The sequence below is a fragment of the Balaenoptera physalus genome (genome assembly GCF_965194825.1).
Source record: "Balaenoptera physalus genome assembly, chromosome: 3".
In the NCBI taxonomy this organism is placed as follows: Eukaryota; Metazoa; Chordata; class Mammalia; order Artiodactyla; family Balaenopteridae; genus Balaenoptera; species Balaenoptera physalus.
Window position 1 is genome coordinate 55802125 of NC_138890.1, and position 288358 is coordinate 56090482.

General features: G+C 37.5%; 1 long non-coding RNA gene and 1 pseudogene across 2 annotated transcripts; one reads left to right on the plus strand and one right to left on the minus strand.

Moving 5' to 3' along the window:
* Positions 1–4348: 4348 nt before the first annotated feature.
* On the minus strand, positions 4349–144963 carry LOC309657213. Its single transcript, XR_014261709.1, has 4 exons — positions 143794–144963; positions 139208–139308; positions 6673–9325; positions 4349–5706 (listed from the first exon to the last, which is right to left on the minus strand). It is a non-coding gene; the product is annotated as an uncharacterized lncRNA (long non-coding RNA).
* Positions 144964–256711: 111748 nt separating this feature from the next.
* Positions 256712–262397, plus strand: LOC309656996 (nicotinamide phosphoribosyltransferase pseudogene; annotated as a pseudogene). The gene is made up of 2 exons: positions 256712–256716; positions 257713–262397. The product of its transcript is annotated as a nicotinamide phosphoribosyltransferase pseudogene (transcript).
* The last annotated feature ends 25961 nt before the right edge of the window (positions 262398–288358 follow it).

A 288358-nucleotide genomic window follows, 5' to 3' on the forward strand; every position in this document is an offset into this window, starting at 1 on the left:
ATCCTCTTTTCCTGGATCCCCTCAAGACTCTCCTTCACTTTGTTTAGATTTGTAAATGTTTAAAGAAACTTTCCTCCTTCCCATTTTTTTCCAAAACAATGCCTTTGACCACACTGTATACCCTTACCATGATTTATATTTCTCCTTAACGTTAATTATCACATGAGATATCCTATATTTAGTGTGTTCATTTGTTTACTGTCTGTCTTCCTTAAGTAGAATCCAAGTTCCATGAGAGTTTGGACTTGATTTATTTTGTTCACTGCTTAGTGTTTGATGAATGACTGAATGAGTGGCATGGAACAATGCTGTGGGACCAGTGAAATAGCTTTAGGGGGTTTTAGGTTTAGAGACCAGGAAACAGATGATAAAATTAAGGCCAATGTGTAAGAAATAATAATGTGTAAAAAAAAACAGCATATTTGATAGGCACCCCCCAAATAGGCGCATTCCATAGGTATAACAAAATATTATTCCATAGGCATCCAAATTGTCCCTGAAAGTAGAGAAGGTCTAAATCAAATTTTGATGAGGAGTTTTGAAGGGAGGAAAGAAGAGTTTTGGGAGAAAATTCTGTCATCCAAAGTCTCTAAAATAATATTTGAATGAGTATGTAGAGGTCAACCTGGAGTTTGGAGTTTTTTGTGTCTTTAAGACACAGCTCAAATTCCACATCTTAGCATATCAGGGACTTTGCTAAGTTATAACTTAAGTTGTCATGTCTAAATCTCTTAATGACTTCGTGATGTAGGCCATTGTGATTGTAGGTCAGAAAACTGAGGCTCAGAGATGTTAAATAATGTGTCCAAGGATGAACAGTTGCTATGATGACTCTCTTTTATGAAGCCTTACCCAGCTACTTTGGATCTTAAGGGATCTCTTTTTCCTTCTAGTTGCTGGACTATTTATGGGACTCTGACCATATACTGACATATTCTCAGATATTACATACCTATCTCATCAAGACATGTTGACCTGTTCTAAAAGAGTTTCTTTTTCTTCAAGTACATGTAGACTAAACAAATAGGACTGTATATATTCTATGAATGCCGTATTACATTGAATAAAAAGCCAGTTAATCCATGAAAAAAGCAATTCTAGTTTCTAGGAACAATTAATTTTAAAAGTATTGACACATTGAGATGACCACTGGTTTGCAATAGTTATTCTCCATGAAAGCCTCTGGTTATCACTTTTATTGAAGCATACTAGCATAGTCTTTCTACAGATATAAATATTTGATGACATGCTTTTTAATTTTTATAAAGAGAGCATTTTAGATTCTATAATTCTGCAAAATTTCATGTTGGAGAACTAACTGATAATATCAAAAGTATACATTTTAGAAATATGGAAGCGATTTCTTCCAACTATTCCAAAGATTCCAATTAAAGTTAGCATACACAAGAGGTTAAGAGTTAACTGTATAATGGTTAAGGACTTTAGTTTAGCCAACTAACTATGACACCTTGAGCAAGTTTCTTAACACCCCCTGAGCCTCAGTTTCCTCATTTCTATAATGAGCTAATGCAGTTAAAGCATTTACCATGTCTACCAGCTTAGCACACAGAAAACACTTCATAAATGCTACTGATTATTGTGTTGTTATTACTGTTATTAGGAGGAGGTATAATATGACAGAAGATTGGAAATCCTACCCCAATTTTCTACCCCTAATATCAGTCTCTAAATCATGAATAGGAATGGGAATTATGCTGGAATATCACATAAACCAAAATCAATAGGAGGCAGAACTTGAGTCCTTTAAAATTATAGAAAAGCCACTTAAGTATAATGACAGAATGTAATTACGCAGAGTTTCACTTCGTATGTGACATCCTGGCAAACAGAAAATAAAGCTGACATGGAACACATTTCTGTCGATAGGAAACATTACTCCTCCCCTTCCTCATTTGTTACCAGGTTCTCTGTTATGTTGTTTTAAAGCCATTTTCTGGTGTGGTGCTCCTTCGTCTTGCTTCAATCCGTTTTATCAAAAATCTTGCCAGGAGATCTGAGAGCAGATGGTGACTTATTGTTTAAGAAAGTGGTACTTTTGCTGAGTGTTTGATCACACTTTTCTGTTGGGGACTGGCTTGTCAGCAACTTGTGCCATCAGGATAAGATACATGACAAGGAAAATGAAAACGGCATATTTGCTAAGACTGTCAGAGGATATATTGACAATTGCATCAAAACCTGAAAGTATGGCTTCAATTGTTAAAACATATGAAAGGAGTACTTTCATTTTGTCAAGTAAATCCAGGTTTGAAGGCTGTGTACGTACCATAATATGAAGACAAGCCATCTACACAGACACTAACCCTAACTCCTGAAAACATCTACCTAATATAGGAAAGATAAAGATTGCTTCATTTAGTCAATAAACATTATTGAATACTCTATTCATCGTGAATTGTGCTACGCACTGGAGGTGAATCAGACACAGTTCATAAGTTAACGTGATCCCAGTCTTGAGGGTGAGAAAACCATATTAACAGATAAATTAAGCTATGTAATGAAAAATGTGGTTATTCTTTACTTCCCTCCCCCATAGATTCATTCTCTGTCTTTATGTTTCCTGCTCTGTGCCCTGAGAGACTGACCCCAATGAATTGCTCTCTTACCAGCTGCCTTCAAGTTGAGCTCAGCCAATGGCGTCATGGGCAAGACCCTCAGAGGCATGACAGTTTCCTCCCTCACTTCCTCCCAGCTTTGACACCTAGCTTCTAACAGTGGCTGTGTGCTTTCGTGTCTGTTACTCCTTCCATCCACTGCTCCTCCGCAGCTCCAACTCTCACTGGATTCTGGGCAACACTGCCTCTTCCTTCCCTGAAGGGAGAAAGCCTTCAAACCTGGGTTTATTTGAAAAACTGAAAATACTCCTTTCTTCCCACTTCAGCTCTCTTGGTGGTAGTGACTTCCATTGTTGCTATTCTCTGGGTGTCCCAATATTTCTTGCTTGTTCCCTTAACTGTGCATCCCTCAGAAGTGGACCTTTGTTTAAACTCTCTTCACTTAAAACAGCTGACTTGAAGTCTGTTTCTTGCCAGAATTCTGACAGATATAAAGACTATAATAGAGATACTAGTTTATTCAACATTCATTCAATCATAGACTATTTACTGAATGCCTATAGGTGACACTGCACTAGTTATAAGGTATACATCAGTACTTTCTAATAGAACTTGATGGAAATTTTCTGCACTGCCCAATATGCTAGCCACTAGGCATGTGTGATTATTGAACACTTGGAATGTGGCAAATGTGATTGAGCCATTGAAGTCTGAATTTTATTTAATGTTAATTAATTTAAATTTATGTAGCCACATGCAGCTATTGGTCAGTGGCTACTGTATTGGGTAGCACCAGTATGGACTCATTTTAACAGGAGCCTGAATAACTCTTCTGGCTGCATGCACAGTTGGAGAAAGAGCCAGATTTGTTCTCAGCTATGGCTAGGAAGGTGACATTTGAGCTGCTCTGTAGATGAGTGGGTCTTTACCAGGCAGAGAAATGTGGAGAGTGCATTCTGGGCAAAAGGAACATCTTATGTAAATGCTGAGAGGCTTTGGCATATGGAAGGTAAACTCAAGAGTATCACACAGTATTCAAAGCGGTTAGATCACAACGATTAAGAGGGATGTGTGGGAAAAGGAACTGGGAACATGGGTTGGAGCTGCATGGTGATGAATCTTATTTCATGTCCATATTTTGCTAATCTTTTATACTCCATAATAACAGCACTGGGTAGGTCACTTTAAAACATGGATGTTAAGCATCATAGTAATGGTATATTTATATTCCTTTAAAAATATTCCACTGAGCTTTCAATTTCAAAAAATATTTTAGTGATTATTTACAGTATACTCAATTTTGTTGCCCTCTGTCTTTGGACTTTTTCTAGATACAGTGATCTAGCTTGATTCAAGGATGCCCAAGGTGTCACAGAGCATAGATGAGGTACATATAGACAAGACTTGAGAGGATCAGAGAAGAATTTCTGGATAAATTGTTAAGTCTATGTTTGGCCTAAAGAGTGGGTAAGGGTTTTCTAGGTGTATTTGTGTACCTGTGTGGGTTGGGTATTGGCTGGGGGGAGTGATGGGAGTGGAGCAGAATACGTTCCTGTCAGAAAACATTGAATGTGAGGTAATGACAGGAATGAGAGAAAGTTGGAGTGGTCTAAAGTATCAGATCTAAACAGATTTAAGTTATAAAACAATCACTCTGGATGGATATCTGTGTAGAATGGTTTGGAGAGATTAAGAATGGAATGCCAGTTAGAAGGCTGTAGTTACAATGCAGGGAAAACATAATGGTGATTGAACACAGGTAATATGTGTTTGAACACAGGTAATATGTGTTTGAACACAGGTTCTGAGAAATAATATATCTCATTTGTGATCTTTCACACTTCCAAAGCTTATTTATGTTTCTCTGAAAAATAAAACAATGACTCCAGTTTTGTTCTGGGTCATAATAGTAGCTGTTATTTAACAAGTAATTATTATGTGCCACTCTTCCAAGCCTTTGTATGCTGTGTATTATCTTTACTTAATCATCAAAACAACCTTATTAGGCAGGTACTATTATGATCCCCTTATTTTACAGATGGACAAATGGAGGCTTAATGAAGTTAGGTAAAATTTTTAAGGTCACCCTTGGTAATACACAGAGCAGGATTTAAATTTTGGCCATCTGCTTCTAGAACAGACTATTAAGTTCTACCTTCTTCTGTAAACTTGCTAAAAATTACTCTGTGCTGATACTTGCTCAGCATTTGTTGATGAAGTTGTCTTTCCTTTTGTCTTGACTATTGAGTTAACCTGGAAATAAGATTATTTAATACAGAATAAACTTCAAAAAACTTATATCTGTCTTGTAGACTTTAAACAGGAGCGGATGGTCATTTTAAGAAGGATGGGAAAAAAATAAGTGTCAATGTAGCCAAGATCATCCCCTCTTAAGCCATCCAAAGAGATTACCTAATTTACTATACTGTGATTTTTCTTCCTAATATTCTTTTTTTTTTTCTTTTTAAATTTTTAATTTATTTATTTATTTTATTTATTTATGGCTGTGTTGGGTCTCCGTTTCTGTGCGAGGGCTTTCTCCAGTTGCGGCAAGCGGGGACCACTCTACATCGCGGTGCGCGGGCCTCTGACCATCGCGGCCTCTCTTGGTGCGGAGCACAGGCTCCAGACGCGCAGGCTCAGTAGTTGTGGCTCATGGGCCTAGTTGCTCCACGGCATGTGGGATCCTCCCAGACCAGGGCTCGAACCCACGTCCCCTGCATTGGCAGGCAGACTCCCAACCACTGCGCCACCAGGGAAGCCCCCCTAATATTCTTTTTGATCAAAATACTTTTCAGTTTAAATATTTCAATGTGAATAATGTTAAATGTTAATATAATTATTTTAAAGAGATTTTAAGGGCACATGGTTGACAGATTTAGAAAATATCTTTTCTTTTCGTAGACCAGGTTATTGCCAATGAATACTGAAATATGTAAGTTACTGGATGCTTGATGAATATCTGTAGCTATAGGGATCTGTGTTTATAGGACTTACCTTAAGATCACCCATTGCAGTGTAGTATCATCAACTCTCATCTATTTTTTTTCTAGGGATTTTTCCTGTCCAAAGATAGATTCCAGCAAATTGAATTTAGAGATGTCCTTGACCAGAGAGTCCTGCAATGATACTATTTTAATAGAAAGTAGTTTATTGTTATTAGAAAAATTACCAAGCATATTTACTATAGGATCTAAATTTCTTCTCACTTCAAATATGTTGTACAAAGAATATAATTCGGTTAGAGGTGGGGAGTTGTCTGGGTGTCCTCAAAACCCAATACTAATTTAGCTAACAACTCCCACTACTATGGCATTCACTTATGTATACTGGTGGTCCATCAGTCTTGCAGAATTCCATCATCATCATATGAGACGGCATTCACTGAAATAGATTATGCCAATCAGTTCAACCTTGTAAACTTCCTATTTTCCCACTGAATCTGACTTCATATTGATTTCCTCTCACAACAACCTGTCTTTCTTATAAATAGAATATTAGTTTTCATAAAAAAAAACAAATAAAACAACAGCTATACGACAATGGGATGAAACGGAATGAGGGAGAAGAAGAGCTTATGACATTTAGTATCTTTTGACATTCTTCCTAACTGAATGCTTTGGATCTCATTCTTTAGTTGAGGGATGCTTCAGAAGAAACCATAGCACACACTAGTTTTTAGAATAATAACAATAGCAAGTCAATATTTAGAGATAAAACTTCTTAAGGTACAGAAATGTGGGACACTATGATATGTCTGGGAATCCAGGACCAGGAGAATTTTGGTTGTGTTGAAACATAGGATATGTGGGGAATATTTGTGAAAGATGAGGCTTTAAAATGGTGTGAAGGCCAGGTCATGAAAGGTCCGGATCCACTCTAAAGAAGTTGGATCTTATCCATCTGCAATGGGGGACTGCTGAGGGCCTTAAGTAGAGAAATTATATAAACACCAGAAAGCTCACTTGCACTTGCATGATAAAACTGTAAGCCAGAGCTTTGTTATCATCAGACGTATAGCAGCATGGGATTTGGAAACTCAGCACTCCATTCTGGACCCATGTGTTATTTAACTAAAGGACTAGGGGACTCTCACCTCTAAAGCATTGATACCCAGCTTGGTACATGGAGATGGCTGATTTGGTTGAAGCTGAGAATGCTTGGCTGCATTGGAGTCTACTAATGGAGTTCTGCTCCCTTTTCTGGGGCTCCTAGAGCCAATAGAAATCAGTTGAAATCAGGTCAAGTTATCATCAGTGAACTAAAATCACAAGAGTGGTTAATCAACTGTTGTCAAGAGAAAATCCTAAGTCCAACATATGGGAAAATGAGGCTGATGAATCATAGCACCAGCTTGGCTTCAGCCCTCAGGCAAATGAAACTAACTCAGTAAAAATATATTCAGTAGAAACATGACTTGTTCTAATTCTGTCTAAGGCACCTCAGTTCTAGAAGCAGAGCACCCTCCACAGACCTAAAGAGAACAACTTTTTTTCTACCCCTGGAGTCAGACTGCAGGTTCAATGTGTTGGCCTGACTCTTTCCAACTGTGTAAATATTGGACAAGTAACTTAAATGCTCTAGTCCTCATTTTTTGCATCTTAAAAAAATTAAAAGTAAAACTGCCCAAATCTGCCTCAGAGGGCTGGTAAGCTCCCTTGTAAGGGACGCTGTCTATCACCTGTACAGCTGAGTCCCTACTGAATAGCACAGAATCAGGCACATGGAAGGCATCTAATGGATGTTTGTGGAAGTTATGAATGAGTAAGTGAGGAGATCTAAATGCTGTAAGTACATCATGAAAATGCTTTGTAAGCCAGAGAATGCCATATGTATGGTGATATTATGATGCTTCACATTCTAAGCTCACTAAAAATCTACTCATGTTCACATCAAAAGTATATCACATATAAAAGATCTCCAATCACTTTTCCCCTAACACCAAAAAGAAAGAGCTAAACTAATTGTCACTTATTATTTTTTAGACCACAGTGTGCATTTTTTCTGTCATTCTTTATAACAATTCTAAGAAGTAGGAACTATCATTAGCCCAATTTATAGATGAGGAAATCCAGCCTGAGGTAGGCTAAGTAAATTCCCCAAGATAACACTGCAATAAGAGGTGGCGTCAAGACTCAATCCCAGGTTGGTCTGCTCCAAAGAACATGATCCATTCTACTTCTCAAAAGAAAACCTTAGACTTTCCTTTTATTCTAAAAAGTATTGTAGTTTAAAACAAAATCAAACGCCAAGCTGTCAGGTCCTACTGAGTCTACTCGGTGGAATAAGTCTACTTGGTGAAAATGGAATTACTGAATTAAATCGGGCATCATATTTAATTCAGTAGATGTCTTTTCAACCCCCAAACACTACAATTCTATTAACACTGTTTCTTTCTAAGGACACAATTTATTTGGCTTCATCTACGTAAAATCAATATAGGAGGAAAGGTTGGATTCTTCATTCACAGACCTGGGTTTCAATCACTTTTTGTATGCAATTCCACTTTTTAATCTATTACTTTTCATTTGTAAAGCATAAAATTCTCCTTAAACAATCAACGTCCTTCTCTAGAAGATGGTAGTTTGTTATTTATGCAATAACTTAATATATTTTTGATGCTTTTAGAAGTTGGAGGCATTATCCTAAGAAAAATGTAAAAAATACTGCCTAAAGCTCTAAGTAAAGTGTTATCATATTACAGTGAAAAGAAATGTAAAGTAGTTGAAGTCAAGCAAAAGGGAAGGTCATTATAAGTAAACAGGGGAAATTCCTGGATGCCTTTTGCCAGAATTACTGCTTGGTTCACCCATTGTCTCTGTCTTTGCTTGTCCTTTCTTGTTTCTTACTCTTCTCCTCTCTTCTCTCCTCTCTGCTCCTATCTCAACTCATCCTTTACGCACAGCCAGCTGTGCCTCAGGGGAACCTCAGCTCCTGCACCAGTCTCCCCCAAACCAACTTACTCAGTATTGGAGATATTATTTCAAAACCGTGGGAAAGGTGATCTAGTCAAGGACCCACTCTGTTCCACTCTGGTCAGGGCGGTTGGATTGCCATATTGCCTGTGATATTTACTGACATATACTGGCTCTCTAACAAAGGGTATAGGCCAAAAGAGGATAACTGATACTCTAATGTAAGAGGATGGCTCTTCTGAAAATACAACACAAATGGGAACATTATTAAAAGAATGGTTAGCAGCTCTGTGAAAGGAATGTCTGAGAATGTCATATCCATATGTGCATCAAAGGAGATGGAATCTAAATCTTCAACTTCAAACACAAAATTAATTTCTATAAAATATTAAGTTCATGTATAAGTTCATGAAGAACCAATACACATTATTCCTTCGATACATTTGTTTTTAGTATAGGCTAAAAGTACATTATCCCCAAACAGTTCTCTGAATAATGAGAATACTATAGTGTTACTAAATTAATTTGGGTTATTTGATTGCTTTACAAAAATATTGGAAGGAAATATTACCTGAAAATAAAAGTACTATAAATATTTTAAATTTATAATTGGTATGGACTTTTATAACATACCCTTACTTATAGTTCAGTTGATCACAGTTCAATTAAACCTTTTATAAGCCATTGAAGTCTGTTTATCTATTAGCATCCAAACATATCATCAAGAGAAATGAGAGCTCATCTAACTATTGTCATTAAATATTTCTGTCTTCTTTCATCCCTTAGCATCTCTGTGCTTCATTTCCTTCATCTGGCAAATGGAGATCCATCCATCTGAAAAAAAAAAAACAAACCTTATTTTGAATACTTATTTTGAATAGGTACAAAGTATGGCACTACTAGTTACTGAGGGGTGTGCCTGGCTTGAACATTTCTCAAGCAACTTCTTGAGGGTCAAAGGAGCTGAAAGATGTAATGAATTGGAAAAGAATAAATTGTAATACACACACATGATATTGTTATTTTCTACTTTTGGATCCTGTAGAGTATCCAAGGAAACATAAAAGTCTTTTGGTCTTCCGGGCAACTAAAAATGGAAAGCTGCCACAGGAAGAATCCACTGCACAAATAGTGATTAATATGAAATAGCTAATTAGACTGAGCCCCTGGAGAAAGTACAAAAAGCTGAGAGATGGAGAGGTGCATATTGCTCTGTTTGTTCTACCAAAATGAAAGCCTTCTCCTGTTTACATTTCTTCTTATTAATATGCTACACAGACTACAGCAGATCCCATTTTACTCTGTTTGCAGGGCTATGAGAAGGTGACTCAGGGGTACCTAATGAAGAATGACAAGCACCTAATATCAGTCAAATGTTTCATTATTACTTTTACATTAATCTCCCCTTCTGCAAAGATTAATCAATGTGCTTAACTGGAAAAACTAGGAGGAAATATGGACAGCATGGAGATCAAATTAATCCTGGCCTTTTGAACACAAGTAAAGAATTTGGATGAATACTGAAAAAGGTAGTAAAACAGGATTCCATTTGAACAAGAGCAATTTAACCACCACACAAAGCAGAATAGTCTGTGCATTTGGGCATCTATGGCTTCAATTGAACTCAGGAAGAACTGAGTGCTTTGTAGATTGTGTGAGTCTTAGCTCAAGTCTGAACTGGCAAATAAAAAGTCCTGTACTTTCAGGTTGTATTATAAACTCAGAGTCCAGCCTCCACCCCCCACCCCCTTTAAAAGAAGTTTTCTGGATTATTTCTAGAAACATCTCTCAAGCACAGGAAGTAGACTTTCAGCAATTATCCATGCTCCCTGGACAGAAATTTCTCTGCTCCTCCTCTGAGTTCTTCTATCAGAGAAGTCCGGGGAGCTCTTCCAAGCTTAGACCATGGAGACAGCTTCCTGAGAACCGGGAAGAGAGGTGGGATAGAGTGAGCTCCATTTATCCACCTGAACCAGAGAAAGAAACTGTTTTCCTGTAAACTTGATCCAGTTCCTTTCGCACACTCACCAGTCATCTTCTGCCTAAATTGGCAAGGAGTGTTAAGTGGAAAGAACGCCGTTATCATAGCCATTTATTGAACTCTTGCTATTTGCTAGACACTGAAGTAAAGGGCTTTACATTTATGATTTGATTTAGCCTTCAAATGGCATCAGTATATTTTTATTTTATAGATAAGGAGATTCAGCCTTTGTGCAGAAACCCTGGATGTTGAAGTAAAACGTGATTACTCAGGCAGAATTAAGTCCTTTTGGGACAGACGATAAAGATTCCAGTAGCAAGACATCTCTCCTAATAAAGCTGTCTTAGCCTCCCTGAACCTACCCTGTAAAATGAATCTGGATAGTTACGGTGCTGTGCTGGGAAACGGATTTTAATTTTGAAGTAAACGAAGTCTTTATAAAGTCAGCCATCTCCTAATACAACACTATATGTTACATTCAAAGCATGGGCATTACTATGCATCCAACAAAATCTTCTAGTTTCCCCTAGTCAGATGATCCTTTTTTAATTGTTGCTAGTCAGGACCAATGGGCCAGTATTACAGGGGGAGAAGTATAACTTTTTTTTTTTAATACAACTTTCACATTCATATAGTCTGACTCTAAAATGGATTCTTTAAACCCTTGCCATGTAACCTGCAGTCCAGGAATTAGTAGCATTGTCATCACCTTGTAATCTGCTAAAAAGGAAGAATTTCAAACTCTGCTCTAGGGGTACTGCATCATAATCTGCATTTAAACAAGATACCCACATAATTAGTATGCACATAAGAATTTAGTGGCATTGCTTTATGCCATCATTTCATTGGTGTTCAATCCTGGCTGGGTATCATAATCATTTTGGAGTTTTGTAAACCTACAGTCTTGCCAACCTCACTTTGGGGTGAGATTGGGGATACATAGGTTTGCTAAACTCCACTAGGGATTTTGATATTTAGCCAAAGTTAGTTTTGACCTCAGCCTTTGTGATTATCTAGGTAGGTAACAGAGACCTGGGCCAAGGATGGAGAAACATCTCTCAAAGGCTGGGAACACTCTCTGGGTACAGTTTAAGATGGCAACATCAGAAAGTCTTGTATTCTCTCCTGGGAGAGAAATTAAAGAATTTCTCCACTGAATTTTAAAGATGGTAAACCTTTCCAAAACCATTCTGTTGCTTCCTTTATCATATTCTCCCTCTTTTACCAAACTCTATCTACTCACCCTCCATTCACCATGAGAAAGAATAAGCAACAAAGAGTGTATAAAAATGAGATTCTCTTTCTTTTTTGTCCTCAATTCTGCTTCTGGGGAAGGAATGGAGCCAATAAAGATTGGGAAAACATTCTCCCCTATCTTCCTTTATGCTTTATAAGGCTACTTCATGTTCTTTTCTCACTAACCAACAAATGTCTAAACCTTTTGCCTTTTATGTGTCCTGACTTTATCTTATTATCTTTATTGATAATCTCTTTGGCCCAGAACATATTTTGGGAAAGTGAACATTTCAAAAGTGGGGTGTTCAGCAATTAAACCTTTCTACTGTCTTCAAGGCAGTAGAGCTAAAATGTGTTTGTTGAAATAACTATGGAATATGAATACATTAATTCATAAACCCACATCTAAGCATATAAACAGGCTTCTCCTGGGTTATGTATTTGTATTTGTGTCTTTGGCCATTTGTAAGCACTTAATGTTGAATCTTCTTTCCCAGAACTACCTTATAAGTCTCTTCTTACTTGTTCACCTAAAGAACAGAGAGGCAGTACTTAAAAGAAAGAGGAAGTAGTAGAGATGCTTTGCTTTGGCAACCATACTTTCAATATTTTGTTTTTCTCCCACCCTTACAAATTATCTCTTGGCAATGTTTATATTAATAGCTATCGTTTTAATAATGTTTATTTTTTGGCACCATGTGTTTCAGGGCCACTAGGCGCCTGGACAAAATTTACTAAACAAAACGACAAAATTAACCAAATAAGACAATAAGTCCAAATAAAGAGTGCATAAGCCTAGAGCAGAGATTAAAGTAATACAAGCAAACATAATACTGACTTGCCCCTAACAATGAAGTATTGAAGCAGTAATATTTGGGGGATGCAGCTGTTCACTTGAGCAGGGCACTTTGCAGGCTGCTGGGCAGGGATGCCATCATCGAGATCTTCATTTGAGGATTATATCTATTCTCTTCTTAGGGCAATTTACTTCTTTAATAGACAGACTTCTTCAATGAACACAAGGCTACCACTTAGACAAAATGTTTGGATGGATTTGAGATTGTGTCAGTGCTGTTCCAATTCCAACACTGTCACTCTCTGTCTATCACCAGAGATTCAATATTTTTCATCATCTATAAAATAGTAACTATATCATTTAGCGTTGCTGTGAGAAGTTAATGACATTATTTATGAAAAGTCATGGTCCAGTAAACACTCTATAGATAAAACCTATTATCAGTATTGCCACTGATTTTTCTTTTCCTTCAAATAGGTTTATTTTACAATGAACAATAAGTAACAGAGGAACATTTCCAAAAGTCTTTCATAGAGCTTCCTAATTTAAACTTAAGTCACAGGTACCTTTGCTCAAACTAAAAAAATTAAACCACCACATTAAAATAAATTTCAGGAAAGTTCAGAAATTACCATTCTTTTATCTTTTATTCCAATAGGACTCACAGATAGAAATAATGCAATCAAAAAGGACACCTATGGCAAATAATTGCACCAATAAGATTTATTTTTAAAAATCAGTGGGATGGAGATTACATGAGTATATGTATTTGTAAATATTCAGTGAACTGTTCTCTTCAAATGGGTACATTTCATTGAATGTAAATTTTTGTTAACATCTTTATTGGAGTATAATTACTTTACATTGTTGTGTTACTTTCTGCTGTATAACAAAGTGAATCAGCTATAAGTATACTTATATCCCCATATCCCCTCCCTCTTGTGTCTCCCTCCCACCCCCCTCCCTATCCCACCCCTCTAGGTGGTCAAAAAGCACCGAGGTGATCTCCCTGTGCTATGCGACTGCTTCTCACTAGCTATTGATTTTACATTTGGTAGAGTATATATATCCATGCCACTCTCTCACTTCATCCCAGCTTACCCTTCTCCCTCCCCATGTCCTTAAGTCCATTCTATACGTCTGCATCTTTATCCCTGTCCTGCCTCTAGGTTCTTCAGAGCCATTTTGTTTTTAGATTCCAAATATATCTGTTAGCATATGGTATTTGTTTTTCTGACATACTTCACTCTGTATGACAGATTCTAGGTCAATCTACCTCACAACAAATAACTCAATTTCGTTTCTTTTTATGACTAATATTCCATTCTATATATGTTCCACATCTTCTTTATCCATTCATCTGTAGATGGACACTTAGGTTGCTTCCATGTCCTGGCTACTGTAAATAGTGCAGCAATGAACATTGTGGTACATGACTCTTTTTGAGTTATGGTTTTCTCAGGGTATATGCCCAGTAGTGGGATTGCTGGGTCGTATGGCACTTTTTAGATTTTTGAGGAACCTCCATACTGTTCTCCATAGTGGCTGTATCAATTTACATTTCCACCAACAGTGTAGCAGGGTCCCTTTTCTCCACACCCTCTCCAGCATTTACTGTTTGTAGATTTTTTGATGATGGCCATTCTGACTGGTGTGAGGTGATAACTCATTGTAGTTTTGATTTGCATTTCTCTAATGATTAGTGATGTTGAACATCCTTTCATGTGTTTGTTGGCAATCTGTATATCTTCTATGGAGAAATACCTATTTAGGTCTTCTGCCCACTTTTGGATTGCATTGTTTGTTTTTTGTTACTGAGCTGCATGAGCTGCTTGTATATTTTGGAGACTAATCCTTTGTCAGTTGCTTCATTTGCAAATATTTTCTCCCATTCTGTGGGTTGTCTTCTTGTTGTGTTTATGGTTTCCTTTGCTGTGCAAAAGCTTTTAAGTTTCATTAGGTCCCATTTGTTTATTTTTCTTTTTATTTCCACTTCTCTAGGAGGTGGGTCAAAAGGATCTTGCTGTGATTTATGTCATAGAGTGTTGTGCCTATGTTTTCCTCTAAGAGTTTTATAGTGTCTGGCCTTATATTTAGGTCTTTAATCCATTTTGAGTTTATTTTTGTGTATGGTGTTAGGGAGTATTCTAATTTCATTCTTTTACATGTAGCTGTCCAGTTTTCCCAGCACCACTTATTGAAGAGGCTGTCTTTTTTCCATTGTATATTCTTGCTTCCTTTATCAAAGATAAGGTGACCATATGTGCATGGGTTTATCGCTGGGGTTTTTAACCTATTCTATTGATCTATATTTCTGTTTCTGTTCCAGTACCATACTGCCTTGATTACTGTAGCTTTGTCGAGTACTCTGAAGACAGGGAGCCTGATTCTTCCAGCTCTGTTTTTCTTTCTCAAGATTGCTTTGGCTATTCAGGGTCCTTTGTGTTTCCATACAAATTGTGAAATTTGTTGTTCTTGTTCTGTGAAAAATGCCATTGGTAGTTTGATAGGGATTGCATTGAATATGTAGATTGCTTTGGGTAGTACAGTCATTTTCACAATGTTGATTCTTCCAATCCAAGAACATGGTATATCTCTCCATCTGTTTGTATTGTCTTCAATTTCTTTCATCAGTGTCTTATACTTTTCTGCATACAGGTCTTTTATCTCCTCAGGTAGGGTTATTCCTAGGTATTTTATTCTTTTTGTTGCAATGGTAAATGGGAGTGTTTCCTTAATTTCTCTTTCAGATTTTTCATCATTAGTGTATACGAATGTAAGAGATTTCTGTGCATTAATTTAGTATCCTGTTACTTTACCAGAATCATTTTTTAACTCTAGTAGTTTTCTGGTAACATCTTTAGGGTCTGCAAACAGTGACAGCTTTACTTCTTTTCCAATTTGGATTCCTTTTTTTTCTTTTTCTTCCCTGATTGCTGTGGCTAAAACTTCTAAAACTATGTTAAATAATAGTGGTGAAAGTGGGCAGCCTTGTCTTGTTCCCGATCTTAGTGGAAATGGTTTCAGTTTTTCATCACTGAGAATGATGTTGTCTGGGGGTTTGTCATATATGGACTTTATTATGTTGAGATAAGTTCCCTCTATGCCTACTTTCTGGAGAGTTTTTATCATAAATGGGTGTTGAATTTTGTCAAAAGCTTTTTCTGCATCTATTGAGATGATCATATGTTTTTTCTCCTTCAATTTGTTAATATGGTTTATCACATTGATTGACTTGCATATATTGAAGAATCCTTGCATTCCTGGGATAAAGCCCACTTGATCATGGTGTATGATCCTTTTAAAGTACTGCTGGATTCTGTTTGCTACCATTTTGTTGAGAATTTTTGCATCTATGTTCATCAGTGATATTGTCCTGTAAGTTTCTTTTTTGTGTGACATCTTTGTCTGGTTTTGGTATCAGGGTGGTGGTGGCCTCGTAGAATGAGTTTGGGAGTGTTCCTCCCTCTGCTATATTTTGGAAGAGTTTGAGAAGGATAGGTTTTAGCTCTTCTCTAAATGTTTAATAGAATTTGCCTGTGAAGCCATCTGGTCCTGGGTTTTTTTCTGTTGGAAGGTTTTTAATTACAGCTTCAATTTCAGTGCTTGTGATTGGTCTGTTTACATTCTCTATTTCGTCCTGGTTCAGTCTCGAAAGCTTGTGTTTTCTAAGAATTTGCCCATTTCTTCCACGTTGTCCATTTTGTTGGCATATATTTGCTTGTAGTAATCTTTCATGATCCTTTGTATTTCTGCAGTGTCAGTTGTTAATTCTCCTTTTTCATTTCTAATTCTGTTGGTTTGAGTCTTCTCCCTTTTTTTCTTGATAAATCTGGCTAATGGTTTGTCAATTTTGTTTATCTTCTCAAAGAACCAGCTTTTAGTTTTATTGATGTTTGCTATTGTTTCCTTCATTTCTTTTTCATTTATTTCTGATCTGATCTTTATGATTTCTTTCCTTCTGCTAACTTTAGGGTTTTTTTGTTCTTCTTTCTCTAATTGCTTTAGGTGTAAGGTTAGGTTGTTTCATTGAGATGTTTCTTGTTTCTTGAGTTAGGATGGTATTGCTATAAACTTCCCTCTTAGAACAGCTTTTGCTGCATCCAGTAGGATTTGGATTGTTGTGTTTTCATTGTCATTTGTTTCTAGGTATTTTTTGAGCACCTCTTTGATTTCTTCAATGATCTCTTGGTTATTTAGTAGCATATTGTTTAGCCCTCATTTGTTTGTATTTTTTACAGTTATTTTCCTGTAATTGATATGTAGTTTCATAGTGTTGTGGTCGGGAAAGGTACTTGATACGATTTCAATTTTCTTAAATTTACCAAGGCTTGATTTGTGACCCAAGATATGATCTATCCTGGATAATATTCCGTGAACACTTCAGAAGAAAGTGTATTCTGTTGTTTTTAGATGGAATGTACTATAAATATCAATTAAGTCCATCTTGTTTAATGTGTCATTTAGAACTTGTGTTTCCTTCTTTATTTTCATTTTGTATGATCTTTCCATTGGTGAAAGTGGTGTGTTAAAGTCCCCAACTATTATTGTGTTACTCTCAATTTCCCCTTTTATGGCTGTTAGCATCTGCCTTATGTATTGAGGTGCTCCTATGTTGGGTGCGTAAATATTTACAATTGTTATATCTTCTTCTTGGATTGATCCCTTCATCATTATGTAGTGTCTTTCTTTGTCTCTTGTAGTAGTCTTTATTTTAAAGTGTATTTTGTCTGGTATGAGAATTGCTACTCTAGTTTTCTTTTGATTTCCATTTGCGTGGAATATCTTTTTCCATTCCCTCACTTTCAGTCTATATGGGTCCCTAGGTCTGAAGTTGTACTCTTGTTGACAGCATATATACAGGTCTTATTTTTGTATCCATTCAGCCAGTCTATGTCTTTTGGTGGGACCATTTAATCCATTTACATTTAAGGTAGTTATTGATATGTATGTTCCTATTACTATTTTCTTTATTGTTTTGGGTTTGTTATTGTAGGTCTTTTCCTTCTCTTGTGTTTCCTGCCTAGAGAAGTTCCTTCAGCATTTGTTGTAAAGCTGGTTTGGTGGTGCTGAATTCTCTTAGCTTTTGGTGTCTGTAAAGCTTTTAATTTCTCTGTTGAATCTGAATGAGATCCTTGCTGGGTAGAGTAATCTTGGTTTTAGTTTTTTCCCTTTCATCACTTTAAATATGTCCTGCCACTCCCTTCTGGCTTGCAGAGTTTCTGCTGAAAGATCAGCTGTTAACCTTATGGGGATTCCCTTGTATATTATTTGTTGTTTTTCTGTTGCTGCTTTTAATATGTTTTCTTGGTATTTAATTTTTGATAGTTTGATAATATGTGTCTTGGCGTGTTTCTCCTCGGATTTATCCTGTATGGGACTCTCTGCACTTCCTGGACTTGATTGACTATTTCCTTTCCCATATTAGGGAAGTTTTCATCTCTAAAGTCTTCAAATATTTTCTCAGTCCCTTTTTTTTCCTCTTCTTCTTCTGGGACCTCTATAATTCAAATGTTGGTGCATTTAATGTTGTCCTAGAGGTCTCTAAGACTGTCCTCAATTCTTTTCATTCTTTTTTCTCTATTCTGCTCTGTGGTAGTTATTTCCACTATTTTATCTTCCAGGTCACTTATCCGTTCTTTTGCCTCAGTTATTCGGCTATTGATTCCTTGTAGAGAATTTTTAATTTCATTTATTGTGTTGTTCGTCATTGTTTGTTTGTTCTTTAGTTCTTCTAGGTCCTTGTTAAACATCTTTTTTATTTTCTCCATTCTATTTCCAAGATTTTGGATCATCTGTACTATCATTACTCTGAATTTGTTTTAAGGTAGATTGCCTATTTCCTCTTCATTTGTTTGGTCTGATGGGTTTTTACCTTGCTCTTTCATCTGCTATGTATTTCTCTGTCTTCTCATTTTGCTTGACTTACTGTGTTTGGGGTCTCCTTTTAACAGTCTGCAGGTTCGTAGTTCCTGTTGTTTCTGGTGTCTGCCCCCAGTGGGTAAATTTGGTTCAGTGGGTTGTGTAGGCTTCCTGGTGGAGGGGACTGGTGCCTGTGTTCTGGTGGATGAGGCTGGATCTTTTCTTTCTGGTGGGCAGGACCGCGTCCTGTGGTGTGTTTTGGAGTGTCTGTGAAGTTATTATGATTTTAGGCAGCCTCTCTGCTAATGGGTGGGTTTGCGTTCCTGTCTTGCTAGTTGTTTGGCATGGGTTGTCCAGCACTGTAGCTTGCTTGTCATTGAGTGTAGCTGCGTCTTAGCACTGAGACAGAGATATCTGGGAGAGCTCTTGCCGATTGATATTACTTGGGACCAGTAGGTCTCTGGTGGTCCAATGTCCTGAACTCGGCTCTCCCACCTCAGAGTCTCAGGCCTGTCAGCTGGCCAGAGCAGTGAGACCTTGTCAGCCACGTGGCTTAGAAGTTGTGTATCATCTGCAAATTTTCTTCAACTTTCTCAGCCTTCACTAAAGTCACTGATCAGCACAGACTCTCTCCTTTAATACAGTGCTCTTGGGTGAAGAATGTATAAACTACTGACTTTGGGCCTGCATCTTTATTTATTTTCTGAGCAGCAACTACTGGTTTAAATAGAACATTTAGCTCTGGATGTTCTTTCTTCTCAATATTCGATGTATATCCAGAGGAAACAGCTGAGCCACCACTCTTGCTACTGTTTTTGTTACTATCATCTGAGGTTACAGTAGAATTGGCAGCAAAATTTCAAGGGTCTGGTGTCAAGGATCCATTTGGAAGCCACGTCAACCTGATGAGGGTGAGCAAAGGTTTCTGTGGGTGGAAAAGAAATGAAATGATGTGTCAAGGTTCTAAGGACTGGCTGGATTAGCTGAGATATTTATGGGAGGCTGATAGAGCCACACATATGGCAAGAAACTAAATTATATTTTAGAAAACAGGCAAACTATTCAACATTGAAAATATTTTTAATAATGGAAAGACAGAATTGTAGGATGTCTAATGTTCTTTTTAAATTTATTTTCACGTGCTATGATATACCACCTTCCATTATGTCCCAAATCTAACAAAATTCAACCACTCACCCAATGATGATTAGGCTTGCAAGGATTATAGTCAAGTGGAAGGAAAGCCTATAGAAGCAAAATCCAGATGAGCAATAGAAACTCCAGCAGAGGTGGTGAGGTAGGAATACTTCTAATAACTCTCAGATATCCCCTTCCAACTCATCCAACACAACTCTTTGAGTCTTAATGGAGTGCTACTATGTCCCACTCATTTCCCCCCAAAGTCTAGCCTTAGGGTCATTTGGCTTGCAAAGCTTACCTGGGACCCAGGCTAGTACTAAATTCCCTCAGTACTACTGGGTGCTCTTTTCTGGAAACAGATCCACTGGTTATTTTAGAAGAAATCTTCTACTCTCAGGTGAAGTTAAGCTGCTTTCACTATGTTTCTAGACTTGTTTCTAGCCCCCTTTTAGGCATGTAACTCTCGATTGTTGGAATCATTTGCTCATCCTTTCCTTCTTACAGTAATGCTTTCTAGGCACCTTCATGGGCCAGACATGGTTCTAGACACTGGGGATGGAGGGGTGAGCCTGACCGACATGCTCCTTGTCTTGGAGGTGAGCTGGATATACAGTGGATAACTGAAACCATGACAGTAATTATTCCCGTGGTGCCTCCACTTCCTTAAAAACAGAATGGTGTTGCCTGGTTAGAATCATGATTATTTAACCATATAAGGTATCCTAACATTTTAAAAATACAGTTATTTCAACCTGCCTAATAGCTCTCAGTGGGTGTGGCATATAGAACAATATCTGGCACATACCCACGAATTCTCACAGCCTTGAATGGTGACTATAAGATTTCTTTCTTTTTTCTACTGGTATGCTTCATACTTAGGTGTAGTGAGAAGAATATTAAACTAGGAGTCAGAACTCCTAGGCTCTGTTTTGTCACGTACTGGCTGTATTATTTTAGCTGAGTCAGCTGTGAGCTTTGGTTTTTACATTAGTTGAGGGGAACAATAATACCTGATGGCACACTTCCAAAGACTGGTGTAAAAAACAAATATGTGTGCAAAATCTAATGAATCTTTGTTCACAAACTCAGATGTGCAAAAATATCAACAACATTTATTTAAATTCGATTCTGTGCCCTCATTCCAGCGGGTTAGTAGAAAATTCAATCTCAGCCATTTTGAGTTTTCCTCTTCCCTATAGTGGTACCAAGGTGTTTCAGCATCACTAAACCATCGGAAGACCCCTTGGGCCATTGAGCCATTCACTCTGATTAATACTGATATGTACCCACTGTCCTACCTCACATGCTCCTTGTTCCCATGCCTCACTAAGGACATGGGGATGCTTGCCAAGGTCTGGGATCCTATGCCAGGTAACAGCCTCCCTTGGTGCATACGTTGACCATCCCATCCATCCACAAGCACCTGCCACTTCCCAGTGAGGGTGATGCTCTCTTTTCTTCCTGCCTTCCCTAGAACACCCAACATCAAAACTTTAATATTCTGAGGACTTTGACCCCCAAATAGGAAGATCTACTGACCTCAAGCAGCTTTTTCTTTGCTTTCTACCCTGAAAAACTGGCTTGAGGCAAGGGGACCAGAAAATACATAGTGCCTGGCAACATGTTCAGAAGACAACAAAGGGAAAAATAGGGAGAACTAATACAAATTCATATATAAATAAATTACCCTGTCAAAGGACATTTAAAATACATAAACTCTGATATAGTCATATGAATATGTGGTAGAATTCACCTCTGAGTCATAGGCACCTTTGCAGAACAGTAGGTAACTAACCAGAAAAGAGGCACATCTTCTGCTGTTCACAGATGCTGCTCTTTTCCACTGTGGTTCATGCCACGGTCTTTACATTGTGGATTTCAGCTTTGAAGAAGCCTCCAGAGCCAGTATAGATCACTGAGTCTTTGATTAAACTCTTCTAAGGTCTAATAGTCTGGAATGTTTCATTATTTTCTTGGCAGGACTTGTGAGTTATTTTTTAGCAGCTGCAGAAAGCAAAACTTGGGAGAAGATGTGTGTCATTGTTCGGGGACCCACAAACAAGCGGCCAATTACGATGCTTTTAAAAAGAACATATTCATTAGTAGGTTTAGCTACTTGCTGTGTGGGAGTCCGAGTTTCATTCCCCTACCTCTTCCACTCACCCACCAACATCCACCAAAATGGGCATTTGATAATAAGAACAACTTCCACAAATACAGTGCTTACTCTGTGTCAGCCTTTGTGCCTAGAACTGAAAGAGATTTGAGACACAAAAACCTAGAGGAGAAAAACACATGAAGACAGAGATTAGACTGAAGTGTCTACAATTCAAAGAACACCAAGATTGGTAGACAGCCACCAAAAGCTAGGGGAGGGCCATGAAATGGAAACTTCTTCAGAGCCTCTGGAAGGAACCAATCCTGTCAAGGCCTTGATTAAGGATTATTAGCTTCTAGAACTGTAAGAGAATAAATTTCTGTTGTGTTAAGCCAACAAATTTGTGCTAATTTGTTACAGCATCCCTGGGAAACTAATAAAACCATTTAATCCTGACAATAACCATGTGATAAGTAATATTATCCCCATTTTACTGAAAAAGAGATTAAAGAGAAGAGTGGTTAAGTAGCTTGTTAGCACCACACAAATTTCAGGTACACAGCTGGAATTCAAACTTGGGGTTAAAGCCTAGCTCTTCTCTATTCTGAAGCCCACACGCTTAGCGATTTCACAAAAGCAATTCCCAATAGAGGCTAGGGAATATTTCTTTACCCGGAAGAGCCACTAGAAATAAAGCAGTCCATTTTTCTTGAGACACATAACAGAAGTGAAAACAACTAAATATAATTCCTAGCGTTTAAAAATTATTGAAATATAGTTGATTTACAATATTATGTTAGTTTCAGGTATACAGCATAGTGATTCAGTATTTTCACAGGTTAGACTCCATTAAAAAATATCACAAGATAATGGCTATAATTCCCTGTGCTATGCAAAATATCCTTTTTTTTCTCTCCATGTCTATAAAAAATGTTTTATTGAAACACAGTTATACTCCTTTATTTATATTTTACTGTGTCTGCTTTTTGGCTACAATGACTGAGCTGAGTAGATATAACAGAGATCATATGGCAAATCTAAACTACTTACTCTCTGGCCCTTTATACAAGTTTGCCAACCCCTGCTCCAGAAAAGCAGAATGATTATTATTATTATTATTTTTGAAGCATATAGGCTGGGAGTTATACTATTATTTTTAAAACATCTTTATTGGAGTATAATTGCTTTACAATTGTGTGTTAGTTTCTGCTGTATAATAAGGTGTATCAGCTATACATATACATATATCCCCATATCTCCTCCCTATTGTGTATCCCTCCCACCCTCCATATCCCACCCCTCTAGGTGGACACAGAGCACCAAGCTGATCTCCCTGAGCTATGCAGCTGCTTCCCACTAGCTATCTATTTTACATTTGGTGGTGTATATATGTCCATGCCACTCTCTCACTTCGTTCTGGCTTACCCTTCCCCCTCCTCGTGTCCTGAAGTCCATTCTCTATGTCTGCGTCTTTATTCCTATCCTGCCCCTAGGTACTTCAGAACCTTTTTTTTTTTTTGATTCCATATATATGGTATTTGGAGGCATATGGTATTTGGAAGCATATGGTATTTGTTTTTCTCTTTCTGACTTACTTCACTTTGTATGACAGTCTCTAGGTCCATCCACCTCACTCCAAATAACTCAATTTTGTTTCTTTTTATGGCTTAGTAATATTCTATTGTATATATGTGCCACATCTTCTTTATCCATTCATCTGTCGATGGACACCTAGGTTGCGTCCATGTCCTGGCTATTGTAAATAGTGCTGTAATGAATATTGCGGTACATGACTTTTGATGAATTATGGTTTTCTCGGTATATGCCCAGTAGTGGGATTGCTGGGTCATATGGTAGTTCTATTTTTAGTTTTTAAGGACCCTCCATACTGCTCTCCATAGTGGCTGTATCAATTTACATTCCGACCAACACTGCAAGAAGGTTCCATTTTCTCTACACCTTCTCCAGCATTTATTGTTTGTAGATTTTTTGATGATGGCCATTCTGACCAGTGTGAGGTGATACCTCATTGTAGTTTTGACTTGCATTTCTCTAATATTTAGTGATGTTGAGCATCCTTTCATGTGTTTGTTGGCAATCTGTATATCTTCTTTGGAGAAATGTCTATTTAGGTCTTCTGCCCAATTTTGGATTGCATTGTTTGTTTTTTTGTTATTGAGCTGCATGAGCTGCTTGTATATTTTGGAGATTAATCCTTTGTCAGTTGCTTCATTTGCAAATATTTTCTCCCATTCTGAGGGTTGTCTTTTCATTGTGTTTATGGTTTCCTTTGCTGTGCAAAAGCTTTTAAGTTTCATTAGGTCCCATTTGTTCATTTTTGTTTTTATTTCCATTTCTCTAGGAGGTGGGACAGAAAGGATCCTGCTGTGATTTATGTCATGGAATGTTCTGCCTATGTTTTCCTCTAAGAGCTTTATAGTGTCTGCCCTTACATTTAGGTCTTTAATCCATTTTGTGTTTATTTTTGTGTATGGTGTAAGGAAGTGTTCTAAATTCATTCTTTTACATGTAGCTGTCCAGTTTTCCCAGCACCACTTATTGAAGAGGCTGTCTTTACTCCATTGTATATTCGTGCCTCCTTAATCAAAGATAAGGTGACCATATATGCATGGATTTATCTCTGGGCTTTTTAACCTGTTCCATTGATCTATATTTCTGTGTTTGTGCCAGTACCATACTGTCTTGATTACTGTAGCTTTGTAGTATAGTCTGAAGTCAGGGAGCCTGATTCCTCTAGCTCCATTTTTCTTTCTCAAGATTGCTTTGGCTATTCAGGGTCTTTTGTGTTTCCATACAAATTGTGAAATTTTTTATTCTTGTTCTGTGAAAAATGCCATTGGTCATTTCATAGGGATTGCATTGAATCTGTAGATTGCTATGGATAGTATAGTCCTTGTCACAATGCTGATTCTTCCAATCCAAGAACATGGTATATCTCTCCATCTGTTTATATCATCTTTAATTTCTTTCATCAGTGTCTTATAGTTTTCTGCATACAGGTCTTTTGTCTCCTTAGGTAGGTTTATTCCTAGATATTTTATTCTTTTTGTTGCAATGGTAAACGGGAGTGTTTTCTTATTTTCACTTTCAGATTTTTCGTCATTAGTGTATAGAAATGCAAGAGATTTCTGTGCATTAATCTTGTATCCTGCTACTTTACCAGATTCATTGATTAGCTCTAGTAGTTTTCTGGTAGCATCTTTAGGATTCTCTATGTATAGTATCATGTCATCTGCAAACAGTGACAGCTTTAGTTCTTTTCCGATTTGGATTCCTTTTATTTCTTTTTCTTCTCTGATTGCTGTAGATAAAACTTCCAAAACTATGTTGAGTAATAGTGGTGAGAGTGGGCAACCTTGTCTTGTTCCTGATCTTAGTGTAAATGGTTTCCGTTTTTCACCATTGAGAACGATGTTGGCTGTGGGTTTGTCATATATGGCCTTTATTATGTTGAAGTACATTCCATCTATGCCTACTATCTGGAGGGTTTTTATCATAAATGAGTATTAAATTTTGTTGAAAGCTTTTTTTGCATCTATTCAGATGATCATATGGTTTTTCTCCTTCAATTTTTTAATATAGTTTATCACATTGATTGACTTGAGTATATTGAAGAATCCTTGCATTCCTGAGATAAATCCCACTTGATCATGGTGTATGATCCTTGTAAAGAGCAGCTGGATTCTGTTTGCTACAATTTTGTTGAGGACTTTTGCATCTATGTTCATCAGTGATATTGGCCTGTAGTTTTCTTTATTTGTGACATCTTTGGTTTTGGTATCAGGTTGATGACGGCCTCATAGAATGAGTTTGGGAGTTTTCCTTCCTCTGCAAATTTTGAAACAGTTTGAGAGGATGGGTGTTAGCTCTTCTCTAAATGTTTGATAGAATTCACCAGTGAAGCTATCTGGTCCTGGACATCTGTCTGTTGGAAGATTTTTATTCACAGTTTCAATTTCATTACTTGTGATTGGTCTGTTCATATTTTCTATTTCTTCTTGGTTCAATCTTGGAAAGTTATACCTTTCTAAGAATTTGTCCACTGCTTCCCAGTTGTCCATTTTATTGGCATATAGTTGCTTGTAGTAATTCGTCATGATTCTATGTATTTCTGCAGTGTCAGTGGTCACTTCTCCTTTTTCCTTTCTAGTTCTGTTGGTTTGAGTCTTCTTCTTTTTTTTCTTGATGAGTCTGGCAGTGGTTTATGAATTTCCTTTATCTTCTCAAAGAACCAGCTTTTAGTTTTATTGATGTTTGCTATTGTTCCCTTCATTTCTTTTTCATTTATTTTTTATTTGATCTTTATGATTTCTTTCCTCCTGCTAACTTTGGGGTTTTTTTGATCTTCTTTCTCTAATTGCTTTAGGTGTAACATTACATTGTTTATTTGAGATGTTTCTTGTTTCTTGAGGTAGGAATGTATTGCTATAAACTTCCCTCTTAGAACTGCTTTTGCTGCATCCCATAGGTTTTGGGTTGTCGTGTTTTCTTTGTCACTTGTTTCTAGGTATTTTTTGATTTCCTCTTGGATTTCTTCAGTGATTTCTTGGTTATTAAGTAGTGTATTGTTTAGCCTCCATGTGTTTGTATTTTTTAGATTTTTTTCCTGTACTTGATATCTAGTTTCATAGTGTTGTGGTCGGAAAAGGTACTTGATATGATTTCAGTTTTCTTAAATTTCCCAAGGCTTCATTGGTGACCCAAGATATGATCTATCCTGGAGAATGTTCCATGAGCACTTGAGAAGAAAGTGTATTGTGTGATTTTTCAATGGAATGTTCTATAAATATCAATTAAGTCCATCTTGTTTAATTTTTCATTTAAAGCTTCTGTTTCCTTATTTATTTTCATTTTGGTTGATGTGTCCATTGGTGAAAGTGGGGTGTTAAAGTCCCCAACTATTATTGTGTTACTCTCAATTTCCCCTTTTATGGCTGTTAGCATCTGCCTTATGTATTGAGGTGCTCCTATGTTGGGTGCATAAATATTTACAATTGTTATATCTTCTTCTTGGATTGATCCCTTCATCATTATGTAGTGTCCTTCTTTGTCTCTTATAATAGTCTTTATTTTAAAGTCTATTTTGTCTGATATGAGAATTGCTACTCCAGCTTTCTTTTGATTTCCATTTGCATGGAATATCCTTTTCCATCCCCTCACTTTCAGTCTGTATGGGTCCCTAGGTCTGAAGTTGTTCTCTTGTTGACAGCATATATACGTGTCTTATTTTTGTATCCATTCAGCCAGTCTATGTCTTTTGGTTGGAGCATTTAGTTATTAATATGTATGTTCCTATTACCATTTTCTTAATTGTTTTGGGTTTGTTTTTGTAGGTCGTTTCCTTGTCTTGTGTTTCCTGCCTAGAAAAGCTCCTTTAGAATTTGTTGTAAAGCTGGTTTGGTGGTGCTGAATTCTCTTAGCTTTTGCCTGTCTGTAAAGCTTTTAATTTCTCTGTTGAATCTGATTGAGATCCTTGCTGGGTAGAGTAATCTTGGTTGTAGGTTTTTCCCTTTCATCGCTTTAAATATGTCCTGCCACTCCCTTCTGGCTTGCAGAGTTTCTGCTGAAAGATCAACTGTTAACCTTATGGGGATTCCCTTGTATATTATTTGTTGTTTTTCTGTTGCTGCTTTTAATATTTTTTCTTTGTATTTAATTTTTGATAGTTTGATAATATGTGTCTTGGCGTGTTTCTCCTTGGATTTATCCTGTATGGGATTCGCTGTGCTTCCTGGACTTGATTGACTATTTCCTTTCCCTTCTTAGGGAACTCTTCAACTATAAACTTTTCAAATATTTTCTCAGTCCCTTTCTTTTTCTCTTCTTCTTCTGGGACCCCTGTAATTTGAATGTTCGTGCGTTTAGTGTTGCCCCAGAGGTCTCTGAGACTGTCCTCAATTCTTTTCATTCTTTTTTCTTTATTTTGCTCTGCAGTAGTTATTTCCACTATTTTATCTTCCAGGTCACTTATCTGTTCTTCTGCCTAAGTTATTCTGCTATTGATTCCTTCTAGAGAATTTTTAATTTCAATTAATGTGTTGTTCATTTTTTGTTTGCTCTTTAGTTCTTCTAGGTCCTTGTTAAACATTTCTTGTATTTTCTCCATTCTATTTCCAAGATTTTGAATCATCTTTACTATCATTATTCTGAATTCTTTTTCAGGTATACTGCCTATTTCCTCTTCATTTGTTTGGTCTGGTGGGTTCCTACCTTGCTGCTTCATCTGCTGTGTATTTCTCTGTTTTCTCATTTTGCTTGACTTACTCTGTTTGGGGTCTCTGTTTTGGAGGCTGCAGATTTGTAGCTCCCATTGTTTTTGGTGTCCTCCCCCTAGTTGGTAAGGTTGGTTCAGTGCATTGTGTAGGCTTCCTGTTGGAGGGGAGTGGTGCCTGTGTTCTGGTGGATGAGGCTGGATCTTGTCTTTCTGATGGGCAGGACCTCATCCGGTGGTGTGTTCTGGGGTGTCTGTGAACTTATTATGATTTTGGGCAGCCTCTCTGCTAATGGGTGGGCTTGTGTTTCTGTCTTGCTAGTTTTTTTGGCATACAGTGTCCAGCACTGTAGCTTACTTGTCATTGAGTGGATCTGGGTCTTACCTTTGAGATGGAGATCTCTGGGAGAGCTTTCGCTGTTTGATATTATGTGGTGCCGGGAGGTCTCTGGTGGAGTAATGTCCTGAACTCGGCTCTCCCATCTCAGAGGCTCAGGCCTGACACCCAGCCAGAGAACCAAGACCCAGTCAGCCATGTGGCTCAGAAGAAAAGGGAGAGAAAAAAGAAAGAAAGAAAGAAAAATAAAAACAAAAAATAAATAAAGTTATTAAAATTAAAAAATATATATTATTAAAAATAAAAAAATGAAAAAGTAATAAAGGAAAGAAAGAAGACAGCAACCAAACCAAGAAACAAATCCACCAATGATAACTAGTGCTGAAAACTATACTTAAAAAAAAAAGAAAAAAACAGAACTCTAGGACAAATGGTAAAAGCAAAGCTATACAGACAATATCACACAAAGATGCATACCCATACACACTCACAAAAAGAGAAAAAGGAAAAAAATATATATATATAAAAGGAAGAGTGCAACAAAATCAATAAACAAATCAGTAAACAAATCTACCAATGAAAATAAGCTCTAAATACTAAACTAAGAGAAACAGAAAACCAGAAACAAATTAGATGCAGAAAGCAAACCCCAAGTCTACAGTTGCTCCCAAAGTCCACTGCCTCAATTTTGGGATGATTCATTGTCTATTCAGGTATTCCAGTGATGCAGGGTACATCAAGTTGATTGTAGAGATTTAATTCACTGCTTCTGAGGCTGCTGGGAGAAATTTGCCTTTCTCTTCTTTGTTTGCACAGCTCCTGGTGTTCTGCTTTGGATTTGGCCCTGCCTCTGCCTGTAGGTCCCCTGAGGGCATCTGTTCCTGCCCAGTCAGGACGTCATTAAAGGAGCAGCTGATTAGGGGGCTCTGGCTCACTCAGGCCAGTGGGAGGGAAGAGTATGGAATGCGGAGTGAGCCTGCAGCGGCAGAGGCCAGCGTGATGTTCCAACAGCCTAGGCATGCCTTGTATTTTCCCCAGGAAGTTGTCCCTGGTTCATGGGACCATGCCAGTGGCAGGCTGCACAGGCTCTTGGGAGAGGAGGTGTGGATAGTGACCTGTGCTTGCACACATGCTTCTTTGTGGCTGCAGCAGCAGCCTTAGCGTTTCATGGCCATCTCTGTTGTCTGCGCTGATAGCCACAGCTCGCGCCCATCTCAGGATCTTGTTTAGGTGGTGCTCTGAATCCCCTCTCCTCAAACACCCAGAAACAACGGTTTCTTGCCTCTTAGGCAGTTCCAGACTTTTTCCCGGACTCCCTCCTGGCTAGCTGTGGCACACTGGCCCCCTTCAGGCTGTGTTCATGCAGCCAACCGCAGTCCTTTCCTTGGGATTGATCTCTGAAGCCTGAGCCTCAGCTCCCAGTCCCCACCCATCCTGACCGGTGAGCAGACAAGCCTCTCAGGCTGGTGAGTGCTGGTCGGCACTGATCCTCTGTGTGGGAATCTCTCCGCTTTGCCCTCTGCACTCCTGTTGCTGTGCTCTCCTCTGTGGCTCTGAAGCTTCCCCCCTTGCCCACCCCCCATCTCTGCCAGTGAAGGAGCTTCCTGGTCTGTTGAAACTTTTCCTCCTTCACAGCTCCCTCCCAGAGGTGCAGGTCCTGTCCCTATTCTTTTATCTTTGTTTTTCCTTTTTTATTTTGCCCTACCTAGGTACATGGGGAGTTTCTTGCCTTTTTGGAAGTCTGAAGTCTTCTGCCAACGTTCAGTAGGTGTTCTGTAGGAGTTGTTCCACATGTAGATGTATTTTTCATGTATTTGTGGGGAAGAAGGTGATCTCCATGTCTTACTCCTCCACCATCTTGAAGGTCCCCCATACAATATATCCTTATTGTCTATTTTGTACATACCAGTTTGTATCTCTTAATCCCGTACACCTAATGTGCCCCTTCCTACTTCCCTCTCCTCTTGGGTAACCACTTGTTTGTTTTCTACATCTATGAGTCTGTTTATGTTTTCCTATATACATTCATTTGCATTATTTTTTTGATTCCACATGTATGCTGTATCATACCGTATTTGTCTTTCTCTGTCTGACTTATTTCACTAAGCATAATATTCTCTAGGTCCATCTACTTTGCTGCAAATGGTAGACTATCATTCATTTTTAGGGCTGAGTAATATTCCATTGTGTATATATACAACATCTTCTTTATCCATTCATCTGTTGATGGATACAGTTTCCTTCCATATCTTGGCAATTATAACAGTGCTGCTATGAACATGGGCATGCATGTGTCTTTTTGAATTAGTGTTTTTATTTTTTATGGGTATATACCAAGGAGTAGAATTGCTGGGTCATACTTCTGTTTTTTTGAGAAACCTCCATTAATGTTCTCCATAATAGCTGCACCAATCTACATTCCCACAAACAGTGTACAATGGTTCCCTTTTCTCCACATCTTTGTCAACACTTATTATTTGTGTCCTTTTTAAATATAGCCATTCTGACAAGTGTGAGGTGATACCTCATTTTGGTTTTGACTTTCATTTCTCTGAAAATTAGCAATGTTGAGCATCTTTTCATGTGCCTGTTAGCCATCTGTATATCCTCTTTGGAAAAAATGTCTGTTCAGGTCTTCTGCTCATTTTTGATTGGGTTGTTTTTGTTTTGTTTTTTTGATATTGAGTTATATTAGCTGTTTATATATTTTGGATATTAACGCCTTATCAGTCATATAATTTGCAAATATTTTCTCCCATTCAGTAGGTTGTCTTTTCATTTTGTCAGTGGTTTCCTTTGCTGTACAAAAGCTTTTAAGTTTAATTAGGTTCCATTTGTTTATATTTGCTTTTATTTCTTTCGCCTTACGAGACAGATCTAGAAAAATATTGGTACAATTTATGTGAAAAAGTGTTCGGCCTATGTTTTCTTCTAGGAGTTTTATGGTTTCATGTTGTACATTTAGGTCTTTTATCCATTTTGAGTTTATATTTGTATATGGTGTGAGGAAATATTACAATTTCATTATTTTACATGTAGCTATTTCTCCAGAACCATTTACTTAGGAGACTGTCTTTTCTCTATTGTATATTCTTGCCTCCTTTGTCATAGATTAATTGATCATAGATGCATGGGTTTATTTCTGGGCTTTCTATTCTGTTCTGCTGATCTATGTGTCTATTTTTGTGCCAGTACCATGTTGTTTTGATTACTGTAGCTTTATAGTGTAGTCTGAAGTCTGGGAGAGTAATACCTCCAGGTTTGTTCTTTTTACTCAAGATTGCTTTGGCAATGCAGGGTCTTTTGTGGTTCCAGTGAATATTAGGGTTATTTGTTCTAGTTGTGTGAAAAAAGTCACAGATATTTGGATAGGAATTTCGCTCAATCTGCCAATTGCTTTGGGTAGTATGGCCATTTGAACAGTAATAATTCTTCCAATACAAGAGTACAGGGTATCTTTCCATTTCTTCGTATCATCTTGAATTTCCTTCCTCATTGTTTTATAATTTTCAGAGTATAGGACCCTCACCTCCTTTATTAAGTTTATTCCTAGATATTTTATTAATTTTGGTGTGATTTTAAACAGAATGATTTTCTTGCTTTCTCTTAGTTCATTATTAGTATATAGAACAGGAACAGATTTCTGTATATTAGTTTTGTATCCTGCAACTTTGCTGAATTCATTAATTAGTTCTAATAGTTTTTAGGGTTTTCTATATAAATTACCATGTCTTCTGCAAATAGTGACAGTTTTACTTCTTCCCTTCCAATTTGGATAACTTTTATTTATTTATTTATTGTTTGATTGCTGTGGCTAAGACTTCCAATACTCTCTTAAATAGAAGCAGTGAGACTGGGCATCCTTGTCTTGTTCCTGAATTTATCTATCGGAAAGACTTTCAGCTTTTCACCATTGAGTATGGTGTTAGCTGTGGGTTTATCATAAATGGCTTCTATTATGTTGAGATATGTTCCCTCTATACTAATTTAGATAAGAGTTTTTATCATGTATGGATGTTGAATTTTGTCACTTTTTTTTTTTGCATCTATTGAGATGATCATGTGATTTTTATCTTTCCTTTTGTTAATGTGGTATATCACGTTGACTGATTTGTGAATGTTAAACCATGCTTGCACCCCCTGAATATATCCCACTTGATCATGGTGTATGATCCTTTTGATATATTGGTGGATTCTGTTTACAAATGTTTTGTGGACGATTTCATCAAAGATACTTGTCTGTAATTTTCTTTTTTTGTTTTTTGTAGTGTCTTTTTCTGGTTTTGGTATCAAGATAATGGTGGCATTGTCAAATGAATTTGGGAGTGTTTTGTCCTCTTCAGGTTTTTGGAACAGTTTGAGAAGGATAGGTGTTAGTTCTTCTTTATGTGTTTGATAGAATTCCCCCATGAAGACATCCTGCCCTGGGGGTGGGGAGGGGCGGAGATGTTTTTTTAATTTACAAATTCAATTTCACTACTAGTGATCAGTCTTTTAAATTGTCTGTTTCTTCTTGAATCAGTCTTGGTAGGTTGTATGTTTTTAGAAATTTGTCCATGTCTTCAAGGCTGTCCAAGTTTTTGGCATATAACTGTTCATAGTATTCTCTATGATTTTTTTTTTTTTTGTATCTCTGAGGTATCAGTTATTTCTTCTCATTCATTTCTTATTTTGTTTATTTAGGTCTTCTCTTTTATTGGTGAGCCTGGCTAAAAGTTTATCAATTTTGTTTACCTTTTCAAAAAACCAAATCTTGCTTTCACTCTTTTACATTTTTGTTTGATCCCTATTTTATTTATTTCTTTGGTCTTCATTATTTCCTTCCTTCTGCTGACTTCGTATTTCTTTTTTTCTTCTTTTTCTAATTCTTTTATGTGGTAGGTTAGGTTGTTTATTTGAAAATGTTCTTGTTTCTTGAATAAAACTTGTATCACTAAACTTCCCTCTTAGATGTGCTTTTGCTGCATCCTATAGATTTCTGGAGTTTTGTGTTTCCATTTTCATTTGTCTCAAGGTACTTTCTGATTCCCTCCTTGATTTCTTCATTGATCCATTGGCTTCTTAGTAGCATGTTGTTTAGTTTCCATGTGTTTGTTCCTTTCCCACTTTTATTTCTATAGTTGATTTCTAGTTTCATGCCACTGTGGTGGAAAAAATGCTGATATAATTCCCATCCTCTTAAATTTGTTGAGACTTGTTTTGTGGCCTAGTATGCATTCTATCCTGGAGAATATTCCATGTGCACTCAAAAAGAATGTATATTCTGATGTTTTGGATATAATGTCCTGTAGATATTTATTAGGTACAACTGGTCTATTGTGTTATTTAAGACCACTATTGCCCTGTTGATTTTCGATCTGGGTCATCTGTCTATTTATGTAAGTGGGGTGTTAATGTCCCCTATGATTATTGTATTATTTTTAATTTCTCCCTTTGTGTCTGTTAATGTCTGCTTTATATAATTAGGTGCTCTTGTATTACATGCATATACATTAGTAAGTGTTATATCCTCTTTTTTTGATCCCTTTATCATTTATAATACCCTTTTTTGTCTTTAGTTATAGATGTATCTTTCACCCTGAAATGAGTCTCTTGTAGTCAGCATATTGAAGGGTCTTGTATTTTTTATTCAATCAGCCACCCAATATGTTTTTATTGGAGCATGTAGTGCATTGACATTTAGATTAATTTTTGATAGGTATGTACTTATTATCATTTTATTACTTGTTTTCCAGTTTTATTTGTTTTTGTTTTTGTTTTTTTACTTCTCTTCAGTTCGTTTCTTCTTTTTGCTTCTTCCTTTGTGGCTTGATGATTTTCTCTAGTATTATGCTTGATTTCCTTTCTTTTTGGTTTGTGTGTATCTGTTATAAGTTTTTGATTTGTAATTACCATGGGGTTCCTTTATGCTGAACTGTTTTAAACTGGTAGTAATTTCAGTTCAAACACATTCTAAAGGATCTACATTTTTTACTCCCTGCCCCAAATTTTGTGGGTTTTTTTTTTAAATTTATTTATTTATTTTATATTTATTTTTGGCTGTGTTGGGTCTTCGTTTCTGTGTGAGGGCTTTCTCTAGTTGTGGCAAGTGGGGGCCACACTTCATCACAGTGCACAGGCCTTTCACTGTCATGGCCTCTCTTGTTGCGGGGCACAGGATCTAGACATGCAGGCTCAGTAGTTGTGGCTCATGGGCCTAGTTGCTCCACGGCATGTGGGATCTTCCCAGACCAGGGCTCGGACCCGTGTCCCCTGCATTGGCAGGCAGATTCTCAACCACTGATTCATCAGGGAAGCCCAAATTTTGTGTTTTTGATGTCATATTTTTCATTCTTCTTGCTTATTCCTTAACTGTTTATTGTATTTATAGTTGCTTTTACAAATTTTTTTTTTGTCTTTTAATCTAGGTACTGGCTTATTTAAGTGGTTGACTCTCAGTCTTTATATTTGCCTTTCCTAGTTGTATTTTTCCTTTCCTATAGATTCTTACTTCTTTTCCATTTAGAGAAGACCCTTCAACATTTCTTTTAGGGTATGTTTAGTACTGATGAATTATTTTAGTTTATTCTTGTCTAGTCCTTTATCTCTTTGTCTATTCTAATTGATAATCTTGCTGTGTAGAGTATCTTATATTGGGATTTTTTCCCTTTCTGCACTTAGGATATATCATTCCGCTCCCTTCTGGCCTGCAAAATTTCTACAGGGAAGTCAGCTGATAGCCTTATGGTGGTTCCCGTGTATATGACTCTGTTTTTGTTTTACTTAGAGTTCTCTCTTTATCTTTAACTATTACCATTTTTAATTATGATAGTCTTGCTGTGGGTCTGTTTGGGTTCACCTTGTTTGGAATCTCCATACTTCCTGTACCTTGATATCTGTTTCCCTCCTCAGTTTTGGGAAGTTTTCAGTCATAATTTCTTCAAATACCTTTTTGATCCCCTTCTCTCTTTTCCCTCTGGTACCTCTGTAACACAAATATTGGAAAGTTTAATGTTATTCAAGAAAGCTCTTAGATTTCATTTTTAAAACTTTATTTTTCTTTCTGATTGGATGTTTTCTATTATCCTATCTACCAGATCACTTATGCATTCATCTGTTTCACTTAATCTGCTATTCATTCTTTCTAGTGTGTTTGTAATTTTAGCTATTGAATTATTCATTCTTGATTGTTTTATTATATTTTTAGTTCCTTGTTAAAATATTCATTGTTCAGATAAATTCCTTTTCCTAATTAATATTTTTATTACCAATGTTTTGAATTCTTTATCTAGTAAATTGTTTATTTCTGTTTCATTATTTTTTCAGAGGTTTTCTCTTGCTCTTTCAATTAAGTGTAGTTCCTCAGTCTTTTCATTTTACTTAACTTTCTCTGCTTCAATGAATTTAGGTAAAACAGTTACCTATTGTGCTCTTGAAAGAGTGTTCTTGTGTGGGAATGTACCTAAAAAAACTGTGTGTGACCAATTCCTTGGTAGGAGGGCTAGATTTGATGTGGACACCAGTCACATCTTTCCTCAGGGTGTGCTGGCAGCTGTCCCCTTGGCAGGGGTTGGGGATGGAGATGGAGGGGCTAGATCCAGCCCTAGGCATGAGGTTGTACTTCCTTTATGCTCAGTGGTGTTCACCACTGCCCTGTCAGGGGCAGGGTCTGATTCCAAGTTGCTGGAGCAGAAGCCCTGAAGGTTGGGCTCAAGCTGGCTTGGTTTGCTTTAAATATGTATTTTCCTCCTTCCCTGCTCTGGGATCTTTGCCCCAGAGGAGGAGATGCTGAAGCAAGTGGGGCCCATGTGCTTAAGTGGTCCAAAGCACTGTTTCTGTAGTTATCTGTGGTTCTGCTTAGATGCAGCCCACCATCGAGTCTTGTCCCCAGTCACAGCACACCAGATCCAGTGCCATGCTGCTGCGTGGACAGAGCAGGGTTGGAGCTTGGCTTGGGTGCTCGGTGAGGTGGTCACAGGAAACCTGTCAGCTGCTAGGGCAGACCTCTTTCTATTCTGCCTTGGAGGCAAGTCCCCTCTGTTTCTCATACATAAATACTACCCCTAGACTCTCCCACTCCCACCCTTTTGTGGAACTGCTCTGCAGGGAGGCAGAGCCCACATGGTTTCTCTGAGCATGTCAGGGGGTGAGCTGTGGTGGAGTGGTTACCATCAGAAGCATAGGCTGATTCTGATGCACTGTCTGAGAAAGTACCAACAATGGCTGCCACAGCCCCACCTGCACTCCATCCCATGACCAGGTCACCTCTGAATTCCAAGGTCAAGTCTCTTCTCTGGTCCTGGCTGCCCCAGACCCAATGCTGCATTATGGCATGGAGTGAGTGAGTGGGTTTGGAGCATTCGCTTGGCTTGCTGGGATACGTGCAAGGCAGTCATGGAAAACTTGGTACTGACTAGGGCAGATGTCTCTCTGCTATGCCTCAGGCACTAGTCAGCTTGTGCATGCTCCTCATGAGTGGAGTCCATGCTTCTCCTGCCTTTTTATCTGTCTCAATAATACTCCAACCTGCCAAGGGGGCTTATTGTTTTCAGTAGGACCCCAGGACTGGGACACCCAGTCTGTGGCCCAATCTGCTCATTCCCCATGTTGGGTGTCCACCCATGAAATCTCCCTTTTCCTCTGAGTCTTCTCCCAGGGGGTCAGGTCCTGACCTGATTAATTTTCTTCCTTTCTTACCCTATTATGTGTATATCTTTCTTACAGTCTTGGTTGTACAGGAGCCCCTCTGCCAGTTTGCAGTTAGTTAGTTTTCAGTAAGAATTTTTCCACATGTAGATATATTTTTGATGTTTTGGTGGGGAGGAGGTGAGCTCCACATCCTCTTACTCCACCACCTTGCTCTCCTTCTCTGATGTGATTTTAAATTTGTTGTGTTTTTTTTTTTTTTTTCACTTTCTCTTTCTGACAGTTCATTATTAGTGTATAAAAAAAGGAACAGATTTCTGTACATGAATCTTGTATTCTGCAGCTTTGCTGAATTCAGTTATTAGTTCTAATAGTTTTGGAGTGGAGACTTTAGGGTTTTCTATATGAAGTGTCATGTCATCTGTCATAGTGATAGTTTTACTTCTTTCCTTCCAATTTGGATACATTTTATTTCTTTTTCTTGTCTGATTGCTGTGGGTAGGACTTCCAATACTGTGTTCAACAGAAGTGGTGAGAGTGTGCATCCTTGTCATGTTCCTGCATTTAGAGGAAAAATTTTCAGCTTTTCACCATTGAGTATGATGTTAGCTGTGGGTTTGTCATAAATGGCCTTTATTATATTGAGATATGTCCCCTCTATACCCACTTTGATGAGAGTTTTTATCATGAATGGATGTTAAATTTTGTCAAAATTTTTTTTGCACCTATTGAGATGATCATGTGATTTTTATCTTTCCTTTTGTTAATGTGATGTACCACACTGACTGATTTCTGAATGTTAAACCATCCTTCCATCCCTGGAATAAATCCCACTTGATCATGGTGTATGATACTTTTTATATATTGTTGGAGTCTCTTTGCTGATATTTTGTTGCAGATTTTTGCATCTACATTCATTAAAGGTATTGGCCTGTGATTTTCTTTTTTTGTAGTTTCCTTGTTGTTTTGGTATCAGGGTAATTGTGTCTCATAGAATAAATTTGGGAGTGTTCCATCCTCTTTGATTTTTTGGAGTAGTCTGAGAAGAATAGTTATTAGTTCTTCTTTAAATGTTTGGTAGAATTTCCTTGTGAATGCATCTGCTCCTGGAGTTTTGTTTGCTGGGAGGTTTTTTCTTTTTTATTACAAATTCAATTTCACTGTTAGTGATCAGTCTGTTTAAATTGTCTGTTTCTTCTTGATTCAGTCTTGGCAGACTGTATGTTTTAAAAATTTTTCCATTTCTTCTAGGTTGTCCAAGTTTGGGGCATATAACTGTTCACAGTATTCTCTTATGATTTTTTTGTATCTCTGTGGTATCAGTTGTTATTTCTCTTCTTCCATTTCTTATTTTGTTTATTTGAATCTCTCATTTCTTCTTGTTGAGCCTGGCTAAGTTTATTGATTTTGTTTATCTTTTAAAAAAAATGCCACTTTTGGTTAGAAAAGATGATCAAAATGAGATAAATAAATCTACTTATCTTAATATCCATTCAGCTAACATTGATTTAATGTCTATTTTGTTCCAAGCACTGTGCTGGATTCTGAGAGGACAAAGGAGGAAATATTTAGATCTTTCCTCTAAAGCATTAACTACTGAGTAAATATGAGAAAAAACAATGATTCCAGGATGCTCTGGGAAGCTTGAGAGGTGCACCTAGCAGCTTCCTGGACAGTGGTGCATGAGTAACACTTCCAAGACATAGTGTGTCTTGAAATGTGAATGGGACTTATCACAAAGGGAAAAGAAATGGAAAATTGGCAGGGATAAGATGGGAATGAGCAAAGAAGAGCATTCTAGACTGAAGGTATGACGTGTAAAGCTTAGAAGTGAGAAAGAATTTGGCCCCGTTTGTTGTGTGTGTTTCCTTGTGGCCAGAGAATGATCTGGGTGCAGATGGAGGAGACAGCTGTAGGAAGAGCTCTGGATTCCAAGATGAAATATATTCTCAAGAGAGAGCAAAACTATGGAAAGAAATAAGGAATGCAATATTTCAGTGAGATACCATATTTCAACAAGTAATATCTCAGTCTTTCAGATGCTTTAAGCTAAAAGAGTAAGGTTCTGATTACATATTAAAATATTCTTTTTAAAACCTGACCTTCATTAATATCTGTGAAAGAAAAACTGCACCAGATGAGTTAAACAGACAAGGAAGATTTTGCTTAAGACTATTGCAACAGGAGAGAGAGATTGAAATCTACTCTGCTGAAACAAAATACAGGAGGGTTTTAAAGCACTAGGTGAGCTAGAGGAAAGATACTGGCTGGACTTTAGGGGAGAGTTTGGTCATCGTGATTAGACTATGCATGTTTGCTTATTGGTGTTTATCAGAGTTAAGCTCCTACCCTTCCACGAGTCTGAAAGATAGGAGCACTGTCTCCTTAAATAATTACATCTAACAGGGATAACTCTCAGGTCCTTGAGAAAGACATTCCTGGGTTGCAAAACTGGCATGATTTTGGAGGAAGATTTACATCTCCAAGAAGCACAGCAAGAATTTATAAAGAAAAGTTTTCTGAATTAAGTACCTAAGAAAAGGGAGGTCAGGGGCCTATAGTTAGCAAGCAAGCTGTCTAAATTTTAGGGAAGCCAAGGGGAATTTTAAGGCTGTCTTGGCCATATAGAACCAATTGGATTTTTTTTTTTTAAACAAATAAAACATCAGTGAGTTTAAGTCATGGAGATTAAGGTGGCAGAAAAAGCCTGGTTTTTGTCAATAGGCAAATCTAGACCCTTATATCATGGATTTTGTTTTCTCATCTATAAAACAGATATTTTATAAATATTTTGTATGGATGATTTGAGGATTTAGAAATCATGCAAATATAGTATTTAATGAATAAAAATAGCTTTGTATTTTTTTAATCACATGGATATTTGGCCAAAAGAGGTAAATGACTGATTGACTGAGATTTTTAATCTTCAACCAATTGTATAAGCTATGGGGTATCATTCTTGCCAATGAAAGTGCTGCTTATATTTACATCCTGTGATATTATGGACACAAAGACATTCAAAAGTACAATGCAAAGTGAGAAACAAGGGTGCAGAGAAAGCGTTTGCTTATTTGATATAATGTCTTTTGTTTATCTGAGTCAGTTTAGTGTTTACTTCAGCCATGCCACAGGCAGAAGCCTGTCTCTAGGGCTCAATGAGAGCTGGACGGATACACTGATGTGCTAAAATGTAAAGCCATTGAGATGACAAAAGTGAGAGGATTTAAAAACAAAGAGGTGGCTCATTGAATCTCCCCTCCCAACTTTTAGCTATATTGTTTCGACAACCAAAACAGAATCACTGAAATCAGTCATGGGAGTACATCCGTTTGAAATAATGTATCCCAATTGCATCACAAGTTTTGATGGAATCCCCCCCCCCCCAAGGAGAATTTGCAAAGCATAGGCAAGAAAAAGAGCAATTAGGGATTCAGAAAAAGTCTACAAGCTGACCTCAATAGCATCTGTGTTGCCAAGGGCCACATTTTCCTTTTCAATCTTTAAACTTAAGTCCCTTTTACTCCTATGCCTTCAGCTCTTCTCATTTTAATGAACTATTTCACCACATCTTAAATTACGCATCTCTTGAAGATACTACTGTCTGCTCTGCTTCGACTATTTTCATTACATTTTATTACAAGCTTGGTTCAAGAGAAGTTTTACACCTAATTTGGAGGACCTGCCCTGTCAGTTTCATTTTCCTCCAGGACTTTTATCAAGCTAATTTGATTCAAGTATGCGTTCTTTTTGTACATCCAAAGCACTCTTTTATTCCTCTTACTTTTTAAAAAGATATATTCTTTCTAAAGCTTGCAGGCACTACTCCAGTCTTTCCTCTCTTATTCCTGAAAAATCTCATGTACCTTGAGTTATATAATAAATATCTAATTAATCTATTCAATAAATATTTATTGAGCACCTGTAATGTGTCAACAGTGCTGACTAAGAAAATATCTCTGACCTCAAGAACATCATAATGGTTAAAAATTCTATGAAATTCCAATGAATACAATGCATTGATGTGAATGCTATAATAGAGGTATGTTCACAGTGCTCTGGAAGCAATATCATGTAGAAGAGAAATCGGACATTTTACAAACTGGATGCTATTAGACCACACTAAGGGAAGGGGCACTTTAAAGGACATGTGTAATGAATCTTTTAATACATGAACTAATAAGTTTAAAAATTATAAATACATATGTAACATATACAGACATATATAATTTTCATATATTGATATCTAGATTTGCTTAAGCTTGGATATCACTCTTCTCCAAATTGCATTCCTTTAAAAAATAATCCAACCTGTTATTCAAAGAAAAAAGTTTCATAATCGAGTAAGTTTCAAAAGTAAAGCTTACTCTGTTGTTGGCATGTGAAGGCAAAGGGCACACTAGTATATTAAAGGTTTTTTTTAAAGTTCTAATGTGTTTAACTTTGGTAACCCAGCCTTTCCTAATTTACTTGTACATGATACTTTTTCTGTTGTAAACAACTACTAACATCCCAAGAACTAGTGTTCTAAGGAATACACTCTGAAAGATGTTCTTTTACATAACTATTCAACTTGAAAGTTGGTGGAAAGTGTCAGACCAGCCCAGGTAACCAAACACAGTGAGTTGCAATGCCTTAAGAAGGCATTTTCCGGTATCAATTAACACCATAAAGATTACTTTTTAAAATCATTATAAAAGTAAACATTTGGGGAAGTATAAAAGGGAAAAATAAATCAACACTGCCTTACAACCCAGAAATAGCTAGTATTAATATTTTGTATTCTTCTTTCTGGTCACTTCGCTGTTTACATTTTGAAACCTAGATAGATATAATGAAATATGTATATATTTGTATATATAATTAATTTCATGTCTGTTTTTCTGATTATCAAAATAATCCATGCTCATTGTGGAGCCATAGTGAAGATTAGAAAATAAGGTAAAATCATGTTTAAGTCATAATTAATGCATCTTTTTGATTTTTGTTGTGATTATATACTTATATATAATTTTTTATTGAAGTATAGTTGATTTACAATGTTGTATTAATTTCTGCTGTACAGAAAAGTGATTCTGTTATACATACATAAATACTTTTTCATTTTCTTTTCCATTATGGTTTATCACAGGATATCGAATAGTTTCCTGTGCTATACAGTAGGACCTTGTTGTTTATCCATTCTATAGATGATAATAGTTTGCATCTGCTGACCCCAAACTCCCACTCCATCCCTCCCCTTGGCAACCACAAGTCTGTTCTCTATGTCTGTGAGTCTGTTTCTGTTTCATAGATAAGTTCATCTGTGTCATGTTTTAGATTTCACATATAAGTGATATCACATGGTATTTGTCTTTCTCTTTCTGACTTACTTCACTCAGTATGATCATCTCTAAGTCCATTCATGTTGCTGCAAATGGCATTATTTCATACTTTTTTATGGCTGAGGACTATTTCATTGCACATATATACCACATTTTCTTTATCTATTTATCTGTTGATAGACATTTAGGTTGTTTCCATGTCCTGGCTATTGTGAATAGTACTGCTATGAACATAGGGGTGCATGTATCTTTTTGAATTATAGTTTTGTCTGGATATATGCCCAGGAGTGGGATTGCTGAATCATATGGTAGCTCTATTTTTAGTTTTTTAAGGAACCTTTATACTGTTTTCCATAGTGGCTGTACTGACTGACATTCCCACCAACAGTGTAGGAGGATTCCCTTTTCTCCACATCTTCTCCAGCATTTATTTGTAGACTTTTTAATGATGGACATTCTGACCAGTGTAGGGCGGTACCTCGCATCATTTGCAAAGAGTTTCTCCCATCCTGAGGGTTGTCTTTTCATTCTGTTTATGGTTTCCTTTGCTGTGCAAAAGCTTGTAAGTTTGATTAGGTCCCAATTGTTTATTTTTGCTTTTATTTCTATTGCCTTGGGAGACTGACCTCAGAAAACATTAGTATGATTTATATCAGAGAATGTTTTGCCTATGTTCTCTTCTAGGAGTTTTATAGTGTCGTGTCTTATGTTTAAGTCTTTAAGCCATTTGGAGTTTATTTTTGTGTGTGGTGTGAGAGTGTGTTCTAACTTTATTGATTTACATGCATCTGTCCAACTTTCCCAACACTGCTTGCTGAAGAGACCATCTTTTTCCCATTGTATATTCTTGCCTCCTTTGCTGAAAATTAATTCACCATAGGCATGTGGGTTTATTTCTGGGCTCTCTAGTCCATTCCTTCGATCCATATGTCTGTTTTTGTGTCAATACCATGCCATTTTGATTACTATAACTTTGTAGTATTTTCTGAAGTCTGAGAGGGTTATGCCTCCTGCTTTGTTCTTTTTTCCTCAGGATTGCTTTGGCAATTCTGGATCTTCTATGGTTCCATATACATTTTAGGATTATTTTTTCTAGTTCTGTGAAAAATGTCATGGGTAATTTGATAGGAATTGCATTAAATTTGCAGATTGCTTTGGGTAGTATGGTTATTTTAACAATATTAATTCTTCCAATCCAAGAGTATGGGATATCTTTCCATTTCTTTGAATCATCTTCAGTTTCCTTCAATAATGTTTTGTTGTTCTCAGCGTGTAAGTCTTTCCACGCCTTGGTCACGTATATTCCTATGTATTTGATTTTTGGTGGTCTGTGATTTTGAAAGGTGTTTTTTTTTTTTTTAACATTTCCTTTCTGATATTTCATTGTTAGTGTAAAGAAATGCAACCAATTCCTGTGTGTTGTTAATCTTGTATCCTGCTACCTTGCTGAATTCACTTATCAGTTCTAGCAGTTTCTGTTTGGAGTCTTTAGGGTTTTCTATATATAGTGTCATGTTATCTGCATATAATGACAATTTTACCTCTTCAATTTGGATACATTTTATTTCTTTTTCTTGTCTGACTGATTGCTGTGGCTAGGACTTCCAATGTTATGTTGAATAGAGGTGGTGAGAGAGAGGGGGCATCCTTGTCTTGTTCCAGATTTTAGTGGGAAGGATTTCAACTTTTCACTGTTGAGTATAATATTGGCTGTGAGTTTGTCATAAATAGCTTTTATTATCTTGAGATATGTTCCCTCTATACCCACTTTGGTAAGAGTTTTTATCATGAATCAAGAAGAAATAAATAATTTGAACAGACCAATCACTAGAAGTGAAATAGAATCTGTTATTTAAAAAACTCCTTACAAACAAAAGTCCAGGATCGGATGGCTTCACAGGTGAATTCTACCAAGCATACAAAGAAGAACTTATACTTATCCTTCTCAAACTCTTGCAAAAGATTGAAGATGAGGGAACACTCTCAAAGACATTCTATGAATCCACCATCACCCTGATACCAAAATCAATGATACCACCAAAAAAGAAAATTACAGGCCAATATCTTTGGTGAATATAGATGTAAAACTTCTCAACAAAATATTAGCAAACTGAATCCAACAACACATAAAAAAGATCATACACCGTGACCAAGCTGGATTAATCCCAAGTTCACAAGGATGGTTCAACATATGCAAATCAATCAATGTGATACACCACATCCACAAAAGAAAAGACAAAATCCACATGATCATCTCAATACATGTAGAAAAAGCATGTGATAAAATTCAACATCCATTCATCATAAAAACTCTTACCAAATTGGGTATATTGATATAGTTTTAAAAATATTTATTCTAAATAAAATATAGTAAGGGACAAGGGCATAATCACCCCATAAGCTGCTTTAATATATACTAAAGTGAGCAGAACATAGTGAAAATCATAAGTACCTTATGTTTCTCTCTAGAGTGAGGGACATCGGAGGTATCTTGCAGTTAAAAGAGTTCTGACAGTATATAAACTCCCTAAGAGGAAGGGAGATCTAGGAAGCTATAGCTGGACAATTGGACTCTAAAATCTTAAACAGTTTCCCTGTCTACATGGTTCAGAAATATTCCATTTAGCAGCCAGTCTGTTTGGGTTTTGCTTTTCTTTCCTAGGTCTGGTGATCTATACTCATCTGTACATGGCTATCATTTAGCCTGGCAACTTTATTGTATTGCTCTTCTGAAATTAGCATCACTGTACCATGAACAATTCTTGAGCAGCACTTCCATTTGTACTGTGGCTATAGTTCTCTCTCTGGCCACATTTCACATTCCTGCTTGATCTGTTTGGGATTTTCAATTTGCTCAGTGGGTTGGCAGGCATAATTTACAGGGCCACAGGCTAGCTGTGGTTTAAGGCTACTTCAACCCTCAGCTTTCTGTCTTGGCGCCTCCCCTAGTCTTTGCACTAGTTCCCAGCATCCTCCTCAATCCCCAAATTTCCTGTTTGCATGAACAAAGCCAAAGTTAACTGAGTTCAACACTAATCTCTGTGCTGTTCCATGGGGAGCAGAATGAGAGTGTGTAACCGTTTGGAAAAAAACACTGCTCAGAAAGAAATAAAGCCAGAGGGGCTTCAACTCAGCAGAATGGTTCTAATGATTAAGCATTCAGGCCATTTTCATCTGGATTTCAAATTTGGGGGAGCATAAGACTGTCACACAGAGAACATGTCAAATGAGAAGGCAGCTAGATAATATGACAGGATTGCTAGTGCAATCAAAATGAGAGAACCATGGTGGAGGCTGGGTGACCTATGGAGACCAGCAATAAGAGAACAATTTCTGAATATTGCACATTTAGTTGCCTTGATGAGGGAACACTGCCATACCACTTCTGTCTTTTAAGTAAAATATTTGAGCTTCTTCTCTCAGGGAGCTGACATGCACCCAAGATCTTATAAATCCAGGAACTGTGCTAGACATTTTCTACTGGGTTTTTCCACTTTTACAACAATTTTGCAAGGTTGATATTCAATTTCAGAGATGAAAAAAGAAAGGGAATCTCAGAGAGAATAATTAATAGATGAAAGTTCGCAGCTGTGGTAACTGGCAGACCTGAATTTGGATGGAGTCTTCACGTCTCTGAACACCATGTTCTTAGCACTGAAACAATTTTCTTGGTTCACAGACTTTGTGAGAACCTTATGAAAATTTTGAATCTTGAGCATTGAAAAATGCACATGGCCCAACATCTTTGTTTGGGTTTTATGGCCTTTATGTTTAAGAAGCCCTTCATTTTGCATCTATTTTTCTTGCTAAAAATAGTATGACTTAAAGTTTAGAAGAATATATGTGCTTCTTTCCTAACTAAATTGACTTCCAATCAGAAATAGGATAGAGAGGAAATGACAGAAGTTGTGATCAGCCTCCCTTTCACACCCCTGATGTATACCCTCCAAATATCTCTGGGAATTAATGTTGTAAGAAAGAACCGTTGTTACTGATGTCATTGTGTCTCATTTTTTTAGTGTGTTGGTGCTGAAAAACAAACAAAAAAATGTTGAAAATTACTGTCATTAAAATGACAATAAAATATCTGGCTAAGTCAAAATCATCTGTATGTTGTTAGCATAATTTACTTTAATGAACATCACACATGGATGCAATTTTTTGGTTATCAATCACCCACCTCAAAAGAGTTAGTTAGGTGAAAATAGACAATATACAATAGTTTTTAATCCTTGGAATTTCTACATCTATCATCTTTTTCTTTCTACTTAAAACAAACATCATGAAATGTGTGTGTTGCCAGTTTTATCACATCTTGTATGGGAAATGAAAAGAAGTTTCTTTTCCCAAGTGTCATGATTCATATTCTAGCCCTGTCCTCTTGGAGTCTTTCGGGGGTGGACTTGTTATGGTAACGTAGAATCAGCAGGTAATACAAACACTCATTTATCTTCTGAAGGGGGTATTAATCACCCAGATGCACGGGAAAGATGCAAGTGATTTCTGGGAAAGTTGGTTGTGTGACTATAAACTTCACTCCATAGGAAGTTAAGAGAACCCTTCCCTACCCTGAACATAAGTTATTAATGAGCTTGGGGATGAAAGGCATGTGATGGGATTCAGAAATATAAAATGCTTAATGTTGTCTCCGTGTCAAGGAGAAACACTTTTATCTTCATGAAAGAACAGAAAGAGAATGCTTTTTCCAAAAAAACAACTTTTGTATTTTCCATGATACACATGGTACAAAATGAGTTTTCTTCCTTCTCCCTCTCCCAGCCCTGATCCTCACCTCACCTCCAAACATCTTGGAATCTTAACATTGTAGAGTTGTTAGGTTTAAAAAAAAAGAATTAAATGAGAAACAAAAATGTTTAACATGTACATAGTGATATCTCACAATATTTATTTACCCATTCTAAAAAAGTGTTTGCTTATCATATTATTTGGTTTTCTGTCACTGGCATCATAATTTTATAAAATTATATTCTAGTAAGTAAAAATAACAAGCACTGATAGTTAGTTATTAATGCTCTTCTGTGCCAAGCACTATGCTCAAAGCACATTCTTTAATTTGCTGCTTGCAGAGATCACCTGAGATGGTGGAGTAGAAAGACCCAGAGCTCACCTCCTCTCACAGGCACACCAATATTACAACAATTTACAGAACACGTATTGAAAAAGGCAGGAACCTGCCAGAAGAGACCTTCTACAACCAAAGATATAAAGAAGGAACCACAATGAAACAGGTAGGAGGGACGAGTTGTGGTACAGTCAAGAGCCATACCCCCAGGTGGGCAATCCACAAATGGGAGAATAATTGTAATTGCAGAGTTTCTCCCTACAGTGTGAGAGGTCTGAGCCCCACATCAGGCTGCCCAGCCTAGGGGTTCTGCACTGGGAAGACAAACCCCTAGAATGTTTGGCTTTGACGGCCAGTGGGAAGGAAATGGAAACTCTACTGTTAAAGGGTACAAACAAAATCTCACATGCTCCAGAATCCAGGGCAGAAGCAGTAATTTGAAAGGAGTCTAGGTCACACCTACCTGCTGATTTTGAAGAGTTTCTGGGAAAGGCAGGAGACAACTGGAGCTCACCAGTGGGACACAGAAACTGGCAGCAGCCATTTTTGGGAGCATGTTCTACCATGTGGACACTGGTACTGGCAAGTGCAATTTTAGAATCCTCCCTCTGGCTTTTTAGCCTCAGGATGCAGCCCTGCCCATACCCAACAGCCCATAGACACCAGTACTGGGATGTCTCAGGCCAAGTAATTAGCTGGGTGGGACACAGTCCCACTGACTAGCTGACAAGGCTGTCTTAAGAACCCCTGAGCCCATAGTCACCCCTGGACATGACCCTGTCCACCAGAGAGCCAAGGACCAGGCCCCACACACCAGTGCAGGCACTAGATCTGGGATCCCCAAAGCCTTGCAGCCAGAGACTCTGGGATCCAGATCCACCCACTAGCAAGGCTGTTCTAGCCTTGAGAACACCCATACCCACCAGCAGGTTGATATCAGCTCCAGGGAAACCATAGCCACACAACCTGCAGATCCTGCTCACCCATCAGCAGGCCAGCAGCAACCCTGAGATGGACTGGGCCCTGGCCCCAACCACTGGTGGTCTGACCCAAGCTCTGGTATCCCTGGGCCCTGTAGCCAGACCCCAGGACCCAGCTCTGTCCACTAGTAGGCAGGCACCAGCCCTGGGATATCCTGGGTCTCAACTCCACCCACTGAGCTAGCACAAGCCCTGGGGATCCCTGGGTTCCACAACCAGCTGTCTTGTGACTCAGTCCTATCAACAGCAGGTCCCAGCAACCAACCAGACTGGGTTGCAGCCCCACCTACAAGAACACCCACAGTATTCAGCCTGCCACAACAGAAGGACCCATGCAGCCCACATAGGGGGCACCACTAGAGCATATTGCTCTGGTAACCAAAGGGGTGTATACTGCTTGGAAACACAGGACACCTCCTATAAAAGGCCACTTCTCCAATATCAGGAAACAAACATAACTAACCTACCAAATACAAAGAAATAAAAACAGCAAGTTGGGCAAAATGTGATGACAGAGGAACATGTTCTAAACACAGGAACAAGATATAAAACCCCAGAAGAAGAACTAAGTGAAGAGGAGATAGGCAGTCTATCTATTTAAGAACAAATTCAAGATAATGATCATAAGATGATCAAAGAATTTGGGAGAAGAATGGATCAGGAGAACGAGAAGGTAGAAGCTTTTAAAAAATAATTAGAAAATATAAAGAACAACCAAACAAACAGAGAGGAAGAATAAAATAACTGAAATGAAGAATATACTAGAAGGAATCAACAGTAGATTAAATGGTACAGAGGAATGGATCATCAATCTGGAAGGCAGAATAGTGTGCATTACTGAAGTTGAGCCAAAAAGCAAAAAGAATAAAAAGGAATGAGTACAGCTTAAGAGACATCTGGGACAACATCAAGTATACTAACATTTGCATTATAGGGGTCCCAGAAGGAGAAGAGAAAGAGGCTGAGGACATTTAAAAAGACATAATAGCTGAAAACTTCCACAACCTGGGAAAGGAAACAGACATCCAAGCCCTGATATCACAGGGAGACCCAAATAGGATCAGTCCAAAGAGGACCACACCAAGACATATTGAAATTAAAATGGCAAAAATTAAAGATACAGGAGAATATAAAAAGCAGCAAGGGAAAAGTAACAACTTACGTACAAGAGAACTCCCATAAGGTTATCAGCTGACTTTTCAGTAGAAATTCTATAGGCCAGAAGGGGGTGGCATGAGATATTTAAAGTGATGAAAGGGAAAAAACTATAACCAGAGTACTCTATCCAGCAATGCCCCCATTCAGATTTGATGGAGAGATCAAAAGTTTTACAGACAAGCAAATGCTGAAAATGTTCAGCACCACCTAACCAGCTTTAGAAGAAATGTTAAAGTGACTTCTCTTAGTGAAAAAAGAGGCCACAACTAGAAAAATGAGAATTATGAAAGGAAAAATCTCATTGGTAAAGGCAAACATATAGTAGATAGTAAATCAACCATGCACAAAGCTAGTAGGAAGATTAAAAGATAAAAGTAGTAAAATAATCCATAATAAGCAGTTAAAGGATACACAAAACAATTAGATGTAAAACATGATGTCAAAATCATTAATTATGAGGGGAGGAGAGTAAAAATGCGTGGTTGTTAAAATGCATTTGAAATTAAGAGATTAGCAACTTGATATATATAAATACACACACACACACACACACACACACACACACACACATTTCATGGTAACCACAAACTAAAAATCTATAATAGATGCACATGCAAAAAACAGAAAGGTATCCAGATATAACACTAAGGATAGTCATCAAAGCACGAGGGAAGAGAACAAAAAGAAGAAAAAAACAAAATAGAACTACAAAAACAACAGTAAAACAGTTAACAAAATGGCAATAAGTACATACATATCAATAATTACTTTAAATGTGAATGGGCTGTATGCTTCAATCAAAAGACACAGACTGGCTGAATGGATACAAAAACAAGACCCATGTACATGTTGCCTACAAGAGACTCACTGCAGATCTAAAGACACACGAACTGAAGGTGAGGGGATGGAAAAAGGTATTCCATGCAAATAGAAATCGAAAGAAATCTGGGGTAGCAATACTCATATCAGATAAAATAGACTTTAAAACAGAGACTTTTACAAGAGACAAAGAAATATATTACATAATGATCAAGGGATCAATCCAAGAAGAAGATATAACAATTGTAATTATATATGCACCCAACATAGGTGCACCTAGATACATAAAGCAATTGTTAACAGACATAAAGGGAGAAACTGACAGTAACACAATAATATTAGGGAACTTTAACACCTGACTTACATCAAGGACATATCATCCAGACAGAAAATCAATAAGGAAACACTAGCCTTAAGTGACACATTATACCAAATGAACTTAATAGAGGTATATAGAACATTCCATCACAAAGCAGCAGAATACACATTCTTTATAAGTGCATATGGAACATCCTCCAGGATAGATCATATGCTAGGCAACAAAGCAAGCCTCAGTAAATTTAAGAAAACTGAAATCATATCAAGCATCTTTTCCAGCCACAATGCTCTGAGACTAGAAAGCAACTACAAGAAAAAAACTGCAAAAAACAGAAACACTTGGAGACTGAACAATATGTTAGTAAACAACCAATGGATCACTGAAGAAATCAAAGAAGAAATTTTAAGATACCTGCAGACAAATGAAAAAGAAAACACAATGATCCAAAAAATCTATGGGACACAGCAAAAGCAGTTCCAAGAGGGAAGTTTATAGCTATACAAGCTTACTTCAGGAAATAAAATCTCAAATAAACAACCTAATCTGACACTTAAAGGAACTAGAAAAAGAGAAAAAAACCCCACCAAAGTTAGTAGAAGGAAAGAACTCATAAACATCAGAGCAGAAATAAGTGAAATAAATAGAGACAAGAAAAATTAGAAAAGATCAATAAAACTAAAAGCTTGTTCTTTGAAAAGATAAATTGATAAACCTTTAGCCAGACTGATCAAAAAAAAGAGAGGGCCCAAATCAATAAAAGCAGTAATAAAAAAGGAGAATTTACAACCAGCACCACAGAAATACAAAGGATCATAGGCGATTACTATGACTAACTATATGACAATAAAATGTAAAACCTAGAAAAAATGCCTAGAAATGTAAATGTACAATCTGCCAATACTATACCAGGAAGAAATAGAAAATATGAACAGACCAATTACCAGTAATGAAATGGAACCAGTAGTTAAAAAATCAAAAACAAACAAACAAAAAAACTCCCAACAAACAAAAGTCCAGAACCAGATGGTTTCACAGGTGAATTCTACCTAACAATTTGCGAAGAGTTAACACCTGTACCTCTCAAACTATTCCAAAAGTTTGCAGAGGAGGGAATGCTTTTGAACTCATTCTACAAGGCCAGCATCACTCTGATACCAAAACCAGATGAAGATAGCACAAAAAAGAAAGTTACAGGCCAATATTACTAATGAACATACATGCAAAAATCCTCAACAAAATATTAGCAACCCAAATCCAACAATACACCAACAGGATCATACACCATGATCAAGTGGGATTTATCCCAGGAATGCAAGGATTTTACAATATCAGCAAATCAATCAGTGTAATATACCACATTAACAAACTGAAGCATAAAACCCATATTATCATCTACATAGATGCAGAAAAAGTTTTTTGACAAAATTCAACAGTCAGTTATGGTAAAGCTCTCCAGAAAGTGGGCATAGAGGGAACGTACCTCAACATAATAAAAGCCATATATGATAAGCCCACAGGTAATATACACAATGGTGAAAAACTGAAAGAATTTCTGCTAAGATCAGGAACAATACAAGATGCCCACTCTTACCACTTTTATTCAAAACAGTATTGGAATTCCTAGCCACAGCAATCAGAAAACAAAAAGAAATAAAAGGAATCCAAATTGGAGAGGAAGAAGTAAAACTGTCACTGTTTGCAGATGACATGATACTATACATAGAAAATCCTAAAGACTACTAAAATCCAAAAAACTACAAAAGCCCATCAGTGAATTTGGAAGTTGCAGGATGCAAAATTAACATACAGAAATCTGTTGCATTTCTATACACTAACAACAAACTATCATTAAAAAAAATTAAGAAAACAATCCCATTTACCACTGCAACAAAAAGAATAAAATACCTAGGAATAAACCTACCTAAGGAAGTAAAAGACTTGTGCTAGAAAAACTATAAGACACTTAGGGAAGAAATTGAACATGATACAAGCAGACAGAAAGATATATCATGTTCATAGATTGGAAGAATTAATATTGTTAAAATACGATAATACCCAAGGAAATATACAGATTCAATACAATCTCTATCAAAATACCCGTGGCATTTTTCACAGAACTAGAAAAAATAATTTTAAAATTTGCATGGAAACACAAAAGACCTCAAATAGCCAAAAAAATCTTGAAAAAGAAGAACAGAGCTGGAAGTATCTTACTCCCTGACTTCAGACTATATTACAAAGCTACAGTAATCAAAACAGTATGGTACTGCCACAAAAACAGACACATAGATCAATGGAACAGAATAGAGAGCTCAGAAATAAGCCCACACATTTATGGTCAAGTAATCTATGACACAGGAGGCAAGAATATACAATCGAGAAAAGACAGTTTCTTCAATAGTGGTGCTAGGAAAATTGGACCAGTAAAACAATGAAATTACAATATTTTCTCACATCATATACAAAAATAAACTCAAAACGGATTAAAGACCTAAATGTTAGGCCAGAAACCATAAAAATCCTAGAAGAGATCATGGGCAAAACACTCTTTGACATAAATATTAGTAATATTTTTTGGCTCTGTCTCCTAAGGCAAAGGAAATAAATGCAAAAATAAACAAATGGGACTTAATTAAACTTAAAAGGTTTTGCACAGCAAAGCAAACCATCAACAAAATGAAAAGACAACTTACTGAATGGGAGAATATTTGCAAATGATATCACTGACAAGGGATTAATACTCAAAATGTATAAAGAGCTCATACAACTCAGTATCAAAAAGAACAAACAACCCAATTGCAAAATGGGCAGAGGACCAGAAGAGACATTTTTACAAAGAAGACATACAGATGGCTAACAGGCACATGGAAAGTAGTTCAACACTACTAATCATCAGAGAAATACAAATCAAAACCCCAATGAGATACCACCTCTCACCTTTCAGAATGGCTATCATCAAAAATCTACAAGTAACACATTTTGGCAAGGATTCAGAGAAAAGAGAACACTCATATACTGTTGGTGGAGATGTAAATGAAAGCAGCCACTATGGAGAATAGTATGGAGGTTCCTCTAAAAATAGAACTACCACATGATCCAGTTATTCTACTCCTGGGTATATATCAGGAAAAAAACCAAAAACACTAATTAAGAAAGATACATGCACCCCAGTGCTCATAGCAGCACTATTTACAATAGCCAAGACATGGAAGCAACCTAAATGTCCATCAGTAGATGAATGGATAAAGGAGAAGTGGTATATATATACACAATGGAATATTACTCAGCCATAAAAAAGAATGAAATAATGCCATTTGCGGCAACATGGATGGACCTGGAGGGTATTGTGCTAAGTGAAGTAAGTCAGGCAGAGAAAGACAAATAGTGTATGATATCACTTATACATGGAATCAAAAAAAAAAAAAACCAGAGAACATAACAAAATAGAAACAGACTCACAGATATAGAGAACCAACTTGTGGTTATCAGTGGGTAGAGGGCAGGGGGCAGGGTCAAGACAGGGGTATTGGATTAAGAGGTGCAAACGAATATGTATAAAGTAAATAAGCTACAAGGATATACTATATAGCAGGGAATATAGCCAATATTTTATAATAACTATAGATGGAGTATCATCTATGAAAATTTTGAATCTGTTGCACACATGAAACTAATATAATATTGTAAATTAGCTCTACCTCAACAAAAAAATTACAATACTAGGAAGTAGGAACTGATCCCCATTCTCCATTTTAGAGATGGAGAAACTGAAGTCCAGAGAGATAAGAGTAGAAAATGTCAAACCAGTTTAGGCAACCAAATACAGCAAGATAAAATGCCATAAGATAACTTATTAGGTTATACAAGTTACACTTACTTAAGAGATAGAGTCAGAATTTATTCCAGAGCCTGTGCTATAAATGCTTCCTACTCAAAGCTGGTTTAGGAACCAGCAACATTCACATCACCAGGGATCTTTTTAGAAATGCATAATCTCAGACTTCATCCCCAGTGGTGTGCTGGTAAATGTTTTACAATCAGCTTTTTTGGGTCGTGTGTGTGGAGGGGGCTCCTTTGTAGTGTTTATTGATTTCCATGCTATTAATAATCCTGCCATGGCATATTACAAGCTTCCAAAGTGAAGTCACTGACTACAGAGTCAGGAAGAGAGGTTAATGATTGACTCTGTCAAGGAGGTTGAAGCCAGCCCCCCACACCACTGCACCACAGACCTACTGAATCAGAATCTTCATGTCAACAAGTTCTCCAGGCAATTCATATGTTTGAGAAGCACTGGTCCAAGCCACTGCTTTGTATTGCTTTGTTTTATGGATTCCAGTGAGGTGTTTGGCCCTAGCCCAGTGCTTTGCTGCCCCTTTATCTCCCACCATGCTGAAACTTGCAGGACAGGAGTCTGGTTGGCACTGCTGGAACAGAGCACAGATGCAGTCTGACTTCTGATCTCGGGCACTCCTGACTGGGGCTCAGTGTGAAGAAAATAGTGTTCAGGGAAATGATCTGCTGTGAATCAGCAGATACTTAGCCAAGCACTCTGAGGGAGGCTCAGGAGAGCTGAAAAACCAGCTCCCTGCACCATTATGCAAGACTTTTCCTGACAGAGAAGAGCATGTGTACTGCAAAACATCTGGGGATCAGAAATTTAGGATCTTTTGCTTTCCTCAACTATTGCATAAGCCATTTGGTCATGTCTGAGTGCATTTAGGTAATAGGCTTATATTTTGCAGAACTATATATGCCTTTTATCTGGAACTCAGACTGAAAGCAAGTATATTTTTTCTTCTTTTGCATGAATAAAACAGAGATTTACTCAAGGAAGTATTTCATAGGATATGAATTAAGAATATATATTTTCATTTTTGCCCAATCTCCTACATTCCATCTACCTGCAGACTTAATATAATAGCTAATGGATGAAAAAAATGCCATTGGAGGAGAGGGAATTTGAAAATTACCTAAACAAAAACACTCCTACGAGAGATAGGGAAAGTAAGCCTCAGTGGGTTAGAGAAATGAGGTATCTGTCATACTATTGCGGAGCTAGTTAGTGATGGGGCCAATAACTGCTACTTTAGCCGCTACTTCTTAAGCTCCATGGTGGCTTACTGAACTTACTTGTAAATGCCCCCCTTCCCCAAACAGGACTATCTCCTATAATTTCTTCCCGTCTCATCCATTCTGATGACTTCAAAGACTGACTATAAACTAATGAATCCCAAATCAATTCTGTAGCCCAAATCTTATTAGCCTATTAGATGTCTTCGTTTGAATGCTCCTCTGATGTCAACTCAACTTGTCTTTCAAGTTTTTTTCTTAAGGAAGCTTCTCCTGTGTTTCCATAGCACCCACATCTCCCCATCAGAGTACTTATAATACTATATTTAATTGTCAGTTTGCTTGTCTGTATATGACATAGATTCTCAGCCTGTGATAACAGTGGCAGTGTTTGGTTCACTGTGTGATCCCTAGCATCTAGCACAATACTTTGTACACAGTGGAATGATCACAAAGTGCTTAGTATAACAGTGGCAAATTATCCAGAGTTCCCCCGAAGGCAGAGACTGAGGCAAAGAATTATTGCTACTACTTTGCTAGGGAGTGCAATCCATGGCACAGGAGTGAGGTGCAGTAATTAAGCAGAGAATGAGAAAGAGGCAATACAAAGATGTGTTATCAAGTTGGCCACCCAAGAAGTTGTTTAAACTAGTCTCAGAGAATGGGAATACTTTATCCACTGGCTTTTTCTCCCATTGTTTATAGATTTGCCCCCAAGGAGCATTAACACCTCTTCACTTCTGTGTTATGCATGGGTTGGTGGCAAGTGGTTCTATGGCTTCTCACACCTCAGAGTCAACAGGGAAGCCCTGGGACAGAAAGCAAGAGGTGCGCAGAATGATATATGAAGTGATGCCCAAATTAGGACCCAGGGTTTATCCTGGATCCTCCATCTCTTTTGGGTAGCTCCCCACCTCCAGTGAGTAACATAACTTTATCAAAATACCTCTAAAATATACCCTGTTATCTCTTCCTCCACTGCTGTTTGTTTTTTTTTTTTTTTTTTTTTTTAGAATCTCTCTGTTCCTCACTTATGTTTATGCCATGATCTTACTTGATCTTCCTATGCCCAGTCTTGCCCACTGCAAATCATTGCTCTGATTCCAATCCTTCAATGATGCTCCATTCCTCTCAAAATAAAATTGAATCCCATCAACATGACTTACAAGAATTTTCGTGATCTGATCCATTGCATTTAACCAGCTGCATCTGTCCCCATATCCCTCCCCCTGCACCTCAGGATTACTAAGCTTTGGTCGTATGGAATGGCTTGCAATTCCCGGCGTGGTTATGCTCCCTCACATCCCTGGAGCTGGCCATGTGGCTTCTCTTCCTTGGAACACTGGTCTTTGTCCAGCGAGTTTCTTTCTATCCTTCAAAGCTCAACTCAGGCATTGGACTCTCTAGAAATCCTACCGTGATGCCTGTGCTCTAGACCAGTGATTCCCAAACCGCAGTGCATTAGAATCACCTGGAGGGTTTGTAGAAACAGAGATGGCTGGATCCCACCCCCATAGTTTCTGATCCAATAGTAGGTCTGGAGTGGGGCTCAAGAATGTGCATTTTTAACATGTTCCCAGGTGATGTTGATGTTGCTAGTTCAGAACCATACTTTGAGAACTACAGCTCTGGAGAAACGCCTGTACTTTTCTTTTACATAACAGTTTACACAGCTTAGATCGTAGTTTGTTTACTGATTTCTTTCCCCAAACAGCATGTATTCATCAGAGGGGTAATGTGTTATCAATCTCTATAACCCAGCACTTGGCACTGAGCCTGGCACATAGATGCTATATATTAATGGACAGAAGGAGAAAGGGGGGAAAAAGGAAGAAAGACACTTTGAACAAAGACTGGAAGACAGAATTAGATGCAGAGGTCTTCAGAGTATGTCCACAGACCAATATTATTTATTTTTGGCATAAAATATTATTATACTACAAAGTCAATATACTCTACTAAATATAGTGGAACCAGTGCAGTGTAGTGGCTACAAGTGTGGGCTCTGATATCATACAGCCTAATTTTAATTCCTGGTGCCACTATGTGATATTAGACCTGTTACTTAATCCCTCTCTAAAATTTAGTTTTTATACTCATAAAGTGGGAATAATAAAAATGTTACCTAATGGGGTTGTTTGAATATTTAACTGAGGTAATACTCAGTGGTTTTTAATAGTCCTTAGCATATCATAAGCACCCAATAAATGTTAACTACCATTTTATTATCTGTTCCTTTTAATAGCTTAGTTACAAAATGATGTGATTTTAATGACAATAGACATGAGCACCAAAAACCAAATATAAGCTAAGTTGCTTGTGTCTTAGGAATTTCTGTGCTTTTCAGCATTGTGTTTAAGGCTCTACATATATTTTTAAATTCGGATGATTGTTATCAAGGTGGAATAATGGATTCAGAAAGAAACTGATTTTAGTTTTATAAAATAAGTTGTACATTTTCTACTTGAAATTTAGTTTTTAAAAAATACTCATATCACAAAGGGAAAAATTCTTCAAAAGGACCCATCTGCTAAAAGAATATTTCCATTAAAACAGCTTATGGTTAAAGAGAAAGTTTTATCCGAAGATCTCAAGAGACTTTACAGTCATTATCTAAGTATCCCTCTGAAATATCATTAACATATGCTATGACAATTTTATGGTTAGAAAATGCCTGTCAAATGAAAATGTTCAGAAGCAGGATTCTGGTGCTCCCATTAGTAGTCTAGGCCAGAAGGTAAAATTTTACAATTAAGAGAGGATGAACCTGACAAGAAAGAATGATGGACACCTGTATGGAGGAGTCATCTATAGACCTTACATGAAGACGATCTTTCTCTCAAAGACCACGAATGCAAAGGAAATAATTTGTAAGCACTTGAATGGTGTTCCTCCTCCTCTTTCTGTTCATTCATTCAATTGTTCAATAAATAGTTAGAATCTAAGATGTACCAGGCTATGCCAAACATTTATCTTGTACTATGTCATTTGATTTTTATACATATTTACAAAGTAGATACTGTGATTAACTCTACTTACTGAATGGAAGCTTGTAGGGATTAAGAAATGTACATGAGTCACAGAATAACTGGAGAACTGAGTGTTTCTAACTCTAGATGTTGGGTTCTAACCACCGTGCTACTCCATGGTGTTCTACTACAGGGTCTTCACAGAGCTGGAGATGCATGGCAGCCAAAGGGGGCTTTGAAAATGGCTCTCTGCATATAAACAATTATTTGTGCAAATTATAAAAGTTTACCTCTGATATATAATTTATTAATGTAGTTACTTATGTATTTTAAATAGTGTATTCTGAAAGTGATATATTAATTTGGAATATAGCTTTTCTCCAAACTCATTTTTCATGGGAGTATTTGATTTAAACTCTGGATATGCATCTTCTTTGCCCTATTATAACCAAAATTTGAGTTTTCTAACAGTTTTCTAGAGAAAATGATTTTCACTTTTGTTTAGACTGTTTAATGTTTGTGGTGACATAGCACTTTTGGCATCTGTGTCTGCTGTTATCATGGAAATGTTATGCTAAGCCACCAGTACTTAACTGTATGGTTTTGATGGCTGTTTTTTCTTATTCACCTTATATTCACCTTAATCCATATTATAGTAATTACATATAGTATAATACATACTATATGTTATAATGTAATATGTGTATATATATTTATACATTATATTAATGTAACTTATTGTGTGGATCCTCAAAATGTGATAAAAAAGTCTTTCTTAAAATTTCATTCCACACTTTCAATTATAAAATTATATCTCCAAAGAATAATTATTGAATTCATGCTAAGTTTTTCTTTTTAACAGATTCTGTCAGGTAACCTTTATGAACATTCCAAGATAGTACTGATTGATTCTTAGGCTAAAATGACTTACTCAAATAGTTAGTATTAATTTCTTTTCAAAATTAAATATTTAAGAGAACATCCTGTATTATGAAAGATGTTTTAGGGTTCTAATAAAGCCATCGTTTCTTTATTGAGAGAGTTTTTTTTTTTTTTTTGAGTGGTAGACTAAAAATCTTACTGCCTTATACTTAAGCATTTTCAGTAACCATGGTATTCAAAGGTAGAATATAAAGATTTTGAAAAGTGACTCAAGAGGGTGAGCCGATTTCCATTCTTTTTATCTTTCTGTCTCCGATGGTGTCTATTTCATCCTAAGACTGGTTCCTCTTCAGCCACAAAATGGCAGCTGATGGTGCTATGAACATGGAGAAATGGAAAAAAGGAAAGCAGGAGGGAGGGGGAGAGAGAGAGACAAGGATAGAGAGACAGAGAGCAAGCCAGCACTGTTCTTCTAACCATCTAACAAAAGGATTTCATTTAATCTGATGAGGACAAATTATATTACATGCTAACCCTTGAATCAACCCATGTGACCATGGAAATGTCAAGCGTAAGTTGACGTGTGCCAATTAGAGTGCAGCTCTGAAGCTGGACATGGAAAAATCCTCTCCAAAGTGCATGGCTATTCCACCGTGAAGAAGGGATGAAATAAATGCTGGTGTGTCCACTATATGTTTCATTATAGCAATATTGACTTTCATGGGGATAGTGCATAATAAATCCCAAAACACTCTCATGCCCATTCTCTGATCTGATTTCCAGAACAACTCCTCTTGAGTAATGTGGTATAAGTAGGATCATTTTCATTTGATGGGTGAGGACATTCAGTTCAGTGTGGTTAAGTTACCTTGAACTCATAGTTTCTCCCCCTTAACTCCAGATTCAACACTTTCTGGACACTTGCTCATTTTGTCAAAATAACTAGTTGAAAAGTGAATAATTCAGTCAAACTACACATTTGCCATCATGTTGCCTAAAGGGACTTGCAATACTGAATTTTAAAACTTTTGCTGTCCTATTATTCCAAAATGGTAGGAAGTGACAGTAGAAAATGTTGCTTAGGCATATAAGGAAGAGTCAGAAATCACACCTGCCTTGGTTGGCATCTTTGTTCTCTAACAGTCTCTCAGTTAAACAGGGTCACAGACTGATAGTCCACTTTCTATATTTGTCTTAGAAAGTTTGCTGTCACCTTTCTACTATTGTAATTGGGAGTTGTAATTTTTGTGTTCTGCCAAGACATTAATATATGAGAAAGCCTAGGTGTCAATATGCCAGGAGAGCTAGAGTTCATCTAAAAACTTTCCAGTGCTCAAGGCATGGGTTCTATGTGACAATTTGCCAAGAGTCTCAGAAGAATAGAAGATTCTTGAATAAAAACTCAAAGAGAAAAATCTCCATATTGGAAGAAAATCCTTCATCGGCAGGCTTGCTCACCTTGCTTCTCCTGATAATGTCTCTTCACTATTTAATGTGGATATTGGTGATTATAATAGGAAATGGCTGGACTGAGAGGACATTGTAAAAATATCACAGTTGGGGGCTATAAGATTTAGTAATAATTAACTCCTAGTGCTGGTCTTAATATATTCCATTGTTTGTTTTCACAATGCCATTGAAGGCCATGATGTCAACAATGTTCCCTAAAATTCTTGTGGTCATGTATATTCTTTTTTCTATGTTATCTCAGTACCCTAAAGAGCTTACAACTTTATGTGGCACGGACATTGAGAAGGTGATTCTAGTGGTAGTAACAGACACGCCCAAGGAGTAGAATGTTCATTCAATATACATACCCACAGATAGATATTCCTATCATAAGGTGGAAAGAAATATTTATACAATAGAGGTTAAGTTCTGTAACTACCGGGCAAAGCCTTTTGCCAAATGCTGGGACTAGAGGAATGAATCAGACCTACTCATTTCTCTTAAATATATCAAGCATAGCAGGGGGTCAGATATACAAAAAAATAATAAAATACATTGGACTATTTTTAATGATAAGAATTTACATAAATGCCAAATCCGGTAGGGAAGAGGAATATATTTGACCAAACAAAAGTAACTAACAAAGAACTGAGTACAGATAAGTGTCAACTATGGGGTGCTGTTAATAAATGTTAGAGAAAATCAGAAGACAGAGGCTCTCAAAAGGGTGTTCTCAGAGGAGATAGGATTTTATGTAAGAGATTTATGAAGGAGAAAGCCCCAGACAGGCAGTAAGTGGGGTCAGTATTAGTGAATTCATGGTGAGATGGATGATGTTTGTTTCAGGAGAAGTGTGCTCAAGTCTAAAACTAGTGAAAAAAATGGTTCGAGGCCAACTTGCAATATGCCTTTGAGAAAAGACTGAGCTCCATCAATCCCTTGCCAGACTTGCTGCCCAGTGTTCACTAGAAATTTTCTTACTTCCTAGATGTCAGGAGTGCAAGAACTTGTGCCTACTTATATTATTTCCAAAGTCTTCAGCATTATTCTCCCCAACCACACAAACACGTACACTGTTCCCTGGGTTACAGCTCCTATTCTTTTCTTGGGGAAGATTCATTTTTTCAGCTACATAGCCAACTTGGAATTTCTCTGCTAGTAATTCCGGGCTTCAGATACAGTATTTCCCTTGGCTGGTAACCACCATGAATTTTGCTGTAGATTAGGACTTTATTATCATTTTTTCTTCCTACTCTACTCTTTTTCATGTTGCCACTCTGTTACCGTAGAATTTAAATCAATAATGCATTTAGGTAGATAGTTTCTATGGAAAACACAAATCAAGATAGAGTCATAGCATGTCTAATTTGCTGTGCACTGTTAGCGTTTTATAAAGGGCTTGTAACTGAGAAGGATTCAGCTCCTGTTGTATGCTCTCTTATCATGGTGATTATCATGGAGATTAAGAGAAGCAAAACAAAACAAAGCCTTCATTTTGGGGAAAAAAAAGACAAATATGAGTAACAATCACTAAAAAAGACATAACATTTATGGAATGGTGTTGATATTTTGAAACTGGTTGTGTCTAAATATAAATCAACATTTTGTTCAAAATCTGAACTATTAATAGTAAAATATCTAATCTAAAACTTTACTCGGTTTTGAAAAAGCTTAAAACACAAAGGCAAGGATGGAGAAAGTAGAAAAATTGGATGATAATTTAGTTAAAAAAAAGAAATCTTGGGCCCTTTATTATTCCATGAAGCTGAGAATTCCTTCAAGATGACTTCTGTAAGTTGCAGATGGACTCTTTTCAAATTGCCCATGAGCATGTGACCTTCTTGAGGAAAGCATCAGAGTGAGGCTTGGGCCTCTGTTTACAGTCACCTCCAAAGGTCAAAAAAACATTCTAAAAGCCCTCATTTCCCACAATAACCCTTTTATGAACAAAATTCAAGATGGCAGCAATTTTCCAAACTCCATAGAAGAGTTGAAGAATAACTTAAATTTTCTTGAATATTTCAAAATTTGTTTATAATTGAGGTAATACACAGTCATTGAAAATGGAGAAAAATGAAGAAATACTCAAAATGAAAATATAAAATCACTTGAGATCCCACACTTTGTTATTAATACTTTGCTAGAGTCTATTCCAGTCTTTTGTTTCTTTATCAATAAATGCATACATAATATTCATGTATTCATTAATTTACTCAGTAGTATATAATTATAATGGAAGAAAGGTAGGAACAAAGGAAGGAAGGAAGGCCGGCTGAAGGGAAAGAAGGAAGAAAGGAAGGAAGGCAGCAAGGAAGAGAGGGAGTGAGGGAGGGAGGAAGGGAAGGAGGGAGAATATGCTTTGTTTCAGGCGTTTTTCTAAATACTACAAATGTGGTGATAAACAGATCAGACCTAGTCCATACTATTACAAAATTTGACTGTCTAGTTTTGATCATTGCTTTTTTTAATAGAATAAAACACTATAAAATACTTGAATCTGTGACTTTTTTTTTTTTTTAATGTAATGTCTGAAACATTTATATTAACATATTTCCATACATATTTCCATACAAATACAAATATAAGATTTTTAGGAATTTCATGTAATGTCTGAAACATTTATATTAACATATTTCCATACAAATAACCCAATGAAAGTTTAGTATTAGTTGTTTTGTTTGCTTTTTTATACTGCAGGTTCTTATTAGGCATCAATTTTATACATATCAGTGTATACATGTCAATCCCAATCGCCCAATTCAGCACACCACCATCCCCACCTCACCGCAGTTTTCCCCCCTTGGTGTCCGTATGTCCATTCTCTACATCTGTGTCTCAACTTCTGCCCTGCAAACTGGCTCATCTGTACCATTTTTCTAGGTTCCACATACATGCATTAATATATGATATTTGTTTTTCTCTTTCTGACTTACTTCACTCTGTATGACAGTCTCTAGATCCATCCACGTCTCAACAAATGACTCAATTTCGTTCCTTTTTATGGCTGAGTAATATTCCATTGTATATATGTACCACATCTTCTTTAGCCATTCGTCTGTTGATGGGCATTTAGGTTGCTTCCATGACCTGGCTATTGTAAATAGTGCTGCAATGAACATTCGGGTGCATGTGTCTTTTTGAATTACGGTTTTCTCTGGGTATATGCCCAGTAGTGGGATTGCTGGGTCATATGGTAATTCTATTTTTAGTTTTTTAAGGAACCTCCATATTGCTCTCCAGAGTGGCTGTATCAATTTACATTCCCACCAGCAGTGCAAGAGGGTTCCCTTTTCTCCACACCCTCTCCAGCATTTGTTGTTTGTAGATTTTCTGATGATCCTCATTCTAACAGGAGTGAGGTGATACCTCATTGTAGTTTTGATTTGCATTTCTCTAATAATTAGTGATGTTGAGCAGCTTTTCATGTGCTTCGTGGCCGTCTGTATGTCTTCTTTGGAGAAATGTCTATTTAGGTCTTCTGCCCATTTTTGGATTGGGGTGTTTGTTTCTTTGATATTGAGCTGAATGAGCTGTTTATATATTTTGGAAATTAATCCTTTGTCCGTTGATTCATTTGCAAATATTTTCTCCCATTCTGAGGGTTGTCTTTTCGTCTTGTTTATGGTTTCCTTTGCTGTGCAAAAGCTTTGAAGTTTCATGAGGTCCCACTTGTTTATTTTTGTTTTTATTTCCATTACTCTAGGAGGTGGATCAAAAAAGATCTTGCTGTGATTTATGTCAAAGAGTGTTCTTCCTATGTTTTCCTCTAAGAGTTTTATAGTGTCCAGTCTTATATTTAGGTCTCTAATCCATTTTGAGTTTATTTTTGTGTATGGTGTTAGGGAGTATTCTAATTTCATTCTTTTACATGTAGCTGTCCAGTTTTCCCAGCACCACTTATTGAAGAGACTGTCTTTTCTCCATTGTATATCTTTGCCTCCTTTGTCATAGATTAGTTGACCATAGGTGCGTGGGTTAATCTCTGGGCTTTCTATCTTGTTCCATTGATCTATGTTTCTGTTTTTGTGCCAGTACCATATTGTCTTGATTACTGTAGCTCTGTAGTATAGTCTGAAGTCAGGGAGTCTGATTCCTCCAGCTCCATTTTTTTGCCTCAAGACTGCTTTGGCTATTTGGGGTCTTTTGTGTCTCCATAAAAATTTTAAGATGATTTGTTCTAGCTCCGTAAAAAATGCCATTGGTAATTTGATAGGGATTGCATTGAATCTGTAGATTGCTTTGCTTAGTATAGTCATTTTCACAATGTTGATTCTTCCAATCCAAGAACATGGTATATCTCTCCATCTGTTGGTATCATCTTTAATTTCTTTCATCAGTGTCTTATAGTTTTCTTCATACAGGTCTTTTGTCTCCCTAGGTAGGTTTATTCCTAGGTATTTTATTCTTTTTGTTGCAATGGTAAATGGGAGTGTTTCCATAATTTCTCTTTCAGATTTTTCATCATTAGTGTATAGGAATGCAAGAGATTTCTGTGCATTAATTTTGTATCCTGCAACTTTACCATATTCATTAATTAGCTCTAGCAGTTTCCTGGTGGCAGCTTTAGGATTCTCTATGTATAGTATCATGTCATCCGCAAACAGTGACAGTTTTACTTCCTCTTTTCCAATTTGTATTCCTTTTATTTCTTTTTCTTCTCTGATTGCCGTGGCTAGGACTTCCAGAACTATGTTGAATAATAGTGGTGAGAGTGGACATCCTTGTCTCGTTCCTGATCTTAGAGGAAATGCTTTCAGTTTTTCACCATTGAGAATGATGTTTGCTGTGGGTTTGCCATATATGGCCTTTATTATGTTGAGGTAGGTTCCCTCTATGCCCACTTTCTGGAGAGTTTTTATCAGAAATGGGTGTTGAATTTTGTCAAAAGCTTTTTCTGCATCTATTGAGATGATCATATGGTTTTTATTCTTCAGTTTGTTAATATGGTGTATCACATTGATTGATTTGCGTATATTGAAGAATCCTTGCATCCCTGGGATAAATCCCACTTGATCGTGGTGTATGATCCTTTTAATGTGTTGTTGGATTCTGTTTGCTAGTATTTTGTTGAGGATTTTTGCATCTATATTCATCAGTGATATTGGTCTGTAATTTTCTTTTTTTGTAGTGTCTTTGTCTGGTTTTGGTATCAGGGTGATGGTGGCCTCATAGAATGAGTTTGGGAGTGTTCCTTCCTCTGCAATTTTTTGGAAGAGTTTGAGAAGGATGGGTGTTAGCTCTTCTCTAAATGTTTGACAGAATTCACCTGTGAAGCCATCTGGTCCTGGACTTTTGTTTGTTGGAAGATTTTTAATCACAGTTTCAATTTCATTACTTGTGATTGGTCTGTTCATATTTTCTGTTTTTCCTGATTCAGTCTTGGAAGGTTATACCTTTCTAAGAATTTGTCCATTTCTTCCAGGTTGTCCATTTTATTGGCATAAAGTTGCTTATAGTAGTCTCTTAGGATGTTTTGTATTTCTGCAGTGTCTGTTGTAACTTCTTTTTCATTTCTGATTTTATTGATTTGAGTCCTCTCCCTCTTTTTCTTGATGAGTCTGGCTAATGGCTTATCAATTTTGTTTATCTTCTCAAAGAACCAACTTTTAGTTTTATTGATCTTTGCTATTGTTTTCTTTGTTTCTATCTCATTTATTTCTGCTCTGATCTTTATGATTTCTTTCCTTCTGCTAATTTTGGGTTTTGTTTGTTCTTCTTTCTCTAGTTTCTTTAGGTGTAAGGTTAGATTGTTTACTTGAGATTTTTCTTGTTTCTTTAGGTAGGCTTGTATAGCTATAAACTTCCCTCTTAGAACCGCTTTTGCTGCATCCCATAGGTTTTGGGTCGTCGTGTTTTCATTGTCATTTGTCTCTAGGTATTTTTTTATTTCCTCTTTGATTTCTTCAGTGATCTTTTGGTTATTTAGTAACGTATTGTTTAGCCTCCATGTGTTTGTCTTTTTTACGTTTTTTTCCCTGTAATTCATTTCTAATCTCATAGCGTTGTGGTCAGAAAAGATGCTTGGTATGATTTCAATTTTCTTAAATTTACTGAGGCTTGATTTGTGACCCAAGATGTGATCTATCCTGGAGAATGTTCCGTGCGCACTTGAGAAGAATGTGTAATCTGCTGTTTTTGGATGGAATGTCCTATATATATCAATTAAATCTATCTGGTCTATTGTGTCATTTAAAGCTTCTGTTTCCTTATTTATTTTCATTTTGGATGATCTGTCCATTGGTGTAAGTGAAGTGTTAAAGTCCCCCACTATTATTGTGTTACTGTCGATTTCCTCTTTTATAGCTGTTAGCAGTTGCCTTATGTATTGAGGTGCTCCTATGTTGGGTGCATATATATTTATAATTGTTATATCTTCTTCTTGGATTGATCCCTGGATCATTATGTAGTGTCCTTCCTTGTCTCTTGTAACATTCTTTATTTTAAAGTCTATTTTATCTGATATGAGTATTGCTACTCCAGCTTTCTTTTGATTTCCATTTGCATGGAATATCTTTTTCCATCCCCTAACTTTCAGTCTGTATGTGTCCCTAGGTCTAAAGTGGGTCTCTTGTAGACAGCATATATATGGGTCCTGTTTTTGTATCCATTCAGCCAGTCTATGTCTTTTGGTTGGGGCGTTTAATCCATTCACGTTTAAGGTAATTATCGATATGTATGTTCCTATGACCATTTTCTTAATTGTTTTGGGTTTGTTTTTGTAGGTCCTTTTCTTCTCTTGTGTTTCCCACTTAGAGAAGTTCCTTTAGCATTTGTTGTAGAGCTGGTTTGGTGGTGCTGAATTCTCTTAGCTTTTGCTTGTCTGTAAAGCTTTTGATTTCTCCATCAAATCTAAATGAGATCCTTGCCGGGTAGAGTAATCTTGGTTGTAGGTTCTTCCCTTTCATCACTTTAAGTATATCATGCCACTCCCTTCTGGCTTGCAGAGTTTCTGCTGAGAAATCAGCTGTTAACCTTATGGGAGTTCCCTTGTATGTTATTTGTCGTTTTTCCCTTGCTGCTTTCAATAATTTTTCTTTGTCTTTAATTTTTGCCACTTTGATTACTATGTGTCTCGGCGTGTTTCTCCTTGGGTTTATTCTGTATGGGACTCTCTGCGCTTCCTGGACTTGGGTGGCTATCTCCTTTCCCATGTTAGGGAAGTTTTCGACTATAATCTCTTCAAATATTTTCTCTGATCCTTTCTCTCTCTCTTCTCCTTCTGGGACCCCTATAATGCGAATGTTGTTGCGTTTAATGTTGTCCCAGAGGTCTCTTAGGCTGTCTTCATTTCTTTTCATTCTTTTTTCTTTAGTCTGTTCCGCAGCAGTGAATTCCACCATTCTGTCTTCCAGGTCACTTATCCGTTCTTCTGCCTCAGTTATTCTGCTATTGATTCCTTCTAGTGTAGTTTTCATTTCAGTTATTGTATTGGTCATCTCTGTTTGTTTGTTCTTTAATTCTTCTAGGTCTTTGTTAATCATTTCTTGCATCTTCTCAATCTTTGCCTCCATTCTTATTCCGAGGTCCTGGATCATCTTCACTATCATTATTCTGAATTCTTTCTCTGGAAGGTTGCCTATCTCCACTTCATTTAGTTGTTTTTCTGGGGTTTTTTCTTGTTCCTTCATCTGGTATATAGCCCTCTGCCTTTTCATCTTGTCTATCTTTCTGTAACTGTGGTTTTTGGTCCGCAGGCTGCAGGATTGTAGTTTTTCTTGCTTCTGCTCTCTGCCCTCTGGTGGTTGAGGCTATCTAAGAGGTTTGATGGGAGGCTCTGGTGGTGGGTAGAGCTGACTGTTGCTGTGGCGGTCAGAGCTCAGTAAAACCTTAATCCACTTGACTGTTGATGGGTGGGGCTGGGTTCCCTCCCTGTTGGTTGTTTTGCCTGAGGCAACCCAACACTGGAGCCTACCCGTGCTCTTTGGTGGGGTTAATGGCAGACTCTGGGAGGGCTCACGGCAAGGAGAACTTCCCAGAACCTCGGCTGCCAGTGTCCTTATCCCCCCGGTGAAACAGAGCCACCACTCGCCTCTGCAGGAGACCCCCCAACACCAGCAGGTAGGTCTGGTTCAGTCTCCCCCAGGGTCACTGCTCCTTCCCCTGGGTCCCGATGCACACATTACTTTGTGTGTGCCCTCCAAGAGTGGGGTCTCTGTTTCCCCCAGTCCTGTCAAAGTCCTGCAATCAATTCCCACTAGGCTTCAAAGTCTGATTCTCTAGGAATTCCTTCTCCCGTAGCCGGACCCCCAGGTTGGGAAGCCTGACGTGGGGCTCAGAACCTTCACTCCAGTGGGTGGACTTCTGTGGTATAAATGTTCGCCAGTCTGTGAGTCACCCACCCAGCAGTTATGGGATTTGATTTTACTCTGATTGCGCCCCTCCTACCGTCTCACTGTGGCTTCTCCTCTGTCCTTGGATGTGGGGTATCCTCCTTGGTGAAGTCCAGGTTCTTCCTGTCAATGATTGTCCAGCAGCCAGTTTTGATTCTGGTGCTCTCACAAGAGGGAGTAAGAACACGTCCTTCTACTCCGCCATCTTGGTTAATCCCCCGAATCTGTGACTTTTAATAACTGAATACCATTCCATTCTCTGAATACCATATTTTATGTATCCATTTCTCTATTTAAAAGACTGATTAGCTTCCAAGTTTTGACTTTTACATGTAGCAATAAAAGAACTATACTTGCTAGGAAACCTCATAACAACTCTGATTATTTCCTTAGGACAGATTTCTAGAACAAGATTACTGGGCTAAACTCTCTAAAGTTTCTTTGTTCCAGTTGCCAACATACTTGGGACAGGAGAATTCAGAACATACATTCTCAGGATGCTGGTAATTCTGACCTCCATCTGTCTGTGTTTTGAAGGAGGAAGGGAAAGGCAGATGTCTTCCCAGTTTTTAAGGATATTAGGTATGAAAGTTCTAGGTTTTTTCTTATGACATTGTTGTTTATTAGTGAAGCCAATTCTCTGCCTGTACAGTCAGTTGGAAAGGTTGCAGAATCAGAGTAGCATTCAGATATTTTTCTGCCTCATTCACATAATGAACAAGGAACTAATTAATTCTGACATTTGAAAGGGTCTTTGATGTCATAATTTAAAAAAAAATCCAAAAATATCAGTGTGTGTAACTTCGGAGGGGATAATTCTGATATCATTTTACTCAGATTCACAGCTTCTACTGAAACATCATTCATAGTGCATGCGATCTTGCCTTCAAGTTAAGTTAAGAGGCTTCCACTTAAAACACTCACAGGAAGCAGCAACATGATCAAAACACCGGTTGGATTCTGCATATAAGCGATATCATATGATATTTCTCTTTCTCTGACTTACTTCACACAGTATATTGCTTATACGCAGAATCTAAGAAGAAATGATACAAATGAACTTATTTACAAAACAGAAACTGACTCACAGAACTAGAGAACAAACTTATGTTGAGTAATTGAAGAATTGAAGGAATGACTATATCAGTCTTCTATGTAAATTTACATGTGTGGCACTATTGCTAAGGAACACTGATTAGCCATTTTCCTCTTAGCACTGGCATCTCCAAGGGACTTCACCGGGCCATACAGAATGACCATTCATCCATTCTAGGAAAATGATTTACTCTACTATCTCTAGAATATTCCAGATGTGTTCTTGCCTCCATGACTTGGTGACAAAATTCCCTTTCCAGGAATGCCCAAACACTTATGCTCCTATGTTTCTAAAACTTCAGCTACACATGTTCAACTGTCCTAATGCTGCTATATCTGAATTGCAGCTATGTTCTTACTATATATATGTGAGTCTGTGTGTATTTGACTCACCTAAAAGAAACATAAGTACCTACCAGAGCCATATACTAAGCATTAAAATCTATATGATCATATTATATTCAATATCAAACTTATATTTTAAATAGTTATGTATATATTTAAGTATATATATAACTATTATACAAAGGGCATCTGTGTTTTAACTTAAAATTCTATCCTCTGCTACCAAAGGTTATCTATGTCACACAGTATTCTAGTCCAGTTCACATTGACTCTAGGCTTTTCTTCCATTTCCAACTCAACTCCCACCTTGTATGGGAAGCCTTCCTTCAGCACTCTAGCTCCTGGTGATATGATGACTTTCAGAGTGCTGTAGTCTGTGTTCTTTTCATTTGTATCAGGCTGGGCCAGGGAGAAGAATGGAAAGGGATTGGACAGAGTGGCCTGCAGGACCCTTTACTTTTCAAGAACCAGTAATAGCTCAGCGGTTTGTGTCTTCATTGTATTGGTGCCAGCACTCAAACAGACTTGATGAGGTCTTTGAAACTGATGTCTTCTGGGAGTGATTCTTTACTATATTGGGGTTGCAGTCCTCTTTTAAGAAGTTCTTGAAAACTGAACTTTCTCCTCCAGAAAGAATACACATGTAGCATAAATGTAGGCACATATTTTCAGGGTATTTAAGGGACGCCCCCAAAACCCATCAGTGGAACTCTATTTCCAGGTGTTATGGGCCCCACGTTAAAATAAAACAAAACAAGCAAAACCAAAAAAAAACCAACCCTGCCAAATAATCGGCATTCAAAAAGAGCTTACTATGTTCCAGACCTGGTACTCAATAATTCACATGCATTAGGCTTTGTATCTTTTAAGTCTTCTCACAATCCCCTATGGTGCATGCTACTGGTATCCCTATTTTACAGAGAGGAGAAAACAAGAGATAGAGAGGAAGTTCAGTAATTTGCTGAAGGCCAAACTTCTAGGAAGCTATAGAGGCTGGTTTTGGACTCGGGCAGTTTGAATCACTCCCTTAGCCATACTCTTATTGCTTTTCTTCACTGTGTTACTTGTGCTTAATCATGATGAGGGGTGACTAGCACATACATTTGGTGAGGGAGTATGCTACCAGAAACCTGGGTGATTGACAACAGCACCAGATGTTACTGTTACAAATTCTTCCTCCAAGAATGGAAATCATCCATTCTGAGATACACAGAAAATAAGGATAGATTTGAAAGAGCCCAGGTGGTAATTAACACCCTCCCTACTGCTTTTTACCCAGAGACTTACTCAGTTTCTATTTTCTAAAATGAAGTTTTAAAAAAAATATAGTAGAATAAAATTTGTCTTCATTCTAGATGTAATATATTCTAATTTTAAGAGATCACAGGTTAATTAAATTCATTTAAAAACAACTTTTGGGTACTACCTTAATTAACCTTCCAGGTTTCCTTGTTATTCTGCTCCTATTCGGTGCTATCAGTCTGCCAGAGTGAGGGTTGGAACCCCTCACCTTTTCAGGTAGGAGGGGAGGGTGGGAAATAGCATTTGTTCCTCGGTTTGATTAATGGAGCTCATTAGCTGTCAAATATAAGGCACGAGCAGTCCATCAGAAGAGAACAGCAACACCAGTGACATTTATTACACGGCTAGTGTTCAGAGGCTCCTTAGAAACCAATTTCCATTCTTATAGCTTCTGTCCCTAAAATGCAACTTCTCTAGGATTCATAAGCAAGCCTGATCAAAATGCCAAAGAAAGAAATGAGAAAGAAGAGAAAAAAGGCCTTAAGATAACCAAAGCACAAAACCAACCCCAAATACTCAAGGCAGAGAAACAGCAGCAAAATTGTCAGCTGCTTCCCTTTATACCCGCTGAGCCTGGGTGTTATTTACACAGTTTCAGAAAAGTTGCTGTTTTTGGGTTTTCCTGTGACTTCACAAAGTCATTGGGCATCAAAGATGTTTGGTTGATGGTCCCAAAACAGTGGAAACTGACACTGGTTTTCTGAACTGATCACTATATTCATACCTGTCTGTTTTCCCTATTTGTCCTAAAATGCTTCCAGACCACGAACTTGAATGAGGACTTGGCCTGACTACACAATGGGCTGATGTTTCAAGTGCAAAACCTCAGTGCAGTGAACCAGGCAATCCTCTGAAAGCATTTATGCTCTCTAGCAGTGCGGCAAGACTTTTTATTCTTTTAAACTCATAAATAAGTATCAGGAAAGGGTACTTCTCCTAACTGATCTGTGGTTTACCCAGAGAAATGGATATGGAATGAAATCAAATTTTTGATTTCTATACTGATGGAATCCTTTAAAACCTGGCCTCTAGTTCTCATTTGCCACCAAACCAGCTGTGAGTCTTATTTTTCTTACCTACAGTGTGTGTGTATTGGATGTATTTACAGCCTCTTCTGGCTCAAAAATTATATGGCTTTCTGATTATCGGTAGTTTTGTGTCAGTCTTTGTTCTATTATTTTACAACACCGTGAAGTGGTTATTGTTATTTTCCTCATTTATAGAGGAGTAAACTGAGGTACAGAAATGTGAAGTAACTCTCGTAAGGGCACCCAGTTAGTAAATGCAGAAGGCAGGAGATGAACAGATCCTGTTGGCTTAACCAGTAGGTTGTTTCTAAAATCTTTTCTAGCTCTAATGGTCTATGATTCAAAGCTACATGAATTGCAATTTTTCTTTAAGTTACTATCATTGGCTAGCCGGGGGAGATTTTAATAAAATGTAACACTCACAACTTATTCCTCAATCTCCTCCAACCACTTCTGTTCGCAACGGAAAGTGACAATGGGACAAAGCCAGAGGACCCTATGAATTCCCAGTGCCCCCTTGGTTTCTCCTGCCTCTGAAGAGCAGAGAAATGAACCAGGAAATGGGAGAATTGCTGTATTACTCTAAAACAACTTCAAGGAAGTATCTTTAACTTGAAGGAAAGATGGGTCAAGAAGTACAATTTCCTGAAAAAATATCAATACCTCAGAACAGAGGTCTTAAAATTTTGAAAGGCATTAGAATTACCTGTAGAGTTACTAGAAATGCATATTCATGGGCACCACCATGGAGATTCTGATCTGATATGTGGGACTCAAGTGTCTGAATTTTTATCAAACTCTCTAGGTCATTCTGATGCAACTAAATAACATTAAAGAAAACCTGTCCTAGAGACTCTGTGGAGTTCATTTGAGCTGCTATGACAAAATACCATAGACTGATTAGCTTATAAACAACAGAAATGTATTTATCACAGTTCTGGACACTGGAAGTCTGAGATCAGGATGCAAGTATTGTTGGGTAAGGGCTCTCGACTGGTTTCAGACTTTTCTTTGTATCCTCACACAGCCAAAAAGGCTAGGAATCTCTCTGGGTCCTCTTATTAGACACTAATCCCACTCATAAGAATCCAGTCTCATGGTTTATGATCCTCCCAAAGGCCCCAGCTCCTAAAACCATCATCTTTGGGGGTTAGGACTTCAACATCTGAATTTTGTGGGGTCACAAACATTCAGACCATAGCCGGCAGTGTAGCCAGTTGTTCTCGAAATAGTTCCGTGCTGTCTTTGAGGTCTTCCCATAGATTTTTACACTCTTAAGTCAAAATTCAAGGTTGATGTGTTCGTCTTCCTTCTTGCCATCTCTACCTGGCTGTCTCTTAGTCATCTCATGTTTAGCTTAACACAAAGCTTTTGATTTTTTCTCCCCTGAGTATTGTTCTCCACGTCTCCCCCAACCCTGATGATTAAAACAAAAAATCAGTAAGTCCTCTGTGCCTCCTCCTGTCCTGCCCATATTTTGACTTTCCTACTCTCCATCCCTTCCTCCAACTTCTAATCTACCTCCAAAAGAAATCTTTTGTTTACTTTTCTCCATTGTCACTATCATCATGTTAGTCCAAGCCAACACTATATGTTACCTGGATTTCTAAAGTAGTCTTCTCACTGGTCTTCATGATTCCAGTCTTATCCCTGCAGCTGACCTTCTACATAGTAGCTAGTGATTTTTCAAATATGTTAATCAGACCATGACATTTTTCCCACTTGAATCACTCTAATGGCCTCTCATTGCAAATAGAATGAAATTCACACTCCTTAGCATGGCCTGCTAAGCCATGAACGGTTACTCCCTGCCCAGCTCCAGACATACCAGCTTTCTATCAGCATGTAGGCTGAGCCTTTCCCTCTGCCCAGGGCTGCTATGCTCATGATGTCATCTGCTTCAAAGTTTTCCCCCTGAATCACTTCTGATCCTTTAGATCTCAGGTGAATTGTCACCAACTCAGAGAGGTGGGTCTTGACTTCTCTGGACACTTTCTGCCTCATAATCTCTTCCACAAGTTATTTGCATTTCCTTCATAGCATTTATCTCTATCTAAAATTACTTGTTTATTGCCTGCTTCCCCCAACAGAAGGTAACCACCATGGAGTCAGAAACTTCATGTGTCTTGTTCTCTATTGTACCTCAGTGCCTAGCACCATACCTGGCACTTAGCAAAGACCTGACAAATATTTATTGCATTTAAATCCTGTGTTAATAATTGTTTGAATATTTCCTTCTTTAAAAATGTGTAAAAATGGGATTATGTGGATAAAGGTGTAATTAATCTAGAAGGTAAAATTCTGGAAAAACAAAAGAGTAGATTTTGTGCAGTATATCTCCTTTATCCCTTAAAATCCCACACAGCAGAATCTTTTAAACTAGGAGAGCCCATCCACATTAGTCTCATCCATGCTGATTATATCTAAGCTGAGCGAATTTCTTAACTCATGGCTCTCTCTTCTCAAGGCAAAAGGCAGCTGATCTCCTGATTCATAACCCAGCCCACTGTGCTCAGGGTGGCCTCCCCAGCCTGGATATAGAGTGCTCACTGAACATAATGAAAGATACTTGGCTCTAAGCAATTACAAAAACAAATGATGATGAACTGCTTTGTGCTCTCCTCTGCTGTGAAACTCCTTATCTGCTGTTAGCTCACAAAGCATCTTGTTGTGGAAATGTGATTGCACTTTGAATGATCAGATGAATGAAACACAGGTAGAGTCCTCCAAAAACTGCATGAGGGTAATTCTCTTTGCTTAAGTGTTACAGACAAATTAAGTTCAAATTCTTTCAAACAATAGAATGTTACTTTTCCCCCCTTAGCTCACATTTAAGAATTAGCTCAAATATAAATCTCTTTGAAAGCTGCCACTTTGTATTTTGAAAGACTTTAAGCATGCTCCCCCTCTATGCCAGAGGGGTCAAGTAAAAAAGTAGTAATTAAAAATCTTTTTATTTTTGCAGTTATTTTTGGGTTGTTGTTTTCTTGGCCCCAGTACATTCTCCCTTCCTCTGGTAGGACATCTTGATTTTGCTTTAGCAAAGAATCCTTCCCTAACTCTTACTCCAAGTGATTTAGCTGGGATAAATCCACCCTGGATCTAAGAATGGAAACAATTCACAAACTGTTCCAATCAGATTGTTTCTCCCTGGAATTTTAATCTTGAGTAGAGTAACTCAACCATTGAAAATGGTAGTATGTGATGGTGGTCCAGAAGAGAGTTTTCAATGGTTTCTGTTACTAAAGTTTCCAGAGCTCCTGGCTCCTGTGTTTTCAGAGAGCTGTTTCTTAAGCTTTTTGTTTAATTGTAAGAGCTATTCCATGTTACTACACTTGTTCTGATTATCTATTGACACTCCACTCCAGAGTATAGTGGCATAAAATAACAATGATTTTTATTAAACCTATCGTTCTCTAAGTTAGGAATTAGGGCCAGCCACAGAGTAGGTGGCTAGTTTCTGCTCCACCATGACTGGACCCTCAGTCCAGTAGGCACTGTATACCTGTAATAATTCTGTAGCCACCTCCTACTGCTGTTGTGGCAAGCTCAACTGTTGTTGAGTACCTGCTTAAAACACCAGGTGATGCTAGTCACCTCCAGGTGAGCAGTTCGTCTCTCCAGTAGATTGTGCATCACAGTAAAAGTGATCTCTCATGATTCTCTCATATTTTTCATCGTATTTAGTGCAATACTGTAAACCTTGAGTAACACCATGGGACCCATATGAAGTGCCACTAATGATGCTGGAAATGCTTCCAAGAAGCAGAGAAAAGTCATGGCATTACAAGAAAAAGCTAAATTGCTGGATATGCACTGTAGATTGAGGTCTGCAACTTCAGTTGCCCACCATCTCAAGATAAATGAACCCAGAGTAAAGACCTGAATAAAAAGAGGAAAGGAAAGTCATGAAGCTGTCGCTGAAGCTATGCCAGCAGGCGCGAAAGCCTTGCACATTTTGTGAAATACCTTTGTTATCTTGTATCAAAAATGTGGGTGCAGGATTGCTATAAGAAAGGCATACCTATAGATTCTAATATGATTTGAGAATAAGTGAAGTCATTACATGACAACTTAAAGCAAAAAGAAGATGAAGTGTCTAAAGAGGAGAATTGGATTATAGCAAAGGATGGGGTTTGATAATTTTCGAAAGATTTTTGGCTTAAAAAATGTCAGGATAATGGGAGAAGAAACTTCTGCTGACCAAGAGGCAGCAGACAAGTTCCCAGATGCCATTAAGAAAATTATTGAGGAAAAAGGATATCTACCTGAATAAGTTTTAAATGTAGACAAAAGTGCCCTATTCTGGAACAAAAAATGCCACAAAAGACACTTATTAATAAGGAAGAGAAGCAAGCACCTGGATTGAAGGCAGGAGGGATAGGGTAACACTACTGTTCTGTGCAAATGTATTCAGATTTATGATCATGATTGCCCTTATCTATAAAGCTGTTAACCCCTGAGCCTTGAAGGGAAAAGATAAACACCAGCTGCCAGGCTTTTGGTTGCACAATATGAAGGCCTGGACAATGAGAACCCTTTTTCTGGATTGTTTCCGCTGATGCTTTGTCCCTGAAGTCGGAAGTACCTTACCAGTAAGGGACTGCCTTTTAAAGTTCTTTTGATATTGGACAATGCTCTTGGCCACCCAGAACCCCATAAGTTCAACATTTAAGACACTGAAGTGGTCTACTTGCCCCCAAACATAATGTCTCTAATTCAGCCTCTAGATCAGGGGCTCATAAGGATCTTTAAGGCTCATTACACACAGTACTCTATGGAAAGGATTCTCAACAACATGGAAGAGAACCCTGATAGAAAGAACATCATGAATGTCTGTAAGGATTATACCAGTGGAGATACCATTATTTATAGAAAAATCTGTGAAAGCCATCAAGCCCCAAACAACAAATTCCTGCTGGAGAAAACTGTGTCCAGATGATGTACATGACTTCACAGGATTTATGACAGAGCCAACTAGAGAAATCATGAAAGATTATGGGTATGACAAAAAACGTGGGGAGTGAATGGTTTCAAGATATGGATCTTGGAGAAATTCAAGAGCTAATAAACACCACACCAGGGACCTCCTACACCACAGAGACCAAGACAGTCTGCATTAGAAGGGTAAGAGAAATGGCTACAAGGTGACTGTATTGCCCCTCCCTCAGACCAGTGCAGCACCACATGGAGAGCTCTTCCCTGAGCCTCTGGTTTCTCCAGTGGGAAAAGAGAAGCCGGGAGAACAACCAGCACTCCCAAAGCTGCCCAGGATTGTGGGTTGCTTTGTGGAAGCCCCTATTCTGATGTTGCAACACAAGAATTGCAGAGGAATCTGCAATATGATTGTGAAGGAGAAAGGGGGAGGGGCTTGAACAACCAGCAGCTCTTGGCAGACAGAGTTCATTCCTGTAGAGCCCAAGTAGTAATCCCAAACAGCGGCTTTACTCATCTGCAGATCCAAGTTGGGGGCACACTCTGACCAGGGAACTCAGCTGGGAGCAGATCTGCCTGATTTAGATCCTCAAACAAGTTTTGCTAGCCCTAGAGCTCAAGTTTGCCCATATCTAGGCAAGGAGCTCAATGACAGCCCCATCCACTGTGGAGAGTGTCTTCTGGCCCCAGCTGACTGGAAGGGCTGGTGACAACTCCTGGAAGCAGTGAAGCCCAGAGGCACTTGAGCTGAAAAGTGAGTGGGCAGAGCTGATCATCCCCAGAGCAAAACCAGTACTGGGCCTGGAGTGTTCTGGTGTTACACACAGGCCAGGAGATTAATTCATAGCCAAGGCTGAGGGTAACACCCAGCCTCTCCCAACCAGAGAGCTTATTTGGGAAACTGAGAGTAGCCTGGAGTGGCCACTCCTCCTCCACCCAGGCAAGGGAGCTGAGGCATAGCACCACTCACTGTGGAGAGTGACCCCATCTGACTAGAAGGGCTGGTGACAACTCCTGGAAGCTGTGTGCCCCAGTGGCACTTGAGCCTATAGGTAGGCAGGCAGAGCTAAGGGTTTGCAGGACAAAGTCAGTAGCCCTGCTTGATCAGGGAACTTGGGAAGTGGGTCAGCTTGAGGTAAGAAAACAAAGAGCTTTAGCAGCTTTAGAGCTGTTTTTCCCACTGCATCCAGGCAGGGAATGTAATTTGTAGTCTCAATCATTGCTGAATATAGCCTTTAGCCTGTTCAAATAGGTAACCTAACCCATGCAACAAATGGGAAGCTGCATAGCCCATTCAACAGCCCTATGTCCAGTGGCACTTGAACAATCCATGGCTACCTCCATCTTCAGAGCAAACGTGGTGACCTCAACTGACCAGGGAATTAAGTGCACACTCTGGCCTGGTTCAGGTTCCCAAATAATGAGGTGTATGGGCCCTGAGTCCTGTCCTGCTGTTCTGCCAGGTCAGGAAAGCTAATTCATAGGCCCATTTACTACTGAATATAGTACCTAGTCCTGACAGTCTAGTAAGCCTGACCAGAGAATCCAGGCAACTGTGGAGTCCATCCTACAGCCCCACTTGGGCAGGGAACCATTCCATCAGTCCTCTCCAACTATTGTCAGCCAGTGATCCTCCCCACCCCCATCCCCATCCTCAGAGTTTGAACAGTTGCCTCACCCAAAAATAGACCATAATAGTAGGTCCCAACTGCCCAAGGACATTACCAGCAGACACAACCAAAACCCAAACTGAGCTGACTGGTGAAGAACTGTCCCTGCCAAAGCAAACCTATAAAGTCTGGAAGAGGAACCCGATTAATCAAATATGTAGATACCAGTGTAAGGATACAAGGGTCACAAAAAATCAGGTAAATATTATGCCACCAAAAAAAACTAATAAAGCTTCAATAACTGATCCTAAAGAAATGCAGATTTATGAATTATCAGACAAAGAATTTGGAATAATCCTTTTAAGGAAGTCTAGTGAACTACAAGAAAACACAGACAGATAACTAAACAAAAGTAGGAAAATAATGTATGAACAAAATGAGAAGTTCAATAAGGAAATAGCAACCATCAAAACAAAACAACAACAAAAATAAAGAATTCCTAGAGTTGAAAAATATAATTGAACTAAAATATTCAATCAAGAGTTTCAAAAGTAGATTTGACAATGGAGAAGAAAGAATCAGTGTCCTGGAATATTAAACATTAGAAATTACCCAGTCAAAAGAGAAAAAAGAAAAATAAAGAAGAGTAGAGACAGCCTATGGGAATAATGGGACACAAGGAATAGAAGTAATATTTGCATTATGAAAATTTCAGAAGGATAAGAGAAAAAGAAAGGAACAGAAAGTATATTTAAAGTAATAAAGGCTGAAAACTTACTGAACCTGGGGAGAGAAATGGACATCCAGATCTATGAGGTCCATAGGACCCCAAATAGGTTGAACCTGAATAGGGCTACCTTGAGACACATTACAGTTAAATTGTCAAATGTCAAAGACAAAGAAAGAGGTTTAAGAGCAGCAACAGAAAAGAGAGGAATTACATACAAGGAACTTCTGTAAGACAATCAGCGGATTTCTCAACAAAAACCCTTTAAGGCAAGAGAGAAAGGGATAACATAGTCAAACTATTGTAAGAAAATAACTCTCAACCAAGAATTCTATACCTGGTGAAGCTGTCCTTCAGAAACAAAGGAGAGATAAAGACTTCCTTAAACCAACAAAAGCTGAGGGAGTGCTTACCCCAGACCTGCCTTACAAGAAATGCTACAGGAAGTTCTTTGAGTAGAAGTAAAAGAATGCTAATTAACATCATAAAAACATGAAAAGGTAGTGTAAATCTCACTGGTAATGGTAAATATATAGTCGTAATTAATTCTACAATATGGTAATAGCAGTGTGTAAATCACACACAACTTTAGTTTGAACATTAAAAAATAGTAGTAAAAATAACCATAACTACAACAATCGATTATTAGTAAAGCAATGTAAAAAAAAAGGTATATCATAACAAAAATAACCTAAAATGTGAAGGAAAAAAGAAGTAAAACTGTAAAGTTTATGAATTCTATTGAAGTTATCAATTTAAAATAAGGTATTATAAATTTAAGATATTTTATGTAAGCCTCATTGTAACCCCAAGGGAAAATCGTCTATTAATTACACAAGAGAACATGGTAAAGAGGTCAAAGTACACTGATACCAGAAGACATCAAAACACACACATACACAAAGATAGCAGGATAAGAAATAAGAAACAATAGATCTATAAAACAGTTAACAAAATGGCAATAGTAGGCCCCTACCTATCAATAATTACTTTAAATGTAAACAGATTGAACTTATTTAAATAAACAAGTAAATAAATGTAAAAAATATAGAATGGCTGAATGGATTAAAAAAATAATATCCAACAATATCCTTCCTACAAGAGATTCACTTTAGCCTTAAAGACATACATAGACTGAAGTTGAAGGTATGGAAAGAGACATTTCAAGCAAATGGTAAACCTAAAAAGAAAAAAAATCCAGGATGACTGTACTTATATAAAAAAATATAGACTTTAAATCAAAAATGCTAAAAAGACAAAAAAGTCATTATATAATGAGAAACTGTTCAACCCATCAGGAAGCTATAACAATTGCAAATATTTATGTGCTCGACATTGGAACACCTAAATACATAAAGCAAAAACTAACAGAGAAAAAAAGAGAAATTAACAGTAATATGATAAGAGTTGGGGTTTTTAATACCCCATTCTCAATAATGGATAGATCACCCAGACTGAGAATCAATAAAGTAAGAACAGATTTGAGCAACACTATAGACAAAATAGACCTAACAGACATATACAGAACATTCTATCCAACAACGGAATACACATTCTTCTCAAGTACACATGGAACATTTTCTAGAATAGACCATATATAGTCCACAACACAAATGTTACCAAATTCAAGAAGACTAAAATCATACCAAGTTTCTTCTCTGACTACAATAGCATGAAACTAGAAATCAATACAAGGGGAAAACTGGAAAATTCATAAACATATGGAAATTAATCAACACCTTCTTGAACAACCAATGGACCAAAGAATAAATTAAAGAGGGCATAAGAAAGTTTCCTGAGACACAAAAATGGAAATACTACACACCAGAACTTGTGGGATTAAGCAAAAGCAGTTCTAAGAGGCAAGTTCATAGCAACAAATGTCTACATTAAGAAACAAGAAGCATTCCAAATAAATAAACTAACTCTATTCCTTAAGGAAACAGCAAAAGAAGAACAAACTAAGCCCAAAGTTAGCAGGAGAAATGAAACAATAAAGATTATTATTATTAAAAAGTACAGAAATAAATGAAATTGAGAACAGAAAAACAATAGAAAAGATTAACCAAACTAAGAGTTGGTTCTTTGAAAAGATTAACAAAACTGACAAACTTTTAGCTAGACTAACTGAGGAAAAAGAGAAAGGACCCAAATCAACAAAATTATAAATAAATTAAAAAATGGGGACATTACAATTGATACCACAGAAATTCAAAGGATCACAAGAGCTACTATGAACAACTATATGCCAAGAAACTGGACAGCCTAGAAGAAATTTTAAAAATTCTTAGAAGCACACAATTTACTAAGACTGAATCAGGAAGAAGTAGAAAATCTGGATAAACCAATTACTAGTAAGGAAATTGAATCAGAAATCACAAATCGCCCAGTGAAGAAAAGCCCAGGACCAGACGGTTTCATTGGTGAATTTTACCAAGCATTTAAAAAATAATTAATACCAATTCTTCTCAATCTCTGCCAAAATATCAAAAGGGGGGAAGGGGACACTCCCAAACCCATTGTATGAGGCCAGCATTATCCTGACACCAACAGTGGAAAAACACGACTAGAAAAGAAAACTACAGGGACCAATATCCCTGATGAATACAGATGTAAAAGTCCTTAATAAAATACTAGCAAACTGAATTTAGCAGCACATGAAAGGAATCATACACCATGATGGAATGGGATATATCTCTGGGATTCAAGGATGCAACATACATGAATCAATCAATATGATACAGCACATTAATAGAATGAAAGAAAAAAATCATCTGATAATCTCAATTGATGCAGAAAGAAAGCACCTGAAAAAATTCAGCATTCATTCATGATAAAAACTGAACATATTAAAGAACATATTAAAGGCCATATATGATGTGCCCACAGCTAACATGATACTCAATGGTGAAAGGTTGAAACCTTTTCCTCTAGGATCAGGAACAAGCCAAGATTTCCCACTCTCACCACTCTTATTCAGCATAGTACTAGAAGTCCTAGCTAGAGCAATCAGGCAACAAAAAGAAATAAAATGTATCAGAACTGGAAAGGAAGAATTAAAATTGTCTCTATTTGTAGATTACATGATTTTATATATAGAAAATCCTAAAGACTCAATCAAAAAATGGATAGATCTAATCAATTCAGTAAAGTTGCAGGATACAAAACTAACATATAAAAATCATTAGCCTTTCTATACACTAACAATGAACTTTCTGAAAAAGAAATAAAGAAATTTATCCCATTTACAACAGTATCAAATACAATAAAATACTCAGGAATAAATTTAAATATGGAGGTAAAACTTATCTACTCTGGAAACTATAAGACACTGATGAAAGAAATGAAAGAAGACAAAAATAAATGGAAAGTCATCCATGTACATGGATTGGAAAAATTAATGTTTTTAAAATGACAATACTGCCAAAAACCATCTATATATTGAATGCAATCCCTATCAAGATTGCAATGGTATTTTTTTACAGAAGTAGAGAAAAGCACTTCTAAAATTTATATGAACCACAAAACACCCTGAATAGCCAAAGAAATCCTGAGAAAGAAGAACACAGCAGGAGGCATCACACTTCCTGAGTTCAAGCTATACTACAAAGCTATAGTCACTAAAACATTATGGTACTGGCATTAAAAACAGACAAAGAAACTAATGGAACAGAATCAAGAGCCCAGAGATAAACCCAAGAATATACAGTCAACTAATACTTGACAAAGGAGTCAAGAATACTGTACAGTTCAGTACAGCCAGGGTTTAGAGTGAGAGAGCCTCATTGGTGGTGTAGTTGCCAATGGAGATTTAGACAGGGGCAAGCTCATGACAGGCTCCAGAACCATCACCGTTTTCCATACTATCTAATGCAAAAAGTGGGAAGTGTGCTGTTGTTTGTGCTTTTGCTGGAAGGGCTCCTTTTGACAGCCCATAAAGCCATGATGGATGTCAAAAATAATATTTCTCAGGACTTCCTTGGTGGTGCAGTGGTTAAGAATCTGCCTGCCAATGCAGGGGACACGGGTTCAAGCCCTGGTCTGGGAAGATCCCACATGCCGTGGAACAACTAAGCCCGTGTGCCACAACTACTGAGCCTGCCCTCTAGAGCCCGCGAGCCACAACTACTGAGATCATGTGCCGCAACTACTGAAGCCTGCATGCCTAGAGCCCGTGCTCTACAACGTGAAGCCACCTCAATGAGAAGACTGCGCACTGCAACAAAGAGTAGCCCCTGCTCACCACAACTAGAGAAAAGCCCACATGCAGCAACGAAGATCCAATACAGCTAAAAATAAATACATAAATAATAAAATAAATTTAAAAAATAATATTTCTCAGCTTTCGCCACCTTGCTATATAGTTCCCACATGTGCTTAAGGGAAAATTTGAATCACCAGAGTCATTGATAAGCTTATACTGTACTATTCTTGAAAGGTTCTGAGAAGAGCTGGTCATCCTTATTTCTCTGTCTCAGACAGATTTTCGGAGAAACATTTTAGAGTTTGCATGACCTTTAATCAGATATACTGCACATTTTTATTTATTTATTTATTTATTAAAACAATTTTTTTAAACATCTTTATTGGAGTATAATTGCTTTACAATGGTGTGTTAGTTTCTGCTTGATTACAAAGTGAATCAGCTATACATATACATATGTCCCCATATCTCCTACCTCTTGGGTCTCCCTCCTATCCTCCGTATCCCACCCCTCTAGGTGGTCACAAAGCACCAAGCTGATCTCCCTGTGCTATGCAGCTGTTTCCCATTAGCTATCTTTTTTTACATTTGGTAGTGTATATATTTCCATGCCACTCTCTCACTTCCTCCCAGCTTACCCTTCCCCCTCCCCATGTCCTCAAGTCCATTCTCTACGTCTGCATCTTTATTCCTGTCCTGCCCCTAAGTTCTTCAGAACCATTTTTTTTTAATATTCCATATGTATGTGTTAGCATATGGTATTTGTTTTTCTCTTTCTGACTTACTTCACTCTGTATGACAGTCTCTAGGTCCATCCACCTCACTACAAATAACTCAATTTTGTTTCTTTTTATAGCTGAGTAATATTCCATTGTATATATGTGCCACATCTTCTTTATCCATTCATCTGTCGCTGGACACTTAGGTTGCTTCCATGTCCTGGCTATTGTAAATAGAGTTGCAATGAACATTGTGGTACATGACTCTTTTTGAATTATGGTTTTCTCAGGGTATATGTCCAGTAGTGGGACTGCTGGGTCATATGGTAGTTCTATTTTTAGTTTTTTAAGGAACCTCCATACTGTTCTCCATAGTGGCATCAATTTACATTCCCACCAACAGACTGCACTTTTTTAGATCCCAATAAATTACTGCCTTCCTATAAGTACTGGGGGGACTTAATGGTACCATTAAGAAATGCGTAAGTATCATCTTTTTATTTTTTTCTTCATGCAGCTTTTATTCCTGCCAGAAACTTTTTTTTTTCAGTTTTGCCTATGGAAATTAAGCATGATTTAATTAGCAATAAAATTTTTCCAAGTTATCTTCCTTCTGGGTCTAATGTAATTCCTAGAGCCCTTCTTATGCTATAAAAGGACCGAGTTCTTCAAAATCTCTCCTTCTTAATCATCACTAGCTCATTAGCATCACCTCTCTTCACTCTTCCTTTTTTTCTCTGCCTCTGAAGAATAGTGACACTGATCTGAAAATCAGGATACATTTCCACGTAACTGAACATTCTTTACTAGATGTCATATCCAACTTCAAAGTATGAGAATTGCATTCCTATATTAGCTAGGACTGTCTTGTTTTCAAGTGACAGAAATGAATTCAACCTGGTTTGAGCAAACAAAAGACATTTATTGGATCCCGTAATGGAAGGGTCCAGAGTATCCTACTTCAGGCCTGGTTGGGTCCAGGGACTTAAATTACATTGCAGTCTCTCTCCCCAGCTCTTTGCTCTGCTTTGCTCTGTGTTAGCTTCAATTTTAGAAGGTTCGTACCATGTGGTGGCTATTTGTGTCCTGGGGAGGCAATATTCCTACTGGCTAGGAACTGGACATATGTAGATAGAAGTGGTTTCATGAAAAACCAAGGTTTTGTTACTAAGTAAAGGGGGATGGATGACAGAGAGGCAAAAATGACAGATTTCCCTATACAATTAATTTTATGAATAGTTTTAAAATTTATGATACCTAAAATATAGTAAAATCATCATCTTATTTTACAGACATGGTAAGGCCTCATAATTCAGTCATTGTATTTTTGAGGTCCCAGGATTTCAAATTATGTGATATATAAACTTTGAAACTCATGTAAAGAGTTCTACAGTTTTCACAGGGGAATTTCGTCTAAACAGTGAGGTTATTAAATAAAAAATTCCTTTGTCTCCATTTCTTCAGACACATTGCTAACATTTTCATAAGGATGATATAGTTCTGATTTGGGGAAGACAAGAATCTGATAAACCCTAACTTTTCAGCCCTGATCTCATTTTCTTAGCGGGCTTTTCTGTGCCTAAAAGGAGTCTATTATCCTTTGCTTCATTACATATGCCCACATGTAATGCAAGAGCACTTTCTGGTAGGTGCATCTAAAACTCTGCAGGATACCTATCAACACCCAGGGCTCTGCCTGCAGAGGGATCCATAACAGTTCATTTTACCTCTCTTGGAGCAACAGGAACATTTTTTGCCACCCTCACTAATTGAAAGAAACTGGACACTTCTAATGAAATGTTGACATTTCTGCAGATTATGCAGTATAAAGGGCAAGTCAGATTCTTTTTATTAAAGACAATATAACATCCTCATTATATCCTCTGACTTTGTAGAATTCCTATCTGTATTCTATGGAATAACATGATTGATGAGTTGAGGTCTTCACTTACAGGAAGCCAATAGTTTCCCCCCTTTTTTCCCTAAATTTAGGATGACTTTGAATCATTTGCCTTGGCCTGTTGTGCACATTAACATTTGCCTCATTCTCTACTTCTTTGCAGCAAGCCATTGAATGCTGGCCTCACTTCTTCATCCAACTTGCTTTTGAAGATGAGATTTCAGTTTCCTGAATGAATGCCTTTAGTCCTGTTCTTTTCAGGTAAAATGAAAATAGCTAATTAGCAGCTCTCTCGTCTTCATGATCTTAGGGTTTTGCATATGAGTTATGGAGAGGATTCAGAATTATTATTTTTGAGCTAATTATCCAAGTTGATTAGAGAAGACTTTAAAAATTAAAAAAAAAAAACAAACCAAACTCTCCCTGTTTATTACCAATGAGTGTTCAGATGCCATCTGGAGCTGTTGGGAGAGATGAGAGTGATTTGGTGCTTTGATTAGATCACATGATTGGCCACCAGCACTGATAATCACATCATTAATGGCATATGGACAGAGGAAATTACCTGCAGCAAGAGGAGAGAACATAGAGCGAGACCGTTTTCCACCCTGACCTTTAGCACACAGTTTTTCAAGCAGAGAGCGAGGGAAGGTGGATGCACAGAGAAGACCTCAGTAATGTGCCACACAGTATAAATGGATCCATAGCTCCAGGGTTGGCTCCTTGGTGGCTAAACAAACACATCATACCTGACCACTGGGCAGAGTATAAGAACAGCTACCATCTGCTTTGAGTTTACTAGATCCAAGGTGCTGTGCAACATATTCTACAACATCAATTTGTTCTTTAATCTCACAACAACTATACCAGGGATTACTATTGCCTCCATTTCATATATGATAAACCGAGTCTAATAGACATTAAGTAACTTGATGAAGTTCACACAGCTAGCTGGTGAGCGGCAGACTTGAAATTTGAATCCAGATCCACTTAATGTCAAACCCTGTTCTTATCCATCAGATCTACCGATTCCAGGATGCTACTGGTAGATGGACCCATAGAAGGGGCAGATAATAACCTTGAGACTCATGGTATTTTTGTCCACTTATATTCCCTTCACCGGGGACAGTGTGGGCTTTCTGAGTGGGCATCAGGTGAGTAAGCACATAATAATAATGATAAAACTACAAAGCCTCATCTTTATAGTACAGCTTCCCATATAATGTGTCATCATTTGATCCTCTCATGTACCCTCTAAGAAAGGAAGCTCTATTAAGTGATTCAGGAAGGGCTGCCCTTGGCCTAATACTACTATACTATCCACTGTACACAAAGTGGAATGGAGACATAGTATCAAACATGTATGGAGCAGAGTCAGATGTCAATGGTGGGGTGCAAATAATAACTAGAGAAAAAATAATAACAAGAATAATACTCTCCTCATATTGAGAACTCTGAGCCAAGCTGGTATCTTAGCACTTCACTTATTTTGTTATTTTTAAGTCAACTTTGCTGACATATAATTTACTTATGATGAACGGCATCCATGAAAAGTATATAATTTGATGAATTATGACAGATATATACACCTGTGAAACAACCACCTCAATCAAGACAGAAGACGTCCGTCATCCCCAGAAGGATCCTCATATCCCTTTACAGGCAACGCCACCTTCTACCTTTGTTCTCAGGCAATCTGAGATCAATCTGCTTTTTGCTTCTGTAGATTAGTTTGCATTTTTTAAAGAATTTATATAAATGGAATAATACACTATGTGCTATTTTGTATCTAGTTACTTTCACTCAGAATAATGATTTTGAGTTCATTCATTTTACTGTGTATGTAGTAGATTATTCTTTTTACATATTAGTAGTATTCTACTGTATGGATATATTTGTTTACCCATTATTTATCTATTGATGGACATTTGTATTGTTTCCAGTATGTGGCTATTCTAAATAAAGATGCAATGAACACTAACATTTATGTCCTTGTGTGTTTTTATTTCTCTAGAAGTAGATACTTATGATGGAATGGCTGAGAAACTGCTTAAGAGACTGCCAAATATTTTCCAAAGTGGTGGTATAATTTTATATTTCCATAAACAGTGTATGAGAGTTTCAGTTGCTCCACATTCTCATCAACACTTTTTACTTTCTTTTTGATTTTAGACATTCTAATGGGTATAAAATGGCATCTCACTGTGGTTTTAATATTCGGTTCCTGATGATTAATGATACTGAGTATCTTTTCAGATGATTATTCACCATTCATATATTTTCTTTTGTGAAGTATCGGTTCAAATCTTTTGCAAATTTTTATTAGATTGCTTGTCTGCTTATTATTGAGTTGTTATAGGACTTTATATGTTCTCACTAAGATTCTGTTGTCAGCTAAATGTATTCCCAATATTTTTACCATTCTGTTTTGTCTTCTCATTTTCTTAACTCATTACTGACCAGGGGATTTTGCAGAAACTAACACCTGTGGCCATAATACGTCTCCAGTCAAAACTGTGTTAATAGTGTCTTTCAAAGAGAAAACTTTTCATTTTGAAAAAATCCAATTTATGATTTTTTCTTTTATGTTCGTATCACTTTATTTACTACAGCACATTTAACTTCTTATCAACCTTGTATGATATTGTAATTGTCTGAATTTTTCAGATGATTAAATTAGCTCTCTCAGAGATTATATAAGTTGCCCAAATAACACATCTGTAAGAATGCTAAATTTGAACCAATGAATGGGTGTGAAGTCAGAGGAATGTAGTCAGGGGGTTATTAGCAGGAGAATGCAATGGAGATTCAGAAATGTCTGTGTAGGCAAGTGTGAAGATCAGAAACTAGGGCAACATTTTGAATTCTGTTGAAGGGATGATGATTCCTTTCCTGGGAGGAGTTTGATATGAGGATCTATCCAGCTCCTCTTCTTGATTGAGATTTTTCCAGGCTGAAGGATAGGAATTTTTGTGCCTGATGCCTGATGCCCAGCTTATAATCACAAGAACTAAGATAAGAAGCAGTGGGTCTCCTTACTATTAGTCCAGTGCTCTGCCCACACCTCTGGGAGAAAATTCCCATCACAGTCATTATCATGATTTCACAGAAAAATCTATGATTAGCTTAGTTAGTAAGACAAAGTTTTATTTTTCTTCTTAGAGAGAATACAACTAGGACATAATTTTTCTTTTGAAATATAAATGGCAAAGTAGTCTCTTGACTTCACAAGAGTCAAAAAGGATTGAAGAGTCACTGCCCAACTGGATCCTCCCACAACTCTTCTCAGAGGAAAACTCAAGAAAACCTCCCTTCCCTCCTCATTTCCTATTATTCAGGCAGACATCATAAACTGCAATTTATTACTCCCTCATAATGGCATCCTGCCCTTTCTCCTGCCACGTTTCTCTAGCCAACTCGATGCTCAGATCTATTTTGGCAGATGTGAGTTCTATATTTCTCTTGCCCCTGGCTACCTTTGAATTACCACAGCTCTGCAGCACTGTAGGTCTATCACCTGAAGGTGTGACAAAGAATATTGTACAACTACCGTCGATAGCAACTTTAAATGGAAATTAGATTCTTTCCCTCCTTATTTTTATGTTCCACTTTAATTTGGGCAAACTACATTTCCAGACATCATGTTCACTGCAATCATCTATCTTTTAGAGAGCAATAGTGGTCCTGCTTGCTTAAGTACCTTGCATTTTTCCTATCAGTCTTTCTTTCTTTCTCTCTCTCTTTTTTTTAGTAGCATACCTGTGCCACAGGGAAGGGCATGATGTGCTTTCATGAATCCGACTGCTCTTTCAAGCAATAGGAAATGGGAGAGTCACTTACCCTGCTGATGAAATGCACTGCAGTGGTCTGGGGGACTTTAACTGCTGGATTCTATTACAAGAGTTATATGCATCTTCAGGAGAAATGCCCTGGAGCCCAGATAGATCTCTGGAAGACTGAACTTTAAACCTTATAGTATCTTTGAAAATTTAAGGGGGTGGCAGCATCTATGGGAACACCAAAAAAGTAACCAACAAACAACAAGTAAATCCTTTGAAATAAAGTAGTCAAATAAGCTGTTTGAAAAAACTGAATGCTCAAGTCCACCAGAATAGTAGATCTAACCCAGTGTGAACATCTCAGGTTATCTTTATTTGACAAAATGTTTTGTTCATTTATTAGGGGAACAAAGGTCATTTGGGTCAATCTAATTCTTGAAAAGCTTATAGACAAAAAGAATATTGTTGGGTTTAATGGTCATCCTCAGCTTGCCTCCATCAGCTATATCTTGCCCTTCTCTTCCCTGCTCTTTGTCCCAGGAAGGCTGACCTCTGTGCATTGAATGGCCTAGGCTCTTGCCCTCTGGTCTCTGGTTGAGTTGGACCAATGGGAGACACTGATAGGAGATTGGAGAGTGGAAGGAGACAGAGGGTAGAGCATTTATTCCTCCCTTGCCCTCCTTTCTTCTTTCTTACGGTGCTGGCAGTGACTATGCTCCTCTGCAGTCCTTGCATCTACCAGCCAGCCACTCCTGCATGGCTCCAACTCTTCTGGGTCTGGTAACACCTTTTCCCCTCCTGCTCCTTCAAACTTAGGGGTGATAATGGATTCCCACTGTTGCCATTCTCTGGCTGTCTTATATCTCCAATTGTTTTCTTCAATCCTGTCTATACTTGCATAATTGTCCAATCATGAAATTATTTTTAAATAAAAAATTTTTGCATCCATTTCTTAAAATGATTCAACTTGAGTTTTCTTGATAGAAACTTTCTCTTTCTTGACAAGTTGGTTCTTCTCTCAGTGTGATTACTTAGCAACCTACAAATGCTTATTGCTAATGGTATCTTAAGTATGTTTTGAGCAAACAAAAGCACACACAAATTCTCTAATAGTCATGAATTGAATAATCACAAATAATTCCATTTATACTCAACCCCTTATCTGCCTAGCCTCTTCAGATATTTGAGTTTGTAACCTGCTTTGTTGCTTCCTTGGCTTTGAAAAGTCCCAGTAAAGATTCAGGTGAGGCATTTACAAAAGTGTTTGAAACATGTTTAATTTCTCTTTAGGAAGTCTTGTGCTGCAGGTGAGCTGGTATTCAAAGAACCTCTTGCCTTGGTGCCTGGCAAGCATGATGCAACTATCCTCTCCCTGCCTCCCTTCCCAAGATCTCATTCTAAGTCCTAGGCAATTAGACCACTATAGTGATTGTTTCTAAAGCTCACTCACTCTTTAAGGGCAGAATCTACACATTAAAACACACTCCTTTAAATTTTTTTTCCTGGGTTAGCGACAACACTTCAGCCCATTAAAACAGGGTGGTGGGGGAGGGGGGACCTTAAACTGTAATGGACTTTTGGAAAACTGACCCAATTTGCTGCTTATACATTTTACCTTTTTTTGGGTGAAATGAAGCTAACGAGCTTACTGTTTCCATTTTCTGATTGCACTATTTTTCCAATAAGGAAGATGTTTGCTTGCTGTAAATTAACCACTTGGAAACTATACCAATTCCTCTTCTAATTTTAGCTTTTCCAAATTAGTTTCATATTTTTAGGTATTGCCAATCAAGAAATTGCTAATGGTAATTTTAAAAATACTTCAAACACTCATGGTGACTAGATTCTATAACTGAAAATGTACAAAAATGGTATTTCTTATCTTTTTTTTTCAATTAGGGTCCCTCTCTAGTGTAATTCATTCAATAAATACTAAGCACTTATTATGAGCCAGTGCTGGTGATGGCTATGAATATAACTATAAAAAATAGACATAGTCTCTTATCCTAAATGAATTCAACTGCCAGCCCATGCAGACATACCATAATTTGACAAGTTCCACAGGAAATCTTGGAAAATTCAATATTTGCTGTTGCAACTATTCCTGAGCACTGGAGATCCAGAAACCAGGGTAATTTATGACTTTGCTTAAGCATGGATTGAACTGCTCAGACTCTGGGATTGGTCTGAGAACAGAGCAGATAACTGATCTAGTGGGTGAGCAAACCTGACATCTCAATATCTACATCTCATCATGGCCTTAATGCTCACAACCCACATTAAGTAATAAAAACTTTATATTTGAAAAGAAATCCAACTGCAGTGTTTGTGACAATGTGAGGAGAAATTAAGCGGTCTAAGAAAATGCTGGTTTTTTACAGAGTGTAGGAATGCTGGATAATTTAAGAAGTAGCATGTCACATTCCTTTATGGGTGGGGATATGTGACGGGAATGTGTCACAAGTTTTATGTAAGTGGCTTTCAAACTTCTTTTATCCATAACCTATGTTAAAAATGACTTTTCTTCACAGTCTAATAAACACACACACATGCACACACACACAATGAACCAGAACTTCAATAGCACAATACTTGCTTTTACTGTAGGTCATATAGTCTGATATTTTCCCAATCCTTTCTCTTTTTCTATTTCTTTTTTAAAAAATGCTGATTGTGCCCCACTAAACTGACTTTATGACTGAGTAATGGTTTGAAAATCACTGCTCTATATTAACAATATAAATGAATAAGAAGTCAGTTGATAAAGCTGTTCAGCTGGTTATCCAGCCAGAATTTATTTTAATAGTATTATAAATTACTTTAATCCCATGTTTATAGATTCATTAAGGGTCTTATAGGGTCACTTAAATTTTTCATTTCTTCTTCACTGCACTTTGTGGAAGGAATTATATAATACAATAATACCTTGAATATAGGGGTTTGCAGAGCTCTCAGGAGAAAGTCAAATATAAGTTCAATAAATAAAGTGGCTTAGGAGTATGAATGAGGGAAGGATGATGGTTGAACGACTGATCTGAGAAAGTACCATATGATAGAATTGTAGAAGATGAGTAGAGTTTGTTAGGTAGAGATTGGGAAAGGACAGTTCAGACTGGAAGGGTGTGATCTAGCTGGGAGAACAGTGAGAAGTAGCTTGTATCTAAGAGGTAGGCAAGAAGATATAGTGAGGACTCAATAAGTGAGACTGGAATGTATCGAGTGGCAAAATCAGGGCCTAGTTGCTTCATTTACTTGATGGAACATGAAGTTCCCTTTCACTGAACAAATGGACAACTTTTATAGACATAGATTATTGTATTACAACTGGACAGAACAGGATCCTAAAGTTTCTTTGAGATCTGGGGTGGAATTCAGGAGGAGAAAATAAAATAAAATTTATAAGATTATTTCTGTCCTAGACTGCAAACTCCTTAAGGAAGTAGAGACCTCAGTTTGATTCATTCATATTTCCTGGCATCTAAATAGACATCTCTCCAAAGAAGACACACAGATGGCCAAAAGGCATATGAATTTGGCCAAAAGGCATATGAAAAAAATGCTCAACACCGCTAATTATAAGAGAAATGCAAATCAAAACTACGATGAGGTATCACCTCACACCAGTCAGAATGGCCATCATCAAAAAGTCCACAAATAATAAATGCTGGAGAGAGTATGGAGAAAAGGAAACCCTCCTACACTGTTGGTGGGAATGTAAATTGGTGCAGCCACTATGGAAAATAGTATGCAGGTTCCTCAAAAAACTAAAAATAGAGTTACCATATGATCCAGCAATGCCATTCCTGGGCATACATCCAGAGAAAACTCTAATTTGAAAAGATACATGCACCCCAATGTTCAAGGCAGCACTATTTACAATAGCCAAGACATGCAAGTGACCTAAATGTCCATCAACAGATGAATGGATAAAGAAGATGTGCTATATTTATACAATGGAATATTAGTCATAAAAACAAATGAAATAATGCCATTTGCAGCAACAGGGTTGGACCTGGAGATTATCATACTAAGTGAAGTAAGCCAGACAGAGAAATACGTACATCATATGATACCACTTTTATGTGGAATCTAGAAAAAAAAATGATACAAATGAACTTATTTACAAAGCAGAAATAGACCCACAGCCATAGAAAACAAACTTATGGTTACCAAAGGGGATGGGGGGAGGGGTAAATTAGGAGTTTAGGATTAACATATACACACTACTATGTATAAAATATTAGATAACCAAAAAGGACCTACTGTATAGCACAGGGAGCTACACTCAATATTTTGTAATAACCTATAAGGGAGAAGAATCTGAGAAAAATAGATATATATGTATGTATAAGTAAATCGCTTTGCTGTACATCTGAAACTAACACAACATTGTAAACCAACTATACTTCAATAAAATAAATAAATAAATAAAACAAGGCATGGTGCATAGTAAGTATTCGAGATACTTTCTAAATGAATAAATCATTGAATGAATGGATAAGGGAGTGCACAGATTATCTGGGCTGGTGATAATCAACTGAATGCTACTTGTCCAAGGTCCCTTGTCCTTTAATGTGGTTATATAGAGTTTGCATTTATTCTAATTCTAGTAACATTCTAAACATTCTAAATTCTCTTTCTGTCCTCTTCCTGGCTGATCTATTCTAAGTTCATAAGCATCCTCTATAATATTCTATCTTTGCTGATACATTTTATTCAGAACATCTTTTTTCTACACTGTCTTTTATGTATCCTAGCCAGCAATCCTGTACTCCGAATGAAATCTTATCCATGAAGCCTTGCTTGGAAATATTTTATCTATTAGTGCCCTTGATTCTCTTCTCATTTAATTTTTAAATTTACTAATTATGAGATAAAAATAATTTAATAATTATTTAATACTTTAATATATACATATATATTTTAAATTTCAGAATACTTGAAAAATGAAGAAAGTATCCAATATTAACAATTTCTATAATCCTATTACCTAGAGAAAACTCTGTTAACATTTTGTTGCTTGCAGTTACTAATATTTTAATATGTCTACATTAATGAATTAATAATATATACATATATATGAATATAAATTGAGATTAGGTGATGTGTAACATTTTATATATCACTTTTCACTTAATTAAATGTGATTTTTTCCTCATCTTCTTAAATATTTCTTAAGAACCTCACTTTAATGTCTACAGAGTATCCCATTATTCTATCATATTGGAACATATATTTAATTAAGCTCTTCATATTTTTTTTGGGCACTGTGTTGTTTCCAATTTTTTACTTCTGAACAACCCTGTGATAGATAATCTTCAAGCCAACATTTTATATTTGTACCTATAATTTCCTTTGCATAAATAAATAGAATTGAAAATATTTGGAAAAGGGGTATAAGCATTTTAAATACTATCTCTAAATGTGACAAATGGCAAATTGCCCCAATGTCTATCCCAGAAGGTTACAGCAATTTACACTCTCCCCAGGAGATTATGAATGCCTTATCTCTATGTACTTATCACCTTTAGAGCTTAGTAATTTGAGAGCTAAAAAAATGACATCAGCACTCAGTGAATTTTGTTCTGTTTTGTTTTTTAACATGTGACCTCTAACATTATTGCATATTGTTTATTTTCCATGTTTTCAAGTGGCAGTTCATGGCCTATATTCATTTTTCAACTCAAATATTAATCTTTTTTCTTTTTGTTTGAAAAAGCCATTAGTTTTAAAGAATTCTCTGAACTTCTACAGCACTTGTCCATTCCTCTCATATAATGTGAGCCTTACTTCTTTTTTCACTGAAGCATCCATTTTTATTCATATTTCGTTTCAATTTTATTCACTAAAATTGTAACTATTAACCATTATTTTAAAAAAATTTTTAACATCTTTATTGGAGCATAATTACTTGACAATGTTGTGTTAGTTTCAGCTGTACAACAAAGTAAATCAGCCATATGTATACATATATCCCCATATCCGCTCCCTCTTGCGTCTCCCTCCCAGCCTCCCTATCCCACCCCTCTAGGTGGTTACAAAGCACCGAGCTGATCTCCCAGTGCTATACAGCTGCTTCCCATTAGCTATCTATTTTACATTTGGTAGTGTATATATGTCCATGTTACTCTCTCACTTCGTACCAGCTTACCCTTCCCCCTCCCCGTGCCCTCAAGTCCATTCTCTATGTCTGTCATCTTTCCTTCTCCTAAAAAAAAGAGGACAAATAATATGTCTTCTTCAGAGTGTGGTGACAATTAGATGAAGTAATTTATGTAAGGCCCTACCATAGTGACTGGCATGTGGTGCAAAATCATAAATATTAACTACTTTTATTCTTATTTAAGTCTCTGTTTTTTGCATAATATTTATCACAATGTCTTGAAACATACTAGGTGCTTAATAAACATGATAAACTAGTCAATTCTGTTGAATGAACAAAATAGTCCAAAGAGTTTATTAACTTGTTTTTCAATGTAACATTTAGAGAAATTTGTACCAGAGTTCATTTTCTCCTCTTTCAAATGCATTCCACCTCCATATCATTTAAGGTTTAACTAGTCTAAATCCAATAAATTCTCAATTCTCATGCCTAGGCTGTATGTAGGCATATTATAATCACATTTTATGTCTTAATAAACTAAGAATAACCAGAAGGCAGTGCTTTTCCACATCTGGACCCTTTTCCACATAAAATACATGACATCTGCACTAGTAAGCTCTTGAATGGCTTTTTCAAAATAGGGTTGTGGAGTGACCTGGTCCAAGCAATTCCATATCTCAATTTGGAATTTTGCTTCAAGGACTGAGGTAGTCAGAAATATTTGGGGCACTTCCCTTTGATGAAACCTGCCATTATATTCTGACTTTCACCAAATATGTAGTGCTTAGAATCACTTTAATTTGCTCTCCCCCTGCCCTATCTTATTTTGTAGCACTATCATTTAAAGAGACCTTTGAAGAATGCTTTTAGGGAAAGCTAAACAATTTCTTACAGCTGCCAGCAAAGTTTCCTCCTTTGATTGATAATGGCTCTAGAGATCCATGAAGTGAAACATTTTGCTTTTATTTATGCCTTTATTTATTTTACTGGCTATGCACAATCAAAAGATCTTACGAAATTGGTTTCTAATCATTTCCCAACCCCTCTTTGCATTAATGGGAATCAGTCCCATTCAACTGATATTGTTTCTCTTGATTCTTCTGCCTTTTAGGTCAGTTTCACCTCATCTGGCCAGTGGCTACTGTGAATCAATAAATAATGGCACTTTAATACATCCTTATTGATGTAGACATAGCTGAAGTTTGACTGCATGTCCACTGGTCCCAAAGTCATTTCCCCATCAACAGGGATCTTCCTCTTTATCCTCTACCCACTTTCTTCATATGCAAAGATAAAATGGAAGGTAAATTACCCTTGCTGAACTATTTCTGTCCCTTCAATTTTCTGACTTACTTTTTTTGAGACAGACAGCTTCCTATTTTCTTTAACATTTTTCTTTCTTGGGTAGGGAATTGAAAAGACATTCTGTCATCTGAGATATTGTTGTCCATTTTCTTTCCTTTCTTTTCATCTATATTTCACTTGTGTTAGCTTTTTCAGACTTTAGTTAATCTTTTCACATGCAGTTCTTTCCCAGCATCTTTATATCAGTTTTATCAATGTACAATTTACATACCACAAAATGTATCTTTTAGTATTTTTGAGAGGAAGTAGAATGGAGGAATAAGAGCAACCATATGTTTTTGGTCACAATTTTTATCCCCATCTTTTATTTCCTCCTTAGTCAAAAATTAAACCTACTTTTAATATTTGCATGTTTTTTAAAGATTATTTTTACATTGTTTCTTGTCAACTTTTGTTTTCTTTCACATTAGATTGATAATTTCTCTGGTCCATGGTATGCCCTTCTTTCTGGTAAACATTTATTTGTCTATTTTTTATTGGACCTCAGGAGCTCAGATTTTTAAAGTACTCATAATTTTTGTAAACCTCTAAAAATCTGTCAATGAGATATTTGGTATGATATTAGCCCTACCTTGTATACTGACAGAATATCTAAAAAATAGATCATAGCACAGTAGAAGGAACAGAACAAGGTTAAATTAATGCACAATAATCAGTATAGTCTAATTAAAATATGCACTAAGAATTGTTAGTATAGGTAGGAAAATGATGGCTACTAGAAAATTTTGATTTTATAGGATAATAACAGTTCTAGGCTTGGTGAATTTGTGACACGATATGTTTGTCAACCAATTCACAGGAGGAAAATGGAAAATATGCACTGGGACTCACAGTTTCATTAATTCAGAAACTATGTATGGAGTACCTCCTGGTACAGAGTCTGGTTCTAGGTACTGGAATTATAGTTAATGAAGACTGACCAATTCTGCATTTTTTATGGAGCTTATATTCTAGACTCATGCTGTCTAATAAAATAGCCATTACTCACATGTGGATATTAAAATTAAAATTAAATAAAATTAAAAATTGAGCTCCTCAGTTGCATTGGCCACACTTTAAATGCTCAGTAGCCACATGTGGCTAGTGGCTATCATATTGCACAGAACAGATTTAGAGCATTTCTAAGATCACAGAGTGTTCTATTAGAAGGGACTATCACTAAAATTGTGTTTTTATTTTTACAAGCTTAATAATAAGTCATCTAAAACACCCAGAAAAGCAAAAATAAATAAATAATATTATAGACATCTATGTAATCTTTACCAAGATAAAACATATGTTCGTTGCTACTTGTCACATTTGTCTCAGCTGAGTCTTTTTTAAAAGTAAGATATAAAACATTATAAAAGAGGAAAATCCATAGTCCTCCTTCCCTTCTCTCTCTTCCTAAAGATAACCATTATCCTCAAGATGATGCGAATCACTCATAAGCATGTTTTTGAACTTTAACTACATGGGAATATACTGATAAACAATATAAACTATTATTATGTGTTTCACAATTTTTACATAAATGCCAGCTATTTGCAACTTCCTTTTTTTGTTTGTTGTTTCCATTGAACATTTTATTTTGATATTTAACTGCAGTGATGCATACCATTCTATACATTCATTTTTCTGCTCTATGATATTTTTTGTGTAAAAAAAAAAACCTGATAAATACACATGTGTGTATTTACCCACAAACCAGATAAGAAACTGTTAGGAGCTTTCCAAGTAGAGTCTATTTCCTAAACATGTTACAAGCTCTGTTGGACAATCTAACCTCTGTCCTACGCTTGAAAAGAGTTCAGCAGCCCACAGATCCTAACCCTTTCATGAAAGTGCACAGAAGGGAAGGGTCCCTCTGTGGTGCTGTTGGATGCCCCACCATGGCCTTTCATCAGTGGGGGACACTCTGAGAGGTCATCTATTTATGCTCTGATAGGAGCAGAGGGGACAGATAAGCAGTGACACTGCAGCCCTAGAGCATCTGATTGAGTTGATGCTCTTCTCTGGAATCTTATTTATTGATTCTTTCCTAAATAAATGGGTCTCTATGTAAATCAAGTCCTAAGTAATAGCTTGTAAAACATATGCACTCATTTCTTGAGGGGAAAAATAAGTCACTAAATTTATGTCAAAATTTCCACTCTATCTGAATATATTTAGCTGCTATCTTTTGATGTTCCGATCTCATAAATTTAAAAGCAACACTTGGATCCTAGCTAGGGAGACAGGCAGCAGGGATTAGGTCTATTTCTCCTTACTTTAACCTTCTCCTCTCAAAGAATTCTGTCCTTTATGAAATGTGAAATCAGCCTGGAGGTTTAAGAATTTCAATGTAATACTGACTCTACGTTCCCCATCCTGGGTGTCTGAAGTACACCTTTCTACTTGCCTTAAGTACAAACCAAACCTGCTTTCACCTACAACATGAAACTGCTTTTGTACCATTTCAAAGACAGGGCAACTTTGAAAACATTGATATATTCCATTGTTATATTGAAGGCATTTCCACATTTCAGATTATTGGTTTAGGAAAAACATTAGTAAACTGGGCATTTCAACAAATTGAGGATTCAGAGGGGGCTTTAAGATTGATTATCAAAGTAGGCTTGAGGGTCATTTTTCACGAATTGTATATTCTAGGAAGCCCACACAAAACATATTAGGAAAGTAATTGCTCAGCCCAATCAAGTTCAATAAGGCAGTGTATATCATCTTAGGTGCCTCCTAATGGCTGGGACTAATTTTTTTTTCAGTTTAATTTCTTTTCCCTCAGCAAAACATTTTTTCCCAAGTTAAATCTCATGTAAAAGTAGGATAATGTAGATGGAATGATGTGGGACCCTTCTTCCCACCCACTGCCTTACGTACTCAGCCACCCCTTTGCCCCCACAGATTACAGAATACAGGAGTTCTGAGGGATACACTGTTAGTAAGCGTTAAGAATACACATGAAACCTCTAGAGGACTTCTGTTCCTAGCCCTTTGATGGATTGGTTATTCTAAATCACTTTGCAACTGAAAGAACTACATATTCTGGATAAAATATTTTTAAAATCCATTTAAAAAATATCCACCATTGATGTGGCCAAAATACAAAGTACCTGTAATCTGCAGACACACAAACACACACACACAAGGGAGGAAGGAAGGGAGGAAGGAAGGACAAAATAAAGGCATTCAGATTTTTAAAGAACATTGCAAGTGTTTACCTCACTAAAAAAATACCTAAAGGGTGTATTCTGGGTAGAAGAAAACTAATCTCAGATAAAAAGTCTGAAATAGAAGAAAGAACGGGAACTATGACATTATTATCATGTAAAGAAATCTAAACAATTATTATATAAATGTTTAAGTGTTATAAATAACACAAGATAAAACTTAAATAGGGGAAGAAATATGCACATTGAGAATAATGATGGTCAGAATTAAAACATGTTTAAGTTTTTATATTGTTTACAATGACAGCAAAGGCACTGGTTCATTTTTGACTTCAGTTAATTAAGGGAGCATGTTGAAATGGTCTTAGAAGGAATAACATCCAAATTACTATTCTTCGGTTATGCTAGACGAATAAGTTCTAAAGATCTACTCTACAACATGGTGCCTATAGTTAACGATATGCTATTGTGCACTTCAACATTTGTTAAGGGGTAGATCTCATGTAAAGTGTTCTTACCACAAAAACAAACAAACAAACAAACAAGAAAACAGAAAAACCCAAAGGGGCACAAGGAAGCTCTGGAAGGTGTTGGACATGTCTGTTACCTTGATGGTGGTGATGGTATCACAGGTGTTTGCATATGTACAAACTCATTAAACTGTATGCATTAAATATGTACAGTTCTTTGTATACCAATTACATCTCAATAAAGCTGCTTTAAAATCCAAATTACTACTTAGTGCAACAGAAATCAAGAAGTGAAACAAAGTCAAAAAAATCCTGAAGATATATGTCAAATTGAAGGTATAAAAAAAGATTGTGAAAAATCCAAATATTAGTATAACACAATTAATGTAAATTAACTAAATTCTCCAGTTAAAATATGAAAATTGTTGGGATAAATTAAATTAAGAGCAACAAACAGAACTATGTGCTGTTTACCAGAGACAGACCTAACACTTAGGAACACAGAAAAGTTGAAAGTAAAAGTATAGAAAAATTTAACAAGTCAATACTAATCAAAACTAGACTAGTATATTTATGTAGCTATCAGGCAAAATAGCTTTAAGGCAAAAATATAGTTAAAATAAATAACATAAAGCGAGATAAGCAAATGATAAAATATTCAATATATTAGGGAGATAAAAATTCTAAATATGTATGTGTAATATACCTTCAAAAACTAGAAAGCCAATATTGATAGAACTTTAAGTAGAATTAACAAATCAAATTTCACAGCAGGACATTTTAAAGCAACTCTCTAAGATATTAGAAATCAAACAGACAAGTCACAGCACATGTTAGAAAAATTGATATTATTCAGACTATTATGAACATAAATAGATACAGTTAGAAAACAGTAACAAAAACAATACATCTTTTAAAGTATTCTAAACAATATCTGGGGGCAAAGAAGAAATCAAAATGGACAAAAACGAAACAGTAAGTTAGGGAAGATTAGAAGAGCACATTTAATCTTCAAATGGTCATTCAAGAACATCCTTGTAGTCTCCAAAGTCATCCTGTGAAATGAGCCATACCTCTTGGTGCTCACATCCTGTGTAGCCCTACATACATTGAATATGGGAATACCCTGTGTAATCAATAAGGTGGGATGCCGTGTGAATTCCAAGGTTAGATTATAAGAAGCCTTACAGCTTCAATCTTGTTCAATAGGAATGTATGCTCTAGGGTCAACCAGCAGCCCCCATGTAAGAAATTCAATTACCTGGGGACAACCATACGGTAAAGAACCCCAAGCTACTCAAACGGAGTGAACACAAGGAGAGAGATGCCCAGCTAGTCCCCAGATATTTCAGTTCTTCCCCATGAGTTGCCAGAAATATGGTTGAAGGTGCTTTCTTGGATTTCTGGCTCTCTCAAGCCTTAAGATATCTCCAGTATCAGCCCCCCCTCACTGAAACTGCATATGAGAATCCAGTCTCTAAGTTCAGCTGTAAAATTGTGAGAGATAAAAATAAATTATTATTTCAGCGAGCAAATTTTGGGACAGTTTAGTATTCAGTAGGAGATAACTGAAATAACCCTATAATTGGAGATGAAACAGTCTTTACAAACAGACCTAAGAGCAAGCATCACAATTTACAGGATTAGTATCATTCGGATTATGTTTTCTGAATATCAATATAATTAGAAAAACAATAACAATAAATGATACATTTAGAAAAAAAGTGTTTTGAAACGTTGTTCCATGTCTGGAACAAAGAGGAAATTCAGGTGGAAACTTAAAAATATTTATTACTTAGCCATAAATAAAATATAAGCTTACGTGGTACAGCTTGTGGGCACTGATATACAGGTGGAGGAAATTTTATTGCCTTAAATTTTTACATTTTTAAAAAGGAGGAGAGGGTGACAATTAATGAATTAAATGAATCAGGGTCCAGTTAGAAGACAGAAACCATACCAGAAATTTGAGGAGGGAACATTTAATATAAAGAATTGTTAGTTGAGAAAAAATGGTGAACTACTATTGCAAGGGCAGAAGGGAACTCCAAGATGTAACAGAGAGAATGACTGCAGAAAGCAGCTGCCATCCTTACTGCTTGCAGAAAAAAGAGCAAGGAAGATACACAGACGAGAGGCTCTGTAATGATAAAATTTAGACCTCTGAGAGATGGCACAGGTTTTCTGCAAACACACAACCTGCCATGGCAGTTGCTGGAGGCCGCTCACCAGGACCAGGAGAGCATCATGACCCCCTGGTGAAGAACATTTCTGAATAGACAGCTGCACATGGCACTGACTGCCCTTGCTGGGAAGGCTGCAGGGACCAGCCATGCACCAGTCTACCTGCTACAGTGGAAAAACAGAAAGAAGCCACTTCTCCCTCCATCCTTGCGGTCTTCTCCCAGTGCCCCTTACTGTCAGGGTCTAACGTAGAGGCAGATGGAAAAGGAAATATTTGATTTGCAGAGTCTATCTCCAGCATCAAAAAATAGGGTAAAAAAAAGGGTGATTCTGAACTGAGAGCAGATAAATTAATTTCTGACATTCTGAGGATTCAACATAAAAAGAAACTGCAGAATTAGCATAAAGAAACTAAGAGGAAGGAAAATTAAAGATCAAAAAAGAATAAAAAGTTAAATAAAATAGGATCAATGGACACAATAATTTTTATGTTCTCAAAACTAATAAAAGTAATAAACCTCTGGACAGATTAATAAAATAAATATTAAAACATGATATAACTACAGATATGACAGAAATTACAAATATATATTGAATAATTTTATGTCAATAACTTTGAAAACTTAGATGAAATATACTAAATTCTAAAAGATACAAATTACCATAACTGATTCAGGAAGAAATAGAAAATGTAAATTATCCTATAATCATTAAAGAAGTTGAATTAGCGATTGAAAATTTTCCTACGAAGAAAATATCAGGCCAAATGAGTTCAACTAACATTTAATGAACAAAGAACTCAAATCCTACACAGTTTCTTTCAGATAATAGAGTAAAAAGTAATGCATCTTGAGTATTTCAAATTAGTTGCAAAGTGTTGACTGGAACTGAGAATAATCAGATAAGGATAGTATCAATATAAGAAATAAAAACTACTCTCTTTTCCCTCAGCAACGTATATACAAACATCCTAACCAAACTATTAGAAAACTAAATATACAACAGAAAAAATACAGAAGCAACCAAAGTGTACATCAGAAATAGGATATAATAATTAATTGTGGCATATTTATTTAATAAGCTACTTACTATGCAGTAACTTAAATGGGAAAAGTATGGCTACATGCTACACCATGGATGAATTTCAAAAACAATGTTGAGTAAATAATATAGGAAATATAAAAACATATATACTATTTTACACTTTTATTTGGATCTTGTTTCTTAACAGTAATATTTTTCTGCCTCTCCTTCCTCTCTTCCTCTCTGATTCATCTTGCCTAACACAGAACCTGGCAGAAAGAAGAGTAGATACCACTAAATACTTGATGAATGAAAGACTATATGATCGAAGTTACAATTGAAGGATTGGATTAGGTATCTTTGCTGTGTTAACAGAGTTCCAAAATTTAGTGGGTTGAAATAACATTTATCTCACAATTCCTGTAGGTCAAAAATCCATTCATGGGTAAGTTAGGTCCCTGGCTCAGAGTCTCATGTATGGCTACAATTAAGATGATAACTTGGGGCTATGGTTATCGCAACACTCAAATGAGGTTTACTCACTTACAAGCTGACTCATGAGAATGTTGACTGGATTCAGTTCTCTGGTTATGGCCTTCAGTCTCTTCCTACATGAACATCTCTATACGGTAGCTCACAATATGGCACCATCTTCCATCAGAGTATGTGATAGAGAGCAGTAAAGAGAGAGTGTAAGAGGAAAGTCATAGCCTTTTATAACCTAATCTCCATAGTGACATCTCATCACTTCTGCCATAATCTATTCATTAAAAGTAAGTCACTAGGTCCAGCCCACAATCCAGGGAAAGGGATTATATAGTGTCCATTATGAGTGGTATAAATAATAAAGTCAATAGGATAGGTGATCAAGGAAAGTTCATTTATCATTGAGGTGATCTGAAAAGACTTCATGGACTTGAGATTGGATTTGAGATTTTAAGAGTGGTTTGCACTTTGTTAGGCAGAGAAAGAGAAGGAGGACATCCATGCAGAAGACTCATGAAATACAGAGTGAGGAAAAAGAGAGAGAGAGAAAAAAATCACACTAGTAGTGTTTGAACGGCATGATTTTAATGCCAGATAATTGACTCTAGGTAAATGCTTATGAAGAAGAGTGAATGGAGATTAGGTCTCCAGGACCTCGTACAAGAAAATGTATGATAAACATTTGTTAAATAAATGAATAAATAAAATCCTAGGCCTTTTTCTATTTGCAGCTTTAAAGGATACACAGATTAAGAAACTAACCCTTTAAATGCTTATATCCACAATTATCTAACTGACTACCGTGAGCAGTCAGGGATGTAAAGACTTTCTGAGATCCACTGTCACAGGGGGACTGGGGCCTTTGCAGCTCTTACAGTTGCAGATGGGAAGTGAGAAGTCAGCCACACAATAACCTGCCAGGTCCAGGTGGGTTCAAGGTTTTTGGGAGAAGATAGCTGGGACAGGCAAGTAGGGAGGGGGTCAAATGAAAGGCACTAGTCATGACAGAATACAAGAAGCTGTATGTTTCACTGGAGGATATATGTTGTCTTCTGTGATTGGCATCACTCACTAAACACTAATTAAACCTCACTAATTCCCTTCTGTAGCATGAAACCACCATATATTATTTCACACATGTCAATTACAAGTTCCAAGTAAAACACCTTGGACTTTGCAGTATGAGATTCAAGATGTGCCCATTAATTTTTGTTTTATGAATGATGATGATGATTTTTGGGTAATAGGTTGAAGATGGGCAGTACTTACAGTGGTTGAGAATCATTATCATCACCATTAGCTCTCACTTCTCTTTTACTTTGCCCAAAATGACAAAGTTGAAAGTGGAATGTGTGTGGGTGTATGTGTGCATATACAAAAACTTTCCTATTTTTTCATGGCAATTTAGAAGTTTTGTTTTCTAAACTGAAGTTCGAGTAGATATATGGGTACACACACACACAGAAACGCACACACTTACACCTTTTCTCCTCCTCTAATGGGATCTTGAAGACTAGTCAGTGACCACAGTAGCAAGATGCATTTCTTTCCTTGAAGTCGATAAATTGTGAATTATGCTTCTGAAGGGGCCAGTAATGTTGACTGGGAAATGGTAGAATCTGAGGAGTTCTAGAATCTGGAATTTACATGGAATGCTCTCTTAGATTCTATTTCAGCCTCAGCATATACACAGGTAGATATAGGACTGACTGACGGTGTCAGTGTCTCCCCAAAGAGACAGAAGTGATGTAGCTCAGTGCTGTAAACTCTCAGAGTACATCTGAATTAATATTCAAAGCCTCTATCCATGTAAGCAATGAGCCCAAATGCATGTCATTTTCACTCACCTGAAAGTGTTCTGTTTGTTTGCTGTTTTGGTGTGTGTGTTTTTTTCTTGGGGAGGGGGGACAGAAGGCAACTATACAGGCCAGAGTGTTGCTGCCTTTCATCTAATTTTAAATCTTTTATGCAATACTGATATCACACGTTCACATTTTCGGTTGTTTCTTCCCACCTATTCCATAATGAAGCACTGCACTGTATTAGCATAGGAGAAAGGAAGTGCAGCTGTGTGAAGCTATGTTCTCAAGACAGTACAGGTCCCTTGGGAAGAAAGAACCATGGTCTCAGACTTTTGATATGCGATCCAATATTCTAAGTATGCGATTTTATTCAGCGGATTTTAGAACACTTCCCTTTGCTTTAGGTTTCTTATCAGTATGGTTAGTTATGGTGCTAAGGTGGTCAAAGTTTCTAAATAAATGCCTTTGTTTTTCCATTTCTGCTTATGCTATTACCTAAGTCTAGAGAAATTTATTTTCTAAAGCTCAAGGAAAACATCATTATACCTGATTAATCAAGATGCTACAATGACTTTGTCTTTTGCTTTTTAATGAACCCAGTATTCAAACTGCCTCCTTTTTCTTTCTTTCCCATTATCTTTTTTTTTTTTCTTTTCCATTACCTTATAGACCTGTGAGGGCAGTAAGTGGGAAAATACTGTATTCAGAATTTAGGAGGTTTGCTTGCAATAACTTTACTCTGTCTGCACCAACCAAGAACACAAGACTCTAGGGATTTAGCTCCAAAAGCAAAAGTAATTCTAGTCAGGATTATAACCAAGGGGCTGAAGGATAGTAATTGGCAATTTATGGAGAAAGGCCTTATGTGCTACGTTCATTTATTTGAAAAACTTAATTGCAATTTTCTGGATGTGCTTTTCTAAGTTTCCATAACTAGATTTTTTTTGAAAAAATCCCTAAGCTTTGAGGAATATATGGATAGGAATCTGAGCCCCAGCACACTTTTTCTAAATGTATCTAGAAAATTGTTTTGGTATCTAGTGTTGAGATTATTATCATTATTGATCACCTACTATGTGTACAAAACTCCATAAGGCACAAAAATCTGAAAATTTCAATAAGTACTTATAGGGAGTTTAAACATTAAACTTAAACATTAAATGTTAAACATTAAACATTTACTTTTTAAATTGAACAGATACTGAATTCCCAGCTATAGCAATGCCATTTAAACTGAGACTTAAAAGATGAAATGGGTCTAGTTAAATAAGTCCCTTTAACATAGAGATATATGAAAGCATCTTTCAAAATTCTTTCCAATGTCACTTCTTCAGAGAAAATGTCCCTTGATTCTCTCACTCTAAATAATGCCTTCATGCTAAAATTTCCCTTCTACATTTTGTTCTACTTTCTTATAATTTACCGTTAAGTTGTTTCTCCATAGTGAAAATACTCTTTATGATACCACAATGATAGATACATGTCATTATACATTTGTTCCAACCCATAGGGCCTACAATACCAAGAGTGAACCGAATGTAAACTACAGACTTTGGGTCATTATGATGTAGGTTTATCACTGTAACAAATGTACCACTCAGGTGGGGATGTTGAAAAGGAGGGACGCTGTGCAGGTGTGGAGGCAGAGGGCATAGGAGAAATCTTTGTACCTTCCCTTCAGTGTTGCTGTCAACACTAAACTGCTCCAAAAAGTCTTAGTTAGAAAAACAAAAAAGAATCAGTGTCCATAAATGATACAGATCATGATTTGAGTCTTTACTTTGTAACTTACTAGCTACGTGCTCTTTGAGAAAAATGAGGATAACAATAGTGCTTATCTCAGAAAGTTTTTGTAAGGATTCTATGACATCAATCACAGGAGGCACTAAACATAGTGTCTGGCAAACAATGATCTTGAAATCGATATAGTCCTTATTATTATTATTTAATTATATTGCTAGTTGGTCTCTGAAACCAAGCTTCAAGTCAAATGACTTTGACAGACATTAAAATATAGTGTCCCAAGTGAGCTCCAAGAGACAGGTCAGCTATATTGCAGGGAATACTTCAACTGGAAACTGTACTTCACACCGCCTGTCTTCTGCTCTTCCAGTGACACATTTCTGCTCAGAGTTCTCAGTAGCAGGAAACCAAAGGCACACAATTTGATATTTGTATTTGTGTCCAGGACTAAGACCTTGGTCTTACAGCTGAGATGAGATTCTCTAGGAATTGTACGTGCATGGAACCCGGTCTTCTGTCATTTAACAAGGATCAGAAGGGTTTAGGGTTGGTTTTCAGGGAATAATTCAGAAATATTCCTGCTTTGTTCAATGGGAATTAGCTGGCCCAGAAGGAAAGATGTTCATATTGCAGTCTTAGCCATACTGTTAATACTGTCATAAACTTGAGAAAGTTGTTTCAATTTCCCCATGATACTTTGCTTATATTAAATAGCATTCTCCCTAACTCACCTTGCAGAGGCTTTTGACTCTAAGAATTAACTATTCATTGTATACAAATAGGAAAATATAGAAAAGTATAAAGAAGAAACATAACCACCCAAAGTCAATCTCCTAAACGTATGCACAATTTAGATTTTGTGGTATATTCATTTTTCAACAATTAATTTATCATGTGCCTACCATGTGCCACTGTGATTTTAATTTTGTTAAACATGTGTGTATATTTACATATATAATTTAAAATTACAAAATTGGTATGATGGTGTTTAATTTCATATCCTCTCTTTTTCATTTAAGCCAGAGCCTCAGAGGTTTGGCCTTTGAAAATATCTTTTTGTACGGGGTATATAACAATGCATCAGTTAGATGGCTATACAGTAACTATTTATTTAAATTTATCCTTCATCTCTTGATAGTAATTATGTTGCAGCTTATATTTCTCTTCGTTCATACGATTTCAGTCTCTGAATGTTTCCTTAAGATAGTTCTCCAGAAGATATCTTATTGGATAACTAGATTGGATATTTCTAAGGTTTCCGGTAGCTTTTCCAGTAGGATGTACCAATTTGTGTTTCCTCCAGTAATGTATAAGCATGGCATTCTCTCAACTCTCATTTTTAACATCTACACATAGAACACTAGGACAAAGTTAGAAATGATCATGCAGAGAAAAGTAGAAGGTTCCAGGATTCTCACTCCTGGAGTGAATCTGGGCACCTTGTGAGCTAAGAGAGACACCAGAGCTTGTGGAGCACCAAAGGTTTTCTCCGGTGTCCTGAGATGCTCTTATTTAACAGGCATCCATCAAGGTTCTTGATCAAAGTTGACACTCTATCAATGGTGCTGATGGGTGCCTAACTGCACAGAGGTGATGGAGACAAAGGCAAATACCAAATTAAAAAGAAAAAAAAAAAACACAGAAGAACGTTTTCTTTTATTTTAGCCAGATCTTCTCCGTTGTTGAATACATCCGCTGTATTTCCATTGAAAACATAACATTTTGGTTGGTGTGAAAATCTGTGTCAGGAAATAACCCCAAGAGAACAAAATATGTATCAGGTGATAATGGATGTTATTAATGGAAGCAACATTTGTCTCCTTTTTTTTTCCCCTGACTCTCATTCAACCGTAGTAAATTTTAATATGTGTGTCAGGTTTCCTGCAATTTATGTAAAATGAAACTCTTTGGGGAAGATAACACCCAAGTGTCCATATGATTTTGTGCTGCAGTCTCAGCTTAGATCTAAAGTTAATATCAGTTTCTGGTTCCTTCTCCTGGGGAGATGTCAACAGAATATGCTGGTTCAAAATGAATGTGTCTCTGTGCCTGGTATTTTTGATGGACCTGGCTGTGCATCTGCTCTCAGAAATCACCCCCTTCTGTGATCACAAGAAAAACAGGCCCATCTTTTAAGACAGGAATAATTTTTGCTTCACTAAGCACTGTTTCTTAAATTTGTTTTTAGGTTTAAGATCTATTGCTTAATCTTTGTGTTATATCTCATTATGCAGAAAAGTATAATGTATGCTGGTTACCAAAACAGGCCCTGAGGTCAAATGGAATATGATTGGTTCTTGAAGGTTTCAGAACCAGATGATTATTTCTTCTATTTTTCAGTCTTCTTGATTCACCTCTCCCAGCAATTAATCTTTTGCCCTTTTTGCCACTTGAGGGTTGAGATGTATACTTGGAGATACTATGAGATACACCATCAATAGACACTGAGATGGTATGTATCTGGACTACAGTAACTAGAATGATAGAGGATGTCAGACTGTGGTGTTTGAATGACAGTTGGGAGGACCACAGCTATGTTGCTTAGATAAATACAACTTGGAATAAGGGAGAGGAGGGGCAATGCTTGCCTTCAAAGAGCTGAAGTGTGGTCAAGTGAAGGTGTGAAGCTCCCTAGGTTGTGTAATTGAGCAAAGGGAACTAGCATCAACACATGGGTTCAGCCTCCCAAATATCTCTCATTGTTCAATTTTTCTCTATCTCAACTCTCCACCACTCTAGTCCAAGACATTTTCATCTCTTGCCAGGAGTATGACCACAGCCTCATAACCCATCTCCCTACTTCACTTTTGCTTTCCACCAAGTCATGTCTTTCCTCTGCTTATACCCCTTGGATAGTTTCGCATCACTTTAGGTAAAGTTTGAATCTTAGACAGCCTGCATATCCTGAATGATCTTGTTATTCATCTCCCTCCAGCCACATCTCCTTGTCCCTTGGTCTTTGCTCCAGCCACAGTGGAATTCTTTGTGGAAGATAACATTCAAGTGTCCATGTGATTTCATGCTGAAGTCTCAGCAGCGCATTCAAAGTTTTAGAATCTTCAGACACATTTTTCTCTTTGCTTGGAACCACCCTTCCTTCTTCAAGAACACAACTGACTCTCCTCCCTGTCCTATCTACCCCCTATTCATTCTCTAGACTACACACACACACACACACACACACACACACACACACACACACACACACGCATGCACGCACACACATAGCTCTCCCTTCATGTCCAGGTTACATCCCTCAGTTATGGGTTCTAATGGCACCATCTACCTCTTTTCTAGTGCTTTTCTTGTAATTATGTACAGGAAATCTATTTTCACAGCTTCCTTGAACACTCTGTGGAGGAAGAGACTGCTTCTAATACTCACTACTGTACTGTAGCCCTTCATATTCCTTCACAGAGCTAGCACAGTGGGTAACACATGGCAAGATGCCTACGTCATCAATATGTGTGATGACAGAATAAATGAAAGAATAAAAGGAAGTTTATTTTTCCCTATATGCAACAGTTACAACATTGGAGGTTGTCAGAAGATAAATTGGACTATTATGTGTGTGTGTGGTGGGGGGGGGTCCTCACTTACTTACTGGAAATATTCATGTAGACATGAGAAAACCTCTTAGTAGGAGTAATGCAGTGGCATATGAAGCAATAAGTGGGATAAAAAAAAAAAAAAAATAAGTGGGATAATTGGACTATACTCTTTAGTTGCTCTTTCAAGGCAAGTAATTCTATGGTTTGTAAATTATTTTAAAGCTTTTTTGGGGGGTGAGAAGAAAAGTAATTCTGATTAAAAACTTTAGTGAGGAAGAGATTTAATATTTGGCCAAGGTGAATGTTTTGAACATCTGGCTTTCCAATACATTTAGAGGGGTTTGTGCATATGTGGATTCTATGTCCCCCAAACGTGGATGAGGGTGACATTCACTCACTCACTCATTCATTCAACAAATGTTTCCTCTGCTGGGGATATGGTGAAGAACAAGATAATAAGCTCCCTCCCTTACAGATGCTTCTATCCTAGTGGACATAAACACAAAATACATTTAAAAATAAGAAAAAAAAATTAGTAAGTAATAATTAATGATGATGATGGGGGAGGGTGGCCTCCTTAGAGTAAGCAGAGAAGCCTTACTGAAGAAGGTGGCCTTTAAGATGAAATTTGAATGACAAGAGGGAGAATCTGTGAGAAGATCTGAAGGAAGAGAATGAAGAGCAGAATGGACTCCTAGACAAAGGTACTAAGGCAGAAACAAGATGGGCATGTTGGAAGGGGGAAATGAATGCCAGCAGAGATGGTTCAGAATGAAGAAGAGTGGTACATGGTGAGGTGGCAGCGGTGGGTGAGACCAGACGAAGCAGGAGTTTTAGCTATGGTGAGATGACTGAATTTCATCCTAATGAAATCAGCAGTCATGGAAGTTCTGAGGAGAGAAGTTACCCCCTCAGACTTTGGTTTTGCCCACTTATCCTTATAAAATCTTTTAGATCTGTTTACCCCAGGGCTCACTGTAGTACCTTCTGATCTTCCTTACATGTTTCCCCTTTATTCCTAGTTAGAAAAGAGCTCTGTTTGTGCTACCAAGAGCTATCCCAAATGAATATCTTTGAAAACTATTGGTTGAGAAACTGGAAACATGTTGCAAAAGCTCAGAGTTGAAAGCACTAACAACAAAAACCTATTTGACTGATGCATCAACTTCTATATGCTAAAATCCCCCATCCTCTTTTTTTAAAATTTAACATCTTTATTGGACTATAATTGCTTTAAAATGTTGTGTTAGTTTCTGCTGTATAACAAAGTGAATCAGCTATACATATACATATATCCCCATATCCCTCCCTCTTGCATCTCCCTCCCACCCTTGCTATCTCATCCCTCTAGGTGGTCACAAAGCACCGAGCTGATCTCCCTGTGCTATGCAGCTGCTTCCCACTAGCTATCTGTTTTACATTTGGTAGTGTATATATGTCAATGCTACTCTCTCACTTAGTCCCAGCTTACCCTTCCTCCTCCCCGTGTCCTCAAGTCCATTCTCTACATCTGCATCTTTATTCCTGTCCTGCCCCTAGGTTCATCAGAACCACTTTTTTTTTTTTTTTTTTTAGATTTCACATGTATGCGTTGGCATACGGTATTTGTTTTTCTCTTTCTGACTTACTTCACTCTGTATGACAGACTCTAGGTTCACCCACCTCACTACAGATAACTCAGTTTCGTTTCTCTTTATGGCTAATATTCCATTGTATGTAGGTGCCACATCTTCTTTATCCATTCATCTGTCAATGGACACCTAGGTTGGTTCCATGTCCTGGCTATTGTAAATAGTGCTGCAATGAGCATTGTGGCACATGGCTCTTCTTGAATTATGGTTTTCTCAGGGTATAAGCCCAGTAGTGGGATGGCTGGGTCATAAGGTAGTTCTACTTTTAGTTTTTTAAGGAACCTCCATACAGTCCTCCATAGTGGCTGTATCAATTTACATTCCCACCAACAGTGCGAGAGGGTTCCCTTTTCTCCATACCCTTTCCACAATTTATGGTTTGTAGATTTTTTGATGATGGCCATTCTGACTGGTGTGAGGTGATAGCTCATTGTAGGTCTGATTTGTGTTTCTCTAATGATTAGTGATGTTGAGCATCCTTTCATGTGTCTGTTGGAAATCTGTATATCTTCTTTGGAGAAATGTCTATTTAGGTCTTCTGCCCATTTTTGGACTGGGTTTTTTTTTGATATTGAGCTGCATGAGTTGCTTGTATATTTTGGAGATTAATCTTTGTCAGTTGCTTCATTTGCAAATACTTTCCCCCATTTTGAGGGTTTTCTTTTCATCTTGTTTATGGTTTCCTTTGCTGTGCAAAAGCTTTTAAGTTTCATTAGGTCCCATTTGTTTATTTTTGTTTTTATTTCCAATTCTCTAGGAGGTGGGTCAAAAAGGATCTTGCCATGATTTATGTCAAAGAGTGTTCTTCCTATGTTTTCCTCTAAGAGTTTTATAGTGTCTGGCCTTACATTTAGGTTTTAATCCACTTTGAGTTTATTTGTGTGTATGGTGTTAGGAAGTGTTCGAATTTCATTCTTTTACATGTAACTGTCTAGTTTTCCCAGCACCACTTTTTTTTTTTTTTTAACACATAAGGATATTATTTAATCCACACAACAAACCTATGACTTATGGAGAATATCAATCCTATTTTATAGATGAGGAAACAAGGCACATAAAGGTTCAGCAACTTGCTCAAAAACATTCAAGTAAAAATACAAGAGCAAAGGACATGGAAAATCATGAGTTTTGGTTAAAGATTAAACCGTTGCCTAATCCCAAATCACAAAGTCATGTACTCAACTTTCCCCTACAGTATAAACCCTTGTGGCTTATATCAGAAAGTCACATGTTCTCCAGGTGCTCCTAGAGGTGAATCAGCTAACCCAGCACCACTTATTGAAGAGTCTGTCTTTTCTCCATTGTATATTCCTGCCTCCTTTATCAAAGATAAGGTGACCATATGTGTGTGGGTTTATCTCTGGGCTTTCTATCCAGTTCCATTGATCTTTATTTCTGTTTTTGTGCCAGTACCATACTGTCTTGATTACAGTAGCTTTGAAGTTTAGTCTGAAGTCAGGGAGCCTGATTCCTCCAGCTCCGTTTTTCTTTCTCAAGATTGCTTTGGCTATTCGGGGTCTTTTGTGTTTCCATACAAACTGTGAAACTTTTTGTTCTAGTTCTGTGAAAAATGCCAGTGGTAGTTTGATAGGGATTGCACTGAATCTGTAGATTGCTTTGGATAGTATAGTCATTTTCACAATGTTGTTTCTTTCAATCCAAGAACATGGTATATCTCTCCATCTGTTTATGTCATCTTTAATTTCTTTCATCAGTGTCTTATAGTTTTCTGCATACAGGTCTTTTGTCTCCTTAGGTAGGTTTATTCCTAGGTATTTGATTTTTTTTTTCTTGCAGTGGTAAATAGGAGTGTTTCCTTAATTTCTTTTTCAGATTTCTCATCGTTAGTGTATAGGAATGCAAGAGATTTCTGTGCATTAATTTTGTATCATGAAAGTTTACCATTTCATTGATTAGCTCTAGTAGTTTTCTGGTAGCATCTTTAGGGTTCTCTATGTATAGTATCATGTCATCTGTAAACAGTGACAGCTTTATTTCTTCTTTTTCTATATAGATTCCTTTTATTTCTTTTCTTTCTCTGATTGCTGTGGCTAAAACTTCCAAAACGATGTTGAATAATAGTGGTGAGAATGTGCATCCTTGTCACATTCATTTTAGAGGTAAACGTTTCACTTTTTCACCGTTAAGAATGATGTTGGCTGTGGGTTTTTCATACATGGCCTTTATTATGTTGAGGTAAGTTCCCTCTATGCCTACATTCTGGAGAGTTTTGGTCATAAATGGGTTATGAATTTTGTGGAAAGCTTTTTCTGCATCTATTGAGATTATCATATGGTTTTTCTCCTTCAATTTGCTAATATGGTGTATCACATTGATTGATTTGCATATATTGAAGAATTCTTGCATTCCTGGGATAAACCCCACTTGATCATGGTGTATGATCCTTTTAATGTGCTGTTGGATTCTGTTTGCTAGTATTTTGTTGAGGATTTTTACATGTATGTTCATCAGTGATATTGGTCTGTAGCTTTCTTTTTTTGTGACATCTTTGTCTGGTTTTGGTATCAGGGTGATGGTGGCCTCGTTGAATGAGTTTGGGATTTTTTCCTCCCTCTGCTATATTTTGGAAGAGTTTAGAAGTTTATATTTTGGAAGGATAGGTGTTAGCTCTTCTCTAAATGTTTGATAGAATTCGCCTGTGAAGCCATCTGGTCCTGGGCTTTTGTTTGTTGGAAGATTTTAATCACAGTTTCAATTTCAGTGCTTGTGATAGGTTTGCTTATATTTTCTATTTCTTTCTGGTTAAGTCTCAGAAGGTTGTGCATTTCTAAGAATTTGTCCATTTCTTCCAGGTTGTCCATTTTATTGGCATATAGTTGCCTGTAGTAATCACTCATGATTCTTTGTATCTACAGTGTCAGTTTTTACTTCTCCTTTTTCATTTCTAATTCTGTTGATTTGAGTCCTGTCATTTTCTTTCTTGATGAGTGTGGCTAATGGTTTATCAATTTGTTTATCTTCTCAAAGAACCAGCTTTTAGTTTTATTGATCTTTGCTATAGTTTCCTTCATTTCTTTCTGATCTCATTTTAATGATTTCTTTCCTTCTGCTAACTTCAGGTTATTTTTTGTTCTTCTTTCTCTAATTGCTTTAGGTGTAAGGTTAGGTTGTTTATTTGAGATTTTTCTTGTTCTTGAGGTAGGATATTATTGCTTTAAACTTTCCTCTTAGAACAGCTTTTGCTACATTCCATGGGTTTTGGGTCATTGTGTTTTCAATGTCATTTGTTTCTTGATATTTTTTGATTTCCTGTTTGGTTTCTTCAGTGATTTCTTGGTTATTTAGTAGCGTATTGTTTAGCTCCATGGGTTGGTGTTTTATACAGTTTTGTTTTCCCTGTAATTGATATCTAGTCTCAGAGCATAGTGATCAGAAAAGATACTTGATATGATTTCAATTTTCTTAAATTTACTGATGCTTGATTTGTGACCCAAGATATGATCTATCCTGGAGAATGTTCCATGAGCACTTGAGAAGAAAGTGTATTCTGTTGTTTTGGGATGGAATGGCCTATAAATATCAATTAAGTCCATCTTGCTTAATGTGTCATTTAAAGCTTGTGTTTCCTTATTTATTTTCATTTTGGATGATCTGTCCATTGGTGAAAGGGGAGTGTTAAAGTCCCCTACTATTTTTGTGTTACTGTCGATTTCCCCTTTTATGGCTCTTAGCATTTTCCTTATGTATTGAAGTGCTCCTATGTTGGGTGCATAAATATTTACAATTGTTATATCTTCTTCTTGGATTGATCCCTTGATCATTATGTAGTGTCCTTCTCTGTCTCTTGTAATAGTCTTTGTTTTAAAGTCTATTTTGTCTGATATGAGAATTGCTACTCCAGCTTTCTTTTGATTTCCTTTTGCATGGAATATCATTTTCCATCCCCTCACTTTCAGTCCGTATGTGTCTCTAGGTCTGAAGTGGGTCTCTTGTAGACAATATATGTATGGATCTTGGTTTTTTATCCATTCAGCCAGTCTATGTCTTTTGGTTGGAGCATTTAATCCATTTACATTTAAGGTAGTTATCAATATGAATGTTCCTATTACCATTTTCTTCATTGTTTTGGGTTTGTTTTTGTAGGTCTTTTCCTTCTCTTGTGTTTCCTGCCTAGAGAAGTTCCTTTACCATTTGTTGTAGAGTTGGTTTGGTGGTGCTGAATTCTCTTAACTTTTGCTTGTCTGTAAAGGTTTTAATTACTCATTTGAATCTGATTGAGATCCTTGCTGGGTAGAGTAATTGTGGTTGTAGGTTTTTCCCATTCATCTCCTTAAATAAGTCCTGCCACTCCCTTCTGGCTTGGAAAGTTTCTGCTGAACAATCAGCTGTTAACCTAATGGGGATTCCCTTGTATGTTATTTGTTGCTTTTCCCTTGCTGCTTTTAATATTTCTTCTTTGTATTTAATTTCTGATAGTTTGATTAATATGTGACTTGGCATGTTTCTCCTTGGATTTATCCTGTATGGGACTCTCAGTGCTTCCTGGACTTGACTGACTATTTCCTTTCCCATGTTAGGGAAGTTTTCAACTATAATGTCTTTAAATATATTTTCAGACCCTTTCCTTTTCTCTTCTTCTTCTGGGTCCCCTATAAGTCGAATGTTGGTGCATTTAATGTTGTTCCCGTGGTCTCTGAGACTGTCCTCTTTTTCATTATTCTGCTCTGCGGTAGTTATTTCCACTATTTTTTCTTCCAGGTTACTTATCCGTTCCTCTGCTTCAGTTATTTTGCTATTGAGTCCTTCTAGAGAATTTTAAATTTCATTTATTGTGTTGTTCATCATTTTTTGTTTGCTCTTTAGTTCTTCTAGTTCCTTTTTAAATGTTTCTTGTATTTTCTCCATTGTATTTCCAAGAGTTTGGATCATCTTTACTATCATTACTCTGAATTCTTTTTCAGGTAGACTGCATATTTCCTCTTCATTTGTTTGGTCGGGTGGGTTTTTACCTTGCTCCTTCATCTGCTGCATATTTCTCTGTCTTCCCATTTTGCTTAACTTACTGTGTTTGGGGTCCCCTTTACGCAGGCTTCAGGTTTGTAGTTTCCATTGTTTTTCATGTTTGCCCCCAGTGGGTAAGGTTGGTCCAGTGGCTTGTGTATGCTCCCTGGTGGAGGGGACTGATGCCTGTGTTCTGGTGGATGAGGCTGGATCTTGTCTTTCTGGTGGGTAGGGGTGCGTCTGGTGTTGTGTTCCGGGGTGTCTGTGAACTTAGTATGATTTTAGGCAGTCTCTCTGTTAATGGGTGGGGTTGTGTTCCTGTCTTGCTAGTTGTTTGGCATGGGGCTTCCAGCACTGGAGCTTGCTGGCCATTGGGTGCAGCTGGGGCTTAGCAATGAGACAGAGATCTCTGGGAGAGCTCTCGCCAATTGATATTACGTGGGGCTGGGAGGTGTCTGGTGGTCCATGTCCTTAAGTCAGCCCTCCCTCCTCAGAGGCTTGGGGCTGACACCAAACTGGAACACCAAGACCCTGTCAGCCACACAGCTTCTCTAGGAGACAGTCCTTTGGAAGTTGAAGGAACAATTGGTCATTGCACTTCACAGTACCAGCTGCGTGTTAAGTAGGACCTTGAACAGAAGACTTGTTATTTTGATACAGTCCCAAAGGAAGCTGGCTTCATCTGTCACTAGATTGTTGGGGAACCTTGGACCGAAACCACCCGCCCCGGCCAGGTGCGATAATAACTGCTTGCATGAATTGTCTCTCAACCGGAGTTTCTGGTAAGGAATATGGTGCTGACAAGCTGGCGCCAAACTGGAAGAATTCAGGAGGGGCCCCCCTCCACCCTCTTTTATGTAATTATCGAGAAATCATGTTTTCTCCCGTAAGATCTTTTATATAGTAGATAAAAATCATATAAAGTAAAATAAGTCAACCTGATCCTACATGAATTTCAAAAACAATCCAACCCCTCCCAATATTTCTATATATTTCCAGAGAGTGATTATATGTCCTGGTTGTTCTTCTCCATTCTTGCTCTGAACTGTTACTTCTAGCTCTTCCCCCTGTCACTTTTGGAGATTTTGTCACTGCCTCTCCTTGTCATTTGACTCTCTTCCCTTTGTTCTGCCTTAAAATTTTGACCACTGTAACCCTTTCCTTCATTCCCAAGACAGTGCTAACAAGAGGCTAAAACCAAGTTGTGGTGGATAATAAATTTCCCTAAAAGTTGAAGATAATACAGATTCATGTAAATTGAGAGGAGGAGAGTTTGACTTAAAATTAGTTATTGTTACCTCCTCCCCATAAATTGATCATCTTTCCTCTGTCACAGGAAGCTCCTTCTGGGCTGTTGCTCACCATGGCCCAGATTTTTGCCATATTGATAACACCTCTCCTATTTCTCTCATTTTGTATCTTCCACCAATGCCTTGGCCTCAATTTTTTGTTTCTTGGTCTGTCAAGGGAATCTGCAATTAGCATCTTTGTCATGGCCTGAATTATGTTCCCCCCAAATTCATGTGTTGAAGTTCTAACCCCAAGGACCTCAGACCATAAGTATTTGGATATATAGCAAGAGGTAGTTAAAATGAGGCTGTTATGGTGGACCCTAATCCAGTGTGACTGGTATCCTTATAAGAAGATGAAATTTGGACAAAGACACACATAGAAGGATAATGCCACATGAACATAAAGATAGACATCTACAAGCCATGGAGAAAGGTATCACTTAGATCTTGGACTTCCAGCCTCCATAACTGTGTGAAAATAAATTTCTGTTTTTAAACCACCCAATCTGTGGCACTTTATTATAACAGCCCTAGGAAACTAAGGCAACCCTCCAGCCTCCTTCCCATAGCTCTGCCAATTTTTTTTTCAGAGTTGCACTGTCTCTCATTAAGGTACTCACTTAGGTTATTAAACCAAACACTTATAACCAAAGCCTGCTGTGTTAGTATTATATCATCTCTATTCATGGCCAAATTAACTAATATCAAATATATATTTGAATGCCAGTAGTATGATCAAGAGAACTCTCTAAGTGATCCCTCGCAGGAAAAGGAAGAATCTGCCCTAGAGACTTATTCACATCTCTGAGAAATTTTTGGTATTCTTAGAGTAGGCAGATCATCTCCTGTTTCTAGCCATCACTGCCTCAGAAGTATTGACGTTTGACCTCAGAGTGCTCTACTGATTTCCTTTACAAACCCAGGCTTGAGTTAAGCCTCTTCTTAAGCTCTAAAAGCACCCATTTACAAATATTGATGTTCTAGGTATAACAATCAGCCCAGGGCTTTTCACACCTCTCTGTCAGTATCCACCAAGATTGCCAAAGTCAGCCCAAGCAAACCTGTAGCCAAGCAGGATGCACAAAGATGTGTGGCTGCATTATTTGCTTAACCATCACATGCACCAAGTGGACCAGCCGCTAACATCTTACACACTCAGCTGTGCCAGTCTAACTTCCATGTCTTTATTAAAGCCTTATATAAATTTTTCTGGGCCAAAGTTATGCAAAGCACTTGAATATTTTATCCCACTAGGTCCTCGTCACAACCCCAAGATATACAAGTTACCACACTTTACAGATGAGGAAATGGAGGTTTGAAGGTCTTTAGTGGCTTACCCAAAATAACAGGTAGTATAAAGTGGTGCTGGGTTCATGTACCCAGGTTCATGTGCCACTAAAGTCCTAGCTTTTCATATCTCTGTAAGGCTTAATTGTAAGCCTTTCTGTGTTTCTTTAGCCTTCACTCATCACTCACTTCTCTCAACTCCTGCATCGAATGTTGCTAGAACCACTCAGCACTTAATTGTGGCTCACTTTGAATTTTCTGTTTAACCTGTTCTGCTCTAGTGTCCTCAGTTACATTGTAAATTTTCTGTGATGGAAATAGTACTTACTATACCATGTTCTCTTCTGTACCTAGTTTTGCACTCAGTGGAAACTCCATGCTTCTGATTTCCTAGGAGCTCAAGGAAATCTTTTGGAATTCTCCCTTGGAATCTCTCATAATAACACAAATCGAAGAGTCATTTGAGGGACATTATTTGAGAAGTAGTATAATGTAGGGGTAAATGTTGTGGTCTAATACTCAGAATAGCACAATTTCAGACTCATCTTTTAACTCTTGCTAGCTCTTTGGCCCTAGATGATTTGCTTTAACTTCTCTGATGCTTAGTTTCCTCATCTATAAAACAGAGGTGATAAATACCACCTCAGTGACTTGCTGTGAAAATTGGAGGTAAGACTAGGCCTGAAGATGCTTCATAAACTGTAAAGTGCTATTCACCCACAAGAGATTATACTTTTTCAGCATTAGTAGCTATAGTGTCAATAGTGACCAACAATGAACAGCATCTCTCAGTCTTATTTTCTCCATGGAAAAATAATGCGGTGGTCTACAAAGTTTCTTCTTGTTTTAACACTCTCTGAGTTTCTCCTTATGGTGAGGGTATGTGGGACTGGCCGGGGTGGCTGTGTGGGCCAGACCTTCCAAAGTGAGAACTGATGCCTTGCACTCAAAGGGCTTATCGCTCACATCCCACTTGCTAGCAGCAGGATCACATCTCACATGGGGGCTGTCTGTCTTCAGGGAAGACGTGGTGTGGTTACATGAATCATGTTGTTGCTGGTGCAGATAGAGAAATGCCACTCTCCCTGAGTGTACAGTTCTAACGACTCTTTCCTGCACTGCATGTGTCAATTCACAACTGTAGGCTGATGCATTTGAACCCTGGTCCCAAAGAGGAAAAACTAAAATCTGAAGATGAACATTTTCTCATTTTCCTTTCTTTCAGAGTACAATTGTTTTTCAAGATACCTTCCCTAGACCCCCAAACACAAATTCCTTGGTATCTCTCTTCTCTTGACAAAGAAAGTGAGAATGAAGGCATGTTAACAGAGGTGGAAATGGAACAAACCTATTCACAGACTGACTGCTAAAATGCAGGCTAACTTAATGTTTAACAGAAGCTCTGAGAGTGCTAAAAGGTTCTGGAGATTTCCCCCAATGGCATTAGGTAAAAACATGAAGGTATTAATGACTCTGTGTTCCTGGCCTTTGCTGCAACTTAGTCTTGAATAAATTGAAGCAAAGTAGGCCATGCAATCACAGACTTTAGCTTCTTCTCTAGGAATGGTGACAGTTTTAAAGAAGATTAATTTTTACTACTAAAGTGCTTAGCTAGTGAAAGTCTATTTTCTTCAGAGAAAATGTTCTTAAATATTTTAAAATGTCTAATTTCTTCACAGATTCCCAGAGATATAGAAGCTAAATGGAAGGGTCAAAAGAGTTGGGTTGATTTTAGGGACAACAGCACTTATTAATACCAGTTATTCTTCTCTAAGTTATCTTTGAAACATAGATTATTTCACAAATGATTCAATTTCTTGACCCCAAACTGCAGTTGCTTGAAAATATCTATGGAAAATAGTTGACATTTCTTGGTCTGAAGTCCAATATTCTCCATAATTTATCTCCTCATCATCTTTCTGGTCATATCCCTTTCTCTAACCTTCTAGGTATCCTGAATTTTGGCCATACAAGTCACCTATCATTTTTTCAACTATTCATACCATTTCACACCTCCTTGCCTTTTATACCTAGTGTTTCCCCAGCTTGGAACAATCTTCTAGGTATTGAAATCTTTTTTTCATTATTTAAGTCCCCATTGAAATGCCACTTTCTTCACAACACTGCTCTTGAATTCCCAAATAGAATATTCATCCTATATTTAATATTTAGTAGTTAATTATTTATACTGTTACTGAATATTTCATTCTGACCTGCTTAGCAGTTATGAAGCATCTGTCCTCCCCCTTTTTCTGAAAGTAAATATTTTAATTAAGCAGCTTGGGATCATTCATTCACTTATTCATTCATTGAACAAAAATGAATTGATCCATATTAATAAACCAGCATCTCTGTATATTGCCTAATTCCTACCCAAATATGTATTTGCAATATCTGTCTTTCCCTTTTGATCTTAGGAAACTAGAGGAAAAAATCACACGCTATTTAGTTTTGAAAATTCCTTAGCTACTTTTAAGCGGCGGGTGCTTCATAAACATGTAGTGAATGGATAGATGGATAGAAGGATGGAAGGATAAATTAGGCAATAGCAAAAGCAGATGGAATAAATTATGAATTAAGACTATTACTCTTTCCTTGCCTTAAGACAATTGCTTTTGCTTTCAACCAATGCAGTGTGTGTGCTGAATATCTGTTATTTTTGGTTATAATTTTTGTGCATTTCATAGCCCTTCATTTGGGGAACCATCTCTTACTCATTCCATAGTAATCTGTTTGGTCCATGAGGCTCAGATGAGTTCACTCATTCCCAAATTTTGTCACAAGGTCCAAGCCTAAGAGAGTATTCCATTTACTTGAGGGTAGAGGTTGCTCAGGGATGGAAATAAGATCTAACCTGGGACAATTAGACTCTTCCCAAGAAATTAAACAAAATTAGTGTAGGAGACTCTTTTTTTGCTCTGAGGGACTATGAGTATAAAGTTTATATAAGCTGGAGCTACAGCAGACTTTGTTCCCACCATCAGAGAAAGAGCTTATATAAGAATAAAGCCAGGCTGAAAAGCAAAAGTAGGATTGAGGGATACAAAGAGAGAAAAAATTGTGACTATTGTGCTTTAATCATAAGATCTAGCCAAGCCTGTAGCCTACTTTTCAGTATGTGAGTGAATAAGTCCTCTTATTTTTTTACATTAGTTAATATTCAATTACTGTTATTTTGAAGCAAAAGAATTCTAATTAACACAGGAGGAATCTAAAGAAATTGTCCCAGTATTGTCACTCTTTATATTAAACACTTTTATCTCTGAGGAAAATCACTGCAATCAGTTGGGAATTTAGTCACCCACTAGGAGATGGGGAAAAAAATCCCTGAAAAATTAAGGCATATAAAAATCTGTATCTCTATGACTTCCCTTTAACCTTAACCCCTGCAAGTCCTTTCTTTCCCTTTTTTTCTTTCTTTCCCCACCAGTTTTATTGAGATAAACTTGACACAAAATGTTGTATTAGTTTAAGATGTACGACATAATGATTTTATATATATATATATATATATATATATATATATATATTACTAAATGATTATCAAAGGAAGTTTTGTTAACATCTAACACCTCTCATAGTTACATTTTTTAAAGTGCAAAGTCCTGGAAATCCTTTTAAACTAAGTGTCTTATTTCTTTCCCAAATACATAACTTATCTCCCTCTGGATGGCCACTCCTATGACTCACACCACCATCCTCTCTCACCTCCATTCCAGCAGCAGCCTCCCAACTAGAGTCTTGTCCTCAACTGTCTTCATGCTCAATTCTCTGCCCAAAGCCAGGATGATTTCTCTGAAGTACAGTATGTATGATGCTAATCTTTTATCTGAAACATCCCTATCTCCCATTACTCTCAGAAAAAAGTCTGAATCCTTTCATTGACAGACCCTACTTTCTGGCCACCTTTATCTCTTTCAATTCTCCCTTAGTCCTCCTTCCTTCAGCACATTGACCTTTTTTTTTTTTTGTCTTTTTTTAACATCTTTATTAGAGTATAATTGCTTTACAATGGTGTGCCAGTTTCTGCTTTATAACAAAGTGAATCAGTTATACATATACATATGTCCCCATATCTCTTCCCTCTTGCATCTCCCTCCCTCCCACCCTCCCTATCCCACCCCTCTAGGTGGTCACAAAGCACTGAGCTGATCTCCTTGTGCTATGCGACTGCTTCCCACTAGCTATCTATTTTACGTTTGGTACTGTATATATGTCAATGCCACTCTCTCACTTTGTCTCAGCTTACCCTTCATGTTGCCCGTATCCTCAAGTCCATTCTCTAGTAGGTCTGCATTTTTATTCCCGTCTTGCCCCTAGGTAGGTTCTTCTGACCATTTTCTTTTTTTTTTAAGATTCCATGTATATGTGTTAGCATACAGTATTTGTTTTTCTATTTCTGACATGCTTCACTCTGTATGACAGTCTCTAGGTCCCTCCACCTCACTAAAAATAACTCAGTTTCATTCCTTTTTATGGCTGAGTAATATTCCATTGTATATTTGTGCCACATCTTCTTTAACCATTCATCTGTTGATGGACACTTAGGTTGCTTCCATGTCCTGGCTATTGTAAACAGAGCTGCAATGAACATTGTGGTACATGACTCTTTTTGAATTATGGTTTTCTCAGGGTATATGCCCAGTAGTGGGATTTCTGGGTCATATGGTAGTTCTATTTTTAGTTTTTAAGGAACCTCCATAATGTTCTCCATAGTGGCTGTATCAATTTACATTCCCACCAACAGTGCAAGAGGGTTCCCTTTTCTCCACACCCTCTCTAAAATTTATTGTTTGTAGATTTTTTGATGCTGGCCATTCTGACCGGAGTGAGATGATATCTCATTGTAGTTTTGATTTGCATTTCTCTAATGATTAATGATGCTGAGCATTCTTTCATGTGTCTGTTGGCAATCTGTATATCTTCTTTGGAGAAATGTCTATTTAGGACTTCTGCCCATTTTTGGATTGCATTGTTTGTTTTTTTGATATTGAGCTGCATGACTTGCTTGTATGTTTTGGAGATTAATCCTTTGTCAGTTGCTTCATTAGCAAATATTTTCTCCCATTCTGAGGGTTGTCTTTTCATCTTGTTTATGGTTTCTTTTGCTGTGCAAAAGCTTTTAAGTTTCATTAGATCCCACTTGTGTATTTTTGTTTTTATTTCCATTTCTCTAGGAGGTGGGTCAAAAAGGAACCTGCTGTGATTTATGTCATAGAGTGTTCTGCCTATGTTTTCCTCTAAGAGTTTGATGGTGTCTGGCCTTACATTTAGGTCTTTAATCCATTTTGAGTTTATTTTTGTGTACGGTGTTAGGGAGTGTTCTAATTTCATTCTTTTACATGTAGCTGTCAAGTTTTCCCAGCACCACTTATTGAAGAGGCTGTCTTTTCTCCACTGTATATTCTTGCCTCCTTTATCAAAGATAAGGTTACCATATGTGCATGCATTTAACTCTGGGCTTTCTATACTGTTCCATTGATCTATATTTCTGTTTTTGTGCCAGTACCATACTGTGTTAATTACTGTAGCTTTCAAGTTTAGTCTGAAGTCAGGGAGCCTGATTCCTCCAGCTCCGTTTTTCTTTCTCAAGATTGCTTTGGCTATTCGGGGTCTTTTGTGTTTCCATACAAATTGTGAAATTTTTTGTTCTAGTTCTGTGAAAAATGCCAGTGGTAGTTTCATAGCGATTGCATTGAATCTGTAGATTGCTTTGGGTAGTAGAGCTATTTACACAATGTTGATTTTTCCAATCCAAGAACATGGTATATCTCTCCATCTATTTGCATCATCTTTAATTTCTTTCATCAGTGTCTTATAACTTTCTGCATACAGGTCTTTTTTCTCCTAGGTAGGTTTATTCCTAGATATTTTATTCTTTTTGTTGCAATGGTAAATGGGAGTGTTTTCTTAATTTCACTTTCAGATTTTTCATCATTAATGTATAGGAATGCAAGAGATTTCTGTGCATTAATTTTGTATCCTGCTACTTTACCAAATTCATTGATTAGCTCTAGTAGTTTTCTGGTAGCATCTTTAGGATTCTCTATGTATAGTATCATGCAATCTGCAAACAGTGACAGCTTTACTTCTTATTTTCTGATTTGGATTCCTTTTATTTCTTTTTCTTCTCTGACTGCTGTGGCTAAAACTTCCAAAACTATGTTGAATACTAGTGGTGAGAGTTGGCAACCTTATCTTGTTCCTGATTTTAGTGAAAATGGTTACAGGTTTTCACCATTGAGGACGATGTTGGCTGTGGGTTTGTCATATACAGCCTTTATTATGTTAAGGAAATTTCACTCCATGCCTACTTGCTGGAGGGTTTTTATCATAAATGGGTGTTGAATTTTGTCAAAAGCTTTCTCTGCATCTATTGAGAGGATATTATGGTTTTTCTCCTTCAGTTTGTTAATATGGTGTATCACGTTGATTGATTTGCATATATTAAAGAATCCTTGCATTCCTGGGATAAACCCCACTTGATTATAGTGTATGATCCTTTTAATGTGCTGTTGTATTCTGTTTGCTAGTATTATGTTGAGGATTTTTGCATCTATGTCCATCAGTGATATTGGCCTGTAGTTTTCTTTGTTTGTGACGTCTTTGTCTGGTTTTGGTATCAGAGTGATGGTGGCCTCGTAAAATGAGATTGGGAGTGTTCCTCCCTCTGCTATATTTTGGAAAAGTTTGAGAAGGACAGGTGTTATATCTTCTCTAAATGTTTGATAGAATTTGCCTGTGAAGCCGTCTGGTCCTGTTCTTTTGTTTGTTGGAAGATTTTTAATCACAGTTTCAATTTCAGTGCTTGTGATTGGTCTGTTCATATTTTCTATTTCTTCCTGGTTCAGTCTCAGAAGGTTGTGCATTTCTAAGAATTTGTCCATTTCTTCCAGGTTGTCCATTTCATTGGCATATAGTGGCTTGTAGTAATCTCTCATGATCCTTTGTATTTCTGCAGTGTCAGTTGTTTCTTCTCCTTTTTCATTTCTAATTCTATTGATTTGAGACTTCTCGCTTTTTTTCTTGATGAATGTGGCTAATATTTATCAATTTTGTTTATCTTCTCAAAGAACCAGCTTTTAGTTTTATTGATCTTTGCTATCGTTTCTTAAATTTCTTTTTCATTTATTTCTTATCTGATCTTTATGATTTCTTTCCTTCTGCTAACTTTGGGGCTTCTTTGGTCTTCTTTCTCTAATTGCTTTAGGTGTAAGCTTAGGTTGTTTATTTGAGATATTTCTTGTTACTTAAGGTAGGCTTGTATAGCTATAAACTTCCCTCTTAGAACTGCTTTTGCTGAATCCCATAGGTTTGGGTCGTTGTGTTTTCATTGTCATTTGTTTCTAGGTATTTTTTGACATCCTCTTTGATTTCTTCAGTGATCTCTTGGTTATTAAGTAGTGTGTTGTTTAGCCTCCATGTGTTTGTATTTCTTACAGATTTTTTCCTGTAATTGATATCTAGTCTCAGCGTTGTGGTCAGAAAAGATACTTGATACAATTTCAATTTTCTTAAATTAACCAAGGCTTGATTTGTGACCGAAGACATGATGTATCCTGGAGAATGTTCCATGAGCACTTGAGAAGAATGTGTATTCTGTTGTTTTTGGATGGAATGTCCTATAAATATCAATTAAGTCCATCTTGTTTAATGTATCATTTAAAGCTTGTGTTTCCTTATTTATTTTCATTTTGGATGATCTGTCCCTTGGTGAAAGTGGGGTGTTAAAGTCCCCTCGTATGACTGTGTTACTGTCAATTTCCCCTTTTATGGCTGTTAGTATTTGCCTTATGTATTGAGGTGCTCCTATGTTGGGTGCATAAATATTTACAATTGTTATATCTTCTTCTTGGATTGATCCCTTGATCATTATGTAGTGTCCTTCTTTGTCTCTTGTAATAGTCTTTTTTTAAAGTCTATTTTGTCTGATATGAGAATTGCTACTCCAGCTTTGTTTTATTTCCATTTGCATGGAATATCCTTTTCCATCCCCTCACTTTCAGTCTGTATGTGTCCCTAGGTCTGAAGTGGGTCTCTTGTAGACAGCATATATACAGGTCTTGTGTTTGTATCCATTCAGCCAGTCTATGTCTTTTGGTTGGAGCATTTAGTCCATTTACATTTAAGGTAATTATTGATATGTATGTTCCTATTACCATTTTCGTAATTGTTTTGGGTTTATTATTGTAGGTCTTTTCCTTCTCTTGTGTTTCCTGCCTAGAGAAGTTCCTTTAGCATTTGTTGTAAAGCTGGTTTGGTGGTGCTGAATTCTCTTAGCTTTTGCTTGTCTGTAAAGCTTTTAATTTCTCCCTCAAATCTAAATCAGATCCTTGCTGGGTAGAGTAATCTTGGTTGTAGGTTTTTCTCCTTCATCACTTTAAATGTGTCCTGCCACTCCCTTCTCGCTTGCAGAGTTTCTGCTGAAAAATCAGTTGTTAACCTTATGGGGATTCCCTTATGTGTTACTTGTTGTTTTTCCCTTGTGGCTTTTAATATTTGTTCTTTGTATTTAATTTTTGATAGTTTGATTAATATGTGTCTTGGCGTGTTTCTCCTTGGATTTATCCTGTATGGGACTCTCTGTGCTTCCTAGATTTGATTAACTATTTCCTTTCCCATATTAGGGAAGTTTTCAACTATAATCACTTCAAATATTTTCTCAGTCCCTTTCTTTTTCTCTTCTTCTGGGACCTCTGTAATTCATATGTTGGTGCATTTAATATTGTCCTAGAGGTCTCTGAGACTGTCCTCAATTCTTTTCATTCTTTTTTCTTTATTCTGCTCTGCAGTAATTTCCACTATTTTATCTTCCAGGTCACTTATCCATTCTTCTGCCTCAGTTATTCTGCTATTGATCCCTTCTAGAGAATTTTTAGTTTCATTTATTGTGTTGTTCATCTGTGTTTGTTTGTCCTTTAGTTCTTCTAGGCCCTTGTTAAACGTTTCTTATATTTTCTCTATTCTATTTCCAAGATTTTGTATCATCTTGACTATCATTATTCTGAATTCTTTTTCAGGTAGACTGCCTATTTCCTCTTCATTTGTTAGGTCTGGTGGGTTTTTACCTTGCTCCTTCATCTGCTGTGTGTTTCTCTGTCGTCTCACTTTGCTTAACTTACTGTGTTTGGGGTCTCCTTTTTGTAGGCTGCAGGTTCGTAGTTTCTGTTGTTTGTGGTGTATGTCCCCAGTGGCTAAGGTTGGTTCAGTGTGTTGTGTAGGCTTCCTGGTGGAGGGGACTAGTGCCTGTGTTCTGTTGGATGAGGCTGGATGTTGTCTTTCTGGTGGGCAGGTCCATGTCTGGTGGTGTGTTTTGGGGTGTCTGTGGCCTTATTATGATTTTAGGCAGTCTCTGTGCCAATGGATGGGGGTTGTGTTCCTGTCTTGCTAGTTGTTTGGCATAGGGTGTCCTGCACTGTAGCTTGCTGGTCATTGAGTGGAGCTGGGTTTTGGCATTGAGATGGAGATCTCTGGGAGATTTTCACCATTTGATATTACGTGGAGCTGGGAGGTCTCTTGTGGACCAGTGTCCTGAACTTGGCTCTCCCACTTCAGAGGCACAGCCCTGACGCCTGGCTGGAGCACCAAGAGCCTTTCATCCACACAGCTCAGAATAAAAGGGAGAAAAAAAGAAAGAAAGAAAGAAGAAGATAAAATCAAATAAAGTAAAATAAAGTTATTAAAATAAAAAATAGTTACTAAGAAAAAAAAACTTAAGTAATAAAAAGAAAATGGACAGACAGAACCCTTGGACAAATGGTAAAAGCAAAGCTATACAGACAAAATCACACACAGAAGCATACACATACACACTCACAAAAAGAGAAAAAGGGAAAAAATATGTATATATCATTGCTCCCAAAGTCCACCTCCTCAATTTGGGATGATTCATTGTCTATTCAGGTATTCCACAGATGCAGGGCACATCAAGTTGACTGTGGAGCCTTAATCCGCTGCTTCTGAGGCTGCTGGGAGAGATTTCCCTTTGTCTTCTTTGTTCGCACAGCTCCTGGGGGTTCAGCTTTGGATTTGGCCCCTACTCTGCGTGTAGGTCACCTGAGGGCGTCTGTTCTTCGCTCAGACCAGGACGGGGTTAAAGGAGCAGCTGATTCGGGGCTCTGGCTCACTCAGGCCAGGGGGAGGGAAGGGTACGGATGCGGGGCGAGCCTGCAGCGGCAGAGGCTGGCGTGTAGTTGCACCAGCCTGATGCGCACCCTGTGTTCCCCGGGGAAGTTGTCCCTGGATCACAGGACTCTGGCAGTGGCGGGCTGCACAGGCTCCTGGGAGGGGAGGTGTGGAGAGTGACCTGTGCTTGCACACAGGCTTCTTGGTGGCGGCAGCAGCAGCCTCAGCGTCTCATGCCCGTCTCTGGGGTCCGCGCTGATAGCCGCGGCTCACGCCTATCTCTGGAGCTCATTTAGGCGGTGCTCTGAATCCTCTCTCCTCGCACACCAGGAAACAAAGAGGCAAGAAAAACTCTCTTGTCTCTTAGGCAGGTCCAGAGTTTTTCCCAGACTCCATCCCAGCTAGCTGTGGTGCGCTAACCCCTTCAGGCTGTGTTCACGCAGCCAACCCCAGTCCTCTCCCTGGGATCCGACCAAAGCCCGAGTCTCAGCTCCCAGCCCCCGCCTGCCCCGGTGGGTGAGCACACAAGCCTCTCGGGCTGGTGAGTGCTGGTCGGCACCGCTCCTCTGTGCGGGAATCTCTCCACTTTGCCCTCTGCACCCGTTGCTGCGCTCTCCTCCGTGGCTCCGAAGCTTCCCCCCTCCACCCCCCGCAGTCTCTGCCCGTGAAGGGTTTCCTAGTGTATGGAAACCTTTCCTCCTTCACAGCTCCCTCCCGCTGGTGCAGGTCCCGTCCCTATTCTTTGTCTCTGTTTTTTTTTTTCTTTTGCCCTACCCAGGTGCGTGGGGAGTTTCTTGCCTTTTGGGAGGTCTGAGGTCTTCTGCCAGTGTTCAGTAGGTGTTCTGTAGGAGTTGTTGCACATGTAGATGTATTTCTGATGTATCTGTGGGGAGGAAGGTGATCTCCGTGTCTTACTCTTCCGCCATCTTGAAGCTCCTCCCCCACATTGACATTTTTAAAACATTTCTTGAGTGTGCCATACTCTTTCTTCATTCTAGGCCTTTGCATATTCTGTTCTCTTTGCCTGGAATGCCCTTTCACCAATTATTCTCTAACATAGTTCCTACTCCTTTGTAGTGATTGAAAAATGTCCCCCCAAAATTCATGTCTACCTGGAGCCTCAGTATAAAACTTTATTTGTAAATACTGTCTTTGCAGAAGTAACTAGGATAATTATTGAAATGAGATTATATTAGATTAGGATGGGCACTAAATCCCATGAGGATGTCCCTGTAAGAGACAGACAAGGACATACAGAGATACAGAAAAGAAGGCAATGTGAAGATGGAGTCAGAGACTGGAGTGATGAATTTATAAGCCAAGGAAAGCCAAGGATTGCCTGCAACCACCTGAAGCTAGGAGATGGGCATGGGACAGGGTCTGTCTCAGAGGCTCCAGAAGGAACCTGTGTGGACACTTTGATTTTGGATTTTCAACCTCGTGAACTGTGAGATTACATTTCTGTTGTTTTAAGTTAACTACTTTGTGGGACTTTGTTACAACAACCCTAGAAAATCAATATATCTTTCTTTGGATATCACTGTACATGGTACCTCCTTTGCAAAACCTTCCCTTATACCACTAGTCTGAATCAAGTAGCCCTTTAATGTGTTGCCCTAGCATCTTCTATTTTTTTCCACTTCATTATGTTTAAATTTCTTTTTTGCTTTGCTTCCAGGAAGCTATACTACACAGCCTTTCACAGATGTGTGCCTAGGACCTATCACAGTGACCAGCATGTAACAGGTTTCCACAAGCATGCTCTGATTGATTTACTGTACCTTATTACTCTCTCTCCTTCTGGCACCTAGTAAAGTGGCTGCTACATAGCAAGTGCTCAGTAAATGTTGTTTACTCAGTGATGGATTCTGTCAGTTGGCTCATGCTGCTAGTAGTAGCGTGGACCATTGACTATGGCTCACACCCATCCTTAGCCTCACTAAAGTGTGTAGAGCTTGCCCAGAGGAGGTTCCATTTGTATAGCCCTTAATAATTCCACAATCCCTTCTCACCCAAAACTGAAGGTGGATGTCCAAAAGCCCTGTGAATCTTGTGTAACAACTGTTCTTATAACCAATTTGAGGGAAAAAAGCCAGATCTTATAACTAGACAGTCACAGTAGAACTGAGAAGTTCTGATTCCATATTCATCATTCCTGCCACTGAATTCTATGACCCTGTTAACACTGGCACAAAAACAATCCAATCTTTCAATTATCCATTTAAACAAAACGCTTTTACTGATCCTTGTGACAGGTAAAGGAAAAACTGTTGAGAGGGCTTAAGCAAGATGACAGGGAGTATAGGGCAATAGGATTCTAAGGGCATATATCCCAGGAGAATCTCAAGTGATGGCAGATAGTCATAGCTCTCATATGAGCTCTTGTTAGTCTTCTTGGTCATTTCCAGATGTGTCCTACCTCATCAGAAACATGCTATGGAGCCAGCAAACCAGTAGGTAATGTGAAAACTAAATGGAAAAAGAAGTAAAAGAAGAACTAGAGAGTGCATACTTGTTCTGAATAAAACAAGAGGAAATGCAATTGTGCATTACAATGAGTCAGTGTTCTACAAAAGCGATGGAGTTGGCCATGTGATTGAGAGTGAAAAGCAAAGAACTTTGGTAGTGGAGAGGAAGGCAAAAATAGCAACATATTTTTTCTTTCAAAATTCCACTTGAGGAGTAGTTGGAAGCTAGTCAGGCCTGGGATTTCCAGATTTCTCCTGAGATGAATAAATGATGTTTGCTCTCTTTGTGTGTGTGAAATAAGCTCACAGAAATATATGTATATCTCCATAGTATATCTGTCCCCTGAGAGAAGAAAAAACTTTTTTTTATTTGTAAGACTGAAACAGAAAATGTGTTGCAACTGTACACACTCTTTGGGAATGGAAAATTCAAGACACTGTGTATGTTACATAGGTTCAGACAGGAGGAGCAAAGAAGTCTCTGCATTTTTACTGCAGGTGGTACCCTGTGTGGTTAAATGCATAGGTTTTGCAGTTACACTGACTTTGTACAAATCTTGGATCTATTACTAACTCATCTGTATAGGCTTGTACAAATAATTTCATTTCTTCATGCCTCAGTAGAAATCTATAAAATGGGGACAAATAATATACATAATTTATAGGGTTGAGATAAGCGTAATAGGAATTATGACATAAATAATGTAAAATAGTACACAGCATGCAGTAAACACTCAATAAATATAAGCCCTTAGTTTTAATGTTTATCCTATGTGGATTCAGCAATAAAAATATAAAGGTGAAAGAGAACTATGCACAATAGTCAAATGCTCGTACTATCGGGACTGGAACACCCTGTGCCTTGTTGGTTGTGTGCTATTAGGGAGTGATTTAATTTCTCTAAGCCTCATTGTCTTCTTTGGTAAGATAAGATGATGATAATACCTTTCTCACAAGGTTGTTTTGTTATATAAAACACTTACTTGATTACCTGGCACATAGTACAAGGTCTACAAATGGCAGCTCTTTCTATTACAGAGTCAGAATTCTTCTGAATTGGCTGGGAGAACTGATTGCTTTAGCAAAACACAGTATGTAAAGCAGTAAAGCTTTTCATTCCATGGGCCACTAAGAGGAAAAGCCCTTTAGTTCAGTTCTTTAAAGAAAAAAAAAAAAAAAAAAAAGCAAATAAACAAGCCAACAAAGGAAATAACCTTGCTGAAAAAAGATGAAAGAAGATATTGAATTTTTAATAGTAGAGTAAGGCATGTTTCTGGGGGGTGTGTGTGTGTGTGTGTGTGTGTGTATGTTCCTCCTATAGGTATCAAAGTGATAGTAGGTGTTCCTCTGTCACACTTTATTTGGGGATAGAACAAATACTGAGGTTGCACAAACCTCCTTTGTAGAGGCAGCTCAACTGATGTAGCCATGTGCTGGTGCGTTCATTGGAAGCCTATACAGTTTTGAAAAACTTTTAAGAGGAGAGCATGGAGGTGGTCAATGATTAAAATGTTTCACAAAATTCAGCTTTCAGTTGGAACTAAAAATGTAAATTCAATATGAAATAGCATAGCTAAGCATCAGGGTCTGACAGCTGAGGTCCCACCATTAAGGCAAGAAAGTATTCCTGTGGATACCCCTTGAGGTGGCTTGAAAGCTATGCTAAGAGTCAGGGTGGAGGAACAGTAACTATTCTTAATAAACACATATATATCAGGAACTACATTGAGTATTTTCCTCCATCTAATCCCTATCATAAGGCTCTGAGATATGTAACATGATGGGTATTTAAGATCAGATATTTGGATTCAGGTAGGCTGGGGTTCTAATCTCAGCTCTTCCAACTTCTACCTGGGTGAACCTGGGCACAGTAAGCCTCCATTTTATCATGGGGCTAATAAAGCTGCCTTCCTGGGCTCTTCTCAGGGTTCTATAAAACAATGAACGCAAAGATCCTAGCACAATGCCTGCCACATAGTAACTGGTCAATAAAAGGAAGTTACAACCCGTGTTGTTATCCTCCTTTTACAGAAAAGAAAATTATGACTTAGGAGAGGGCACAAAAGGCTAAAACGAAAAATCTTAATTAATGGAGAATTTTGCAAGATGATATGAAATCCATGTTATTTCTAGGTACTACCAAGTTTCTCAATTCTCAGTCCACAGCCATGTTTATGGAGAATTTCCTCAAGAGCTCCCACACCCATCTCCTCATGCTGTGACACTTAACATTCTCCTTCCTTACAGTAACAACAAGACTTACTGCCACATGTGCAATATTTACCATGTAGCAAGTTTGGCACTAAATTTTTATATGCATTATTTTCAATTTATTGCAATAAGTATCTATGAGGTAGATATTGTTTTTGACATTTGAAGATGAGGTAAGTAGAGCATAGAGAGAATAAATAATTTGCCCCAAATCTCACAAACAAGATAGTAGGAGAACAGGGATTTGAAGTCGGTTTGTTAAACTTTAAAGCTCATACTCATAACACATCACTCCCAATATTAACCTGTAGCCTTCTGCTATGTTATTGGATCTGAGACACTGAAATAAAATTTAAATAAAAGAATGAACATTGAGTGCCCTTTTTAGGATCCAAAGACTCAGTAAATATAGACTTGATAAAATATGACACATATGCCACTACAAGACCCTGCTTGGATACTGAAAACGATGTAGCATCAGAATTCTTTTCAACAGAGATTCATGATCAATCTGAGTTCATAAACAAAATGTATATTGTTTGCAATCTCACATCTATTTTGGCGGGCTCCTTTTTTACAGGAGGATATGCATATCCTGAGAAGGAAAGTTATTTTCCCAAGATAATGCTATCCCAAGACAGCATGTCAATGGCAGATGCAGCCTGGGAACTGGATCCCAGACTTCCAGCACGTGCTCTTTCCACTAATCCCCAGCACTTATTCTGACTTGTTTTGCTCTAGGGAGACTCTGCTTGTGATTGGGCAGCCTTTGGAAATCACAAGCAAGAAGCCACTAATAGCACACACCCTATCTGAGTATTTGTGAATAAACCTCCGACTCTTGCCATGGAGAGGATATACACTACTTTTCAGTTAATATTTCTGTATGGTTCTAAGCCTCCTATTAGCCTTTTGCTAAAATAGGGCTCATATAACCTGGTTTCAGATACAATCCATAGGTTAATTCATGTGCTTTGATCTGTCCTAGTTATAAATTGCTTGTTAAGAGGAATGTAAATTAGATCGGCGGCTGCTTGCAACATCTCAGAAGGTATCAAAATGTATACTCTGGTGAAATAGCATCTGTAGTAGTCACGATAGGCTAACTGCTATAAAAAGAATAGTTCCTGAGCTAAGGGCTTAATACAATAAAAATTAGTTTTTCACTGTCTGAGGTAGGTTGGTGGCCAGGAAAGGATTGATAGTGGAGGGAGGCTGTATTTCATGCAGTAATTCAGGGTCTGATGTAACTCTGCACTCAGCAGGTAGATGGGAAAAGAGAAAGAAATTGGGGATTCCTGTGGAAGGTTTTTTATGGGCTAGACCTCAAAGTCATACCCATTTCTTCCTACTTCCATTGTCTAGGGCCCAATCCCATGATCAAAATTAATCATAAGGCAAGATGGGTAATGCGGTGTCTACCTGGGTGCCCAGGAGGCAAAAGTGTTGGTACACAGCTTGCTAGTGTGTCTGCAACAGCCAGCAAACTCCCTCCCCATCACAATTCATACGCATATAGACACACACACTTACAGAACTGGCCTGAATGAGGGGACGTTCAAACCTTGGCCATAACATTAACAAAGAAAACAAACAAGAAATCAGCCTAATAGTTATTTTTCATCTGGGCATGAGCTTTTAAACATTTGAAACAGGGGAGGAGAAATATGTATCAATTTTAGATATGAATTATTTTTTATCCATTAATTCTGATTCTAGGTACTCATCTGAAGTTAAGTAAGTAGAAGATGCACAAGAATATGTGTAAAAAGATGCTCATTACATCTTTACTGGAATAGGAAAATAGTAGATTAAAATGCACATAATAGAAGATTGATTAGGTAAATTATGGTGCATTTATACAACGTAGTACTCTGTGGCTTTATATACAATAAAGTATTTCCACATACAGTAACATTTCTATAATAACAAGTAGCAAAATAACAAATACAGTAAGTTCTATACATTCATCAGTGCCACCCTAGGCCGCAAGTACTATGTGAAGGCTGTACGGTAGAACTGTACAACACAGCAGCCCTGGCAATACCTAAATCAATATCTATGTTTATATCTCTGTCTATATGTAACTCCTCTCAGTTCTATCCAGTAGATAGTGCTTTACAAACTTGGGGAACAAATGTAGTCCCATCTCTTTTATTTTACTCAATTAATTGCTGAAGTTTCCACATACCTTAATTGCAGAAAATCCAGAATCTCCATCAAAAGGCTCTCCGATCCCTTTGAATAATCCAAGAAAGTTGGGAGCATGGATGGCGCAGATGTGGGGATGTGTGGAATATTTGGTTTCCATTCCCTGGGGGAAGTACACTACAGTACACTGCTTCCCTATGGAGTTACTGACAAAAGCTGCACACGGCCTGAGACACAGTGTTGGTCTTCTTCTCTACTTTGGCATCAGGCACAACCCACTATCACAAAAGCTTTTAGGTGATAGACAGCTTTTCTCTAAATTCTCAAAACAAAAATTGTCAAATTGCATGAACTGTCCCTTATTAGAGATATTACTCACCAGTTCTTCTGAGGGATTGTTTCCTCAATGATTGCCCATCATTTTGTCCTTCTAAGGAAGGCTCTCTAAGGAATTTCAAAGTGTGCCCACGTGAGCTCTTCCTGGAGGAGGGGAAGGGAGAAATTTCATCAATGATTAGTGATTCTGGCATCACTCACACAAGAAAATAAACAGGCAAAAATCTCACAAACGTAACAGGTGTTTATATGCACTTGTATAAAATCCTTCTTTCTCTTCACAGATCATATATATGTATTATGCATATACATTTTTATATATGATCTATAAAATCTATACATGATATATATGAAGAGAGAGATGTCAGGAAGGATGTTTCCCAAATCATACCAGTTATTGTCTCTAATAGTGATGTTGTTTTGCTTTTAACATCCTTACTGGAGTATAATTGCTTTACAATGGTGTGTTAGTTTCTGCTTTATAACAAAGTGAATCAGCTATACATATACACATATCCCCATATCTCCTCCCTCCTGCATCTCCCTCCCTTATTTTTACTTATTTATTTATAACTAAAATTGCATTTATTTTACATAATTTTAATGTAAAAATCCCTCTTCCTTGCATTTTTACATGCTATATTTTGTCTTCATTTAGCATGGTGTGTGGGAGTAATTGAATGTGCATGGGTTCATATTTGAGTAAATCCATGTTTAAATGTGTTTTAAGTACCTCAGGGGAAAAGTGTTAGGACAAAGATTATTGAGTGGTATGTTAGTGCTTAAAATTGAAGCAAATTGAGGATCTGAAAGGATGTGGGTGAAATGTGGTTACTTCTCTAAGCAATTTTAAATATATGGCTCCTTCTCTTTCTCATTAATAGCCATGTCTCTGTTCACGTGCCATCATCTTAGTCCTCTCCCTCCAGCCTTTACAGAGAAGTGCTAGTCATCAGTTGTGGTGACATCACATTATGCTTGTGGGAATAAGGCCACTCACTAAGTTTGCCACAAACAGCATGCTGATCATACAGATATTTGGAAACCTGCAGATGGTGTCCCTGTAAGTTTACGGCCCCAGAAAAATGGAATTCAGGCAAGGTTTGGGCCAGAAACTCTTGGGGACAAGGATATATTATTGTTTCACTGTTTCCCACAGAACTTGGCAATGCTTGCACATAGTAGGCCTTCAATGAGTATTTGTCGAACTGAATTGACCTGAATTACTTTATTATTTAGAAGTTAATCTGCTTCTTTCAGGGCTTGCAGTATCTCATTTTTTTCTCTTCCCATGTAAAGTTTCAAAATATTTCAAACAAAGAAAATTAAGGCCAATTCTGAGAATATCTGGCACTGTTTAATGGACCTTGAGCAACACAAATGAAAAGATGTCCTAGTGGCTCTAGTTTAAAAAAAATAAATTCTTTCTTAGCAAGCAGTCCACTGGGAGCTATAAAAGAATGAGAATGCTTTCTGGGGGAAAGCTTCAGGGAGGTGGAAAGATGTTCAGGTGACCGAGTAAATAGATTCTACTGACAATCTTTCCCAGGCGGGAGAGTTGCCTCTGGAGCACATTATTTGTTATCAAAGCCCGCCAGAAGCAGTGTAGCTGAGGCAAGACTCAGATTTCAAACTCTTCTGGTTTGAACATGATGGAAGATCCCTGGGTAATTTGGCTTCTGACTGAAGGTTTGGGGGATCCTGAGCCTTTCCTGAGTCCTGGCTGAGGTAGACAGAGCTGATCTTCAAAGCTCCCTCAACTTATTTCCTGAAGTTACAATCCAGCTCTATGTGGGCTGTGACAAAATTTCCCCTCCAACCATCCTCTGGCTGTGAGCTGCTGCTGCCTTGAGTCACCTACTGATTTAAGTAAGATTTTTTTTAAAAAATTAAAAACAAGCTTTATTTCCTAATACAAAGATATGTTTTCATTGTAAAAAATTAGAAAATTATATACTTAAAAAGAACAAAACTAAAGAGTACCTATAATCTCACCGAATACATACACACACACACACACACACACACGTTTGAGTCCATGATTCAGAGTAGAATTTTATGTATTATAGTATGATTAATATACATAAACCTTTAACATATATTCACACATATATACATCTTCAATAATATCTTAGTATCAGGGAAAAATGTACTATAACTGATTTGTCTCATCTCCTTTTTTGGTTGATATTTTGCTCGCTTTCAACTTAAGCAGGGAGTAGATGACTAAAAAAGAGGCAGGGAGGAATCTCAACTGGTGGGCAGACAGATATTTGGGGTGTCAAGGGAAGGTATTACCTAAAAGTCTTTAAATCTTGTTCATTCTTGGAAGAACCAGTTCTTTTCAAGACACTACTGTTTAATTTCCAAATAATTAATTACATTTAGCAAAAGATTCAAGAAGATTTTACAAGGATTTCTCAACTTCATAGAACCTTATTTTGAGAGACTCAAATGTTTCAATGTCTATGTATCTAAAATTTTAAAATAATAAAACACACCCACACTCAAACACACACAAACACTATTTGGGATCAGGACCTCCACTTAGATCACTGGTTTGGACATATTCCTCCTCCTCTAATGGGAAAAATTTCCTCATTTGTAAAATAAGGAAAGTACTACATGGACTTTTCTAATCTCATGTTTGAAGTTGTATTAATCTAAGATTTAAAAATCTCTAAAAATTCCAATACATATTTCTTAAATTTTTTTTGGAAAGGCCATTAGAGTAGTATTTAGAAGTCAAAATACGTGGTTAAATCAATTCTTTTCACAAAACTGGAAGACATTAATAAATTTGCTGTTTTAAAATGGTAGGAGTAGGTAAAGGAACATATGAAAACAAGATTTTGACAAGGCTTTTAAAAATCTATGTGCATGTTGTATGATCAAAAGTATCTCCTTTGCTTTCTTCTGCTTCTAATTTAGGATGCTAATGTTACTTGATGTGACTTTTACAGTTGTGTTGTCTATATAGTCTTATATTTTGAATTCTGTGAAACAGTTCTCCATGTGAATGAGAACAATTCAAGAAAAGTCACAGCTCTCTCTCTGATTTCTCTCTAAAGAGACACCTATAGTTTTATATTCAAACAGAACAGATGATACAGATACCTTGACAGCACTGCCTATGGACTTTTTAAAACGATGACTGCAAGTAGATATAAGTGAATGTCAAAATGGCAGGTTCAGACAGAGATATGAAATGGTTCTACACAGTAGAGAGGCAGCTTTGACATAGTGGAAAGATGTTTGATATCCAAAGGCCTAGATTCAATTTTTGGGTCTGTGAATCCCTATTCAAGGGAACTTGGGCTAGGCCTTTAACTCTCTTACACAGCAATATAGTACTTCTCTCAATGTGTGAACATATGAATCAGATATAATAATGAATGGAAACAAAAACAAAGTATATCAAAATTTGTGGATTTAAGTTAAATCAGAAATTATTATTAGAAAAAAAGAAAGATACAAGATTAGTGATTGAAGTGTGCATCTTAAAAATAAAGTAAAAGATGGGAAAATTAAACACAAAGTAATAGAAGAAAGGGAAAAATAAGAACGAGAGCAAAATCGATGAAATAGAAAACTGATAAAATAGAGATTATAAGAACCTAAAGTTGATTCTTTTAAAAGATTAATAAGATTAATAAAACTTTAGCTAGACTGATCAAGCAAAAAGAAAAAAAACCACAAATTAACCTTATCAGTAATGAATAAGGGGATCACTATTTAGATTCCCCAGTCATTAAAAAGTTAACAAGGGAATTTTACATACAACTTTATAATAATAAATTTGTCAATAAAATAAATACACAAACCTTGTAACTGACAAACTGGCAATATTGACATGAGAGGAATTAGAAAATATCGATAGTCCTATAAATGTTTTTAAAACCACTTAATTTATAATGAAAATGTTTATTATTGTATTATCTTAACATCCTTGTTCAAAACTGATTGACCATAACTGTACTGGTTTATTTCTGGATTTTCAATTATATTCCAGTAATCTGTATCTTAATCCTTATGCCACTACCATACTTGGTTACTGTTACTTTGTAGTAAGTTTTGAAATTCAAAAGTGTGAATCCTCCTACTTGGTTCTTCTTTTTCAAATTGCTTTGGCTATCTGAAGCTCTTTGCAATTTCATATGAATTTTAGAATCAGCTTTTACATTTCTATAAAAATAGCTGTTGGAATTTTGATAAGGATTGCATTAATTTGTAGATCATTTTGGGTAGTATTGATATCTTAACAATATTAAATCTTCCTACCTATGAACATGAAATATCTTTCTATTTTTTTAGGTCTTTAATTCTCTTCATCCATGTTTTGTGTGAGATGTATGTGTGTGTGTGTGTGTGTGTGTGTATCAGATAAATAAATATATATGTCTGCAATGTGTGTGTATATATATATATATATATATATATATATATATATACATTGACATATGTTGAAAATTCCAGAAGACAATGTTATAATTTTTGCTTTAAAAAATTATACAAAGTATTTAAGAGGAAAAATCATTTTTTATATTTATTCATTTCTCAGATATTTACCACCTCTGTTCCTTCTATATTTGTAAAAATTCAAGTTTTCCTTTAGCATGATGAACTTACATCAGCATTTCTTGCAGAGGGTTGACAACACGTCTGTTAACTTTTCATCATCTGAGATGATCTTTCTTTTGCTTTCATTCCCAGAGAATGTGTTTGTTGGATATAGAATTCTGTATTGATAGTTCTTTTATTTAAGTACTTCAAAGATGTTTTCCACTATCTTCTGGTCTCTGTTATTTCTGTTCATCAAAGACATCATGAAAAACAATGAATAGGCAGGCTACATACTGAGAGAAAATATTCATAATACTTATTTCTGAAAATGGACTTGTATCCAGGTTATATAAAGAACTTAACAACTCAATTATGTAAATACAAATAACTCAATAAAATTTGGTGAAAAGTCTTCAATAAAATCTTTACAAAGGAATATTACAAATAACCATTAAGCATGTGAAAACTGTTCAACATTATTAGTCAGTAACAAGATGCAAATTAAAACCACAATGGGATTCCACTTCACACACAGTAGAATTGCTAAGACTGACAAAAGAAAATATTGAAAAAAGTGTGGAACATGAGAAGTTTTATACTTTGCTGATACAATTATAAACTGGTATATCTGCTTTGGAAATTGTTAGTTTCTTTTAAAGTTAAATATACATCTGTCCAATGACTCTTCAGCTTCACTGATAGGTATTTACCTGAGAGAAATAAAAACATATGCCCACATGTAGACCAGGATAAGAGTATCCTTGGTAGTTTTCTTGATAAAAGCCACAAGCTGGAAACCAACCAAATGCTCATCAGCAAGAAAACGATTAAACAAATTATGGTATATTAATAAAATGGAAAATAATTCAGCTGTTTATACACACAATAACAATATTCTCAAACGTATATTGCTGAGCATTCTGTGGCTCACATAAAAAAGCATATATTGTCCATAATTTTGTTTGTATAAAGTTCTAGATCAGGCAAAGCTATGGTGATAGATATATGGTGATACATGATAGAAGTTTTGTTGCCTCTGGGGGGAGACTCAGGAAAGGCAGGAAACTTTGATATTAGTGTAGGTTACATAGTTGTCTGTATTTGTCAAAATTAGTGAACTGTATACTTTAGATCTGTACATGTTACTTTATTTAAATTGTACCTCAATTTTTTTAAAAGAATAAGGCATGAACAAAAGTGATCAGAGACTATACAAAAAAGGAAGTTTTAAAAGTTGACGAGGGCTTCCCTGGTGGCGCAGTGGTTGAGAATCTGCCTGCTAATGCAGGGGACACGGATTCGAGCCCTGGTCTGGGAAGGTCCCACATGCCACAGAGCAACTGGGCCCATGAGCCACAATTACCGAGCCTGCGCGTCTGGAGCCTGTTCTCTGCAACAAGAGAGGCTGCGATAGTGTAAGGCCCGCACACTGTGATGAAGAGTGGCCCCCACTTGCTGCAACTAGAGAAAGCCCTCGCACAGAAACGAAGACCCAACACAGACAAAAATAAATAAATAAAATAAAAAATAATCAAAAAAAAAAGTTGACGAGCTTTAATTCAACAATATCTGAGGTTAATTTGAAAGAAGACATTCTGAACATAAACCTCTCACTTGAAAATCCAAAATATCCACATGATGCAGTTACTCCAGATAAGTCATAATGAGCTGGGTTCCTAGAGTCATGGTATGTTGAAGTTCCCTTGACAAACTAACCCAAGCAGTCATCATTCTACTCACAAAAGCACTACAATATCTGTTGGAAGAGAGCTTCTAGTTTTGGATTTGTAAGTACAGAAAAAATAGAGGCTATAAAAGAGAAAGTGGTTTTTCACCAGGCTGCTAACTTTCCACTGATGAAAATCCTTCAACATGTCGCTCAATAAGTATAGATATAGAAGAAATATACCAATTTTTTGTAATTCTGGGTCCAAACTGGTTGATTAATATCTATCTACCTATTCTACACACACATATACATTTATTACAATCTTGCATGTTGAAAGAGAATGAGGGAGACAGTGGGTTAATACAATAATAGTAATATATAGACAGGCTATTATATACATTCTCAATTAATAGTCTTCTGTTTTCTTCCCATGCCCTATTTCCTAGTCAGTTTCAACACACTATCTCATGTCCATTTCAATCTGCCATCTGCCTTAGCCACACCATGGGAATGGCTCTCATGGTCACCAATGATATATACTTGGCTATATCCAGTGGATACTTCTCAGTTTCTAGTGATGACAACCTCTCTATTAAAGTACCTTAGTGTTTCATAATTTCCCCTCTCCATTTCAGGATGCTTTTCGTAACTCCTTTTTGGGCTCATCTGCCTCTACCTAACCATTAAAACTTGGCATTGTTCAAGCCTAGGTCCCACACTCTGTGTTCTTCTCAGTCTATAATCTCTTTATGAGAAACATCAACCATCTATAGCTTCATTCCTCTCTAGTTCATATTTTCTTCTGGATCATTTTTTTTTTCTGAAGGTCATACATGCATATCTAACTCCCTAGAGAAATGTCAATTTGGATGGCTCAAGATGCCTCATTCTTTTTTTTTTTTTTTAATTTTGTCATAAATCTTTTTTTAAATTTAATTTTATTTTTTTATACAGATTTTTATTAGTTATCTATTTTATACATATTAGTGTATACGTGTCAATCCCAATCTCCCAGTTCATCACACCACCATCACCCCCACCCCACTTTCCCCCCTTGTTGTCCATACGTTTGTTCTCTACATCTGTGTCTCTATTTCTGCCTTGCAAACTGGTTCATCTGTGCCATTTTTCTAGATTCCACATATATGTGTTAATATACCATATTTGTTTTTCTCTTTCTGACTTACTTCACTCTGTATGACAGTCTCTAGGTCCATCCATGTCTCCACAAATGACCCAATTTCATTCCTTTTTATGGCTGAGTAATATTCCATTGTATATACGTACATCTTCTTTACCCATTCATTGGTTGATGGGCATTTAGATTGCTTCCATGACCTGGCTATTGTAAATAGTGTTGCAATGAACATTGGGGTGCACGTGTCTTTTTTTTTTTTTTTTTAAGAAGCCACCTGTGCTTGACTTTTCTTTTTTTTTTTTTAATTAATTAATTATTTATTTATTTATTTTTGGCTGTGTTGGGTCTTCGTTTCTGTGCGAGGGTTTTCTCCAGTTGTGTCAAGAGGGTGCCACTCTTCATCACAGTGCGTGGGCCTCTCACTATCATGGCCTCCCTTGTTGCAGAGCACAGGCTCCAGACACGCAGGCTCAGTAGTTGTGGCTCACGGGCCCAGCTGCTCCGTGGCATGTGGGATCTTCCCAGACCAGGGCTTGAACCCCTGTCCCCTGCATCGGCAGGCAGATTCTCAACCACTGCACCACCAGGGAAGCCCCCATGTGTCTTTTTGAATTGTGGTTTTCTCTGGGTATAAGCCCAGTAGTGGGATTTGCTGAGTCATATGGTAATACTATTTTTAGTTTTTTAAGGAACTTCCATAGTGTTCTCCATAGTGGCTGTATCAATTTACATTCCCATCAACAGTGCAAGAGGGTTCCCTTTTCTCCACACCCTCTCCAGCATCTGTTGTTTGTAGATTTTCTGATGATGCCCATTCTAACCAGTGTGAAGTGATACCTCATTGTAGTTTTGATTCGCATTTCACTAATAATTAGCAATGTTGAGCAGCTTTTCATGTGCCTCTTGGCCATCTGTATGTCTTCTTTGGAGAAATGTCTATTTAGGTCTTCTGCCCATTTTTGGATTGGGTTGTTCGTTTTTTTAATATTGAGCTTCATGAGCTGTTTATATATTCTGGAGATTAATTCTTTGTCCATTGATTCATTTGCAAATATTTTCTCCTATTCTGAGCATTGTTTTTTCATCTTGGTTATAGTTTCCTTTGCTGTGCAAAAGCTTTTAAGTTTCATTAGGTCTCATTTGTTGATTTTTGTTTTTATTTCCATTATTCTGGGAGATGGGTCAAAAAGGATCTTGCTGTGATTTATGTCAAAGAGTGGTGTTCCTATGTTTTCCTCTAAGAGATTTATAGTGTCTGGCCTTACATTTAGGTCTTTAATCCATTTTGAGTTTATTTTTGTGTATGGTGTTAGGGAGTGTTCTAATTTCATTCTTTTACATGTAGGTGTCCAGTTTTCTCAGCACCACTTATTGAAGAGACTGTCTTCTCTCCATTGTATATCCTTGCCTCCTTTGTCATAGATTAGTTGACCATAGGTGCGTGGGTTTATCTCTGGGCTTGCTATCCTGTTCCATTGTTCTATATTTCTGTTTTTGTGGCAGTAAAATATTGTCTTGATTACTGTAGCTTTGTAGTATAGTCTGAAGTCAGGGAGCCTGATTCCTCCAGCTCCGGTTTTTTCCCTCAAGATTGCTTTGGCTATTTGGGTCTTTTGTGTCTCCATACAAATTTTAAGATTTTTTGTTCTAGTTCCGTAAAAAATGTCATTGGTAATTTGATAGGGATTGCACTCAATCTGTAGATTGCTTTGGGTAGTATAGGCATTTTCACAATATCGATTCTTCCAATGCAAAAACATGGTATATCTTTCCATCTGTTTGTGTCATCTTTGTTTTCTTTCATCAGTGTCTTATAGTTTTCTGAGTACAGGTCTTTTACCTCCTTAGGTAGGTTTATTCCTAGGTATCTTATTGTTTTTCTTGCAATGGTGAATGGGACTGTTTCCTTAATTTCTCTTTCTGATTTTTTGTTGTTAGTGTGTAGGAATGCAAGAGATTTCTGTGCATTAATTTTGTATCCTGCAACTTTACCAAATTCATTGATTAGCTCTAGTAGTTTTCTGGTGGCCTCTTTAGGATTCTCTATGTATAGTATCATGTCATCCACAAACAGTGACAGTTTTACTTCTTCTTTTCCAAATTGCATTCCTTTTATTTCTTTTTCTTCTCTGATTGCCGTGGCTAGGACTTCCAAAACTATGGTGAATAATAGTGGTGAGAGTGGACATCCTTGTCTTGTTCCTGATCTTAGAAGAAATGCTTTCATTTTCTCACCATTGAGAATGATGTTTGCTGGGGGTTTGTCATATATGATCTTTTTTATGTTGAGGTAGGTTCCTTCTATGCCCACTTTCTGAAGAGTTTTTATCATATATGGGTGTTTAATTTTGTCCAAAGCTTTTTCTGCAACTATTGAGATGGTCACATGGTTTTTATTCTTCAATTTGTTAACATGGTGTATCGCATTGATTGATATGCATACATTGAAGAATCCTTGCCTCCCTGGGATAAATTCCATTTGATCATGGTATATAATCCTTTTAATTTGTTGTTGGATTCTGTTTGCTAGTATTTTGTTGAGGATTTTTGCATCTATATTCATCAGTGATATTGGTCTGTAATTTTCTTTTTGTGTAGTATCTTTGTCTGGTTTTGGTATCAGGGTGATGGTGGCCTCATAGAATGAGTTTGGAAATGTTCCTTCCTCTTCAATTTTTTGGAAGAGTTTGAGAAGGATGGGTGTTAGCTCTTCTCTAAATGTTTGATAGAATTCACCTGTGAAGCCATCTGGTCCTGGACTTTTGTTTGTTGGAAGATTTTTAATCACAGTTTCAATTTCATTACTTGTGATTGGTCTTTTCATATTTTCTATTTCTTCCTTGTTCAGTCTTGGAAGGTTATACCTTTCTAAGAATTTTTTTCCAGGTTGTCCATTTTATTGGCATACAAATACTTGTAGTAGTCACTTAGGCTGCTTTGTATTTCTGCGGTGTCTGTTATAACTTCTCCTTTTTCATTTCTAATATTGATTTGAGTCCTCTCCCTCTTTTCCTTGATGTGTCTGGCTAAAGTTTTATCAATATTGTTTATCTTCTCAAAGAACCAGCTTTATTTTTTTTGAGCTTTGCTATTGTTTTCTTTGTTTCTATTTCATTTATTTCTGCTCTCATCTTTATGATTTCTTTCCTTCTACTAACTTTGGGTTTTGATTGTTCTTCTTTCTCTAGTTCCTTTAGGTGTAAGATTAGATTGTTTATTTGAAATTTTTCTTGTTTCTTGAGATAGGATTGTATTGCTATAAAATGCCTCATTCTTATTAACAACTAAGCTCATTGTCTTTGCGCTGGCAATACCTCAACTTACTCTCTCTCCTGATCTCAATGTTTTATCTACCTAAGTTATCCAAAACTCTCCTCTCTCACCGCACTGTCCATATGCCTCATAATCCCTCTGGCATCATATCGTTCAAGGTATTGTCATCTCCTCCCAGACTATTGCTGACAATCCCTAAGTGTTCACCAACCCATTCTCTACATAGCAACAAGAGTGATCTTTCAAAGAAAATCTGATCTTGTCACACATGCTTGAAATTTTTTCCCTCCTTTTGTCCCTTAATCCCATATTCAAGTTTATTTATTCTTAATTTGTAGTGTATAATCCTTCAAAACTTAAATAAAATGCCAAAAAATTCTTTTCTGACCACTCAGTCTGGCTCTTTTCCTTGAATCACCTTTAGAAGACTCTACCTGCTCTTCATGCCTCTTATCACAATTACTGTGGAATAACTGATTTTGAAATTATTTGTATAATGTCCCTCTCCCCAACTAGAATATCAGTTTAATGAAGAGCATAATCATGTCTATTTACATGCTTGTTCTATTTACAGCTCTTAGCCCAGTACTTGGCACATGGCATATACCAGTAAATTCTATTAAATTACTTTGCTGTTCCCTCCAGTTAGCATCCTCTTCTATCCTTTGCCCTGGTGCCCTTCACTTAGCCAATCCTTCTAGTCTTTTAGCTCTCCTCTCAGACATCACTCATTCAGAAAACCATCCCTGTTGCCCCCAAACACCACCTCTGTGCTCCTATGGCTCCCTGTATATTCCTATTCTATAAACATCATATTATCATATAATTTTATTTTTTCTGAGTACCTATTTCCCTCAACTGTGAAATTTTTTAGGAGAGGAATTCTGTCTTTCATGTACATATACCCAAGGATTGGCCATAGAAATGACTCAATAAATATTTATTAAATGAATAAATGAGTTAGTAATTTGGGATGATACTTCCTTTTTAGGTAAAGGAACTGAGTTTCAAGGAAGTTAGGTAGTTTTTAGAATATGTGATGTTAGAATCCAACATTTTTTCATTTTTTACTGGAACTCATTCTTCTTCTTGGCCCTAAGCAGTGAAATTCTCGGTAATTCCAAGGCTCCTAGCTCAAAGAACCTTCCCTGTTCAACATCTTAGATGGTCACAGACAATAAAATTATCAGATTCAACTTTTGCCCACTTTCTTCTATTTTTCCCCTTTGGAAAGAAGTTCCAATACTATTTTTAGAACTAAAAGTGGTATGAAAAGGGAGAAGAGTAAAAAATAGTCTTGCAAAATTTGCTGATTGTATAAACAAGTCCTGCATTATTGAGAACAGCCTGGGTTTTAAAATGCTTCAGATCTCCATGAATCAGGAGGCATTTGCACTTGCATGAGTGAAAATGTCAGGGAATGATTTTGAAAGGCCTCATCTGAGGGTGAAATGTTTCTGTGTGTGAAATCCATTTTACTGAGCAAACTACAGTAGTCATAAAGGCTAAGAGGTTTTCATTTCCATAATTTCATCAATTCTTTTCAGAAAGAAGTAAAAAAATCCAAAATTATAAATTTAGACCTTCACAGCTCAGCAAGAAATACATTTTAAATAATTAGTTCTGACTGGTTTGACAAAGAAAATTCACAACTTTGTGTGAGGTGTCTCATAAAGTTTTGTCCAGCCTCTTTGTTGGATAATTCCAATACCTTTGGATTTATATCATGTTGTATAGCATTTCTAACTTTGTAGTAAGCTCCTTTTGCTTTCTGAATTCCTGAGAACAGCAAAAGATCCAGTTCACTCACTAACTTCAGTAAACCTTTATTGAAAATCTTCTATGTGTTAAGGAATTTTCAAGAATTAGGTAAACAGCAATGAACAAACCATACAAAATTCTTTGCTTTCATGGAGTCAACATTCTGGTGGAGGAAGACTGACAATAAACAAATTAGTAATTAAGAAATAAAGAATATCCAATTTATAAGTAGAGAAAAGTAAAACATGGGATTGTGGTAGAAAGAGAGGAAACTGAGTTACATTTTTTTAAATAAAATGCTCAGAAAAGACTTCACTGAGCTATTTTTTGAGCTGAGATCTGAAGGAAGTGAAATAGTGTGCAATATATGAAATATGAATTTGCTACTAGATATGCACACTAGATATTTCATATTTAGTGTGCAATCTGGAGGACACTTTACAAAATAACTAGGTAGTACTTTCAGAATCTCAAAATCTTGAAAGACATGGAAATACTAAGGAATTGTCACAGGTTGGAGGAGACTAAGGAGACATGTCAGTCAAATGCTATCTGGTAACCTGGATTGAATCCTGGAATTGAAACCAAGGACTTAGTGAACAGACTGGTGAAATCCAAATAAAGTTTGCAGTTCAGTTACAGCATTATACCCATATTAATTTCTTAGTTTTGATAACTGTACCACGGTTATGTAAGATATTAATATTAAGGGAAGGTGGATGAAGGGTACATGGAACTCTGTACTATTTCTGCAACTCTTCTCTAAGTCTATAATTATCTCACCAAAAGAAGTAAAAACTAAGTGCACATACTATGGAAAGAGTCTTCTGAAGAAAGGGAATAGCTTAGTGAAAAGTTTCTAACTTGTTAGAAAAGGATCAAAGACACAGTGTGGCTGAGCTGAGTGAGTGGTTGAGGAGAGGAGCAGGATGTGTAACACGGGCAGGAGTGTGCTTGGCTCTTCAGGCCATTATAAGGGCTTTACCTTTTACTTTCAGTTACATGGAAGCTAGCAGAACTTTTTGAGCAAGGAAATATGATCTGACTGAGATTTTATGAGAATCATTCAGGGTGCTGTGTGGATGGGCTAATGTAGCAAGTCAAGGGAGAAATGATGGCGGCTTGGACTAGGATGTAGCAGTGGAGGTGAATTAGTGAATTGATAGACTATCAATTCTGTCTATCAAACTTAAAAGTAAAGCAAATAGTTCTTAGTAAAAGTTTAAAATCTGTGATTGTTTTCTCCTCTCTGGCTTCCCACTTCTATGTTCTTCCATCTTAGCCATGTATGATTCATTTTCAATTTCTCCCTTTATAAAATGGGGAAGGGAGTTGATTTAGATGACCATCCTCTAGATTTCTTCTAGTTCTAAGGAAGAAGGGCTTTATTATTCATAATCTTCTTTTTCTCTTATAATGCAGAAAATTAATATGATTGATTCATTCAGTTTAAGGTAGTTAAGAACTTGATAGGTCCCCCTTCTTAGGAATGTTGAAAAGGTTACCAGGAAGCTAGAACTATGTATTCATATATATTCAAAGGAATGAATAACTAATTTTGGACTGATACATCAGAAGGAGAAAGAGATTTGGGCACGAGTCTTTCATGGTACCTCTCCTTTTCCCCCCGTTCCACAGGATCTCCATGAATTTAGTCAACGCACATCCATGGAGTACACCACTAGGCTACCCTTTTTAAAGATCTGTAATAACCTCAGGATCCACCCTAGCTGCTGAATGAAAGGCTTGCTCTTCTCAGACAACCCGAGTAAGGACTGCGTAAGGTGGGTTACCAAGGCCTGGCCATTTCTGATCAAAATGGGACTCCTCCAAAGGGTCATATTGACCAGGGAGCTCTCCTTTGTGTTGGTTGTAGTCTGATCTGCTCATGGTCTGAGGCAATCCTGGCTCAATCTTATTTCCTCTTCTTTTTCCTAAATATCACACACATGTTTTAGTCTGAAAGCTAACATTTAAACCTCCCCTTTCATCTTTCATTCCTAACTGTTGCAGTGCCTTCTTCCTGGAAGATCTGTCTAAAGTATTGAACTTATCTGTAAAATCAATCCTATCTTCTGTCTACCTCATATGTCTTTTTTCATTATTTCATGCTCAGCATTGTATATAATTTCTGGCACATACAGAAACTCAGTAAATGTTTGTGTAATAGAATCCAGGGAATTTAGATCCTAATTCAGCCTTTCCACAAGTATTCTGTGTTACTGGACAGTTACTATTCCCCTCCTGGATTTTTTGTCTCACCCTATAATGAGGTGGAAGTAGAACTTCTACATATCTCATCCTCCTGAAAACACCAGGCCCTGAGGGAAGAGCACATCTCTGTGTGCACCTACACTTCTTTCTGGCGGAGACCAAGCCTAGCACCTCCAGAAGCATTATCTGGTTTGACAACAGGTTGAACCCACTAACCATGGTGTTGAGTTGCTTTCCTTCAGAGGACAAATTTGGCAGCAGAGGTATTGCTGGCAGAATCACCACAAATTAGTCTCAGTTGAGGTGGGTGGTGATAAAAAACAAAAGTCACAGCCAAACCTTCTAGGGCAGGGGTCAGCAGACTTTTTCTGAAAAGGGCCACACAGTAAATATTTTAGGCATTGTGGGCCACACACGGTTTCTGTTACATATATTTTGTCAATTTTTACAACGCTTTCAAAATATAAAATCCATTCTTAAGCTTGAGGGCCATATGAAAACAGACACGGACTCTATTTGGCCAACCCCTATTTAGATGACTGTCTTTGTGGCTACAAAATACTTCGGGTAAATAAAAATGAATGAGTGTGGTGTCCTCTCTACACTTAATGCAGACTCATGGCTCTGCCTGCTCTGTGCCCTGGGCTGACATGTTTCTCTACTATGTGGTTCTTGTCCCCAAGATTACTGCACCTTACTGGTTTCTAGACTAGCTCCTTAGGAACTTCCCAGAAGTTCCTTAGTGATCCTGAGGGAGGAATCAGGTAAGGACCAATCCACTCCCCTAACCCATACACATCCAGAGAACTGCTCTACACATTTACTCTAGTAGTTTTCCTTTCCACAGAAACTATTTTCCTCCCTCCCTCCCTCCCTTCCTTCCTTATCTCCCTCTCTTCAACCTCCCTTCTTTCCTTCCGTAAAGTTTCTTTTGAATCAAACGAGTACTCTATTTGTTCACTTATATGTGGAATCTAAAAAATAAAGCAAATAAACAAATATAACAAAACAGAAACAGATTCACAGATACAGAGAACAAACTAGTGGTTACCAGTAGGGAGTGGAATAGAGGTAGGGGCAAGAATAGGGGAAGGGGATTAAGAGGTACAGACTACTAGGTATAAAATAAGTCAGACACAAGGACATAATGTACAGCACAGGGAATATAGCCAGTATTTTATATTAATTTTACAAGGAGTATAATCTATAAAATTTTTGAATCACTATGATGTATGCTTGAAACTAATATAATAGTATAAGGTAACTATACTTCAACTAAAAAAAGATTTTAAAGAAGAGTTTTCCTTGACTCAAAAGTGTGAGAGAGGAGTAATTCCCTGAGGTAGGCTTGATTAGAGAAAAGCAAAATAGGGCAAGTGGGTGGGCCCTGAAATCAAGCCCACCTGGCTTCTAATTCAGACCATGTCCTTTTAGCAACTATAACAATTGACTTACTTTCCCCCAGGCTCAGTTTCCTCATCTCCTTTTGGGGATTGTTACTCTTCCCTCACAACCTCTCCATGAGGATTAAGCAAGTCAATTCATGTAAAAAAGCTTATTTGAGTGCTTGGCACATAGTGGGTACTTCTGTATCCCTTTGGTGACCTGTATGGTGTCCAGAAAAGGTGCCCTCCCCAACTTACCACTACAGGATATGCATTTTATATGCAGAGGCAAACACAAGAGGTGAGGCAAAATGATTGCAAATTCTGCAAAGCCTCATCATCTGCACATATTTCTCCACAACTCCCATAGATCCATATTTTCATGATTAGAAACACTTGCAGTTACCTGCTGCTTGTTGGAGGGGTAGGAGCACAAAGCTCTGCACTTTCAGTCTTCTCTCACCTCCCTTGCGGTGTATCTATGAAACATGCCCAGATGAAGGCATTAGGACCTTCAAGGTCCCCAGATAAGTATGAATAACCTAATACTAATATAATAGCAGAAACATTCATTCATGAGAGCCACTGCTATCTTTGCAGAGTTTTGCTCTTTGAATAATTCTATGGGCTTCATTTTTTCCTTTTCTGATAAAGATGAGAAAATTCCTCAATCTCTGGCTTTAAATATTTGTCTGACTAATCTAAAGGATACACAGGGCTAACCAGTCTTGGCTGAACTTGGACATCTGTCTGGAAGCTTGGAGAATGCATTCTGCTTGGTATACTATGCTAATCAAATGGAAGTATAAACAAAAGGGACATGAGTGTAACTGACTCCTAAAAGCATAGAAGGGTTTGTAGTAGGCAAGAAGGAAGAGGAACTTAGGATCAATTGAAGCTTTAGGTCTTTAACTCAGGGGATCTTTCAGTTCAGCAAAAATTATACAAACTAGCAGAGGGATGTTGGAGTGTGTGCCCTAGGAAGTCTCAAAGGGATAAGACTCCTTCCTCATGGAGTCACTTAGAACCCAATGGATGTTCAGTCCCTAGGTATGGACACAAAGGATTCTCTGCCATCTGGTTTCACTTTAGTCCATGTGGCCTTGAGTGGTAATAAATGAACCAGCATCCTTAACCAAAGAAACTGTTTTCTAGCAACAAATGTGGCACCATTTGTTACATCATCCAAAAAAATAACAAAGGTTCCACTTGACTGAAGGAACCAATATGATTTCCCTGATTACCTACTCTACTCTTAGGGGACCGAGAAGAAAACAGAAGATCTAGGGCAGGAAGCCCAGAAGCAGGGACTGAGTCCATGGAGAATGGACTTCTGGAGAATAGTCAGGGGTCACTCCCAAGTCCATCTTATTCCCTTTTATTCTACATTTACAAATGACCCTAATTCACTATAACATATTTAAATACTCCAGAAATGTTCATCATGTTCATTAGAAACCTACAAGTATAGGAGAGAGAGTGAGTTCTCATATGAATTATCAATGATGAGAGGTGAATCTAAGATTTCTCAGTTTGAGCCCAAGGTAACTAGAATTCCATGAATTCCCTGAATATGCTGGATGATTGAAGTTCTGCTGCACAGTGAATGGGGAGCATGATGGTTGGGGCTGTTCCTCTACCATAACTCCTTTTTAGTCCTTCAATCAGAATTTTATTAAGACAGTATGAGATCATTTATGTAAAGTGCTTAATCCAGGACTGACTCAACTAGGCACTTAAAAATTGGTCGTTATTATTTTTATTTTTCTCAAATTCTTCCACTGCCACAAGATCTTGGTCACTCACAATATCTAACAAAAAAAGTCAGCATCTCTATGAAGAACCAAGATGACTACCCCCCAAATAATCTAGAATATCATGAGCAGTGAGCTTGTAAAGACTAAACACATTTTGTACTTAAGATGTTTCTCTTAAATATGTTAGTATTTTAGTGCCATTTAGGTATGAACATAACTGTTACATAAAAAACAAAATAAAATTGCAGAATGCCAAACTTTCACAACTCTATAAATGTACATTCCATGGGATGAATACTCTGATAAATTTCAGTGGAAAGATACGATTAGTATTTGTTGCTTAAAGACACTATTTTAGGCAAGGAAGAGACACGGGAATCAGACAGGTTACCAGCAGCCCCTGGGAGTTAGTAACTTCTTGCTGACCGATGGAACATTTCTGCGCTTCTTATTTACCATTTAAGAATTTTCTAAGTATATTTTCCTACCCATATCCTTGTATTTAACGTTTAATTTGAGCCATTAAACCCCTGGGCCACAGGGTGAATCTTAAATAGTGCCCTTTAAACACCCTGTCCCATCTTTTCATGGTTAATTTTCCATTGCTGCCTGCGGTTCACTTGGGCTCTTACCTGAGAATAGCATGACTTTAATGGTACTAATAACAACCAGGTATTATTCTGGTATAGCTGCTTCCTTATAGAATTCTGATAGATTTGATCTATCAGAATTGATCTTTTTGTTGCTTCTTTTGCCCAAAATGCCCCCTACAAAATGGCTTGTTTGCCTTTGCAGCCTTCGTATAGCCTCTCAGCAATATGTCCATTCTGCCTCTCTGTATCATGATAAGTTGATGACCAAGGTATTTTCTTGGACAAGTGGAGTGAAACAGGATCAAGAGACCCAGATCCATGTGCAAGCTGAGCTAATACTAATGAGTTTAATTTGCCTACTTTATCTACTTGTCACCTAGAGATACAAGTAATGTTTCTAAAGGGAGACCTTTCCTATCAAAAATTCAAAAATAAAGCCTAAAAGCTATTGGAATCTCTTCTGCTTAACCAAAATCTAACCCAACCTGAGATGAATTTTTTGATCTACTTCAAGATAAAAAAACAACGACACAATAATGTATGTTAATGTTACCTATTTAGAACTATAACAATGTTTCATATGTACAACACAACTTTCTTATCTAAATAAATGGCAACCAATTTCCAACTGTAATTTTTTCCCTTCACTTCTCATCACTCCTACAAAACAGCTCCAGTTCTGCTCCCAACCAGATTGGGTCTCGCTCTAAAATACATTGCATTATCAATATAGTTCTCTTCATATTCACTGCTACCCTCATAGTCTAAACTACCATTGCCCCTTACCTAGAATGTTAAAATAACCTCTAACATTTCTCCCTTCTTCCTCTCTTGCCCCTACAACCAATTTTCCATAGAGCAGCCAATGTAATATCCTAAAAATATAACTTATGTTAGTATTTTCCTCTGCTTAAAATACTCCAGTGGTCCCCCCGATTATAATTTGAATAAAATTCATTATTATGTGGACTATAGGATTCTCAGTGATTTCACCTCTGCCTACATCTGTAATGCCTTCTGTAACACTCTTTCTCTTGCTCATCATGCTTCAACCACTCTTACCTCTTCTCATCAATTGGCAACTCTATAATTATTCTCACCTCACAGCCTTTTACTAGAAATGTTCTCCAGTTATCTCTTCACATGGCCACCTCTTCTGCTTCATTCATATCTCACCTCAAAAATCTCTTAGCCTAAATACTCAATCTAAAGTAACACTCTTCACTCCAATCATTCAACTCTGTGTGATAAACTGAATTATTGGCCCCAGTTATTCATCTTCCCTGCATCTTTTTCTTTCCATAGCTTCATCTCTGGGCAAAGTATGTATCTTTGCTCCTTAACTTTTGGTTTGTCCATATGATTTCCTTTCACCAGTGGTATATGATTGTAAGTGATAGCTTGCCGGTTTCAAACCCATAACCTTAAAAGACCTCCCTTGTTTTTGTTTGCTTCCTTACACATCTGGCATTTCATTGCAGGGGACATGTTTAGATAGCCCTCTGATTTAAAGAAGATGAGAAATCTATAGACCAGATCCACCCCAGCTGCCCCAGAGACAGGCAGTCATGCCAGCCCCTGCAGCCTGGAGCCAAGCCACCTATCTGAGCCTATCTGAATAAGCTGAATGCAACAACACCCCCAGATGAAAGTAATTTCTCTGCAAGCCACTAAGCTTTGGATTGATTTGTTGCACATCTTTATTGTTGCAATAGGTTACTAAGGCGCTATATTTTTATAGCACTTAACATAAAGTTCCTTTTTTTTTTAATGTAATTATGTGTCTTTACTATTACAAGAATGTAAGTTTTCTAGGAGCAGGAATTTTATCTGTCTTGTTTTCCCTGAACCTGTAATAAATAAATAGTGTCTGGCACACCAGTCACATGCTAGATGTTCACTAAATCTTTGCCAAAAGAAGCAAACTGTTGAAACAGTTTTACCGAAGGGCCTAATTAGCAATGTAGAATTGAGGGAAAACTGAAAAAAATTCACAGAGCCACGGTAGACAGAATAATTGGAAAATAATATTCTGAGGAAAGGTTGAAATCTATTGATCCCAATTTTCCTATTAACAGTTAGGCTTAGAATATCAAAGATATGAGGATATGCAGAGGCAAAAGGTACAAAGTTAGTAGAATGTAGAGCTGACTTTCAAGTGTTTGTAACATGGTATTTTGTGAAAAAAATCCTCAAAGCTAAACTTGAACAAAATTGAACTCTCAAGAAATAAATCTCTTAATCTAAGTGCTCCCAGTATCACCACATCTCCCAAGTGATATATTTACTGAGTGCTTTGTATAAGAACATATATCAGTTCCCAACTCAAACAGGTCTAAACAACAGAGAAAATGGAACTGTTCACATTTTAAAAATATCTAAAAGAAGAGTAAATTTTCAGAAGAGTAGGATTTAGCAATTCAGGAATAACACTGAGGGCCTGTTTCCTTTTTTCCTCTCTAGCCTCTCCCTTCTATGGTCAGTGTCATCCTAAGGCTGACTTACTCTCTGGTCACCGGGTAACTGCCCACAGCTCCCAACACTACCTGATTCATGCTTCTTGGTCCATGTCAAACTTCTTCTCTTTTCTCCAACCTTTGAACATAAATCCTGGCTTCCACTTCGACTTAGCATCTTAATCATATGGCTACTCCCAAATCAATCATCACAGCCAAGGGAATCCCATGTACTAACTGGCTTACTTTTGGTGGTGGTATCCTTCCTGGAGATAGAGATAAATTAATCTCACTCAAACATATAGGCTTTAGGCAGTGTTTGTGGTGGGAGGACAGAGTCACAGGGAGCTCCCAAGGTGCTATCTTCCTTCTTTCTCCTTGCATCTCCTTTTCTGTGAACCTGACCTGTTGCCTGACCCTACCTGGAGCTCTACTTAGCCAACTTTAGCTCCCCTCCTAGCAGCTCCAGAAAGTACCCTGTCTGCCTATGACTCTTATGTTTATAAATATGACTTTGATATCTAAGCTACCTTTTTCCTTTAGATAGAAGCTAAAGTAAACAGAATAATGGCCTCCCCAAAGATGTTCATGTCCAAGTCCCCAGAAACTGTGAACTGTTAGTGCGGCAAAGGTGAATTAAGGCTGCAGACAGAATAATCTTGCTAATCAACTGACCCTGAGATGGGGAGATTACCCTGGAGTATCCAGGTGGGCCCAAAGTAATCACAAGAGTCCATATAAGTGGAAGAGGGAGACAGAAGAGTTAGAGAGAGACGTGAAGATGCTATGCTGCTAGCTTTGGAAGCCGAAGAATGGGGCGGCCTCTAGAAGCTGAAAAAGGCAAGGAGAGGGAATCTCCCCTAGAGTATCTGGGAGGAATCAAAGCCCTGATGACACCTTGATTTTGGTTCACTGACACCCATTTTAGACTTGTGGCCTTTGGAATTGTAAAATAATAAATTTCTGTTGTTTTAAGCCACTAACTTTGTGGAAATTTGTTACAGAAGCAGTAGAAAACTAATACAGAAACATACTTTAATGTATTTTTTTTCCTTTGCCCTTTTAAAAAAACATGCTTCCTACAAGGAAGATGACTACAACAAAAATGAAAAGGAAACCATCTAAAATGAAAGCTCAGCATTGGACTTTTCTTGTGAACCTAACCCCAAACCTTGCCAGCAAGTTACCACAAGCATCTCAGCCAGTCAGAAACTGGCTCTCTGAAACCAATCTTCTGCTTCTTTCAAGCTGCACTTGCTGCCAATAATGGGCCTTCTCTGCCCAGCATGAGTTCTTGTCAGACACCTTGGTTCTAAATCATAGCCTTGCCTCTTGTGAGCTGAGTGTCCTTGTTCTTCTGGCCTCAGTTTCTTCATCTCAAAAAGGCAACGGATGACACTGCTTACATCATGGAAGGTGTGTCAGTTTGCTAGAGCTGCCAAAACAGACTACCTACCAAAGACTGGATGGTTTAACCAATGGAAATTAATTTTCTCATAGTTCTGAAAGCTGAAAGTCCCAGATCAAGGTGTCATCAGGTTTGGTTTCCTTTGAGACCTTTCTCTCTGGCATGCAGGATGGCCATCTTCTCCATGTGTTCTGATGGTCTTTCCTCTTTGTGTATGCATCCCCAGTGTCTCTCTGTATGTTCAAAATTTTCATCTTATAAGGACACCAGTCATATTGGGTTAAGGCCCACTCTAAAGGCCTCATTTTAAATTAATCATGTCTTCAGAGATCTCTCCAAATACAGTCATATTCTGACGTACTGTGGGTCAGGACTTCAACATGTGAATTTTGCAGGGATGGGGAGACACAAGCAGCTCATAACAGGGGAGTTTTGAGACTGAGAAGGTATGACCAATCAGAAGCCCTTTAGCAGAGTCCCTGGTTCACCATAAATCTTAGCTTTTTCATGATTATCTTACTTTATGACAAGACCTGAATTTTTGTTAACCAACAGAGATAGCTGCTATAATCTAGGAAAGGGGAAAATCACATATTAAAGCTAGGACTGAACCTCTTAGCAACTGAGAGCTGGAGAAGATCAGAAGGGACCCAGGTTGGTGGTCAATAGGCTGGGACATAACGTACCTGGTTCTGCGATCCAATTTCACTGTCTGAAAAACACAGCCAGTTTTCTAGCTGGCTTATACAAAAGACATATATGTTCTGCAAGCCCAACTCATTTATTGCACAGAGAGAAATGCCCTTCAGAAGCAGGTGCAGCTAAATATAGCTCAGCTGCATTGAAGGTGCAGGTGCCAGTTTCACAATTCTCTCCCAGGCCTGAGAAACTCCCTAGACTTCAAGGTAGCCAAGCTAAAAATCGACCCACTCAGCTTTTGATAAAGACTAATATCATGCATATGCGTTGATGTCTTAGGATTTGATTCAGTTAACATTTAAGGAATTTAATTTTTTAAAACTATTAATGATAATAACAGTAATAATAGCACACAATCATTTGTAGTAGTCTTACAGTATCTAGACATTGTGTGTAGTGATTTACACACATTATTTTATTTACTTATCCAATATATACTTATTGAGTGCCTACTTTGTGCCAAACTCCATTCTGGTTTCTAGAGATATTGCAGTAAATCAGACATACAAAATTCATTCCATCAGGGAGTTTACATATTAGTGGGAAATAAAAGACATTAAATTTATATATATATATATGTGTGTGTGTGTGTGTGTGTGTGTGTGTGTATATATATGTATGTACGTATATATACACACATATAATATATATCAATTGATGGAAAGCATTGTGGAGAAAAATAAAGCAGAGAAAAATGAGTAGAGGGATGCTGCAATTCTTTAGGGGTTGAGGGGAGGGATGCTCACTGAGAAGGTAACCTTGAACAAAGACTTACAGGAGGGGAGGAGAAGGTATGAGTCACAAGGAAGAGAACATTGCAGGAAGAAGGGAGAGCATTTCAAGAATCTGAGGTGCTAATGTACCTACTGTGCTCAATCGTGAGGACACACATGGTATCTGAAAGGAAGTGAGAGGATGGGGAAACATACAGACAGTGTCATCAGAAGTAATGGGAACATACTGATTATGTAGGGTATTATCAGATCTTATGGGGACTTCTTACTTTATTTTGTGGAGATAGGGAGCCAAAGGAGAATTCTGAACAGGGGAATAACATGATCTGACTTATGTTATAAAAATATCACTCTAGTGCTCTATTGAGACTCTAGAGGGGCAGACGAGGTATTCAAATCCAACCTGCCTAACTCCAAAGCCGGGATCCTACACACGTTTCATTTTTACAATTTATGTTGTTTTCACAATGCTCTCTGTGCTGTGGAAACAATGAGAATGAATTAAGTATCCTTTATTCAGATGCTCACAATACGAACCTCCTCTCTCGGGTCTGTCTTTTAATTATTCTCCCCAAAAGTTGTTGAGTACAAGAGTTCAGACCTACCTTCCACTCTCAACCTGGGACTGAGCCTTCTCTTCCTTCATACATAAAGTAACTGTACCAAGTGTTTGAGAAAGACAAAGGAGGACAGCCAGCACCTACCACTAAAATCTGACAATTATTCTTCAGAACTACATAATCTTGCACTATTTGTACTTGTACAGATTTTGTCTACAAACTTGACAATAATGAGAACTGGACTGTAAAATTGCCTTGTGGACTTCTAATTTCACTGGCCCCTTCCTACCAGTCACTGTGGCTGGTTCCTTAATTCTAAGTATTATGGTGACACAGGACTCCCTTCTGTATATACCCTCTCTAGGGAATCTTACCCATACAAAGGTTTTAAATATCACAAGGACTCAGTAATTCCCAAATGTAAATCTCCAACCCCACTTAAGTAACAGACTCATGCCTGATTCAGATCACTTCTCTGAACTTCAATTTGTATAGCCATCTAATTACTTGACATTTTGTCTTATACATTTAAAAGACATCTTGAACATAGCATCCTAAAAGAGACTTTATTTCCCATCTCAAAATCTATTCTTCCATCTGTGGATCCCATTTATTTCTTTGCCCCACATTCCTCTTCTTCCCTCACAGATAATGTCCAATTCCTCAGCAAGTCCTTTTACCCTACCTTCAAATTATCTCCTGAAATTGATGTTTCTTACCATCCCTGGCATGGCCATCTTCATTCACACCACTATCATCTTTCACCTTGACTATTGCAATAGTCCTCCTAACCACTTTTTGTCTTCCATTCTTCCCTAATACTGTCAGCTTCTAATCAGCTACCAGAGTGATGTATTAAAAACAAATATGAAAGGCAAAAAAAAAAAAAAAAAAGACAGAAACATGGTGGGTCAAGATGTAAAGCAATTCCACTCATACATTGTTAATGAGAAGGCAAAATGGTGCAGGTACTTTGGAAAACACTTTGGCAGTTTCTCCTATATTTATACATATCCTCATCATATGACCTAGTAATCCTACTTCTCAGTATTTACCCAAGTAAAATGAAAACCTGTGTTCACACAAAAATCTATATGTGGATGTTTACAACAGATTACCTTTTAAACAGGGAAAAAACAGGGGAAAAACTAGGGAACAGGTAAATTATGGTACATCCATTCAATAGCATTCTATTCAGTAATAAAAAGGTACAAACTACTGATACACTCAACAACGTGGAGGAATCCCAAATACCTTATGCTAAGTGAAAGAATGAAAGGCTATTTACTATATGATTCCATTTACAAGATATTCTGAAAAGGCAAAACTATAGTGATAGTAAAAAGGTTTAGTGAGGGTGGAGGTTACTACAAAGGGACATTGGCAATTCTTTTGAGTGATGGAACTGTTGTATATCTTGATTGTGGTGATAAATGCATGATTGTAAGTGTATGTCAAAATTAGCAGAACTTGCACACTTTTCAAAAAAGTAAATTTTACTGTATGTAAATTATACCTTAATAATTAATATAGAAAAATAATCTGGTATATTTGCTAGAACAGGTAGGTAGCTAGATATGAGCAGAGAAAGGGGGGTGTGGGCCAGATGGCAGGAAACCATACATCTTGTAAACAACCAGGGTCCTTGGGCAAAGAAGAGCAGGGACCTTCAGACTGACAGGAAACCACATATTTTGGGGTGACAAGGGTCCTAGAGGCAGAAAAAGAAACGTGGGAAAAGGCAGGAATCTCTGGAGTTGGGATGTAACATTTTGCTCATTATGCTCTCATTACAATAAAATTAGCCTTGCAGATAAGAAATGCCTATCATGCACCAGTGCCATGACACTTCTGATCAGGACTAAATAAGGACAAAAATCCCTCCTCTTCTCCATAAGGTGGAGCTGGAATGAAAATCAGAAAATACGACCCCAAACCACCTCCCTTCTCAGTGAATATTCCACCCATTCATTTTCACGCCCCGCGTAACTGGCTTGCCAAAGAAACTCAGGGCAGCCGCTAACCTGAGTCTGCCCACTTTCCCCATGAGAGAGTAGTATTGCTTAATAAATCCTCACTTTGCTTTCTTAACCTCCATGTCTCATCTCTGAATTCTTTCAGTGACAGGACAAGAACCTACTCTCCAGTAACATATTCAATTTCCTGTTTAAAACACTGCAGTGACTTCCCATTAGACTCAGACTAAAATCCAAATTCCTAATATGCATACCCCGGTTCCAGCCTACTCTCTGACCTCATCTTGTTTTGAGAAGACTCTGAAGTTAGTTCTCCTTTCAGGGCCTTTGCATTTTCTTTCCCCTACTGTGAAAGCACTTCCCTAGATCTTCGCATAGCTTACCACTTTTTAAATGCAGATTTTCTGCTCAAATGTTCTCTCTGGTTTCTCCAGCCAAACAACATTGTCTATCTTCTTACTCTATTTTTCTTTGTAGTATTTAACACAATTTAATGTTTTTGCTAATTAATTTCTTTACCTGACTGGAATGTAAGTCCCACTAAGGAAGGGACTTAGTATGATTTGGTCACTGCTATTTTCCTAGCACTTAGAATGGTAGCCCAAAAAAGAAGTATAATTAATATGTAATGTTGAACATATGTTCACTAAACTGATGACTAGAGACCCTATGATAGCACCAGAATATTTGTTCAGATACCTGTAAAATAATTGCTGAATTGATATGCATTATCTTGTCTGGTTCTCATGGTGCTGCCAGAGAATCAAACCAGGTAGAAAACAATTCTGTACTTACCGCACATGAGCTGACTGATTATTTAGGAATATAGGAAGAGTTATGTGGAAAGTCTGGTGGCTAAGATCTCAGTAGTTTAATGCTGATTCTGTGCCCATCTTCCTGTGTGAATTCCAGGACCACACAAGAAAAGAGAAGCAACCTATCTCATAGGATTATATAGATGCCTAATAAATTAGACTTTTTTTTTTTTTTTTCAAAAATGAAGCTCTGCTTCAGTTTTTTTCCCTTCAGTCTTTGATTTCTCTGATTCTATAATTAGGTTTCTCAGATTCAGTGATTATGGTATAATTAGGCTGTGGTTAATAATGACTGTCATGTGCACATAAGCGTGCAGTTGAAGAGTTTAAGCATTGCTGAGATGTGTAAGAAAGTTATTTAGCTATATAATATACTTACAACTACCATATATAGAGTAATTCTTACACAATATTGCATTCACAACCTTGGTAACACCCAGAGAGTTTTAAAATTTTTATTTTTTTAGTTCCAGATTTCACAAATTCTAGACAAATGTAGAAAGCCAACCTAGAAAACACACATATAATTAAGTTAAAATTGGTATAGAAAAAAGAATAGAATACTCTGTAATTGGTAATTCATATTGTTGGTGTGTAAATGATGCTACTAATATAAATTAGGATGCTAAACATAAATTTAAATTAGATTAAATTCTTCCTTTTTACCCTAGACAATTAAATTACTAGAAACTGTTTATTCACCAAGGGAGCAAAAACAAACTTCAGCTAATATGAATTATCAAAATCTCTGAATTAAAAGTACAACCCCAATAATTAGATTTTATTGAGGATGAAGTCAATAATTGGACATTGGTGCTCTGCCCCTTTCTTTCAATCTGGGAGGAGAGAAAAAGGGGTGTGGGTAGTTGGTTGAGCTCAATTAACTCCTGGGAGAATCCCTAGGACACTGGAGAATAAAAATAAATCTATGAGTAGTTGCAGAAAAGTGTTATTTCCAAACTCAGTGCTTAGCTAACATCCAATTAACTGGCAGGGTTTTAGATTTCCAGGCATCCCCTTCGGATCAAGGGGAGAAAAAGGAGAAAAACTGACTTCATTTCTTTCTAATATTTATTCATTGCTCTAGCCAGGAATGTATTCATTTCTAAATAGGGTTATAGTGTGCTTGATGCCAAACATCTGAACAAAACCAGAAAACTGCATCCAAAATATCCTTTATTTTTTATGACGGATTGTAGATGCACATACCATTTCTTGATAACTGAGGGCTACTTGAGCTTCTGGGTGTTATCCAATCTGAGTCTCTCCACTGGGGAGTAGTAAGTTTAAACGTCCTTTATCATTGTTCTTATCTGCACGTCTACCACCTTGGTTAGTGGCACCAAAAACATTTACACCTTTCAGCCCAGGTCAGATTCTGTCCTAATTCAAATCAACCTTATTTCCTCTTTGTGCCTGCTTTGAAATTCCTGTAGGGGAGATTTTTTTTTAAATTAATTGACCTCTTTTATACGCCAGGCACTATGGTAATCACTTTACAGCCAATATCTCATTTAATCTTAACACTGCAGAGTGGAAATTATTTGAAAATAAGAAAACTGAGCATTAGAGAGTTGTAGTATTTTCAGGAAAATACAGCCAAGGAGAAACAGAGAAAGGATTCAAATGCACTTCTTCCCAAAGCATTTCCTCCCTTCATATCATGCCTTGATAATGCCAAATCTCAAGTCAATCAACAAACTAATGAACCAGTACTTAAGGTGTTCCAGTCTCTGGTTTAAATAAAAATTTTGAAGGACTGGCTCTTTGGATTCATTCAATTCTGCCTAATTCCATTTTTATTCACATGCTCACCCATGGTTAATAAAAACTATTCTAGAAGTTATCAAGCCATGAAGCCGACAGGATTGGCTGTTAATAGAGTTGAAGAAATGAAAGGCGGTTGTTTTTGGGGTTTTTTTAAACATCTTTATTGGAGTATAAATGATTTACAATGGTGTGTTAGTTTCTGCTTTATAACAAAGTGAATCAGCTAGACATATACATATATCCCCATCCTCCTATCTCTTGCATCTCCCTCCCACCATCCCTATCCCACCCTTCTAAGTGATCACAAAGCACCAAGCACCAAGCTCCCTGTGCTATGCAGCTGCTTCCCACTAGCTATCTATTTTACATTTAGTAGTGGATATATATAACTGCCACTCTCACACTTGGTCCCAGCTTACCCTTCCCCCTCCACGTATCCTCAAGTCCATTCTCTACGTCTGCATCTTCATTCCTGTCCTGCCCCTAGGTTCTTCAGAACCATCTTCTGGTTTGTCTTTTTTTTTAGATTCCATTTATATGTGTTAGCATACGGTATTTGTTTTTCTCTTTCTGACTTACTTCACTTTGTATGACAGACTCTAGGTTCATCCACCTCACTACAAATAACTCAATTTCATTTCTTTTTATGGCTAATATTCCATTGTATACATGTGCCATATCTTCTTTAGCATTCATCTGTTGACGGACACTTAGGTTGCTTCCATGTCCTGGCTATTGTAAATAGAGCTGCAATGAATATTGTGGTACATGACTCTTCTTGAATTATGATTTTCTCATGGTATATGCCCAGTAGTGGGATTGCTGAGTTGTATGGTAGTTCTATTTTTAGTTTTTTAAGGAACCTCCATAATGTTCTCCATAGTGGTTGTATCAATTTACGTTCCCACCAACAGTACAAGAGGGTTCCCTTTTCTCCACACCCTCTCCAGAATTTATTGTTTGTAGATTTTTTGATGATGGCCATTCTGACTGGTGTGAGGTGATACCTCATTGTAGTTTTGATTTGCATTTCTCTAATGATTAGTGATGTTGAGCATCCTTTCATGTGTTTGTTGGCAAGCTGTATATCTTCTTTGGAGAAATGTCTATTTAGCTCTTCTGCTCATTTTTGGATTGGGTTTTTGGTTTTTTTGATATTGAGCTGCATGACCTGCTTGTATATTTTGGAGATTAATCCTTTGTCAGTTGCTTCATTTGCAAATATTTTCTCCCATTTTGAGGGTTGTCTTTTCGTCTTTATGGTTTCCTTTGCTGAGCAAAAGTTTTAACTTTCATTAGGTCCCATTTGTTTATTTTTGTTTTTATTTCCATTTCTCTAGGAGGTGGGTCAAAAAGGATCTTACTGTGATTTATGTCATACACTGTTCTGCCTATGCTTTCCTCTAAGAGTTTGATAGTGTCTGGCCTTACATTTAGGTCTTTAATCCATTTTGAGTTTATTTTTGTGTATGGTGTTAGGGAGTGTTCTAATTTCATTCTTTTACATGTAGCTGTCCAGTTTTCCCAGCACCACTTATTGAAGAGGCTGTCTTTTCTCCATTTTTACTCTTGCTTCCTTTATCAAAAATAAGGTGACCATATGTGTGTGGGTTTATCTCTGGGTTTTTTATCCTGCTCCATTGATCAATATTTCTGTTTTTGTGCCAGTACCATGCTGTCTTGATTACTGTAGCTTTGTAGTATAGTCTGAAGTCCAGGAGCCTGATTCCTCCAGCTCCGTTTTTCTTTCTCAAGATTGCTTTGGCTATTTGGGGTGTTTTGTATTTCCATACAAAATGTGAAATTTTTTGTTTTAGTTCTGAGAAAAATGCCATTGGTAGTTTGATAGGGATTGCATTGAATCTGTAGATTGCTTTGGGTAATATAGTCATTTTCACAATGCTGATTCTTCCAATCTAAGAACATGGTATATCTCTCCATCTGTTGGTATCATCTTTCATTTCTTTCATCAGTGTCTTATAGTTTTCTGCATACAGGTCTTTTGTCTCCTTAGGTAGGTTTATTCCTAGGTATTTATTCTTTTTGTTGCAGTGGTAAATGGGAGTGTTTCCTTAATTTCTCTTTCAGATTTTTCATCATTCGTGTGTAGGAATGCAAGAGATTTCTGTGCATTAATTTTGTATCCTGCTACTTTACCAAATTCATTGATTGGCTCTAGTAGTTTTCTGGTAGCATCATTAGGATTCTCTATGTATAGTATCATGTCATCTGCAAACAGTGACAGTTTTACTTCCTCTTTTCCAATTTGTATTCCTTTTACTTCTTTTTCTTCTCTCATTTCTGTGGCTAAAACTTGCAAAACTATGTTTAATAATAGTGGTGAGAGTGGGCAACCTTATCTTCTTCCTGATTTTAGTGGAAATGGTTTCAGTTTTTCACCATTGAGGACGATGTTGGCTGTGGGTTTGTCATATATGGCCATTATTATGTTGAGAAAAGTTCCCTCTGTGCCTACTTTCTGGAGGGTTTTTATCATAAATAGATGTTGAATTTTGTCAAAAGCTTTTCCTGCATCTATTGAGATGATCATGTGTTTTTTCTCCTTCAATTTGTTAATTTGGTTTATCACATTGATTGATTTGCGTATATTGAAGAATCCTTGCATTCCTGGGATAAACCCCATTTGATTATGGTGCATGATCCTTTTAATGTGCTGTTGGATTCTGTTTGCTAGTATTTTGTTGAGGATTTTTGCATCTATGTTCATCAGTGATATTGGCCTGTAGTTTTCTTTCTTTGTGACATCTTTTTCTGGTTTTGGTATCAGGTTGATTGTGGCCTCGTTGAATGAGATTGGGAATGTTCCTCCCTCTGTTATATTTTGGAAGAGTTTGAGAAGGATAGGTGTTAGGTCTTCTCTAAATGTTTGATAAAATTCTCCTGTGAAGCTATCTGAACTTGGGCTTTTGTTTGATGGAAGATTTTTAATCACAGTTTCAATTTCAGTGGTTGTGAGTAGTCTTTTTATATTTTCTATTTCTTCCTGGTTCAGTCTCAGAAGGTTGTGCTTTTCTAAGAATTTGTCCATTTCTTCCACGTTGTCCATTTTATTGGCATAGAGTTGCTTGTAGTAATCTCTCATGATCATTTGTATTTCTGCAGTGTCAGTTGTTACTTCTCCCTTTTCATTTCTAATTCTATTGATTCAAATCAATGAGTCTGGCTAATGGTTTATCAATTCTTTTTATCTTCTCAAGAAAAACAGCTTTTAGTTTTATTGATCTTTGCTACTGTTTCCTTCATTTCTTTTTCATTTATTTCTGATTGATCTTTATGATTTCTTTCCTTCTGCTAAATTCCGGGTTTTTTGTTCTTCTTTCTCTAATTGCTTTAATTGTAAGGTTTGGTTGTTTATTTGATCTGTTTCCTGTTTCTTGAGGTAGGCTTGTATTGCTATAAACTTCCCTCTTAGAACTGCTTTTGCTGCATCTCATAGGTTTTGGGTGCTCGTGTTTTCATTATCATTTGTTTCTAGGTATTTTTTAATCTTGTCTTTGATTTCTTCAGTGATCTCTTGGTTATTTAGTAGTGTATTGTTTAGCCTTCATGTCTTTGTATTTTTTACAGATTTTTTCCTGTAATTGATATCTAGTCTCATAGCATTGTGTTTGGAAAAGATACTTGATACGATTTCAATTTTCTTAAATTTACCAAGGCTTGATTTGTGACCCAAGATATTATCTATCCTGGAAAATGTTCCATGAGCGCTTGAGAAGAAAGTGTATTCTGTTGTTTCTGGGTGGAATGTCCTATAAATATCAATTAAGTCCATCTTGTTTAATGTATCATCTAAAGCTTGTGTTTCCTTACTTATTTTCATTTTGGATGATCTGTCCATTGGTGAAAGTGCAGTGTTAACGTCCTCTACTATTACTGTGTTACTGTCGATTCCCTCTTTTATGGCTTTTAGCATTTGCCTTATGTATTGAGGTGCTCCTATGTTGGGTTCATAAATATAAACAATTCTTCTATCTTCTTCTTGGATTGATCCCTTGATTTTTATGTATTGTCCTGCTTTGTCTCTTGTAATAGTGTTTATATTAAAGTCTATTTTGTCTGATATGAGAATCGCTACTCCTGCTTTCTTTTGATTTCCATCTACATGGAATATCTTTTTTCATTCCCTCATTTTCAGTCAGTATGTGTCCCTAGGTCTGCAATGGGTATCTTGTGGACAGCATATATATTGGTCTTGTTTTTGTGTCCATTCAGCCAGTTAAAATTTTTGGTTGGAGCATTTAATCCACTTACATTTAAAGTAGTTACCGATATGTATGTTCCTGTTACCATTTTCTTAATTGTTTTGGATTTGTTATTGTAGGTATTTTCCTTCTCTTGTGATTCCTGCCTAGAGAAGTTCCTTTAGCATTTGTTGTAAAGCTGGTTTGGTGGTTCTGAATTCTCTTAGCTTTTGCTCACTAAGCTTGAGTGTAAAGTTTTTAATTACTCTCTTGAATCTGAATGAGATCCTTGCTGTGTAATCTTGGTTGTAGCTTTTTCCCTTTCAACACTTTAAGTATGTCCTGCCACTCCCTTCTGGCTTGCAGAGTTTCTGCTGAAAGATCAGCTGTTAGCCTTATGGGGATTCCCTTATATGTAATTTGCTGCTTTCCCTTGCTGCTTTTAATATTTTTCTTGGTATTTAATTTTTGATAGTTTGATTAATATGGGTCTTGGCATGTTTCTCCTTGGTTTTATTCTGTATGGGACTCTCTGTGCTTCCTGGACTTGATTGACTGTTTCCTTTTCCATATTAGGGAAGTTTTCAACTATAATCACTTCAAATATTTTCAGTCCCTTTCTTTTTCTCTTCTTCTTTTGGACCCCTATAATTCAAATGTTGGTGTGTTTAATGTTGTTCCAGAGGTCTCTGAGACTGTCCTCAATTCTTTTCATTATTTTTTCTTTATTCTGCTCTGCAGTAGTTATTTCCACTATTTTATCTTCCAGGTCACTTATCCATTCTTCTGCCTCAGTTATTCTGCTATTGATTCTTTCTAGAGAATTTTTAATTTCATTTATTGTGTTGTTCATCATTATTTGTTTGCTCTTTAGTTCTTCTAGGTCCTTGTTAAACGTTTCTTGTATTTTCTTCATTCTATTTCCAAGATTTTGAATCATGTTTACTATCATTACTCTGAATTATTTTTCAGGTAGACTCCCTATTTCCTTTTCATTTGTGTGTTGTGGTGGGTTTTTACCTTGCTCCTCCATCTGCTGTGTGTTTCTCTCTCTTCTAATTTTGCTTAACTTACTGTGTTTGTTGTTTCCTTTTTGCAGGCTGCAGGTTCGTAGTTCATTGTTTTTGGTGTCTGCCCCCAGTGTCTAAGGTTGGTTCAGTGGCTTGGGTAGGCTTCCTGGTGGAGGGTACTGGTGCCTGTGTTCTGGTGGATGCGGCTGGCTGTTTTCTTTGTGATGGGCACGGCTGCTTCTGGTGGTGTGTTTTGGGGTGTCTGTGAGCTATTGTGATTTTAGGTAGCCTCTCTGCTAATGGGTGGGGTTGTGTTCCTGTGTTGCTAGTTGTTTGGCATAGGGTTTCCAGCACTGTAGCTTGCTGGTCGTTGAGTGCAGCAAGGTCTTAGCGTTGAGATGGAGATGTCTGGGAGAGCTTTCTCCATTTGATATTACATGGAGCCAAGAGATCTCTGGTGGACCAATGTCCTGAACTCAGCTCTCCCACCTCAGAGGCACAGGCCTGACACCCAGCCAGAGCACCAAGACCCTGTCAGCCTCATGGCTCAGAAGAAAAGGGAGAAAAAAAAAGAAAGAAATAAAAAAATAAAAAAGTAATATAAAGTTATTAAAATAAAAACAATTAGTAAAAATTAAAAATTAAAAAGTCATAAAAGAAAGAAAGAAAGAAGAGAGCAACCAAACCAATAAACAAATCCAGCAATGATAACAAGTGCTAAAAAGTATATTTAAAAAAAAAAAAAAAAACGGATAGACAGAACCCTAGGACAAATGGTAAAAGCAAAGCTATACTGACAAAATCACACAAAGAAGCATACACATACACACTCACAAAAAGAGAAAAAGGAAAATATATATATATATCTATATATAAAAAAAAGGAAGAGAGCAACCAAATCAATAAACAAATCTGCCAATGATAATAAACTCTAAATAATAAACTAAGATAAACATAAAACCAGAAACAAATTAGACGCAGAAAGCAAACCCCAAGTCTACAGTTGCTCCCAAAGTCCACTGCCTCAATTTTGGGAAGATTCATTGTCTATTCAGGTATTCCAGAGATGCAGAGTACATCAAGTTGATTGTGGAGATTCAAATCCACTGCTCCTGAGGCTGCTGGGAGAAATTTCCCTTTCTCTTCTTTTTTTTGCAGTTTCTGGGGTTCAGCTTTGGACTTGGCCCCACCTCTGCATGTAGCTCACCTGAGGGCATCTGTTCTTCTTCGTTCAGACAGGACGGGGTTAAAATAGCAGCTGATTAGGGGGCTATGGCTCACTCAGGCCGGGGGGAGGGAGGGGTACGGAATGCCGGGTGAGCCTGCAGTGGCAAAGGCCGGTGTGACGTTGCAACAGCCTGAGGCGTGCTGTGTGTTCTCCCGGGAAAGTTGTCCCTGGATCACGGGACCCTGGCAGTGGCAGGCTGTACAGGCTCTTGGGAGGGGAGGTGTGGATACTGACCTGTGCTTGCACACAGGATTCTTGGTGGCTGCAGCAGCAGCCTTAGCATTTCGTGCCCATCTCTGGTGTCCACGCTGATAGCCACAGCTCGCGCCCATCTCTGGAGCTCACTTAGGCAGTGCTCTGAATTCCCTCTCCTCACACACCCTGAAACAATGGTCTCTTGCCTCTTAGGCAGTTCCAGTCATTTTTCTGGACTCCCGCCTGGCTAACTGTGGCCCACTAATCCCCTTCAGTCTGTGTTCACGCAACCAACCCCATTCCTCTCCCTGGGATCTGACATCCGAAGCCGTAGCCTCAGCTCCCAGCCCCCGCCCACCCCGGCGGGTGAGCAGACAAGCCTCTCAGGCTGGTGAGTGCTGGTTGGCACCGATTCTCTGTGTGGGAATCTCTCCGTTTTTCCCTCTGCCCCCCTATTGCTGCACTCTTCTCTGTGGCTCAGAAGCTTCCCCCCCCACCCGCCCCCCGTCTCCACCAGTAAAGGGGCTTCCTAGTGTGTGGAAACTTTTCCTCAAGTTTTCACAGCTCCCTCCCCGAGGTGCAGGTCCCCTCCCTATTCTTTTGTCTCTGTTTTTTCTTTTTTCTATTTCCCTGCCCAGGAACGTGGGGAGTTTCTTGCCTTTTGGGAAGTCTGAGATCTTCTGCCAGCATTTGGTAGGTGTTCTGTATGAGTTGTTCCACATGTAAATGTACTTCTGATGTATTTGTGGGGAGGAAGGTGATCTCCACGTCTTACTCGTTTACCATCTTGAAGGTCTCTCCCCAAGGCAGTTGTTTTAACTGCATTACTGAGGTTCCAACCTTTACCTTTCTTTGTCAGACAAGTTGTTAGATTAGAACATAGGTGTTGAATTTCACTCACTTTGTATTTGCCTCAAAGGTCAACCATACAGTTTTATCCTAATTAGAGTTTCAGGGAGTTGGTTGACATTCTACCTCTGTGAAAATTCTAACTCAGGTAAAAGACAAAAGTTCCTCCAAGAAATAAGGAAAAAAAATCATATCAAGGGGATTCAATGATAAGTAAAAGTAAATGCATTTATCTTTTCTTTACTGGATTTTGTCCTTATATTCTTAAAATATTATAAATTCTTAAAGTTGGAAAAGAAATTTGACACAATCTAATCTAAACATCTCATTTCACAGAGTAAAACAGGATCTGAGTTCACAGATATGCTGTAGCACCATTATTCTCATTTCACACAGTTCACATGGTTAGTAAGTGAAAGTCTCAAAAACAGGTGTATATGGCACTATTGCACATTCCAACATGTCTGGAATTGTCCTATTTTATAAAATTTCAAGTCAAAAAATGAAAATGGGTTATTTTAATAATAATGGTTTATTCAAGAAAAAAAAAACTATTAATTAAAAAGTTCCTTTTCTCACTTCCAATTTCATGTTATCTTTACCTAGACCAGTACCTCAGCTGGTCACGACTGTTTTATATGGGGTGATCGGAATATTTATTCCTCAAGGGTCTCACCCCATAGAAATCATGTTCTGGTAGAAATCATGATCTTCTATTAACATTTACCACTCTACATGGAAGTAGACCTTGATAATCCTTTAGATTCTGGATATATTCAAACGTAACTCCTTGTGTGGCAAGAATCTATTTTCCCTTGTTAATTGGAATTCTTCACTACAGCCTATTCCTTGCCTATTGATTTAGTGGCATAGTGAACCCAAAATATCCAGGTCGCATTCTCAATTCCTGGTTTATTGGAACCACTTCGTATTTCCTGGTGAAAAGAGACTTTTTTGTTTTGTTGTTTTTTTGTTTTGTTTTGTTTTTACCTTAGGAAGCAAGACCTTACAGAGCCCAAAGGTGTAGAAACATGCAGGAACGAAATGCAAAATTTTGTGAATGGGCCATTAGGCAAAATAGTGAGAGTAGTTACTCTTATTCCCACCCTTAGTTAGACAGAAAAGACAGTAGACACTGGTCGCTGTGTCATCACAATTTAAAGGGTCAGCTTCCCAACGCTCCTAAGTGTTGTCATCCAGGCAGCACTATGACTGAGCCCTTAACAGCCTTTCCACATTCCTTCAGGTCTGTTGCTTCTGGATGATGGAGTACACTGACAAGCACATCACAAAGGGTTGAGCTCTTTGCCTGATTTCTGTTTGCTCTAAAGTGAGTTCCTTTGTCAGAAGCAATATGTGTATGAGATCATGACGGTGAATAAAACATTCATAAATCTATAGATGGGGTGCTGGGAGAAGCACTGTAAGCAGTGAAGGGGAATTCATGCCTTACGAATTATTTTCAGTTGGGACAAATCATGATGAAAGGGTCTTATATGAGCAATCTGACACTAGATAAATGGTGATATATCAGTACTGGACTCTTGTTCTCAGCACTTGTGGTAGCCAGATCATTCTTGGTGAAGGAAATCCCAGGCAATGTTTCTGTTTGCGTAGACCTGGCTACTTTATTCATAAACCCTTTGATTAAGCACTAAGTGGTTGGGAAAACTGTGTATCACATCCACAGAATGGGCTATCTTGAACATCTGATTATTGAGATTCTTCCAGGAAGGAGATGGCCTTTGATGAACATTCAGGGGAGATGTAAATATTCTCACCCTCTATGCCCATTCCAAGAGGTCTATTCACAAACTACTCTCCAATCTTGTTGCTCACAAGTCCATGACAATCTCATCAAACTGTTATCCACTGACCATGTATCATTATAGAATGCATTTCTGGCCCTCTATCTTCCCAGAAAAAGTACTCAACAAGATGCACTGCTCCATATTCTGCTTGCTGGGAGGTTTCCTTCTATACTGTAATTTAGAGCGACCTCTGAGAGGGGTTTTAATGCTTCAGCTGACAGCTTAGCCAATGTCAGCATATTACGTAATACATTCAGCATTGAGGCCCCAGTCTTTTATCATTAATGTAGTCAAGGAAAATCTCTATGAGGAATGTGGATGGATGGAGAGGTAGCAGTGCAGTAGGAGTTAATGCCTTCATGAAAGTCAGAGTCAATAGCTCATGTAACTCACTTGCACCTTAAGGACACAGTGGAGCCTCTCCTCAAACATACTGCTTCTATTTCATGAGAAACAGCTTCTCTGCAAGCCTGAATTTATGACCTGTAAACACCTAGTTAATGTCTGGAAGTTTAGGTTGCAGAATTGGTTGCAAGCATTATCTGGCGATAAAAGATTTGTTTCTACCAGTGCCAATGAGTAAACAGAAAATATTTCTCAATAGAATAATAGCATTGTGATGTTTTCCTTCAACTGCCAGGTATCTGTGTTGTGATTTTCCTATCAGAGTTTACCAGAAGCTCAGCCGGGCATCTTGATAAGTAGACACTTGAGCATCATAAGTCAGGCCACTGGCCCAGAAAGAAAAACAGCTTGAAATCCAGCCTGGACCAATTGCAGACCTTTTTCTTTCTCTGGACTTCACTGAAAACAGCCAACCACACAGATCATTTTGTAAATGGGCTGAAGAAACACTTTCAAATATGGTGTCTATTAAGCTAAACTCTAAAGATGCCCTCCAAGTACTGGGACTTTTTTCTACTAAAGGAAGTAAAAAATGCAACAGCTTGTCTTTCAGGTAGGAGGGAATACATAGCTATGCCCTAGATGCAGTAGACCTCTAAAAATCTCAGTGATGTCATAGCCCCTGGATATTTTTAGATTTTTATCTCTTATTCTCTGGCACACATGTATCTTACCACATCACTTTGCTGAACAGATCTGATTGGCATTATAGCATCCATTTATAGATCTGTATGATGCCATGTGGGATGGCAAGGTGATGAAGATTACTGCAATGCCAGATTTTGACAGAGAACCAGAAAATTGTCAAGACTGCGGTAAGACAGTGAAGTAAACTGCTTTCTCTGTAAGGTGTAAGAAAACTATCTGGTGGACTTTGCTAACTGGTATAAAAAGAAGAAATTTGCCAGATCAATAGCTGCAAACTAGATGCTATAGCCTCTGCTGATCTGCTCTAATAAAAAGACAATATTTGCAACAGCAGCTAAAGTTGGAGTCACTACCTAATTAAATACATGAGAATCCAATCTAATTCTCTAAGACATGTCTTCTGCATAGTCCAAAGAAGTAAGTTTTATGTTGTAGGCACTGCTACTCCATATTTCACATCTTTGATACTGCCAATAATCTCTGCAATTTCTCCTGGAACACAGTTGTATTTTGAGCTTACTATTTGGTGATTATATGTTTGCATGTTTTGGGAGGTGGTGTGGACAGTAATAAAGTCTTTCAATTCGTCCTTCTTCCCATAATAGGTTTCGTCCCATAGGTCAGGAAGTGAAAGTAAGGATTCATCCAACAAATAAGTATATCTGTTCTTATTATACATTCCGAAACTGAGAAATGACCACTGTGTGGGTTCTTAAACTCATCTGGTCTACTGTGAGATGGATATTAAAAAAATCTTCATTATCAACCTTGATAGGACTCTCCCTGGTGAACCACAGTGGAGTTTTAATTCCTGAAGGATTAGTGTAGTCTCCGAGCCTACATGTAATCATCCTTTAGATGTTTGAGTATTCCCCTTTCCCTTGGAAATGGCAGCAGGTGCCTTTGAAGAAGGATGGATGAAAGATTTGGGATACTGAGTCCTTCAAAGGGACTTGGACTCCCTTTTATTCAAGGGATTCTGTATTTGTGAACTGGCTTGGGTCTGAGAATTGGGTGAGGGATTATGTGGTAGATTATATTATTTTCAAAGCCCTACTTCCACAAGTGGACCAGAATGCTTGAGTTAGCTTAAATAGATCAATTTTTCCCCTATTGGCAAGTTACATGGGGAGCCAAATGATCAAAAGATTCATTGGGGAGGATGGAGTCAGAAGAGCTTAATGTTTAAAGTATCTTATAGTTACAGTATCTAGTGGCCCGCTCATTCAGTACAATTACTACAAGAACAACCTTCACAAAACAGCTGTATATATAAAGTTATCTGCCCTAGACTAATATTTTCATAGACAGGGCTTATATGGGTATTGACACAAGATTTCTTTATATTCTCTCATGTCTGGCTGATCATCTCTTTGATCTCATTTATTTTTTTTTTCAAACAGGTTACACATGCATTTCATTATTTTTTTTTTCTTTTACCAAACACCTCCCAAGTCCTGAATTTGGAATACTGCAAAATTTTTATTCAAACTGTTAGAAACATTCTAATTTGCTCCCACAAATGGATGACAGACCTAATATGATAATTTTATGACTTTAAAATAAAGAAAGTCACTTTATTTCTAATTTAGGGTAGAAAGTGGAGGAGAGGCAACTCACCGTAGCTTTCAATAACCAACAACAGTCATCATTAGAGGAGGAAATCAAGATGGCAGAGAAGGAGAACGCAGAACTCTCCTCTCCCCATGAACACAACAAAAATATATTACATATGGAACTACTGTCACTAAAAACTAATTGGAGACTGGCATAAAGACTCTATACAACCAAGGATGTAAGAAAGAGCTACACAGACTCAGGAAGGAAGGGAAGAAAAGCAAATGGGTCGGTACCTGTGCCCTGGGGAGGGGACTCAGAGAAGAAGGGAGATTACATGGGTGGACACCCTACCTGGGGAGTGAGGGGCTCAAGCCACACATGGGGTGTCCCAACCATGGGGTCAAACACCCAGAAGACAAATCCTCTTAGCTGGCTGGAGGATTGATGGGACTAATAGCAGGGCTGTAGGAAGCCATGCTTGCTTGCTCCTGAAAAAGGGTGGAGACGACAGATTGAGACTGAACTCGTAACTGGCCAGTTTCCCCCAACTGCCCTGGTGTGTGTTTCAGCCTGAGTTGAGTGACTATTCTAGCCCTGCTCACTTCATGACACAGCTCCACACTGTGAAGAGGACCACTGTGATGAAGGAGAGAGCTGGGCTGTTAGACACAGAGGTGGCTTAGACTCTAAGTGGGGCAGAAGCAGCATTACTGGTGCTTACATAGGCAGCACACTGGAAGCAGTTCAGGTCTCTGACCTCAGCTGGACCACCACAGCCTGTGCTCCAAGCCATGCTGAGTGCCCACAACAGCCCAATTTCCCCAGCACTGTTCATCTTTGCAGCAAGGGAGCCAGTACTGGGAGCGGAGAGAGAACATATTGAAAGGAAAGGAAGCCAGCTCAGACCAGGCCCTCAGGGCTTCTGCTCCAGTAACTTGGGACCTGCCTCAGCCCCCATAGGGTGGTGACATCCTCTGAGCAGAGGAGAAGCCCTGGTTCACACTTGGCTCTGGCTGTAGCCCCTCCATCTCCAGGCGCACCTCACACCAGATGATAGCTGCCAGCACACCCTGAGTAAAGATGTGACTTGTGTTCATGTTAGATCCAGCTCTCCCACCAAAACCACTGGGCATGCTCCAACACAAGGACACCCTTTCAAAACTGCAATAGGAAGCCATTTCACCTAATTTCACAGAGACAGGGAAAGTTAAGCATAATGAGAAGACCAAGGAATTTGTTCCAATTGAAAGAGCAATAGAAAACCACTGAAAAACAACTAATGAAACAGAAATAAACAATTTAACAGATAAAGAATTCAAAGCATTAGTAATAAAAATACTAAATGAATTAGGAAAAAGAATGGATGAACAGTAAGAATTTTAACAAGGAATTAGAAAATATAAAAAAGAACCAGTCATAACTGAAGAAAACAATACATGAAATGAAAAACACATTAGAAGTAATTAACAGCAGACAAGGTGATACAGACGAGTACATAAGTGATCTGGAATACAGAATAATAAAAATCACCTAATCAGAACAGCAAAAAGAAAAACAAATTGAAAAAATGGAAAAGTTTAAGGGATCTTTGGGACAACATCAAGTGTACCAACATTTGCATTATGAAGGGCCCCAGAATGCAAGAAGATAGAGAAGGGTATCAAAAATGTATTCAATATAATTACAGCTGAAAATTTCCCAAACCTGAAGAAGTAAACAGATATCCAGGTACAGGAAGCACAGAGGGATCTAAACCAGTTGAACCCAAAGAGACCCACATCAAGACATAATCATAATTTAAATGACAAAAGTTAAAGATAGAGAATTTTAAAGGCAGCAAGAGAAAAACAAAAAGTCACATACAAGGGAACCCCCATAATGATATCAGCTGATTTTTCAGCATAAACTTTGCAGGCCAGAAGACAGCGGCATAATATATTTAAAGTACTGAAAGGAGAAAACCTATAACCTAGGATACTCTACCCAGCAAAGTGATCTTTCAGAATTGAAGGAGAGAGAAAGCATTTCTGAGAAAAGCAAAAACTCAAAGAATTCATCGATACTAAACCAACACTATAAGAAGGGTCTTAACTTTAAGTGAAAAAGAAAAGGTTAAAACAAACATAAGAAATTATAGGAAGGGAACAATCCCACCAGCAAAGGATGGGATCAACAACTTAAATAAACTAATATAAAGATTAAAATACAAAAAATTGTAAAATCAAGTATAACTACAATAAGTAAAGGGAGAAACATGAAAATGTAAAATGTTACATAAAAACCACAAAACAAGATGGGTGAGTAAAAAATGCAGACCTTAAAAAATGTGTTTGAACTTAAAGGACTACCTGTTCAAAATAAATAGATATAGTTATAGGTCAATATATGAACCCCAAGTAACCACACACACAAAAAAAATCTACAATAGATATCAAAAACTAAAAAGCAAGGAACACAAACATACCAATACAAAATCATCAAAACACAGGGGAAGGAATTAAAGAGGAAGAAAGAACAAGAAGTACTACAAAAACGAACAGAAAACAAGTAACAAAATGGCAAAATAAGTACATACCTATCAATAATTACTTTAAATGTCAATGTACTAAGTGCCTAGGTCAAAAGACATAGGGTGGCTGATTGGATTAAAAAAAAAAAAAAAAACAGACCCATCTATATGCTGCTTACAAGAAAGTCACTTCAGAGCTAAAGACATACACAGACCGAAAGTTAGGGGATGGAAAAAGATATTTCGTGCAAACGAAAACGACAAGAAAATGGGGTAGAAATACTCGTATCAGACAAAATAGACTTTAAAACAAACTCTATTAGAAAAGACAGATAAGGACATTATATTATGAAAAAGGCATCAATACAAGAAGAGGATATTACATTCATTAACATATATACACCTAATACAGGAACACCTAAATATATAAAGCAAATATTAATAGACATAAAGGGAGAAATTGAAAATAATACAATAATAGTAGGAGACTTTAACATCTTGCTTCCATCAATGGACAGATCATCCAGACAGAAAATAAAATAAATAAGGCAACAGTGGTCTTAAATGACGTATTAGACCAGTTGGACTTAATAGATATCAAGAGAACTTTTCATCTAAAAACAGCAGCATACACATTCTTTTCAAGTGCAGATTGAATGTTCTCCAGGATATGGAGGACACAGAACTAGTCTCAACAAATTTAAGAGGATATAAATTATATGAAGCAATATTTCAGACCACAACAGCATGGAACAAGATATCAATTGCAGGAAGAAAAATGGGAAAAGCACAAGCATGTTGAAACTAAACAAAATGCTACCAAAAAACCAATAAGTCAATGATGAAATCAAAGAGAAAATCAGAAAATACCTCAAGACCAATGAAAGTGGAAACACAACTTTCTAAAATCTTTGGGACACAGCAAAAGCAGTTCTAAGAGGGAAGTTTATGGCAATACAGGCTTAACTCAAGAAACAAGACAAATCTCAAGTAAACAACTTAATTTACCACCTAAAGGAATTAGACAAAGAACAAACAAAACCCAAAGTGAGCAGAAGGAAGGGAATAAATACAGATCAGAGAAGAAATAAATAAAATAGAGATCAATAAAAACAACAGAAAAGATCAATGACACCAAGAGTTGCTTTTTTAAAAAGATAAACAAAATTGATAAACCTTTATCCAGGCTCACCAAGAAGGAAATAGAGAGGACCCAAATAAACAAAGAAATGAAAGAGGAGAAATAACTGATATCACAGAGATATGAAAAAATACATAAGAGAATACTGTAAACTGTTATATGCAACAAATTGGACAACCTAGAAGAATATGACAAATTTCTAGAAACATACAACCTTTCAAGTCTGGATCAGGAAGGAATAGACAATGTGAGCAGACTACTCCCTAGTAGTGAAATTGATTTTTTAGTTAAAAAACAAACAAACAAACAAAAAACAGCAGAAGGGAATTCAAGATGACAGAGTAAGAGAATGTGGAACTCACATTCCCCCATAAACACATCAAAAATACGGATAGATTTGGAATAATCCTCATGGAAATCTAGTTGGAAACTGGCAAAAGGACTCCAATACAACAAAGGCTGTAAGAAAGAGGCACATAATTGGGTAGCACAATATGAAAAACATTGGGTCAGGACCTGTGCCAATGGGAGGGGTCTAGGAGGAAAATGAAGATTGCAAGGGTGGACACTTGCCCTGGGGAGTGAGCGGGTCAAGGCACAGACTGGGTTTCCCAATCCTGGAGTGCTCTGCCTAGGAGACAAGAACGCTTGGCTGCTTGGATAGAAAGGCTGGAGAAGCCTAGAATCCACTCATGAGGAGTGTGTGGGTACTGGCATGATCCCAGGAAGGGTGAAGAGAGGTCTGCCTAAGCAGCTGCCACCTCATCGCATTCCCAAGTCTGAGCCAGGTGAATGCCCCAGTCATGCTTACTCCATGCCACAGCTTGGAACTGGATCTAGGGTGGCCAGGATGTGGGAAAAAATTGATCTACGGATGCAGAGGTGACCTGGGGATTCAGGGTGAAACCCAGGTGGGGCAGTGGCAGCCACTGTTGGTGCTTACTCAAACAGTGCCCCAGGAGCAGCCTAGACTTCTGATGACCGGAAGTCCCACCACTGTCTTGCTGAGCACCCCAGCTAAGCAAATGCTCTGGCCCCGCATGCTCCACCACACAGCCTAGCACAAGATCCAGGGTTGCTACAACAGAAGGAAAAATGTGATTCTCCCATTTAAAATTGCATTAAAAAACCCCCTAGGAATAAACTTAACCAAGGAGGTGAAGACCTATACTCTGAAAACTATAAACCATTGATAAAGGAAACTGAAGTTCATTCAAAGAAGAGGAAAGATATCCCATGTTCATGAATTGGAAGAATTAATATTGGTAATATGGCCATATTACCCCAAGCAATCTGCAGATTTAATGCAATCCCTACCAAAGTATCCATGGCATTTTTCACAAAATTAAAACAAGTAAGCCTAAAATGTATATAGAACTAATTAAGACCTCAAACTACCAAAGCAATCTTGAGAAAAAAGAACAAAGCTGGCGGTATCACCCTCCCGGATTTAAGACTATACTACAAAGATACATTAATCAAAACAGCATTGTATTGGCACAAAAACAGACACATGAATGAGTGAACAAAATAGAGAGCCCAGAAATAAACCCACACACTTATGGTCAATTAATTTACCACAAAGGAGGCAAGCATATACAAAGGAAAAAAGAGTCTCTTCAATAAGTGGTGCTGGGAAAACCAGATGACCAAATGTAAAACAATGAGATTAGAACATTCCCTCAGACCATATACAAAAATAAACTCAAAATGGATTAAAATCCTAAATGTAAGACCTGAAACCATAAAACTCCTGGAAGAGAACATAGGCAGAACGGTCTTTGACATAAATCGTAGCAATAATTATTTGGATGTGTGCCCTAAGGCAAAACAAAACAAAAACCCAAACAAACTAAAGCAAAAATAAACAAATGGGACTTAATTAAACTTAAAAGCTTTTGCCTGGCAAAGGAAATCCAGCAGCAAAACAAAAAGACAACCTATTGAATGGGAAAAAATATTCCCAAATGATGACCAATAAGAGGTTAATATCCAAAATATATAAACAGCCCATACAGCTCAATATTAAAAACAAACAAAAAACAACCTGATTAAAAATGGGTAGAAGATCTGAATAGACATTTTTCCAAAGAAGACATATAGATGGCCAAGAGGCACATGAAAAGGTACTCAACATCATTCATCATCAGAGAAATGCAAATCAAAACCACAGTGAGATATCACCTAACACCTATCAGAAAATGTCTATGAATAAGAAATGTTGGTGAGGATGTGGATAAAAGGGAATCCATGTACACTGTTGATGTGACTGTACACTGGTGGAGTCACTATGAAAAATATTATGGAGGTTCCCCAAAAAACTAAAAATAGAACTACCATATGATCCAGCAATTCTACTCCTGGCTATATATATCTGAAGAAAAGGAAAACACTACTTTGAAAAGATACATGCATTCCAATATTCATAGCACCACTATTTACAATAGCCAAGATGTGAAACGGACATACTTGTCCATTAACAGATGAATGGATACAGAAGATATAATATACATTGAATACAATGGAAATATTCTGCCATTCACAACAGTGTCGATGGACCTAGAAGGTATTATGCTTAGTGAAATACGTCAGACAGAGAAAGACAAATTCTGTATGTTATCACTTATATGTGGAATCTGAAAATAAAACAAATGAATGTATATAACAGAACACAAACATTGTCTTTTTCTTATAAAAATAGAGAACAAACTATTGATTATCAGTGGGGAGAGGGAAGTGGGGAGGGCCAAGATAGGAGTATGGGATTAAGAGATACAAACTACTGTGTAAAAAAAAGAGAAGCAACAAGAATATATTTTACTGCACAGAGACTTATAGCCATTATCTTGTAATAACTTTTAATGGAGTATAATCTCTAAAATATTGAATCACTATTTTGTACACCTGAAATTAGTATAATATTGCAAATCAACTATACCTCAATTTTAAAAAGTCATAATTAGCTAGATCTAAACAAACAGGTCTCTAATACTGACAGAGCAAAAGATTTTTGAGAATTATAGATCAAAAAAAAAATTTTTTTTCCTTCTGTATAGGAGGTGAACTTAATCTCAGGACTTAATAGTCTCAGTATAATTCTTCTCTTTCTCCATGGTCATAGAAGAAAATTTGTCACACCTAAAAATGGATGAAGGTGGAATGAAATCCACATCTTCAAAGCTATCTATAATAATGGTGATATGCATGTTGTGCAAACCCATTAAAATGAATAATGGTGCCCTGATACATCATTCAAGTCATTTTACTATAGGAAATCATTCATCACAAATGCATATAAATCTGGAATTCAATTAATCATCTTATACAATGGGTTAGTCTCTTGCAATTTTTATTCTAATACATTTTTTCTTTGAATAAAATGTAGTTGTCACTGGAAAATATCAAACTAGCACTTCTCAACAAATACATATGGATTTGTAATTAAACCCAGTAAAATTTATGATGGAATATAAAAAGTAGAAAGCCAAAATCCAATTAAAATTGTGATTGGAAACAATACTGGCTTACTTTTGGGCAGAGTACAACACATTTTGACTTTTAACAAAATGCATTATTAGGGGTTTTAATAATGAAAGTTAACATGAGATTTAATGGTGCATTCAGTGAATAGCTGATGGCAAGAAAAGTGTAGCAGACATTTAAAAATTCCAATGGTGATCTAATACATTTTATTAAAATAGTCAGGCATGCTACATGTTGACTTTAAAAATAATATGAAAAAGAGAAGAGATTGTGACTGGGAAAATATATGCTATATTGATGCTGGGAATATACAGCTAGACAATTAGAAACAAACAGAAATAATTATCAAGGTTTTTATTTTTTTTCCTTTTTTTGCAAATGGTCAAATGTTACTGTTAAATGAATAACTGATTCAAAATTTTAGTGAGTTGGAGAAATCTAGCAGTGCCATTTTATTTTCCCTATTTTTTCTATTAATGTAACCCTGATGCCAGATGAATTCATTGAACTATCCAATTAATTTACAAACAAAAAGCACATTGACCTCAAGTACAATTGATAAATTCTGACAATGCTACTGTTTGCTTCAATCCTCCTCCTGGTCTCCCTAGAATGAACCTAATTTAGATTTCTCTTTTAAAACTGTTCATGTAACCAAAATGAAAAATATGAATTCCTCATCTCACAATGCTGTTCTTACAACTATCTAGTGCCTTTGATGCACTTGTGGAGATCTGAATTAACTAGGCAATACTACTGACACTATGGGAAGTAAGAATTACAGCATACATAAGTTTGTATGTTAAATGGCAGGTAGTTATTTCAGTTTCATGTCTTGCTCCAGAAAGACATACTCTGATGCAAGCTCTTGTTTTAAATACCACTTCCGATGAGCCCAGAGAAAGAAGGTATTTAAATTGACTCCGTTCTAAGTATACCAGGTCACAAATAAGAGTTACATTCATCCATATCCATTTTTGTCTTCTTCTCAAATTTGTACCTATTATATGAGAAAAGCTGATGTATATTGTATTAGTTTCTTATTGCTACTGTTAACAGATTATCACACATTTAGTGGCTTAAAAAGACACACACTTATTATCTCATAATTCCAGAAGTCAAAAGTCCTAAAATCAAGGTGCAGGTAGGGCTTCATTATATCTGGAGGCTCCAGGGGAAAAGGCATTACCCTGCCTTCTCCAGCTTCTAGAGGCTGCCTGGATTCCTTGGCTCATCCCCTTCCTCCATCTTCCAAACCCAGTAGCATAGCATCTTCCAATCTCTTTCTCTCTCTCTCCTGCTTCCATTGGCACATCTTCTCTGACTCTTCTCTGTCATCATATCGTCTTCTTTGACTTTGACCCTCCTGCCTCTGTCTTATAAATATTCTCGGGCCCACCAGAATAAGCCGGGATCATTTCCCCATATGAAGATCCCTAATTTAATCACAGCTGCAAAGTCCCGTTTGCTATAGAAGATAACATATTCACAGATTCTGGGGATTAGGATATGGACATTTTGGGGGCAGGGGGATTATTCAGCCTACCATAGGTAAATTCGGGATATCCATTTGTTTTGTTTTCACTTTTCTTTTACTTGGAAAAATCTGCTCAAATATTCATTCATTTAGTTTTAGTATCTTCCGGCAATATCAATACTGCCTTGCCAGAGTGATCCATTAATTAAACAAAATCATATTGGCACTCATATGTGATAAACACTGTGCTAAGTGTGGGAGACACTGTGGTGAATATGGCAGACAGATCCATGCTCTCAAGGAGTTTATAGTATTTTGAGAAAAAGGCCCAAGTAAACAGGCAATTGTGTCATAGTTTACTACACCCTTTCGGATCGACAAGGACAGATGCCTAACACAGACTTAAGAAACCAGGGAAGCCTGCATGGAAGAGGTGCCATCAAGGTTGAAACCTGAAAGATAAGTACAAAAGGGGGATTGTGGGAAGCATTCCAGGCAGAGGGCACAGCATATGCAGACATATAGAGGCAAGAGAGAGCAGAGTGCCTTTGAAGATGCACAGCTGGTTCTGGAATGTAGCTAGTGAGGGAGGGAGTGAGAGGAGAGACGGATACGGAGTAGCCAGTGGCCAGCAATGGGTGCCATTAAGAGGTTAAAGGGAGGCCCTGTGTAACTAAGTTTTTATTTTATGAAGAATATTCTGATTACAGTATGGGAAAACATATTGTAGAAACAAAACAAGATTGGAGGAGGACAGAAAGCAAATTCAAGAGACTTTCTTGCTGGAATAAATTACTTCCTGTAAATGTCTGCAAATTAGTTTTTAGATTATTTCTCCAGTTCTATCTTGAACCACTCTCCTACTCAACATTTACATGACTTTCTTTCTTTCTGTACAGTGCCAACATCTTTCCTGCTCCAGGGCCCTGATGCAAGTTCTTCCCTCTGCTTAGAAGACTTTTCTCCCTCTCTTAACTTGGGCAACTTAACCGATCCTTGAGGCTTATTCTTAGAAATCACTCTTTCAAATAAGTCCACGGGGAACTCCCAAATACAGGGAGGTCTTCTGTTATCTACTCCCATAATGTCTGGCACCTCTTCTTTGTGATATTTATTACACTTGCAATTAATTTTTATTGTCTTTCAGCCTCATAGACCGAAAATCACATGAGGCCAAGGTGAGTGAAGTCTTGTTGATGGCAATTTCCAGGACCTAAATAAGTGCCTTACACTCCCAAAAGTATTTGTGGAATAAATAATTTAAAAAATCAGTGAATGAAATGGAACAAATTGGACCACAGACCAATATTGCTTCAGGTAAAATTATGAAATTTGAAGCATAATAAAGTAATATGTGGCTTCTACTGTTAAAATTATTAAATTACAATTTTAAAATGTTTATTAAAGTACAATGTGCAAACATAAAATGCACATATCATAAATGTGTCTCCTGATGGAGTTTTGTAAATTGAATAGACTTATGTAACCAGCATTTAAATTAAAAAATTAAGAATATTTTCAGCCTTCCTGAAACATCCTTCCCACTTCCATTTTGTCACTACCCTACACCTACAAGAGCAACCACTATCCTGACTTTTAACAATATACTTTAGCTTTGCCTGTTTTTTTTTCTTTTCCTTTTTTCCTGTAAAAGGAATTATTCTCTCTGTATTTTTTAATAGGTCTGGCTGTTTTCCCCCTCAACATCATTATTTTGCAATTCACCCACACAACCATAGTTTATTTTACATTTTTAAAAACTTTACTGAGGCATAATTCACACACTCTACAATTCAATGGTTTAAAGTATATAATTCAATGATTTTAATAAGTTCACAGGATTGTGTAGCCGTCATCACAATCTACTTTTCAAACATACTTGTCCCTTCAAGATGAAACTCCATTAGCAGTTGCTCCCAAATCCCACTCTGGTTCCAGGCAATCACTAATATACTTTATGCCTCTATAGAAACAACTTCTTTGCCCGTTATGGACTTTCATATAAACGGAATCAACACTATATGGTCCTTTGTAACTGGCTACTTTAGCATCCCTTTTTATTGCCAAATATTCTACTGTGTGGAAATTCCATGATTTATCCATTCATTATTTGGTGAACATCTGGGTTGTTTCCACATTTTGGCTGTTCTGAATAATGCTACTATATACATTCTTATACAAGATTTTGTGTGGATGTAAGCTTCCAATTCTCTTGGGTATATAACTAGAGATAGAATTGCTGGATCATGTGATAATTTTATGTTTAATATCTTGAGGGACTGCTAGACTGTTTTATACAGTGACTGCAGCATTTTACATTCCCACCAGCAAAGTATGAGAGTTCTCATTTTTCTTCATCTTTGGCAATGTTTAACTGGTTTTTTATTTTATTTTAGTCATCCTAGTGGGTATAAAGTGGTGCCTTGCATTTCCTTAATGACTGACAATGTTAAACGTCTTTTTAGGTGCTTATCTGCCAATTGTGTATCTTTTTTTGAAGAAATGTCTATTAAATGTACTGCCTGCTTTTGAATTGGAATTTTTTGGCCTTTTTATTATTGAGTTGTAAGAAGATATTCAAATCTCTTATGAAATCTACCATTCGCTAATACTGTCTCCAATCCTGAGGACTGTCTTTTCACTTTCCTTATAGTGTCCATGGTCAGATTATTTTTCCTTTTTTTCCCTTTTAGTCTAAGTTCCTAGAGGCTACCCCTGGGTTGGTCAAACAAGTCAAGCTTTCTTAAACAGGTAGATTTTCACCCTTTACCATTGGAGGTCTGTGTGGCTTGGGGTCTGCTGTAACAGTTCATGAAGTTTGTGTTGTTTTTCCCCATGTTCAGCCAGGGGCTGGTTGAAGGTTCCCCCTCTGTTCTCTCTTGAGAGGGTATAGCCTTCAACATGGACACAGTCTTTCAGACCCTTAGGGGGGAGTGTGATTTTACTTTTAAGCCTGGCTTTCTAGGAGGTGCCCCTGATTCAGAGTAGCTTATTGTTCAGTGTTTGCTCAGAGATATAAGCCTAACCTGACAGTGAGGCCTCTGATTCTCTGTGCAGCTTTCAGGTCTGTCCTCTTCCTGCTCTACCTGTTCCTGTGTGAGTGCAGCCCTGATAGCTGCCCTGACCCCTAAAGTTTGCTGCGATCCCATGAGAGTTATTCTTAGCTTTGTATTTCCCTGGTACTGTCTGTTAACTTCTGGATGCCCTGCTGTTTTGCTTGTGTCAAGGAGCCAACATCCTCCTCTTAATTACTTTCTGCCAAGACTACAACACGCTTAGTCATAGAGTTCTCAACATTCCACTCCAGGTCAAGCCAGCCCTCTCAGCGAGAAATGGGGAGCTCTTATTCCTTATGGACCGACTTTTATTCTGGGAATAAACCCAGTACCCCTGCATCAGAGCTGGGAGCGGGGACTTGCTTTCCGGGAGTGACACCCACTTTTCCTGGAGGTGAACACCGTGGGTGATGACAGCCCCTGGATGTCTCAGCTTTACCTCCCATCGTGGAACATTTTCCCCTGGAAGAAAGTCGGGACGGGGCAATCAGGGCCCATTATTCTTGGCCTGATGTACCGGGACAGAGCTTCTGTCTTACAAGTGAGAGCTGGATTGGAGAAAGTAGACCTGATCACCTCTGCCATGCCTTCTGGAAGTAAACCTTCTGCAACACTGGGTGGGGATCAGGAAAGGTGGCAGCCTTCCTTCCTCTCCCAGGTTGAAACTGTAGCCTCAAACTGGGACAGGGAGGAGAGTGAGCTCAGGTCTTCTTGGCTTGACCTGCCTGGAATAGAGTACCTGGGGTGAGGTTTCCAAAACACTACCTGGGGAGCATAAGGAAATGGATCAAATGCCATGGAATGATTGTTCTGAGATTTAGTAGATTTTCATTAGTGAATTTTATTTTTCATTTGCTGTGTGCCCTTAGTATATTTTACTGAGAACTTAAATGATTTTTTTAAAAATAAGTTTTATCAATAAAATTGTTGTTTTATTGGGAGAGGGCCCATCCATCTCCTTCATCATTCTGAAATTCCTGCTCTATCCCTGTCCTCTATAGTTTGCTTACACTCACTGTTGTTTACTCAGTGTTATATAGAAACTTGTTATTCCACTGGGTATTTGTAGAAAATCTATTTATGCATTGTATGTTGATAGACATTTAGGTAAGCTTCCCGTCTATGGTATTGTAAACACACTGTCGTTACAGTGTACTCATGTCTCTTGGTGAAAGCACAGACACATTTCTGTTGGATATTTACAGAGAAGTGGAATTGCTGGTCTTATGTTATGTGCATGTTTAGCATTAGCATATACTGCTGAATAGTTTTCCAGAGTCCTTACACCAGTTTACACTCCTACCAGAAGTTTCTGAAAACTCTGGATGCTTCCTGTCATCACTGATACTTTTTATTGTTTTGCTATTTTTGTCTATTCAATTTAGTGTGTGTGTAGTCAAGTATCACACTGTGGCTTTAAATTATACTTCTCTGATGACTAACAAAGTTGATCGCATCTTCATATTTTCATTGAAAGTTTGAATTATTCTCTTTGTGAATTACCTGTATGAGATTTTTTTTACCTAATTTTCTATTGGGTTGTCTGTCTTGCTAATTGATTTGTACAAGCTCTTTACATATTATCAATGCCCTATTATTTGTAAAAAGAAGAGGAAATGCATGAACAATGAGTCTGATAGATGTATTTTGAGATAATGTTAAGAAAATCTTACTTTGTCCCAGCTTACCCTTCCCCCTCCCCGTGTCTTCAAGTCCATTCTCTAGTAGGTCTGCGTCTTTATTCCCATCCTGCCCCTAGGTTCTTCATGATCATTTGTTTTTTTTTTTTAGATTCCATATATATGTGTTAGCATACAGTATTTGTATTTCTCTTATATACACTACCAAATGTAAAACTGATAGCTAGTGGGAAGCAGCCGCATAGCACAGGGAGATCAGCTCAGTGCTTTGTACCACCTAGAGGGATGGGACAGGGAGGGTTGGAGGGAGGGAGAGGCAAGAGGGAAGAGATATGGGGATATATGCATATGTATAGCTGATTCACTTTGTTATACAGCAGAAACTAACACACGATTGTAAAGCAATTATACTCCCATAAAGATGTTTAAAAAAAAATCTCAAATCTAAGAGGTGATTTAAAAAAAAAAAGAGTTGGTAGATGGGGTTAAAAAAATGTGAGGCATTTTAGAAGTTGAAAAATACTCTCAAGTTAAATGGTTGTTATTTATAGTCATTTAGGGTCTCGGATACTATTGAAGATTAGATGAATCTCTACTCTAAAACTCCTGTAACAATAAGCCATAATTTTCAATGAGTTCTAGGCACTATGCTAAATGCTTTGCATTCATCACATTTAATGCTTCCAATCCTGTAGGGAAGATTTTATTAAGTCCATTCTAAAGGGAAGAAAGTGAGGCAAATTTGTCCAAGATCACACACTGGGACTAAGGATTGTTGACACCATAATCTGAGTAATACCAAACTATAGAAAAAGACAAATCGGTATTCCAAATATACAGAACCATTGATGAAAAAAAGATATTTAAGAGATAGAAAATAGGTCTTAAAAGAAAATGTTAAATAAAATTAGTGTAATTTATCTTGAAGAATAAAGTTGTGTCTAAAATAATGCTTTTAAGTACTAAAAAGATGTTTTATTAGAAAAAAGCCTTGGAAATTATAAGATATGGAAAAAAGATGCATACATATTGAAGCATGCAGGATTTCAATTATTAACAATAATAATTTCCCTGGTAATTGTTGATAGCAATTCAAAAATTATTGAGGACCACATTCAAAGCTTAACCTCATTACCTTGTTGCTCAATATTCCTTTCAGCCCCTTACAACTGTCCAACAAATTGCTAGGTCCCAGATACATTTTCGTGTCTCTCTGACTTTTTGTATACACAGAATGTTTTAACTCATCTCCTTAATTTGATGTCTTACTTATACAAGATCTTATTTAAATATCACCTGCTCTGTGAAGCCCTCCCTAATTTTGCCTCCATATCCAGGAAAAAGTCTAATATCTCTTTAAATAAGTTTTAATGGAAGTACATATCCTGTGCTGTAACTGAATGAATTATTTATATATTTATCTCTCCCACAGGATTGAGAGCTTCGTGGAGGGAAGGATCTTTCCATCATTATCTGTAGTTGGCATGTGGTAATTACTTAAGAAATATTATCTAATAAATGTTAGTGCCACAAATGTGCCAGAAGTTGGGTACAGTAAGTCGCCTACATACAAACCTTCAAGTTGCGAACTTTCAAGGATGTGAACGTGCATTCTCATGTCCAATCATGTAAGTTAGTTCACATGTCTGGCATACACTGTCACGTTTGTGCATCCTCTACAAGTGGTTGTGCTTTTGTGTACTTTATCGTACAGCACTGTACAGAGTACAGTAGTACAGTAGTAGTACAGTATCTTTCTTTCAAGCCCAGGATGTCTGGAAGCAGCGGTGATGTAGCTGGTATCTCCTATTGCTGATGATCCTTTGTCTCTACCATCTCCCACCTCCTCTCCCTCCTCCAGTCAGTAACTCTTCTTGCCTGTTCACTGTATGCCAGCCCCTGTATGCCAGCTATTATACTTTTCTACTGTACTTTCAAGGTACTGTACTGCAAGATTAATAATGTTTTCTTTATTTTTGTTTGTTTTTTATGTATTATTTGTGTGAAAAGTATTATAAACCTATTACAGTACAGTACTATATAACCAATTGTGTTAGTTGGGTCCTTAGGTTAACTTTGCTGGACTTACGAACGCACTCTTGGAATGGAACTTGTTCATGAATGTAGGGGACTTACTGTATATTGGAAGACAAAAAAAAAAAAAAGAAAGTATCCTGGCACTATGAGATACAGCAGCTGACACTTGGCCTCAGTATTGAGGGACAAGAAGGAGGGCAAGGACCCCAGAGAAAGGAGAGTATCTACCCAAGTTAAATGGAACCCACTCTTGAGTTCTGGCCAGTTGTTTCTAAGTTAGAATGCAGGCCCCATATTGACAAATAGTAAGGTAAATCAACAGAAGCTGAATTCCAAATCTGTCCATCCATCCATTCATCCATATATGTGTGTCTATGTGTTTGTATGAAACCTCCTGATGTTTACATCTTGCAAAGTAATTTTTAAAAATCACTTTGCATGCCAAAATACAACAACAACAAAATATATCTATAGGTAAGATTGGGCTAGTATGTCTCCAATTTGTAATTACTGGCACAAAGGAATATTTCTAAACATCTAGTAAAGGATTTTGCTACCTCTGCTTCCGAGAAACTTAGGAAAACATTTGAAAGGTCTCTAATAAAACTCAGGATACTATAGCCTGAAATGGTTTGGAGAGGAATACTTGTCAATCTGTTGTTAGATAACTTAGTCATTAACTTCAAGTCATCTCAGAGGAGACCATCTTGTAGGACCCCTCCTACTCTAGAATCTGACATTCTGTGAGATAACTCACTAGGGAAAACATTCGGTGGGCTAAAATATGACCCTGTATTTGCACTTTCTGTTTCATAAAGCATATCAGATTCTACCAGGGCCTTATGTAAGCACTATGTGTACTCATGAGATTTTTGGAGGGCCCTGAGGGTTGACAGATCATGGATGGTGAACTGGCTTACTAAGCACACAGTTAGCTGGTTTTTCCAACCTTACAAAAATCAGACAAAACAGACAGACTACAACCAAAACTCAATGTCATCCTTCTGAACACATCTCGTGAATACCAATCAGTAGTTTAGTTTGACTAAGCTTTCAGTGATGAAAGCAAAGAGTTTCCAACTTTTGCCTAAATATGTTTAATCATACAAAAACAAAAAGACCAACTCTTATGAGGAATAGACCTATAACTCTTGATATCATAAGATTCATTCAGTAACCAGCCTCATGGAGTTTTTATAAATATTAAGTGGGATTCCATAAAGAAAGAACTTAACATTGCATCTTGGAACATAGTAGTGGCTTGATAACTATTGGTAATTCTTTTAATTTTATTATTTAGCAAGCTACCCAAACATAAAAAAATGTGTAATTTAAAAATAAATGGTTATTATCTGGTTATTTTTAAGGATGATTGTAGGAAATTTCTCATGCCAAAGTTGATAGGATGCCATTCCAGGATAGTTAATTGGAAGCCATCAGAAATAGCAAAGCAGGGTGCAGGGATGAACAGGCTTACCTGCAGGCTTTCTCATTCCCATTTGAACTCCCCAATCATTTTGCTCTAATCCCCTGATGATTCAGATCATACACTCCCCACGCCCCAAGGGAATATGGGATTTACTAAAGTGCTTGGAGAGAATCGGAATCTATTTCACATATTCACAGGCTTCAAGTTGAGAATTTCAGACACTATGTCTGGATGAGTGTCTGTTACATTTATAGGACCATAGAATTTATAATGAAATATAAATTAATGTTTTAAAAATAAATCCTGAATTTTTGAGTGGAGAATAGTACAACAATATTGAGTTATAATTATCAGGATTAAACTTTTAAATGTAAACATTAAAAGTGTATTAAAATTTTTGAAACTCTATTTTGGGATTTCATTTTTAACATACCAGATTTCTTAAGTAAGTGAGGTGACCTGGGCCTCTCTTCATCTTTGAGATGGTCTGTGATCCTACAGCCCTTTTCATAGAGTAGGTTTGTTAGATGGTAAGCTCCTTTAGGTCAAATGTCCATTTCCAGGATAGGGACATTTTTCTTCATTTATTTATTACCTCGTGTTTTGCACACAATCATTTCTCTGTAGCCACTCCAAGAACAAATAATACAACTTCCTTGAAGGTTGCTGAATTGCTCTGTTGATTACACTGCCTTAGTTTACAATGTTAGCAGAAGCAGTAGAGAAAATTACTTTTCTTTCTAGCAATTTTGGTGATATTTTTGATACACAACTGATGTTAGAGGTAGAAACTATGCAATCATTTGGAAAAAATGAAGCCATTTCAATGAAATGAAAAGCGTTTCTGATACTCGTATGTAGCATGACTGGTATGTAAAACATTCTGATATTATGCTTTATTCCTCTTGTTCTCTCTACATATATACTCACATACACACATATCCACACATCTTATGGAAAAGATGAGTCACTGGAAAGAAAAATGCCTTCAGGTTGTCTGAGATGAGCAGTGGGTGCAGTACTTGCAGTAAGGTTGCCAGATAAAACACAGGATGCCCAGTTAAATTTGAACTTCAGATAAACAACAAGTAATTGCCTTAGAATAAGTGTATAGTATATATTTAGTGTAAATATAATTCACATAATGCTGGCAACTCTATGTAGATTGGCAGCTCTAACTTGGAGATAAAGAAAGAAGAGAACCACCCTATTTGAAGCAGCCATGTGAAGAGTGGGTGAGAGAATTCACACAGAAGTGACACGCATGCTGTATCTGACACATAGTAGGTGCTCAGTAAATGCCAGCTTTGAGCATTCTCCAGGTGGATAGGGTAAGTGGGAAATCCTCCTTTCAGATCCTCTTGAAGGAGAAGAGAAGCTTGGAAACTCCCAAAACAAATTTACCACACTCTGGCATATTTTAAATATTTATATTTAACAAATGAACATCTGTAGCACCATTAAAACCCCAAGGTGATATTATGAGATTTTTTTCAATATTAATTCATTAGGCTTGAGGTGCTGTGTGGTCCAGTGGTGGTTAGAAGTTTAAAATTGCCTGACAGCTTCCACCTTCCACATTGCCAGTTCATCATTTTGACTGTTAAAATCACTTGGCCCTTGGTGACTACAGGGTCTGTGGTGCTGAAAGGCTCTATTCTCATCTGGCAAATAAGGAAACTGAGGTCTAAAAATGTAATGTGCAGCCCAGGCTCAGAAAGCCAGAAATGATGGGACAGGGGTGAGAACACAGGGTCAGCACTTGCTTCATTGGCTGAGACCTGCACAATCACACAGGGCCCCCTGTTCAGAAGGGCCTTGGCCTTGCGCTCTAGTGCTTTGCAGTCACTGTCTTGAAATTCTTAGTAATTCTGTCTTTGAATTTGTGTTTTGTACATCAATGGGACAATGGACCTTGCCCCGGGGCTTAGAGCCTCAGCTCTTACGCAGTCTTCCTTCTTACCGTCTCCTCAGAAGGGGTTCTTGGCTGCTTCCTCCTCTAACCCCTGCACCCCCTCACCCCATCCACTGGCACTATCTTCCTCTGGAAGGGACCTGGCTGCCAAAAGAATATCTCACCAGGTGAGCACAGTACCTGGTGTCTCAGGGTGGGGCATGCTGGCAGCTGTCTCCAGCCTGGGCTGGCAGAATCATAGCACAGCTGGTGGGTGGCTGGCCAGAGGTCACATCTGTGCAAATAACAAGCCTCTCCCTTGTCCATGATCCAGGTAACAAGCAGTCCTGGCATGGAGGATGCAATACCTTTGAGAGTCACTTCCCCCTGTTGTTTGGTGGCAATGGGTCTGAGGGAAGGGACATGACCGGTTCAACTTCCCTAGATGCTGCCCCACTGGGACACCACATGTCAGTCTGGTGGCTGCAAAAGGGGGAAGCCAGCAGCCTTCAGGCCTGAACAAGGCCACATGTGCCCACTGTGGGCAGTGGAGACCCTGGGAACTTGAAGGATCTCACTCAGTGCATAAGTATCCCTGTGGCATAGGGACCACTCCCTTGTGCCCTCTCCATGCCTGGGTCAGAAAGACTTCTCTTCCTCCTTCCAAGGTTCCTGAGCCTCATCTATGTTTGTCTCTTCTGCTCGTTCAAGACATCCTTCAGGGAAATATAAGTTGTGTGATTTCCATGATTTTGAACATGAGTTAAATATTCAAAATGATGTTTGTATTTAAAGTTGGCATTCCACAATATAAACAGGGAAGCTCATGCTAACAATTTAACATTTTAATTTTTCTTTACTTAAAACAACATTGAAAAGTAAATAAAAACACCACGGCAAGTTGAGAAAGAAGTTGCCAGTGACAGGTAAAAATCTTCATATTTTAGTACCTTTAACAGAAACTTTTCCTGCTTTTAGAACAAGGGCCCTCGTGTTGTATATTTTGCACTGGGTCCTGCCAATTATGTAGCCAGTCTTGCCCAAGACTCCTGCTTCGTGATCAAATTGCCATTCCAGCCAGCAGGGTCTCCTAGTGAAGAGACTTCTGGCTTCAATGCCCCTTCTCTCTGTCCCACATAGATCAAGTGTTGATTTAACACATCATGTTATAAAGAGAAAATTTACCTGAACAAGGATCTGTCTTAGAATATCACAACGAGACTAAAGGTAGTGCAACAATCCTCCTGCTATTTTGGTACTCTCAGGTTATTGGGTAAATTGTCATGTAATTTAGAGGCTGCTCTATAAAAGCTAAAAGTATTTTATTCATTTTACCTTCCACATATAGTTGCATGAAATGCAGGAGAGGCTCAATAAAGGGTTAATGAATACATGAGGAATTTGTAGGAAGTGATATTGTGTGGTGATTATTAAGGATTTCTTTAGAATCAGCCAGACCACTACGTATTTCTCTTAAAAAGTTTTTTTTTTTTTTTTCCTACGTTGTGTTGGCTAATGAGTGTAATACAACATCAGAATTATGGAAGAGGCAACAATGCAATCAACTTAGGTGTCAGAATCATATGGGCTTGCTCCATCAATCTCTGGATGTAAGAGTTTGGTTAAATCACTTAGCTAAGTGAAAGTTTTGTCATCTGGGAGGAGATCAAGATGATGGAGTAAGAGAACATGCAGCTTACTTCCCCCCCACAAACACTTCAAAAATACATCTATATGAGAGACAAATCTCACTGAAAACTAACTGGAAACTGGCAGAAAGACTTCTGTACAACAAAGGCAATAAGAAAGATACACACTAATTGGGTAGGACAGGAAGAAGGACCTGTGCCCCAGAGAGAGGACTCAGAGGAAAAGGGAGATTGCAGGCGTGGACACCCACACTGGGGAAAGAGTGGGTTGAGCCACAGAGTGGCCATCCTAGTCGTGGGGTCCTATGTGGAGGAGACAAGCCCCCTTGGCTGGTTGGAAGACCACTGGGAGAGGTAGAAAGTCTGGAGAAGCCTGGATTCCACTCAGGAGGAGCACATGTGTACTGGCTTGCCCCCAGGCAGGGCGGAGAGAGGTCTGCTCTAGCAGCTGCCAGGTTTCCCACAGCCACCTTCCCCTGCACCCTAGACTGAGCTGAGCGAAGGCTCCGACCTTGCTCACTCCATACCACAGTGCAGCACTGGACCTGGGGCAGTCACGACCAGGGAAAAGACTTGACTGGAGATGCAGAGGTGACCCGATCCTGGGGCGGAGTCCGAATGGGGCAGTGGTGGCTGTTGCTGGTGCTTTCTCAAGCAGCGCCCTAGAGGCTACCTAGATTTCTGACGATACACACTCTGCCATAGCTCATCCCCGATGCACGAATAGAAACCACACAAGCCCTTCCTCCCCTGTAGAACAGTTTCACAACAGAGTGGGAATTGGCAGAGGCTGGGGATAGTCATCAGCTGTGAGAGACAAAGGGGTCTTGCTCCTGAGGCAGGGCTGAGAGAAGTCATCTCTAGCGGCTGCCCGGTCTCCTGTGACTGGCTCACCATGCGCCCCAGCTAAACCTGAGCAAATGCTCTGGATAGGCTCACTCCATGCTGTAGTATAGCAATGGGTCCAGGCCAGCCAGGTTCAGGGAAAAGGCTTGACCTTGGGATGCAGAGGTGACTCAGTTCCAGGGCAGAGCCCAGCTGGAGCAGCAGTGGCCATTGTTGTCACTAACTCAAGCAGCGCCCCAGAGGCAGACCAGATTTCTGATGGCAGCTACTGTGCCACAGGTCACACCCTTCCCTATACACACAGAGAAACCACACAGGACCCACCTTCCCTGAGGAACAGTTCCACAACAGGGCAGGAGCTGGCAGAGGCTGGGGGCAGCAATCAGCTGTGAGAGACAAAGGGGTCTTGCCCCCAAGGCAGGACAGAGAGGTCTGCCCTAGCAGCTGCTGGGTTTCCCATGACCGCCTCACTGCATGATCTAGCCCAAGCTGAGCGAATGCTCCAGCCTGCTCAGTCCACACCGCAGTGCAGCACTAGATCTGGGGCAGCCATGATCATTGAAAAGACTCAACAGTGGGCTGTGTCTGAGTAGAGCTACAGATGCCTACACAGGCAGCACATCTGATTTCTGTATGCACATGGGCCCACTTGCTTCATCACTCCACTCCTCTGGGGTAAAGTCCTGGTGTGAGGAGCAAAAAAACACACACTTAAAGGGAACAGAGCCAGCTTGAGTGCAACCCTCAAGGCTTCTGCTCTAACCACTTGGGATCAGACCCCAACCCGGAAAGGGCAGTGATAGCCACTGAGCAGTAAGGAAGTCCTATCTCACACCCATTACTAGCTCTAGCCTCTCCATCTCCAGCCCCACTTCTTGCCAGGGTGATAGTTGCTAACACAACCTGAGGAAAGATGTGGCTAGTGCCTGCATCAAGTCCAGCCCTCCCACCAAAGGCTGTGTGCATAGAAATGTTCACTCTTAAGGAGGGATGCTTAAGGATGCTCTGAGACTGTAATAGGTAATTGTTGCACCTAAATCCATTGAGGCAGAGAAAGTTAAGTGGAAAGGCAAAGGAACTACTCCCAATTAAAAAAGAGAAAATCCATGAAAGAATAAATAATGAAACAGAAATAAACAATTGTCAGATAAATAATTTTTTAAAATTGATAATAAAAATGGTAATTGAACTAGGGAAAAGAATTGATCTAAAAACTGAATATTTTAACAAGGAACTAGAAGATATTCAAAGACCCAATCAAAAATAAAAAATTCAATATCTAAAATTTAAAGAAAAATATACTAGAAGGGATGGAGAGCAGACTAAGTGATACAGAAGAATGTATAAGTGATCTGGAGATAGAATAATGGAAACCATCCATCAGAATAGCAGACTGAAAGACAAATTAAGAAAAAAAAAAGAAAGTAACATACAAGATCTATGGAACAATATTAAATGTGCCAATATTTGCATTACAGGGGTTCCAGAAGGAGAAGAAAGACAGAAGGGTATTGAAAATGTATTTGAAGAAATTATGGCCGAAAACTTCCCAAACCTAAAGAACAAAACAGATATCCAGGTAGAGGAAGCACAGAGGGATCCCAAAAGATGAACCCAAACACACCTATAACAAGACATATCATAAATAAATGGCAAACATTATGTATAAAGAGAGAATTTTAAAGGTTGCAAGAGAAAAACAAAGAGTCATATGCAAGGGAATCCCCATAAGGCTATCAGTTGATTTCTCTACAGAAATATTGCATCCCTGAAGGGAGTGACATGATATATTCAAAGTGCTTAAAGGGAAAAAAATACCAAGCTAGGATACTCTACCCAGCAGATTATCATTTAGAAGAGAAGGAAAGGTAAAGAACTTCTCAGGCAAGCAAAAACTAAAATAATTCATCAATACTAAACCTACCCAAAAATAAATGTTGCAGGATCTTCATTAAATGGAAAAGAAGTAAGAATCTACAGGAAAAGAAAAATACAACTAGGAAAGGCAAATATATATTAAAAATTGAGGATCAACCACTTAAATAAGCCAGTACATAGATTATAAGACAAAAAATTATAGAAGTAACTATAAGCACAATAAACAGTAAAGGGATAGGCATAAAGATGTAAAATATGATATCAAAAATACAAAATGTGGGGTAGGGGAGAAAAAAGTAGATCATTTAGAATGTGTTTGAACTTAAAATGACTATCAGCTTAAATCACGTAGATATAATTATGCGTCAATTATAATTATGGTAGCCACAAATCAAAAACCTAAAATGGATATACAAAAATCAAAAAGAAAGGAACCCATGCATACTACTAAAGAAAATCATCAAAACTCAATGGGAGAAACAAAAAGAAGAAGAAATGAACAGAGGAGAGCTTCAAAAACAGCTGGAAACAAGTAATAGAATGGCAATAAGTACATATCTAGCAATAATTACTTTAAATGTCAATGGACTAAATGCTCTGATCAAAAGACACAGGGTAGCTGATTAGATCAAAACAAAAAACAAACAAAAAAACCCAGACCCTTAAATATGCTGCCTGCAAGAGACTCACTTCAGTATTAAACACACTGAGACTGAAAGTGAGAGGATGGAAAAAGATATATTATTCAAACAGAAAGGACAAGAAAGCTGGGATGGGGATACTTATATCAGATGTAATAGACTTTAACACAAAGGCTGTAACAAAAGACAAAGAAGGGGGACTTCCCTGGTGGTGCAGTGGTTAAGAATCCGCCTGCCAATGCAGGGGACACAGGTTCAAGCCCTGGTCCAGGAAGATCCCACATGACACAGAGCAACTAAGCCCATGCACCACAACTACTGAGCCTGCGCTCTAGAGTAGCCCCTGCTCGCCACAACTAGAGAAAGCCTGTGTGCAGCAACGAAAACCCCATGCAGCCAAAAATAAATAAAATTAATTAATTAATTAATTTTAAATAAAGACAAAGAAGGGCATTATATAATGATAAAGGGATCAATACAAGAAGAGTACATTATACTCGTTAATATATATACACCCAATACAGGAACACCTAAATAGATAAAGCAAATACTAACAGACATAATGGGAGAAACTGATAATAGTACAATAATAGTAGAAGATTTTAACACTCCACTGGCAGCAATGGAAATACCATCTAGACAGAATATAAATAAGGTAACAGTGGTCGTAAATGATGCAATAGACTGGTTGGACTTAACTGATATCTACAGGACATTACATCCAAAAACAGCAGAATACACATTCTTTTCAAGCGTACATGTAACATTCTCCAGCACAGATCACATCTAGGTCACAAAACAAACCTCAACAAATTCAAGAGGATAGAAATTATATCAAGCATTTTGTCCGACAACAAGGATATGAAACTACAAATCAACTACAGTAAGAAAAATGGGAAAAGCACAAACACGTGAAGACTAAATAACATGCTAAAAAACACAAAACAAACAAAAAAACAATGGGTCAATGATGAAATCAAAGAGGAAATCTGAAAATATACCAAGACAAATCAAAATGGAAACACAAATTTCCAAAAAAATCTATGGAATGCAGCAAAAACAGTTCTAAGAGGGAAGTTCATAGCAATACAGGCCTTCCTCAAGAAATAAAGAAATTTTCAAATAAACAAATTAACCTACCATCTAAATGAATTAGAAAAAGAAGAATGAACAAAGCCCAAGTTCAGCAAAGCCCAAGATCAGAGAGGAAATAAATAAAAATAGAGATTAAAGAAAAACAATAGAAAAGGTCAATGAAGCTAAGAGCTGTTTTTCTTGAAAAGATAAACAAAATTGATAAAATTTTAGCCAGGCTCACAAAGAAGAAAAAAGACAGGATCCAAATAAACAAAATAGGAGATGAAAGAGGAGAAATAACAACTGATCCCACAGAGATACCAAAAACTCATAAGAGAATCCTGTGAACAGTTATGTGCCAAAAAAGTAGATAACTTAGAAGAAACAGGCAAATTTCTAGTAACATACAATCTTCCAAACTGAATGAGAAAGAAACAGAGAATCTGAACAGACTGATCACTAGCAGTGAAACTGAATTTGTAATTAAAAATCCCCACCAAGCAAAAGTCCAGGGCTGGATGGCTTCACAGGGGAATTCTACCAAACATACAAAAAAGAATGAATACCAATTCTTTTCAAACTATTCCAAAAAATTAAAGAAGAGGGAATACTCCCAAATTAAATTGACTAAACCCCATTACCTTGATAACAAAAGCAGACAAAGACATTACAAAAAAAGAAAATTATAGGCTAATATCTTTGATGAATATAGATGTAAAAATCCTCAACAAAATATTAGCGAACCAAATCCAACAATACTTATAAAGTATCATGCACTACAATCAAGTTGGATTTATTTCAGTGTCACAAGGATTGTTCAACATACACAAATCAATCAATGTGATACACCACATTAACAAAGAGAAGGATAAAAGTCACATGATTATTTCAATAAATGCACAAAAAACATTTGACAAAATTCAAAATCCATTCATGACAAACTCTCTCATCAAACTGGGTATAGATGGAACATATCTAACATAATAAAGGCCATTTACAACAAATGCACAGCCAAAATAATACTCAATGGTGACAAGCTGAAAGCCTTCCCACTAAACTCAGGAAAAAGGCAAGAATGCCCAGTCTTACTGCTTCTATTTCACATAGTATTGGAAGTCAGAACCACAATAATTGGACAAGGAAAATAAATAAATTGTATCCAAAATGGAAAGAAGGTGTTAAAACTGTCTCTATTTGCAGATGACATGACACTCTACATATGCTCAAGTCACCACTGAAAAACTATTAGAACTAATAAATGAATTCAGCAAGGTTGCAGGATACAAGATTAATATATAGAAATCTGTTGTGTTCCTACACACTAATAATGAATTATCATAAAAAAATTAAAAATCAGTTCTATTTAAAATCATATCAAAAAAATAAAATGCCCATGAATAAACTTATCCAAGGATTTGAAAAACCTATAGTCTGGAAACTATAATACATTGATGAAGGAAACTGATAAAAATTCAATGAAATGAAAAGATAGCCCATGCTCTTAGATTAGAAGAATTAACATAGTTAAAATCCCCATCCTACCCAAAGTAATCTACAGATTCAATACAATCCCTATCAAAATACTCATGATATTTTTAACAGAACTAGAACAAATAATCCTAAAATTCACATGGAACCACAAAAGACCCTGAATTACCAAAGCAATCTTGAGAAAAAAGAACAAAGCTGGAGGTAGCATGCTCCCAGATTCCAACACTACAAGGCTACAGTAATCCAAACAGCATGGTATTGGCACAAAAACAGACATACAGTTCAATGGAACAGAATAGAGAGCCCAGAAATAAACCTGCACACCTATGGTTAATTAATATACCACAAAAGAGGCAAGAATATTCAATGGAGAAAAGACAGTCTCTTCATTAAGTGGTGTTGGGAAAACTGGGCAACTACATGTAAAACAACAGGATTAGAACATTACCTCATGCCATATATAAAAATAAACTCAAAATGACTTAAATACCTAATGTAAGACCTGAAATTATAAAACTGGAAGAGAACATATGCAGAACACTTTTTTACATAAATTGTAGCAATATTTTTTTTAGATATCTTTCTTAAGGCAAAAGAAATAAAAACAAAAACACACAAATGGGTCCTAATTAAACTTAAGAGCTTTTGCACAGCAAAGGAAACCATCAGGAAAACAGAAAGACAACCTATGAAGTGGGATAAAATATTTGCAAATGACATGTCCAACAAGGGGTTAATAACCAAGAATATATAAACATCTCGTACAACTCCATATCAACAAAACAAAACAAACAACCCAAACAAAAAGTGGGAAGAAGTCCTAAATAGATATTTTTCCAAAGAAGACATACAGATGGCTAACAGGCACATATAAAGATGTTCAACCTCACTAATTATTAGAGAAGTGCAAATCAAAATAATCATGAGATATCATCTCACACCTGTCTTCAGAATGGCTGTCATCAGAAAGTCTACAAGTAGCTGTTTGCAGGAATTTGTGCACTGACTAAGGAAAACAATATGGAGATGTCTCAAACAACTAAAAACAGAGGTACCACATGATCCAGGAACTCCACTCCTGAGTATATATCCGGAAAAAAATGAAAACACTAATTTGAAAAGGTACACGTACGCCAATTAGCAGGACTATTTACAATAGCTAAGATACACAAGCAACCCAAACGCCCAACAACAGACAAATGGATAAAGAAGCTATGCTATATATGTACAATGGAATATTACTCAGATGTAAAAAAAAAGAAATTTGCAGCAGTGTGGAGGAACCTAGAGAATGTTATGCTTAGTGACATAAGTAGACAAAGACACATACTTGTATGTGGAATCTAAAAAATAACACAAATGAGTACATATGCAAAACAGAAACAGATTCACAGATTACAAAACAAACTAGTGTCAACCAAAGGGAAGAGGAAATGGGTTGGTATATTAGGGGTATGGGATTAAGAAATACAAACTACTCTGTATAAAACAGATAAGCAACAAGGATATATTGTACAGCACAGGGAATTATAACCATTATCTTGTAATAACTGTTAATGGAGTATAATCTGTAAAAATACTGAATCACTGTGCTGTACATCTGAAACCAAAGTAATATTGTAAATCAACCAAACTTCAATAAAAACTTGTCACCTGGAATAGGAGAGTCTATTGTTACTCCTGGTCATTTTGCAAGTTAATTCTGATAACACTCAAGGTGGTTGGCATTCAGCAATCTTTTGTTCCCCTAAATAGTGCTTTAACTTATTTTGCCATTTACAAAAATTTATTAAGCATATGCAATGTCATTGTACTTGGTATACATCCATGAACAAAACAAACTAAGATACCTGTTCACATGGAGATTGCATTCTAGCAAAGTTTTTATTATTGTGCCAATTAAAAAAAAATACACTAAAGTAAAAGAAATAGCACAATGATCTCTGATGTACTAAGTACTCATCTGCAATATTTATCAATGCTTGCTAATCTTAATTCCCATATTCCTCCTGGGTTTTTCTACTGAAATATTTTAAAATTAATCTCAGGCATCATTCATTTCATCTGTAAATTTTTCAGTTGCCCAAATACACTATATATATATTATATATATGTATATATATGCATATATATATACATATACAAAGTATAACCAAATATACAATAATTCCATAAATCATGATACATTCAGTTCATTTTCAAAATTCCACAAGTGTCCTCAAAAATGCCTTTTTTTTAGTCATTGTCTTACTCGATTCAGGTTCTAAACAACTGATATACTGTATCTTATTTTTATGTCTCTTAAGTCTTTCTCATTTTATAATACCTACCTCTCCCTTTTCTAAAGCCATTAATTTGTTGGAGAAACTGTTTCTTGTCCTGTAGTATGTTTCATATAGTGCATTTGGCCTGGGTTATTAGCTATTGTGGCACCTGCCTGGCATGATGTAGCTTGAGTCCACCTAAAGAGGTCAAAATGTGAAGACGGGAAATCAAATTCTTATCATCATTATATGTTGATGATTTACAAATCTTATCTCCAGCTCAGACCTCTCCACTGAACTTCAGACCCCTGTATTCTGCTGCTTACTGAAACCTTCCCCTCTTTTACATGTCCAAAACAGAGCCTGATTTTTCACTTTCTCTTTGAAAGCTCATATTGCAAAGTTCCCTTATTCAGTAAATGCAACTGCATCTTTCCAGTCTTTCAGGCAAAAACCTTACAGTCATCCTTGACTACTCTCTTTCACCCAAACCCTACATATTTTCCTGAAACAAAACCTGTTTATTCCACCTTCAGATCTATACAGAATATGAGCACTTCATTCCATCCCCACTGCCATCAGTGTGATTCAAACCATCACCCTTTATCTCTTGGATTACTGGAATAGTATCAGCTGGTCTTCTTGCTTCTGCCCTTTCCCCCAAGTTCTAGTCTCAACACAGCTATAAGAATTATCTTGTTAAAATCTAATCAGGTCACTCTGCTCAACATCTTGCATTAGTTTCTCATCTCGTTCAACATAAAAGCCAATGTTTTTACTATGAAGTACTAAGAACTACAAGTCTTATGTTATCTGGCATCCCATTAACTTTCTGACCTTATATCATGTTCTATTGCCTTTTGTCTATTTTATTTCTTGAGCTACACTGCTTTTCCTGCTGTTCCTTCAACATACCAGCCATGTTCCCCCGTGAACTTGCTATTCCCTATTCCTAGAATGCTATTTCTCAGCTCCTTTACTGGTAATCCTCACTAAAATATCAACCTCTTCAGTATTTCATATCTCCCTTCCCTGACTGATTTTTTTTTCTCTTTAGCATTATCACTCTATAACCACTTTAGACTATTTGTGTCCTCCTGAAATTCATATGTTGAAATTCATATGTTGAAATTCATATGTTGAAACCTAATGCCCAATGTGATGGTGAGATTCCTATGTTGAAATTCATATGTTGAAACCTAATGCCCAATGTATGGTATTAGAAGGTGGGGCCTTTGGGAGATGCTCAGGTCATGAGGGTGGGGTCTTCATGATGGGATTAGTGCCCTTATAAAAGAGACGTCAGCGAGATCCCTTGCTCCTTTTGCCATGTGAAGATACAGTGAGAAGACAGCCATTTGTGAACCAGTATCTCACCAGACACTAAATTCGCCAGTGCCTTGCTCATAAAATTTGCATCCTCCGGAACAGTGAGATATAAATTTCTGTTGTTTATGAGCCACCAGTCTATGGTATTCTTTTACAGCAGCCCAAACAGACTAAAACAATAACTTATCTTGTTTATTATTGCTCCCACTAGAATGAAACCATCATGAGGGTAGAATTTATTTGCCTGTTTTATTTACTACCATATTCTCAAGCACTAAGAACAGAACCACTCAACAATTCAATAAGCAGTTGTTGAGTAAATGAGCCATAACTGTCATCATCATCATTATCGTCTTCAACATCTTCCATGCATGTGGGTATTTTCCTTTGATTTCTAGCTGTGTGGTGCCTCCCTCCTTATGTATATATCTGCTTCTTTTTTATTTTCCATTTTATCCTTTTCATAAACAGATTGACAAAAATCCTTAAGTGCTTCTGTATCCTCAGTTTTTTCTACCCTCAGTGGTCAGTGGTACGATGGCAGTAGGTCTAATTACCTCACTAGAAAATTATTTCTTTAGTGTGCAGAACTACTTCTGTTTCTGGTCCTCCAGGCACAGAGACATCAAGAAAACAAAGTTAATTAGGCATTTCAGTCTAGACGATTTCTTGACAAAATCAAGCCAGAGGATTTCCATTTTACCCTGAAGGTTGGTAGAGTCTGTTTCTGTGAGAAGTGATTCAGAGATGCCCTAGTAGAAAATGAAACTAATCAAGCTATCACTGAAAGGCAATTCAGCCATGAAATGGGTGTTCTGCCCTTTTGTCTAGAGTGAAGGCTGCTAACTTTCTGTTGATGATTCTCTACCTTCCTTATAGAGGACCAGCTCTGCCTTAACCCCAAGGATTTTCTTCTCCCAGTCTTCTGGGCTTTCATCTTGGCAGGAGCTAATAAACGAGAATAATGTACTTTAGAATATGTGTAGAATAGTGGTTCTCAACTGGGGCCAATTTTGTCTCCAAAAGTAAATTTGCCAAGGTCTGGAGAATTTTTGGTTGTTGCAACTGGGACCATGTTACTGGCATCTAGTGCATGGTGACCAGGGATGTTGCTAAACATCCTACAATGTCCAAGATAAACCTCCACAACAAAAAATTATCTGGTCCAAAATATCAGTTGTGGCTCAGTTGAGAAATGCTGATGTAGAAGAATAATATCTTAGGTCTACAAGTATTACTCATATCATGTGACTTAAAAGCAACATAAAAGAATAAGAATCGCCACTATCTTCACTTGATTTCACTTCCTGCTTGCTCTTTTTCCTCTTTCAGCAAACTTTATGAGGCTTCTTGGCTGTTTCTCCTTATCTTCCAGCCCTCTTAAAGTTGCCATGCCTCAGGGCTCAATCCTGAATTTTTTGCTCTGCATACTCACTCTCTAGTTGACCTCATCCAGTCTCCTGACTTTAAACAGCACTGACAGGTTAACGATTCCTAAATTCATACCATTCCAGATCTAGAACTCCAGATTTGTATATCCAACTGCCCACTTGACTACTCTATCATATGCCTATTAGATATTTCAAACCTAATATGTATAAAATTAAACTTCTAATTCTCTCCTACTTCCCAAATCTGCTCCATCCACTGTCACTCAGTTAATGGTCAGATCGAAAATATTGCAGTCATATTTTACCTTCCTTTTTCTCATGTCCACATTCCATCTGCCAGCAAAACATTGATGGCTTCAACTTCAAAATATATCTAGAATCGGATCAATTCCTGTTATTTCCACTGACCCATTGTCTTAGTCCTTTTGAGCTGCTATAACAAGACACTGCAGACTGGGTAGCTAACAAGAAACCGGAATTTATTCCTCTCGGTTCTGGAAGCAAGAAGTGTGAGATCAGGGTTCCAGTCTGGTCAGGTGAGTTCCCTCTTCCGGGTTGCACACTTTTCATTGTATCCTCACATGGTGGGAGGGGCTAGGGAGCTCTGTGGTATCTCTTTCATAAAGCACGAATTCCATTCATGAGGGAGCTATCTCATGACATAGTCACCTCTCAAAGGACCCATCTTCTAACACTATCACACTGAGATGTAGGATTTCAAGATGTGGGTTTGGATGAAACATAAACATTTAGTTCACAACACCCAGGTTCAAGCCCCCCTCATCTGGTCCCAGGCTTACTGAAATAGCCTCTACACTGCTTTGCAACACTGGCTTGTCTATTGAGGTCAGGAGGACTAAGGATCTCTCAGTGTTCAAAAATATATGAAAGCATGTTTGTGAACTTACACAAGTGAGTCATATGCAAATACGTTTTATACAAATAAGACACAATTACTATTGCTAATTATATTAGTTTTCTTTTACTGTGTGGGCAAGGAATGCTGCCTGCCATTCCAGTAAATAAAAAACGTTGCATGCCATTCCAGTAAACAAGGATCAAGCCATCAGCCACCTCAGCTGCAACCCCACCCTCACCCCGGATAGTGAGCCTTGAGGAAAATTCAGGCTAGAGAAAAATAGGAAGCACTCTGTGCTTTGGATACTGGCCGGAGTTAGCTAAGATGAGTATCTAAAGAATAATTTCAATGAACCTAGACTCTTATCTTCCCGTACATAGAAAAGCACTAAAGTCATTAACTTGAGATGTCTGTTTCTGTGATTAGGAGTAATCTTTTGATGTTCAAGTGCATTTTTTTTCCAGCAAAACACTCCTATATATCCTGGCTTCTCCCTTACCTTTTTGGAACAGTTCCTCAGAGCTATCTGAAAAGCTGCCTCTTGGGCTGTAGTCCTCAGAAAGGCCTCCGAATAAAACTTGAATGACAATTTTAGGTTGCGCATTTTACTTCAGTCAATAACTGGTATAACAAATTCCCACAAACTGAGTGGCTTACGCAACATGCATTTACTTTCTTATAACTCTATAGGTCAGAAGTCCAACACAGACCTCACGGGACTAAAATCAAGGTGTCCACAGAGCTGTATCCCTGTTAGGAGGCTCTAAGGGAGAATTTGTTGCCTGTCCTTTTCCAGACTCTGGAGGCATTCTGCACTCCTCTGTCTGTGGTTTCCTTCCTCCACTTTCAAAGCCAGCAGCAGTGAGTCTAGTCTTCCACACATCCCATTACTCTGACCTCGACTTCTATTTCCTTTCTCTACTTTTCAGGACCCTTGTGATTGCATTGGGCCCACCTAGATGACCCAGGAAAAATTCCTTATCAACTGATTAGCAATCTTAACTCCATATGCATCCTTAATTCTTCTCTGGCAATCAAATTTGCATATTCAGTTTCTGGAGATGAGGACATGGATACCTTTGGGGTGAGACTTGCAGGGGGGAATTATGCTGATTACCACACTAATCAGAGTTTTTCTAGTCCAGCACTGAAGTATTGATACGTATTGCTTGACTCCTCCAATTTAATTTAATTAGAGCTAACACTGGAGATTATATATTTATAAAATAAAACAACAAAAGAGAATATTTTATCATAAACAGAACACTGATGTTTAAGCCATATAGTCTTTCATGGGAATATGTCTTCATTAAAAAAAAAAAATCAAGTCAAAGGAAAAAACATTATTTTGAGATGAAATGTCTTCCAAAACCAACTTTTCAGGGTAACGTTAATGTAGAAAAATGAGTAATATATGACCTGACTTCTTCTTTGATCAATTTGTCTGCTTCTCCATATATTCAGTTATTTAGATAGAAGTAATGACAATAATTAGCTGAGTGCCTGCTCTGTGCCAAGCTCAGTTTTAAGTGTTTCAACGTATGATTCATTTAAGTTCGCATGGCATTTTGAGAGAGGTGTTATTCCCTTCTTACAAATAATAGAACTGAAGTTTAGAGTGACTTGCCTACCATAATAAGAGATAGAGTGGGCATTTGAACTGAAACAGGAAAGCCTGAGAGGTTTAAGTGACTTTCCGTTGGGAACTCAGAAAGACAGTAGCAGAAACACATCTGGAATTCACAAGTATCAAATTCAATCCAGTCATTTTGTCACTAATCAGGCAAAAGATTGAGATTATGCTGATTAAGCTTTTTTTTTTTTTTAAAGAAAGATTTTTCTTTTTTTCTCTTCTGCCTGGGAGAACAAGGAGTTGGGAAAAGCCAATTTCCAGTCGGCATGTTTACCATGTTCTTCATTTGGAGAGAGCATCCAATTCCAGGAATATTTTTGCCAGCAATAAATTCACTTTAACCGGAAAAATTACGGAGGATTATCTTAAGTGCCTGCAGAGCAGAAATGACAAGTCAGAGGAACTATCCATTACGTTCGCTGGTAATTGGATACAAAGTACTGACCCTAAAAGATTGTGCTCCAATAATGCAATTATTTGCCAAAAATCTTAATAAAAAGTACATTTCTTTTCCTCATGCTTCTCAGAGGCAAGCCACTTTAAAAATCCCAAGCAAAGTCAAATGCAACGATCCAGAATACTTGGTTTTGGTTACATACCTGATCTCTGATCTTTCTATGCTAAGATGATGAATATTAACGGTGCTGTCAGGACCAAAACATTGCTAAATGTGACACCATGAATCAGCTCCATTAGTAAATGTAGTGTCAGGTTCTCATATATTTCAGTCTATTTTAAATCCACACTCCATTATTTCATGCTATGCTTGAATGAATCCTGGTGGTTTGATATAGGAAGTGGGTCAGCAGTGAAACCAACTTGTCGTGAATGTCTGAACTCCCAAGAGCGTCTTGGAGGCTGGACTCCCAGTTTCAGCCTGCATCACCTTACTTGTTTCCCCAACTGCTGGATTGATGGGACCCCCTTCTCTTCCTCCACAGAAAAATCATTTTATCTTTTAAAACTTATTTTACCACTGGAGGGTGTGAGGACTGGCTAAGACTGCACATGTCTACTTCACTGGTTCTACCATCCAGGTAGGGAGGGGCTGGGTGTCCATTTCCTCCCCTACACCAGAATGACAGCATGACCTTTTACTTCAAAAGTTCATTTCTCCTTTAAAGACCCTGATTTACACAACCAAGTTTCCTTGCCTTTTATACTTAAAGGTTGAGATCTATCAGGGGACCCTCACTGTAAACAGCTTCAGGGTTCTCCAGGAATTATATGCAAAATTTTATGTGTATAAGGGGGAAATATGCATTTTTCAGGGAGAAGAATTCAGCAGATTTTAAAAGCCGAGACCAAAACCGAACCAAAATAAAATAGACAAAAAGTCCTGTGACCCCCTAATAGCTTAAAAACCACCTGGAAAGAGGATTGATAAAGTCTTTTCTTTCTCTAAAATTGAAATGTTAATTCTAATGAGCTGATGTTGCAGTTCTGCTTTGACAGGTACTGATGGATACTGGTGCTTGTTCATGTTAGAAACGATGTAAAAGAGGCTATATATAAATAAATAAATACATAAATAAACAGAAAAGCAAACAAATAGATAAATTAGGCACTTGTGATGGGCAATTAAGGGGAAAAAAAATCCTGCAATTCACAAAGTATTATGAAAGCAAAAGGGCTGCCTGCATCTACATTTTATGCTGTCAAAGGCCATGCAAAAGCACCACCTGCAAAAGCTTTTGCCATAATTAATCATAGCAGGTTCCTTCCTTCTCTACTATTTCCTTTTATGTACAGATATCACTGAAAATATAGCAAGATAAGAGCTTCTATCAGGCTAAGCACAGAATGCTTCAAGCAATTACAAGGAGCACCTAACCTAGTTTAAGGAGTGGATGGATGTGGGAAGGCTTTTCAGAGGAGTTGAAATCTAAGTGTCATGCTCAACTGTAAGGTGAGAATTGGCTAGGCAAAGAACAGATGTTACAGCTAGGGAGAAATAATATTCCCTGGCAAAAAAGAATAGGATATTCCAAAGCCCAGGGACCACACAGAACATGTTATCTTTGACAAACAGAAAGAAGTTCCAAATGGCTGGAAATTAGAATGGTAGGTCTTGGGCCTTCTATGATCACACTGTCCAAGTAGCCCGCTCTCAACCACCAGTGAATTTTCATGTCAAATTCCTTTATATCACGTGTTGCCATCTGAAATTCCTTTATTCAGTCATTCATTCAACAAATATCAACTGAGCACCTTCTATGTTAAGGTCCCATTCTTTTTTTTTTTTTAATTTTTATTGGAGTATAGTTGATTTATAATGTTGGGTTAGTTTCTGCTGTACAGCAAAGTGAATCAGTTATACATATACATATATCCACTCTTTTTTTAGATTCTTTTCCCATATAGGCATTACGGAGTATTGAGTAGAGTTCCCTGTGCTATACAGTAGGTCCTTATTAGTTATCTATTTTATATATGGTAGTGTGTATATGTAAGGCCCCATTTTTTTTGTTGGGGATAGAGCAGGGAATAGGACAGATCATATTCTGCTCATATGGAGCTAAGCATCCACTTTATTTACTCATTTATCTAGTCGTCTGTTTCCCTCAGATGCAATAAACTGTCCATTCCGTGAAGGCAGGGACCTTCCATGTCTTCTATATTAGTCTCAGCCCAGTGTGTAGGGCAGTGCTGAGAATGCAAGAAGTGTTTAAACGTTTTCTGAATGAATTAATTATGAAGGGTGTAGTGAGAGATGAGTTTGGAGAAGTGACTGGAATTCAGCGTGTGAAGCTCCTGATAAGCCATGGTAGGAAGACTGAATTTTATTTTATATGCAATGTGGATATTTTAAGGAAGAATACATCTTCCAGATATATTCTTTCCGGGCTATGTTAGAAAGGCCATTCTGACTACATTACGGAAAATGGGTTGGTATGGGAAGATTATAGACAGAATAACTGTTTTACATCCTTGCTTCCTCCATGAAACACACTGTTCTTTGTATTCCAGGCCATCATTATCATCTGAGTTTCCTCCTGAGTTACAACTCCTGCTGCTTTCTCCCCCTGGTCCTCTTAACTTTGGAACCCTCCCACCCCCTGCCTTGGATGGTGTTGGACTTCTCCATCTCACTTCTTACCTAGTTTACCTCATTTCATCCCTTGGTTTTAAACATGATTTATATGCTGACAATTCCAAATATTTATCACCAGAGGGACCTCTTCTTTGCATCCTAGATTTACCTTATGGATTTCACAGTAGCTGTTCCTCTGTCTGGAATGTTCCTTCCAGTAAGTTCATATAATTTCTTCTCTCATCTTTTTCAAATCTTGGTTGAAATGCCACTTTCTTGGTGAGGTTTTCTCTGATTTCTCGGTTTAAAATGGAAACCTCCTCTTCATTACTCCCTATATATTCACTGCTTTTATTTTTACCCATGTAATTTATTACCTTCTAAAATACTATATGATATACTTATTTATTTTGTTTATTGTCATCTTCCCCCACCTATAATGTAAGTTCCTGGAGGTAACGAATTTTTAACTATTTTGCACATACAGACACACATACATACACATACTGATGCACACAAACATGCTATGTTATTAAGTGAGCATTATTCATTAATAATCTGCAACACAATGAATATCAAAATAATAAAATTGTGGTAGTTATAAATTACTGAGCACTACAGTGTGCCAAGAAAGAAGCCAGACCCTCAAGACGTAAGGATGAATGTCATCACTCTTGACTTTAATTTGTCTCTGTGTATGTATATACATTCATTCTAACAGCAAATAGTAAAATAGGTGCTTAATAAACATTTCTGACTGACCTATGACTCAAAATATGCTTTTACTATTTTTTGAACTGGACTATACACAAGGAAACTCAGAAAGTAAGTCACTCTAGGTTTTATATAGAAAAAAACTTAAAGGGATAGGGGAGTCTGTGTGTGTGTGTGTGTGTGTGTGTGTGTGTGTGTGTGTGTGTGTGTGTAAATGGAAGTACGCAGAATTCCTACATTAAGTGTAGTAAAAAAAAAAAAAAAGGAGCTTTACTTTCACTCCACTTTTTGGATAGTTTTGCATAGTGGTTAAGCATTACAAAGTCTGGGTTTTGGAATGTATATATATGTATAACTGAATCACTTTGCTGTACAGCAGAAATTAACACAGCGCTGTAAATCAACTACACTTCAATTAAAAAAATATTGATAGAAGGTCTAGGTTTCTATTCTAGCTTGACAGCTGTGTGAACTAGGGCAGGTAACTTGACCTTTCTGAACTTCATATTTATTATTTGTAAAACTGAAATAACATCAGTTACTGGATGTTTTATGGAGGGGACAGATAGTAAGGACTAAGTGGGATAATATCTGTTAAGCCCTTAGAGTGACTGGTGCCTAGTGAATATTTAGTTTCCTGACATTCAACAAATACCAGATGTGTATCTACTAAATACTTGGCACTATCTTTAATTCTGTATATACAGTGATACAGAACAGGCATGTTCCCAGAATTTATTACTGTTATCAGTATCATTATGAGCAGGTACAAGCTTCTCATTAACCTCTGACTTTTATCTTTCCTTTCCTTTTCCACTCTGACAATTCAATCAAACTCAAGAAGTTAAATTTATAGAGCAAATCTGCTGTTCTACTCTAGTATGGAAACAAATTCAGTATGGTTTGGCCACAGTCTATATCCATGCTCACTTGGCTGAGAAGCATGTCCTAGTGGGACACTGTCAGTGACCTGGAGCCTTCATATGGTGACAACATTACCAGGGTCTCCAAAAAGAAGGATAACATGGGAGCAGTTTTTATGAATTGAATTCAGTTTCCTGAAGAATTCTTCCATATTTTACAATCTTGTGAAAGTAAAAGAAGGACAATATTCCAGTCCCTGGGGAGGTACCTTCTTCATCTCTGAGATAACATACTCTGTAATGAAGAGCCTTTGTAAGGGCAGGGGATTAGGCTGCGTTGACTTGAGGGAGGTGGAACTCTGTTCTTCTCTCACATCACTGCCATGCTTAACACTGTTACAATTATGAACTGGCTTGCTGACTAACGGAATCAAAGTGGCTAAAAACAAGCAAACAAATGAACAAAGGCGTTCTGCCAAGGAATAAAATACTGAATTTTAAAACTCAACACTCAAGGAAAGCCTTCAAGATCATATGTCTTTAGTTTAAGATAATAACCTTATGCTTCCTTAATTCCATCCTAGCCTGGGTTATCTCCCTAAGTCCTTCCTAGGAGAAAAATATTGACTATATATATATCTGATAGAAGACTTGCATGCAGAATTTATAAGTAGCTCTTACAACTCAATAAGACAAACAACTGGGCTTCCCTGGTGGCGCAGTGGTTGAGAATCTGTCTGCCAATGCAGGCGACACGGGTTCGAGCCCTGGTCTGGGAAGATCCCACATGCCGTGGAGCAACTAGGCCCATGAGCCGCAATTACTGAGCCTGCGCGTCTGGAGCCTGTGCTCCGCAACAAGAGAGGCCCCGATAATGAGAGGCCCACTCACTGCGATGAAGGGTGGCCCCCGCTTGCCGCAACTAAACAGAAAGCCCTCGCACAGAAACGAAGACCCAACACAGCCATAAATAAAAAATAAATTAAAAAGACAAACAACCCGATTTTAAAAAACGGACAAAGGATTTGAATAGACACTCCATGACGGAAGATATATGAATGTCCATTAAGCACATGGAAAGATGTTCAACATCCTTACCTAGGAAAGGAATGCAAATTAAAACCTCAATGAGATACCACAGCACACCATTAGAGTAACTAAATGAGCTAAATGACAGTGATAATAAATGACAAGTGATAATACTAAGTGAAGGTGAAGATTTAGAGCAACTGGAATTCCCATACATTGCTGGTAGAAATGTAAAGTGGTCCCATCACTTTGGAAAACTATTTGGCAGCAGTTTTTAACAAAGGTAAATATGAACCTGTCATATGAACTAGCATTTTAATACCTGACATTTCCAGAAGAGAAATGCAAATGTAGCTGTACATTGGTATCACTGGGAACTTGTTAGGAATGGAGAATCTCATGCACCATCCCAGACTGATGGAATCCAAAGATACACTTTTAAAACATCATTATGGAGTTTGTGTGCACATTACAGTTTGAGAAGTACTGTCCTGAAAGGTATTAAGCTCTCTCAGGGGAAGATATTTCTTTCACATTCTTCAAGTAAGAATTCTCAAATTTTCATGTTTCAGTCACTCAAATCACCTCTGATAGGTAAATGACATCACTTAAACTAGTGGGCCATGGATGTCACTTAGAATCACAGCCAGAGAACTTTTCAATCCCAGGTCATTTTGAGGGTTGATAGAAGGAAATTTACTCCATTGTCAGGTACCCAAACTCATGAGCAGAAAACTATCAAGACATATATATAGCAACGGTGGTAAGCCTAATAGCAGATTATAATAACAATAAGAAGTTTTACAATTGCTAATAGCATTTTCTATCTGCCTGGCACTGTTGTAAGTGTATGAGTGTATAAGAACACATGTAACAATTTATATCTGACCACAACCCCTAGGAGGTCAGTATTATTATTATTCTCAGTAGCCTGAAAGATGGAATAATTTTCTCTTTTTTTTTTAATGATTAGTGTTTTTTTTTTAACATCTTTATTGGAGTATAATCACTCTACATTGTTGTGTTAGTTGCTGCTATATAACAAACTGAATCAGCTATATGTATATGTATACATATATCTCCATATCCCCTCCCTCTTGCACCTCCCTCCTACCCTCCCTATCCCACCCCTCTAGGTGGTCACAAAGCACTGAGCTGATCTCCCTATGCTATGTGGCTGCTTCCCACTAGCTATCTATTTTACATTTGGTAGTGTATATATGTCCATGCCACAAACTCACTTCATCCCAGCTTACACTTCCCCCCCCCACCGTGTCCTCAAGTCCATTCCCTCTGTCTGCGTCTTTATTCCCGTCCTGTCCCTAGGTTCTTCAGAACTCTTTCTTTTTTCTTCAGATTCCATATCTATGTGTTAGCATACTGTATTTGTTTTTCTCTTTCTGACTTATTTCACTCTGGATGACAGACGCTAGGTCCATCCCCCTCACTACAAATAACTCAATTTTGTTTCTTTCTATGGCTGAGTAATATTCCATTGTATATATGTGCCACATCTTCTTTATACATTCATCTGCTGATGGACACATAGGTTGCTTCCATGTCCTGGCTACTGTAAATAGTGCTGAAATGAACATTGTGGTACATGAACTATGGTTTTCTCAGGGTTATATGCCCAATAGTGGGATTGCTGGGTCATATGGTAGTTCTATTTTTAGTTTTTCATGGAACTTCCATAATGTTCTCCATAGTGGCTGTATCAATTTACATTCTAACCGACAGTGCAAGAGGGTTTCCTTTTCTCCACACCCTCTCCAGCATTTATTGTCTGTAGATTTTATGATGATGCCCATTCTAACTGGTGTGAGGTGATACCTCATTGTAGTTTTGATTTGCATTTCTCTAATGATTAGTGACGTTGAGCAACCTTTCATATCTTTGTTGGCAATCTGTATATCTTCTTTGGAGAAATGTCTATTTAGGTCTTCTGCCCATTTTTGGATTGGGTTGTTTTTTTGATATTGAGCTGCATGAGCTGTTTGTATATTTTGGAAATTAATCCCTTGTCAGTTGCTTCATTTGCAAATATTTTTTCCCATTCTGACAGTTGTTTTTTCATTTCATTTATGGTTTTCTTTGCTGTGCAAAAGCTTTTAAGTCTAATTAGGTCCCATTTGTTTATTTTTGTTTTTATTTTCATTACTTTAAGAGGTGGGTCATAAAAGATCTTGCTATGAGTTATGTCAAAGAGTGTTTTTCCTATGTTTTCCTCTAAGAATTTTATAGTATCTGGTCTTATGTTTAGGTCTTTAATCCATCTTGAGTTTATTTTTGTGTATGGTGATAGGGAATGTTCTTATTTCATTCTTTTACATGTAGCTGTACACTTTTCCCAGCACGATTTATGGAAGAGGCTGTTTTTTCTCCACTGTATAGTCTTCCTTCCTTTGTCATAGATTAGGTGACCATAGGTGCATGGGGTTATCTCTGGGCTTTCTATCCTGTTCCATTGATCTATATTTCTGTTTTTGTGACAGTACCATACTGTCTTGATTACTGTAGTTTTGCAGTATGGTCTGAAGTCTGGGAGCCTGATTCCTCCTGCTCCGTTTTTCTTTCTCAAGATTGCTTTGGCTATTCAGGGTCTTTTGTGTTTCCATACAAATTGTGAATTTTTTTGTTCTTGTTCTGTGAAAAATACCATTGGTAGTTTGATAGGGACTGCATTGAATCTGTAGATTGCTTTGGGTAGTAGAGTCATTTTCACAATGTTGATTCTTCCAATCCAAGAACATGGTATATCTCTCCATCTATTTGTATCATCTTTAATTTCTTTCATCAGTGTCTTATAGTTTTCTGCATACAGGTCTTTTGTCTCCTTAGGTAGGTTTATTCCTAGATATTTTATTCTTTTTGCTGCAATGGTAAAAGGGAGTGTTTCCTTAATTTCTCTTTCAGATTTTTCATCATCAGTGTATAGGAATGCAAGAAATTTCTGTGCATTAATTTTGTATCCTCCTACTTTACCAAATTCATTGATTAGCTCTAGGAGTTTTCTGGTAGCATCTTTAGGATTCTCTAAGTATAGTAGCATGTCATCTGCAAACAGTGACAGCTTTACTTCTTCTTTTCTGATTTGGATTCCTTTTATTTCTTTTTCTTCTCTGATTGCTGTGGCTAAAACTTCCAAAACTATGTTGAATAATAGTGGTGAGAGTGGGCAACCTTGTCTTGTTCCTGATCTTAGTGGAAATGGTTTCAGTTTTTCACCATTGAGGACAATGTTGGCTGTGGGTTTGTCATATATGGCCTTTATTATGTTGTGGAAAGTTCCCTCTATGCCTACTTTCTGGAGGGTTTTTATCATAAATGGGTGTTGAATTTTGTCGAAAGCTTTCTCTGCATCTATTGAGATGATCATATGGTTTTTCTCCTTCAATTTGTTAATATGGTGTATCACATTGATTGATTTGCATATATTGAAGAATCCTTGCATTCCTGGAATAAACCCCACTTGATCATGTTGTGTGATCCTTTTAATGTGCTGTTGGATTCTGTTTGCTAATATTTTGTTGAGAATTTTTGCATCTATGTTCATCAGTGTTATTGGCCTGTAGTTTTCTTTCTTTGTGACATCTTTGTCTGGTTTTGGTATCAGGGTGACGGTGGCCTCGTAGAATGAGTTTGGGAGTGTTCCTCCCTCTGCTATATTTTGGAAGAGTTTGAGAAGGATAGGTGTTAGCGCTTCTCTAAATGTTTGATAGAATTCGCCTGTGAAGCCATCTGGTCCTGGGATTTTGTTTGTTGGAAGATTTTTAATCACAGTTTTAATTTCAGTGCTTGTGTGTGGTCTGTTCATATTTTCTATTTCTTCCTGGTTCAGTCTCGGAAGGTTGTGCATTTCTAAGAATTTGTCCATTTTTTCCAGGTTGTCCATTTTATTGGCATATAGTTGCTTGTAGTAATCTTTCATGGTCCTTTGTATTTCTGCAGTGTCAGTTGTTACTTCTCCTTTTTCATTCTAATTCTATTGATTTGAGACTTCTCGCTTTTTTTCTTGATGAGTGTGGCTAATGTTTATCAATTTTGTTTATCTTCTCAAAGAACCAGCTTTTAGTTTTATTTATCTTTGCTATCGTTTCCTTCATTTCTTTTTCATTTATTTCTGCTCTGATTTTAAGGATTTCTTTACTTCTGCTAACTTTGGGGTTTTGTTTGTTCTTCTTTCTCTAACTGCTTTAGGTTTAAGGTTAGGTAGTTTATTTGAAATTTTTCTTGTTTCTTGAGGTAGGCTTGTATTGCTATACACTTCCCACTTAGAACTGCTTTTGCTGCATCCCATAGGTTTTCAATCATCGTATTTTCACTGTCATTTTTTTCTAGGTATTTTTTGAGTTCCTCTTTGATTTCCTCAGTGATCTCTAGGTTATTTAGTAATGCATTGTTTAGCCTACATGTTTTCGTATTTTTTACAGATTTTTTTCCTGTAATTGATATCTAGTCTCATAGGATTGTGGTCAGAAAAAGTACTTGATACGATTTCAATTTTCTTAAATTTACCAGGCCTTCATTTGTGATCCAAGATATGATCTGTCCTGGAGAATGTTCCATGAGTGCTTTGGAAGAAAGTGTTTTCTGTTGTTTTTGGATGGAATGTCCTATAAATATTAATTAAGTCCATCTTGTTTAATGTATCATTTAGAGCTTGTGTTTCCTTATTTATTTTCATTTTGGATGATCTGTTCATTGGTGAAAGTGGGGTGTTAAAATCCCCTACTATTATTGTGTTACTGTTAATTTCCTCTTTTATTGCTTTTAGCATTTGCCTTATGTATTGAGGTGCTCCTATGTTGGGTGCATAAATATTTAGTTGTTATATCGTCTTCTTGGATTGATGCCTTGCTCATTTTGTAGTGTACTTCTTTGTCTTTTGTAATAGTCTGTATTTTAAAGTCGATTTTGTCTGATATGAGAATTGGTACTCCACTTTCTTTTGATTTCCACTTGCATGGAATATCTTTTTCCATGCCCTCACTTTCAGTCTGTATGTGTCCCTAGGTCTGAAGTGGGTGTCTTGTAGACAGCATATATACAGGTCTTGTTTTTGTATCCATTCAGCCAGTCTATGTCTTTTGGTTGGAGCATTTAATCTGTTTACATTTAAGGTAATTATCAATATGTATGTTCCTATTATCATTTTCTTAATTGTTTTGTGCTTGTTATTGCAGCTCTTTTCCTTCTCTTGTGTTTCCTGCCTAGGGAAGTTCCTTTAGCATTTGTTGAAAAGCTGGTTTACTGGTGCTGAATTCTCTTAGCTTTTGCTTGTCTGTAAAGGTTTCAATTTCTGCATCAAATCTGAAAGAGATCCTTGCTGGGTAGAGTAATCTTGGTTGTAGGTTTAACCTTTCATCACTTTAAATATGTCCTGCCACTCCCTCTGGCTTGCAAAGTTTCTGCTGAAAGATCAGCTGTAAACCTTATGGGAATTCCCTTGTATGTTATTTGCTGCTTTTCCCTTGCTACTTTGAATATTTTTTCTTTGTATTTAATTTTTGATAGTTTGATTAATATGTGTCTTGGCATGTTTCTCCTTGGATTTATCCTGTATGGGACTCTCTGTGCTTCCTGGATTTGATTATTTCTTGTCCCATGTTAGGGAAGTTTTCAACTATAATCTCTTCAAATATTTTCTCCATCCCTTTCTTTTTCTCTTCTTCTTCTGGGACCCCTATAATTCGAATGTTGGTGCATTTAATGTTTTCCCAGAGGTCTCTGAGACTGTCCTCAATTCTTTTCATTCTTTCTTCTTTATTCTGCTCTGCGGTAGTTATTTCCACCATTTTATCTTCCAGGTCACTTATCCGTTCTTCTTCCTCAGTTATTCTGCTATTGATTCATTCTAGAAAATTTTAAATTTCATTTAGTGTGTTGTTCTTCATTGTTTGTTTGCTCTTTAGTTCTTCTAGGTCCTTGTTAAACGTTTCTTGTATTTTCTCCATTCTATTTCCAAAATTTTGGATCATCTTTACTATCATTACTCTGAATTCTGTTTCAGGTAGACTGCCTATTTCCCCTTCACTTGTTTGGTCTGGTGGGTTTTTACACTGTTCCTTCATCTGCTATGTATTTCTCTGTCTTCTCATTCTACTTAACATACTGTGTTTGGGGTCTCCTTTTCGTAGGCTGAAGGTTCGTAGTTTCCGTTGTTTTTGGTGTCTGTCCCCAGTGGCTAAGTTTGGTTCAGTGGGTTGTGTAGGCTTCCTGGTGGAGGGGACTAGTGCCTGTTTTCTGGTGGATGAGGCTGGATCTTGTCTTTCTGGTGGGCAGAACCGTGTCTGGTCGTGTGTTTTGGGGTGTCTGTGAACTTAATATGATTTTAGGCAGCCTCTCTGCTAATGGGTGGGGTTGTGTTCCTGTCTTGTTAGTTGTTTGGCATGGGGCATCCAGCCCTGTAGCTTGTTGGTCATTGAGTGGAGCTGGGTTTTATTGCTGAGATGGAGATCTCTGGTAGAGCTCTCACCGATTGATATTACATGGGGCCGGGACTTCTCTGGTGGTCAAATGTCCTGATCTCGGCTCTCCCACCTAAGAGGCTCAGCCCTGACATGTGGCTGGAGGACTAAGACCCTGTCAGCCACACTGCTCGGAAGAAAAGTGAGAAAAAAAATGAAAGAAAAACAACTAATACAATAAATTTATTAAAATAAATTTTTTTTAAAAATTATCAAAATATAAACCTTAAAAAGGAAAAAAAAAAAAAAGAAGAAGAAAGGAGAGCAACCAAAGCAGTAAACAAATCCACCAATGATAACAAGTGCTAAAAACTAAACTAAGATAAACATATAAATCAGAAACTAGTCAGTCACATACTGCAAACCCCAAGTCTACAGAGGCTCCCAAAGTCCATTGCCTCAATTTGGGGATGATTTGTTGTCTATTCAGGTATTCCAGAGATGCATGGTACATCAAGTTCATTGTGGAGATTTAATCAGCTGCTTCTCAGGCTGCATGGAGAAATTTCCCTTTCTCTTCTTTTTTTGTACAGCTCCTGGTATTCAGGTTTGGATTAGGTCCCTGCCTCTGCATGTAGGTCAGCCTCTGGCATCTGTTCTTCACCCAGACAGGAGGGGGTTAAAGGAGCAGCTGATTAGGGGACTCTGGCTCACTCAGGCCAGGGGAAGGGAGGGATACAGAGTGTGGGGTGAGCCTGTGGTGGCAGAGGCCAGCGTGACATTGCAACAGCCCAAGGTATGCCGTGTGTTCTCCCCGGGAAGTTGTCCCTGGATCACAGGACCCTGGCAGTGGTGGGCTGCACAGGCTCCCAGGTGGGGAGGAGTGGATAGTGACCTGTGCTTGCAGACAGGATTCTTGGTGGCTCCAGCACTAGCCTTAGCATTTCACGCCCATCTCTGGTGTCTGCGCCGATAGTTGCAGCTCACGCCCATCTCAGGAGCTCATTTAGGTGGTGCTCTGAATCTCCTCTCCTCTCGTAGCCTGAAACAATGGTCTCTTGACTCTTATGCAGGTCCAGACTTTTTCCCAGACTCTCTCCCAGCTAGCTGTGGAGCACTACCCCTCTTCAGGCTGTGTTCATGCAGCCAACCCCAGTCCTCTCCCTGGGATCTGACCTCCGAAGCCTTGATCCTCAGCTCCCAGCCCCCATCCACCCCAGCAGGTGAGCAGACACGCCTCTCAAGCTGGTGAGTGCTGGTCAGCACTGATCCTCTGTGCGGGAATCTCTCCACTTTGCCTTCTGCACCCCTGTTGCTCTGCTCTCCTCCGTGGCTCCAAAGCTTCCCCGTCCCCCCACGAAGGGGCTTTCCAGTGTGTGGAAACTTTTCCTCTTTCACAGCTACCTCCCAGAGGTGCAGGTCCCATACTTATTCTTTTGTCTCTGTTTTTCCTTTTTTCTTTTGGCCTACCCAGGTATGTGGGGAGTTTCTTGCTTTTGGGGAAGTCTGAGGTCTTCTGCCAGCGTTCAGTAAGTGTTCTGTGGACGTTGTTCCATATGTAGATGTATTTTTGATGTATTTGTGGGGAGGAAAGTGATCTCCTCGTCTTGCTCCTCCACCATATTGAAGGTCCTCTCGGGAATAATTTTCATAGATCCATTACCGAGAAAAAAATAGTTAAACAAAAAAAAAGGAACTAAAGTATTCAAATTTTTTCTGGACAAGTAGATTAGAATGCAATAAAGCTTTAACTGTAATAAAGTAAAATCCCAACCATAAAACTTTCTTGAAAGCAAGGGAGTTTGTTTTACAGTTTAATTGATTTGAAGGTAGAAATTGCTGAGTGGATTCTGATTACCTTTCTGAAGATGCAAGCAATTGGCAACAATCATACCGATTACAAGCCATTTAAGCAACCTCAATTAAATTAGTGGTAATTCTAAACTACTTCTTGCATAGAGATTGGTTTAATTTTTATGTAAATTCAAATTCTGGTTGTGCAAATCCTAATTGTCTAACAACAAATCAAGCCAGATTATTTTCAATTATCTTTGTGAAAATCTGAAAGCTGCATTCAAAGCTGTGCTAGGGGTACAGAGAGACGAATATCATCCCTGCAAGAAAATCTTGTGAAGAAGACTCAAATATCAAGCCCATTTTGTTGACTTAATGTGACAAATAGGCAGGCTGAATGAAATTAGAAAGTGACAGATTGAAGATCAGCATCATTCAAGGGTACCATAGAAAAGAAAATGCACTGGACCAGGAGTTTATAGCTCTGACTTAATTCTGATTCTGCCATCTACTTACTGTGTAATCTTGAGAAAGTCTCTTTCTATTAGTTAGCTATTACTGTGTGATAAAAAAAAGCCACACGCTTTCAATGGATTAAAACAACAAGCATTTATTTCTTACTTAAGAACCTGCAGGTTGGCTGGGGTTTGGCTGATCTTGGCTGACCTCACCTGGGCTTGGCTCCAAGCTACCATCTGAGTCCAGGTCTGCTCCACATGTCACTCATCCTTCTTGGGCAGGCATTACCTAAGGCATGTCCTACACATGTCCAAAGGCAGGAATGCAAAAGGGCAAGTTCAACCATGCAAGTGCATTTCAAGTCCTGGTGTCATGTCTATCTGCCAAATAACTGGCCAAAGCAAAGTACAAATCAAGCTTAAATTGAAGGGGGAGGGAAGTCTACTTCATCACTATGAGGCCATGACTAGGTGTGGATGACCAATAACTCAAGCTGTCATATTCTTCCCCTTTTCTTTAGCTTCCATATCCATAGACCAAGAAGGGTGGATTTCATAACTATCAGGACACTTACAGTTCTTAACATCATTCTGCAAATGTAGTAGCAATTCCATGAGATTTTATAGTACTATTTATAAACTACTGCCCTGCAGGCTGGATTCAAACATGGTTCAGCTTGTTTGCAGAGAATTTTAAAATAATCTTAATTGGTTGAAATTATTTTTAAAACCAGCGTATTTCACACAAAAATCCAGAATTCAGATGTTTCTTGTAGGCCTATAAATTTGGCAATGGTAATACTGACTAGCAGCTGCCTCCTTTCCAAAGGGCATGTCTCTTCAGATCATCACTGCCCCCCAACCTGTCCTCTACAGACACACTCCATTGTCATACACCCAGCCCACTTTCTTATTTATATTACTTGCTCTAACCCTATGGCCATTTTGTGTTTCTATCTCAGGATTTCAAGTTTGAGCTCCTGCTCTTCTTCTATCACCAGCTGCTCACATGCCTAGATAAGTCATTTAACATACCTGGATTATATTTTTCTCATTTGCAAATAGAGAAAGGGAATTCTGGAAGTAAGACTTAAAGAAGGGGCTTTCCTGATCTACTATCCTGTAATTCTAAACACAAGAGGTCAAAGACTAAGATATATGTGAAGATATGTCATGAGGAAAGGAAAATGATTTATTTTAAGAAGTGACTGAGTGGCTTTTCAAATGAAGATATGCAGACCGAGTTCTGGAAATTGAAAGCCAGCAGGGCAATCAGGAGTGGTGCTTTCACTGTGGGTCTCAAAGGAGCCCAAGAGAGAGAAGGGGCAATTAGAGAAAAACAGAAATTGTTGAGTTGGGCTGAATATCAGCAAGGTTCTCCTAACAGGCAAGTCTTTAAACTGGCATGCTTTCCCAGGAGAAGTGGCAGAAAGTTATTTAAAATAGGGCTGAACAAAGCATTTCAATTACTCACTGTAAACAAAATTCTCACGTAAACCAGGGTTATTGACTCAAGGATAGGTTGTTTCTTTCAGTTATTTTGTAAATTGATTTAGGGTATAATTGAATAAATAATGAAAAAGATCAAATCCTGGGATGGGGCTGGGAGACTGATAAATCCATTCTACACTCACATACATTCTTCAGACCTATTAGTTTAATGCAGATGGTTAAGACATCTCCAAAATGATGATCTATTTTGCACCAGCAATGTGTGTTAAATGCACATGTACAAAGCATGAATGTAGACATATTGTTTTGTACATTGTTATGAATGTAAGGTCTCAGGCTGTCACCCAGTTTCCCCTATAGAAGGCAGAGATTTTTGGTTTTTTCCTTATCTGCTGCACATATTTTTTGGAGGTATTTTGGGATAATAGTGCTTGTTATTCAATTATTTAAGACACAGTGTTTGCTGACAACTCAATATTCTATTTTTTCCCACTCTTCTCTTTGAATAGGAAAGTGAAAAATGGGTAAAGGGAAATAACTGGCTTGGCTTGCAAATGGGTGAGGAAAACAAACAAACAAACTAAAAGCAGGGAAGCAAAGCCCCCCCTCCCCACCACCCCTGCCCATCTCATCAGCCAAGGTATTAAGGGTGACCAAGGAAAAAGCTTACAAAACCACTTTGAAGTGCTACAGCAAATACATGCTCTCCTAGAGGATTAACATAATGAGAGCAAGCAGGACCCTGGAATCAGCTCATTGTCATAAAGGGCAAATTTGATTAGAGGCATACAAGAATGTGACCTGATTACATTTGTAATAATCCATTATCCAAAGCTGTACCATATTCATTTATTGAACAAACATTTACTATGCATCAGAGTTATTCTCCTAAAAACGGGAAAGATAGCAAAGGTTGTTTTCTATACACCCCCACCTCTCCCAGTCCATTTCTAGCACTTTAAATGCACTAACTCCTTTGGCATTTTTGTGCTGCCAGGTAATCATCTGACATTCATGAAAGTTATCTGATAAACGTGTTAAGGATTAAACAAATTCCACCTTGTGGATCTAGAGAAGGAACTGATTAAAACAATGATGTGAATCATTAATGAGGACTATAATAGAGAGAATCTATGTGGGAGGAAGAGGACTATTTCACAGGCGGAGAGTACTTCCAAAGTTTCGAGCCTTCTCTACAGAAAGGTTATCAAAGAATCAGTCCAGGGAATTAATAGAAAAAGGAGACACAAACCACCAAAAAGTGTAAGAAAAGAGGTACACCTCACAATATACAATTTTAATTTATTTAATTGGAGAAAACACTATGAAACATATGAGGAGCTGGGAGGAAATACGTCCTACCACACATGCTGGTAGACTGTAGATTAGTCCAGCACTTTGGAGGCAATGGTCACATCTGTTATAATGTTAAATGCCTATCTCCCATGATCTAACAGTTTGACATCACAGAATCTACTCTAGAGACACTGATTGGTCCTTAATAGAAGGCATGATCAAGCACTGTTTATATTAGCAAAAATTTGGAAACAACTTAAATATCCATCAATAAGGGAATAGTTCAATTTGGATATTTATATGTAATCTCCAATTTAAAAATATTTTAAACTAATCTAAATGTACAACAACAAATAAACATGCATGCATATAATAAGCAAATCACCATACAGATCAAACAAAATGTGGTTGTAGGCAAAATTCAGCCCAAGGACCCCCAATATACAATCTCTGCTTCAATAATCATTCAGATCTTTTATATTCTTTAATTCAAAATGCACCTTTTAAAGTGAGTAATACTAAGTAACAAATATAAATTTTTTGAGTATCTATTAGGTGTAAGTTACTATGTCTAGTGTTTTATATATATATTTTCTTGTCCTTGCAGAAACCATGCACAACAGTGACTTTTCCAATGTTACAGTGGGGGATTGTTTGGGAATTTCCATTCACAAAGGACAAGCTTTGTCACCAGTGTGATCTTGAAATAGTCTCAGCCAGAGTGGGGCTGAGTTTATGTTCCCAGAGAACAGGGTCCACTTTAAATAGCTTTACAACTGAGCAAATCCAGAAAGATGCTAGAGCCATGTACGTGCCTTCTTTCGCTGCGCACACAAAAACTGTGCCTGGGGGAAATGTTAGGTGCATCTCTTATTGGGTGACAAAGATGGACGTAACATTCCCCTCAGCTTCATCAAACTCGGACAGGCTTTTTCTTTTCTTCACTCTAGGCACTGACCTCCCTTTTCTTGAAGAATTTTTTTTAAAGAAAAGTGGTAATTAGAAATTCTTTCTCTGCTCCTTCCAGATACAAGTCTTTTTAAGAGCCTCTTGCCACTTGAGACTGTCTTTCTCAAAGACTTGAGAGCCTTTGAGATGTAAACTTTAAGGGAGATAGCACCCCTGTCTCCTAGTTTGCATGGTAGGGCAGGAGCCTAACTTTGGTGTACCACTTGTTCCAAGTTGTAAAACTACCTCTTGTCATGCAGATACAAGAAAGTTTACTTTTCCTCCTGGTAAGACCAGTTAGCAAAACCAGATGGCCTATAACTAGCCCCCATCTCTCCCTCACCCACCGCCTTCCCCAGCTCTTAAAAACTCTCTGGTCCTTTGCTTCAGTAAAGTTGATTTCAGACTCAGTTCTGGCCTCTCTCCCCTACTGTAATCTCCTTCAAAAAAGCTGCCCTTGCCTGTTTAAGTTTGGTGCAGTTTTTCCTTTGACATGATCTATTTGTATTTTTCAAGTGATTGGGGGAAGCTGAGGGATGTATCAAGGAAAAGCACTTAAGGGAAAAGGATAGAAGAGTTTATTCAATATACAGAAGGCAGCAGCCTCTCATACCTCTTGTGTCAAGAAAACAAACTTCCTGAAACATATATTAAAGCCAAGTCTGGAAGGTTATATAAAAAGCCACCTTACATTTATTTAGCATTTAATATTATTTATGTACTTTTGCATTTCTCTAGTCTTTGTTTGACTGTCCAAGTATCATCCATTTTATAAAATCTCTCTTCCAGTTAAGACCTGTTCTTTGAAAGTGACAGAAGAGCTAACTCAAATGGGCTTAAGCATAAAAGGAGTTTGTTGTATCAATAATTTAAAAGTGTAAGAGTATTCAGGCTGGTGGGATCTAGGTGTTCAACAATATCTTCAGTGGTTGTTCTCTCTCTTTAGGCCCCGACTTCTTTCCTGCCTCCATTTTAAGCTGGAGCTCCCTTTGAGGCTACAAAGTAGCTGCCAACTTCAGGGTTATAGCATATCCAGTGGAAAAAGAGGACACTTCTCATGTAGTTTCATCCAAAGATTTAGAATTGGCTTATAATTAAACAAACTTGTATCATTTGATCTTCTCTGACCTTGTCAATGAAGAATGCAAATGTCGGAAATGGCCTGACCTGAGTCAAATGCTATTCCACTAAAGTCACAAGCATTAAAAGTGAGGAAGAGTAGGTCTGCGTCTTTATTCCTGGAATAAAGACGCAGACCTACTAGAGAATGGACTTCAGGATATGGGGAGGGGGAAGGGTAAGCTGGGACAAAGTGAGAGAGTGGCATGGACATATACACACTACCAAATGTAAAACAGATAGCTAGTGGGAAGCAGCCACATAGCACAGGGAGATCAGCTCAGTGCTTTGTGACCACCTAGAGGGGTGGGATAGGGAGGGTGGGAGGGAGGGAGATGCAAGAGGGATGAGATATGGGGATATATGTATACGTATAGCTGATTCACTTTGTTATAAAGCAGAAACTAACACAACATTGTAAAGCAATTATACTCCAATAAAGATGTTAAAAAATAATAATAAAATAAAATAAAAATAAAAAGTGAGGAAGAGAATTCTTCCAGAAGAAAAGCAGGGTATTTTGCCCAACAAAAAGAAATGAAAACTATACTAATCAGGTTACACCAACAAATTTCCACTGCAAATGGTTACAGTCAACCCCAATGATGAACAAAATGTTCTGCTTCCACTCAATGAACATGATATTTTAACTGTACTTCCTTCAAAACATGTGGCTTCTCTGTCTTCATATTACAACTCATTGTGGTTTCCTCAAAACAAAATAAGATTTATCTTTTTATCCCTAACTCCTGCTACATGTTTGCAGTAGGCAAAGGGTAAATGGACCTTGATAAGTTTCACAATCTTCCTAAGCCCCAATATTTTCATCCTCCCTGAGAGCAATCACATTCATTTCTATTCAAACATTGATTTATTCATTCAAAACTATTTATTATTTCCAATAACTAAAACTACAACCATGACACTACTAGCAAATAACAGTTATTGAGTGTTTACTATGTGTCAGTCAGGATTTGAATTACCTTCTAGCCCCTCTTCTCTCTTCCACTTTATTGCCTATAATACAAAATTGCCTATAATTTCCCTCTTGCTTTTATACTCTAGCTACGCTGGCTTTCTTGCTGTCCCCAGGCAACCAAAGCTCATTCCTATGGCAGAGGCTTACTGAACCCTCTCACCAGAGCATTCTCCCCTCAGTTTTTCACATGGATGGATAGTTCCTTTTTGCCGTTCAAATATCGGCTTGAGGATTAGGTCTACAGAGAGGCCATGTTGAACACTCAGTGTGCATTACCACCTACTTGAACCCACTTACTCTTCACACATTAACCTTTTTCTTCTTCTTCCTCCTCTTTTTCTTTTCAGTTTCACTTACCACTTCTTAACTTCTCTTGTGAACTTGTTTCTTTTTTTCTCCTTTGCTCACCCTCTCCTTGTAATATAAATTTATGAGAGCAAGGATCTCATCTGTCTTGTTTACAGCCATATCCTTGGTACCTAGAAACATGCTTGGCACATAGCTGCCAACACTCTGCTTTACAAATGCATCTCTTTTAACCCTCATAATGATTCTATAAGGTAGGTACTATTAACCATCCCAACTTTATAGAAAAGAAAACTAAAGCCAGAAAGCTAAGTGCCTTGCCCTAAGTCACACAGCCAGTAAGTGCCAAAGTTAATATTTGAACTGGAGAATTCTGACTCTGGCACTCAGCTTCGAAGCCAGGGTCCTAAACGTCTGTGGCCAGACTCTGTGCAGCGTGCTTAGCATAGAGGGGTGAACAAAGCAGACAATGCCCCGTCATTCATGAGCTTACAATCTGGAGGTATCTAGACTTCAACAAGTAATCAAACAAATAACTATAAAATTGCAATTGGATAATAAGTGGGGGAAGGAAAAGCACAGGATTCAATGAGGAACACATACAAGACCTAATCTATGAGGGAGTCAGGGAATTTAAGACTTTAAGGGTGAGTAGCTTTCAGGCAGGGGAAAGAAAGTGAAAAGGCAGACTACATATGAGTGGATGGCATTGGGAAATCCCTGAGACATTTACCTAGTTCCAGGCAGGAGATAAGAACTGGGGATACAACTGGGGATACTGTTTTCACCCTTGAGGTACATTAGTTGATTACATGAAAAAAGAAAACAGATGTCAAGAGGTATATGAAGCATGATATTAGGAGGACACTTCAAAAGGCCTTTCAATTTTTAAAAGATCAAATAGTCCATAAATAATTTGAAAATAGAGAAATAAAACAATTAATTAGGTCGATTTATAGTTATATATTGAATTTCTCTAGCTACAAACTCAGAATAGACCCTCTTTTAAGGATCCACTGAATATTTGCAAAACAGTGCCTTGTATTATGCCAGAACCATAATTTCGGGCAACAAATCAAGAACCAAGTAATATTGCAGTCAAAATTCTCCATAATCAATGCCATAAAGCTACAAATTAATAACACCAGCATAAACAAATCAATTCAAATAACTTGGAAATTAGAATAATAATAGCTCACATTTACTGAATGTTTACTACATACTTTCAGAGTGCTGAGATTTGCCTTAACCAGCTCATTTAATCTGCACAAAATCTTTATAGATACTGCTATTGTTACCATTTCACAAGTGAATAAGCTTATAACAAGAGAAAGATTATGTAACATGAGCCCAGTTACTCAGCTAGTAACATATATGAGGGATTTAAACCTAGCAGCCTAATTACAATGTGTGTGTGTGTGTGTGTGTGTGTGTAACCACTTTGCTATTCTATCTCTCCAAAGCAGTTTTGGGATTAAAGAAGGAATTAAGGGCACAATAGTATTTAGAGGAGAAAATAATGATAATATAAGCAAAGTAAGAAAAGCAAGAATAATTACTTATGAGCAAAACATGTTGATAATTCTTGAAGGCATATAAGGGGTACATAAGGGTTTATTGTGCTGCTTGTCTATTTATGTATATGTTTGAAAGTTTCCATGATATAAAGTTGTAAATAAAAGATAAGAGCAGAGATTAATCAACTAAAAATAATCACTCTTAGCACCAACAATACTTCAAGCTCAACTTTCTCATTGTTCACTCCTTTTTATTATGAATATTTTTATCCAAACCTCTTGTGTAAATAGTTACCCTTTATTAAATACTTACTACTAATGATTCCATATATTATTGTATTTAATTCTCATAACAACATTATGGAATACACATTACTGTCTCCATTTCACAGATGATGGAAAGGGGACTCAAAAAGTTTCAGTAACTTGCCTAAAAGGCCTCAGTTGGGAATGGAAAAATAGAAATTTGAGCCTGAATTTTTTTTTTTTATCCTGAAGTCTTTACTCTGTATACTATACCACATGACCACAATTATGTAATTATAAACCTTTTGATGATAGGGCACTTTTAAAACTTATTTTTTAAAAATTCCTAAAGCATCTAGCTGGCTTTTCATGAATACATACTTCATGATAGGAATGAGGGAGAGGAAAAATGAAGAAGAGCGGAGAGTATCTTACTTTACCTTTATATAAACAGTATTAGTAAAAATTTAATCTTTTTTCCAAGATAAACAATTAGTTAATTTGCCCAGAGTTGAACAGTCTATTTTTGATGGGTTTAAAACTTCAGTCCAGTTATTTCAAATTATGTGCAATATCTGGAAGGAACTGTTTCATTCATTGAATGTGCCTGCATGATGGCAGCAAAATGACTCTGGTCACAATAGAAAACTCTGTAAGATTTCAAGTTTGTGATTTTTAAAATTTCTATTAATGTTTCATATTAGTCTGAAAAGGTTTTGATTCTGTACTCATTTGTCCTCCCTAGTGCTGAGCCATCTGAAAAACATAAAGTTCGCCCGAGCAACTGATAAAATCTTTATAAAGAAAAACCATTAAGGAATGACCTTAGAGACATTCTTCTAATGAATTTTAAAAAACTGGTAATTCACACATCATCTTACCCACAGCCAGAGCAAGAATGATTTTGTCAAAATTTTTAGCTGATTTTTCTGCTAGACTATGTTGATGAAATTCATATCATTTGCAAGTTTAGAAAAACAACTTGAAAATCAGACTGTTAATAAGATATGATTTGTTCAGAGTGGATCTCCATGGGTATCTAGTGGGTACTGTTGTCTTTTCTGTACACTCACAAGCCTAGCAGTAAATAAGCTACTTGTGACTTTTTCTTTGTGATCAGAGTCAGGTTTGTTGGTTTATAAATTTTGAAATCATGTTTTTTTTTTTTTAAAGAAAACTGGCACAATATTAATCTACACTCAAATTCTGATAACTTGTCTATTTTGTAATATTTCTCATGCATTCTGAAATGTATTTCACTATTTGTGAGAATTAAAACAAAGCCACCTATCAAAATAGAATTCATTTTTCCTTGCAACCTTCTCATACCATATTCATCTTATGAGTATCATGAAGACTGACTAGAGTCACTTTTTTGCCTTAAATTCCAAAAATATATGCCTTGAGTGCTTCCATTTTTCCTACATCCACTGTCATGTCTACTTCATCTGATGGTAAATGTCATTGAAATATCTCATTTTGACACATTTCTCTCTTTCAAGATATATCCTGCAAATATGTGCTTAAACTTTTGCTGTGATGTGGGCAAAGAACACTCTGGCCTTTAAGATATGTACTAGCATTTAAGTGGCTTTAAGATGTTTTAAATGCTATCTGTTCATTATTAATATAAAAAGAATTATAATACCAACCCAGCTAAAAATCCTTTACTAATTCTGTTTAAAGATTAGAAAAATTGGCAACCATTCTCTAGCATGTAGCGTCTATTTATTTGTGATTGCTAGAAATTTGAAACAGTCTTAATGTCCAGCATTATAATGTTTAAAATTATAGTTTATTAAAGTAATGGAACACTGTGTAGAATTTAAGAATAATGAGTTCTCTGTATAAAGATCTCTAGCTCATATTGTTGAACTAAATTGAATCAGGTGAAGATTAAAAATACATATTTACATGCCTGTATCTATATATGTGAGTATACATTTAAATAAATCTGAAAGAATAACCCCAAATCTTGGAGGTATAAAATTACGAGAAGGGTTTGCTTTCTACCATATTAACTTTTTGTTATTCTACATTTTACCACAAGCATATATTAACCTTATAATTAGAAAACAATATAATTGACTTTTTCTACTTCTGGAAAATGTTATAGATTATTTTTGAATAATTTCACTTCCTATTAAAATTGTTCTATGTTTTCATAGATAATTTGGTATCGTTGACACCACAGAACTATTTTCTTCTCATAGAAGAACTTTACAAGTCTACAATAATGATAATGGCAATGAAAATCAACAACTGTAATACTTGATTGACTTAGTATATGCTAAGCCCTCTGTAAATTATCACATTCAATCCAAAGCATGTTACTTTAGGGAAAATGTTATTATCCATATTTTACAAATAGGGCACAGCTGAGATTCAAACCTTAATCTATCTGACGTCAAAGTTCATGGCCTCACCTCTACTATCCTATTAAACCAAGTCCAATATAAAGTTAACAAGTGCCAAACCAAGAAAATTTTTCCAGAATTCAAGTAAATTTCTTTTACTTCTTTTGGATAAACTTGGTAGAGTTACCAAATAGTCAGAATGAGAAGCATGCTTAATAGAGAAGGGATAAGAATTCCTGTTTGTTCAGGTCTGCAGCCGTCAGATCTGTTTTCTTGATGGAAATGATGAAGCTACAGAGCATCATATCTGCACAAGGCATCCCATTCTCCTCCCAGAGGCCTGGGGATGCTGAACTGTACTGCATTGTCACATTCTCAGACCAGACCACCCTTTGACTTTCACTCTCTTTAGGAACACCTAAGTCCTTAAGGAAGTCCATTTTCTGTAACCGGTTGGGAGCCTCTAAAGAAAGGTTTGATTTTAAGCAGCTAAGTCATGAGTCTTCTCCTTGACCCCCAATTCCAATACAGCTTATTTATGTAGACAATGCCAAGTTTAAAAGGAGTCTGCCTAGGCATACAGTCATTTAGAATGCATGGTGGAGCCCAGGTTAGTTTACAGGGCTCTGGAATGTAAGGAAATGGGGTTGAGTACCACCTGACAACCTTAGAAGGAAGCTCTCCCAGATTGGTCTATTTTAATGTCTAGTATTTCTATAGTAGTTCTTCTCAGTTACTCCTTATACTACTTTGAGTTGGGAATCACAATATTTGTCAAGTATGAAGACAGAGTCTTTCTAAAGCTTGGCAACATGAGACACAGAGTGTCTAAAAGTGCCAAGAATGTGCTGCAGTGACAATTGCATTCTGACTGATAGTTATATTCTTTCGCCAATATACTGTTTATAGTAAAGAGAATATCTTCTCTATACAAGTGGTCCAAAGAATATTTCCCCTGTATAGTTCCTCTCTAAAAACCACATTCCTTGCTACTCTTCTGAATGCCTTCAGCAGAGAGAGAAATGAGAAATTCAGTATCACATAATGTTTTACATCAGAATTCTAAGCTCCTATGATTGGTCACTTTTGGGTTTGCTCTCTGAAATACTGAGTATCTTTGTTACCAACTGAGCATTCCTTGTATAAGTGGGGTCTACATAGACTGGTTAGTTTACATTCAAAGTCAGACTTTACTGGTCTCTTTGTAACTCTCCTTTGGTCATTTTACTGACTATATCCCAAGGATGATGAGTTAAAATAGAAAATGGTTTAAGAACTTCTTTAAGTTGTCTAGTTAGAAAGGTATTCAGTCATAAAAACATGTACATGGAAATATGCAGAATATCTGCTTATGAAAGCTGTATTCCTTTGCCCACTAATACTCATCATTTCTTTGAAATAAGCTTAGTGTTTGCTTTTCAAGTGTGGTATGACAAAATTCCTTCTATTGGGCCTCAGTGCTCCACTGGTCTAAAAAAGACTAAAGGGTTACGTGTTTGTACTGAAGAAACACAAGACAATTCTAAATATTTTCCTAGATTAGACACTTGCACATTGATGATTTCTAAGATGCAAACAACAATAATAAAATGGTCTGGCTGACAACGAGACTTTGATTATAAATAACTATTGTTTAAGTTGTTTAGCTTATGCTCAGTCTAACAATTTTGAAAAAGCAAAAATGCATGCGTGGGAAGTTATAAGCTATTCTACACTTCTCAGGAGATAATCTTATAAATACAAGTTTGGTGCACTTCTTTGAAAACTACCCAGAGTGGAAATAAATAGTATAACTTACATGGCTCTTGAATGCAAATAAGCACATTGGTTTATTTTTAAAACAACTAAAACAGATTGAAATTGGATAATGTATCACTGGAAAAGCTGAGGTCTAACCTCTGAGAAGATGTGTATGTGTGTATTTCTTTGTGTGTGTGTGTGTGTGTGTTTGTGTGTGCATGCACAGTATATGAGTAAGGGTATGGGTGTACAACAAAAGTGTAGGTGTATATGTGCCTATACACATGTAAGCATCAGAATTATACTTTTGAGAACTTCAACATAAAGACTTTTCCTGTACTTGGACAACTATGCATTAAAGTGTGAGAAGTGTTTTTTAATTTTTTTTAAAGATCTGAGATTTGCTTACTTTGCAAGTAAGAGTTTGTTTTGATGCATAAAGCTCTTTTAATCATATGCAAAGTTGATCAATAGAGAAGTAACTATCTCTCTTATCACCCTAGTCTCTTAAACAAGTGAAAATTAAGGCAATTAGAAGTTGATTAATTTGCCAGTAGTCAATTTCCAACTAAAGTTTGTTCACCACTCAGATTGGTTGTATAAAAACATTGTATTTAGTCAAATAATTCAGACTGAGGTTTGGTTTGGGGCGGGGGGTGCAGGGAAATGAAGTAGGTAACACTTTAACAAGCTATTGAACTGAACTGGCTAAATGTCTTCTCTTCAAATCTTAACACTTTCTAGGAATAAAATTCTCAGCTCGCAGCTGCCAACCAAGGAGTTATTTCACACCTCTAGTTCTCAGTGTCAGGAACTCCCTCCCTAAAGCCTCCGTGGTTCCTGAGGTCTGAGCTGGTTGCCTGACCTGACATTTAAGGTCAGCTCTATGGTGCCTTGAAAGCCTTCCAGTGGAGGCTTTCAAGAGAAAGCATTCTGACAGAAACATGTAAGAGGGGACTTTTCACATCTTGCACCTAAGATCAATTTCTCTAAGTTCTTTATGTTCATTCCCTTTGGACCCTGGAGATAAATTTATCCATTCTACAGCAGCAAGACATTTCACATCTGCTATATGCTTGGCATTTATAGAACATTTACTGGGTGGTTCTGGTTACTCTGCTGCGTAGAAAACAACCCTAAAACTGAATGTCTGAAAACAACAATGTATTATTATCTCTCACAGTCCTGAGAGCTGACTAAGCTCAGCTGGGCTGTTCTCACCAAAGGTCTCTCACAAGGTTGCACTCGGATAGCAGCAGGGGCTGGAGCCACTGCGAGGCTCATCTAGGCTGGGATCCAAGAAGGATTCTTCCCTCACAGATCTGTCCCCCCAGGGTTCCTTGTCCTCCTTCCTTCTCTCCACATGGTCTCACCTCTTCTATGGGCCTCTCCACATGGCTTGGTCTTCTGACACCACGGTGGTCTTAGGATAGTCACACTTCTTCCACGGTGTTTGACTTCCAAGAGAAAAGAATGAAAACTGCTGGGCCAGTTGAAAGCTCCCCTCAAAACTGGCACAGTGTTGATTCGGCTGTATTCTATCATTCAAAGGAGTCCCAGGGTCTGCTCAGATTCAAGGGTGCAGAGTGGTAGACTCTGATTTTTGTGGGGGAGTGACAAACCACACTGCCAAAGAGCGTTGGGACGGGAGCTATTGCAATTATCTTTGGAAAATGCAATATGCCACATTTGGTGTCTCAGGCATGGAGAACAACAGTCCTACTCTCTATTCATATTCCAGATTGTGTTTTCAAATCCTTAAAGCCTTTGGGAATGGTGTTTCTTCTCTGTTTCTGTCATTTCCCCTCCCTGTTTCTCTTCCATCAAAATTTATTGAGTTTCCACAAAGGGATAGCCTCTCTGTTATAGTCACATCCTTGAATTCAGATAATGGTCTCAGTCACACATTGTTGTACTAAAAAATTCTATTTTAATGTATCCCTACTCTTTTTTTTTAGAAGAAGGAAAAAACATTATGGTTAACATGGAAGAGAATAAATAATACAGGAATAACCCAGCCATGTTAAGGAGCTAGTCCCTGCTCCTGGTAAGATGGCTACATGAATGCTAAGAAGCAACCATTTGCCTATTTATTTATTGATGGCTCTGATACTGCTTAGTACTGGAAACACACTGGGGGACAAAACAGATATGGTACATGTTTTAGGTTGAGTTACTTCCCCCCCAAATTTATATGGTGAAGTCCTAATCCTCAGTCCATCAGAATGTGACCTTATTTGGAAATAGGGTCATTGCATATGTAATTAGTTAAGATGAGGTCATAAGGATGAGCCTTAACCCAACATGACAGGTATCCCTATAAAGAGGAGAAATGTGGACACAGACAGATATGCACAGAGGGAAGATGATGTGAAGAGACACGGAGAAGACGGCCGACTACAAGCCAAGGAGCAAGGCCTGGAACAGATTCTTCCCTCACAGTCCTCAAAAGGAACCAACCCTGCCAACACCTTGATTTCAGACTTCTAGCCTCCAGAACAGTGAGACAGTACATTTCTGTTGTTTAAGCCACTGATTTTGTGGTACCCCTAGTAAACTAATATAGTCCCTAGTCATAGAGCTTATCAGCCAGACAGTAATCAAATAATTCCAAATAAGAGGGATATAATTACAAAATTGAACTAAGGAATATGAAGCAAAGCAATACAAGTCTGTGAGAGCAGAGACTAAAGGAATCTTTCCTAGGCTGGTGGGTCACAGAAAGTTTCCATAAGAAAATGATGCTTGAGGTGAGCAATGAAGAGTGATGAGGAGTAAACAGAATGAAAAGCAAGACAAGCACGTCCCAAGTCGGGGGAGGTTGTGGGGTGGGGACAGCATGTGCAAAGACCTTCGTCAGCTGACATGCAACGCAACTGAGAAACCAAAACAAAGGAAGTGTGCTTTTAGCACAGGGAATGGGAGGGGCAGTAGTGCAAAATACGGCTGGTAAAATAGGCAGAACAGCCACGCCTTTGCAGGCCTTGTTAAAGACATCTTTCAGTATCACGATCACTGAGAATCCCTTAAAGAGTTATAAGTTGCAGGTGATATAATCATATTTGAGTTGTAAAAGACTACTCTCACTCTTTTTGGGAGAACATGTTGGAAAGTGCTCAGACCAGGGGCAGGGGAGGAAGATCTGGACTCGAGGAGACTGAGTGCAATGGCGTGTAGGTAGGAGGCTCAGAAAGGTGGGAGAGAAGGCCAGCTGAATCCAGAAAAGGGCCAGGGAAGTAGAAAAGGATACTTGTGAGACATATTTAGGAAGAGAAAAGGATAAGATTTGCTGATGGGAGGACTAGAGGTGACCGTGGCTATTTCTTTTTGCCTTCACTCAGTTAGGGTAGCTAGAAAAAGATCCATTTTGAGGGAGATGTTTATGGATTTCACACTGCTCATGTTTTATGGGCATTGGGGAGCTGCAAGTTGAGAAATCAAAAAGGCAATTGAATGTATAGGGAGCTCAAAAAGTGAAGTCTGAGATATAAATTTGAGGGTCATTAGCAAATAGATGGTGATTAGAGCTTTGCATGTGGTTGAGATTGTTACAAAAAAGGGTACAAAGTAGGGAGAGACAAAGGCCTAGAATGGAGAGCTAATTAACTACATTTATTTGATTTTTTAAATTTTCCTATTATTTTATAAGGAAATGATGCTAGAGTTTGTATCCAATTTCTCCTGACAAATCACTTTTTTAAAAAATTGAGGCCTTTGAAACAAACCACACATCTCCAAGTTACAGTACAACCTTGAGCAATTGTTAATCATATGGGTTTTCATTAAAAAAAAAAAAAAGCAATTGCAGTTTGGTTTTTTCACTTCAGATTACAGAAGGGGAAAATTTTTTTCTTAAGTATTTTAGATAAAAATAAAGCAAGAATTGATTTTGCTTTTCATAGCTTAAAAGAAAAAAAGCAGGTTGTTTTGTATCTTTAAAAACAACCTACTGTCCATAGGGAGAAAGAGGCCTTATCTGATTATGACAATGATTGGATTTTTTTGTACATACGGACATTTGGTACAGGCACTATCTTTGAATCATTCCAATTCTAGCACCATCACGACATTATTTGTACGTGTTTATTGCCTCTGTTAAAATAGAAAGATACTTACATGTGCTGTTTCCTTTTTAAAGGAAACCCACTGGGTTGTGTCATTGCACTGGCCCTCAGAAATTGTTAAATTATGTCTTTGTTAGTGTGGAGCGAAAATATAAGCATGCTTACTTCACCACCCTCTTATGGTTCTCTTATCAAGCTTTCAGATGTTCACAGCTGTTAACTCTAGCTATGAAATGGACATAGCTGGAAACAAAATAGGGGACTAGAATAATTTTTCAAAAGAGTAAGCAATGATATCCCATCGTTGGGGTGGGTTGTTCATACACTTAAGTGAAATATGTGCTGCAATTCTGTATGTGTACTCCATTGCTTTTAATAATGATACCAGTGATAGTGAGAGCAGGGGAAAGTGCTGATTCTCTTTAAATTTGATAATAACTCTCTGTAACTTTATTAATATATCATTATAGCTCAAAACTTTGCATACAGTTTGATCCAGCAATTTTATTTCTAGAACTTTAAGAAATTAATCATGAAATTTTGAAAGGTTTAATCCACAAGAATATTAATCTCTATTTGGCTCTGAGAAGCAAAAACTTAGAACCATAGAACACAGGTTAAAAATGGTAAGGTCCATCTATATGATGAAATAACTTGCAGCTATTAAAATCAGGATGTCAAAATATAATGAAATGGAAATAGTCACTATATAAGAACAATTTGTAAATACATATATGGAATACCACTTCTGTGCATGCATGTGAAAATGACTATAAAAAAAGTTTGAAATTGTATGCACTGAATACTTAATAAGACAATTCTTAAGTCTGAGTGTTGAATATACAGGTGATACATTTTCATTTTTGTGGCTTTTTTGTATATTCCAAATTTTTCTCAATGAATGTGATTTTCCATAGATATAGCAAAGAACTAATTTAAAAATATGATTACCGTAACCAAAAAGATACCTATTCCTTTGTCCCTCATCTACTGATAATATTTGGCATCCTAAAACTAGGGATTTATTCCTCTTCAATCCTGCAAAAATATTTCCTTGAGAAGAGAATTTACAAAGCAATAATTGTCATTTACATTTCAATTTAAATAAGCTCATTGGCTCCTTCCAGAAACCTAAGTTTTATGGGTACAAATGAGGCTGCATCACAGGACAAGAGGACCCCCAAGAGGAAGGTGAATTCACTCCTGAAGGCTTACCCTACCTGTGGGAACCTGTGCCTTTTCATATTTTACCAATCTAAGGAGAAGTTGATGCAATTTAGTAATCTTAGAACTCTGCTCAAGGTCTTGGCATTTAACACTTTAACAATGGATAAAAATGTTTGCAGTTTATTATTTGTTTTTAAGCAGATTCAGATGGACGCTTTATCTCCTACTACCCTAAATGTGTAATAATAAATACAGATCTAAGATACATTCCTATATTGCCTAGGCTCTGGCATGTTAATTCTGTTTGTCTTCATTACACGTTTAAAATAACTTGGACTATTCTGAATCTCTTCCTTCTTCTTAGACTTTTTCATCATTTATTCATTTCCATTGGGAAAATTCATTTTTGAGTAGGATGTTATTCAAACAACCTAAATATTAGGTTTAGACAGCAGATTAAACTAGAATTAGGCTACATCACTCAAAAATACCCTACTCCTTCTAATACTTTTATTACCACTAATGGTACTATGAAGGAGAAAGTATTTATTGATCTTCTATGATTCGGGTACTTTACCTAATTAGATTACATATTAAATATTTCACATATATTTATATAAATTAATGTAATTATATAAGCAACCCTTTAAGGTCAGTGATTTGTTCTTGTGTGATAGATGAGAAAACTGAAATTCAAAGATTCCAAACAACTTGTCCAACATCACACAGCTAGGAAGTACCAAATCGGATTCAAACCTTGGTCTCATTCAACTCTAAGTTTCCACTTTCATCCAGTATGCTATGCTAACTATCTAGATTTTTAGAAGAAAAAAAACAGCGACCCTCCGCACCACTACTAACATTGGAATCACTACCACTATCACCACCAACTAGAATGTGATGTTTAGGGCCATTTTCAATAATAGGACGCATCACTGTAGCCAAGCTAACTGTTTGCCCCTCCCAATACATTTTAATGACAACAGCTTAAAGTCAGTCACAGAGTGTGAGGTTCCTAGATGACGTGTGCTCTCTAAAGCACTCAGCTAGCCCAAAAGCCACTTGGAATTCTCTGACATCCATCTCCATTTTTCTTGACATAGCTGTCACGTCACACTTGAGTTTATTTCCACTATCTATCCTCAGAATCTCTGCAATCAAGTTATTTTAGACAATTGATGATAAACTACCACTCAAGTCACCATTTTGGATGATTTGAGGCACTTATTTATTTTATCTCTTGGTAGACTTTTTCAGCAGCCTGTAAGCTTATACATATAAATGACAACCTGGGTTGAGTATATTTTCACTGCACTTGACAAGCTCACTGGACCGAAAGACCTCTAGCCCAGGTGGGAATAAGCATGCTGAAAGGTCTAAATTACTTAAACATATTTCCTCTCAATCAGAAATTTGAGTTCCCACCAGGCTTGTTGAATGCAATTGGCCATTTTAGTTAAGGCCCATTGGAAGGAAAGGGAAAATAACATTTTAAAGAATAGATGAATAATCTCATTGATTTCATACCTGTTCCCTCAGACAGGCATTTTCTATTATAGATTTGGTGGGACTGAGAAAGAAGCAATAAGGAGACTAGGGTATAGCCAAAGAAAAAATATAGTTTTACGCACAGTATGTTATATATAGCCTGTATATATTTACATATACATATTATATTTGTGTGTGTGTGTGTATATATATATATACATATATATATATATATATGTATATATGAAATTGGGAAATGACTTAGTTGCTCTCTCAAAGTACCAATAATACCATGCACTGCTTAAGGAATATTTAAAAGCACAAAGTATATGACCAGCACTTTATTAATAACAACCAGAGCCAACATTTATTAAGCACTTACTATGTACCAGACACCCTGTGCTACACAGATGCACACAATTATATGTATATAATTCTCACAATAGCCCAGTGAGTTCCCATTTCACAGGTAGGATAACTGACACTCAGAGAGGGCTGAATAATGAACTCATTCAAATGTACATGGTTAGTAAGTGGCAAAGCCGAGATTAAGCATACAGGTCTTCTGGCTCTGCAGTGATGATGCTAATCTATATACTACACATTCTCCCTAATGATCCCTGACAGATACCAGAATTTCTCAAGTTGTGGCCTGATGCTATCTCTATCAGATTCACCTGGTATGTGCTAAAACACAATTCCTATGCTCTTTTATTCACTTTTCAAATTAGAATCTCTGGAAAACAGGTCCCAAAGATCTACATTTTCAATTTGCTCCAAGCGTGACTTTTCAAAAATGCCAGTATTTGAGATCAAGTGTGGTTAACAGGAGGCTCATGACTGTGGGAATAATACAGTAGAAAGACCGTGGTATCAGAAGTCGGGTGACCTGGGTCTTAATTCCACCCTGCAAGTAATAAGTTCTGTGACTTTGGACAAGTTACCTCACCTTTCTGGGCCTGTATTATCCCATCTGTAAAGTGGTGATATTAGATCAGATGTCTACTATAACATTTTGCAAATAATTTAAATAGACCCCCACAACATGGGAAATATTAGTTCTGTTACGCTCTGCATCGATCAGTCTACTCATAAGTCCTGTTTGCAGGGCCGGCCACTGTATTTCAGAGAGACTTCCACTTTCTGGAGTAGAGTCAAGACTGGCCAGCACCACAGCCAGGCAAGAGCATGTGGGTCCTTCCCTGGCCTTCAACACTCTTCTAGGTTTAATTAAAGATGGGTGAGTGAGGGCTGCCATTCCAAACATGCCAGGGTTGAGGCAGAGAAGTAGATTTCTTCTGACCAGCAGCATATTTTCGTGGAAAACAAGTGATATTTCCTATTTGAGAAAAGCAGGGACTTTTAGAACTGACAGCAACAGCTCCCTAATCTATTTGAGCTAAGAGGTAATCATTTCCAATCTCCGAAACCATTCCTGCAAATCTAACAGCATGCATGTCATTTGTGGCTCACACAAATGTACTGGCCTTTACAAGAGAAGTAAATATGTCCTCAGTGGCTGCTTTGTATTGGCAATTAACTGATCTGTTGGCAGAATCTGGCATCTGCATATGCAAATGCAAGTTTAACAGCACACCGTAGAATGCAGGGACACATTTCATTTTGCAGGCATATTTTGGGAGCCTGGAAGAAAACATGGTCTTTATTTTAATCTGCAGTGGTTTGTCCAGTGTTTTCCATACAAACATGTGTACTAGATGGGTGTTTGATATTTGGGTCCCAAAATAAACAGTTAATGAATATTCATGTATGTTGAATGCAATCAGAGAAAGAGCCAAGAATAGACTGTCAGAGTGCAAACTCCTACACCCCATCTGTAACCATTAGGATAACAGGACTACACTACCCTTAGCAAGGCACAGAGTTGTTCATTCAACAAACAGCTATCATTGCACGTTACATATGCACCACTGAAATAAACAACGGAGGTTTTTTTTTTAATTTCAAGGAGGAAAAATTACCCGAAAGTAGAGAATAATGGTTTAAGAGTGTTTATTCAATAAATATTTATTGAGTACATACTTCATGTATATGAGATACTGATAGAGGCACTGACGCTTCAAGCAATGAATTTTTTTAAAAAAGTGTTAAAAATTATTTCCCTTGCAGAGTTCACGTTTAGTTTGAGGAAGACAGACAAAGATTAAATGAATATGAAGTATGATAGATGGTGATGAGTACTATGAAAGAGAGAAAGAAAGAGAGAAAGAAAGGAAGGAAGGGAGAAGGGAACAGAGGTGCTGGTGAAAGGAGACTGACTTAAATAAGATCAGGAAAGTCCAACCGAGAAGATACAATCTGAATGTAGATTTGATGAAGATAAAGAAGTGAGCCACGGGGGTATCAGTGCAAAGAGCACTGTAGGCAGAGAAAATTGTAAGTGCAATATTTCTGAAGCAGGTGAGTGCCCAGTAAGTTAGAAGAATGGATGGCTAACATAGAGGAAACAAATTTTAAGAAAGGAGTCAGAGAGATAAGAGGATGCCCGATCATCTAAGGCTTTGTAAACCATAAAAAGTTTGACTTTGACTCTGATTAAGATAGGAAGCCATTGGGATTTGAGCAGAAGATGACATCACTGAACTTGTATTTTAAAACAGAGACATCACCCATTGAGCTGAAACTACACTATAGCGGACAAGGGCAGAAGAAGGAAGTCTGGTGGGTTGGGTTTTGCTATTAACAAGTTTATGAATGATGGAGGCATGGATCAGGGTAATAGTGGTGAAGTTTGTGGTAACTGGTTGGATACTGAATGTTTGTGGAGCTAATATGATTTCTGGGACCATCTAATTTTCATTTTGAAATATAATTTACATGTAGAAAAGTAGGAAAAACATCAGTGTAAAATTTACCAAATAATGTAAAGCAAACACCAAGTATCTCCCAGCCAGGTTAAGAAATAGAACATTGCCAGCACTCCAGATACTCCATAGATTTAGCACATTGGAAGAAAGACTGGGTGTGCTAAGTAGAAGCATGGAAGATATAAAAAAGACCCAAATCAAACTTATAAAGATGAAAATTACAAGGACTTAAATAAAAAATTCACTAGATAGGATGAATAGCAGAATAGACATTGCAGAATAAATGATCAAAGAACTTTCCAGATGATGTCTTTCATGAAAAGGGATAGAACTATGTTCTTGAGAAATATGATGGACATCTTCCAATAGAAATAAAAGCTGCTCCTGCAGGCTCTGTCATTCTCAGAGGAAGTTTCTCTTCACAGTAGAAAACACAGATTCAGAGTGTTACTTGCTAACAAACTGGATTGAGACTATTCTTGTTCAGGCCTAATATCCAATCACAGTGGTCACAAATGCTAAAGAGCAGAAGAAAATATTGGCCAAATATTTATTAGAAACTTCCAATAACCTAGATGGTCCTGTATGTAAGTTACATGATTTTGGCTACAGAGGAGTCTCTTTTTAAGAGACTGCTGGCATTGGAGCCTCTGCTCACTTGCTTAATTTCAAAGGAAAAGATAGAGTAGCAGAAATTGGTTTAACTAAAAATACTATGGAGGGAGACCTTCAAGATAGCACAGGAGTAAGACGTGGAGATCACTATCTTCCCCAAAAATACATCAAAATTACATCTACATGGGGAACAACTCCTACAGAACACCCACTGAATGCTGACAGAAGACCTCAGACTTTCCAAAAAGCAAGAAACTCCCCACATACCTGGGTAGGGGAAAAGAAAAAAGTAAAAACAGAGACAAAAGAATGGGATGGGACCTGCACCTATGGGAGGGAACTGTGAAGGAGGAAAAGTTTCCACACACTACGAAGCCCCTTCACTGGCGGAGATGGGGGGTGGGTGGGGAGGGGAAGCTTCAGAGCCACGGAGGAGAGCGCAGCAACAGGGGTGCAGAGGGCAAAGCGGAGATAGTCCCACAGAGAGGACTGGTGCTGACCAGCACTGACCAGCATGAGAGGCTTCTCTGCTCACCCGAAGGGAAGGTGGGGGCTGGGAGCTGAGGCTCGAGTTTCGGAGGTCAGATCCCAGGGAGAGAACTGGGGTTGGCTGCATGAACACAGGCTGAAGGGGGTTAGTGTGTCACAGCTAGCCGGGAGGGAGTCCAGGAAAAAGTCTGGAACTGCCTAAGAGACAAGAGAACATTGTTTTGGAGTGCTAGAGGAGAGGGGATTCAGAGCACTGCCCAAACGAGCTCCAGAGACGGGCGCGAGCCGCGACTATCAGCACAGACACCAAAGATGGGCATGAACCGCTAAGGCTGCTGCTGCTGCCACCAAGAAGCCTGTGTGCAAGCACAGGTCACAATCCACACCTCCTCCCCCGGGAGCCTCTGCAGGCCGCCACTGCCAGGGTTCCGTGATCCAGGGACAACTTCCCTGGGAGAACACACAGCAGCCCTCAGGCTGTTGCAATGTCATGTCAGCCTCTGCCACTGCAGGCTCGCCTCGCACTCCATACCCCATCCTCTCCCCCAGCCTGAGCAAGCCAGAGCCCCCTAATGAGGTGCTCTTTAACCCCCTCCTGTCTGGGCAAAGAAGAGATGCCAGAGGGTGACCTACACGCAGAGGCAGGGCCAAATCCAAAGCTGAACCCCAGGAGCTGTGCGAACAAAGAAGAGAAAGGGAAATCTCTCCCAGCAACCTCAGGAGCAGTGGATTAAATCTCCACAATCAACTTGATGTACCCTGCATCTCTAGAATGCCTGAATAGACAAGGAATCATCCCAAAATTGAGGCGGTGGACTTTGGGAGCAACTGTAGACTTGGGGTTTGCTTTCTGCATCTAATTTGTTTCCGGTTTTATGTTTATCTTAGTTTAGTATTTAGAGCTTATTATCATTGGTAGATTTGTTTATTGATTTTGTTGCTCTCTTCCTTTTTTAAAATATATCTCTCTCTATATTTTTTTCTTTCCTTTTTCTCCTTTTTGAGTGTGTATGTGTATGCTTCTTTGTGTGATTTTGTCTGTGTAGCATTGCTTTTACCAATTACCTGGGGTTCTGTCTGTCCATCTTTTTTTTTTTTTTTTGTATAGTTTTTAGTGCTTGTATCACTGGTGAATTTTTGGATTGGTTACTCTCTTCTTTCTTTCCTTTTTTTAAAATTATTTTTTAATTTATTTATTTTTAATAATATTTTTAATTTTAATTTTATTTTATTTCATTTTATTTTTCTTCTTTTTTCTTTCTTTCTTTTTTTTTTGCCCTTTCATTCTCAGCTGTGTGGCTGACAGGGTCTTGGGGCTCCAGCCAGGTGTCAGGCCTGAGCCTCTGAGGTGGTGGGAGAGCTGAGTTCAGGACATTGCTCCACGAGAGACCTCCTGGCCCCATGTAATATCAAATGGCAAAAGCTCTCCCAAGACCTCCATCTCAGCGCAAAGACCCAGCTCCACTCAATGAGCAGCAAGCTACAGTGCTGGACACCATTGGCCAAACAACTAGCAAGACAGGAACACAACCCCACCCATTAGCAGAGAGGCTGCCTAAAATCATAATAAGGTCACAGACACCCCAAAACACACCACAGGACACGGTCCTGCCCACCAGAAAGCCAAGATCCACCCTCATCCACCAGAACACAGGCACCAGTCCCCTCCACCAGGATGCTTACACAACCCACTGAACCAAACTTAGTCACTGGGGGAAGACACCAAAAACAACTGGAACTATGAACCTGCAGCCTGTGAAAAGGAGAACCCCAAACACAGTAAGTTAAGCAAAATGAGAAGACAGAGAAACACACAGCAGATGAAGGAACAAGGTAAAAACTCACCAAAACAAACAAAGGAAGAGGAAATAGGCAGCCTACCTGAAAGAAATAAGAGTTATGATAGTAAAGATGATCCAAAATCTTGGAAATAGAATAGAGAAAATAAAAGAAACATTTGAAAAGGACCTAGAAGAACTAAACAGCAAACAAACAATGATGAACAGCATGACAAATGAAATTAAAAATTCTCTAGAAGGAATCAATACCAGAATAACTGAGGCAGAAGAATGGATAAGTGACCTTAAGATAAAGGAAGATAAAATAGTGGAAATAACTACCACAGAGCAGAATAAAGAAAAAAGAATGAAAAGAATTGAGAACACTCGCAGAGACCTCTGGGACAACATTAAATGCACCAACATTCAAATCATAGGGGTCTCAGAAGAAGAAGAGAAAAAAAAAGGGACTGAGAAAATATTTGAAGAGATTATGGTTGAAAACTTCCCTAACATGGGAAAAGAAACAGTCAATCAAGTGCAGTAAGTGCAGAGAGTCCCATACAGAATAAATCCAAGGAGAAACACGCCAAAACACATATTATCAAACTATCAAAAATTAAATACAAAGAAAAATATTAAAAGCAGCAAGGGAAAAACAACAAATAACATACAAGGGAATCCCTATAAGTTTAACGGCTGATATTTCAGCAGAAACTCTGCAAGCCAGAAGGGAGTGGCAGGACATATTTAGAGTGATGAAAGGGAAAAACCTACAACCAAGATTACTTTACCAGCAAGGATCTCATTCAGATTCGACGGAGAAATTTACAGCTTTACAGAGAAGCAAAAGCTAAGATAATTCACATCAACAAACCAGCTTTACAACAAATGCTAAAGGAACTTCTCTAGGCAGGAAACACAAGAGAAGGATAAGACCTACAATAACAAACCCAAAACAATTAGGAAAATGGTAACAGGAACATACATACTGATAACTACCTTAAATGTAAATGGATTAAATACTCCAACCAAAAGACATAGACTGGAGGAATGGATATAGAAATAAGACCCGTATATATGTTGTCTGCAACAGACCAACATCCGACCTAGGGACACATACAGGCTGAAAGTGAGGGGATGGAGAAAAGATATTCCATGCAAATGGAAATCAAAAGAAAGCTAGAATACCAATTCTCATATCAGATAAAATACACTTTATAATACAGACTATTACAAGAGACAAATAAGGACACTATATAATGATCAAGGGATCAATCCAAGAAGAAGATATAACAATTGTAAATATTTATGCATCTGACATAGGAGCACTTCAATAAGGAAAATGCTAACAGCCATAAAAGGGGAAATCGACAGTATCACAATCATAGTAGGGGATTTTAACACCCCACTTTTACCAATGGACAGATCATCCAAAATGAAAATAAGTAAGGAAACACAAGCTTTAAATGATACATTAAACAAGATGGACTTAATTGATATTTATAGGACATTCCACCCAAAAACAACAGAATACACTTTCTTTTCAAGTGCTCATGGAACATTCTCCAGGATAGATCATATCTTGGGTCACAAATGAAGCCTTGGTAAATTTAAGAAAATTGAAATTGTATCAAGTATGTTTTCTGACCACAACATTATGAGACTAGATATCAATTACAGGAAAAAATCTGTAAAAAATACAAACACATGGAAGCTAAACAATACACTACTTAATAACCAATAGACCACTGAAGAAATCAAAGTGGAAATCAAAAAATACCTAGAAACAAATGACAATGAAAACACAAAGACCCAAAATGTATAGGATGCAGCAAAAGCAGTTCTAAGAGGGAAGTTTACAGCTATACAAGCTGACCTCAAGAAACAAGAAACATCTCAAATAAACAACCTAATCTTACACTTAAGGCAATTATAGAAAGAAGAACCAAAAAACCCCAAAATTAGCAGAAGGAATGAAATCTTAAAGATCAGATCAGAAATAAATGAAAAAGAAATAAAGGAAACAATAGCAAAGATCAATAAAACTAAAAGTTGGTTCTATGAGAAGATAAACAAAATTGATAAATATTAGCCACACCCGTCAAGAAAAAAAGTGAGAAGAATCAAATCAATTGAATTAGAAATGAAAAAGGAGATGTAACTACTGACACTGCAGAAATACAAAGGATCATGAGAGATTACTACAAGCAACTGTATGCCAATGAAATGGACAACCTGGAAGAAATGGACAAATTCTTAGAAAAGCACAACCTTCTGAGACTGAACCAGGAAGAAACAGAAAATATAAACAGACCAATCACAAGCACTGAAATTGAGACTGTGATTAAATACCTTCCAACAAACAAAAGCCCAACACCAGATGGATTCACCGGCAAATTCTACCAAACATTTAGAGAAGAGCTGACACCTATCCTTCTCAAACTCTTCTAAAGTATAGCAGAGGGAGGAACACTCCCAAACTCTTTCTACGAGGCCAACATCACCCTGATACCAAAACTGGACAAAGATGTCACAAAAAATAAAACTACAGGCCAATATCACTGACGAACATAGATGCAAAAATTCTCAACAGAATACTAGCAAATAGAATCCAACAACATATTAAAAGGATCATACACCATGATCAAGTGGGGTTTATCCCAAGAATGCAAGGAGTTTTCAATATATGCAAATCAATCAAGGAGATAAAACATATTAACAAATTGAAGGAGAAAAACCATATGATCATCTCAATAGATGCAGAAAAAGCTTTTGACAAAATTCAACACCCTTTTATGATAAAAACCCTCCACAAAGTAGGCATAGAGGGAACTTACCTCAATATAATAAAGGCCATATATGAAAAACCCACAGCCAACATCATTCACAATGGTGAAAAACTGAAACCATTTCCACTAAGATCAGGAACAAGACAAGGTTGTCCACTCTCACCACTATTATTCAACATAGTTTTGGAAGTTTCAGCCACAACAATCATAGAAGAAAAAGAAATAAAAGCAATCCAAATCGGAAAAGAAGAAGTAAAGCTGTCACTGTTTGCAGATGACATGATACTATACATAGAGAATCCTAAAGATGTTACCAGAAAACTACTAGAGCTAATCAATGAATTTGGTGAAGTAGGAGGATACAAAATTAATGCACAGTAATCTCTTGCATTCCTATACACTAAGGATGAAAAATCTGAAAGAGAAATTAAGGAAATAATCCCATTTACCACTGCAACAAAAAGAATAAAATACCTAGGAATAAACCTACCTAGGGAAACAAAAGACCTGTATGCAGAAAAATATAAGACACTGATGAAAGAAATTAAAGATGATACAAATAGATGGAGAGATATACCATGTTCTTGGATTCTAAGAATCAACATTAAGAAAATGACTATACTAACCAAAGCAATCTACAGATTCAATGCAATCCCTATCAAACTACCAATGGCATTTTTCACAGAACAAGAGCAAAGAATTTCACAATTTGTATGGAAACACAAAAGACCCCAAATAGCCAAAGCAATCTTGAGAAAGAAAAACGGAGCTGGAGGAATCAGGCTCCTGGACTTCAGACCATACTACAAAGCTACAGTAATCAAGACAGTATGGTACTGGCACAAAAACAGAAATATAGATCAATGGAACAGGATAGAAAGCCCAGAAATAAACCCATGCAGCTATGGTAACCTTATTTTTAATAAAGGAAGCAAGAATATACAATGGAGAAAAGACAGCCTCTTCAATAAGTGGTGGTGGGAAAACTGGGCAGCTGCATGTAAAAGAATGAAATTAGAACACTCCCTAACACCATACACAAAAATAAACTCAAAATGGATTAAAGACCTAAATGTGAAGGCCAGACACTATAAAACTCTTAGAGGAAAACATAGGCAGAACACTCTAGGACATAAATCACAGCAAGATCCTTTATGACCCACCTCCTAGAGAAATGGAAATAAAAACAAAAATAAACTAATGGGACCCAATGAAACTTAAAAGCTTTTGCACAGCAAAGGAAACCATATACAAGACGAAAATACAACACACACAACGGGAGAAAATATTTGCAAACGAAGCAACTGACAAAGGATTCATCTCCAAAATTTACAAGCAGCTCATGCAGCTTAATATCAAAAAAACAACCAACCCAATCCAAAAATGGGCAGAAGACCTAAATAGATATTTCTCCAAAGAAGATATACAGATTGCCAACAAACACATGAAAGGATGCTCAAGGTCACTAATCATTAGAGAAATGTAAATCAGAACTACAGTGAGGTATCTCCTCACACCAGTCAGTATGGCCATCATCAAAAAATATACAAACAAGGGCTTCCCTGGTGGCGCAGTGGTTGAGAGTCTGCCTGCTAATGCAGGGGACATGGGTTCGAGCCCTGGTCTGGGAGGATCCCACATGCCGCGGAGCATCTAGTCCCATGAGGCACAGCTACTGAGCCTGCGCGTATGGAGCCTGTGCTCCGCAACAAGAGAGGCCATGATAGTGAAGAGGCCCGCGCACTACGATGAAGAGTGGCCCCCACTCACCACAACTAGAGGGAGCCCTCGCACAGAAACGAAGACCCAACACAGCCAAAAATAAATATAAAAATAAATAAATAAACAAAAAGATTACTATAAAAAATATATACAAACAATAAATTCTGGAGGCGGTGTGGAGAAAAGGGAACCCTCTTTCACTGTTTGTGGGAATGTAAATTGGTACAGCCACTATGAAGAACAGTATGGAGGTGCCTTAAAAACCTGAAAATAGAACTACCATACAATCCCACTACTGGGCATATACCCTGAGAAAACCATAATTCAAAAAGAGTCATGTACCACAATGTTCATTGCAGCTCTAATTACAATAGCCAGGACATGGAAGCAACCTAAGTGTCCATCGACAGATGAATGGGTAAAGAAGATGTGGCACGTATATACAATGAAATATTACTCAGTCATAAAAAGAAACGAAATTGAGTTATTTGTTTTGAGGTGAATGGACCTAGAGACTGTCATACAGAGTGAAGTTAAGTCAGAAAGAGAAAAACAAATACCATATGCTAACACATACATACTGAATCTAAAAAAAAAAAGGTTCTGAAAAACCTAGGGGCAGGACAGGAATAAAGACGCAGACGTAGAGAATGGACTTGAGGACACAGGGAGGGGGAATGGTAAGCTGGGACGAAGTGAGAGAGTGGCATGGACATATATACACCACCAAATGTAAAACAGTTAGCGAGTGGGAAGCAGCCGCATAGCGCAGTGAGATCAGCTCGGTCCTTTGTGTCCACCTAGAGGGGTGGGATATAGAGGGTGGGAGGGAGACGCAAGAGGGAGGAGATATGGGGATATATGTATATGTATATCTGATTCCCTTTGTTATAAAGCAGAAACTAACAAAGCATTGTAAAGTAATTATACTCCAATAAAGATGTTTAAAAAGAAAATGCTATGGAACAAAAGATCCTGTTCTAGTCTGTTCTGTTCTAGTGGCAGAACACAGTACCATAACAACTTGAGGTGAAGACCATAAAAAAGATGTTTGAACATAAAGAAACCCAGTTTTTATCAGCGCCTGGATTTGTAGTCTGCAATAAGTATAACATTTATAATGTGTGAGAGATAATAGAGGGTAAGGATCTAAGACATTTAGTGTATCCAAAGTGTGCAGAGGCACCATTAATAATCATACCGGTTTCTTGAAATCTTCTTAATACTGTATTAAAGACTACGATATTTTAGGTAAGAATTTCCCTGCTACTGAGAACTCAATGAGCTGCAAGTTGCTGCCCCCTTACCTTAGAGTTAGTCAAGGGGGTGTTGCAGATGTAACACCTTAAAAGAGATTGTGGAAGGTGTGAAGCAAAAAACAAAAATGGAGCGTTGAAAATGTTTCTTTTGGTTCTGGTGGAAGCTTTTCTACAGCAATTAACAAGGTATCTCTTGAACTTTTCCTTCAAGTATAGTCATGTTGTAATTACTGGCCTTGGGATTAATGTCTTTAAGGACTTCGTTGCTGATCCCAAGAAAAGGCCCAGGAAGGGCTGATTATCTTTACATAGGATACCAGCAGGCAATTTTGTTGCATTTGAAAAATACCTTGAAGAATAAGGTTATGATTTTCTCCATACAGTCTTCAAGAATGGGATGATGACAAAAAGCTATTTAATTGATGTAGTAAGAAAAAATGCAAAACTGGATATGGAACGTCTCCAGCTGGATATGGTAGCATCTCAATAGGCTTTGTTTTATGACTGGATAGGTGTGTGAGTATATACACATGCATGTATGCATAGATCTGTGTGTGAGTATGTAATGCACCATGTTTTTCATACAGGAATATGGGGGTTCTTTGTGTTTTATGGTACATTTCAGTGAAATTATTTGCTGGTTTATGAATATACTGCCCTTTCTTTTTTTTTTCTTTTTTCCCCCAATGTTTAGGTGATCTCAAAGTAGGAAATACATTTAATCATGTAAAAGATTAATGCTAAAATAAGCTTTTTGGGCCTTTTGCCAATAGACAGTAATTCAGTCTGGTATTGATCTTTTCACGAGTAACAGAACTGAGAAATTTTATATATAACTGAAGATCATAAAATAGATTTGCATAAAATATCATGATTGCTTCATGTTTATATTTAACTTATATTTTTGTATAAACAAGATTGTGTAAGATATATTTAAAGTTTTAATGATTTAACCATCTTTCCAACTTTTCATGATTTTTAGGAATGCAGACTTTTAAGAAAATGAAATTACACTCCCTGTTGTCCATTAATCAGCAAATAAAATATGGCCTTAACAAAGTTGTTTGTGTCATTATACAGTTTGAAAATTATGTCAGGATATACCCTATAGAATTACTAACCTCAATGCCCCTTGTAGAGTATATATTAATCATTCTGTATTAAAGAAAATAATGGTTGTTAATGGAATGCCAAGGCACTATACAGTGATTATATGTTAGTTGTGGTATCATACCAGTGAAATGTCAAATTTGAAAGGCCTGTACTACAATTTTACATGAAAGAAATTACTCGTGGCTCTAACATGCACCTTGAGAGTTTAAGGAGATAATATTTTTTAGAGAGAAATACTGCTTCCACTATAGATTATGTACATAAGTATAAACTTTGACAAAAGGGGAAGGAATGTATTTTAAAGTAATTACACTTCTGAATTTATTTTTCATATCCTATATTTGATATGACTAAAATGAATTACTGGATGGATTAATAAGTGTACTTAATTTAAATGTTTTGCTCCTGTTATACTTTTCATTGAGTTTTAAAAAAATTAAATTAGATATAAAATTGTAAAAAAAAAAAAAGATTAGTGAGCTTGAAGGTATAGCAATAGAAATTATTCAAAATAAAATAGAGAAAAAGTACTGGGAAGAAAATGAAATCAGTGAGCGGTGGGACAACTTGATGTGGCTTCATCTATAAACATTTAGAATTACTCTCCCCAGAGGAGAAGAAAGGGGAAAATATACATATATTTTTAAAAAGTGGCTGAAAATCTTACAAAGTTGATGACAACTATACACCCACAGATTCAAGAATCTCAACAAACCCCAAGCATGAGAAACATGAAAGAACCTATCTTTGTTCCCCTGTATATACCATGTCTATTTGCATTGGCTGATTTGAAGATTTTCTTTCTTCACTAGTTTCAAGCAATTTGATTAAAATGTACCTTGGTTTAGGTTCTTTTATATTTCTTGTTTGTTATAAGTATTTCATATAATTAGTTTTTATTGTGATTGTTATAGGTAAAATTTTGTCCCCCCAGAATAGACAATTGGAAGTCCTAACCTTCAGTAACTCAGAATGTGACCTTATTTGGAAATAAGTCCTTTACAGAGGTAATAATTAAAATGAGGTGGGCCCTAATCCAGTATGACTGATATCTTTTTAAAGAGGAGAAATTTGGACACAGAGACAAGTATGCACAGAGGGAAGACAATGTGAAGACATACAAGGAGAACACCATGTGATACAGAGGATTGGAGTGATGCATCTACAAGCCAAGGAATGTCAAAGATGGTCATAAAACCATCAAAAGGTAGGAAGGTCTAGGAAGGATTCTCCTACATGTTTCAGGGGGAGCATGGCCTTGCTGACACCTCTTCATTCTTACTAGCCTCCAGGCATTTAGAGTATGAGAGATCCTGGAAGTGCTCTGAAACAAGTGAGACCAAAGATGGTTCTTCAGGCAGCCCCCAGGAATGTTGGACCATTGGATGTTCTCTCCAATTCTTTACCTCTCCAGGGAGAAGCTGGGAACTGAGGCTTTTCACCTATTTGCTCTGTGCTTAAACCAGGAGAAGGGCTGCGGTGATGAGCTACATAATAGATCAAACCACTGTCTTTGTTCTTACTAATCCTCAGGTGGCTAGAATATGCTGGGTTCTGTTAGCACACTGAGACAAACAAGACAAAAGCCAGTCCTTGAGCAGCTCTTCTAAAAGTTGGTGCATTTGCCATGCGGTCCAACTCTCTTTCCCTCCCCAGGGAGAAGCTGAGAGCTGGAGTTTTTCATGCCTTCACTTTGTTCTAAGCCAGGAAGAGGGGTTATGCAGAGTGCCAGCCCAAACCACCATCTTGGTTTCCTTCTGGTGTCTAGAGGACCTCAGGTCCCAGTAGTGTTACATGACCGGTAAAACAGAAGTTAGTCCTTTGGGGAGCTCCTGGAAAATTTGGAGCAATGGACTGCAGTCTAACTCTTTCCTTCTCCAGTGAGAAGCTAGGAGCTGCAGTGTTTCCTTCTGATCGTACGGCACTATACCAGAGGTAGGGATTCTGGCAAAAAGGTGTCTTGAATTTCCCTACTGGTTTCAATGTGTCTGGTTTCACACTTGCCCAAGGTGTAGGAGCCTCTCAACTAGCTTCTGGATTTCTCACCAAGGGAATTTTTCTCTGAATTGTTGTTGAATCAGTATGTTTATGTGTGAAGGGGAGTCCAAAGCTTCTTACTTATTCTGCCATCTAGCTGACATCATCCTGCAAGAGCCAATTAGTTATTAAGCAGGTCTAATTCACCACATAGAGTTTCTAAAAATACTAAGGAAACTATGCAATGTTCTAAATATCCTAAGGAAGTATTTACAAGAGTATTGGAGTATAGATTATTATTGCCAGTTTGAGTGCATTTCCCATCCTGTGGAAGTCTGGAGAAAATCAGGTTGCAAACCTGTAACATGTGGGTAATGTTGGGAAAGGGATTAGTAGGGCAGGCTCATTGATTAAATTCTAGTTATGTAGCATTTTATTGTACTGCAGTTGGCAAACGTGCTTTACAAAAATGACTTTATTCTCCCTAAGGAGGAGGCAGCAATGTGCTGATGTGTGTGCATTCTTCCCAACTTCACTTTCAGTGACATCACGTTGATAGCTTGAAATCAGTCATGATGTGGGCATTACACCATGGAAATTGGCAAATGCTATAGACTAGGGATTTTTTTCTTTTGGAAAATCAGCTGTTGAAGATTTACCAGTACAACATCTGGAGGATTATGAGTCTAAAACACTATGCACTGTGGATGTTGAGATAGAATTTGGTCTGGGTCCCAGGGAGACAGATTGAGATGAAGATTTTTATGTAGGAAGTTGTATTAACCATGTTTTTAATTTTTTGTATTTTGATGCTTTGACATCTGGGGCCTTGCCAATACCGGAGGGGGAGGGGCCACCCAATTCTTAAAGATAGTAAACAATTTGCTCACCAGTAGGCTTTTTAAATGCAAACCTAACAATCCAGAACCAATAGCCCCAGCCACTTGTCCTAACCACCCCAGGGTCAGGCACCAGACAACTAAGGTCAGCCTCTATGCCCCAGAGCCCAGTGAAATTATCACAAGATAGCCAATACTAAGCCTGTAGGTAACAAACTATCTTTCCAATGGCAGTCAATTCCTGATTGTTGGCCTTACCATACCTAAATCATAATAAAACCTATCTTAAAACAGCAGTTCTTTGGGAGTTCCTTGGCGGCCTAGTGGTTAGGATTCCAGGCTTTCACTGCCGTGGCCCTGGGTTCAATCTCTGGTTGGGGAACTGAGATTCCGCAAGCCACATGGTGTGGCAAAACACACACACACACACACACACACAAACAACAAAAAAACAGCAGTTCTTTGAGGAATGCTCTCAAGATAAACACATTTGAAGAAGAGATGGAAATAAAGTTGGGAAGAGAGAAGATTTACCTATGATTTTGTCTCAATGAAGGCCTCAGTCAACCCCACAGAAATGGGAAAAAGTGGCATGACCCTTCCATGTGATTCCCTTTGAGGCAAGGGGCCCAGCTTTCATAACCCTGTATTTATCAGGGTAGGGTGTATCCAGACCCTAGATAGGGGGCTTATCCTTGGGCTTTGAAGAAACTCTTTGGCGGAAAGCATTACCCAGAGAGGGACTCTGTTAAGTGCTGTTAGCCACCAGTATTCTCAGCAGCTGCGGGAAGCTCTTTAGTTCTGAGAGAGGGCTGGGGACGTGAACCCCTGCATGTACTACAAAACAGGAAGATAAACTCAACTACCAAACGCCGTCTACCTTAGATGATTCATGAGCTTTCTGATGGAGTCAACATCATTGAGGAGAATAAATGCTGTAGTTGAAAAGGTGCTAAAAATTCATGTTAAGAGTCAGCTATGTCCTTTCAACCTTGGCAGAAAAATAAATGTAAAATAAATTAGCCATTTACAACTTTGCAAAACCTAACATGCTGTGAAGATTTATCAGCTGGACCATGAAAAAAAATGACTCTATTCAACAAAGCAATTAAAAATGAAAACTGGTGCAACTGAAGTCCAAATAAAATAAGCTTCCAGAGAAGTAGAAATGCGGAAATAAAAGTTTGTTGGATCTCTCTTTCTCTCTCCCCCTCTCCCCTTTATTTGGCTTTAGAATTTCGTACAATTTTATAAAGCTGGTGGCTGCCAGAACAGGATAGGGCAATTGGCAAGGGCTGAGAAATCTCCTCACCCCCAAGAATAGTGAACACAAGGGCATGTAGCCAGTGTGGATTCTGAGTGGCAGCCGGGTGAGTCTAAGGAAATTTTCTATTTGTTCCTAGTTGTCTTCTTTCTAGTAACTAGAGAATAAAGACTGTACAATCCACACTTACCACTCTTTCATTATTCTAATAACCGATGATAAAAATATTAAAAAACGTTAAAAAGATATCATAGTTGAGCCACAAAGTTCTATGGATTACTCTGTCAAATGAATGGGAAACGAGCAAATGAGAATGGGCTTTATTCAAAGAAAGTTAGCAAATTTATATAGAAAAGGCAAACACGCAGAGATTTCATAAGAGTTCAAAGAAACTACTGCAGAGAAGGAGAGGGAGCCAGTCAAGGGAGCAGCGAGAAGTGAAGACACTTCACCATGAAGAGGTGAGTATGATGTGGAGGTTTCTCTAGGGACACAGCTTCTTTAAAACATGTTGTTTGGGCTTCCCTGGTGGCACAGTGGTTGAGAATCTGCCTGCCAATGCAGGGGACACGGGTTCGAGCCCTGGTCTGGGAAGATCCCACATGCCGCGGAGCAACTAGGCCCGTGAGCCACAATTACTGAGCCTGCGCGTCTGGAGCCTGTGCGTCGCAACAAGAGAGGCCGCGATAGTGAGAGACCCGCGCACCGCGATGAAGAGTGGCCCCCGCTTGACGCAACTAGAGAAAGCCCTCGCACAGAAACGAAGACCCAACACAGCCATAAATAAATAAATAAATAAATAAATAAATAAATAAATAAATAAATAATAAAAATAAAGGAATTCCTTTAAAAAAAAAAAGTAAAATAAATATCCTTCTTTAAAAAAAAACATGTTGTTTGAGTACAGTGGCTTAGTTGCTTCTTAATGCTTTCCTTCCATACTATTTCAAATATCTGTATACCTACAGGGTCCCTTACTTGGTTCTGGAAAATCCAGCATATATTTATTGTTCTAGTCTTATCCTTGATGCAGGTGAAGATACAAAATTCACTATTAAAAACAGCTAGCATATTTTGAGCATTTCCTATAAACTAGACTTTACATAAATCTATTTAAACACTCACCACAGTCCTTTGATGAGGAGCTTACTATTATTTCCATTTATGGATGAAAAAGGTGAAGCTCAGGAACATTAAGTAATGTGCCCAAGGGTATGAGTCTGTAAGCTGGTAAAAAAGATCGGAACCATAGTCAGTTTGACTGCAGAGTCTGAACTTCACATCATTTTGCTGTCTATTGTCTAGCCTATAAGGAGAGATTCATTATTACTAATAGAATCCAGGAAGAAGGAGAAGTTGATTTTGTCCTTGAAGAATTAGTTGGAATTAGAGAGTTAAAAATGGTAGTTTTATGGAGGGACAAATGTTTGTACAAAGACACAGATTCAGAATATTGTAGGACATCTTTGGGGAACACAAGTGGATACTGTATCAGGAATTAGTAGAAGATAGGGTTAGGGCAAATTATTCAAGCTTAAGATATTCACCTTTCCCTTTGTTTAGTTACTGGATTTTCTAACCGGAGAAAAGCACTTGGTTCATAGCCCTTAAGCATGTCCCTAAGAGAAGAGTTGTCTCAGAGGAGATAAGAAATAAGGTAAGTCATTGCCTTAGAAATTACTGATCCTTAAGGATATCTCTCCTCACCTGAATCTCCCAAAATATTCTCAGACAGGCTGGTGCCACTATGCAGAGTCAGGAAGCAGTTTCTCTATCACCCTAGCCAATCTCTGATGTAATTACCCACCCAAAGCATACAATGGATAAAAAAGGCTGGGGGTCATTTTGAGTGGCGGTAACTAGCTAGCCTGAGTCATACAAAGGGACTTTTGGAGTCTTGACCAGGGTCAGGAAGTAGATCAGCATATCATTCTGGTAGTGGAGATCTAACTTTTTTTTTTGTTTTTGGCCACACCCCGCAGCTTTTGTGATCCTAGTTCCCAGTAAGGGATTGAACCCGGCTCCAGCAGTGAAAGCACTCAGTCCTAACCACTGGACTGCCAGGGAAATCCCAAGATCTAACTTCTGATTTCCGTTCTGAGCTGCCTTCTGGAGGGTCACATATCCATACGAGAACAGACCATGCAGCAGGGAGAGAGAAAAGGGAACATTTGAGGGAGCTCAAATTTCAGATTAGAAAGTAGCAGAATGAATTTTACTCCATACAGAGCCTCTGCTATAATTTATATCCTCAGAATACATATAAAATAATCAAGTCTAATCCCCTCTGTTTCTCTAACAGTTAAAATGGTTAAAATTGTTCTCAGCAAACCATAAAAAGCAACTTAGAGGAGAAGTGAAACAGACATTTTTTTGTTGCTTCTCCATCATTTATCTCCCCAACAGAACCAGTTTTTGTTTTTTTTTAACATCTTTATTGGAGTATAATTGCTTTACAATGATGTGTTAGTTTCTGCTTTATAACAAAGTGAATCAGCTATACATATACATATATTCCAATATCTCCTCCCTCTTGCATCTCCCTACCACCCTCCCTATCCCACCACTCTAGGTGGTCACAAAGCACTGAGCTGATCTCCCTGTGCTACGCAGCTACTTCCCACTACCTATCTATTTTACATTTGGTAGTATATATAAGTCCATGCCACTCTCTTACTTTGACCCAGCTTACCCTTACCCCTCCCCGTGTCCTCAAGTCCATTATCTATGTCTGTGGTCTTTATTCCTGTCCTGCCCCTAGGTTCTTCAGAATCATTTTTGTTTTTCTTTTTTTTTTAATTCCACATATATGTGTTAGCATACAGTATTTGTTTTTCTTTTTCTGACTTACTTCACTCGGTATGACAGACTCTAGGTCCATCCATCTCACTACAAATAACTCAATTTCGTTTCTTTTTATGGCTGAGTAATATTCTATTGTATACATGTGCCACATCTTCTTTATTCATTCATCTGTTGATGCACAGTTAGGTTGATTCCATGTCCTGGCTATTGTAAATAGAGCTGCAATGAACATTTTGGTACATGACTCTTTTTGAATTATGGTTTTCTCAGGGTATATGCCCAGTAGTGGGATTGCTGGGTCGTATGGTAGTTCTATTTTTAGTTTTTTAAGGAACCTCCATACTGTTCTCCATAGTGGCTCTATCAATTTACATTCCCCCCAACAGTGCAAGAGGGTTACCTTTTCTCCACACCCTCTCCAGCATTTATTGTTTGTAGATTTTTTGATGATGGCCATTCTGACTAGTGTGAGGTGATACCTCATTGTAGTTTTGATTTGCATTTCTCTAATGATTAGTGATGTTGAGCATCCTTTCATGTCTTTGTTGGCAATCTGTATATCTTTTTGAACAAATGTCTATTTAGGTTTTCTGCCCATTTTTGGATTAGGTTATTTGTTTTATGGTATTGAGCTGCTTGTAAATTTTGGAGAGTAATCCTTTGTCAGTTGCTTCACTTGCAAATATTTTCTCCTATTCTGTGGGTTCTGTTTTCACCTTGTATATGGTTTCCTTTGCTGTGCAAAGCTTTTAAGTTTCATTAGGTCCCATTTATTTATTTTTGTCTTTATTTCCATTTCTCAAGGAGGTGGGTCAAAAAGGATCTTGCTGTGATTTATGTGATAGAGTGTTCTGCCTATGTTTTCCTCTAAGAATTTTATAGTGTCTGGCCTTCACATTTAGGTCTTTAATCCATTTTGAGTTTATTTTTGTGTATGGTGTTAGAGAGTGTTCTAATTTCATTCTTTTACATGTAGCTGTCCAGTTATCCCAGCACCACTTATTGAAGAGGCTGTCTGTTCTCCATTGTATATTCTTGCTTCCTTTATTAAAAATAAGGTGACCATATGTGTGTGGGTTTATCTCTGGGCTTTCTATCCTGTTCCATTGATCTATATTTCTGTTTTTGTGCCAGCACCATACTGTCTTGATTATTGTGGCTTTGTAGTATAGTCTGAAGCTAGGGAGCCTGATTCCTCCAGCTCTGTTTTTCTTTCTCAAGATTGCTTTGGCTATTCGGAGTCTTTTGCGTTTCCATACAAATTGTGAAAATTTTTGTTCTAGTTCTGTGAAAAATGCCATTGGTAGCTTGATAGGGATTGCATTGAATCTGTAGAGTGCTTTGGGTAGTACAGTAATTTTCAAAATGTTGATTCTTCCAATCCAAGACCATGGTATATCTCTCCATCTATTTGTATCATCTTTAATTTCTTTCACCAGTGTCTTAGTTTTCTGCATACAGGTCTTTTGTCTCCTTAGTTAGGTTTATTCCTAGGTATTTTATTCTTTTTGTTGCAATGGTAAATGGGAGTGTTTCCTTAATTTCTCTTTCAGATTTTTCATCATTAGTGTATAGGAATGCAAGAGATTTCTGTGCATTAATTTTGTATCCTCCTACTTCACCAAATTCATTGATTAGCTCTAGTAGCTTTCTGGTAGCATCTTTAGGATTCTCTATGTATAGTATCATGCCATCTGCAAACAGTGACAGCTTTACTTCTTCTTTTCTGATTTGGATTCCTTTTATTCTTTTCTTCTCTGATTGCTGTGGCTAAAACTTCCAAAAGTATGTTGAATAATAGTGGTGAGTGTGGACAACCTTGTCTTGTTCCTGATCCTAGAGGAAATGGTTTCAGTTATTCACTATTGAGAACGATGTTGGCTCTGGCTTTGTCATATACGGTTTTTATTATGTTGAGGTAAGTTCCCTCTATGCCTACTTTTTGGAGGGTTTTTATCATAAATGCGGGTTGAATTTTATCAAAAGCTTTTTCTACATCTATTGAGATGATCATATGGTTTTTCTCCTTCAATTTGTTAATATTGTGTATCACATTGATTGATTTGCGTATATTGAAGAATCCTTGCCTTCTGAGATAAACCCCACTTGATCATGGTGTATGATCCTTTTAATGTGCCATTGGATTCTGTTTGCTAGTATTTTGTTGAGGATTTTTGCATCTATGTTCATCAGTGATACTGGCCTGTAGTTTTCTTTTGTTCTGACATCTTTGTCTGGTTTTGTTATCAGGGTGATGGTGGCCTTGTACAATGAGTTTGGGAGTGTTCCTCCCTCTGCAATATTTTGGAAGAGTTTGAGAAGGATAGGTGTTAGCTCTTCTCTAAATGTTTGATAGAATTCACCTGTGAAGCCATCTGGTCCTGGGCTTTTGTTTGTTGGAAGATTTTTAATCACAGTCTCAATTTCCGGGCTTGTGATTGGTGTATTTATATTTTCTATTTCTTTCTGGTTCAGTCTCGGAATGTTGTGTTTTTCTAAGAATTTGTCCATTTCTTCTCGGTTGTCTGTTTTATTGGCATATAGTTGCTTGTAGTAATCTCTCATGATCCTTTGTATTTCTGCAGTGTCAGTTGCTACTTCTTTTTCATTCTAATTCTAAAGATGTGAATCATCTCCCTTTTTTTCTTGATGCTTCTGGCTAATGGTTTATCAATTTTGTTTATCTCTCAAGGAACCAGCTTTAGTTTTATTTTTCTTTGCTGTCGTTTCCTTCATTTCTTTTTCATTTATTTCTGATCTGATCTTTATAAGGTCTTTCCTTCTGCTAATTTTGGGAGTTTTTTGTTCTTCTTTCTCTAATTGCTTTGGGTGTAAGGTTAGGTTGTTTATTTGAGATGTTTCTTGTTTCTTGAGGTAGGATTGTATTGCTATAAACTTCCCACTTAGAACTGCTTTTGCTGCATCCCATAGGTTTTGGGTTGTCATATTTTCGTTGTCATTTGTTTCTAGGAATTTTTTGATTTCGTCTTTTATTTCTTCAGTGATCTCTTTTTTATTCAGTAATGTACTGTTTAGCCTCCATGTGTTTGTATTTTTTACACATTTTTTCCTGTAATTGATAACTAGTCTCATAGTGTTGTGGTCGGAAAAAGTACTTGACATGATTTCAATTTTCTTAAATTTACCAAGGCCTGATTTGTGACCCAAGATATGATCTATCCTGGAGAATATTCCATGAGCACTTGAGAAGAAAGTGTATTCTGTTGTTTTAGGATGGAATGTCCTATAAATGTCAATTGAGTCCATCTTGTTTAGTGTATCATTTAAGGCTTGTGTTTCCTTATTTATTTTCATTTTGGATGATCTGTCCATTGGTGGATGTGGGGTGTTAAAGTCCCCTACTATGATTGTGTTACTGGTGATTTCCTCTTTTATGGCTGTTAGCATTTGCCTTATGTACTGAGGTGTTCCTATGTTGGGTGCATAAATATTTACAATTGTTATATCTTCTTCTTGGATTGATCCCTTGATCATTATGTAGTGTCCTTCTTTGTCTCTTGTAATAGTCTTTATTTTAAAGAGGATTTTCTCTGATATGAATATTTCTACTCCAGCTTTCTTTTGATTTCCATTTGCAAGGAATATCTTTTACCATCCCCTCATTTTCAGCCTGTATGTCTCCCTAGGTCTGAAGTGTGTATCTCATAGACAGCATATATATGGTCTTGTTTTTGTATCCATTCAGCCAGTCTATGTCTTTTGGCTGGAGCATTTAATCCATTTACATTAAAGGTAGTTATTGATATGTATGCTCCTATTACCATTTTCTTAATTGTTTTGGGTTTGTTTTTGTAGGTCTTTTCCTTCTCTTGTGTTTCCTACCTAGAGAAGTTCCTTTAGCATTTGTCGTAAAGCTGGTTTGGTGGTGCAGAATTCTCTTAGCTTTTGCTTGTCTGTAATGCTTTTAATTTCTCTGTCAAATCTGAATGAGGTCCTTGCTGGGTAGAATAATCTTGGTTGTAGGTTTTTCCCTTTCACCACTTTAAATATGTCCTGCCACTCCCTTCTGGCTTGCAGAGTTTCTGCTGAAAGATCAGTTATTATCCTTATTGGAATTCCCTTGTATGTTATTTGTTGTTTTTCCCTTGCTGGTTTTAATATGTTTTCTTTGTATTTAATGTATGAGAGTTTGATTAATATGTGTCTTGGTCTGTTTCTCCTTGGATTTATCCTGTATGGGACTCCCTGTGTTTCCTGGACTTGATAGACTATTTCCTTTCCCATATTAGGGAAGTTTTCAACTATAATCTCTTCAAATATTTTCTCAGTCCCTCTCTTTTTCTCTTCTTCTTCTGGGACCCCTATAATTTGAATGTTGGTGCGTTTAATGTTGTTCCAGAGGTCTTTGAGACTGTCCTCAATTCTTTCTTTATTCTGCTCTGTGGTAATTATATCCACTATTTTATCTTCCAGGTCACTTATCCATTTTTCTGCCTCAGTTATTCTGCTATTGATTCCTTCTAGAGAATTTTTAATTTCATTTATTGTGCTGTTCATCACTGTTTGTTTGCTCTTTAGTTCTTCTAGGTCCTTGTTAAACATTTCTCGTATTTTCTCCATTCTATATCCAAGATTGTGGATTATCTTTACTATCATTACTCTGAATTCTTTTTCAGGTAGACTGCCTATTTCCTCTTCATTTGTTTGGTTTGGTGGGTTTTTACCTTGCTCCTTCATGTGCTGTGTGTTTCTGTGTCTTCTCATTTTGCTTAACTTACAGTGTTTGGGGGTCTCCTTTTCACAGGCTGCAGGTTCATTGTTCCGGTTGTTTCTGGTGTCTGCCCCCAGTGGCTTAGTTTGGTTCAGTAGGTTGCGTAGGCTTCCCGGTGGAGGGGATTAGTTCCTGTGTTCTGGTGGATGTGGCTGGATCTTACCTTTCTGGTGGGCTGGACTACATCCCGTGGTGTGTTTTGGGGTGTCTGTGACCTTATTATGATTTTAGGCAGCCTCTCTGCTAATGGGTGGGGTTGTGTTACTGTCTTGCTAGCTGTTTGGCATAGGGTGTCCAGCACTGTAGCTTGCTGGTTGTTGAGTGGAGCTGGGTCTTGACATTGAGATGGTGATATTCGGGAGAGCTTTTGCTGTTTGATATTACGTGGAGCCGAGAGGTCTCTGGTGGACCAATGTCCTGAACTCAGCTCTCCCACCTCAGAGGCCCAGGCCTGACACCCGGCCAGAGCAGCAAGACCCTGTCACCCACATGGCTTTACAGGTCAATAAGTTTTCATTTTTTCCTCATGTAAATCCTCCTCTAAGCAAGATGAACGTCTGCCAGCAGACAGCTTTTGGACTCTAAATGCAGCTCATCCCTGGTTCTCCAGCTTCCCAGCCAGCCAAGGTGAATTTGGATTTACCAAGACTCTGCAATTCCACTGCCAACTTTTTTTTTAAAATAAATCTCTCTCCTCTCCTCTCCTCACCTCCCGTCTTCCCTCTCTACTTTTCTCCTGTTTCCACCTCCGCTTGTCCTTCTCACACCAGTTTTATAGTAGTTTACTCTTTTCCTGTTTCAGCCATGGGGCTTGAATGAAATTGACATCATCCTTAAGGCAATCATTCTATGGCAATCCACTGGTCACACTAATTGTTTAATGGATTAGTATGGAACACCCTCAAAACAATTACCAAAGAAACACTAATTTCTAGAAGAAAACATAGGAAAAAACCTTTTTGACTTTGGTCTTTGTGATGACTTTTTGGATATGACACCAAAAGCAAAAGCAACAAAAGCAAAAATAAAGTGGGACTACATCAAACTAAAAAGCTTCTACCAGCAAAAGAAATTATCAACAAAATGAAAAGGCAATCTACAGAATGAGTGAAAATATTTGCAAATCATATCTCTGATAAGGTTTTAATATCCAAAATATACAAGGAACTTATACAACTCAATATTGAAAAACAAGCTAATCTAATTTAAAAATCGGCAAAGAATCTGAATAGACATTTTTCCAAAGTATGCAACTGGCCAACAGGCACATGAGAAGGTGCTCAACATCACTAATCATCAGGGAAATGCAAGTCAAAACTACAATGAGATACACATCACACATATCAGAATGATTATTATCAAAAAGTAAGATCTAATAAATGTTGGTGAGGATGTGGAGAAAAGAAAGTCCTTGTGCACTGTTGGTGGGGGTGTAAATTGGTACAACCATTATGGAAATAGGATGGAATTTCCTCAAAAATTATAAACAGAACTACCATATGATCCAACAGTTCCAATTTTAAGTATATATCCAAAGGAAATGAAATCACTATCTTAAAGAGATAGCTTTACCCTCATGTTCACTGAAGCATCATTTACAATAGCAAGATATGGAAACAACCTAAGTGTCCATCAACAGATGAATTGGTATGTGATACACACACATGCATACACCCACAGAAATATTCAGCCATAAAAAAGAAGAAATTCCTGCTATTTGTGACAACATGAATAAACATGGAGGACATTATAATCTCACTTATATGTGGAATCAAAGAAACTGAACTCATAGAAACAGAGAGTAGATTGGTGGCTGCCAGGGATGGGAGGTGGGGATGGGGTAGAGAGGAAAACAGGTAAATGTGGTCAAAGCATACAAATTATTAGTTATAAGATGAATAAATTCTTATAAGGTACAGCATGGTGACTATAGTTACTTGATTACTTGAACGTTTCCAGGAGAGTAGATCTTAAAAGTTCTCAACACACACACACAAAAGGTAATTATGTGAGATGACAGATGTGTTAACAAACCTTATTATGGTAAATATATCTATATCTCTATATATCACATTGCACATCTTAAACTTACACAGTGTTATACTTCAGATATATCTCACTAAAGCTGAAAAAATAATAATATTGAAGAAACACTGAGAATTCTGGGAAAGCAAAATTTCTTCTCTATCCCTTAGGGGTTACAAAAGACAAGCTTCTCTATATTCCTCAGCGCTTAGTGGAAGAATAATGCAAGGTTTGACACTGCTACTGTTTTTTTTCCTACCACATTGATAAAGCCATGTTAGAGAGAACATAGTTGAGATATGGTAGTAAAGTTTGAGTTTGGAATCAAGCAATACCTAAAACCAGCTTGTAAGTTTTTCAATTAGGTGTGCAAATAAAGACTTTTTAAAAAGCTCATTGGGTACATTTTTCTGTCTTTTGCCATGGTAAGTGACCATGGTAGGCCCCAGCCTGGTCTCCCAGGCCTTGTGAGGAATTTATGGCATCTGTTTATGGTCTGTTACAATGTAATTGAATCAATGTCAAAAATATGCTTGTGGCTCTGTACAAAATTTTACCAAGAACCTAACTGTTAGATCTAATTAATATCGTGCAAAAGGTGAGTTACAAAATAAGGTAATCATGCCTGAATTTCAGGGATGTGTGACCATGAGTTTAAGAGGCTTGGTAAGTCCCTCTTAGAGCCTCCTTTGACCTGGCAACACTTCACCCTAGACTGGAAGAATACCAAGAGCATCTTCCATGAGGAACTGGGAAACTCCAAAAACCTTTCCTACTCGTTGCCCTGATGTTCTATGCCATGCTCTGGTGAGAATGCGTCGTCTTAAGTTATCACAATAAACCATAAGTTCTATTTGATTTGTGTATCAGAGGGATCATTTGGAACCAGGGTCTAAAGCACTCAACTGTGAGATGCACTCAAGTGATTTAGGATAGGTAGGTCCAAGATGAAGGCACACAGATTGAAAATACTTCTACTGATTGTTTAACTGTGTTGCCTAAATGTCAACTCAGGTCACAAAGACATAGAACTGCCATACCAGGTAAATTCTCATGGGGAGTCAGCTCAACTCTCCTTTTTAAAAATCGGAGCTCCTTTGGCATCAATGGATGTGGTCTGTGTTTTCCCTGGCCTGCTAACTGCACCAGTGAGTATGAGTCCTCTCCTTTGTTTACATGTCACAGAAAAGGGGGATTTGAGGAGACGTGTTCATATTGATTCCTCTCAAGGCAACCCCCTTTCTGACCTATATTTCATCACTGGTACCCATGAACCACCCTAATGTCTTCTCATCTTTCCTTTTAACTTCTTGCTCTTATGTAGCCTCTGCCTTCTCTTAGTTCTAGAGCTCAAAAGGATTTCCCTCTCCTTAGGCTCTTCATAATACCTGGACTATTCTCTACATTGCATACCTTGTTAAATCTTCCTTATTTCTTTTAGTCTCCATTAAAATGACATATCCTCAGCTAGATCAGCTATCCCCACAATAATCAATTATTGCACCCTATACTTTCTGTTCAGAAGCCATATCATATTTTGTGTTTATTTATACATACCCAGATATAATTGTGTGATGCCTTGCCTATGACACTAAAGTAAGCTTATCAAGGGCAAGAACTTCATATATTTATTTATTTTTATGTCCCCAATGCTTAGCATGGTGCCTGGCACTTAGTAGACATTGAGTAAAAGACTTGTTTTCAATGAAATGAATACATATTTCCTATATTCTGAAATATATGAAATAACTCTCTATATATTCCTTACATACTCTAGAGAAAGGCAGGATTAAGAACAATGTGAATATCAGCTAGAGCTTTAATAGCCATTGAGTGCACACTTTTCACAGACATTCTGGGTACACCCAGTAACATCACTTTTTTCCACTTGCATTCTGGTCATCCAGCCCGCAGAGCTCTGAAAGAGGCTGCTGGGGCAGAATGGGAGGCTCTACCAACCCATGAGCCCTGCCCTTGGCCTTTCTGCTGTTGCTTTCTGAACCTGACTAATGTGCTCAGGGTAAATGAATTATTCTCTTCCTGTCCGAGCATTTTTGAGAAAGAACAGCTGCAAAGCCTGATGAGTCCTGGAAGATCAAAACAAACCAGGATACTGTTGTTGGCTTGTCAGGTCCCATTGCAGAGCTTCCTAAATGCTGGCAGCTTTGGCATTTGATTACTTTCAGCACAGCCCCCGAGGAAGCATTATCTCAGATGTTATTTTAAAAACAAATTCTTTTAAGTAAAATTTGCTGCCTTCAGCCCCTCTCTTCCTTGCCTTTCATTATGAATAAATCCAGTCAGTCTTTGGCTATCCCTCGCTGTTCTGGTCAAATGCCACCACTGGTTCCAAAAGAATGACTCTCAAATACTATTACTGATAGACAAGTCTGAACAGAAACTGCCCTTTTTCTTCTTTCTTCCCTCGGGAGCAATAAATCATCTACTCATCCCAGGTGATTGCCACAGACAGTCCACTTAGAGCAGTATTTCATGATTTAACAGGTATAATGTTTTTTCAACAGACCATTTCTAACCATTCTCCCTGCATTCCCGGGACAACTCAACATTTTTTCTTATTTTCAAAGCACCTAAGGGCCCACTGAATAAATGTCTTAGGAATATGGCCTGTGACATGTTGTGGATATTTTCCCCAGTCTCTCCTGTGCAGGAAGAGTAAAGAAAATAGTCACACTGGACTTGAACCAGAACTGTTGACTGAGGCGCAATCTGCAAACGAAACAACTTGTGGTTTTAGGAAGAAACCATGGCTGCTTTCATTTTTCTTGCCCTTTAATTTTCACAATATCTGCTAAGTGAAATTTGACTTTAGATTAAAAAAGAGGCTTAAACGGATCTGTCCTTGAATCTCAGCTGTTAAAAAATATCTTACTATGTCCATTGACTTTAAGGAAAAGTAACTTCTGCAATTTAGCATGAGGGGATTTTACTTTTACTTTTCTAATAAATTACACATACAGCTTAAAGTATGCTAGGGAGGCTTTACATGAGGAGTATACTCAATACGCATGCACAACAAAATGTATTTTGCTGTTTGCCTAATCTTCTGCTTTTATGTTAAAACCTTTAATTTTCCCATTAATATCCAAAGCTCGACTGTGCACAAAATAACACAATATTAAGGGTGACTTTTACGGTATTTAAATTCCATTTACACTCCTCTTTTGCCCATTCATATTAAGGAAAAATTTTCAAATTAAGTAAAATACAATATTTCGGTATAAATGAGACAGGAGACCAAAACTAAAGCAGTGTCACTTGTTACAGAGTCCAACATTCTATTAGCACACTGCAATTTCTCCTCACTGATTTTGGAGATGAGGGAATTGAATGTTGCAAAGGAAATTGTCATCACATGTGCCAAAGAAGGCTTCTTCCAATTTATTTCATTTGTGCCAGGCTCCCCTTTTGCACTGTCTTAAATTTCATTCTATGAACTAAAAAAATCTTTGTCAGTGTGAAGGTCATTAATTTTAATTAAATGGAAATCATTTTTTTACACTTGCAAGAAAAACGAGGATTAGTCTCAACAACTTTCATTAAATAAATAGAGCAAATTAAGATTTATAATGTATCTCTAGATGGATCTAAAATGGTCTCATCAAAAGCCTATTAGTTGACAAGGAGGGAAGTGTCTCAGTGGGTTATGGTAACAAATGAACCCAGAATGCAGAAAACAGGATCTGTTTGCTAAACTACTGTCTGCAGTTGATTTTACTTCAACGTTATATTACACTTCCATTGTAACATTATAGTAGGGAGGTAAAGATAACATCAACTTTATAGGCTTTGGTTAAAATAACTAATTTATTGCAATCACAACCTGTATTTCTATAGCTTTTGGCAGCTTATAAAGCACTTTTACATGCTACCTATTTTTGAGTGATTTATTAGAAGTAGTATATGCTTTAAACATAAAAGTGCTGGATCACAATTCTATCTTAAACACTTAGTAGCTCTCACAACAGGAAAATAACTTCAACTCTCTGAACCTCAGTTGTCTTATCTTTGAAGTGAGGATAATAATTCCAATCTTGCAGGGATATTGTGAGATGGAAATAGAAATAATATATGGAAAACGTATGAGCCAGAACCTGGCTCGTAATAAAGTGCTAAATAAATATATTCGGCTAATATCCTTCCTGTAACTAATTTTCCAGGGCTGTCTAGCCTTAAGAGTCTGAGGTCACTCAGTTGATTAATTGGAGAGCTGATGCTGTAATTCTTATTTATTCCTCTTTTAGTACCCCTTGGCTCCTCCTCGTTCTATACTACTCTTGAATTTATACACAAGGAAAACTATTTGACAAATAGGATTTTATTAATTACTGAAACTCTTCAACTCTTCTCCCTTTTGCAGAGAATTAGCAGTACTATCACAAACAAACAAACAAACAAAAAAGCATAATGAACATGTTATTTTACCATGAACATAAAAATTGCTCATTTATAATTCAGTATTTCTAAAACACTTGATATTTACAGGGCAATAGAGAAGATTCCAGAGTAAGTTATATGAGACTTCTGTTTTCTGGTCTAATTTTTCTAAAAGTGAAAAAAGTCAAGATTTGAAAAGGTTAAATCACTTACCCAAGACTGTAATAGAAAAGTCTGTTTCCAGGTCTATACGTATGAAAAGATAGCTTTCTGTATCCAACTTTTTGCTCTGAATTGTTTTAAATGACTACTGTGCATAACTAAAATAGGGTGAAAATGTTACTGAGAATATAAATATCAGAACTAGGTAGGATGCATTTGGTTTGGCAAACTCTTCCTTCCCTTCCCCTCCCTCCCTCCTTCCTTCTTTCCTATTTTATTCATCATGGGGAACCAATTTTCATGATAGGGCCCATAGACACTGCTGGTTCAGCCTTCTCTCCCAGGGCTTTAAATGTGAACTGTCTTTTGGTCATCTGATCAAAAGGCATGTGAAAAAATGCATAACACTGCTAATTATTAGAGAAATGCAAATCAAAACAACAATGAGGTATCACTTCACAACGGTCAGAATGGCCATCATCAAAAAGTCTACAAATAATAAATGATGGAAAGGGTGTGGAAAAAGGGACCCCCCCCCATACTGCTGGTGGGAATTTAAGTTGGGGCAGCCACTATGGAGAACAGTATGGAGGTTCCTTAAAAAACTAAAAATAGAACTACCATATGATCCAGCAATCCCACTCCTGGGCATATAACTAGAGAAAACCATATTTCAAAAAGATAGATGCACCTCAGTGTTCATTGCAGCACTATTTACAATAGCCAAGACATGGAAGCAACCTAAATATCCATGATGAATGGATAAAGAAGATGTGGTATATTTATACAATAAAATATTAGCCATAAAAAAAGAATGAAATAATGCCATTTGCAGCAACATGGATGGACCTAGAGATTATCATACTAAGTGATGTAAGCCAGTCAGAGAAAGACAAATGTCATATGCTATCACTTATATGTGGAATCTAAAAAAAATACAAATGAACTTATATACAAAACAGAAATAGATCCACAGACATAGAAAACAAACTTATGGTTACAAAAGGGGAAAGGGGCAGGGAGGGATAAATTAGGAGATTGGCAGTAACATATACATGGTACTATATATAAAATAGATAGCCAATAAGGACCTACTGTATAGCACAGGGAACCATACTCAGTATTTTGTAATAACCTATAAGAGAAAAGAATCTGAAAATATATATATATATATATATATATATATAAATGCATAATTGAATCACTTTGCTGTACACCTGAAACTAACACAACATTGTAAGCCAACTGTACTTCAATAAAAAAAAAAAAAAAGTGGACTGTCTTTAAGGTTTTCTCCTGAATTTCTCCTCTTATTACTCCTAACTCTTTTCCTAGGTGTTACAACTCATGAGCTTGGCTTCATTTCTAAGGACATTTCTCACATAGATATCTCCAGAACAGTCCCTTCCTATGGGTTACATCCCATCCATCCAACTTCCTATCCACCATCAGCACTGGGTGTCACCCAGTTACTTCTCATTCATCACATCTCAACTTGACTTCATGATCGTCCCCCACAAAATTGGTTCCCCTCCTTTACTAACTCATGAGTACTACTATGTATTAAAAAAAAAATCTGCTCTCATTTGTAATACCAATATTTATAGCTGACTGGGACCACATGCTGTTTATTTCTGGGCCCAGATATATTTCTCAGTAGCTACTAGATTCAGCATATCATAATGTTTGAAAGCAGGGACTTTGGGAAATGGAAAAATATCCCATGCTTTTGAATTGGAAGAATTAATATTGTTAAAATGGCCATACTACACAAAGCAATCTAAGATTTAATGCAATCCCTATCAAATTATCCATGACATTTTTCACAGAACTAGAACAAATAATCCTAAATTTATATGGAACCATAAAAGACCCAGAATTGACAAAAGGATCCTGAGGAAAAAGAACAAAGCAGGAGGCACAACCCTCCCAGACTTCAGACAATTCTACAAAGCTACAGTAATCAAAACAGCATGGTACTGGCACAGAAACGGATATACAGATCAATGGAATAGAATAGAGAGCCCAGAAATAAACCCACACACCTACAGTCAATTAATCTTTGACAAAGAAGGCAAGAATATACAATGAAGAAAAGAGAGTCTCTTCAGCAAGTAGTGTTGGGAAAGCTGGACAGCCACATGGAAATCAATAAAGTTAGAATACACCCTCACAGCATACACAAAAATAAACTCAAAATGGCTTAAAGACAAATATAAGACAAGACACTATTAAACTCCTAGAAGAGAACATAGGCAAAACATTCTCCGACATAAATTGTACCAATGTTTTCTTAGGTCAGTCTCCCAAAGCAATAGAAATAAAAGCAAAAATAAACAAATGAGACCTAATCAAGCTTATAAGCTTTTGCACAGCAAAGGAAACCATAAACAAATCAAAAAGACAACCTACAGACTGGGAGAAAATATTTGCAAATGATGTGACTGATAAGAGCTTAATTTCCAAAATATACAAACAGCTTATACAATTCAGTAACAAAAAAACAAACAACCAAATTGAAAAATGGGCAGAAGACCCAAATAGACATTTCTCCAAAGAAAACATACAGATGGCAAGAGGCACATGAAAAGGTGCTCATCACCACGAATTATTAGAGAAATGCAAATCAAATCTACAATGACATACCACATCACAGTGGTCAGGATGACCATTATTAAAAATTCTACAAATAATAAATGTTGGAGAGGGTGTGGCGAAAAGGGAACCCTCTTACACACTGTTGGTGGGAAAGTAAATTGGTTCAGGCACTATGGAAAACAGTATGAAGGTCCTCAAAAAACTAAAAATAAAGTTGCCATATGATCCAGCAATTCCACTCCTGGGCATATACCCAGACAAAACTATAATTTGAAGAGATACCAAGACATGGAAACAACTTAAATGTCCATTGGCAGATGAATGGATAAAGAAGACATGGTATATTTATGCAATGGAATATTATTCAGCAATTAAAAAGAATTAAATAATGCTATTTGCAGCACCATGGCTGGACCTAGAGATTATCATACTAAGTTAAGTCAGAAAGAAAAATACAAATACCATATGATATCACTTATATGTGGAATGTAAAATACGACACAAATGAACATATCTACAAAACAGAAACACACTCACAGACATAGATAACAGACTTGTGGTTGCCAAGGGGGAGGGAGCGTGGGGGAGGGAAGTATTGGGAGTCTGAGATTAGCAGATATAAACTATTATATACATATATAATATAATATATATATTAGGATGGATAAACAACAAGGTCCTATTGTATAGCACAGGAACTATAATCAATATCCTGTGCAAACCATAATGGAAAAGAATATGAAAAAGAAAATATACATGTATAATTGAGTCACTCTGCTGTACAGCAGAAATTAACACAACATTGTAAATTAACTATACCTCAATAAAATTAAAAAAAAAAAGAAAGCAGGGACTTGGTCATCTGACTGCCCAAGTTCAAATACCCACTACTGCTTATCAGACATATAAGATTAGGCAAGCTAGTTAATCTCTTTGAGTTTTAGCTTGTAAGAATATAAAACTGGGAGAATAATGCTACTTTTCTTGAGTTATCATAGTGATAACTAAATAAGTCAATTCATACAAAGCATCTTACCTCTGTGCTGAGCACATACTAAGTATTCAGTGTATACACCTCTTTACTAATTTCAGAAAGGTGTGGGGCTGGGTCTAGCTTTTCCACTTAGGAGCAGTCAGACGTTGAAAACATTACCTGATCATACTTTTTTCTTTATTTTAAAAATAGAATTTGAAAAGAGAATCCACCTAATAGGGCTGTTGTGATGACTAAAATGCATCATAAGGGAACATGGCAAGGTTTCACCACCTATCAGTATGGTCTTCCACATTTCATTGCTTAAACAAAGCTCAGTTTGTGAGTTTAGTGAAAGGAATTAAAATGTTACTAATGAAAGAGCAACATTAACATTCATAAGTTCAGCTACTATAATCTCTTTTACAAAATATTTAAGGAATTCTGCAAGCAAAATGAAAAACTGGATTATGAAATGAATCCAGTACACTATCATATTAAATGATATTTAAGATAGAAGAGGAAGTGTTTTAAGATTCAATACTCAGGCATAACTGATTTATTAAGTTCTAGTTGAGACCCTGATTATTATTATTTTTTTACCATTACTTTTGAAGCTATTAAGCCTGAAGATTTTGGTTTTTAGGCACATTTTGGGTTCATAAACTGGAGTTAAAAGCAGCTGAGCTTCTATTTACAAGAGCCAGGGGCTTCCCTGGTGGCACAGTGGTTGGGGGTCTGCCTGCCAGTGCAGGGGACACGGGTTCGAGCCCTGGTCTGGGAAGATCCCGCGTGCCGTGGAGCAGCTGGGCCCGTGAGCCGCAATTGCTGAGCCTGTGCATCTGGAGCCTGTGCTCCGCAACAAGGGAGGCCGCGATAGTGAGAGGCCCGCGCACCGCGATGAAGAGTGGCCCCCACTTGCCGCAACTGGAGAAAGCCCTCGCAGAGAAACGAAGACCCAACACCACCATAAATAAATAAATAAATTTAAAAAACTGCTTTCAAGATCTATTAAAAAAAAGAAAAGAAAATAAAAAATACAATAGCCAGGACATTTACAATAGCCAATAGCAACCTATGTGTCCATCAACAGATGAATGGATAAAGAAGATGTGGCACATATATACAATGGAATATTACTCAGCCATAAAAAGAAATGAAATGGAGGTATTTGTAATGAGGTGGATGGAGTTAGAGTCTGTCATACAGAGTGAAGTAAGTCAGAAAGAGAAAAACAAATACAGCATGCTAACACATATATACGGAATCTAAGGAAAAAAAAAAAAAAAAGGCCATGAAGAACCTAGTGGCAAGACGGGAACAGAGACACAGACCTACTACAGAATGGACTTCAGGATATGGGGAGGGGGTGGGGTGAGATGTGACAGGGTAAGAGAGTGTCATGGACATATATACACTACCAAATGTGGGATAGATAGCTAGTGGGAAGCAGCCACATAGCACAGGGAGATCAGCTCGGTGCTTTGTGACCACCAAGAGGGGTGGGATGGGGAGGGTGGGAGGGAGGGAGATGCAAGAGGGAAGAGATATGGGAACATATTGTATGTGTATAACTGATTCACTTTGTTATAAAGCAGAAGCTAACACACCATTGTAAGGCAATTATACTTCAATAAAGATGTTTAAAAAAAAAAAAAGATGTGGCACATATATACAATGGAATATTACTCAGCCATGAAAAGAAACGAAATTGAGTTATTTGTAGTGAGGTGGATGGACCTAGAGACTGTCATACAGAGTGAAGTAAGTCAAAAAGAGAAAAACAAATACCGTATGCTAACACATATATATGGAATCTAAAAAAAAAAAAAAAAAGGTTCTGAAGAACCTACGGGCAGGACAGGAATAAAGACACAGACATAGAGAATGGACTTGAGGACACAGGGAGGGGGAAGGGTAAGCTGGGATGAAGTGAGAGAGTGGCATGGACGTATATACACTACCAAATGTAAAATAGATAGCTAGTGGGAAGCAGCCGCATAGCACAGGGAGATCAGCTTGGTGCTTTGTGACCACCTAGAGGGGTCGGATAGGGAGGGTGGGAGGGAGATGCAAGAGGGAAGAGATATGGGGATATATGTATATGTATAGCTGATACACTTTGTTATAAAGCAGAAATTAACACACCATTGTAAGGCAATTATACTCCAATAAAGATGTTAAAAAAAAAAAAAACGTGGCTGAGCTTCAATGGATGAAAGGGTATTTCCTCATAGCATCTTCTATAAAGTGTGTTTTGGAACTTTTGGGCCTTTGTAAATATGAAACTTAAGGAATGATATCTCATTGTAGTTGTAAGTTTCAATTTTATCTCATTGTGTATGAGGTTGAAATTTTTTCTTATGTTTAAAAAACTTTTATTTTTTATGTAATTGGCTGATATGAGGGTCTGTCTCACAAACTCTACAGTAAACATCTTAAGGGAAAGGGCTGTGTTTTATGCATCTCAGTTTCCCCAGTAGCTAGCATAACCCCTGGGCAAATAATATGTTTAAATGATGTATTAAATAAAGGAACAAGTGAGTGACCGTGGGAAAAAAAGTAGCTGAGCTTTATTGATCTTCTTGGTTTGTAAATGTTCATCTCTGGCTCTTACATGTGTAAACTCCAGGTTAGATTTGTTTGGAGTAAAAGCTAACATGAAAACTGTGATGTGAGATCCAAAAAGCTAGACATTTTATTTGTTTCTTTACTGCTGAAATCTGTGTCTAGAATTCTGGTACGTAGGAGGTACTTAATAAATATGTGTTAAGTGAAAGGATTTATGGAGTGTACCCTGCCTTCTAGGCCTATAAAACCCATGATCACAGCTTACTATTATAAGGGATTTAAATCTAACCTGAGTCAAACAGGGTCTCCCTATTTGAACACATACGTGTGCACAAACACATGAGCACACACATACATTATAAAACCACCAAAAGGAGAACAGCTAATGTGGGCTTTTGTGCTATTGCTTTATAACGCAGTCCCAACTTCCCTCTCTCTGTTGAGCAGTGTCTTGCGCAAAGTTGATGCTTACATAGTATTCATCAAACAAGTGAAGGAATGAAAACTAGGCATCAAAACTCACTACATCCGAAAGCATTCATCAAGGCCAGATAGGTAAGGGGACTTTTCTTAAGAAGTGTAAAAAGCAGTTCAAACCCTCTCAGAATTTTTAAATTAAAATTTTCACAAGGACACAAATTGAGAGACAGCAGTACACACTTCATAGGTTGGCTTTAAGACATAATTGCTATTTGATCACTTAACGCCTCTGTCGCTTAATCTTTAGATGGGAGAGCAATACCTACACAGTTCCCAGAAGTGAAATAAATGCTAAGGGACAAAGAAGGGTAAAATAAAGCCTCATGTGTAAATAAGCTTTTAGGAAGAGCTATTTTCTTCTTACGTAGGACATTTTTCATCTATATTTTAAATAATAAACTAAAGCCATTAAGCATGTGAGGGTTTCTGTCCACCCCCCCACCCCCCAGATTATAGCATTCAGCAGGCAGAGGACATGGTTCTCTGGTAGCTCTAAGGAGACAATGGTTTTGGAATCTGTGGGTTGGAGAGGTCCTGGGTAAACAACTCAGTTAGTAGGAGGACATAGGCTTCCTGGTTTAGAAAGAACCTAGAGAAGCCATTAATTTCTCCCCAGCATGATACCATATGCATATCCTAAATAAAATAAATCAAATTGTGTCAAATAGATGGACAGTATAAAGGATCTAGGTTAGTGACTGGAGTTAGCACCTGCTCTTTCCTCATGGCTCTGATCTCCCCTTATGTTCAACACTGAAATTTAAAAAATTGGTTTCTGCTCTGATGTGAATTTCCTTTTTTCATCAACATTGCCCCTAACTTCTTTTATGTCGTCAATAAATAATAAAAACAATATGACCACACAATTCAGTTTTCACAATTAAGTATACATTCATGGTGAACTTCTCACACAGTTTTCCAAAATGTATGTGTGTGTGTGTGTGTGTGTGTGTGTGTGCGCGCGCATGTGTGTGTATTAACAGTTTAAATTATTTTAAAAAATAAATAGAAATTAAGAGTTATTTTGAAGTCTTCCCTTTCCCTCCTTTCTTTTGTTTCTATAATGTCAAAAATAAAAATAAAACGAAATATAACCTAGTTTAATCAATTTTGTGAAGAGAAATTGTCTAAGCTGTTGCTTGAATCCGAAATAAAATCCAGTGGTTTTGTTTCTTTTATCAATGTTTGCTTTGGAGTTTTAAATATACAGCGTCTATGTTGGTGAGAAGCAACACAGTATGTTGCCTTGTGGGACAGATAGAAAATTACACTTTAAATAAATAACCTGAGCATCTTGAGTAGCTCACTTTTACGTCAGAAGTTTTCTTTATTACAGCATCTATTTCAGGAAGATGAAAAAGAACCTGTTGTCACCTTTGCTGCATATCACGTCACAAGATAATTTTGATTTTATCCCTTTCCTATAGGAGCACTCCTAACTCACTGAATTAGAAAGAGAGATCAGGCACCTTACTGATCAGAAATTTACCTATGAGCAGAGCCAATGAGTGTGATGGTCTCATGGTTTGTGAAGAATTTTTGCTTTACATAAAAATGCATATCCCTCTGCTTATACCCTGTGGTATATATGTTGCTAGAAACTGTGTTTCCTTTTCTAATAACATCATTTTCCTGTTAACTTTATGTGGAAAGTAATAATAACAATAAGTTACATTTTAAACACTATACATGTGTGAATTCATTTAGTCCTCATAAAACCCCATGATATGAGTAGAATTATTAGCCTTATGTTAAAGATAAATAAATTAATCCAAGATGTACTAAATAACTTACTGGTGAGAGTTGGCTAAGGAATGGCAGAGCCATCATTTAAATCTGGGCTGTCCAGCTTTAGAGACACATATTTTAAATATCATGGTCAGGGAAGACCATATTGGTCAGGGAAGACCATATTGAGAAACTGACTTTTGAACGAAAACTTAAATGATGTAAAAAAGTGGGGCATGAAGATATCTTAGGAAATGGCATTCCAGGCAGAGGGGACACCAAGTACAAGGACCCTGAGGCATGGGTGTGCTTATGTGAGAGAGAAAGGAGTGTGGGATGACTTCAAGTATTTGTGCCTGATAACTGGAAGAGTAGCTCTTATCTAACATGGGGAAGATTTGGGTGATACAGTTTTGGTGAGACAATTAGGAGATCAGTTTTGAATAGGTTAAGTTTGAGAAGTTTATTAGATTTTCAAGAGGAGGTGTCAAATAGGCAGTTAGGTAACCAAGCCTAGGTTCAGAAGAGATCATGAATGTGGGTATGGCCAGGTTTACGGATGCACTTACATCCATGAGATGCACAGAGAACATCAAAGGAGGAAACGAAGATGAGAAAGTGGTCCAAGAACTAAGCCCTGCAACATTTAGAGCCAAAAGATGAGGAGTTACCATGAAAGAAACTGAGGTGGAATGGCCAGTGAGGCCAGAGGAAAACCAGGTGACTGTGGAGCCCTAGAAGCCAAGTAAAAAAAAGCCTTTCAATGAGGAGTAGGTCATCAGATTTGTCAAACGGTGCAGGTAAGTCAAGTAGATGAGGACTGGGAATCAAGCATTGAATATATCAATGTGGTTGACAGCAGTGACCTTGACAAGAGAATTTTCATTATAATGATCAAAGCAAAAATTTAATTAGAGTGGATTTATGAATGACTAAGAATTTTCCCCAAATCATACAACTAGGATTTGTCAAAGAACAAGTAATTTTTCTTATCCTTATTGATTACATTAAACAATGTGTGGTTCTACGGAAATAAACATTTTTAAAAATGAATAATTTCTGAATACAATATATAATTCAGTTAAAAAAACAAGTGAGGATAGTGAAAAATGTGTAAAGAAATACTGAGTAAAAAGATTTAATAGAGAAGCTCATCTTGAAAGGATGGAATGAATACACGAATATGATTGGGTCACACACTCATATTTGGAAATACCAAACTCACTTCAACACAACTTAGGAGAAAAAGGGGAGGAGATTTATTGGCTAACATAGCTGAGAAGTTCAGACACAGCTGAGTCAAGGTGCTCCATGCCATAGTCTGAACTCAGTCAAGCTGCATTTCCAGCACTGATGTTCTTTGTGTTGACTTCCCCTTCAGGCAAACTCCCCAGTCACGCTGGTCACCAAGGGCTCCAGGCTTACCCTCATTGTCTAGCGATCCCTGTGGAAAGGGCTCCTCTTCCTTATTAGTTCCTGTAAACTGTGTGTATTGGTGTGATTAGCTTGGCTCGTGCTACATACAGGTCAATAACCGTTTACCGTGGCCACGGATTCGCTACGTTTAGGTCTCATCTCCATCCCTTGGAGGTGGCTTAGTGAAGTCGGCTATTTCTAAACCAAGGTGGTAGCAATTAAGTCGAGAGTTACCCAAAGGAAAATGAAGGCTCTAATACAATAAAAATGAGGGAATGGATATTGGATGCCTTAAAAAAAAGATGTCCATATGGGAGAGAAGGAAGATGATTTGAAAGAAAGAAGAATGGAGACAAGTAGTTATGTAGCATTTACTGTGTACTTTGCCTAGGCTTGTTCACATTTTCTCATTTAATACGCAAGACCACTTCAAGAGGTAAGTGCTTATGTTGGGGAAAGCTGCAAAAAGGGAGAGGATCACTAAGAGTTATTTTAGGTAAAACTAAATTTGCCTCTGGTACTAAAGTAAAAGCTACTATTTCAAACCTTAGAATATTTGTATTCATAACCATACACTGAAAAAACACATGTATGGCTCAACTATTTAGCATTATAATCAACAGTCATGAAAATAAATAAGTAAGTACAAGTACTAAATGTAATAGAAGGGTGTAGTCATACAGTCTGGTACAGGTCTAGAGGTTCTCTGGTTCAATTTCCCCATCCAGTGAAACTCTTAGCATCTGAGGGTGAGCAAAGAGTGGCCACATAGGTGTAAGGAGTGGTGGGTGATGGGGGAGCTCTAACGTGGGGTGGGCTAGTGGGGCAACTACACCTTACACAGTTTTCCAAAGGGTCCTCTCAATTCAGCCTCACCTCTCTCCATTTACCTTAGAATCACACAACAGTTCCAAATCCTGAACCTTTCTGAGGTTCGGTGGCTAACTCTGGCTAGCTGCTAATTGGCTCTTTCACTTTATGCAGGTAAATTTCAGCTTCATTTGCTCTTCTAGTCTGTTGCCATTCTTCCATCCATTTCCTTCCTTTGTATGCTACGCTCTCTCTCATCTGGGGTCTTCTCCTCTCTCATTCTTTTTCTTTGTAGACTTATATCTCTATGTTTTTCACTGTCATTTTTTTCCACTGGTGTTTTTGAGAAATAACAAGCATAAACATGTACATTCAGTCTACTTCATTGGACCAGAGGTCTTTTCATCCATTTCTACATCATCTATTTACATGTGTA